Source organism: Marmota flaviventris, chromosome 11, assembly GCF_047511675.1.
Source record: "Marmota flaviventris isolate mMarFla1 chromosome 11, mMarFla1.hap1, whole genome shotgun sequence".
NCBI lineage: Eukaryota > Metazoa > Chordata > Mammalia > Rodentia > Sciuridae > Marmota > Marmota flaviventris.
The window spans coordinates 420,998-689,436 of record NC_092508.1 but is presented as its reverse complement, the minus strand read 5'-3'; the positions used below and the strand labels follow the sequence as shown (position 1 = coordinate 689,436).

Below are 268,439 nucleotides of genomic sequence, written 5' to 3'. Positions count from 1 at the left end.
CAGAGCATAGCATGCAACAGACTGCTGTAGAAAGGGAGCGCCTGCATGGGGACCCTGGGCAGCAGGGGGGCCGATGCCACCACAGGGAAGGGACGTCTGTGTAGGTTCAGTTTTGACAACCTCGATGCCTCTCATTACGCTCTGAGTATAAGCACTTGGTCTCATTTTGTCAATGTCTGCATTCTGTTAAAAAGTCACAAGGGTACCTAATCGAAGGGGTGCCAGGTGATGTCCGTCACATCTGAAGTCCTCACCTGGCCCCAGTCAGTGAGTTCCCCGCCCTGCTCCTCCACAGGATTGTGGTGGCACCTGCTGCATGCACTCCAGTGACTCCCAGGGCACCTGTCCAAAGCCCTGACTTCCCCAAAGCACGCCGTCTCTCAGAAGCATTCATCAAGATAATGTTGTTCATGTCAGACGTCCTGCATGGCTGCCTTTCATTCCATGTAGACCATGCTCTGTGCTGGACACTCTAGGGCAGGGCTTGTGAATCGGCTGCAGTCGTGATGTGACCCAAACTCCTAGACAGGTACACAGCCTGGATCAGTGCTCCCATGGCAGCTGTGGCCACCACTCTGTCAACCTCACTTCTGTCTTAGACTCACCTCCCTCCCTGTCTCTGGCTACAGCAGACATCCCTGTGTGGGTGGAGCCTGCTGACACACTGTTGTGTACAGGTAAAGCTGGCAACATCTGCAGCACCACATTTTCTGTGATTGTGTCCTTCGGCAGTGCCACCGGACACACAGTGAGTGAGCACTGCAGGTCCTCCACACACCTGCCATGGTCTTCTTGGCTTGGGGTTGTTCTCGACCTCAGGCGGAGGGTCCTGGCTCACGGCTGGCCTCCATCCGTGAGGTGCTCTCTTGTCTGCCTCCAGCAAGGCCCTTCTCTGGTGGACCTTTATCCTTCAGCCCCTCTGGAGAGGCCTGTCTGTATCTTCAGCAGCCTTCTCCGTCCCGGGCAGACAGAGGGAGCCCAGCTCCTGCACCTCTGCCACCCCCTCTCCCGCCATCCCATCCAGCCAGGGCTCCAGTCCTTCTGGGCAGCCTCACAGACTGTGGCACGCCCTCACCTGCCTCTCCATTGGAATGCCAGCTGCCTTCTGTGTTTGAGGAGTTCCTTCTGTGTGGGTCACAGCCCAGGCAGAGCCTCCCTGCTCTCCCCAGTCTCCATGCAGGTGCTCTGTGGACCCTGCTGGTGAGACCCATGAGCAGTCTCCATGCTGCCTGCCGTCCTCCAGCCTCAGCCTCCCCAGCACTGGGGTCACAGCGTGGGGTCCTCCCACCCACAATGCAAACATTTTCAAGAATGAGAAGGAAGAGAAAAGCGGAAGGGAGGACAGTGCAGGAGGGAGAGGGAGCAGGAGGGCGGACACTGTAGGAGGGAGGGGGAGTAGGAGGGGGGAGTACAGGAGGGGGGAGAGCAGAGGGAGGGGGAGCAGGAGGGAGGGGGAGCAGGAGGGAGGGGAACAAGGAGAGGGGGGAGGAGGAGGGAGTACACTGTAGGAGGGAGGGGGAGCAGGAGGGAGGGGGAGCAGGAGGGAGGGGAACAAGGAGAGGGGGAGGAGGAGGGAGTACACTGTAGGAGGGAGGGGGAGCAGGAGGGAGGACAGTACAGGAGGGGGAGAGCAGGAGGGAGGGGAACAAGGAGAGAGGGGGAGCAGGAGGGAGAGGGAGCAGGAGGGAGGGGGAGCAGGAGGCAGGACGGTACAGGAGGGGGGAGAGCAGAGGAAGGGGGAGCAGGAGGGAGGACAGTACAGGAGGGAGGGGGAGCAGGAGGGAGGGGGAGCAGGAGGGAGCGGAGACAGAGGGAGGACAGTGCAGGAGGGAGCGGGAGCCCTGGAGGGGCTGGAGCATCTTGGCCTGCCCTTTCCCACCCAGGCCCGCAGCCCATCACTCTCTTTGGAGCAGTGGAATGTCAGGAAGTCAGAGCCCTTGGCTGTCTCTCAGTGCCACCCATCAAGATAATGTTGTTCATACCAGGGATCCTCCTGTGGGTGAGGCTTGTTTTGTCTCACCTTGTCATTGGACCCATTTGCTTTGCAGCCTTCCTAGCTCCTGCTCAGCCAATGACATGTGCTTCCCTGAGCAAAGTGGCCGTTGCCCCTCGTGTCATACCCTGAATGTGGGCTTGGGCTAGATCTCTGCAGCCATCCTGGAGCCTTGAGCACTTTGGGTCCCACCATCTTGGAGTCATGGAACCAGACCAAGCGCCACACAGAAGGCCTTTCTTCTGTTAAACCACAGTAGTTGGAGACTTATTTTTTAACTTCTACTAAATGCCTGTCTATCTTTTCTGGTTCTGGGGGTGCAAACCCAGGGCCTTGCACATGCTAGGCAAGCACTTTACTACTCAGATTCATCCCCAGCCCCCCAAATGTATCTCTAAATGTTACATAATTTGATATAAAAATTATAGTCAAGGGCTGGGGATGTGGCTCAAGCAGTAGCGCGCTCGCCTGGCATGCGTGAGGCCCGGGTTCAATCCTCAGCACCACATACAAACAAAGATGTTGTGTCCGCCAAAAACTAAATAAATAAATAAATATTAAAATTCTCTCTCTCTCTCTCTCTTTAAAAAAAAAATTATAGTCAAACAGAACTCCCATAGAAGATTTTGCACTTGGGCTCTCCCTGGTACCTGGGACCCAACAAGAAGACGACTATGTTTGCTGCTCTGTCTGTCTCTGTGTGTGTCTCTGTCTCTCCTGCAAAGACCAATGCAGCTGCTGGGTGCAGTGGTGCTTGCCTGAAATACCAGCAGCTCAGGAGTCTGAGGCAGGAGGATCACAAGTTTGAGTCAAGCCTAGGCAACTTCGTGAGGCACTAGGCAACTTAGCCAGACCCTGTCTCTAAATAAAAATAATGCAGTGCAACTTGGAAAAAGCATCAGAGCACTTGGGCTGTAGAGCATACACACCGAACAGTGCATGCGGGGTGAGCATCCTAGATATTTGACACACATATGCCCCTTGGGATCCTCTTGGTGTGAGATGGCCTCCAGAAGCCTGCTCCAATGCTGTTCCAGGGCACATAGCCTTGGGGCCAATGGAACCATGTTGCTACCATCAGCAGAGACCAGGAGCCCTGGGAGCTGATTCTTCCTCGGCCTTTGCAACCAGAGCAAGAGAGCAAAGCTGCAGGAGGCTAGGGAACGCTGAGCTCCGCCTGACCCTGCAGTGTTCCCAGCTGACACTCTGCAGGTATGAGATCAGGCCCGGCTAGCACTGCGCCCTCCCATGTCCTCTCCTGGCTACTGGGAGGCTTCTTCAACGCAGTCCTGTACAGAAGTACCCTGTGCCTGCTGCTGGCCAGGCTCGACAGCCTGCAAGGCCTTTGCCTGCTGGTCAAAGCCAAGAATGGGGCAGCCTGGGAGGTGCTCAGGGCTGAGGCCACTGGGAGGGGACTTGGTGATAAAGGAATGACTCCAGCCAGGACGAGGGCATGAGTAGGGGAGGCTCTACGGCAGAAGAGTTCCCAGAATGGCATGGTGCCAGCTGAGCTGAGGGCCTCCAGGGCAGCTGGTGCAGGAAGACAGCAAGCCTGGTACCGCAAGCAGCTGCAGCTCGGGTCAGCCCAGGCTGGGGGGAGAGGGTGGGCCACTAGTCCCACTGCAGCAACAAGGCCACACCCATCACAGCAGCCCTGAGCAAGTGGGACAAGTTTCCAGGAAGTGTCACACTGGCACTGACCTGGTCTTCTGATGTTCTTAAGTGACACATGGCCCAGCACTCAACACAGCTTCATAACAGAGGAGGGCCTCAGCTCAGTAAGTGGAGCTGCACTGGCCGGAGGACCCCTGTGGCTGTCCCCGGCAGTGCCCCCAGCCATCCTGACAGGCCCTCAGAGGCACCTTGCATTTGATGCGGGATGTGTGAAGCTGCCTCTGTGTGCAGGCACCAGGCTCCACACCCCCTTTTCAAATAAAGGCAGGTCGTCCAGGCTGGGGAGACCTGCCATGGCCACTGCAGCACGGGGTGTCTCTCTTGGCCTGTTCCTGGGCAGTCTGCCAGTGCGGCAAGGGCCGGCATGTGGCTGCCACCACCTGGGCAGGGCCCCAAAGAAAAGCTCCCACCCAACCCTGTCCTGGGGGCTGTTGGACTGCTGTGGAGACCAGCTTCCTGCTAAGAGCTTGGCCCTGACCTCTGAGGCCTCTCCGAGAAGTCACTGTACCAGGTAGAAACCCATCCCAGACGCCTAGGCCGTGGGCAGGGTCTCCAACACCCTGGGCCATGGGAAGCAGGGGTGCCCAACCTGGCAGTGTCTATGCCAAGCCCCAGGGAGAGGAGGCAAGGTCTCAGCCTGGCTTTGGATGGGCAACCCAGTGCCAAGGAGCCTCAGTCTCCCAGTGAGTCCACAGGGAGCAGGCAGCATCTGGGCCTTGGGGCTGGCCTTCATCACCTGTCCTTCTGCAGAGCCCTGAGGAGGGGACCCTGCTCACTGCAGAGAATGGGGAGTGTCAGGTTGCCAGGCAACTTCTCCCTCCCAGCGTCCCCAGCCCTGGCTTGGGGACCATATTGTGACACTGAGTCCTCCCAGAGGCCAGAGATCTGGGCTCATACCCTGTCTTTCTGGGCTTTTATCTGAAAGAAGGAGTTGGTCTAGAGATCTGATCCCTCCTGGGTCCTTTACAGCCTGCAGGTTCCTCCCAGGGAAGCCCAGCACGGCTCAGTCCCACCTCCTTCCCAGGCCAGTTCCTCACTCTGCACCCTGGAACAGCAGCACTGCCCCCCACAGCTAGAGACCTGGAGGGCAGACCAGCCTTGGCACTGCCAGATCCCACGGGAGCTCGGAGGAGTCTGTCCTGCCTTTGTGGAGGACTCCGAGCTGGGGTCCTGGAAGTAGGTCCTCCCCATTCAGCAGAGGTAGGCGACTTACAGGGTGCAGTTGTAAGGGTCCGGCGAAGCGTCGGAGAAAGAGACCACCAAGTGACCACTCATGCAATTGGCGGAAGGGGATTTATTGAACCAGCATGCTGGGGCTCCGTGCCCACTCAAGAAGGGAAAGCAGCCCAGAGCCCCGAGCAGGGGCTGAGCACTGCTTAAGTACACTTTTTGGGGAGGGCGGAGGGCTTTGTATACATCAGAACAAATCATCATGAGGCGCGGGAAAATTGAACAACAACTCCTAAACATGATTAGTTCATTCATTCGCGGGAACAGGTCGGACGGGGGTGATTGGTCACTCCTAAGCGGGGTACACATTCAAACTGATTGGTTTTAGGGCCTAAAGGACTACGTGACCAGTTACACAGAGTCCCAAGTTATTAGACAACCAGGGAGTCAGTGGGAATATGTACTGGGCAGTTCCAGTATTGTCCTAACAGCTACAGGGATTTCAGGTTTTGCAGGTAGCATAGAAACCTAACAATACCTAATCCTTTTCATTTTAACTCAGACCTTACAGCTTAGAAACTTTACAACACCCGGTCTTTTACCCTTTAACTTTTACGCTTTAACTTCAATTTCTTTTACCCTTACACAGTCTGTCCCCCGTGGCTCAGATGGCCCTGCTGTGGGTGAAAGAAGGGAAAGGGGGCTGCAGGCTAAGCATCCCTTTCTGGGCCTCTTCAGGCCCCACAGGTGGCACCAAGGGCCAGAGCAGCTCAGGCATGTGCTGGAGCAGAGGTGGGTGCAGAAGGCCTTCATGCCTGCCTTCGTGCCTGTAAAATGGGTTTTCTGTGGGGTGTGGGGTGGCATCAGGGCCCCGTCTCATGTGTCCCCTCTCTGATCCCCACACTATTCCCACTGCGGCCCTGGCGGGGTGTAAGAGATGCATGCAGCAGAGCTGAGCCCAGGAAGAGGACTCCACTGTGCTGACCAATGTGACCTGCTCCGGGGCAGAGGAAGGGGGCTCTCACGGGAGTATGGCCCTCGTCTCCCAGGTCAGAGTGCTCAGGGCTCCCAGGCCCAGCAGGCAGGGTGCAGCATCCTCTCCCCTCCCTGGGCTCTAGCCACAGCTGCCCTCCCACAGTCAGGGCCTGCACGGCCCCCGCCCTGGCCAGAAGACTTTGAAAGGTGGCTGCGGGGCTGGGGATGTGGCTCAAGCGGTACCGAGCTCGCCTGGCATGCGTGCGGCCCGGGTTCGATCCTCAGCACCACATACAAACAAAGATGTTGTGCCCGCCAAAAACTAAAAAATAAAAAAATGACAGAAAGGTGGCTGCAGCCCCACCTGCAGCCTCCAGTCCTGGCCCCCATGGGTGAGGCAGGAAGGTATCCTCCACACACGGTCGGCCTCCACCACCTTGCTGAACGGGGAGAGTTGTGCAAATCCAGGCTAGACGGAGGGAGGAAGCCAGGTGGTGTCCATGAGTTCCCAGAAACACTGCTCCTCCCTGGAGTGTGAGCACTGTGTCCTAATGTGGGCCGAGGGAGCAAGTGGCCGGTGCCAGAGGCCACCAGAGCACAGGGACTTACTACATGCTGAATGTTCCATTGCCTAAGAGGTGACAGTGGACAGCAAGGGCCGAGAGCTGCTGTGCAGGACAGTATCTGGTGCTCGTGACACACCTGCCGTCTGTTGGACCCCGAAGGCCTGCTGAGCAGGGCGGTGCTGTGGAGTCGGGGCCTGGGTCAGGGCAGAGTTAGGGCTGGGGTCAGTGAGAGGGGGCAGGGGTAGGGCCGGGGCTGTCTTACACTTACAGTGAAGGTGGACAGGGTCAGGGTCAGGGTCAGGCTGATCCAGTGAGATGGAGAGATGCCTTTTCTGAAGGGCCCCCATGTATGGCACCCTGGGGAGAGCATCATGCCCCACATCAGGCCCATCAGATCCCAGGGCTCCCAGTGGCCCCAGCCTGGGGCTCTGGCTTGGTTCAGATGTTGGTCTCCTAAGTTTAACCAGAGTAAGAAGACGTTGGCTCCCATGGGGAGACAGAACCCTCCCTGATGCCATGTCCTGGCCTTGCCCAGGTCTGTGTTCAGGGCCCTCCTGCCCCCAGGAGGAGGTCACTAGCAGACCCTGAGTTAGGGAGCACTCTGGGCCCTTGAGGCATGCAGGAGGCCCTGCTCCTCCTGAGGTGGACACGAGGCCCACCTGCCCACAGTGCAGGGAGATGAACGCAGCCTCACTCACAGCTGCTGAGAAACCCAGGAAGCCATCCTCTGTTGTCATGGCCACCTCTGGCTAGTGCCCGAGGCTTCCCTCTGCTCCTGGAGGTGGGAGGGTCAGGCACCTGGTCCTGGCCCTGCTTCCTGCTCGCCTGACCCTGGCCACAGGCCTGAAGAGGGGCTCAGAGACTAGTGAAGGCTGGCGGGGATGGGGGACCCAGGGCTGCCCTTGCCCTCTGGTTCTCCTGCCTGCAGCCCCTCTGCCCACACACAGGGTTCAGTTTCCTCCACCCAGTCTTCTGTGGCCTGGGGTGTCTGGGGCCTGGTGGGGTCAGATACGGGTGCAGCAGAGACAGGGCATGGAGGGACGTGGTGGAGGGGATCCATTCTGGGCTGGGTGTGGACACCCCTCCTTGTTCTCCCAGGTGGCCCCCAGCAGCCCTGGCAGCCCAGCCAGGCCCAGGAGCAGTGAGCCCATCCCTTGGTCTGCAGCCTGCCGTTACTTGTCCCGGGGGTAGAGTCTCGGATGGGCCTGGGGTGGCCGCAGGGTCTGCAAGCCTTGGCCCCCACCCATCTTGCATGAGGGGCTGGGAGAGAGCTGCCTGGGGGCGAGCCATAGCCGGGGAGACTGCAGGAAAAGAGGTCCCTCCTGTGGTGTGGGCTAGGGAGGGCTCTCGGCCTCCAAACTCATCATCTCAGGAGTCCTCTCCTGCACCCTCCATCTCTTCCCCTTTAGACCTCCCTTCACTCCCCACCCATCTGCCCAGAGCTCCCACCTCTCCCCAGGGGGCTGCACAGTCCTACACCAGGCACCTCGGGCAGACCGCCCTACCTCCAGGCATCGGGACGGCCATGGGTGTGGGGGAGGAACAGAGCAAAACAGGAAATGGCAAGTTTGGGCAAGGACCTGCAGAAATTGGGGCACTCGCGCTGGAGGGGCCATGAAATGGGGCATCTGCTGTGGAAAATAGTAAGGAGGGGTCTCAAAAATCAAGCCCAGGGCTGGGCTGTGGCTCAGTGATGGGGCACTTGGCTCACAGGGCAAGGCACTGGGTTCGAGCCTCAGCACCACATAAAGATAAATAAAATAAGGGTATTGAAAAAAAATCAAGCCCAGAGTCTCCAGAGGGCCCAGCGATTCCCTATCTGGGTAAACACCCCAAAGAGCTGGAAGCCAGTGTCCTTGGTGTGGCCCTGTGTGTGCAGTGGCCCTGCACCTGAGGGCCCCAAGAGCCCAACAGGCCCCATGCCCACCCCACAGCAGCAGCTTCCACAGGGAGAGCCTCTGGCCCACTCGGGATCTGGGACACGTTTTGTGTGAAGCTTTATTCATTCTGTCTGTCCGTCCCGTTCACATTCTGTGCCGTCTTGGTTCCTCTGTGGATTTCCTGTGCTTCTCCCTGAAGAACTCACTCTCTTCCTTTGGGTTCAGGTGGCTGGCGGAGGGTCCTCTCTGCTCTGCTGATGTCAATCAGTTTATTGTGCCTCCTCCTTCTCAGGGTGTCGTCACCGCCTGTGAGAGGCTGGCTTGGCCCTGAGTTGGCTTCCCAAGATCCCACTCAGAGTCTCCTGGCAGTTTCTGTGAACCCCCCTGTCACCCTCACTGCCGTCTTTCTGCAGGTGCTCTGTCTCCAGCTCAGTTTGGATATGGTTTGAGTGTGTCCCCATAAGTCCCAGGTCAGAAGCTCGGTCCCCAGGGTGGCCATGCTGAGGTGGTGGACCTTTAAGAAGCAGGGCAGGGTGTCCCCAGGGGTCGGTTTGAAGGTCATTCCAGGTCTCTCTCTCTCCTGGCCTCTGTCTGGCCCTGTGAACTCTTCTCACCTTCTGTCTCTTCAAGATCTTTGCCCATGGGGCTGGGACTGTGGCTCAGTGGAGGAGCACTTGCCTACCAAGTGAGGTCCTCCCCAGCACCAAGCTGGGGCAGCGACCCTCCAGCCTCCACCACAGTGGGCTCACGGGCCTCTCTCCTTCATTCCGTGTGTGGACGTGCCGCCGTGTCTGTTGCTGACAGATGATGGACACTGCTGTTCAGTTGTGCGGTTGTGATGATGCCTTCACAGGCCCCTGTGTGGACACACCTTTGGAGGAGTTGCTGCGTGGTGTGGTACCTCTGGTACTAGGGCCACAACCCCAGCCCTGGGTATTTTGAGACAGGGTCTCCCTAACTTCCTTTGGGTCTTGCTAAGTTGCTGAGGCTGGCTTTGAACTTGTGATTCTCCTTCCTCGGCCCCCTGAGCCTCTGGGATCACAGGCATGCACCAGCACGCTGGGCCGTCACAGGGTCAACCCAACAGTTGGCCTTCTGAGGAGACGCCAAGCTGCTTCCTGAGATGGCTGGGCCACCTCAAAGCCTCGGGCTGGCAGGGCCTCAGCCACCCGCCCTCCTCGCCCCGTCACACCTCCTGCAGTGCAGTTGGGGTGCGTGTGAAGTGACCCCTCTTGGCTGGCACTTGTACCTTCCCTAAGGACCATTATGGTGACCATCTTTTTGTGGGCTTACTGACATTCATGTCTTCTTTAGAGAAATGTCTCTTCAAGATCTTTGCCCGTGGGGCTGGGACTGTGGCTCGGTGGTAGAGCACTTGCCTAGCACGTGTGAGGCCCTGGCTCTGATGGTTGGCACTGCATGTGAATAGATAAGAATCCATCGACAGCTGATACAGATGCCCATTTTAAAATTGCTGTTCACCTTTCTGCTGCTGAGTTGTAAGAGCTCTGCAGTTCCTGGAGGGAGACCCTTCTCACACACAGTCCGCAGCATCTCCTCCTCCTCTGGCTGCCTTCCCCCTGTTTGGTGGGGCCCTGGTGAAGTCCACCCTGCCAGCATCTGTGTTGCTGGGCTCTGGAGTTCTGGTGAGGGAGTCATGGAAGCAGGTCTCTTCCTCAGTAGGAGTCAGGGGTGCACCCAGCCCTCCATGCCCTGGCCCCTGAGGGCATGCAGAGCTGCGCGGGATGCTCCCCTGGAGTCCCCCGCCCTCCTGGGCCTGAAACACAGAGGAACAGGCAGACAGACGCTGTGTGCTCTGCTTCCCACAGGACCCTGTGTGCAGAGGGACGGTGGGGCCTCCCCGAAGCCTGCCTCCTCACCAGCTGGCTCTCTGAGTAGACTTCATCTTCCTCAGGGAGGAAGGTCTGAGCCTGGGTGGGAGCAGGACAGAGCCACCCGGGACAAGACAGACACATACGCGTCCTGGAAGGAGCCTTTCTGGAAAACCTGTGTGCAGCTGGATTGCGTGTAGAAGGGTCACCTGGAGAGGGGGCTGTGCAGAGGCCCAGGGACCTATGGCCTTGCCCCCTGGGCCTAAGGGCATGGTATCCAGAGCCCTGAAGAAAAATATGTCCCCAAGTCCTGCTGGACATCCTGCCCCTCAGCGGGCTCCCTATGGTGGGAACCACTGACCCCAGGCCAGCTTGATTGCAGACCCCACGCAGCAGGCTAGGCTCACCAGGGAAGCCCCATCTCGGAAGCTTTGGCTGCTGTGCTGTTCCCATTCATCACTCCTGGTGTGTTCACGGTCTGACAGTGACTCGTCACGTGTCCTGTGAGAGGCCACTTGGAGGCGTTAAGCACCATCCCAGAGGTCAGGAGAAAGCAGGGACTGGCTCTGGGTGCTGGGTGCACAGATAGCGGGGCTTGGGCTGCCGAGCTGCCTCGTCCCTGTGGCCCTGCTGCGGGCCTCTGGGGTCTCCTGTTCTCCGGTTCCTGGCCACCTTCCTCTGTTTGGAGCAGCAGGGCTGCCGACGGCAGCTCTCCACCCTGGGTCACCCTGCCCTGCCTCTCCTGGGCACCAGCCTCCCTTGCCTCAGGCCGGCATGGCCGTCTGTCCTACCTTGGTAGACCTGTTGGACGCATCTCCTTGTCCAGGCCTCCGCTCTCCCACCTGCCTTCTGACTGAAGCCCACCTGCTGGGGCAGGGCCAGGGCTGCTGCTGGCTGTTGGACGTGTGTGTGGTGTGCTGGCCTGGGCTTCTTGACCCTTCCCTGGTTCCAGTGGGGCCCCTACACCCTGCCCAGGTGTTCCAACAGGAGGCCCAGTTACTCGGCCGTCTGTAGCACGTCAGCACCCCGTGGCTTGGGGTCTCCTGCACACTTGATTCCTACCAGGCAGGGGTCATAGAATGGAATTTCACAGGCTTTGTAACCACTGCACTTACTGAGACCAGCTGCTCCTCACTCCCTGTGGGACTGACCACTCCCGACAAACCCTTCCTAAACTGCAAGCCCTGTAAGCCACAATGCATGGGGTATGCCCACCAGCTCCCAGGGTGGCCACCTGTGCCCATACGCTCCTGGCTGTCCCCTGAGAGCACCTGGCAGGAGCTGTGCTCTTAGCCTGCCCACTGGGGAATGAACCCCAGGGCATTTAACCATGAACCACACCCCCAGCTCTTTTTATTTTTTTATTTTTGACATGGTCTCACTAAGTTGCTAAGACTGGCCTTGAACTTGGGCATAGGCCTTGGGAGGACCCAGATGACTGTGATGCCCCATGAGGGCTGAGAACCCCTGGGAAAGGGGGTCTCTGGAGAATACACACTGAATAGAGGCTCTTGCTCATGGAACTGCAAGTCCCACCTCACCCTGCCCAGGGCTCCGGGGTGCCTGTCACACGGTGCACCCACACAGGAGGGACAGGCAGCAGCTCCCACCTGTGCACACACACACACTCCAACCTGTGTGCACGACAGGTACAGACTGCAGACGGGGCACGGGAAGCCCATGAGCATGGAGAGCCATGCTGAATTCCTGGCCCCTCGACTCAGGAGAGGCAGGGGTCTCAGAGCCAGTGGGGCCAGGTTCCCTCGACTCAGGGAAGCATCTCCTGGTGTTGGAGGAGGCCAGTTGCGAGCCGGCTGCTGACCTGCTGGCTGCATGCAGAGTCCCATGCTCAGACAGCAGGCGGCCACCAGGGCCAAGGAGACGCAGTCCTTCCCTAGGAGTGCACCAGCACCTGTCATGGCCAGGCCCTCACAGAGCCCCTCGGTGCCCACAGTGCCACGTCCAGGACCAGGCCTCCAGGGTGCACTTCACCCCCTTCGGCGTCCTCTGGGCCGTGCCCTGGTGCTATTGGAAGACCTGCACCTGAAGCTGCCCCTGCAGGAACGGGGTGCGTGGGGCCAGGCCCAGAGGTCCCCCAGCACACCGACTCAGGATGTTCCCCGAGCCCTGGAGGGCTCCCCTCTTGGGGGCACCCCTCCACGGCTGGCCTGGGAGGGAGGGAGGGACTGACAGGTGTGAGGTGACCAGCTGTGTCCCCTCCAGGCCCAGTCCACCCTGGCTGCTTGCCAAGGCAGCCCCAGCCTGGTACTTGTAGCTAGAGAGGTCAGAGGCTGGAGTGACCCAGGACCATATGCTGGACACAGGTCTGCTGGTGTGGGACGGACAGGAACATGCTGTGCCTCCTCTGTTTTCCCCTTCCTGCCTGATGGACTCTGGGTCTCAAAGGCACAAGCTCAGCAGCCCAGAGCCTGCCACAGGCTGAACCCCAGCGCCCCTCCTCCCTGCCGGGGCCTTTGCCCAGGGCCTAGCTGGCAAGCTGCATCCACCTGCCCGCCATGATACTTCCTCTCGGGAGTGGAGCCACAGCCCAAGTGTCCTTGCAGGAGCTCCCCAGCCAGGCCTCCACTGGGCATCAACACCCTGCTGGAGGACCTGCCCGATGTGCCTCCTGAGCACTACCCTTGCCGGTTCAGAGTAAGCGAGCTGTCACGGGAAGGCCCAGCCTCCCTGGATGCCTGGAGGGACGGCCTCCCCCAGGTAGGCCTGCATGAGGACCAGGAGTGCATGCAGGAATGCACCAGGGAAGGAGTGAGCTACGTGGTGCTTCCCCAAATCCTCCCCACACCTGGGGTTTTAAACAAGGTGATGGATTCCAGGCCAAGCTTTATTGCACACCTGCTTACCCATGTCTCCTGCATCTGTGCTGCGGGACACACATACCCCAATTCCTGGTGACTGCACACACAAGATCCATGTCTGGGTCCCTCCTAAATTGCTATAAGAAAACACCTGAGGCTGAGTATTTCATAAAAAGAAGAGATTTATTTAGCTCAAGTTTGGGAGGCTAAGTTGGGCAGCCTACCTGTTTCATCTCTGGTGAGGGCCTCAGAATATGGTGAAGAGATGGAAAGGGACTGACCATAACCAGAAGGGACCAAGCATGTGGTCCCCCCGTGTCTTGCTTTACAACACTACTCTTCTGGGAACTGACTCACTCCGTAAGACCTGCATCAGCCCTTCCCAAGATCAAGCCCCATGACCTCATTACCTGGCACCCGGTCTACCTCTTAAAGGTCCACCACTTCAGCACGCCACAGTGTGAACCTGGCAGGACACTCTCAGGCCATGTCCTGCCCAGGGCCTAGCTGGCAAGCTGCATCCACCTGCCCGCCATGATACTTCCTCTGGGCAGTGGCCCAGCCCTGCCCGGCGGCCCCATCATGGCCTTCCCTGACTGCCCTCATGGGCTCTGGAGTTCCTGCTGGAAAGGACAAGGCTTCATGCACATGCACTGGACAGAGCAAGGTGCCCCCGGTGCAGGTCAAGGAGCTGGCTGCAGCGGAGGCAGTGGTGGGGCCCATACCCTAGACCTCCTGCAGACCCACCGGCCTCCCCCAACACTGAGGAGATCTCCTTTCTGGCTGGTGGGATATTCAGGCTTGTCTGCTATTTCCCCACCAGTGGTGTTCCCAGGACTCCGGTGTCCTGGTCAACCACAGGTGCCGTCCATGAGCACGTTGGCCCCGGCCCCAGCTCCAGGGCAGGGCAGGGGCTCCCTGGCCAGCCTGGCGCTTCTCCACCACTGTGCCCTCCGCTGGGGCCCGGTCCTTCCTTCCCTGTCCTGTGTGCGGCGGGAGCCTGCTGCCACCTCGGGGGTTTGAGGAGTGCTGGTGGCAGCAGGCTCTCAGGGCAGGGTTGGAAGTGGGTCATGCACCACAAGCACAGGCCTCTGGGCCTCTGGGTGCCCCGCGCTCCTGCGGGCGTGCTCCTGGGAGCTGGCACCCCGTGTGTGCACAAGGCCCCGTGCCCCAGAGCTCTGTGCGTGTCACATGCCTCCATGCTTACTGGGAGTGGCAGCCAAGACACCTTCTTTGCTGACACCAAGGGTCACCGATTGTGAGTGGGAGCCCTGCTGCAGGTCCCAAACTTTCACCAACCTCCCAGGGAGCTGGGGACAAAGACTTCCATGGGTACCTCAAGACTCCTCTGTGATCAGAGGGCCAAGAACTTAGAGGCTGCCCCTTGTTAGGTGCAGCACAGGCTGAGTCAGCTGTCTGCAGGGCAGGCCAAACAAAGTTAGCTGCAGGATGACCTGGTCACTCAGCCCTCTGTCTGGTTCTTTATCAACTATTTGCTTCAAGCCCAACGCCCAAGCCCCCCCCCCCTCGCTCAAGGCTGAACACTCAACCCCCCTTGTGCCAACAAGGCAGCTGGTAGACCCAGAGGCCTCATTAGATTTGGGCTATAAAATCTCCCTCCTGCTGGGCCCCTCTCTCTTGCTCTCTCTGTCTCCTTTGCGCACGTGCTCTCTTCTCTCTCTCTCTCTCTCCCCCCTTCTTTCCTTCTTTCTTTTCTCTTTGTTGAACTGCTGCAATAAAGATCTTTTGGTTGCTCTGAGTGTTGTGGTCACTTTTCTTTCATTTGGTGCCGAAACCCGGGAGAGGGTTAAAACCCACTTTTGGGTCCCTCTTCCTTCGGAAGTGCCACTCACCGGAAGACCTGAACCCCATTTTCTCGATCGCAGAACTCCATCCACCACCGGCCTTCGATCGGTGAGTTTCTCCTTCCTGGAGTCCTAAACCCAATGGTGGTGTCAGGAGGATTTGGCCGTTGATTGTCCGGCAAACCTCTTTGCCCACCTACGGGGAGGAAAACACCCCACCACAGCCTTTAAGGCTACGGTGGCCCTCAGGGACTCCTTCCTAGGGCAGAATAGACTCCTGGGTTCAAAATTATTCCCTTCCCTTCCCAGCTGGTAGTTTCCCAGCATAGGCTTTGTAGGTCTCCCTCAAAGGACTGTGAAACCTCCAGGGACACATAACAGAGAACCAAACATCACACCCCACCCAGACCTTCACGGTTTCGGTGGCTCTCATAAAGTCCTAGTCCTCACCTTCAAGACTCGGCTGCTAGAGAGACGCTTACCCTCCCCTTCCTCTCCCCCTGTCTCTCTCCCCTCTTTCTGGCCCTGGGAATATCCGGCCTCTCCAGGAGGGGTCCCGAAAAGCCTTGGCCAAGGTCTCCCACGGCTCTGGCTCCGTCCAGGACGAGAGCTTCAACTGTCAGGATTCGGTGACGACCAATCTCTGCAGCTCGAACCTGCCACTAAGGCACTCCTGATTTTTGGCTCTAGCGGGGATGCCCCTTTTGCCAATAAATCAATTTTCTCCTTCTCTCTTATACTATCTTTGCGTCTCCTTCCTTCTCCCCTATACTACATTTACGTCCTCTTCCCTCCTCCTTATACTATGTTTGAAACATGGGTAATGTGTCCTCTCTGCCGGTCGACTCTCCCCTACAATGCCTCTTGGATAACCTCAAAACCCTCTCCTTGACACCAGACATCAAAGCCCCAAAATTGATCAAATATAGCACCCAGGCCTGGCCCACTTATCCCTTAGACAACCAAAGCAGATGGCCCCCTTTTGGGTCCCTGGATCCCTCCATTCTAAGGGATCTCTACAATTACTGTGAGCATTCGAAAAAATGGGTAGAGAGCTGCTATGTCCAGGCTTCCTTCTTGCTCCATTCCAATCCTGCTCTCTGCACCTCTTGCAATCCTCAACAAATTCTTCCAGCCTACAAACCAACACCCCCAACCATGATCCCCAACTTTCTCCTCCTGCGGACTCATCCACTACTTTTGACCCTGTTAATGAACCTCTGTCCTATCGCCTGGCTCAAATAGGTCCTCACCCTCAGCCTTCTGCCCCAGACTCTCTGCCGTCACTCCCCCCTCAGTAACCTGCTTTCTCCCCTCCAAGTACTAGATCAAAACCTACACCACCACCCTTCCTCAGACCGTTGCCCCCTTGCTGAGGTAGCAGGTACTGAGGTACCCCTCCACCCACTCACTGCTCTCTTCTCCTGTCAGCGCCCACACAGGTCCCACCAGGTCCTCTTCCCAGCTAACCCAGAGCTCAAATGAGCTGAGGAGAGCCCTCAGACCCCTGCCGCAGTCTGGCTGGGCACAAAATCACGAGCCACTCAAGCAGGAACAAAGTTTATTTTTTGAAACTGCCGCCAATGTCCGGTACCGCCCGGAAAGATTTTTTCCACCCACGCGGCCTCCTCCCGGACCGCAGAGAGAGCTCCTCCCCCGGAACTCCCTCCTACTGTACTTCCCCAACCAATGGGAACTCTCCAGGAGTCCCGTAGCCGGCCTAGGTGAACAGCAGGAGTCCAATATCCATATGAATGCAAATCTTAACATAATCATATCATCTCAATGGCTAGCTGGCGTCACCTTTCGACCAAAAATGCCATGCATCATATACTTGGCTCTTAGCATCTCCCCCCTTCTGTTTAAGTAACAAGCAATCTGGCTAGGGACCGTGCCTGTTAGGTTTGTCCAATTCAACATATGGTTCTTACCCGTCATCGGAAAACTGACTTTTAGGCGTCAGCCTCCTGTCTTAGGTTGATACCACTGCAATTGGATCATACCCATCACTGACTACCGGTCCAGCATATAGCCATACTTGTGGATAGGCCTATGTACCAGTGGGGGGGTGAGGTTCTTTGCCTCACCTCTGTTGGCCCCCAAAATTGGCCTTGGTGCTGGTGGGGGGGTGAGGTTCTTTACCTCACCTCTGTTGGCCCCCAAAATTAGACCATCACTAGTAGAAGGGAGGAGGATACAGAAATGTCATGACACCAAGTCAATTAACGGCTCCTAGGAAAAATTACATCACTGGTGACACATCAGCAAAGATACGCTAGCACTACCATAATTCGCTGCATCAACAAATAGATCACAAAGCATACAAGTGATACATAGTCCAGGCAAGTTCTGTAAGCAGTTCAAAGTAGAGGAATCTATCAATATGTCCATATCCTCCCAAAATAAAGCATACAAGTGATACATAGTCCAGGCAAGTTCTGTAAGCAGTTCAAAGCAGAGGAATCTATCAATATGTCCATATCCTTCCAAAATAAATCGACTCATTGATTGAGCATTACTTGTTGAGTTATAAATCATTGATGTATCAGCTTACACGGTTTGTTGTGATAACTCTCGAAGAAGTTGTAGTTTGGTTTTATCTTTGTCTTCACCGGCACTGGGATGAAAATAGGAATTTTGACAATGATGCTAAAAAAAAAATATGTAACATTTCAACAGGTACTAAGAAAACAATATTTAGAACAATTTACATTATCCTGAACAGAATTATTAAATATAATGAAAAGGAAAGGTGAAAGTAAACAAACAGATTTGTTAACCTTCTATTTGTTCATATATTAGAACAATCCTCAACAGCTGTTTACCCAAATTAAATTAAACTATTAAAATCACGTGAATAATAAAAAAAAATTTTTTTGGATCCATGTGCATGAGCGCCCCTCATATGTGAAATATGGACATACGCACATACAGACATACAACACAAAACAGAAGTGTGCACATGTAACATATAACACATGAGACAATAGTAAAGGCCTTGTAGCTTTACCTAGGTGAAATCTCCATTGCAATGTTCAAAAACTCCACAGTCAAAAAAACTGATCAGAAAAAACATTAACCTAGGTCTGTATGAGCTCAAAAATAAAATAGAACTTTATGATGTGGGAAAAAGCAATAATAAAATAGATATTGAAAAAAACATCCTGGTTAATCACTGTCACAGATGTAAGAATAGCCAAGCTGGAGATCTGGATATCAGCTGTTATGGATTTGAGTGGAATCATCTTCCTTTTGTTCTGTAGGAGCTGTTTTAGTTAGTCTCTCTGGAATCCAAATCGGCTGCTGTTCTTCCTGTGGAAAAACACAAACAGAGCCCCGACTCCAGACTATCACTGGGTCAGGACCTTTCCATTGTCCTGTTAGAATATCTTTCCAAAGTACCTTAGGCTTATGTACATTTTTTGGATACAAATGTCTTTCCGCAGCACTAAGCCCTGATGAATCCAAATTTAAAAAGTTTAGAGTAAAAAGGGTTATTTTAAGTTTATCTTTGGGGGATACATACCCCTTTCCAATTCCCTCCTTTTGTTTTAATAAGTACATTTTAATAGTTTGATGAGCTCTTTCAACTATGCCTTGTCCTTGTGGATTGTATGGAATTCCTGTTATGTGAGTAATGCCAAATGATAAGCAAAATTGTTTAAAAGAGGTGGACGTATAACCAGGACCTTTATCGGTTTTTAACTGTTTTGGAACGCCCACAGTGGCAAAATTTTGTAAGCAATGAGCTATAACATCTTTAGTTTTTTCTCCAGCATGAAGGGAGCCCATCAGAAATCTGGAAGAAGTATCAACTGTAACATGTAAATATTTTAATTTTCCAAATTTTGGCAAGTGTGTGACGTCCATCTGCCAAATATGGTTAGGTATCAGTCCTCTAGGATTGACTCCAAGTTTAACTTGTGGTAAAAATGTCACACAATTTTGACATTGTTTTATTATATGTCGGGCTTGTTCTTTAGTTATTTTAAAACGCTTTTGTAAAGTATTAGCATTGACATGGAACCTTTTATGAAAATTTATAGCTTCTTCTATTGTGGAGAAAATATGTATGTCATGTGTAGTTTTATCTGCTAACTCATTGCCCAAACTAAGGGCTCCAGGCAATCCTGTATGTGCCCTGATATGTCCTATAAAGAATGGATCTTTTCTGTCCCAGATTAGACTTTGTATAGTAGAAAACAAAGAGAAAACAGTAGAAGAAGGGGAAATCCTACCAGCATCTTCAAGGGATACTATAGCATTAACTACATACTGACTATCAGAAAATAAATTAAATACAGAATTTTTAAACATCATAAAAGCTTGTAATACTGCATTAAGCTCTACCTTTTGAGCTGATTGTTTGGGTACTAAAAATGTAAAAGTTTGATCAGGGGTAACTACTGCTGCTGTACCATTATTTGACCCATCAGTGAATATATTTGGAGCATTCATGATAGGGTTTTTTTTTGTCATCTTTGGAAAAACTACAGGATGTTTAGACCAAAAAGACAACAAAGGATTAGACGGTAAGTGATTATCAAATGAAACATTAGATTTACACATGATTATTGCCCAAGTATTTAACTCATTAGCTAACTCATCAATTTGATCTATAGTATATGGAGTAATAATTTTATTGGGAGAAATCCCAAACACTCCCTTGGCTGCTTTTATTCCTTTGAGTATTAATTGTCCTACAGCCTCAGGATACCTAGTAAGAATAGTGTTAGGAGAATAAGATAAATGTATCCACAATAATGGACCTTCTTGCCAGAATACTCCTGTAGGAATATTTTTTGTTGGCAGTACAATAAATAATAAAGGCAAACTTATATCAATTCTATCCAAATGCATATTTTCCATATATGTTTCAATGATTTTTAATGCCTTTCTTGCTTCAGGCGTCAACATGCGGGGTGAATTTGGATCTGATGGACCTTTTAGAATATCAAATAAAGGTCCCAACTCTCCTGTTGGTATGCCTAGATAAGGCCTTATCCAATTTATGTCTCCTAATAACTTTTGAAAGTCGTTAAGTGATTTGAGTTGATCTACTCGTATTTGAATTTTGGGTGGACAGACCATGGTTGAGGATAATAAAACCCCTAAATAATTAATTGGAAGATTTAATTGTACTTTATCTATTGCTATCTCTAGATTATAATTTTTTAATAAATTTGTAAGTGTGGCATAACATTCTAGCAATGTGTTTTTATCTTTATGTGCCAATAACACATCATCCATATAGTGAAATATTTGTAGTTCAGGATTTTGATTTCTAAGTGGCTGGATTGCTTTGTTAACATAAATTTGACACATAGTTGGACTATTAGCCATCCCTTGAGGGAGTACTTTCCATTCATATCTCTGATCAGGACCTTCATGATTTAGTGCAGGGATAGTAAATGCAAAATGTGGACTATCCTCGGGATGAATTGGAATTGAAAAAAAACAATCTTTAATATCTATAGCTAAAACATACCAGGTTTTTGGTAAAGCAGACAATTGGGGAATCCCTGATTGAGCAGGTCCCATAATAACCATCTCATTATTAATGGCTCTTAAATCTTGTAACAATCTCCATTTACCAGATTTCTTTTTAATGACAAAAATGGGAGTATTATGGGGAGATACGGAAGGTTGTATATGTCCTTCCGCTAATTGTTGTTTGACCAGGTCATGGGCTATTTGTATCTTTTCTTTAGTCAGGGGCCACTGAGGAACCCACACTGGTCTTTTTGATTTCCAAGTAATTTTTATTGTCTCAGTGGCCCTTTCTGAAAACCCAATCCATGTCTATTTGTTTTTTGATCTATTTGAATTGGTGCTGTCATACCTTGTTCTTGTTCTCTTAATCTTTCTTCTTTCCTAAAGCCTTGTCTAGCTCTAGTAGTGGGCGCATTAGGATTGATGTTATTTGTTAATGTCAAACCTAATTGATCTAGGACATCTCATCCCCATAAATTTATAGGAAGATGATCCAATACATAGGGCTGTATAGTTCCTTCACATCCTTCAGGATCCTTCCAATCTAATACCATTGCACTTCTATGGGGATTAGTTGCCACTCCTAGGCCTCGAAGCGTTTGAGTGGCTTGTTGTAATGGCCAGTGTTTTGGCCATTCTTGACGAGATATTATGCTAAGGTCTGCACCTGTATCAAGTAGCCCATTAAAGTCATGTCCTTGAATATTTAGTTTTAGCATTGGGCGAGAATCTAGATTTAAAGACAGCATAGCCCAATCTACACCTGTGGAGCCTAATCCCCTGGAACCTCTTTCTACAGTACGACTGGAAAATTTATCATGTAGGCTGGGTATTATTAATAACTGTGCTATTCTATCTCCTGGTGAAATTACTGATATACCTCTTGGAGAACTAGCTATAATTTTTATTTCACCTTCATAATCGGGATCAATTACCCCAGGACTTATCATAAGTCCTTTTAGTGTTGAAGAACTGCATCCCAATAATAAGCCTACTGTTCCTTGGGGAAGAGGTCCTTTTACTGCTGTGGGAATGATTTGAACTCCCATCTCTGGAGTTAGTACTGCTCTGGCAGAGGCGCAGATGTCCAACCCTGCGCTCCCTCTAGTTTGTCTGATGAGGGATTTAATGGATAATGCGTCCTGGGCACTACCTTGATGGTGTTGCTGGGTTCCTCCACTGCCCCGTATATTTGTGGTTTTGGGCCCCGGAGCATTGGGCCCTCCAGTCCGTTTTTTGGCAATGGAGCCTGATGTCTTTCTCCACGATATCGTGGGTAAACACTTGGTCCTTGTCTGTTTTTTGATAACGGAATACCTTCTATGGTGGTTTGAGAACGGCATTCATTAGCCCAATGTTTCCCTCTACGGCATCGTGGGCAAATACCCGGTATTCTATTCCTTTGATACCTAGCCTTGTTAAACCCTCCTCCTATGGGGCAACTCCTTTTAAAATGTCCTGTTTGATCACAATTATAGCATGTTTTTGGCCTGGCATCTAAAGCCTGTTGTACTGCTGCTAAGACTTGCCCTTGTTCATTAATGTCTCTACATAATTTAATATATGTGTTTAAATCTTCATGTTTCCATGGTCTGATGACCTCTCTGCAGCAACGATTTGCTTGGTCATAAGCCAGTTGTTTTATAAATGGCATTGCCTGTTCTGTATCTCCAAATACTCTAGATGCTGTCTGAATAAGCCTATCTACAAATTCAGCGTAAGGTTCATTAGCTCCTTGTATTACCTTAGATAATTGTCCTTGTAAATCTCCATGCCCCTGTAAAGTTTTCCATGCCCTAACTGCGTCTGCAGCAATTTGTGCGTATATGCCAGGATCATATTCAATTTGTTGCCGTTGACCCTCATAAGGTCCTTTTCCTAATAACATCTCTAGATTTCTTTGAGGGTAACCGGCTGTTGCATTTCGCCTAGCTGTCTCCATGCAAAATTCCTCATTGGCAACCTTCCATAACAAATATTGTCCTCCATTTAGCACAGATCGACACATGTTAGCCCAATCTGCTGGCGTCATGTCTAAGTTGGTAATGGATTCGACCATGCTCACAGTGAAGGGTGCTTGCGGCCCATAGGTTGTTACAGCCTCCTTTAATTGCTTCACTGTTTTGAAATCTAAAGCACGGTGAATTCGTTGCCCTCCTGCCTGCTCAAGTACAGGGCATGCTAATCTTTGGGGTCCTGCCTCAGGATTCCGTCCATCAACTACGGGAGTTGAGGGCCGCTCAGCTGTAGATGGAGCTGTTGGTTGAATTACGCCCTCTGGTGATAGAACGGGGTTAGTAGCAGCCTCCTGTTGTAATTCCCCGCCTGATGGTTGTTTTTCCTCTAAGCTTTCTTTCTTCAAATCTTCCTCTGTCTGACTAGCTTGAGAGACCTTCTCTTTCGCTTGACCTAACATGTTTTCTACCATAGTCTGGACCTCTAACAATTTACTTAACAGTCTTTCGGTTTGTTTTTTACTAGTTTCTAATCTACTATAAAGGTAACGCAACCCAATAAGATAGCATAAAACAAAACCGAAACAGAATGAAACAAAAACCGAACAAAGAATAGTTGTATCAATTTTCTCTTTCTCAGGGCCGAACAACTTCAAACCTTGAGCCAACCAATTTTCCCAGTTTGCCTGAGAAAATTCTAGGGATAGGCAGCTTGAAACAAAAACAAGATAAATCAAAACGAGAACACATTGTTTTTTGAAATGGTCACCCATTTTGTTGCCTTCCCTCAGGGGCGAGCAATTTTACTCACCTCCAAACTTCAGGCGTTCCCCGTGCGGGCCACCAGTTGCTGCAGTCTGGCTGGGCACAAAATCACGAGCCACTCAAGCAGGAACAATGTTTATTTTTTGAAACTGCCGCCAATGTCCGGTACCGCCCGGAAAGATTTTTTCCACCCACGCGGCCTCCTCCCGGACCGCAGAGAGAGCTCCTCCCCCGGAACTCCCTCCTACTGTACTTCCCCAACCAATGGGAACTCTCCAGGAGTCCCGTAGCCGGCCTAGGTGAACAGCAGGAGTCCAATATCCATATGAATGCAAATCTTAACATAATCATATCATCTCAATGGCTAGCTGGCGTCACCTTTCGACCAAAAATGCCATGCATCATATACTTGGCTCTTAGCAACCCCTATCCAAGATCTGGTGAAAGTGGCCTTTAAAGTTGCTTTGTCATCACTGAAAACAGGTTCCTAAGAATTTAATGCCCCCCACAGGCTTTGGGGGATACTCACTCCCATCCTCCCCTCTGCTCTACCTGTTCTGCTGCTCAAGTTTTCCTGGCTGGGGAGTATCCCCAACCCCTTTCCCATTATTCTATTACGTCTCTCCTTCCTCACTCTCAGATCCGCCAGAGCTGCTCTCAGCCCCACCTTCCCCTCTCCCCTCCCTACCCAGGCCACAGAAAAGTCCTCACTGACCTTCTCCAGCAATATCCACCGTGGCTGATTTTAGGACTTGCCACAGTCTGGCTGGGCACAAAATAATTGAGCCGCCATGAGGCACTTGTAGGTTCAAACAGGAACTCCTTTATTGCCCGAACTCTCACCAGCACTCCATGCGCTCTCCCCGGAACTCTCTCCACAATCAACCGGGCTCCACTCCACGAGAACTCAACAGGAACTGAACGGGCACCCTAGGCAGCAGGAGCCGCCCTATTGCTGGACAGCAGGGGTCCATATACAACTGAATACACAGCCTGTTTCAATCCAGCATCATCCAGTTATACACAGCTTAACTTAATTATCATCATCTTAATGGCTCCCTAGCGTCACCTCTCAACCACTCCTTCTGGTAAAATGCCTGGCGCCATTCCGACTCGGCTGTGGGTCTCAACAAGGGCTTTCAGCAAAAGAATCTCTACAAAAGAGTTTAATGTAGATAAACTTCCTATTTTCATGTTGCCCTGTTTTACTTGGCCACTGGCTGGAAAAATCAGCACTCCCAAAAGCTAGACACCCCCTTACTAGTTTTTCACAAAAATATAATGAACCAGGCCTCTGGCCTTGAGCGGGGCTTCACAGAGATGGCTACATTTCTAAGATAAGGAAGTTACCAACTGGGCTCCATGGTAACAGCTGGCAGGGGGAGGAGAGAAAGGGAAAAAGAAGCTGTCCCCTTCCCAGGTGTCCTTGAAGGGGTAACTTGCCCAGAACAAAGAAAAAAACTGCTTTTTGTGAACTTCTGCAGACTGTGAACTTCTGAGCCCCTCCCCTTACATGCTGTCTGTAAAATTCTGAAACTACCTAAACTTGGGGTTCAGGGGATTAATTGGTTACGGCAGAAGCTGTGTCCTCTGAATCTGGCTGCAACCAAATAAGACTGTTTCCCTATCTTCACTGCTATCCTAGGTGCCTTGCCTTGTCCGTCCCTACAACAGTATAATTCTATATACTTAAACATTGTTCATGTTTTCATGAAATGGTCAACAGATGTGATTAATTGTGTACTGCAAGTAAGAAAATATCTCTTATTAAAATGGAATAATTTGCCTAAGTCCAGAAATTTACAAGGATTATTTCAAAATGTGAAAAAAGAAAGAGTTAACAGATAGGAAAGAGAAATTAGAAGGTTCTAAGTATGGATTTAATAGAAGGTAAAGGTGTTTCTGGATAAGAGAGTCTATGTGATTAAGTAAATAAGAGGGTTTAAGTAAGTGCTAAAGAAGGTCTGTGTACGTTGGTTATATATGAACTTTTTTGAGCAAGTAATCTTGAAGGAATTAAGCATTATACAACTATCGTTAAACAACAACTGTTATTTTGCAATATTGTAATAAGTTATTTCTTTAAGAGCTAACCTTGATTAATATAAAAACATCAATAGCAATTGTGGTACTATTACTCTTCTTTGTATATTAAATGTGTTCATATTTTCCAGGTATATAAGTCATTAAGATAAGAAGCTTTAAAAAAAAACACATTATATCAAGCTGATATTCTCCAAAAGGTTGCATGGTAATTTTAGGCTTATAAAAATAACATATTGGAGATTTATTTATATCATTTAATTTTCTGGACCTGTTATCAATAAGATTAATATAAAGTTCTATAAGCTGGGTATAATTTAAATGTAATATATTGTGTTAGCTAGTATTCATGTGACCTCGAACAACTATATATGTAAACTTTATAAAATGATATTTAAAAACAAAGATCAGCTTCAATACTAGAACACTTTACCTAAGATTTATAAAGAGCCCTGCCTTACCTGAGATAAGGCTGTGCCTCCCATCTTACTACATGTCAGAATGACTCCAAAGTGGGTCAGACTTCAGCTAAAGCCCAACACTCTTAATTTAAGGTGAATCTGACTTTGCTGGATGTTCATGATCAAGATTTAAAGTTAAATTAAAATGGCCAAGAAAACCAATATTTGGCTCTGTCCCTCTGAGTCAGTCTGAATCCAGGGAACAGGGAACTTCTCTAAAGAACTTTGCAACTCTGGGCCACATAACCTCCTGATCAGGGAGATTAATGAGACCTCTGGAGAATGAAAAGCCAATCCGTGCCTTTGCTGTGAAGAGGAGGGTCATTAGAGACAAGAGACATCCTTGATGCTTCCAAGGGAAGCCACATGGTCAAGCAAGACCTGGACCCATCCTAGCACAAATGGCACTAGCGGAACTGAGAAGCTGCTCTCAAGTTCCCCCCAGCCACCCGTATGGGAACTCGGCTGACTCTTAACAATAGATAGAAACAAAGTCAATTTTGACCAGCTTGATCTTAAACACCTACCAAACAGTTAAGCCAAAACCAGTCATTCCTGGCAGTAATGAAGGACGAGAACAGCTAGAAAAGAGGAGACAGCAACCAGGCCAACTGGCTCCATGGGGAATGTTCAGTCAAGTATGGCCTGGGCTCCTCCCCCTCGCAGGACCCCTATGAGTCCTCTTTAGGTTTCTCCTAATAGGACCATGTCTATTAAACTGCCTACAGAAGTTCCTGCAAGATCAGATACACAAATTCACCAACCAGTCAGTCAATCAACCACTTCTTTAAGACTACCAGCCCTGATGCCCAAGACGGAGACCTACGACTCCTGACCAACTCCTCCAGCTCCAGAGACTCTGCCCCCACCTAAAATCCTCTCTAACCCCTTTTTCAGATTTTACAACCCCTCTTTCACTTCCTAGGAATGAGAACTACTCTCCAGCAGGTCCACTCTGCTTGTTCTGCCTGCTCTACAGTATCCCCAAAGGAAGCATCAAACCCAAACTCCCCACACCTCAGATGAGGAGCCACCGGCCAGGCGAAGACTGGCAGATCGACTCCACCCACGTGCCTAGGCACAGAGCTTCACTGCCTACTTACTCTGGTTGATAGTTTTTCAGGTTGGACAGATGCCTTCCCTATCTCCAGGGAAACTGCTGACACCGTCGCCTCCATCCTCATTGAGGGGATCATTCCCAGGTTCAGACTTCCCGCCTCCACCCAGTCAGACAACGGTCCAGCCCTCACTTCTCAGGGAACACGCAGACCGGTGCCTTCCTGCGCCATTCATTGCCTCATCCCCAGCACAACCAGGAACTGAATCGGACCCCCTTCAACTGGGTGACTCAGTCTTACTTCAGGAACTGCATCCTCCATTGTTGGAACCTCGCTGGACGGGACCCCATACGGTCATACTTACTACCCCAATGGTGACCAAGCTTTTGGGCCACTCCCCCTGGTACCATGTCTCCCACCTTAAAAAGGCACTTGTTCCAAATGTCCAGTCCTGGACTTCCACCACGCCCACCAAACTCAAAATTTCTCGCCAACCCTCTTCTTCTTTTACTAATCATTAATCTCTCTCAAGTTTCAATCCCAACCACAGATGGTGCTTCAACATCCAAGTGACTTGGCACCAAGATGACATCACCCACTCTCAGTTTATGGGTCAAGGCAATTGCCCTTCCACTGGCTGCAATTGGGCTGTCACCCTTAACATTAGTGGATTCAACCCAGCCACCTCCCATACTTCCTAGAGTCCCTGCTACAGGACCAGTGGCTGATACCAAGAATCTCCTCCACCCAGGACTGGTTTGATGCCATCCACGACTTGTGGCTTCAAGGAACTTTTATGGACTTCACCCCTACCACAGTAGTTGTCTATAGCCACTGAGTGTTATTTCTGGCTGCCCTGGTGTTCTCAGACCTGTTCCCCCAAACATTCCTCCACTTCCCCTTCTAGGCCCAACACCGCCCACCATTAAGCAGGAAGTATCCAGAGGACTTTACCTCATCCCCCATGTCACTTAGAAAAACAAAAAGGGAGGAATGTTAGGTGCAGGACAGGCTGAGTCAGCTGTCTGCAGGGCAGGCTGAATAGATGTTACTACAGGGTGACCTGGCCACTCAACCCTCTGTCTGGTTCTTTATCACCTGTTTGCTTCAAGCCCAAACGCCCAAGCCCCCCACCGCCAAGGCTGAACACTCAACCCCCTGCTCAGGGCCGAACACTTAACCCCCCTTGTGCCAACAAGGCAGCTTGCAGACCCAGAGACCCCATTAGATTTGGGTATAAAATCTCCCTCCTGCTGGGCCCCTCTCTCTTGCTCTTCTCTCTTGCTCTCTCTGTCCCTCTCTCTCCTTCTCTCTCTCTCTCTCCTTCTCTGTTGCGCTGCTGCAGTAAAGATCTCTTGGTTGCTCTGAGTGTTGTGGTCACTTTTCTTTCACCCCTGACCTCACTCCGCAGGAGAGAATGAGGCAGGTCAAGTGAAAGGTGGTCCCCTGCCTGAAACTGTTCAAGGGTCCCATGGCCCTGCCTGGTGCCCCAGAGATACCCAGGGCCCACAGCAGAATGTGGGACAGAGAGGCAGGACACCAAACCCAGGGGGGCCTGCTGGCTGGCCAGGGCCTAGCCAGGATGACCTTGGCTGGCACAGAACTGGGCAGTGTCCTGATGGAGCTGGCATATCCCTGGATGAGGTCCAGAGCAGGCTGTGTGCGGCGGGCCAGGGCCACATCCAGGATGGCCCTGCAGGACCATGTGGCCGGCGAGGTCTGCGTTTCTAACTGGGAGAGTGCTTGCCTTCGGGTGGTCTGTTTCAGGGAGCCAGAAGGGCAAGACTGGGGACTTTCCAGAGCTGCATGAAGCCACCTGTGGCTTCGGCCCTAAGATGGGCCAGTTGGGATGTCCCTGCCCTGCAGTCACATGACCAGCGCCATCCCTCACCCACCCTGCAGCTGTTTTTGACCCTGGCCCAGCCCCCATACGTCCACGAGAAGAAAGGCTTGTGGGGTCGAGCGGCTCTGGTGGACAAGGCCCCAGGGCTGCCTTCCCCTGCACCATGTGCGTCCAAGCCCGGGCCTGGATCTGGGTGTAGGGGGCGTCTCCCTCTGGGGGAGGTGGGGCAGTGCGTCCCGCCCTGAACACCATGAGTGGGCAGCTCTGTCTCGTCCAGCAGCTCCTCTTGCTGGGGAAGACAGGCCACCTGTGCCCTCCGAGAAGCTGGGTGTGGGGCTGTGGTGCCGTGCCCGTCCCTGACATCGAACACGTCCTTGACAGGAGGCATGCCTGTTGGTCAGGAGCCCGTGCTCAGCCTCCTTGGCAGAGCAGGCCAGGCCCATGCAGCTACCTCAGGGACAGCTACTCAGGCCTCAGCGAAGTGGTCACGGGTGCAAGCTGCCTGGTGTTGGGAGATGTGGCTGGGAGAGGAGGAGCCCCTGCCCAGAGCGGCAGCCAGTGCACTGCAGCTCAGCCCCTGCCAACACGTGTGCTGCTTGGAGACCGCAGCCACTGTCCTCCTGGCTGGACCCTCAGCTGTCCAGGAATGCAAGGGCTCAGCCCGGATGTGCCCTGCTCAGAGCACCCTTCCTGAGCCACCCTGAGCCCGTGCCGCGCCTTTCTCCATGGTCTTCCTGGAGCAGCCGCCTGAACTCCTGGGCCTGTCTGCCCCTCTCCCAGCACAGAGGGGGGACTCACAGGTCTGGTCAGCACTGAGGGCTCACACCTGGAAGGATCCCCCCTCAGGGGGCAGGCAAAGCTCTGCCATCATGGAATTGCCCAGCTCAGGGGCCTCTTGACCCCAGGGTCCCTTCACAATACCCCAGAGAGCCTGCAGGCCCTTGGCCTCGCCAGTGCCACGCTGGGCACACTGGGGCCAGGGAACGAGGACAGCCCCTGGACCACGTGCACAGGTACTTTGGGGAGAAGGTGTCCCTTGACTTTGCCTGGCCTGGCGAGTCCTGCCCACTGCCTTGGGGACACCCAGGCCCCTCCACTGGATCCTTGCTTCATAACCATCTGCCAAGCTCTGCCCTACATGCCCTCCTGCCGTGTCCACACTCCTACTCTGGCCAGCCCTGACCAGCCACTAGGCACTGTGGTTGCTCCAAGGCCTGGCCTCTCAAAGCCCCAGGAAGGGGACTGGGACCCCTTCAGCCAGGTGTACCCCTCCTGACTCCAGCCTCCATGGTGCCCAGCCCACCAGATGTGGCCCACAGATCCTGGGGTGCCCTGGGGACTTCTACCCTGAAGCCATCGTCCCTGCCTGCCGTCCAGGCAGAACTGTCCTCTCCTGTTCTCCAGGCAGGCCAGCACCTTTGTGGTGGGTGCCCACCTGACTTCCTCTGGAGTTTGCCCTCACTGGGCTCTGCTCTTGTCCCCACTGTCCCCTGGGACAGCAAGGCCAGGCAGGAGGGCAAGGAAGGCTGGGTCACCATCTGGTTTCCACACAGACCTCCTGGCCAATGCAGGGTCATCTAGTGCCAGGACACTAGGCCAGGATCTGGACTGTCCCCGTGGAAGGCAGGCTCAGACAGTGGCCCTGAGGGGTGGGTGTGGGTAAGGGAGGTGTGGGGAATGAACCCCACTTTCCCCAGGGCTGGAACCCTGGTGGGTGGGCACTGTGCCTCTCGCCAAGGGGTTGTGGTGGGCAGGACCCCGAGGGTTTCACCAGACTACCCAGTGTGTGAGTGGACGTGAGCAGGGAGGGAGAGGGTTATCCAGGAGGTGGAGGGCCCAGTGAGCTGTCACCCCAGGGCATCCGCTCGGAGGTCAGCACGGCCAGGGGCAGGGTCCCAAGCTGAAGACGGGCTCAGGAAGGAGGGGCAACACCCTGGCCTTGGATTCCTCCCAGAAGGCTCTGGCCCTCCACCTGGGACACAGGCTAGCCTGGGGCCTTGAAGCCAACCCTGATGTCCCCTTTCCAGTGTTCTACACAGGCTGGCTCCCACCAGCTGTGGTTCCTGGTGGGCTGCTTCGTGGTCTTCTCAGACATGCCTACCTAAGTATCTCCTCCCCCTGGCTGTGGGTTTTGCCCGGGGCCACACGAGGGGTGTATGTCTAGGCCCAGGTGCCAGGCGCTGTGCCAGCTAACAGAGGCCAGTGGTGGGCTATCCACGCTCTCGTGGTTACCGGAGCTCCGTGACGCGGCAGGAAGCTTACTGGGGACAGGGGACAGGCAGGCCCAGGCTGGAAGGCAGACCGGGAGACCCAGGCTGGCTCTGTTGGCGCCACCTTTGTTCATCACAACAGTGTGAGCTTCTCTTACAAGAAACAGATCCCACAACTTGCTTTACTTCAGGTAGAGCTGAAATTTCAAAAAAGTTTTTCAAAACTGATATTTCATGTATTAAGAAACCCATTTCTTGAAGAAGTGTGGGCCTGGAGAGGGCAGGGGGGGAAAAGGGGCAAAGCGCCGCCTGCGGGAGGTGGGCCGCCTGCCCTGCTCCTGAAGCTGTCTGCGCCCTCAGGCAGGAGCTGCGTGGCAGTGAAGTCAGCCTGCAAATGAGCCCTCTCTGCCCTGAGTGCCCCTTCTGGCTGCACCCCAGCACCTGAAGGCAGGCCCAGGTACAGGGAAAGGGCGGGGTGGGCTGGGGCCAGAGAGTCGGGGTGAAGTGGCCTCCTCCTGGGTTCCTGCCCGGCCTGTGCTCTGGCTCCGCCATCCTGTGGAGCAGAACCCGGAGGGGACTCTGTGACCTCTCTGGCCTTACCTGGAGTCAGGGACCAGCCACAGCCAAGAAGCCATCAAACACAGGTGCTTCACGTAGGGTGACACCCACACACAGAGCCCTGTGTGTGACGGAGCAACACACCAATACCCAAGCTGCTCCCAGGTGTCACAAAGTCCACATGTACACCCCACAGCGCCTGCTTTCCCGGGACCCTGTCATCAGCGCACAGCTGTGTCCCACTCCTGGCCTGTAAGCCCCTGGAGGACGTGGATTCTCCTGGGCTTGCAGAGAGGCCAGGAGCTGGCTCTGGGTGGGGGGACTGGGGATGTGCCCCTGGGTTCAATCCCCCATACCAAAATCATTCAGTCTGTCCGTCAGTCTAGGGGTGCCGCTCAGTGGTAGAGCACCCCAGGTTCAAGCAAACCTGACAGCCATGATCCTGGAGAGCTTTAACCTGCCTCCGTGGGCCCCACTGGGTGGCGGTCGGGTAGGACGGAAACCAGTCGACAGAATCAAGAGGCCTGATGTAGTGAGCACATGCAGACCCTCACTCAGAAACAGAACCAGGGGTTGGTCCAGCTCCCGGGAAGTGACTGGGAAACACACTTAACCAGCCAGGTCCCGTGGAAGCCTCCAGGGGGAAGGAACACCCCGGAAAGAGCCCCACAGGCCGGCCTTGTGTGCGAGTCTGGCGGGCGCTGAGCACAGGCCAGGTAAGCCCCAAACCGAGCTGCCCAGGGTCCAGGGGAGGGCCCGGGGCCAGGGAGCTCCAGCTAGCGGCAGAGTCAGAGTGGCGCTGCTACAAGGAAGCCCTACGGAGCCCAGGAGACTTAGGAGAGAGAGTTGCAAAGGGAAGAAGGCCGCAATCGCAGGGCAGGGCAGAGCCCCAGGTGCCACAGGGCATGGCCCGAAACCAGCACCTACCTTTACCAGGAGGAGACCACCAGCCGTCCCGCACACCCCTACCCTGCCCCTTCTGCCCACTGCCCCATCTCCACAGCCCCGCTGTCCCTGCCTGCCTCCTGCTCTGTCCCCTGTCCAGCAGTCCCCTCCAGTCCCCTGCCCACTCCGTCCCTGCCCGCCTCCCGCTCCCCACCTGCCGTACCGCCCCTCCCACCTGCCGCCTCCCGGCCCGCTGTCACCTGTGTCCCCAGCCCCAAAGTCCCCTCCTGTCCCCTGTCCACTCCGTCCCTGCCCTCTCCCGCCCTCGGCCTCACGGGCCGTCCTGCTGCGCTGCGCTCACGATGCTGACCACCGCCAGGTGCGTGATGACCGCCAGGATGGGGAACCCGACGCCGACGTCCTGGGCATGCGGCCGCACCAACTCACGCGCATCCAGGCGGGTCTCCACCAGCGCCAGCGGCAGGCCACCGCCAAGACATCAGGGAGGCCCAGCTGCCGCGCTGCGGTCACCGCGCTGCGCCCCTGGCGACACGGCCCCTTGAATCCTTGGCCAGCCCCCACGGGAGGCCCCGGGAACAGCCCTGCCTGCCCGTGGCGCTCCAGTTTCCCGCACCTGCGCTCGGCCAGCTGTCAGCTTGGCACCGGGTGGTGCGTCCTGATCGCGGCCTCCCTCCCCTGCCCTCCTGGCACCATGTAGCCGGGCCACGTCCCCAAGGGAGCCCCATGAGCTCCAGGCCTGGCAGCCCTGCCCTGTGCTGCGACCTGCCCGCCTCTGCCATGCTGCTGAGGCCAGGGACAGCGACCCCCTGGCAGAGGGACACCACGGCTGGCAGCAGCGGCCAGCGGCAGGTCTCGGACTCGCACCACGACTCGCACCGCACCGTGTGCAAGTCCGCGCGGCTACTGCCCATTTTCAGATACAGCCTCTGCGGCTGGCTGGCCTTCCTCCTCCTGGAGCCCAGGGGGCCTCCGCCAGCCTTGGGGTGGAGGTGGGAGGGGGTGCAGGATGATTCCGTCCTACCCGACCTCCACCCAGTGCTGCCCACGGAGGCAGGTTAAAGCTCTCCAGGATCGTGGCTGTCAGGTTTGCTTGAACCTGGGGTGCTCTACCACTGAGCGGCACCCCTAGACTGACAGACAGACTGAATGATTTTGGTATGAGGGATTGAACCCAGGGGCACATCCCCAGTCCCCCCACCCCTTTTCTGAGACAGAGTCTGACTGAGTTACTTTGGGCCTGGCTAAATTGCTGAGGCTGGCTTTGAACTCATGATCCTCCTGCCTCAGGCTCCTCCTTGGGATTACACCACCGCACCCACATTTTTTTTATAGTATATATATTTTTAGTTGTAGATGGGCACAATACCATTGTTTGTTTTTTAAAATGTGGTGCTGAGGATCAAACCCAGTGCCTCACATGTGCAAGGCAAGCGCTCCACCACTGAGCCACAGCCCATGCCCACATTCAGGGGCACTCCACCACTGAGCCACAGCCCATGCCCACATTCAGGGGCACTCCACCACTGAGCCACAGCCCATGCCCACATTCAGGGGCACTCCACCACTGAGCCACAGCCCATGCCCACATTCAGGGGCACTCCACCACTGAGCCACAGCCCATGCCCACATTCAGGGGCACTCCACCACTGAGCCACAGCCCATGCCCACATTCAGGGGCACTCCACCACTGAGCCACAGCCCATGCCCACATTCAGGGGCACTCCACCACTGAGCCACAGCCCATGCCCACATTCAGGGGCACTCCACCACTGAGCCACAGCCCATGCCCACATTCAGGGGCACTCCACCACTGAGCCGCATCCCCAGCCCTATTTTGTATTTTATTTAGAGACAGGATCTCGCTGAGTTGCTTAGTGTCTTGCTGTTGCTGAGGCTGGCTTTGAACTTTTGGTCCTCCTGCCTCAGCCTCCTGAGCTGCTGGGATTACAGGTGTGTGCACCACTGCATCTGGCCCAGGGTGCACATTTTATTGATTCATTTTTTGTGGTGCTGGGGATGGAACCCAGGGCCTTGTGCATGCAGGGCAAATGCTCTACCAACTGAGCCGTATCCCCAGTGTGCACATTTTTAACACACACTCTTAACTACTTCTTTTCAGGAGATTGGGTGGATTCAGTTGTTTCCTCTTGCTGTGCATGACGAGGCCTCCTGGGCTGTGTGCACTAATCACACCTTCTTATCACCGTGGCAAAAGTTTAGCTTTTCTTTAAACCACAAGCACACAGTGAACGTTCTCAGCCATCTGTCGGTCAGGACGTTGGTGCTGACCGGTCAGTGGCTGCTCTTGTTCCCCGTACCTTCCCTCTGGTTCGGCGCCTTGCTAAGTCACATCTTCAGGAGCCAGGTGCTGTGGCGCACCCCTGTGACCGCAGTTCCTCTGGAGGCCGAGGTGAGAGGAACCTGGCACGCCCGAGGCCCTGGCTTCTCTCCAGTGCTACCAAGAAGACGTGCTTTCGGGGAGGGTATGTGGTGGGAAGATTCTTAGTTCTTATGTACGTGGACATAGTTTTGTATTCTTGCCTTTCAAGTTTCTAGTTCAAAGCTGCTTTTCCTCAGATCTTGGGGAATATTATTCTTTTGTCACCTGAGTTTTCTTAGATACATCGTAGATTCCCTCTCCATCTTCCACAGTTTGTTTCAGTAACAGGTGTCTGTTAAGGAGGGTTTGTTTCCCAAAGAGATTCAGAAGGTGCTGTTGATCCGACTGAGGCTTCCTCACCTCTCCTGTGCCTCCTGGGTCCTCTTCCCATGAGAACCCTTTCTGGCAGGCTGGGCCACGCGCAGTGACCTCCCAGGTATTTCCAGTTCCTGTTCCTGTTGCTGTGCATGACATTTTGCCATTTAAAACTCCACTCATTAAGGGGTTTGTTTTCAAGGATACATTTTAATTTTGAAGATTTCTGTAATCTTAGTGCTCAGGAGGTTGAGGCAGGAGGATTATAAGTTTGAGGCCAGCCTCAGCAACTTAGTGAGACCCTAAACAATTTATCCAGACCCTGTCTCAAAATGAAAAAAAAAATAAAAATAAAAAGAGGGATGTAACTCCGTGGTGGAGCACCTGCCTGGCATGCTTGGGGCCATGGTACCTGCAAAAAAATAAAAATGTTTTTTTTCCCTTTTTCTTGGTAATGCTCTATGTGGAGTGCACATGAGCACTCATGTCACCGCAGGGACGGCCACGTCTTCATCACCTGGCCCGTCCAGGAGGATGTCCTGGAGGCTGAGGCAGCTTTTCCTGGGCAGCTGGGGGTGTGTGCTCAGCTGCGCAGGCTCCACCTGAGCCAGGGGACTGAAGTCCTTTTGAGGCCGGGGCCTTGCGTCCCCTGGTGCGAGCAGGCTGATGCCAGACAGAGGCACGGACTTGGTGGGTGGCCAGGTGACTGGCACGTCATGTGTAGTCCAGCGTGGGGCAGGACGCACAGTGGCTCTGCTTTTGGGACCCCCCACTTCAGACACCCTGAAGAGCCAGCGGGATGGGCAGGGGCAGGGGGGTGAGAAGTCCACTGCAGAGGCACCTGCTGCCTGGTCCTGCGCACAGAGAGGCCCCTGTCTCCTGCAGGCACACCATGATGGACACTATTTGCAGACCTCCTGGAACCTTCTGGCCATCCTCCTGGCCTTTGTCACGTGTTGGAGGTAGCCAAGGGGCCTGCCAGCAGCACCGTCACCCCACCAGCCCCTGTCCCTGCCACGCTCTGCCTAGTCCGGGCCTGTGCGTGGACGGTGTGGCCAGGAGACTCCACTCCATCCTCGTGGTCCTCCAGAGCTCCCTGCACCTCCACCCTCCTGCTGGCCTCTGTCCCCTGGGAGCTTGCGGGCCATGCACCCCTGGGTGGGCTCCATGGTGGTGGACCATGCCTGGGGAGCAGGTGCTGGAGCCCAGGCCTCCTGCCCTGCAGGCTGCTCTGGGCATTTGCTCTGCCAAGGGCTTGGGTTGGACCTTCTCCTCCCAGCACGTGGTGTCCTGCGTTGGCCACGTCTGGAACATCCCAGAGCCGGTGGAGCTCAAGGCGAAACAAGAACATTACTTGGCTGAGCAGGCACTGGCAGAGTGTGGGGTGAGCGCGTCCACCCAGCCTGTCCATCCCACAGCGTGTCCATCCACAGCCTGCCCCTTCGCCCAAGGGGGGACCCTGGCCGCCTCTCCCTGATGGGCCTGGGTGTGGTGAGCAGGACACCGCGCCTGTCCTGGGCTCTAACCACGCTGGGGAGACAACTCGCTTCCTGTCCCCCAGGTCATGGACCCCGCTGGACACCCCTCAGGGTCCCTGAGGCCAGCCGCCTGCAGCTGCAGGGGTGGCCTTCGTGGTGCCCCTCTGCTGCCCCTCACAAGCCCCATGAGCCAGAACACTGGAAGAAGTGCGTCCTGTGGTGCTCAGCGGTCTCCGCAGACCTTTCCCGCTCATCCATGGGGTGGCTTCCCTGGGCAGTTCTGACCTCGCGCTGCTTGCCCTCTGCCAACTCGGCCAGCTGCTGTGATGCCCGCATTTCCTAACTCTGTCCACTTGCCATTGAGGTCTCTTCCTCTGCCATGACAGATGGTGCTGAATAAACCCCCGTGGACACGTGCCCATCTTGGCTGACTCCGGGAGGGCACTGAGTGGGACTGGGGTGTCCGGGGACCTGGCCATGCGTCCCCCTGGGAAATGCTTCTTCACACACAAGGTCCTCAGCCACGTGTCATTCAGCCATGGCCACCCTTGGCCTCAGACCAGGGCCCTGTGCTGGGCAGTGAGCTGCCAGTTGTCGACCCGCTTCTTCACCTCCGCCAGGGGTGCTGGGGGCGCGGGTGCCAGGGGGCGTGGAGAACCCAGCCAGCACCAGGCTCCCGCTGACCTGCTTCTCTGCTTCAGCGCTGAGGGTGGGATCTAGGGGCACTCCATCGCTAGGCCACACCCCCACCCTTTTTATTTGAGACCGGGTCTCACTAGGTCACTGAGGCTGGCCTTTAACTCAACACCCGCCTGCCGCAGCCTCCTGAGTTACTGGGACCACAGGTGTGGCCCTGTGGCCGGCCGGTGCTTCTTTTTGTCATGGCCATCTGAAGCTCAAACCTCAAGGCAGACTTAGAGGAACACCAGGAGCTTGCCGTCCCCGACGGGGCTCTCCCACCCACCATGGGGGCTGCGGGGCCAGGGATGCGGTGGCCCCTCATTTACGGCAGCCTCCTGGCGTGTGGATGTCTCGGTGGCCATTCACTGGGCTGCCTCGCTGGTCACACACAGTGTGGGCCCAGCTGCAGGGACCGAGCTCAGGAGTTGGACCACTGGGTCCCTAGGTCCTTGTCACAGGTGGGGGCCTGTCCTCTTGGCAGCAGGGGTGCCACTGGCTCCTCACAGACTCACCCACCATGTGGGGGCTGGAGTGACCTCCCTGCTCAACCCCCACCCTCTCCTCCTTGCAACCCTCACGCTGGGCACCCTGGTGCCGGGTGCTGGGGGCCCTGCTGGGAGTGCCGGTGCAGAGAAGGCAGGCAGCACCCTGAGCTAGTGGACGCAGCGGGGTGGGGTGCGGGCAGCGCTGGCTCCCCCACTGTGGCTCTGAGAGGTGGGGACAGTGCTGGATTCGCTGGGAGGACCACAGAAGACTGGGACCACCCAGCATGTTGCCACCCACCACAGTAAGGAGGACACGCAATGCATCTGATTCTGGCTTTTATTTTAGAATCTATAAAATTCCAGTGTCACCCATATTCACGAGCCTTTACAGGTGTTTGCATATAATTTCCAAATGGCAAAAGTTAAGGCCGAGGGATGAACGCAGCTACAGAGACGGGACAGGAAGACATTCAGCCGCAGGAAGGGCCTCCCGTGGCATGGGTACAGTCATCTCAGTCTTTATGACAACCAAGGGAGAGGGGTGCGGGACCCTGAGCAGCTCGAGGACCTGCGTCGACGGGACTCAGCAACATGGAGATGCCGGGCTCGCCCTGTGAGGACTGGGCTGTCTCCTGGGAGGGGAGGGCTGGGCCCTGCAGGAGGGCGTTGCAGGAAAGAAGCAAGAGCACAGGGCAGGCCAGAGGTGGTGTAGGGGGCCGGGAAGCCCAGGGCTCCACAGGAAAGCGCCCCAGCCCTCCCTGCACGGCCTCCCCGCCCCTGGGAAGGCAGAGTCCCTGCCTCCTTCCCCATGGTCATCCCAAGCCACCGAAGGCCACTGGCCTCTGGAGCAGCGGAGGCCTTCCCTGTCTGGGCCTGGCCTGTCAAGGGCACGCGAGGCGGCTGCAGCTCCGGAGCCACAGGCAGACCTGGGGGCAGCAGCTCTGGGCAGTCCCGAGCTTGGGGTTAAAGATGGCCAAGCCCGAGGGCCTGGAGTGAGCGGGCCCAGCACCTCCAGAGAAGGCCTGGAGGGGCACAGGGTGGCTGGGCCGGACGCTGCTGCCCGGGACCACCTTCCCTCCTGAGGGCCCTTCCGCCTGGCCAGCTGAGGGCCCCTGTCACGCCCAGGCCCTCCTCGGCCAGCGGCTCTCAGCACCCAGTCCTGCGGTCCTCCTGCTGTACTCCTTGGCCCAGCGACTGCGAAACCTGCCCCAGGACTGGGAACCTGGGCCCTGGGGGCAGTTCCACGGCAGGAACAGCGCCCCCGGGAGGGCGCCAGCCTCGGCACGCAGCTCCTGGCCCCAGCTCCGCAGCCGGGCTCCTGCTCAAGAGCCTTCACACCAGCTGAGGTAGAAAGAAGGCTGCTGAGGCGAGGGCCCGGGGGTGCAGTGTCGAGCTCCCATCTCCACTGGATGTGAGCCACAGCCCACTCGGCCACGGCGACAGCCACAGGACCAGGGGCCCACACTCTCACGGCTTCACCTCGAGCTCACCTTCAGCTCACCCACAGACCCCGGGGCCCAGGAGGCGCCAGGAGCCCTGGTACTGTCGCACCTGAAGCAGGCTCACGGGTGCTGTGCGGCGTAGGGCCCAGGCTGCCCTCGGCCCCCCGCTGTCTAAGCCAGGCACTCCTCCCACCTGCTCCCCGTGCTGAGCAGACCCTTCAGCCAGAGGCCAGCTGCAGTCCACCAAAGGGAGGGTCCGGGTGACAGGCAGTGGGCAGGGGAGGTGGGAAAGGAAGAGGGCAAACGTTTGGCTTTTATAAAGTCAAGGAAATTTATTTCCTGAGGTCATGACACAGGAAGTCGACTCCGAGCCGCTGCTGTGGAGCTCTGGTGAAGGTCAGTGCTGACCGCATGCTGGGTGACCAGGAAGCTGGAGTCTTACCACAAATGCGCAATGACCTCTGCTTAGTGTTCAACATGGTGGCACCTGTCCTGGGGCACCACCCAGGGGCAGCCCCTGAGCCCGCTGGGTGACGACCAGGCCTGGGGAGGTGGTGACAGGGCCGGCCGTCAGGCTTCACTGCGAGACCTCGGGAGGGGGGAGCGTCAGCAATTGGGGCCCAGCCGCTGGGTCAGACCGACACAAACTGTGTGGCGGGTTTGCTCAGCAGCTGGAGAGGGTGCTGCTTTTTGATCATTATCGTTTGGGGCCCCAAGGGAGGGTCTTGGGGGCCACCTGAGCCCCAAAGCTGGGAAACTCCTCAGAGCTGCTCATATCAGGAGCCTGTGGAGAGGAGAAGCAGCCTCAGCCTGGGGCCCAACGGCACCCACATGGCCTCCAGGGCCTGCCAGCTGGCCTGCGGCCCATTGCCCCCTGCCCCCCGCCCCAGGGCCAAGGAGCAGAGGGAGACAGGCCGCTGACCTTCTCACTGCTGCTGGCAGTCCAGGGCGCATCCCGCACCACAAAGCCTTTGGAGGGGGCCTTGGACTCCTCGTGCACGGGGGGCTTAAGGTAGCCCTGCAGAGCCTCACTGTCCACCACGTCGGCCAGCTGTGGGACAGGGAGGGGCGTCTTATCAGGCATCAGCCCAGGCCAGCAGCATCTGAGGACCACTGCCGCCGAGCTGCCCTGGCTGCCTCCCCAGGTCCCAACTCACGTATTCCTCCTCCAGGTTGAGGATGTGATCGATGGCCTCCTCCACGTTCTCCGGGAGCCCTGTCACAGTGACACAGTTGGGGTCTGGGGCTCCAGTCTGTGGGAAGCGGATGTCCACCTGGAAGGAGCACATGTTAGCCCAGGGGCCGAGGGAGGCCGGTTTCCAGGAGTGTCCTCTGAACTGGTGAAGGTGCAGACCCCTGCTCTGGGTGCTCTTCCCTCCCCTGTATGGGGGGCTCAGGGGCACGGGGTCCCCGAGACACCACGTTGGAGAAACACGCCACTTGGCTTGCCGGCCTGCAGGTGCCCTGCCCTGTGGGGCGCAGGAGTCGGGGGCCACGGGCATCCAAGGAGGATGTGCACTTTCTTATTCCCGGGCTTCTGGCCACTCCGGGGACTCACCTTGAATTCATCCATGATTTTCCGGATGGCTTTGCCTCGGGCGCCAATGATGCGGGCGTGGACGCGGTGGTCCAGCGGGACGTCTTCAGAGACCATCTGCTCAAGCTCGCCCACGATCTTCAGGATGGCGTTGCGGGCGGCTTCTGTGTTCTTCTCGTACCCTGTGATGGTGATTTGGTCCTGGGGCTGAAAGAGGAGAAGGCGGTCAGAGAAGGGGGCGTCCTGCTGGGCTCCCGAGGCAGCGGCTGGAGGGCCGAGGCGTCTACAGTGTCCAGAAAAATAAGCATCAGCTCTAGAAGGAAGGAGGCTGAGGGCCGGTGCTGCGGTGAGACGGCAGGCTCCCCACGTCCACTCGGCACTGTGCCCAGAGACGACCAACACAGGACCAGAAAGGACACTGCCGATAAAGACGGGCCAGCAGGAGTGTGGACTCCAGAACAGGGGGCAGACGGGAAGCAGAGGAGGAGCTGCAGTGCTGATGATCCTCAGGACAGGGAAGAACCGGTCCCAGTGAGGGACAGACCCAGCGGAGAACCACAGACTCTGGAGGGGACACCAGGACAGACAGAACCAGCGAGCAGGGGCAAGGGAGGCAGGCTCTGCCCTTGACGGGCGCAGCCCAGCTTGGCCACGCCCAGCAGTGGACAGCCGTGCCTGCTCCACCCGGCACAGCTTGTGGGTGTTGGCCAGAGCGGCTGAGCTCCAAGTCCAACCTGGAAACTGGTAGATAGGGGAAAATGGTGGCAGCCAACCCATGGGCACCAGGGCAGTCAGAACCAGGAGCCAGGAATGCCAGGGCCAGTGGAATAAGAAGTGGGGCAGGCCAGGGGGCCCTGCTGGACATGCTGAGGTGGGCAGGGCCTGGTGAGCTGCTGCTGGTGCTCTGTGGGCAGGTCCTGCTGGGCCCCAGGACGTGCTAGAAGAACTAGCCCACACCAGCAAGCAGAGATCTTGCAGGGCAGCCGGGGCCACCCAGAGAGGCCCAGCCTGAGGGCAGGATGGCCAACATCTGGGCAGGACCAAGCTGGAAATGGACCTGAGGGTGAGGCAGGAAAGTCCAGTGCCAGAGGTGGGAGCGGGATCTGCCTTCCGATTCGTCTTGAGCGAGCAGTAAGGAGGCCATATGGCTACAGAGGAGCTGGACCTTGGTGGTTTTAGGTCCACCTGCTCCCAGGGCCCTAGGAGCTGGTGGACAAGCATGACAGCCTAAGAAGGACCTGCTGGGGCTCCTGCCTGCCGAGACTGAACAAGTGGGCACACGGGAAACGCCCAAGGTCCCCAGGGACACCCGTGTTGAGGGGCAGAGATGTGGTCACACCTAAGCCCAAATCAGATTCTCAGAGCTGCTCTATAGACTCACCCCTGACCCCAGCTGGGCGCCTGGCTGATGCGTGTCTGGCTGCTGCTTCCAGGCCAACAGCGAGGTCAGGGAAGCCCACTGAGTCCCAGCACCAGGCTCACGCTCACCTGGCTGACATCGTCCTTGTCCGGAAACTGGATGTTCACGTCGTGCTCCAGCCGGATCTGGGTGATCACTGCCCCCTTTCTCCCGATGATTTTGGGATGGTATTTGGGGTCTACAGTGACGCTCAGCTTGAAACTCCGTAGAGCCTAGAAAGAGTGAGGCGGAGGCAGTTCAGCCACACGCACCTTGCCACAGTGGCCTCTGAGCAGTGCTCCAGGCGTGACCCCCACCAACAGCTGAGAGCGAGCACAGAGACGCTGGCCGCTCTGAGAAAGCCGAGGTGCCCGGGGTTGGCACCCTTGCTCAGTACTCTCCCGGGCCGGCCTGCCGGGCTCTGAGGGCTGATGTGAAGAGACGCACGCACTGGACTTTTAAGGAGAAGCCGAGGAAGAGGCAACCGCAACATCTAGGGCAGAGGGCCCTGGAGCTTGGGCTGGCCTGAGCACACTCCCCGGGTGAGCAGGCGACAGACCTGCTCCATGCCGGTCGCAGCAGCAACCGTTCCTGTGGTGGGCCCTGTTCCCACAGTGGCAGCTGCTCCAGGCCCCCGACCACCCTCTCCCATGCAGGTGGCGCTCAGACCCTGCATGTAGCACTGTGCCTGGGGCGAGGAGGAGTCTTGCCCCACTGCACAGCAGGGAGTCCTGGGCTGGCTGGCTACATTTCTCACAGGGCCCGAGGCACCCCAGTGTTTCTCCTGGAATTATAAATCAGTGCAACTGTCCGACTCTTGTCGTCGTAAAGGGGAAGACTCCTGGCCCTTGGCTCCTCCCACAGGGCTCTCTGGTCCAGGTCCCTTGGGGGTGCGTCCTGCCCGGCCCCACTCACCCGGTCCTCCTGCTCAGCCTGCAGCTCCTTCACGCGCTCTAGCAGCCCGGCCTTGGCTCGGTCCAGATTAGCCGCGAGGCCGGTGATGGCGATGACGTCAGACTGCCGCTCAGGAGCTGGGACGTGAATGTTCACCTGTACAGTTGGGAGCAGGGATGATGTCTGGGGCCAGGCAGCAGGTGTCACCTGGCCCCAGGTCACAAGCCCAGGCTGGGGGTCCAGAGGGAGGGCAGGAGGGAGGTTAGAGCAGAAGAAGGTGATGCCAAGGGTCCCCAAGGGATGGCGGCACTTTGGAGCTGTGGGCACATCCCCTGCACGTCCCCAGGGAGCTGTGGTGCGCAGCCCACCTCCATGACAGCCTGGAAGGAACTCTACCTCAAACTCGTCCATCATCTTGCGGATCCCGCTTCCCTTCTGCCCGATGATGTAACGGTGAAGGTCAAAGGGCACCTCCACCTCGATGGTGACAGGAACCAGAGCCTGTGGGAAGGGCAAGGTTGGGCCGAGAGCAGAGGGCCTGAGCTCAGGGCCCTGTCCCTCCTGCCCTGTGCCCTGATAAGCTAACCAGACCTTGACCCATGGAAAGCAGGAACAGGACAGGGCTCAGCCTTGGCAGTGCCCTCCTGAAGAGCAGGCCTGAGGCCCCCAGGGAGGGGCATGCAGCCTCCAAGCCCGGCTCCCACACATCCGAGGTCCCTGTGGGACCCTCCTGACGGCTGGTCGCCTGCCCGGCCCCACCTGGGTCCGACAGCTACTGCCCTGCGCCCATCACCTCTGCAGGTGAGCGCTACAGCTGGAGTCTCTGTCCTTCTGAGGCAGATACACCGTGGTGTCACAGTGTTCACACCAGGACCAGCATGGGTGGCACTCAATAAATATTCAGCGCCACAACCACTCACGGTCACAACGAGCCTGAGATGGCTGCTCCTTCCGTGATGCCGGGGCCCTGTGCTTACACCTCAGGGCCACAGTGAAGAAACCTACTGCCCGTGGTCATCAGGGCAGCTGCCCAGCCCCTGGGGAGGCCACGCACCTCCAGTGCCTCCTTGGCTGCCTCACACCTCTCTTTTCGGCCAGAGATGACAATGATGTCGCACCTCCGTGGAGACCCAGGCTCAGCGTCTCTGCCCTCCCCGGCCTCCTCACCGTTCTCCTGGACAGCTGGCTCTGTGCTGGGGACTGGGGAGAGGAGAGGTGTCACCTCTGCTTGTCACTGCTATTTGTCAAGCGCCTGCTATGTGAGCGTGGGAAAGGGAGGGAAGGTCCATTCATCTTCCAAGCCGAGGTCTGGGCAGGGAGGGCAGACGGCAGGTCTCACAGGGGCCGTGAGGCTGGTGGCACAGGAGACCTGGGCTCTGCATGTCCCCTCCTCACCTAAGCCTGGGCTGAGAGACACCACAGGAGTGGACGAGGCTCGCAGCGTGTGAGAGTATGAGCAGCCCTGCGTGTGCAGCTGAGCACAGGCCACACAACTGGTCCAGTAAGCTGCCTCTGAACAGGCAGGGGGAGGCCAGGAGCACGGGGCCTGACCACAGAACACAGACCAGGTGGGACCAGGTGTGCAAGCCACAGCCCAGACACCACCTGTCCCCTCACACCCGTGAGCGCCACAGCCACCTAAGGGACACCTGCTGTGGAAATGCTTCCGTGGATGCAGGGGTGGGCAAGGACGCAGGCTGTGACCTGGACGGGTCTGTGCAGCTGGCCGTCCGGGTGTGACTGTGGACACACAGGCAGCAGGGTTCAGCTGGCTTCCTCCACAAAGCAGCCCGAGGTAGGGGGGATTGCAATGGCTGCACGTGACAGGCTCTGTGGGTGTCACGCTAGTGACACTGAGTGAACGCAGCTGGCTGCAAGGTCCTGAGGCCAAACGGGGCCCACGAGGACGAGTCCATGAAGTCCATGAGGACGAGTCCACAAGAGGGTGCACATCCTTGCACAGGCGCCTGCGGCACTCCTCCCACTGTCAGGTCCCCAAGCACAACCAGGTGACAGATGGGACACAGCCTACTGTGCTGTGCAGCAGGGGAAGAGGCTGCCCACACACATTTGAACCCAGACAACGTCCCAGGGCTGACCCTGCAAACCGCAGCTGCCCACGGCTGCCCATAAGCCCTGTCCCCCACGAGCGCTGGCTGACCCGGGCCACCTTCCAGATCAGGGCTCCACGGCTGGGGTCCAAGCACCACCAGCACTGAGCAAGGGGCAGGGCAGAGGCGCCAGGGAAGTGCACGCAGCCTGTGTGGCCACCATGGGCGGCAGCCGTCACACTGCAGGACCCACCTGGGTTCTCCTCTCTGTCTGGGAACTTGATCTGGACATTGTAATCCCGAGTGATCTGCTGGATCCTGGAGCCTTTGGGGCCCATGACAGATCGATGGAACCTTTGGGGGATGGCGCACTCCACCGTCACCTGGGCTTCCTGAGGTGGACACACACACGCGGAGACAGAAGAGCTGGGGTCGGTCCTTGAGCTCCGCTCAGCATGCCCTGCCACCGACACCCGCTCTTCTGAGGTGACCCCATGGCAGGGCAGCAGGGCTCATCCTCCCTCTAAATGGGTCCTGCAGCTTGAGTACACCACAACTGATGCCCCACAGACATGGTCCCTGGGGCACTGCCTCCAGGGTGCACAGGGACAGCTCAAGAGGCGGCTTTAAAAAAGCCTGTGCTCCGGGTGGCTGCTCCAGGGACTCGCCCTGGTGCCCTCTTCCCCTCAGAGGCCGCCCTCACGTGGCCCTTGACAATTACATAGCAGGCGTGCTGGGTGGCAGGCAGACCTTCCTGCATGCCCGGCCCTGGCTGCACCTGCACCTCCCATCTGCTTCCCAGTGGCAGGCAGGGAAGTGGGGGGCGGGCGGAGCGCCAGCCCACAGCCTCTGGGGCCTTACCAAGTCCTCGATGATCTCCTGAATGCGCTTCTTGGCTGCCTCCACACAGTCCTTGGCACCTTTGAGGGTGACCTTGTCGCTCTGTGTGCCGGAGCGCGGGAAGCTGACCATCACCCCACCATACTCCTCTGCGATCTCCCGCAGGACCTGGCCTCTTCGGATGACGAAGTGGCGGTGGTGCTTGGGGTCCACCAGCATGGAATCCTCGACCACGTTGTCCTTGATGCAGAGAGGGAGGAAGGGGAGGTGAAGCCCCACCCAGTGGCACCAAGCCCCACACCCAGGCCCGTGCCCTACCAGGTTCTGGATCAGCGCCTCCAGCTCCCGCTGTGCCTCCCGGACAGCGTCCTCCTTTCCTATGATAGTGATCAGGTCTTGGTCCTTGTCCTCCGCGGCTGGGAAGATGATGCGGGCACCCGTGCTGTCACGCACCTTGCGGATTTTGCCGCCCCCCTTGCCAATGAGGAACTTGTGGTACTCTGGCTTGGCTCGGATGTCCACGGTGAAGCTCTTTGTTTGCTGCAGAAACCAACCCCCAGTGTGTGAGCCCCACGGCCACACTGGCCACGGTGCTGGTGAGCAGGAGCATCTCCCCTCAACGGGCACACACACTCAGATGCATGGCCCTCGCGGTCTTCTGCAGAGCCATTGGAAGATGGCAGCCAGGTGCAGACTGGGACCCTGGTCTTCCCACTTAGCAGCAAGGACCGATCTGGACCTGCTGGGTGTGGTACTGTGCAGTGGGAGGTGCTGGCCCCACGCAGGCCCTGGGGTTGGGCGCCTGGGCACAGCAGATGCGCATGTCAGGAGAGTCCACCACAGAACCCTGCTTCCCCATCGCCCCAGGTCCAGGGCCACCTCTCTGCACTCAGGGCTGCTGCGTGGCCTATGCCCAGCTCCACTCAGCCACTATCACCAAGAGCACAGTGAGCGAAGGGCCAGAGACCGTACACAGCAGAACAAGGCCCCATCTGACACCAAGAAACCAGGCTGGGAGGGAGGGGAGTGCTGGGCAGTAGAAGTGGCCAAGTTATTGTCACTCTGGGTGCGTGTCCGAACACATAGCAACGATCCCATGAGAACGCACAGCTACAGCGTACCAATTAAAAACAAAACATGAATCCCAGCAGCTCGGAAGGCTGAGGCAGGAGGATCTCAAGTTCAAAGCCAGCCTCAAGCAAAAGCAAGGCACTAAGCAACTCAGTGAGACCCTGTCTCTATAGAAAACACAAAACAGGGCTGGGGATGTGGCTCAATGATCAAATGCCCTGGAGTTCAACCCCCAGAACCCCTCTCCCCAAAACAACAACAACAACAACAAGACACCATGGGGGAAAACTGTTAGAAGAATTTCTTATTCCTTCCTAAAATTCTGGTAAAGGTTAAAACAAACCAAAAACAGGGCCCAGCAAAAACAGTTACTGTGCCCTTCTCAGACCCCAGTGTCTTCAGCAGACTCATGGAGGAGCAGTGGGGTGCACGGCCCTGTGATCAGGACCCAGGGGCCCTCTGGGCCAGAGGCTGGGCCACAGCAGCAAGAACGCAGCAGGGGAGATTGGCCGTCATCCACATACTGTAAGCAGCTGCCACCCTTCAGACAAAGGCCATGCCCAAGAGCCAGGCCACCCAGAGGCAGACCCAGCCCAGCAGCAAGGCAGGACGGCCTCGAAAGCAAGCGTGGACTTCCACAAGCGGACAAACAGGACCCCACCCCGTCCAGTGCAGCAGAGACACAGACGCAGCCCCTTTAAGACTCTTCACGAAACGCACGCACACACGCACGCAGGCACACACACACATTTTTATTTTATCTTTTTGCAGTTGTGGGACTTGAACCCAGTGGCTCCTGTGGAGCTCCCTGTCCCCCCCTCTAATCTCTGTGGCACTGGGGATGAACCCAGAGCACTCACCACTGAGCCACACCCCCAGCACTTTTCACTTTGGGACAAGGAACCACCGAGTTGCTCAGGCTGGCCTGGAGCCTGCTGTCCTGCTGGGTGCCGGGATTACAGCGTGGCCACTGCGCCAGGCTCAGCCCTCAGCAAGGGCTGGCTGTGGAGCTGCTTCCCGACGGGCCATGGAGAAAGGGTGCTGGGCTCCCGAGGGAGGGGGCGCGCGTGGGCTCACCTTCTCCTCCGCCAGGTGCAGGAGCTGCTTCCTGGCCTTCTCCACATCAGAAGAGGGGCCCCTGATGACGACCGTGTCGCTCCCGGAGCCCTCCACAGGGAAGTGGATGTGCACGCCCCCGCACTCCTCCATGATGGCGCGGATCAGGCGGCCCTTGGTGCCGATGAGCGAGTTGTGCAGCTTGGCAGGGATGGAGACCTCCACCTCGGCGATATTGGCCTGCAGCGGGCAGACAGCAGGCCTCACCGCAGTGTGGAGGGAGGACGGGGCCGGCCTGGGGGACAGCAGGCCTCACCGCAGTGTGGAGGGAGGACGGGGCTGGCCTGGGGGACAGCAGGCCTCACCGCAGTGTGGAGGGAGGACGGGGCTGGCCTGGGGGACAGCAGGCCTCACTGCAGTGTGGAGGGAGGACGGGGCCTGGGGGACAGCAGGCCTCACCGCAGTGTGGAGGGAGGACGGGGCCGGCCTGGGAGAGGCTGCACAAGGACAGGCCCACACCCGAGCACTGGCAGTGCAGCAGCAGGACACACTCAGCGCCATGTGACGTGAACTGCATCCCACGTGCCGAGGGATGAGGAACAAGCATGGAGCAACAGAGTTGGAGCGACCCCTGCCTGCCTACCATCTCCACCAGGAAGCAGACATGGGAGCTGCATGACCGTCCCCACTTGCTATGGCCCAGTGAGGGCAGCAGAGAGAACCCGAGGCCCTGTGGCCACCCACACACTGACCCCGAGGACACCAGAGCAGGGAAAGGTCCTGGGAGAAACAGGCAACGGCCCACAGCTCAGGACCGAGCCACCCCTGCCCTTGGCTTCCTGGGCCAGGTGCAGCTCTAGGAAGCAGGATGGGGATGGACCAATCTCGCCTCTGATCTGGTCCAACAAGACTGAAGAACGAGTCCCCAAAGGTGCAGACTGTCCGAAAGACTTACAGCTCAAAATACTTAGAGGAATACAAAATACCCAGCAAGACACACCAGCTTTCAAAGGAACAGGCAAAAAGAACCCATGACAAAGAGAACAGAAAACCACCCAGAAACAGAGATGACGGGACCAGCAGGCCACGGACACCAGGCAGGTGTCCTGCACTGTCTGTGGTTTGCAGCCTGAAAAAAGACTGCCTGAGCTGGGCACTGAGGACACAGAAGACGTTAAGACTCAGACTCAGCTTCTGGAGTCAGACCCACTGATGTCCAGAGGGACACTCGCCAGCTGGGATCCTGGAGGACAGGCTTGCCACCCAGGCAGACTGCATGCGCCACACAGGGAGCAGATGTGAGCCAGCCGGCAGCCTGACAGGAACCAGGCCCAGAAGCCCACTCCCAACACGGCACTTTGCAAAAATGCGGGAAAGACTAGGCACCGGACACACTCTGGGGACACCAAGGGTCAGTGTTCACACTAGAGGGAACAGAAGGCACAAGCGACCGGGAGCTGCAGGAACAGCGTCCACTGGGGAAGCACACATCACCTACGTCTCCTAAAAACAATCGGTCAAACCAAAAGGTCAATGATCCACAGTGGGGGGGTCTCGTGACCATACAGGCAGGGGCAGAGGCCCACTGTGTCACAGAGGGCACACACTGAGGACCCCGGGTTGGATCTCCAGAGCCACCTTGAATGTGCCAAGGCAGCGGGGAAGAGAGAATCCTAAAAGAAAAGGAACTGGTGAGGCATGGGGACAGGACGAGGAAGCTGCAGGCACACGGCTGGGGGAGCAGTAGGCGGGGCCACACCCCACAGCTGCCTCTGCCTGTGGTGTCTCTGCGGGGTCCCCTGCGTTGGTTCTCTCATGGTGGACCCGTTCTATTCGCAGATGGACAAGATGGATGGGAACTGGGAACCTGTGCACAGAAGGCTGAAGGAGAGACAGGAAGGCAGGGTGCCGTGGAGAGCAGGGGCAGAGCACTTCAGAGCCAGCCACACAGGAGACACCTCGCAGTGACAGGTCGGGGGCCAAGGCCCCGAGGGTCTGAGAAGGTTAAGGGAGTGGGCAGGGCCACAGCCACACAACACTGACCCCAAACACACTAGGCATGATGGACTCCACAACACCTGGGCTTTACTGCATCTAGAAAGGCAGTCTAATGTTCTGGTCAAGCATATGGAGGACGCCATGTGCAAGACGTGGCACTGGATCAGACTGACCAGACAAACCACAGCTCAGAGATTCCCCTGACGATGCAAGTTGTGGACAGCAGACGTGCAGGCACCGTCACAGGAGGGACGAGCAGGCCCTGCTGTCTGGTTCTCAATGAGGGGGCGGAGGCAGAAAGCAGAAAAAGGCAGAGCAGAGGACCAGGAAGCTGTGTGCTAGTGACCTGGCCAGCACGCGTGAAAGAACCCATCAAGACCAGAACAAGGGGGCTGGGGATGTGGCTCAAGCGGTAGCGCGCTCGCCTGGGTTCGATCCTCAGCACCACATACAAAGATGTTGTGTCCGCCGAGAACTAAAAAATAAATATTAAAAAATTCTCTCTCTCTCTCTCCCACTCTTTCTTTTGGAAAAAAAAAAAAGACCAGAACAGGGAGGGGAGGGGCTGCTACGGTGGACACCACCACAACGGCAAGAGGAGACACTCCACCACGGGGGGACGCCGAGCCACCCTGCAGACCGCAGAGGCTCTACCATTAAGGGGGACCATGAGCCACCCTGCAGACCACAGAGCCTGCACACCTGCCCACTGCAGCTGTAGGCCGGCCCTGGCCATGCCTGGGTGGCAGCTACCTTCCCTGGTTTGAAGTGGTGCTGGTTTCCTGGGAGTGCACGTCAGAACAGACAAACTCGACACTGTGAGTGATCGTACACTGCTTTTTTTAAAGAAGCTGAAGAAAACACGGTATGCCTGCTCAGATGACGCTTTTCACAGGCTCAAGAGGACCAGGGCTTGGGTCCAAGGTCACTGCTATGGGGCTAAGTGATGAGCACCCAACAGACAAGAGGCAGAACTGCTGACCACTCGCCCAGCAATGCCTGGTTTTAGAGCTGCAGTGGCCACCAGGCCTGACCACCCTGCGTGTGGCCCACCGGGAGCCCCCGTTACCAGGTCTTTCTGGATGGACAGGATCCGGCTCCGGGCAGCCTCACAGTTGGCTCTCTTGCCTGTGATGATGATGGTCTCGGAATTGCTGTTCTCCGCGGGAAGGTCGATCTTGGTGTTGCTTTCCTCGCGGATCTAGGAGAGGGAGGCGAAGCTGAGAGACTGCAGGCCTCCCAGACAGGGGCACTACACACTTTGCCTGGAGGGGAGGCCCGTCTCCGCCTTCCCACAGCAGTCACCTTCTTGATGTTTGCACCACCTTTCCCAATGATGTTCTTGTGAAACTGTTTGAAGATTGGAACAGAAATCGAATAGCTATTCTCCACCTGCAACACAGGACACGGCAGTGACACCGCGGTCAGACATGCGCCCGGAGCCTGCTCTCCTCCCAGCCTAGCTGAGCATCAGAATCTGTCCTCACAACCACCTGGCATGTCACAGCCAACTGGTCTGAAGTCCCTGTCTACAGCAGCCTGCAGTTGGTCAACTAGCACCCACCAGGTCTGTCCAGGGGCCCTAACCATCATACTGGCTGGGGGAGTGTGTTACCTGCCAGGTTAGGAGCTGGGTGAGGAAGCTGCTTGGACCCCACAACAGGGCAGCACACAGCCCCCAGTGCTCCTGGGGACCAGCAGCCAGGTAGCAGTGCACAGTACCCTTCAGACCCCCTCACGATCACCTCCCAGGGCTGGAGCCGTGGATAGCGCCAGGCCATGGCTTTCCCATCAGTCCCTCCTCCATACTCCCCAAGCGCTCTCCCACTTCAACTCCACATAAGATGTTCTCAAAGTTACTGGTGGTCTGAGCATGAAGGCATTAAGGAGGTGCCACCTCACTGTCCAGGTCCCTAAGAGAGCAGACCCTTCCCCACACAGAGCACTTAGGGGCAGAGTCGGGAGTCTGAGGGGCAGGCGCCCTAGGCCATGTCCAGCCCTGCCTCACGGGGAGGCCTCTAGAAGGCCTACCAGGTCGGCCACCATCTTCTGCATGTACTTGGTGCATTTTTCCACCTCGTTCTTGGGCCCTCTGAGTTGGACAATGTCGCTTTTCTGTGCTGGGTCTGGGAAGTTGATGATAACCTGGAACAACCAACCGGGAGACTGAGCGGGTTCAGAGGTCCTGAGCATTCCTTAGGTGCAGGAGAGCACTCCCGGAGAGCTGGGGTGCAGCTCAGGGGCAGAGCGCTTGCCCAAGCATGTGAGCCCCCAGGTAATCCCCAGCACCACAGGGGGGGGGGGGGGGGGAGGAAAGCCTCTGGGGAACTTTTACCTCTGGGAATTTGTCACGAATTTCACGGATGCGTTCACCTTTCTGCCCAATGATTGTGCGATGAAATCTCTGCTCAATGATTAGATCCTTGGTACGCTCATTTTCCTAAAAACAAAGCACGGATGAAGCCCCTGGTGACACGAGAGCTGCCTGTGAGTGTGGACACAGGATCCTGGGCTCTGCTGCATAGCCCATCTGTCGCCCAGCAGCGGGCGAGGGGCACCCCGGAGCAGCAGCTGTGAGACTGCCCGCTGCAGGACGCCTCATCTCTCCAATCATGTCACACTCTGAGTCACCTGGCAGTGTCACTTTCTTGAGGGTACAATTACTGAGGTAGGGGCAAGGCCCTGCAGTGGGTCACCGGCACCTGCTTCTACAAGGCAGAGGGGAGTTGGCACCGCATGCCTGGGGGCAATCCCTTCCCAACACAGGGCAGCTCAGGGGGAGACTGAGAAGGGTGCCTGACACATCCTACCCAGACCAAGGAACCAACCGCAGGGCTCCAGCCTCCTGGAAACACCAGAGGGAGCCAGCAGGGCACCAGTGGAGATGAAGTCCAGGCAGGGGCAGGGCCAGACTGGCACCTGATGACAGAACTCAGTGGTCCAGAGACAGAGCTCGGAACTACTGGAGGGCGGCAGGGGGCGGGCTACACCTGGATGGCACCTGAGGACACTAGAAATCACTGCCAATAAAACAGAAGCCTTCCAAAGTGAGGCTCTGCACGTGGGTCTCGGGCGAGTTCATTTACCCACATGGGGTAAATGACTGCAGTGTTTGGCTTTCTGGCCTCTTGGAGGGCCCAGGACTTCCATGTGCAGCTGAGTTGAGGACTGCTGCTGTGTGGCTGTGTGCACTGGGCTCATGGAGGCCAGAGTGCTCTGTGGGAGAGTCCAGCACTTCTGCCTGTGGGCGGAAACCCTCTGGGCAGACACCCTGAGTGAGAGCCACCTGGGGTCCTGGGGTGCGCCTGTGCTTCTCCAGCACAGCTGGGGCTGAGGGAGACATGCTAGTAATTTTGGCAGCACGAAAGCACCCAACATAGGATGGGGCAACTCCCACCCAGGACCACACACCCTAGCAATGCCCCACCCACCCACCCCGAGGCAGCCAGACACAGGCCTGTGCTTTCCTGGGGACTCACCATGCGAGAGGCCAGCTCCAACAGCTCCCGCTTGGCCTGCTGCACGCCCTGAGGGTCCCCCTCGATGCGGATTAGGTTGCTCTTCTCGCTGTCAGGAGGGATGCGCACAGACACCTTGTACTGGTCTTTGATTCTGTTGACTTGGGACACAAAAGAAGATGGGGCAGCGTGGATACAGAAGCTCTGAGGTCTACAGACACCAGACAGCGAGGAGGGACAGGGCCAAGCCTCAATAACCTCAGCAGTTATTCCCACTAACCCAAAATGACCACCAGCCCCCAACACGAGAGCATCCGCCATCTGCACTGGGAGCTGTCGTGACCTCTGCTGGACTGCAAGGTCCCCAGTGCGGGCCAGCTCCCAGCATCACCCACAGGCTGGCACTGCCCTGAGGCTTCACATGTGCCAGGACCATGGAGCTGGAGGTTTGCTGGTCTGGGGTATGGCTGGGGCTTTAGAGTATTTACAAGATCCCAGGAGGTAATAAAGTGCAAATTTGCAACTGATGGTTCAAGTAAAAAATCACATGCGTTAGCTCAAGACAGAAACGCTCGCCGACTGACCACAGCGGTGGGACCCCACCCCATTCAGACTGCGCATCAGCTTAGACCCCACTGAGTGCTTTGCTGTCCTCACAAAACAACTGGGATGGCCACTCTCCTGCTGCCACCAACTCTGGACAGAAACATGGTGTTCACTGGAGATGCAGGTCCCCAACCCTGGGGGAGCCAAACCACCAAGCAACAAGGCAGGCACTGCCCACCCACCGTGCAGTGAAGAGAAGCCGAGCTCCTGGGAGACCAGAAGGCTCTGGATGGATGTCCCATGCTGTGCAATTGTGAGAGGGACAGGAATGAAGAACTGGCTCTTTTGGGGGAGGGGGAGGGTGTGGGTCAAGAGCAGCAGGACAGAGAAGTGGGCAGCAGATTTTAGATTATGGAAAAATAAAAAGTGAGGGTCTGGAATTGGATCACAAGACAGAACGGATGCAATTCTTTGACCATGCTGTGCTCAGAGCTTCTGCAATTCCCAGGTGGCACAAACCAGAAACGTCGTCAGAGCTGAACCTCCCTGGAGTTCTTAACCAAACCCGAGCAGACCTCAGAACTGAGGTTGTGCTGAGCGCAGGACAAGCGGTGTGGACAGGTGAACACCACCCGAGGACCCTTTGCACCTGACTGCCGTCCCCATCACAGACACGGCCCAGAACACAGAGAGGATGCCGAGTTCCAAGCCCCAGTGTGGCAGGCAGGCTTCCAGCTGTTCGCCATGCAGAAAGGCTGTATGATGTCAGTCACAAGCAGGCCCAGGAAGGACCCTCTGCCAACTAGGAAGGGTGTGTGTGCACCCCACATTCCACACTCAAGGTGAAGCCTGGGGCCCAGAGCCACTCCCAGACAGGTGCAGTGACCCAAGCACAGGACAAGGCTTGCACAGGCCATCCTGGATTGTAGCCAAGTGCTCAAGTCACTGCATTTTTGTGCTGTCCCTATTGTATGACCCAGATGTTTCTCCATGTTGACAATGGGCGGACAGTGACGGAGGGCTCACCTGTGGCCTCCCCAAGGTGGTAGATATGGGTAGGAAGTCTGGGAAATGAGTTGGCCAGGACAACAGCACTCGCCAGAAAGGCCAAACCCAGCAAGCCCGCTGTCAAGGGAGTGTGCCACCCCCAGCCCACTCACTGTTGGCCCCGCTCTTCCCGATGAGGTGCCTGTGGAACCTGTGGTCAATGCTAATCTCCACATAGTCCATCCGGTTGACCTGTGGGAGGAGCACAGGGCAGAGAGGAACACTTTTGGTCCCTGGGATTTGCTGGTTATTTGAAAGTCCTTTCTTCAAAATGCAGGTTTCTTCCCTGGGGACTCAAGCTTCTCACTGTTTCAGGACTGTTCCTCACTAGAGAGGCAATCCCCAGGAGATGTGCTTCGCCCAGCCCACCCACAGGGCCCCGGCTCCCTAGCACAGGCTGCTCCGGGGGTGCTCACCAGGTCCTTGACCATGCTTTCGATCTGCTCCTGGGCCACACTCACGTCCTCGGTGGGGCCTTCCAGGGTGATCCTGTCCTCACCTTCAGTGAACTCAATGTGCACCTACCAAACCCAAGTGAGGAGAGGGACCGTGCAGCTGCAGTGACTTCAGCCCATGCCACCGCTGTTCCCAGAGGGCCAGAGGGCACTCTTGTGGGGGCAGCAGATGACCCCAAGCTGCTTCACAAAAATACAGGTGACGGACAGTCATATCCACCCCCACTACAGAGAGCAGAGGGATGGGGTGGGGGACTATCCTAGCACAAACACCACAGTCTGGTAAGCTTTCCTCTCTCCTTTCCTATATGCGGTGCTGGCCCAGAACCACCGACTTAAGCACAGGAACACCACTGGCACTCCACCCCGTGGGCACTTCTGGAGGGCCAGCTCCACCTCAGTTGTACGGGGCGAAGCTTTGCAGCAAGAACAGCTGCCCAGTTGGTGGGGCGGCTTGCTCCCTCCTGACAGTGCACCCACCAGCACTGGATGAACCAAGAGTCCACAGCCAGGAAAGGCGAAACCAGGACCCAGCATGCAGGACGCCAACTCAACAGAGCAGGCGTGAGGGGCCACAGCAGCCCTGTGCTGCTTCCTTCCAGCTTCCCGGGGGCTCTGGTCTCCCCTTTGGTTGCAGGTTAAATTTATTTATTTGGGTTGGGGTTGTGGCTCAGTGGTAGAGCGCTTGCCTAACATGTGTGAGGCCCTGGGTTCGATCCTCAGCACCACATAAAAGTAAATAAGTAAAATAAAGATATTAAAAAAAAATAAACTTAAAAAACCTGGGGCCTTGCACTAGCATGGCAGGCAAGTGCTCTGCCACTGAGAAGCACCCCCAGCCTGTCTCCCCTCTGGCAAAGGACAGCACTGTAGAGGGTGAAAAGGCCCATGAAATTAATCCGTAAGAGTCTGTCTGAAGTGTCACGCTTCCAACTATTAATGAGGCTATACAGCACAATTATTAACTGGCATGCTTCTGAAGACACTTGTCAAACCCAGCAACACTCTGTCCCTGGTTACAAACAGCGGATTTATTCTGCAATCCCACAGCTAGCCTCAAAAGCTGGCTGTGCCCAGTAGGACGAATGAGCTGGAGCATGTGCCCGCCTTCAAAGGCACCCACAGGACAAACGGCAACAAGGTGTGTCAGACAAACCTGACGGGGGATAAGGGCCCCTCACCTTGGGCATCTGCTGTGTTATCTTGGCCAGGTTCTGCCCTTTCTTGCCGATGATGAACCGGTGAAGCCAGGAGGGGGCGGACACTGAGGAGACCGTGAAGCTGTTGGCCTGGGGAGACAGGGGAGCAGACTCGCAGGTTTGTGGAGCTCGAGGTCAGGCTACAAAAGAACCAGACTGTGCCTTTGGGGCTTGTGGGCGTGTGCTCCCCAGCTGGGCACACCCCTCCGGCAGCTACCTTGGCGTAGACCTCAGTCAGCGCCTGGCCCAGCTTCTCGGGCTCCCCTCGCAGGATCACCGTCTCAGAGGCGCTGTCTGAGGGTGGGATCTCCACAGAAACCCCAGTTCTCTCCAGGATCTCCTGTAGGGAGTTGCCTTTGGGCCCGATGACATACTTGTGCTGAGACTTCTTCACCTCCACTGCGATGGTCGTGGTCTTCTTTTTCTAAGTGGGAGGCCACAGCAGTAGTCAGAGGGAAAGGTGCAGAAGCAGGCGGTGGACAGGCCTCCACGGCCAGCAGCAGAGGGCCCTGACTACCAGTGCCAATATCTATCAAGTGGGGACCATGAGGGGCCCTCCCCAGAAACTCACTTTCCAAAAACAGGACTTCCCTGAGCCAGGTCACCCCTGGACGGTAACACTAGGACCTGGAAGACTTAAGAACTCCAAGTCCTTTCCCAAAACCAGGGAGCGAGTCTCAGGCCTCAAAGTTGGTCAATCTGAGTTACAGTTTCATCAAAGACACGAACAGATCTGAGTCTTATGTGCCACCGTAGGAGGTGACCTATCAGTATGGACAGGACTGCAAGGACAACCACCCTGCAGCGGGCCAGCAGTGTGTGTGTGGGGTGGGCAACAAGCCCTAACCAGGCCACAGGGGTACTGAGCTTTGTGTCCAAAGAGAACAGAACATGGGTCAGATGAAGCCCTGGCTAAACCTCCACCCTTGGACCCCACCGTCCGTCCTGCCCGTGGGCTCCACCTCTGCACACCTTCTCCTCGTAAATCTTCTTGATGCGAGCCACAGCCTGTGCCAGCTGCTCCTTCTCTCCAGTGAAGACGATTTCTGTCCGGCTGACACTGGGAGGGGGGATGTTGATGCGCGTCCCTGTTTCCTGCATGATCTCACCCACGAGTCTATTGTAGGGCCCAGCAATGAAGGGGTGGAAGGCCTTCTCCACCTCCAGCCTCTCCACGGCACGCTTGTCCTGGAAAGCACAGGTATACTGGTGAGGACACCTGAGAACAGCGCCACTGGTTCACACAGGAGTGGCTGCCCACGAGCAGCCAGGGTGGCCTTGGGCAGGTGGGCAGGGAGGCCTCACCTGCTCGGCAGAGATGAGCAGGACCTCATGGCGAGCCTTCTCAATGCCCTCTTTGGTGCCAGTGATCTTGATCTGGTTGCTGGGGTCATCTGGGCGTGGGATCTGGATTTTGGTTGCGGTTTTTAGCTCCAAGTCTTGCAATTTCTCTCCATTTTTGCCGATCACAAAACGATGGTGCTCTTTAGGAATGGCAACAGTTGCTGAGGCCTATAGCAGATAGCAAACCAAAGAAAACAAGAATGCTTGCAGTTCTGTGAACAAGGTACTCTCTGGTTGGAATGCCCACCAAACCCTCCCCAGATGGGAGAATGGCATGAGGCCAGGCCAGTAGGCAGGAGCCCACAACAAAGGCAGGGCAGGAATAGGCCCATGGCCGCAGACCGGGAAGCTGGCCCAGCACTGCTTTATCAACTTCTGGACTCTGGAATCAGCAGCCTAACTTAGATAAACAATGAAGGTTTAAAGGCTGCAATACACTGGTAGAGAGCTGTCTGGCACGCACAAGGCCTGGGGCTCCATACCCAGCACAACCAAGAGAAAAAGAACACCCAGATGCAAACACAAGAAAAGGTAGAACGTGTGTGTTATAAGTTAGGAAACAGGGCTGGGCAGGTAGCTCAGTGGTGAAGCGCTTGCCCAGCATGTCCAAGGTCTTGGGTTTGATCCCTGGCACCACAAATCAAATAAAAAAGGTTGGTACTGATTTAAACATAAACACATAAACAGGAAATCACCCCTTAAGAGATCTAAAAGAATGTTCCCATCATAAAGATGTCAATCCTTGTGTAAGACTGACTTTTAAGAACTACTGCAGTTGAAGGCAGAGTAGACTAGAACGCTTACAGGGTAACACAAGCCAGAGCAGGACACACAAGAAAGCCCTAGGAGGGGCAGCTCAGGGTAGGGTGGTGACAGTGGTGTAGACATGCCACGGCCAGGAGAACCTCGGCACAGACACAGACTAAGGGCCAGGACTGGAAACCCAGAGGCAGAGCTGGACTCTGTGCGCTCAGGACATGGCAGGAGTAGTCCTCCAGGCCCTGGGGAGGACGGTCCTCTAAGACTGGTGCTGATGCAGGGATAGCCCATGGCAAGAGGTGACCCAACCAACCCTTCACCCCATCTGAGATGCATCCCAGAAAGACCCAGAAGTAAAATGCAAGAACGTCCTTACGCAGGCCTGAAGAATACACGGAAATCTTTCTTATGACTTGTAAACAAAATAAACTTTCCTAACAATGACTCAAAATAATACACATAATAGATGTGACTACATAAGAATAAAATATTCACTTAGCAAAACTTACTAGGATCAACTGAATGACAGTCTGAAAAAATTATTTGTAATTTTCATCAATGACTAAGATTTTTTTGTGGGAGTGGGGACTAGGCGTGGGGCCTTGCACCCACTAGGCAAGAACTTTACCACTGAGCAATAACCCAGCCCTTTTTATTTTGTTTTGAGACAGGGCCTCACTGCACTGCTGAGGTTGGCATTGAACATGCAATCCTCCTGACTCAGCCTTCTGAGTAGCTGGCTTCATAGGCATGCATCACCTTGCTCTGCTCAGATATATATAGTAGATCCTGAAGATTGAGTGCAATGAACAACTTCATACAAAAAAGGCTAAAGGACAAACATTTCTCTGGCATATGCATGTAACTCTACCCGCCCAGGAGGCCAAGGCAGGAGCAACTTAGTGAGACCCTGACTCAAAAATAAAAAAAAATTAAAAAAATTTTTTTTTAGATGTTGATGGACCTTTATTTTATTCATTTATTTATATGTGATGCTGAGAATCAAACCCAGTGCCTCACACATGCTAGGTAAGCGCTCTACCACTACAATCCCAGCCCCTGTCTCAAAATTAAAATAAAATAAGACATGGCTCTGTGATTAAGCACTCCTGGGTTCAATCCCTAGTACCCTCTCCCTCCAAAAGAGGCTAAAGAACAGACATTGGACAGAAAAAAAAAAAAATTGCAATTGAAAAGCATGCTCGACGACCTCTCAGACTGGCACAACCCAGGTCCTGGGGCCCAGGCCTTCTCTGCTTGCTGATGGGCATGTGCACACTCCCTCTGAGGGGAGGAGCTGGCTGGCTGGCCATCCTCCTGCAGGACCCCATCCCAGGATTCACTGGGACCAAGCAGGAAGTGGCCCAGGAACAGAGCCTGGAGAAACCACTAAAGCCAGCAGCGTGCAGGTACCTCTCACTGAAATGCAAAGAGGAGCAAGCCACAGAGGAGGCAGGAACGGCCAACTGGAGAGGGTGGGGACGGGGGTTAGAGCCCCAGAGCCCTGACTGGCAGGCCCTGCACTGCAGCCAGAGCCTTGCCCCTGCTGAAGAGGCTCTGCCCCGAGCCACACCCCAGCCCTCTGTGAAGATTTTATTTCAGATGGGGGTCTCACTAAGTTGCTGAGGCTGATCTTGAATTTACAATTCTCCTGCCTCAGCCTCCAGTGTAGCTGGTATTACAGGTGTGTGCACCACTGCACCCAGCTTGAAATAATATTTAAAAAGTGAAAATAAACAGAAACAAATGCACCTAACTATATAGGAAAACCCAGAAAAAAGAATTACTGCGATTTAAAGACCATACCATTTCCCCTTCACTAGAGATGGTTCGCACTCCTGACCTTCCTCTCTCATGAGTCCCTCTTCTTAGCTCTGCTCCTGCTGCATCTGGACTGGCGTCTCCAACTGCATGTCCCACCCAACAGGCTCAAGGACAAACAGCTGACTCCAGGTCTGGGAAGGAAACTCCAAAATCAGCCCAAGATGCCCTTCTGCTGAAAGCGTCGGAGCCCAGAGTGCTGAGGGAATGCAGCCTGCTGGGTGAGGCACTTCCAGCCGGCCCCTCCTGCCTGATCACCACTGGAGAGGCGAGCAGGGGAGAGGCACCCAGTGCCTACCAGGCACTTCCTGCCCAGCGTTGCAAAGCATAGTCCCTCCTCTCCAGAGGGCCACCCAGTGGACGGGCAGATGCAGAAAAGAAAACAAGGCAGGGACCACCCATGGTGGCAGCACCACTCATGTGGCAGCTGTGGCACAGTGGTGGGCACACCTGGGATCACAGGGACTCCAAAGGCTGAGGCAGGAGGGTGGCAACCAAGTGAGAGCCTGCCTTATGCTAAAGCGCAGCAAGAGCTGGGCATGTGGCTCCGTGATGGAGCACCCTGGGCTCGATCCCCAGTACCAGGAAAAACGAGACAACTAGGCAGCCAGAGACCAACGGGGAGACTCAGGGACCACGCAGGGCATACAGACCACCTCAGGCCTCACACCAGCCCCAGCCAATTGTGAGGGGCAGCAGCACAAAGCCCTTTCCACACATCAGTGGCACTGAAGAGGGGTGAGGTGTACCACTGAGGCTAAGACTCGTGACACCGAGCTCCAATGCTGGCTGGTGTAGACTGTGACTGAGACTGACGTGAAAACGAAGGCTGGAGGAGAGGAGAGAGCGAGAGGCAAGGCACAGACCGGGTCGGTCGTGAGTGTGCCAGGACCTCCGTCAACCTTGCTAAGGCAGCTCGTGGCACAGTGACTGTGGCTCAGCATCTGCCTGGCAAGCAAGAGGGCCTGGGTTCCATCCCCAGCCCCTCAAAAGAAGTTATATACACACAGTAGACTATTTGCAGGTAAAATAATGTGTATGAGGTTCACTTTGAAATGACCAAGGGGCTGGAGTATGGCTCAGTGGTTGGGTACTTTTTAGCATTCATGAGGCCCTGGGTTCCAGCCCCAGCATGGCTAAATCAAGCAAGCAAGCAAACAGCAAGGGTGTGGACCAGGAAAAGTGCTTCTGCACGGCCCATACACGATGGTTCCCCATGGGGTGTTCCGCCGCAAAGCAAATGCGCAAATGTCTGTGACAAGCAGACGGCAATGGACACTTCAGAGTCTCTCTGCATCTCTCTGCACAATGCTCAACTACTAGAGTATTTCCACCTCTGTGACCTTGACCTGTGTAACTCCATGAGGCCACTGGGAGTCTGAGACTATCTCTGGGACCCGCGTGGCTGAGCCTGTGGCAGCAGAGGGCCACACACCCCTACAAACTATGGCATCCCCGAGCCAGCTCCCACAGCGGAGGCAGGAGGAGCCCAGTTCTGAACCAACCATCCAGCGTGGAAGCTGTCGTGTAAAGACCCTGCCTCAGGGAAGCTCTCCACCTTGATCTTGAGGAAAGTGTACCATAGATTTACTTAGTCCACTGGTTCCCAAATAAATTCAGTACGATTGCTGGACAGCCAGGAACAGGAATGGGTTTAAAACAAGCACGACCTGCGGGCATCCGGGCGGATCGCCAGTTCCAGGCCATCCTGCCAACTCGGCAAGATCCAGTCTCAAGAGGCTCTGGGTTTGATTCCCAATACAACAAACAAGAAAGACAGTATCTGAAATCGGAACTCCCAATCTGGGGCCTGGTAGTGTGTACCAACACAGACATGCTAGCTGATTCTCAGGCGAAGTCGGAGATGGCAGCTCTACACCATCTAGCAAGCCTAGGTTTTTTTCCCACAGTATCTCAAACTCTGGGATAAGCCTTCACATTTTCAGTACATCCACTCAAATGCCTGAATGGTAGGTGTTCCAGTTCTATTGCAATATCAAGAGTTTTAAATGTTGCTATTCTAATTCCAAATGACTGAGTTGCTCCACTGGTAGAAGAATCTGGAGAGGGACTAGGTGCACCAGGAGCTGGGGACACTCACCTGAGTCTGCAATCGAGCGACAATGTCCTTCCGGGCTTTCATGACAGCATCCAGCTTCCCTGAGACCATGATGGAGAGGCCTTGATCTTTGGCCAGAGACAGCTCCAGGTGAGCGCCAGTCCTCTGCATGATCTCAAGGCAGATCTTGGCTTGTTCACCTTCTCCAAACTGGTTCATGTCCTTGTACTTCCTTTCCTCCAGGGGCACGTGGAACACCTGCTCAGGAAAAATCAAAAGCGGAGGGAGGTTAAGATGTCAGAGAAGTGCAACCACGAGGCAGTGGGGACCCCTGATCATTCATGAGCAGCACGGCCCCAGGGCAGCCAGTGGCTCTCAGGGGCTGTGCTCTGGGGCAGAGGACAGCTACACCACTGCACTAAGGACTGAAGACGAGCAACAGGAAGCCTGTGGGGCTGACCATTAGGGAGGCAGCCACATGGGTGGAATGGACAGCAGGACCTTGGGATGGCTGGGCAGAGGAGAGAGCAGGGGGCAGCAGGAGGTGGAGAGAACACGGGTGAAGGGTGCACGTCAAGGGCACTGTCTGGATCCCTGTGGTAAAAGTTGACAAGTTTTAAATTAGGACAGATTCTGCTTAATGACTCAATGGCTTTATGGGGACTGGGACCACAGCAAGTGGCACTCAACAAGATCATTAGCAGGACAACTTGTTGTTGGCAGTGATGGAAAGAAGGGTGGCCAGGTGCTTGTGAGCACAGAGGGAGAATGCCTGTCAAGGCAGGGCGGTCACTCCTCACCATGGGCAGACATGGATTCCTGTGGAAGCTGAGGCCCACCGACAGCTCACAGTCGGGGCACAGAGGGGAGGGTACGTGCAGCTCAGGAGAAGCAAGACTAGCACCTGAAGGCCCTGCTGGTGTGGACAGGTAGGGCAGCTCCAGCAGGTGGGAATGAGAACTAGACAATAGTGGGGGAAATGCATGGGGTACGGCGAGGTGAAGAGGGTGCCTGCCTTCCATGAGACTGCTGTCCCCTGCATGACCAATGACAGGGAGCAGGCAGACCCACCTGAGTGATGACGGAGGCCTTGATGGGCCGGATCTTGGTGCTCCAGGCTCCGGCAGGTTCCTGGGCACTGTCCAAGCATGCTGCCTTCTCAGGAAGTGGGGGGAAGGCATCCTTGTAGGTGGGAGGGTCGCTCTCCTCTTCTGAATTTAAAGTAGCCACTGGACCAGCCATCACAGATTAAAGGAAGAGATGACTTTAGTGAACACACTGGGAGGGTTCCAGTGGACGCCTTCACCGAGATGCCAGCTGCTTGAATGATATCCGCCACCTTCTCATTCCCAGGAGAGGAAAAGGTCCAGCAGTCATCAGCCCCTCTTGGCATGTGAGCCAGACTGGGCCGGAGACTCCCGATCCCTGACACTAAGTCTTCCCACCTCGACTCGGTCCCTTATGAATGGTCAGCATGGTGACTATGAGCCCTACTCCCACACTGGGGCCAGTGAGGCCCTGAAGGCAGAATTTGCCACCGATGTTTGCAGATTCTGACATCATGATGTTGACTGTGACCGGCACAGAGCAAACAGAACAGTGCTGCCCAGCATGGTCTGCAGCAGCCACCTTCGAGGTGGGCTCCAGCTGGCTTTGCACCATGGTACACAGTGCTGAAATCAATTCCAGTGGGAGTAACTATCTCTGATCTCCCCCAACCCAAAGCAGGAACAGCAGGACCTGCAGAAGGCAGTGTCCCTAATCACTGTGGCTCTTGTGGTCTCTGTTCATGTTTCTGTCCCATTAAGCATGATCTCTGTGGAAGCAAGGGCATGGCTATCCTGGGCTCCCCTGAGCTCCCAGAGCAAGGCCCCAGGAAAGTACCCAGTGTACAGGTGTGCAAACACACTCTCTCTCTCTCTCTCACACACACACACACACACACACACAGACACACAGACACACAGCCAGAGGCAAGATCTGTACCCAGGACAAGGCAGTGCTGCCTGGGGCTGGGTTCTGTTGGTGCCACCTGCAGTCGCAATGTGATGCACTAAGTAGAAAGACCTTAGGCCCCAAGCATTCAGAACCAGGGGAGCAGCAGTACCCAGGGTCCCATCCCCTGATGGTCACTAGAAACGGACATTCCAAGTATGGTCAGCAGGACTGAGGCAGGGATTTTAAATTTTAAATAATTTTAAATGCAATAAGTAACAATTCAATTACTGAAAAACTTTAAAAATGTCTTTAACAACTTGGAGTAAAATGATCTGCTCTTTAATAGAAAATTTTCAGAAATTTAATTCAGTTAAAGGGTTTTAATATAATTTAGTATTCAAATCAAAATGTCCTATAGTTATAAATACACACCAAATTTTGAAGGAAAAGAAAAAACATGAAATGTCAGGTTTTTATTTTTCTTCTACATTAAAGAAATGTTGGAATGGATATTTTATAACATATTGTGTTAAAATACATTAAAATCAGTTTCACCCATTCCTTTTCACTTGCCGTGGGTACAAAGCAAGACACAGCTGTTTGGATGACCTCCCCTCCCCAGCCCAGAGTGCCCTGGTAGCTCTGAGGGGTGTGGCAGCCCGTCTCCAGCACAGTGTGCAGCACAGAGCTCTGTGCTTCACTGCCAGGATGCGGCGCCCACAACCGGGACAGCAACTCTGAAAAAAGATCCTGGTGGTTACCAGAGCTCAATTCAATGAATCTGCCAAAGGCTGTCCACGCTTGGCTTCTCCTGTGCCTGGCCAGTTACACATGCACACCGAGCAATGCAAAACAGAGTGCATGGAATGGGTAGGGCAAAGACCCTTCCAGAAAGACGTGGGATGTGGCAAGCTTTGCCAGGAAGTTAGCAAGAGGAGACCCAAAGGAGCTATCACCTTTGATTTGCTGCGGAACCAGTCCACTTCGGTGTTCGGCAAAACTCTCTTGTGTCAAAACTGCAACGGAGCTCATGGTTGATCTCACACCCACACGTGATCCGGGTAAGCCACTACAGTCAGAAAGGGGAGTCAAACAGAGGGAAAGTCAAAGCTGAAACTCAACTGCCTCTGAGACAGTTAACCAAAGTTTTTTTTTTTTTCTTTTTTTTTAGAGAGAGAGAGAAAGACAGAGAATTTTAATATTTATTTTTTAGTTTTCTGCGGACACAACATCTTTGTATGTGGTGCTGAGGATCGAACCCAGGCTGCACACATGCCAGGCAAGCGCGCTACCGCTTGAGCCACATCCCCAGCCCAGTTAACCAAAGTTTTAACTAGGGTTTTATTTTCATTTGCATTAAAACTACAACTTTTGTTTTCTTTGTAATCTCTGATGTGAACTGATCCCCAAACTCTTACCAAGGGAGAACAGGAAAAAATAGGAGTAAGGCAGGTTTTAGGACAGCTGGTCAACTGTCCTCTCCAAGGGAGCCTTCTAACAAGGAACAAAGCTCTGGCCAAGAGCTGCTCAGGGTTGGAGAGACTGTACCCACCTCCCCACTAGAGCGGCCACCCAGAGTCTGCACCATCCCTCACTCAGAGCCCTGGGACTGGTAGCACCTGTCCCTGGCTGGCCCATTCCCTGGCACAGATGGCACCTCAATCTTTCTCCTCAGGGCTACCTGGACCTCTCTGCTCATCTGTCAGTGTGTTCACTGTGTGCCTCCTGACATTACAGGGTGCTGCTCTGGACAGTTGCTACAAAGAGCCATAGGATACCCAGGTGCTCATTCAGGGCCCAGAAGAGCCACTCCAGAGTCCCAGGCATGGCAGGAAATATCTGCCTCCATGCTCCGTGGTGGTCACCCAGCAGGTGCATATATGGTGCTGAATGTCCCTGACACCTGTGACTGACTTTTCTCCTCCACTGTCTCCCAGGTATCAGAGAGACACAAAGGAGGGGAGAGCCTGGCTCAAAGCACAGTCCTCAGTAGGACAGCAGCTCTAAGGTGGGAGTGCCTGCTTCCCTCTCCTGGCCCAACACCAGGGAGCACCTTGCTACACGAGCAAGGCTGTTTTTGCCACACAGCTTGGACCCAGGGTCTCACATGCGTCACCTTTGCAGAAAACAGGAGTGCCAAGTTAACTTATCATGAAGGAACAAGGTTTTGCATAAATTTTACAACAAAGATTTCTGCCCAAGTTCGGAAAATTAAGTTCTGCTTCCTAAAGCAAAATAAGATCCAAATTTGGATAATTCTTTTTTTTTTGAGAGAGAGAGAGAATTATTTTTTTTTTAATATTTATTATTATTATTATTATTTTTTTAGTTTTCGGCGAACACAACATCTTTGTTTGTATGTGGTGCTGAGGATCGAACCCGGGCCGCACGCATGCCAGGCGAGCGCGCTACACTTGAGCCACATCCCCAGCCCAAATTTGGATAATTCTTAACAAATATAATTCACATGCAAGAATATGAGATTGAAAACAGATGGAAGGCAGAGGGCACCTCTGAAGGGCATGCGCCTTAGACTGTGATGCTGAGAGTAAAGTCACAGAGATGGCTGTTCAGGAGAGGCGCCGCCGAGGACAGAAGGCACACAGGGCCGTGGAGACACCTGCCCAGCACCTGACACTTTGGGTGGTAGAGTCAAACTTACCAGCAAAACGGTCGGTAGCCAGAAAGTCCGTCCCGAGGCCGCCTCTGTCAGCCTGCCAGCTTTTACTGGGATGGGATACAATGGAGAGAACAGAGAAAAAAACAGAGAAAAGTTACTTATTCACATCTTGAAGCCAAGATCCGTGCATCTTCTAGTGAGAAAGGCCAGAATCTTTTTTACGACGTGGCTGTTGAGACCAATACTCAGGCAAGCTGAAAGCTTAGGCCATTAGTTTTGACCCAAATATCACATGAAACCTGACCCATTGCACCTCTTCTAGGGACCTGAGGGAGTGACCACTGAGTGTCAAAACTTAAATCTAACCAGTTGGCAGGAATATTCTCACAAAATCGACAGGCTCTCCTGAGGGTTAGTCACCCTTCCTCTACCCTCAGAGCCTCTGGGTCAGGGAGGGTGTGATGCTGGGCTATGGCACAGGACAGAAAAGGGACCTAAGGGCTCCTGAGCTTCCAGGGTAACCCAGAGCTCCTGTCTTTTTAAGAATTCTCAGTAACTCTGCAGTCCCTTTGTTCTTGCTGTTATCCTGTAAAAGTCCTTCAGTCCCTTCTAATCCACTGAGGATTTAGAAACCAGGTCATAAAATCGCAGGACTGGAAGGAACCTTCAAAGGCCACTGGGGGAGGACCAAGAAGGACCCTGTGAAGTGAGAGTCACAGCTTCCACACCTTGCGGGGGGCTTGTGGGTGAGCGACCCCATCAGGTAGGCCACCTGACTGCATACAGCCCTGTGGGCTCCTGAACTCACAAAGTGGGCTTTACGGTAGGTAGGAGCCCGAGTCCAGGAAGAGAAACAACAGCAGGAACAGGACCATTCTGTCTGACCAGAGAGCAACTACAGACTCGCGAGAGAAGTGAGAATCAGGGTCCCAGGCTCCAGCAGAGGAGGGGGACTCGATGGCGACCTAGGCCCAGGGTTTGAAACACAGGCCAGAGGCCATAGTCCCTCAGGGAGCCCTCACATTAGCCACACAGGTGTGCCCTAACTGAAGGAGGGGGGAAAAACTGATTGGGAATATTTTATATAAGAGTAGCATCGGGGCTGGGGATGTGGCTCAAGCGGTAGCGCGCTCGCCTGGCATGCGTGCGGCCCGGGTTCAATCCTCAGCACCACATACAAAAAAAAAAAAAAAAAACCAAGAGTAGCATCAACAAATTCTAATTTATAAATCTTTAAGACTAAAGTGAAGGAGAAAACCTGTTAAATTATGAACAGTAGAATGTTCATGAGTCACACCTGTTCCCTGAGGTTCCCAGGGTCTGGCCAGTCCATGCAGAGCCCGTCTAAGAAGATGGGGTGCTCTGGACATATGCCTCTGGCCCCTGCTCCCACCCGTCCCGCAATCTTCCTGCGAGCTCTGCTGTCGACCTGCATCTTTACGGTCTGGTCTCCCACATGAGGTCATCCTGGTTCAGGCTCTGATGTCTCTTTGCTCCCTTCTTCAGTGGTGGGGTTAAACCCAGGACCTCCTTCATGCTTGGGAAAGCTCTCTACCACTGAGCTGCATCCCTGACCCTTTTCAACATTTTAAGACAGGGCCTTGCTAAATCACTGTGACTGTCCTGGAGCCTGCAGCCCCCTCCTGCCTCGGCCCCCAAGTGGCTGGCATTACGAGTATACAACTGCATCCAGTTCCAATGTCACTTCTTAAGCCCAGACGCCCACACCTTACCAAGCCAGATTCGTCCTTGTGACCTCAAATTACACCCACATGCTTACGTCGGTGCTGCACTGACCATCACCCTGCTTTCCAGGACTGAGCACGTCTTCAGTGCCTGTGACAGCCACACAAGCTTGAGCAATGCCACATTGGCTCTCACCGACTGCAGCACAGAACTGTGCCTGGTGGGTCCCAGCAGTGTCCACTGTTAGTCTCTTCCACACCTTCTGGAAGTCCATCCCATCTAGCCCTTCTGTGGACTCCCATGTCCAAGTGGGTGAGAAAGGAGCCTGCATGCAGCTGAGCCATTTCCAGGGAGAATCTGAGCAGGGTCCCAGAACTCCCCAGTGTGCAAAGGCCATCGGCCGCCAAGGACAGCAGAAGAATCTCCAGAAACCTCCAGACTGGTCTGACAGGACACAGTGGGGCCCTAGCCTTCACATTTCAAATAATCATTTGTCAGAGCTAGAGGTACATAGACCACAACCAGGGATATGTTTAATAACCAGGGCTCTGGTTCCATCCAATAAGACTTTGTTTTTATTAACCACTCAAAACCCCGTTTTTAAAGAATCAGTTTTAAGCACATATCTGATGAACCACATGTAAACTGTAGACCTCATCCCCACCTGAGACTGGGCTCAGAGTCCTTATGAAGTGCCCAGCCATTCTTCCCATGGTACCCAGCCCAAATGTCCCCCTGCCTCTGGTTTCACAGCCTCAGCAGCACTTAAGAAAGCCCCCAAACCCTGCCTCCCCTGAGGACACTTAGTGGTCCAACCTGTTGCACCTGGATCTTCAATGCCTCACAAAACCCAAGGACACAGCCTGACATGTCCTCCGACGACCTGCTCCTCAGCACCGTTCTTCTAAGTTCCTGGGAGATCTAAGAAGGACCTTATCACAAGGAACAGAGGCAGTATCTCAGATTCTCACTGGATTGAATAAAACTGCTCAAGTATGGATTGAAATTGTAGAATTGTAGAATTGGTTTTCAAACACCATGGGGACGAAGTGCTCATGGGCTTCTAAGGGAGTCCAGGTCCCTGTAGGTGGCTGTTGAGGTCCAGCGTCAAGATATGGGGAAAGCTGTGACTTCTTCTCCCTTTGGGTTAGACAGAGAACTGGCCTCCTCTCTCTCCTCACTCCACCTCCCTCAGGATCCTCACAGGGCCCCAGGCCCTGAGCAGCAGCACTGCTCTGAACTACTTCTTCCACAGGAAGCTGGGGTCCTTCAGAAACCAATTCTACCCAATGCAAACCTCAAACTATTCTTAACCTGCACTTTAAAGTTTTGTTTTCAAGGATGTGAATGTCATAGCAAAAAAAGTCACCACATACAAATAAAAAAATATATAAAAATCAAAGATATTTTGTCCATCTACAACTAAAAAATATTTTTTAAAAAGCCACATCTCAAAATCCAACTATGCAGCTAACAGAATCAGAATCATTGGAAGAAAGGCAGAAGCCAAGAGCTTCCTCTTTTATCCCAAGAAAGGGGGTGGGAGAGCATCCAGTGGGGGCCACAAGGGAGATGGAAGTGAGAAGGCACGGGAGACAGCTGGGAGATCCCGGGAGGTCTGGCGGAAAACCTGGCTAACAAGCAGACAGCAAGGAAGGATTTAACCATAGAATTGTGTTTACTTCTCAACAAGGAAGTATCTGAGTGCCAACTATCTGTGTAAGGGACAAGCGTCTGCAGAGAGCTCCTGAGCCATGCCTCGAGGGCCTTCTATGTCAGAGACTGCCGAGACCAGCCACGAGACCAGCCACGCTGTGCACTCGGTATCTGGTGGGGTGGGGGAAAGCACCAACCCCCTCCAGCAGAGATAAAGCTGCTTACTTTCACGTCCTCTGAAGTCTCGCAAGTAACGTATTTTTCAAAGTACCCAAGACCACAAACTCCAGAATAAATATAAAGTCCTGCTCCACTGAAAGATCACGAAATCTAAGTCTGCAAGCAGTGGGGGCGCAGGGTGCACAGGCAGGCCGGCGCCGTTCTACCCAGCTCTGGAAGTCAGACCCGGCCAGCGGAGGAACTTTCGCAGATGCCACCTCAGCACGTCCCTCCCACAGGCCACGAGCGCCCGCGGGCGGGGACAGGCTTAAAGGGACAGTATCCCACTCGGCCTCCTGGCCTTTCATCCAAATTCGGTATTTTTCCGTAATGCATTTTTCACCCGCGGACCCTGGGGCGCGTCCAGGTCGCGCTGGGCCGAGGAGCCCGAGCCGAGGAGCCAGCTGCCTGCCCGCCACCACGTTGCCCGGCGCGGCAGGTGGAGGTGCGGCCCGGCCGGGCGGCCCAGGGCAGCCGGCCCCCGCCTCCCTGCCCCGCGCCCCGCGCCCCCAGCACCAGGCCCAGCCGCCGAAGCGCACTTGGGAAAGTTTCTGCCGGCGCGGCGGCCATGCGCAAGGACACGTAGCAGCCCCGCCCGGGCCGGCACGCGCAGACCGGGTCAGGGTCCCGGGGTCCCCGGGTCGGCCCGCGGCCCGCGCCCCCCGCCCCCGGCCTCACTCGTGGTCCCGCCGTCCGCGCGTCGGTCCGCGCCCGCTGCCGAGAAGCCGGGACGCTCGAGGCGCGGCGCCCGGGCCGCCGCTGCTATATAGGGCGGCGGCTCCAATCCCGCCGAGACACGTCAGACCGGCCGCCCGCGCCCCGCCCGCCGCGGGGTCCCCGCGCCCCGGAGTCCTGGCCCGGCCGCCCGGGCGGCGACGCGGCCAGGCCCAGCAGGGCGAGCGCACGCAGGGCCAGGGAGCGGGCGCGGGGGCTGCGCCCAGAGCCCCAGGCTCGGGACCTCCCCGCACGGCCCTCCTCCCGGCCGGCTGGCCGGCGCCGGGAGGACAGGAGGGGACAGGGGTCAGAGCCCCGGAGACTGGGCCACTCTCAGCCCTCAGGTCCAGCTCCTCCAGGAAACAGCCCACTCCTGTCCTCAGCCGCCAACTCAACCCCCTGCACAACCGTGAAGCCCTCTTCCTTGGTAGCGCGCAGATTCAGGGCCCTACCTCCACCGACCAGCAGAGCCCGCGTGGACACCCGGCAGACTCACGGGGCGGGGGCGGGGGCGGGGGCGGCAGAACCCCTGCGCTCGCGGGCTTCCTCTCAAGTGGGCAAAGAGCTCCCAAGTCCGGCACCCCGTGTCTACCAAGTGACACACAGCTGAAGACGCTTAGCAGACGCCAGTGTGCACCTGGGCTGCGGTGGCTGAGGTTCAGGAGGCACCCAGGGAGGGGTCAACAGTGTGAGAGCAGTGCTGCTCAGGGGGAGGGAAAAGGGTAAGGCAGGACGCCCTGACATTCCCGGGAGGGCCACAGTGGCCGCCTATGTGCTGCATGGTCCACTCGAAAGCTGACAGGGCTTGCCAAGGGTTAGGGAGCACCGAGAGACTCCTCACTAACAGGAAAAGTAAGGAATGCTGGGAAAGCCAAGGCAGAGCTCTCCCTGTGCTGGGGCCGAGTGTGAGATGCCCTGGACGGGAAAAAGGAGAGTCAACGCGCTAGAAGTCAGGGTAACTCAGGATAACTGGCGCGAATGCCATAGCACTTCATGGTGTAACGCCGGGAGGGGAGATCACCCTCTGTCTGAGGCACTGAGGCCAGGCAGCCTGGAAAGCACTACTATGCTGCCAGGTAACATGGGGCCCAGGCGACCCCCTGGCACCAAGGCAGACTTGAACACTCATATCTGCATCTGCGTTGCTCCTGAGGCTGCAGAGCATCCTTCCCTGGCTCAGCCAGCAGCAGTGACAACAAACGTGGTGTCCGCTGCCCTTTTGTTTTTGAGGGTCCAGTACCAGGAGGAGACGAGGTGGGCCAAGGGGACAAGCCTCAGCAGTCAGCAGGCTCACTGTAAGGCATCTCCAGTGGCCCTAGGAAGTCCATGCTCGGAGAAGCTGGCACCTGCTTGGCTCACTGAAGAGATGGTCACAAAACAGGTATCTGACAAAAGGTACTGTAACACCAAGTACTGAACCTGTGACACACACACCCCAGGCTGCTTCTGCGCTGGCAGTTATAACCAGCTCTTCTTCCCAGCTAGCCGTAGTGCACTGAAGCCAGTAGTGTATAGAGTGGACTTTAGGACTTGCACATCCAGCGATATTCAGACCAGATGATGTTAAACTTTCTGGCTATCTCAAAAGGCGAACACTGGTCTGTGGTTTGTGTTCTCAACACTAAAGGGACAGGGAATAAGCTTCTGACCTGCTCATGGTAAAATATTAGAAGATACAGCCTCCTACCTGTCCCCCGTTCCTGCCAAATCATGATCCTCAAAAAGGGCTGTACCCTCAAAAGAAGTGGGGGGCAGAGAACAGAAAATCCCACTGAGCACAGATATACCTGGCTTGGGCTGGGAGCTCAGAGTATCTCAGAAGCTAGAGACAGGGGACGGGAACTCTACAAAGGTTTGGGCTCAAATCCCCACCATCCCTTTTGTCCAGGAACCCTTGGCCCAAACTGAGAAATTAAACTCGAGAAGGAATAATCCCTCATACCAGGCTGAAATGGACTCCACATCAACCCACAGCGAGGCTGGAAGTTCAGAGTTCCACAAGTAAGATGGGGGCTGGTGGTGCAGCTCAGTGGAAGGGTGCTGTGACTCAACCCCCAGCATTTCTCCTCTCTCTCTCTCTCTCTCTCACACACACACACACACACACACATATCAAAAAAAAATTTTCAAATCAAGACAAATGAAACTAGACTCAAGAACCTGAGCTAAACCAGACACAATGGCATATGAATGTAATCCGAGGGAGGAGGCCAGACTCAGCAACTTAGCGAGACCCTGTCTCAAAACCTGAAAAGGGCTGGGGTGTGGCTCAGTGGGAGAGCACTCCTTCAGCACTCCCTCCTCAGTACCACATAAAACAAAAACATTCACCTATTCCAAAAAACAAAAGAGAGTCTGTGAGGGCAAAGTGCTCCACACCAAAGCGTACTCCAGCAGTCAGTACCAAGAGGCAGGGGGGCTTGGCACAGTGGGGTCTCCCATAGAGAGTGGTAGGAAGTCAGGGCAGAGAAGCATCTGAAAACATAGTCAATTACATGTAGAAATTCAAAATATAACTATTCTGACCCAAAAACTCCCATTGAGGATTTCTAACATGTATGGTATGTGTAATGTAGCATTTCTGCACAATTGAAAGACACATCTGTGACGTCTGTCAGTGGAGGACAGGATGCACAAGAGGCACAGAAAGAGTGTCAAAACTGACCTCCAAAGGTGACCACTGAAGGACCAGCTCTCGGCTCCGGGGAACAAGCCCACTGATGCCTGCCCCACCAAGAGACTGCCTCCTGGTGTGCCATGCTCTGGCTCCTCCAGGGATGTAATTTTGACAACCACTGGGGAAATCTTTAAAATCTCAAAGACTCTTACATTCTAACTGCTTGTTAAGTTTCTTAAATTCTTGAACAACTTCAATTAAAGAAAACGAACATCAAAAATCCTAGAAGACTTATAAGCTTGGTTTTTGTAAGAAAACAAGTACACACAACCAGCAGCCCCATTGTAAGTGGGAGGCTGGAGGTCTCAGGCCTCTCGGACCTGCACCTGGTGCTGCCCAGCAGGCCAGATGTGGCTTTGTGCTGCGGACTGGGAGACTAGGAGCAGCAGGGGTCGGCAGGGGCAGCAGGCCCAGGATGGGGAGCAGCACCTGGACTGCCCACCCACACGCTTCCCATCCAAGAAAGTGTGCTTCAGCAGGCACATGTGGCTGGCACGCGGTCTGTACGGAGCCAAGGCAGCTGAGTGCCCCTGTCTCTCAACAGAGACTTTTTCCCAGAAGAGACGCAGTAAGACAGTCTCGAGACCTATTTTCTTTGCTTTAATAGACCATGTGCTCAACAAGAACTCAAGTAAAATCTCACTGCTGTGAGTGTCCTTGCAAGGGACTGCTGACTGCAGAAAGGCTGGGAACATGAAGGGTGGGGACAGCCATCACCAGAACTGTCTGTGAACATCTGAAGAGGCAGCAATGTCCTGTCCAGACATATTTCACCTCCAGGTGCCTGGAGAACCAGGGGGCAGAGCCACGGCCCACCCAAGAGGGATGCTTCACAGAGACTGTTCCTCTCACAGGGCTCCTCAGGGGCTCCTATGCCTAGCTGGTCAGATGGACCACCACCTTGATCCAGGGAAGGGGGCTTCCAGCAGCTCCTGCACATAGGCACCACTCGCATCATGCTCACACCAGGTCCCCGCCTCAACTGTGACGGTATTTTGGGAAGAGGAGGACAGCAAGGCCAGGACTGGAGCAGAATGGCTATAGGGGAGGGCTTTCCCCTCAGTTCTACAATTACAGAAATACTTCTAATCTTCTTTACTATAAATCCCATTCAACTACAAGAAACAAAATAAAAAGTTTGATCAAGTGCAACAATTTATACTTGAAGATTCTTTGATTCCTACTTTCCCCCACAAAGCTCCATGAGCTAGACTTAGCTCATGTTTATACAGAACTCTGCTAGGGGTACAAAGCTGGCTAAAGCCATGGGTGGAAATACTTAAGAATCTGAAAGATTAATCTTGGGATCTGTCCTAGCCAAATAGGAACATACCACTCTTCTACAAAGGTGGAAACAAATATCAGAAACCAAATGTCTAGTGTTCTCTCCAGGGTACAGAGCACAAAACACTCAGGGTGCTGGTGCCTGTCCCTTCTAGGATCACCTTTCCATGGGCCATGCTCAGGGACGCAATCTCACTGCTAAAGGAAGAGTCTAAACCCCTTCCTGAGATGCACGTCTCCAGGAAGAGCTGATTCAACACTGAACTGCACAAACACAGTGTAGCAGCTAGACCAAAGCAGAACAGAGTCCCCTCTTTGCCTGATGCTGCTGAGGTATTGCCTCAGACCAGGATGCAGCCACTTAGGAGATACATGGATATACTGCTAGGAGCAGGACTTGGATGTTTTATCTGTCCAGTGAGAAGTCTGGGTGGACCAAGAGCAGACTACAATTCCTCCTAGGGGAAAACCAGAGCCACATAAAAAGAAAGAAGAGAAAGACTTCCCTGTGGCTTCACAGGATCAAGGAGGGAAGCAAGCCGCAGCACAGTGAGGACCAGCAACCAGGGAGGAAGGAGCCCTTTGCAGCAACCATGGGCAGACACTAGGCGCCAGGTTGGGGGAGCTGGGTGCAGGAAACTTCAGCCCGGGCAGAAAGGTGATCTAGTCAGCAACTGAAGAATGAATTTTATTTATTATTACAACTGGGGGGCGTGTGTGCTACTAGGAGTAGAGTCCAGGGCCTCCCACATGCTAGGCAAGCGCTCTACCACCTAGTTACATCCCTGACCCTGAAGAATGAATATTAGGAGGGCAAGAATACAGACAGCAATAGCTGATAAGTATGGAAACAAGACAATTCTAGAAGGAGCTGGAATGAGTAAACCATAGCTTGTCCACCAGTTAGGCGACACTCGGCACAAGAGGACGCTGCCTTACAGCTCTGTGCAACCTCCTCAGGGCACAAGGTCAAAGAGCAGGCACATATTGCACCACCTCCTTGAGACAGTCAGCAAAGCAGAGGTGCATGTATCTCTCCAGGGTACAGAGCATACAACACTCAGGGTGCTGGTGCCCGCCCCTTCCAGGACCACCTTTCCATGGGCCATGCTCAGGGATGCAATCTCACTGCTGGAGGAAGAGTCTAAATCCAAAGGAACAGAAGGAAAGCAGGGATGGAAAGCACACTCATTTGCATATACCATGCTGCGCAGCTCTACTGCTACAACTACATAAACCACAGAAAAACAGACTCTAAATCAATAAAGCAAAACATGCTCCACACCTTCATCTTGATGATGGCTATACAAGTGAATTCAGCCAGTGAAAATTCATTGAGGTACACACTCCAAAGACTTGCATAGCTTTCTGCATGTTTACTGTACTCTAAGGTGATGTGGAAATCAAGCTTATATCATTAAGAACAAAGATTCTCAGGCTGGGGATATAGCTCAGTTGGTAGAGTGCTTGCCTTGCATACACAAGGCCCTGAGTTCAATCCCCAGCACCAAAAAAAAAAAAAAAAAAAAAAAAAAAAAGATTCTCAGTGTAAGATACACACTGACACGAAAACCCTATAAATTCTTATTTGAATTACAAATATCTACACTTATGATGTCCTTTTTTTTTTCTCCTTTAAAAAAATAGGGCTAGGGATGTGGCTCAAGCGGTAGCGCGCTCGCCTGGCATGCGTGCAGCCGGGGTTCAATCCTCAAAGATGTTGTGTCCGCGGCAAACTAAAAAAATAAATAAAAATTAAAAAATTCTCTCTCTAAAAAAAAAAAAAGGGCTTCGTAAGATGTTTACGTGAAAAGCAGCCCACTGGCAGTGAGTGCTACTGGCTGCAGACCGTGGGGGCCATCACCATCCCCACTGAGGGAACCAAGGCCCCTGAGGCACAGTGGACTCTAGGTGTGAGCAGATATGGTCCGGAAGGGCTGTCCTGCTGTGACAAAAGAGCAGGGAAGCAGCCACAGACCAGAAAACAGGGACTACCTAGCACAGCCCCCAAACACAGCTGCAGTGGTCTGGGGCACAACAATCTGATCCCCAGCCAGTCCCAACTGCAGGGGGAAAAGAGCCACAGAACACTCGTTTCTTCTTACTCTCCAGGAGGAGAAACCAAAGTTGACAAAGGAAACTGCCCTTCTGTAAGAATGCCAATCAATAAATATAGAAATAAAATTAGAAAAATCTTCACCTTGCAATTGCCAACTGTGAGCTAAACAATAGAGTCCAAAGATATCCAAGTCCTAATTCCTAGAATTTATAAGTATTACAGACAAATCAGGAATCTAAAGATGGGGGTGTTATCTTGAAATTATGCATGGGGTCTAAATGTAATCCTAAGTGTCCTTTATCCTTTACACCATGTGCTTTAATGGAGAAAGAATGGCCTTTACAAACTGGAGAAAGGACAGGATGCAGAGGTCCCTACAGCCCTCAGAAGGAGCCAGTCCTAGTGACGCCCTGACCCTAATGTGAACGGCTGCAATAGAAAATACACTAACAAAATAATGAACAAAACAACACACAAATGCCTATTGGACCCATTAAGATACTGACTGATGTGCAACTCCATGAAGGATGGAATCCCTGCTGACCTGGCATCTCTGACCAGTCCTAAGAACAGACCTCTCACCCCATGGCCAATCACAGCAGGAGACAGCACTACTGTGCAGCTCTTGATGCCCTCCATTAGAACAAGGACAATCAGACCCGGCTACTAGTTCCCAGGAAGCACCCTGAAGAGCTCTGGACAAGTCAGGCCAATCCAGAAGTGCCTTCCACAGCACAGAGGCCCCACTGCTTTCTTAAATGACATTAAAAACAAAATCAGAAAAAAAAGGTAAGGGATTTGTTACAGATTTTCAGAGAGGGCCCCAGAGAGACTTAAAAGGCTTAAACCAGACCTTTGCATTTTGTTTCAAAGTGTAAATATACTTATTTTGTGTGACATTTGAAGAAACCTGAAGATAGAATAGATATTAGATGGTATTACAAAATACAATCCATTTTTTTGATATGACAATGGTATTGTGGTCATGATTTTTTTCCCCTTGTGGTGCTGGGGATCAAACCCAGGCAATTTCTCTACCACTGAACTACATCCCTAGTCTGTGGTTAGGGTTTTTTAAAGTTCATTCTACTAAAGATACACAATGAGGTACTCAGAGGTCATATAAAGTCTAATATTTGCTCTTAATTCAAACCAAAAACACAAAGTATGGGCTGAAGGGTGGGGCACTGGGAGAGACAAAATTGTAAAATACTGAAATTGCTAAGGCTGGGTGATAGGTATTATTTTTTTCTGTTTTTTGTTATGTTTCAAAGTTTTGAAAAGGTCTTAAAAAGAAAAAGAGCAAAGAGCACTCCCTGCCTACATCCACTGGATGCTGCTAGAGCTCTACTCAGAGGGTGAGTCAGACTCCTAAGTCTTACTGTGAGGAAGAAAAAAGATGAAAAAACTGAGCACACAAGGCAAAGTGGAAAGAGAATGTGGAAGAGAGCGGATTAATAAAAGAACTGGTAAACGGAAGATGAAAACTCGCAGAACAACAGAATGGTCAATTCAAACCCAAATCAGTTTCTCTGAAAAAAGCAATCAAAGAGCATTTAACTCTCTAGTTTGACAAAGTAAAGAACACAACAGATCACAACGACACAGTATCATCTTTTCCTGGTTCTGAAACAGTGTTACAAACAGTGTTACAAAGGGTAGTAATTATATCTTCTGGAGCTCCTAAAGAAATAAAGAGCTTAGTTGCCCCGGGAGGGCCTCACAAATTATTTTTGTATCTCAGTAGCAGTAATTGGGTTCTGAGCCCATTAGGGGACCGATAACTGTAGTCAAGGGGCCAAGGGGATGTGGCATGTCTATGAGCCACAGCCAACCAGGATCCACTCATGCAGCTGAGCCGTTTCTATTCAAAAACCCGGCTTGTACCTGGTGGAAAGGAGGGCTCCCCAGAGGAGAGGAAGGGCAATGGTTTGCCTCCCAGACAATGAGTGAAATGCTGCGAGAAGATCACCAACTACAAATCACTTTATAAACATAACTAGCACAGTCCATCACAACATACCATGATGCAATGTTCTGCTCTAGGGATGCAGCCATGGCCTAATACCAGGAATGCATTCTTACAACTAAAAGGAGTGTAAATACACATCCATCTGTAACTGACAGGTGATGATTATCAAAGACTGCCAAACATGGAATCTAAGGAGACACAATTAAGCAAGGCAAATCCTATTGATTGTAGATGACCATGTACTATGAGACCCTCTAACATTATGAAGTCCTAACAGCTCTGGAAGTTCTGAACATCGGCAAAAGTGCCACACACATGCACAAATGCAGGGACACACTCATAGAAGACTTGCAGAAGATGCCTGCTCTCCTTCAAGCCCTTCTACATCTCACTCTGAGAGGCTGCCTGAGGCCACCTAAGATGTCAGGTCCTCAGGCCTGGAACTCCCATCACCTTATTTGAAGAAAGGTCTTTTCCAACATGAATAAGTGGAAGATATTAAGGTGAGACAACCTTGGGTTATTGGGGTACTTCTGAGAGGCAAAGGGCATGAGGACACCGGAAGGAGAAAGTCCTGCAGATGGAACCAGAGACAAGTGACATGGCTACAGGGAATGTGGAGGGAGACAGCAGCCTCTCCTGGAAGTCTCCTGAGGAAGCACGGCCTGCCAGATCTCAGGTTCCTAGCCTCAGAAGTGTGAGGAAGCAAACTTCTGTTGTTGTAAGCTACCAAGTGTCTGTGGCAATCTATTATAGCAGTTATACAAAACCAACAACATCTCAGCAGGATTTTTTTTGTGTGTATGTGTATGTAGTGCTGAGGATTGAACCCAGGGCCTTGTGCATGCGAGGGAAGCACTCTACCAACTGAGCTATGTCCCCAGCCCAGGATTTTTTATTATTATTATTTTTTTACTGTAAAAAGATTCTCAAATTCACTAAAAACAAAACCAGTATGGAAAATTTGCGGGGGGGGGGGGGGGGGGGGGGAGGTGGGAGAGGAAAAATAAAGAAAAAGAAAAGGTGTGGAATTCACCTAAACTTAGTGAAAAGTATACTATAAAATAATGTTAACCAGTACACTTAGTGTTATTGGCTAAGAAAGGCAAAGCAATGAATGAATAGACCCATGTATACCTATGAGTTATTGATTGATACAAGTACCATTTTGAATCTACAAGGATGTCCACATATAACTAATTAGAATTAAACAAAACAAGGATGTCTATGAGCAGAACTGGGCCAACTTGCTACCCATTTTCCAAGGGAAAAAAAATGATCCCTACCTCACGCCATACTCCAGAATAAATCTGAGTAGATTAGAGATCTGGATGCCAACAATCAAACTTTGAAGACCTGGGAGATTAAAAAGGAAAACCTGTGACTTGGTGGGTGCAAAGTGTCATCATGACACAAACTGCAAAACCAACTTGAGAAGATGCTGATTCACATGACCATGTTGGAGCTTAAGAACTTTATACAGCAAAGAACAGCTAATACAGAAGGGTATAAGTGGCGTTTTCTTGCTTGATTTCAAAAACTCCTCAATAGGCTAGGACACAGACAAATAAGTGGCAGATAATTAACTGGACTGCTGTAAATACAAACTGCCCCAAACACATGAATGATGTCCATCCTCGAAAGGCAAATGAATTCAGTGAGTATGCAGTTTCCGTTGATTTTTTGTGGTACTGGGGATTGAACCCAGAGGCACTTTACCACTGCACTAAGTCCCTAGCGCTGCTTATCTTGAAACTGTCTGGCTAAGTTGCTGGGATTTGGGCATACCCACTGGGATGGCCCCATCATTCTGTGTTTGCAACTGTTAAGGGGGAGAGACCACTCAATCAGTGAGGGTGTGCACAGTCAGAAGTCGACCGAAAAACATGTAACACAAAATACACACACAAGCAGCTTAGCAATCTTCAAAACAGCCACTTGCCAGAAGAACCTATAGAAGAACACAGAAGGACAGGTGTCACAGTACAAGGCAGCTCCTAGGTGCACTGTGACAGACACAGAACCAGGATGAGCACCAGTGGGCACCAGTAAGGAGGGATAGCTATGTGCAGGACACTATGCACTGTCACTAATAGCAACGCGACAGCCCCTGCAGCAGCCTGGAAGGGCATAGTTTGCTGCTGTGGGCAGCCTGCAAAAGGTTGGTCACTGTTGAAAAGGGAGTTGACCACCAAGGGAGAAACACAAAGAGCACAGGTTGAAACCAGGGTTACTGGAATGAACTTGTGTTTTTCAGGACACAGAAATATAAAAAGAAATAGTGTGTCAAAAATACACTCACACATGTATATGTGGATATATGTGCACACACACAGGCATATGCACACACTGTAACTCGGCTGGCTGAGAGGGCTCCAACAACCCTGCTTCTCTGAGGATGAAATACCAAAGGAAGCAGGCTTCCTTGAAGAAAAGGCAGATAACAGGTGTGGAATAGGAAAAGGACAAAAGGGCCCAGAACAGCCTGCGGTACCAGAGTGCAAGAAGACAGTAATGGGGACATTAGAAGGACATGGGCTGGCTTGAGAAATATCAAAACAAAAGGATGACAGTAAGAAACAATTACCCACTGAATGAAACGGGAAGCTGGAGTCAATCGGTATGATGCAAGTGAAGGAACTGAAGGTTGGGCTTCCCGCCACATATTGAACAAAGACTTCACAGTGCAGAGGCCTGGCAGGGATCACCTTCTTGAAGTGAGCAACCCTGGGCCACCTTACAGGCTGCAGAGAAGAACCCGCATCCAACAGACACAAACCCTACGTATGGTCAAAGGGCCACAGAAGGCCAATCCTACCAAAGGGGAAGTCCTGGGAGCCATTCCAGTGTGCAAGGGACCAAGGAGATGTGACAACGACATGTTAACAGACAACTCTACATGGGTCCTTCTGGAGAGGGGGACTCTGAAGTGAGCAGGCAGTAAGCATGTTCATGCTGGCTGCACGCGGGCAAGGACAACACCTTGGTGCTGCACAGGGAGAATGATGCACCCACTCTGCCAAGCCCAGTGAGTTCAAATAATCAAAAGAATTAATGGAGGACGCATGCTACTTATCATCAGAAAAACTAAACACCTTAACTTGGAATTAAGCACTTCAACATAGGTGGTAGCTAGGGGCAGGACACTATGCATTGTCATAGGGGTGGAAACCCAATCATGGTTCAAGGCACTAAGACCAATGTGCATTCCACCCATGTTTTATGTGGTGTAATGTGCAGATACCCCAAGGAGCTAGTCTGTCACCCAATCACTTTGCCAAGTTCATGAAAGTAGATATTTAAACCATCAGAATGTGCCAAGGAAGTCACCGCGAGCACAGCCAGATGTGCAGAGCAGCACATCTGAGATAATGTCAGGGTCCACGTGAAGGGCCCTCCACCCTCTCCCAGGAGCAGGGAAGAAGTGATGTTCCACAAGAAGTCTTAAGATGCTGAATCCCAGACGTGCCACCGGGGGGGGGGGGGGCCATCCCAGTGTTACAGACTCATGCAGACTGCCCTCAAAGACAGCAAGACCCACCCTTCAGGGCGCCTGCAGACTGGACAACCCATGGTGGTTGTCCTTGCACACACCCCTGCCACCTCAAGACAGCAGGCAACCAGGCAAGCATCAGTGCATGCTGGAGGTTCCTCAGCACACAAGGAGTTCTGTACAGGCGACAGCAGCCTTCAGCAGAGCCGTGAGCCCAGCAGACAATAGAATCTAAAGATGGGTAAGATCTGATGGAGGAGAAGAGAGCCGCCAGCACATCAGCCCTTCACTTGTCTTTCCTGCATACAGATCTGGCCCTGAAACTAAGCACAGCTGAACCCCAAAGAAACCAAGACGGGGGGGAGGGGGGAGGGCAATTCTCACATAGAGTCCTGCACACACACACTCTCTCCAGGCGGCAGCATCCTGGCAGTTAATCAGCATCCATGAACACCCCGCACATGTTATTCAAAGGTAAAAGCATCCTTCAGAGTCCAGGGAGGCCCAACTACAGTCTAACTGCTGACTCTCCCCAGTAACACCATCTCTTCCTCCCTGCACTTACCAATCTTAAAGGGACACAACCATGACCATCTCTGCCACCTGTGTGAACTAGGAAGACCCAACTGGGTCCCCGGTCTGTCTCTTGGTAGCCTGGGAGCCCCGGCAGAGCCCAACAGACCTGCTGAGCTCACTGTGTAGGCAACACAACAGGGAACTTTGGTCTCTAGGGCTGGCAAGTCAGTTCCCAGCACAAGCAAACAAATCAAAATAGAAACCTTGTTTCAAAACGAAAAAACTTTTCTTCAAATTGGCCTTTCAAACACACTGATTTATATCACTGCTTTAAGACCATCTAACTAATTAAAATTTTTTTTAATTTTTAAAAGTCAAAACCAACTACAACCCATAATTCCACTTGAAACATCTCTGAGCTAAGTACAGATATTATTAGAAAGCTTATCACTTAAATGTGAAATCAAGAGCAACATTCAGGGGACAGGGGACACAACCTCACCTGCCAGGATGTGGAGCATGCCCAGCCACTGAGAAGCTGCTTCTTGCACCAAGAGCACAGGAGCACAGTGCATCTAAGACTTCTGCCCCCACACACTCCATCCAGCCAAGGCGCCATCATGCCATAAGTTACCTGACAGGTGAACAGTTATTTTTTTTTTCCACATATATTTTGCACTGTTTAAGGTAAACAGTATTTAAAAAGTTTTTTTTTTTTTTTTTTTTTGATTAAAAAAAAGTTAGGGGGCTGGGGTCGTGGCTCAGTGGTAGAGCACTTGCTTAGCACATGCAAGGTGCTGGGTTTGATCCTCAGCACCACATAAAAAAAATAAATAAAATAAAGATATTTTAAAAAGTTAGATGGGGCAATAAGTTTCTTGCTCTATATTACAAGGCATCAGAAACCACACACTCCATTGGAAGGGGAACCCCGAGGGGCAGAGCCACTTTAGCAGGTGACTACCAAGGACAGCCAAATCCAGCCTCTTCTAGTGACTGCTTCTCTAATAGTTACTGTGCCACTGTTTCTCCCTCGCCTCTCTGCGGCAGGACCAATGCCCTCTGCACTGCATCCCCAGACCTCTGCATGGCAACCTGCTGCTGGCTGGCTCCCTGTAGACCTGAGCTCCTGGGCGGCTCTGCCAGGCTGCTGTCACTGAGCCACAAAGGACAGCTTTCCCTCCCAGAACACCAGACAGGGGAGCTCAGCCAACACACCCTCATCTGCCTGACCCCCAGAGCCCTCCCATCCCAGTGACCAACCCCAGGCACCAGGGCCAAGTGTTGGGCAGGCCAACACCTACACAACCACTCATGTACCCAGAGCACTCCTGGGAGGCACTGAGAACAGCATCTGCAGCAGAGAAGATGATATGCAGGCTGGTCCAGCCAGCAAGCTAGCTATGCAGGAAGAGCCTGTTTGCACTGTCCAGGAAGACAGCAAGTCCTGCAGAGGTCAGGGCTCCTCCAGCACCAAACACTATGGTAGGTCCTCTCTCACCTGGCAGACCAAGAACAAGAACCAATGTTCCCTAGCATAACTGCAGTCCCAGCCTAACCCACGGCCAGTGAGAGGATGCCACAAGGTCAAAGGAATTATGCTAATGAAAATGACCAGTACAGAAAGCAGAAAAGTGGGAAGAGGCATCACTCAACCTGCTGTGGAAAATGGCACTATATGCCATTGAGCAACATAGCTCTCAGCCACAGAAAGTGGCCAAGGACAGCAGGCCCTCAATACTTAGCAGGGTCACAGAAGGCACACAGACCAAGCATATGAGATCCTTGTTCACTAAGGATATTCATTCAATGGTGGCCTAAGAGCAGTATGCTGACACCAGCCTCCAGACTAGATTATCTCCACATTCAGCGGTTCCCCAGAGTTTAAAAAGAGCATCTGCATTCTGGAGCCTAACATAATTCACCCAAAAGTCAGTTAAAGGACGAATGTTCAGAATATTACCTTTTCAGCCATCTATACTACCCTGGTTATCCTCCTAAAACACGTGCAGGAACAACTGATTGGAAGTTTGGGCAGCTCTATCTGTCCTTACCCCGCATGAGACCTCGGGCACTGAGGGAGGCCTGGATGTGACAGGGCTGCATTAATGCTGGCTTAATACTGATAGAATTAATACATTAATACCACAGGGTGTTTGCTGTAGAGATGCTTATCAAGAAATGAGATTTTTAGCATAAAAATGATAAAATAGAACTCCATAAAACGTAATTGGCAATCTTCACCTCCCTGCAGATCCAAGGAAGCTGTCCTCTAAGAAATATCTCCAAAATAATTTTAAAACTTTTTTCAGTATTTTCTGGGCATATATTAATACATGGCTTCAATAAAAACAGGATCTTATTTGCACTGTTCACCACCTGCCACACCTACATCCATTTAAAAATAGGTCATGGCCATCTTTATAAACTTTACATAAAACTTTTCCTCATAAAAACTGCATGTTGAATGGAGTAAGCATAATTTTAAAAACCCCCTACTAACGGGACCTCTGAGTTTTTGTTTCCTTTTCTCAATGTTTTAAAATAATAATTTAAAAAAAGCCCAGAAGAGGACTGGGGATGTGGCTCAAGTGGTAGCGCGCTCGCCTGGCATGCGTGTGACCCGGGGTTCGATTCTCAGCACCATATACAAACAAAGATGTTGTGTCTGCCGAAAACTAAAAAAATAAATATTAAAATTTCTCTCTCTCTCTTAAAAAAAAAAAAAAAAAAAGAGGTTAGAGATTATCCAGCTTGCTAAGGCTTAGCAGCTAGTTAGTGTCTACCTCATTCAAAGTCAACCTTCTTTCCACTGTGTCAAACTGAGTCTCTTTAAAAAAAAAAAAAAAAAAAAACCTAGAAGAAAATTTGTTTTCACTTGGGCCTGAACCTCCAAGGATAAATTCCTGAACATATGATTTCTATAGGATAAATTACTGGACATACAATTTCCAGCAATACACGGATCCATACTGCGAGAGTAAATCTGCCCTGCATGGGCTCCACCATCTTTAGTCACTGCCTCTGAGGAGCCCTGCTCTTGTTCTCTGAACAACCACCAGATGGTCCTGTCTACTGTCCATCAGTCTGATGTGGGTGGAACTCCAGAAGGGCAATTCCCTGACCACTGGTGAGACTGAAATCTTGTTCAGTTTACTGGCCATCCGCATTTCTTGACATGAAGCTGAACTGCTCGCAACTCGACCCCCTTTCCTACAAGCATGTTCCAGGACACATACTGAAGACAAAGAGAAATCCAGTCAGCCAACACAGCAGTGGGAATGAACAGAAGCCCATGTCTTAAATGAAACCCAAGTTGTAAGCTCAAAATGGCATTGTGGAAGGTCAGCCAGACGAGAAACTCGACTGAGGAAAAGGATACTTTTCCTCAGCTACGCAGGTGGTAGACAAAGTAGGCTGACCATCTGAGATCCCGAAGTCTGCCAAAGTTCTGGTGCGTTGACAACATCAAACCATCCTGTTTTAAGGGAGCAGTTCTCCAAAAAGGAATTTTGGTTATATAGTCATGTTTTGGGCTGGGGACATAGCTCAGTTGGTGGAGTGCTTGCCTTGCATGCACGAGGCCCTGGGTTCAATCCCCAGCACCACACACACACACACACACACAAAAAAAAAAAAAAGTCATGTTTTGCTACCCATTGATGCAGTCTGGCTCAGGTCTCTCTGGCAAGGGAGGGTCATGGTACCTTATGGCTGAAGGGAAGAGTAAGAACGCTTTCAAAAGGCCTGGCCCAAGGTCGCCTCCCACATGACCCTCCAGCACTGGTCAGCCTGCTGCAGAAGCATCCACCAAGGGCCTTGAGATCTGCCTGCCTGCGTCCTCAACCTCCAGCACTCCTGCTGCCCCTGGCTCTGCTCTGCAGTCTTCCACCGCCTGGAGCCCCACATTCCGTCAATGTGCTGGATGCATGGCTGCCCTTGCTTCGCTCCCCAGATGACTGACCATGCTTGTTTGCTCCCTGCAGGCCTCCTGAATGGCCAACACCCAGTTTGTGTCTCCTGCTGTTCTACCTCCTTCTCCTCCTTCCTTATCTGCACCTGCAAGGCCACGTCTGCTGGCCCCTTGACTGTCTTTCTCCCTACACTAAAATGGGACCTCCATGACAGCACAGCAGGGCACACCTGCTCTCCTCTTAGAGGAGGCAGCAGCTGTCAGATCCCCAGTTCACCTACACTCCACCTAAAGTGCCTCTGAAATTAGAGTCAAGGATCCTCTTTTTAAAGATAGAAACAGAAAGAAAAAAAAAAAAAATCTGAGATAAAAGCCTTAAAAAGACCAGAGAGACTGGAGCTGGCAACAGACGTGAAAGGGCTGAAACCTACACCAGCAATATGGAAGGCCAACACCACTAATGAAGTAGGGGAAAGGCACGCTGAAAACAGCATTGAGAACTTAAAAAGCAAAAAGCCTCTAGATTCACACCAAACTGCAATACTGAGCAGCTGTCCCTCTCCTATTCTGGTCAAAGACTGCTACAGCTTCCTCTGGAAAGGGAAACAGAATCTTTGACCTGGGGTCAACAGTCACAGTGGAGAGGGATCCACTCTGGAAATAGGCAGCAATATCTTTCTTGGTTGGTGCTCAGACCCCCAACCCCCCGCCCTCATGTGGCCCCCTAACACAAGCAACAGGCAGAGCATCCCTCCAGGGAGCCTGTGGAGACCCAAAGAAGCTGATGAGGGCTACGAGGAGACAGTCCAGCAGAGGCTTCTGCAGAGGGTGCCACGACACACAAGCCATGACTACACACTCAGGGGCCATTGGCATGCACCAGGCACAAACACATGACCAGAGAACCCAGAAAAGCCCTGAAATGAATGAACAAACAAAGAGCAGCCTGAAGCAAACAGTGACTTCAGGGAAAGCTTGAAGAAAAACTCAAAATCCACAGAGAATAGGACACATTACATTTGTGAAACAAAGACAGTTTATGAACCAGAAATGGAAGGACCAAGGGAAAGCTCTTAGAAATAAAATGAGAACAACTCAGCAAAGGGACTATAAATCTGAGAATACATTCCAGAAAGAAAGGGGAAACTAAGGGCACACAGCCTCAATAGAGGCTGTGTGGGGGTGCATGTGGTGAACACAGTAAATGATAATGTATCTAACATTTTAAAATCATGGACAGTAAATGTCAAAGCTTCCACTGTAAGGAATCAAGTTTGTGGAGCAATGGATATGCTTATTAGCTCAATTCTGTTATTCCAGATTGTATTTATAAGCATCATTTTGTGCCCCGTATACATAACCAACTATAATCCACCAATTTATAATTTGGGAATAGAAAACCAATGAAAATTAAGAGTGCCAATCAGGAATCTGACAGAATTTCAGAAAGAAAGAAAAAGCAAAGGGGAAGAAGTCAAAGTGCTGAATTAAGAAACTCAGGATCAGGAACACAAATTGCCAAATAAAGAGGCCCAGAGTCAACAGACTCTGAAAACAGACCCCAAAGGAATCTTGTTTTTGGTGTTCTTAATTCCAGAGAGAGCCTTTGACCTTTGCCAAAACAGTCACGCATGAAGGCTCCACACTCAGGATGGCCTAAGACTTTAGCGACCGTGGTGCAGAGGACAAAACCATGTTAGGTTTGCGCGCAGGCACAAGGCAGAACACAGCACCTGAAGACACGTGAGCCCTAGGCACTTCACCTCCCTGCAGCTGCCCTCAGGGTTGACAGCATGTGCTCCAGCAAGGTGACAGTGAAGACGGCAGAACTTGGGCTCCAGAAGACCCAGGTCCCAACACGCAGGGAGCTGCGGTGGCATGAGGCACAGTCCAGGCAGCCAAGGCTGCAGTGCTCAGCACTGGAAGAACCAATCCACAAGGAAATGAATAGAACACTGCCTTTCACCAGATAAAAGCACTAAATTCCTTGGAAACAGACTTTATTGACATGTAGAAAACTAAGCAAGGAGCAAACAAAAACCAAACAAAATTCATAACTCCAGGGAAAACAAAACGTTATCCAGGAAAATAAAAATAACCCTATTACACCTCTTGGCCTAGCTGTGAATGGCACTGTGTAGTCACAATATAAACACTAAACACCTCCCCCTACACACACACACTGAACTCACCAAATTGAGGACACACCCACTCTGGGGAGCCATGATCTGTCTGCACAGGGAAAGAAGGGGTGAAAGAAAGCCCGAAACTCCACATTCACTCTCTCCTGTCAAACAGGGTGGGAGCTGCAAGTGAGTTAAGCAAACCTGCTCTTGAGACTTGGAAACAAAGGCCCAGGGAGTCCATGAGGAGGCGCAGAGGGTCCTCTGAAGGGAGGAATGAGACTGGGGAAGGACACTAGAACTTTTCCTTTCCAGCCCCTACTGTGTATTTGACACTAAATCATAGGAAGATATGATCTTGATTTGAAATGATTTTTATTTTATTCTTTTATTTGTCCTTTTTAGTCATACATGACAGAACCGGGTATTTTGACATGTCATATGTACATGGGGTGTAACTTCATTTTGTGGTTGTTCGTGGTGTGGAGTTACACTGGTCCTGTACTCATATATGAGCATAAAAAAGTCATGTCAGAGTTTTATTTTAGAATTTGTATGAATGTCAATTAAACATAGTAAGGGAGCATACACACGGTCAACATATTGTTACCAACCTCACAGCAAGCACCAACAAGGATGACTAATACGATGACAGACGCCCAGACATGTTTCAGAAAGCATCTGGCTCTTCTTCAATGGTATTCGAGGAACTCGGGCATATCTGCCCAAACAACAGCCTACCAGAAATTCTACCTGTAAAATGTCTGATTCTAGAAATTAGGAGGGAGGAAAAAATAAAACATTGCTTTAGCCCAAAGTATCATGTAATCACTTTTTCAGTAAAAGTGACTAAAGAAGTGAGCCCTGAGACTTAGGCAGACAGCCACAGACTACAACAACAAAGTCAGAGACTTAATGACCCAAGAAAGTCTCTCATCAGGCCACTAAGAATCAACCTGCCTGATGGAGTTGCCGCTGTGACAGGGACTCTGCATTACATTGGCACTCTTCCCAGGCAGCATTAGTGATTCTAGGTACAATGAGACAAGCCTCTACACAGCCTTGGCTCATAGCACAACTAACAGTATCAGGAAAGTTTCACCATTATTGTGAATTAGTTAATGGACCTTCTAAAGTTGTCACTGAGGCTTGAGAAAGTAGTCTCCATTTTCCCCGAGTCCTAAATTCTCACAGTAGGTTAACTGTTGATGTTTTGGATCCAGAGAAATAGGAATGCACATGATGGCAGCTTTATTTTATGTATTTATTTTTGAGACAAAGTTTGACTAAGTTACCCAGGCTGGTCTTGAACTTGATGGTCCTCCAGCCTCAGCCTCCAGAGCAGTTGGGATTATAGGAAAGCCCCTGGAGATGAAGGTTATTCTTAACCAAAACTTTCTGAGCTACTTTAAAACACTACTTCTGAGCATTCTACTGTATCACACACTTAATGAATTTATCCTGGGGCACTCTGAGTGTTGGAAATAATTGAAATATACACAAAGGCGCTAGGTTTCATCCAATGTTTCAGTATTTCAGGTTTGTTTCCACAAGGAACATTAAACTATCAACAGCTCAACTATCTTGTGACTTTATCTTAAAGATGTTTTAAGAAAGCTGCCTGCTAAGAAAGCGACTGAAGACACTAAATGTGTGAAGTCATTGCCTGAGATCTTGGGGTAGTTTTGAAACTGCACATCTACAAATAACAAACCCCCAAACTGAAGGACGAGTCATCCTGCAAGTGAAGATCACGGCCTCTACAGGTTACTCCAAACGTTTCTTCGCCCGTGTGCACTGTTTAATACGCAAAACGCGTCAGTTCTCTTTTGGTTCACTCGGAATGCAAACACCACGTCAAAGCTGACCCTCGTCTTCTAAGTCAGCGAACCTAAGCACCTGGCCCCCTTCCAAGGGGGCCACTCACAAAAATACCCTCGCAACGGGCCTTGTGTCAGAACAGCTCCGGGTCTCAACGCCTGTCACCCGCTAGTGAAGCAGGAAGGGTTTCCTCGTGGTCAGGGGCGCGCAGGGAGGCTTCCTGCACAGCGGCCTTGGCGTCAGGCCGAGGCGGGAGACTCCGACGGCTGCCCGGGCCGTAGGCCACACGCGGCAGAGGACAGAACATCCCCGCTGGACCCTGGGCCGGCCGCTGCGAGCCAGCGCGCTGAGCACACCGCAGGTCTCACCTAGCGCCTCTGACTAGGAGAAGCGAAGGCCGCGCCGGCTCCGCCCTCCCCGCGGGGCGCGGGCCCGGGCTGGCGCAGGACGGCCACGTCCCCCGGGACGGGCCCGACTCTATGGTGTGCGCGGGCCGCGCCCCACCTGACCCATGCGCAGCCAATCCCGGCGCGGCAACGTGCCATCGAGACGGCCGCGGCGGCGGCTAGAGGAGCCCGCCGGCGGCTCGCCAGCCGCAGCCCAGCCCCTCTCGGCGCTGCCAGCTCGGTGCTGCCGCCATCTTCCTGGAGGGGAGGATAGAGGCGAAGGCCCCCTCCCCGTCAGCCCTCTGCACTCACGCCGCCACCTGCCCGTCCCCGGCCGCCCTTACCCTCAGCGGCCACCTGGCTCCTTCTAGAGAAGCGCCCTTTCTCCCAGTCCAGTTTCCCGTAAGGCGAAGATTCTCGTTACCTGTACCACTCTTATTAGCGTGAGGAAACCAAGCTCATAAGGTAGGAAATGTGGCGAAACAGGGACAAGCCGCCATCTTGGTAAAGGAGAAGAGGCTACGCTTGACCTCCCCCCGCCCCCAGCCTCTATATGGCCAACCGCCGTGGGAGGGGCAAGGCGCCTGCGCAGAGGCGGACGCCGCGGACGCTTGTGCGCCTGCGCTCTGGGGCTGCGCGGGGGAGGGGAGGAAGGCCGGGAGGCTCTGGCCAGGAAGGTGTTGGCAAGGGCGGGGCGGCTCGATGACGCAATCCGCCTGCGCGCGGGCGGGCGGGGCGGGTCCGGTCGGCGGCGCGTTGGGTCTGCACCTCTTCTGCGGTTTGGCGGATCGGAAGGTGAGTCTGCCCGACTGTCCCGTTGCCGCACGGCCTGGAGCTACAGGCCGACCCTCTCGAGGGGCTGCGGGGCGCTGCGCTCGCCCCTGCTCGAGCGCCGGTCTGCTGCGGGTGCCGGGCGGGGGAGGGGCGCGGCGGGAGGGTCCCTGCCCGAGGGCGGCGAGCCTGCGACGCCGCGGTCCCCCGCGCGGCCCCGAGGATGGGCCTCCCGGCGGGGCCGCGAGCAGGCGAGCGTAGAGAGGGAGGCGGCGGAGCCGGGTCCGCCGGGCGCTTCGGTCCTGTGGCCATCTTGTCCCTCCAACGGTGCCATTTCGTCCTGGAGATGTGGAGGACTTGCCGGCCACCCCGCGACCTTTGCGAAGCTCAGGGTCGCGGAGCCCGTCGCGCCGATATGATGGACGTGGGCGATAAGTGGGCAGAGAGGCCGCAGGGCCTGTCCGTTCCGCCGGCACCGGCGACGCTGGACAAAGGGCCTCCTGCACCGAAGGAGACAGCGGGGATGGGGGCCCAGTGGGGAGGGCGCTGAGCCGGGCGGGCCAGGGCACCGAAGTCCGGACCACGCCTGGTTCCCGTAGCTTTCTGGCTCCACTTCGCCTCGGCACCGCGCGACCCTGTGGGCTCTGCAGACGCGCAGACCCACGACGCAGCCGCGCTGAGCTGGGAGTGCACACTGCCACGGTCCGCCGCGCCCGGCCGGTGCCCCCACCTTGGCCACCTTCTGCGCCTTCCGCTCGCCTGGTGTTCCTGCCCGCTGCTTGTGCTGGATTTGCAGGCTGCATAGGTGTTCGCCCGATGCTGTGAGGTAGTGGTCACCCTCACGTTGCCTAGCACGGTGACCAGCACGTAGTAGGTGATATCAAGTATTTCTAAGATATAGGGAAGTTTTGTCATTATAAAGAAAACTACGATGACGTGGGGGGGCTAAGAAAGCGATTTACTGGTGCTTCTAGTTTGAGGTTCATTATTTTTAGTGGTTATTTTTGGGGTCCTATATAGCACTGACAGTGTATACTGGTTATGTCTAGCTGATACTTTTTCAGTATTCCACTCTGATCTCTCTCATCAATGCCACAGTTTAGAGTTTTTATATGAGATAAGCTTTTCGTTCTCATTTAGCAGGGTGACCTAGGGAAAGAGGGTAGGACCTAAATTCATGAGATTCAGGTTTTTCTGAATTCCAAAAATATAGAGTCTTCTGTAAATGGAAAAAGTTGTTTTTTCCTAGAGAAAAGGGTGCACCAAAACTAATCTGGCTGAAGAGCCGAGGGAGTCTGTTGATATTGCCTGTACTTACTCCACTTTGTGCTGGTGGTTGGGCCAGTTTCTACATAAAGTTCCCTTGATTGAAGGGTACTAGAATACATATGCCTTCCTCAGATGGAAAGAATCCAAATGTGGAAACATTTTAAGCCCTTTGGATAGGGAATGATGAACCTTTGGAGTCCTGTGTTGAAAGTTGGGGGATCACTTTGTGAACTTGGGGTGATATAGGATAACATATATAAATGAATGATAATTCTCATTTGTGAGTATTTCATTAATATAAATGCCACTTGCAAAATAAGAATTTATAATGCCGGGGTAGTTTTCTTTGTTCTTGATCCCTTGTTTGGGTAAGTTGGTTTATTATATGCAAATTTGGATGAGGGTATTGCTCTGTGTGAGGCAAGGATAAAGAACTTATAAACAGCTTGCAGCATCTGGAATGAGCATAGTGTGAAAGAACAGAACTTTTTCACTTGACCACATTTTTGAGAGTTGGGGGATCCCATTGGTCTGTACCCGAGGTTTTAATCAATTACAGTGCTCAGCAGTCTTACTAGATCAGAGCCTTCCCACTGAAAACCAGGTGCTCCAAAGGTTCAGTTCCTTTTCAGCTTTTATTTTATTTAGTTAATAAATTAAATTGTTAGAAAACCTCTGTGGATCCAAACTATGATTCAAAAAAAAATTAATGTGAAACAAATAGGAGACATTACAGCAGAGTTGAATGTCTTCTAAGAATTTGTAGCCTGGAATTCATAATTGACACAAAATAGTGTGTTCTCCATTTTTCCTCCATTTTCTCATACTTGTGTCTCGGGAGAAGGTCTTGATATGGAGGAACCAGACAGAAGTGGAAGTCACCGTTTTCCCTGGAGGAGCACAGCAGAGTAGAGGTCAAGGGCAACATGAGGCCAGTGTCTGAATGGTGTGCAAATGAAGGTGGTCAGCGGCCAAAACCAGGGCCCGAGGGTCCAAGAGAGGCTCTGGTCTTCCTGTCACAGGGTCTTGGTTTAGGTTGGGTAGGTATAATAGCTGGTAAAGCAGGTGCCACTCCTCTGTCTGCAGAGATCTGTACCTCCACAGGAATGGGAAGGTCGGCTACATGCTCCCTTAAGAACAAAGCCCATCATTAGAGATTCCTTTTAGAATTAGACCTAATTATGATAATCTGGGGAAAAGGAAAATAATTTGGTTCACATAGGACCTATTTTCTCTTGTTCCTAAACTTGTTCCTATGTCTATGTGTTTGATTTTTCTGATGTCAATGACATTTTCCCTCTTTACATTCCTTATTTATTGCTAGTATTGGGAGAAACTTGACTTAGTTAATATCCATCTTGTATTTAGACACCCTATTGAATTATCTTATTCTAAAATTCTTTTGGAAGTGGGTAGGGGCATAGTCTTGCTATGTTACCCTAGCCGGCCTCCAACCCAGGATCAAGTGGTCCTCTTGCCTCAGTCTCCTAAGCAGCTGGGACCGTGGGCATCTGTCACCATGCCTGGCTTAGAATTATTATTTTTTTAACCCCAGTGTTTCTGTTTTCTGTGTATTCAGTCCTGTCAGCAACAGTTTTTGTTTTGTGTTTTCACCTTATTTCACTGCATTCACAAAACTCACTGAAGTAGTATTAAATAATCATGGTAAAATTGCAATATCCAGATCTTATTTAGATTCTTGTCAAAATGAAAAAAAACGTCCAGACAATTGAAAAATATGAATACTGTTTTTTTTTATTACATCAAAAAGCTTTTATTTCCTCAGATATGTCATTTTAGGAGCCTTTATTTTTAGATATGCATACCAAAGTATAAGTGAAATGCTGGGTCTAGGTTTGACTGCACAGTAGTCCTGGACTGGAAGACTAAGAGTGAGGGTGGATGAACTGGGATTGGCCTTGAATTGGTAATTTTTGAATCTGGATAATGGGTGGCACATTGGGGGGGGGGGTTGAATTATGCCTTGAAGTTTTTTATAAGTATTTAAAAATATGTGTAGAAAATGTTAAGGGACAGACAGTTGAGGATGGTGGGAACTCAAGGTTAAAAGAATAATTCCATAAAATGGGCCCACCGTGCTGAACACCACATGCTTTCTTTTCCAAGAAGCAATTTGCCCACAGCCCTGCCTGGCTTAAGTGGACAGGACATGTCACATTCCTCAGCAAACTGCCTATCTGCAGAAGAAACTCTGGAGATAAGGATTAGTTCCTCCTAACTGTAAAATCTGTAAGAATACATGAAGAATCCAATTAGAACTGGTTACCATGGGCCAAGGGGACTTACAGTTTCCATGGCAGTGGGACTTAAAAGTCTGATATCGTCTTGCTGTCAGTCAGAAGTCAAGAGGTGAACCTGGGCAGGACTCTCTGGAAACTTCTGGGACCCCAGTAAAACTGGAGTGTAGGACAGGCACGTGGTCCCTCTCCTCTCTGAGAGCACCTACTCTCACCCTCAAGAGTGTCCCCTTTCCCTTTTCCTACCCCTTCAATAAACTCATTCCTGTTAACTCTGAATCACGTCTGAAATCTTTCTGGCTTGATCGTTTGAAGAGGGGGTCTTCATGCTGCCTAAGTTTCCTGGAAGGCCCCAGCTTTGTAATAGTAATGGACATTCGAGCTCAGTTACTAATTGTAATTCACGTAGGTTTAGCATTAGGGAATAGCATTTGACATTGGTTTTGGGAAATAATCCTGAGTTATATTTAAGTAGTTTCTTTATTTTTTATATTAGGATTGGTTGCTGAATTTTATTGTATACCTCATCAACATGCATTTATCCATGAGTTTTTCTTTAATATGTTGTTGTGATGGCTTATAGTAATAGAGCCTTTTTTAAAAATGTATATATATATTTGTTTTTTGTATATTTATTTTTTTCACTTGTTTATATATGGTGCTAAGAACCGAAACCAGTACCTCACGCATGCTAGGTCAGCACTCTGCCACTGAGCCACCACCCAACCCCAGTGACGGGACCTTTTGATATGTTTCTGGAATCCAGTTGCTAGCAAATATTTTTTTTAGAATTTTTGCATTGATATTCATGAGTGAGATTAACTTCTGATATTCATGAGTGAGATTCACTCCGGTGTGTCGGCCCCTTCCTTCCTGAAGGTGCTTCTTTTGTTTCCTCTCTCCTTCCCTCACCCCCCCTTTCCCTCTGGATCTCTTATTAAGCCATGCAGCCTTCATAAAGTGCAGTGGAGAGTTTCCCTTCCTGCACAGGGCTTGGCCCTGGTACTTGCTCTGTGTTGAGCTGTAGAATCAGCTCTTACTCCACCTAGTCTTGTCTCTGGGTGACGCTGGCTCTGGGAGGTTGTCCAGTCCCTTCCAGGGCCAGGAGCACACCCCTTCTTCCGCCTTTCCCTCCGTGCCACCTTTTGTCCCACCATTCCTATGTGTCCTCTCTTTTCTTCAATTTTCACTGTTCTCTAATACGTGTAAACCCCAATTTTTAAAGTTTTACTTTATTCTTTCAGATGCTTTCTTGGTTGAGTCCAGCGTCCTCTGCTAAGTCAGATGTGTCTGTGGGATTTCGCAGTCCACTCTGCCTCTCTCATCCCGTGTTCCCTGCATCTATCCGGTTCTGAGAAAGGCCCATGGATGTTTCCTCATTCAAATTATATTTTTATTAACTTAACTTTGTGTTCTTGTCTTTACTGTTTAGTTCTTTTACCTTGAACCCTGCCTGACTCATGCTAGTCCTGTCGCTCCTCGGGTTTGCCCTGGTGTGGTATCTTTCAGCCTTTCTCTGGTCCTTAGTTTTAAGCACATTTCTGTTCTAACCAATCTACCTCCCATCCTGCTGCAAGGGCTTCACCACTGAGCCACGTCCCCAGCCCTCTTGATTTGTAAAAACTTTAAAGTTCTTGGTGCTGGGGTCAACCCAGGACCTCACATGTGCTAGGCAAGCATTCTACAACTGAGTTACGTCACAGGTCCTATTTCTTTTTTTTTTTTTTTTTTAAGGAGAAATGAGGTTCCTTTACATTTATACTGATGGCAGATATTTTGAATTTCATCCCTTTTGTTTTGATTGAGGGTTGCTGTTGGTTCTGTTTGCTCTTGTTCTTTTTCCTTATCTTTGCTGGGTGATCAAATTGTTGTCTGTTACCTATTTTCTCTTAATATGGAGGGTCTCCTCTATTTCTCTTCAATGGCTTTCCTCTTCTTTCCTAATCAGACACTAGTTTTTGTTGTTGGAAGTTGAGGTGTCATTTCTGTCAATGTGTGTGCTTCTATCTGACCCTCACCTCTTCCTCTACTCCTTTTCCAACCTTAGGTTTTGCTGAGGTAGTTACTCTTTTCAGTTCTCGTCTACTAGAATTTTTCTAGACTATCCTTTCCACTCAAGAGACCTTAATTTACCTCTCTTACACAGTTTCACATAGTTGGTTAATGTATACAGTCTGATCTTTGTTGTTAGGAAAATTTATTTTTTTCTTCCATCTCTTTTTCTCCTGTGGGAACTTCTACTGTTAAGGAGATTTCCTAGGTTTTCCAAGACCAAGGCATATAGTGGGCCTCTAAAAAGAAGAATCAAGACTGTAACCTAGGCGTTCTAGGAGACGTTACCATAAACTCAAGGGCTCTTGAATCTTACTGCTCTATTACCTTGAATAACCAGACCAAATACACTGCATGTATTTGGGGACCTCATTTCTTCCAAGATGCTTGGGAATATTTCCATTTAGAAGAGACACTTGGAGTGTGCAATATTCATGATTTAGGGAAAAGAGGGAAAACAGCAAAGTGAAAGGCACTTAGTACTGTTTCTGAGCCTCAGAGGGAATCGCATTGGACTGCAGGCCTGTCTCCTGACCTTGTTTCTGAAGGTCAGCCAACAGTGCTGGTGTTTCCCAATGCTTCAAGGCTTCTAAGATTTGTCTACAGATTCTAGACTTCTTTAAAAATGTTGTGGACTCCCTAGCACTCGGGTGCCTTGATCCTGCTCACTCTGCAGCTTGGCACCTCTGCACCCTGGATGGCGAAGAGTTAGTGTCTAGCATGTAGTCAGCCAGTGCTGAAAAGAAAGCTTAATATTGAAAATGTGGAATGGATCACATGTACATGATGCATATGGTTGCTTTCGTCTGCGTCCGACATTTAAATCTAATTTACCTCTGTGATAAAAGGTGATTTTTCATGATTCTGGGGATGTATCTGAGGCCCGTGAGAAGCATATATGGTATACATGTGCAGTCCCTGAGGTGGGTTTTGTGTGGTATACATGTGCAGACACTGAGGTGGGTTTTGCTTTGTTTTTAACAGATAGAGGAGACACCAGGAAAGATGTCTAAGGTAAGATCCTGCTTTATCATATATACACAGGGTAAGGAGAAACTGATCTATTTTTTCAAACTTTTTACAGTCAGGACTTACATGTTTGATTCATTGAGATAAAGAAGTCTAATTTGTCATTCTAAGAGTTTTGAGCTGTCTCTTTTCTCAGGTTTTTTTTTTTTTTCTGAACACAGCAATAACAATCCATTTAGCCTCCTTAGGTCATTCCCAGCGGACTAATCAAATAGTGATTTTAAATTCTGGTAGTTTATCATGCTGAGCTTGATGGAGCTCTTAGACTTGATGATTTGGCTTAGGTCAGCCCTGATGAGCTGGCTCAAAGCCTAAGGTAAGTGAATTCTAAGACACATGCTGAGAAAGACGGAACTTGTGGTTAAAGTCACAGTATCAGTTCTGCCTGCCTTCTGGCTTTGAGCCTCTTGTTGTCCATTGCTGTCAGGTTTTTAAAAATCATAATCAGTTTTTGCTTTTTATAAAAGTATTATCTGTGTGGGACATAGATAAGAAAAAAAAAAAAAAAAAGAATCAGCCATTTTTCCACCCAGCAAAATAACACTACTAAAATCTGTGTATATTTACTTCCACTTGTATGTACATGTGAATGCAGTTTATAAAATGTAATCCTAAGAGACTGATTCATGTCTTTCCAATTAAAAAATCAGTTGTGTCTTTCTAGAAACTTCTTCTCATCTTCAGGGTGCTACTGCCTGGCCCTGGCTTGCCATTTGCCTCTCTGTCCACTCTGTGTTGGTGCCCTGTCCCTTAGGAGCACTGGTGCTTCTGCGCAGGCTCACATGCTCTTTGCGCTTTTCTTTTTTGGCCTTTGAAGCTGTATACTCAGCACCCACTTGTGGGTCCCCAGCCTGGCCTGTGGTGATGCCGTGTCCCACAGAGCTGGGAAGATGGCAGAGGAGCTGTCTCCCTTTCATAAGTGTGTCCCTCAAAGGGTCTAGTTGGAGATTGTTCTGTAGCCACATCTGCTGAATGAAACCACTCAGTTTAGTACTCTTTGTAAGCTTGATTGGTTTTTTTCTTGTAACTCCATTTATCTCAACTTAGAAATTGCAACTAAGAGGAATTAATAAACTTGTACCTTTTATATGTTGCTGAATTCATAAGCAGAATATTGATTAACAAAATGTTCATTTCAGGTTAGCATATAGCTAAGGGATTATTGGTTTTTTTCTTTTAGTGATCATAAGTGAATAATACCATTTTCTGAGAAATGGCTTTTTAGAACTATCACCTATTTATTTGTTGTAGGTCTAAGTGGTTATATCTGAAAAACAATCAAGTTATTTATTAGCTCTTCTTCTTTTTTTATTTAAATCTTGTTTTAGCAACAACCAACTCAGTTTATAAATCCAGAAACTCCTGGCTATGTTGGATTTGCAAATCTTCCCAATCAAGTTCACCGGAAATCAGTGAAAAAAGGTTTTGAGTTCACATTGATGGTGGTTGGTAAGAAACTAATTTATACCTCAATGTTATTAATTAGCTGTCCCTCTTCCCAGCCATGGGGTATAGCAAAAGCATTGCGTAGAATAGAAGGAAGATTCCTTTGGCAGGCTCAAATCACTTGAAAAATTTGGCTTGAGTAGAGTTATCATTTTTCTTTCATCTCTTTACATATGAGTGTTGGGGGTTCAGCAGGGAGTGTTGCAGTACTGGGGATTGAACCCGGAGTACTCAACCTCTGAGCTGCATCCCTAGTTCTTTTTAAGTTTTTTATGATTTTGAGACAGGACCTCCCTAAGTTTTGACTGGCCTCAAACTTGCCATCCTCCTGCCTCAGCCTCCCCAGTAGCTGGGTTACTGTGGCACCGTGTCTGGTTTTTGCTCATTGTGGCAGCTGACTTCCAAAATGGCTTCAAGTGACCTTTAACTCCTTGTCTTCATGACCCGTCTCCCCACAACCCCCCAACTACCTATATAGCCAGAGGTCACTGCAGAAATGAACGGGTATGACTTCTTATACTAGGTCATAAAAGGCCTCGTGGCTCCCAGCTTGCCCTCTTTGGGTCCACTGGCTCCAGGGGAAGCCACTGTGGGCTTTGAGGACGCTCACACAGCTCATAGAGAAGGCTGCAAGGCGGGGAACTTAAGGTCTGGGTAGCCGTGTGGGGGACCCCCTTGGAAACACACTCCAGCCCCAGGCAGACTTAGATGCAGGACTGTATCTTGCTGACATTGACTATTTCCTCATGAAAGAGCCTTGAGAGACCCCTAAACCACTCTAAAATTCTCATCCAGAAAAATCTAAAATGTTTATGGGTCTAAAAGCCTCCTAGATGTGTAGTCATTATTACATGTTAACAGATAGCTGCTGTACTCATCAATCAGAACTGTTTTTAATTCTTGTTAAAAAATTACTAACTCCTAAAATTGTACTGGTGGATGTATTTTAAGCAAATAACAGTTCTACTGCACAATTAAAACCCTTATTTCTTAAAGTTCATTGAAATTAAGTGGTTACTTGACATTCTTTTTTTTTTTTTGTTACATCAGATGTCATTGTATTATTCACCTATTATATTTTATGGACAATGCTATGTGTTGTATTTCAGCATGTCCTTGGACATGCTGAACGTATTAATTCTGTTAACCATATCATGTTTTATTTCATTCTTGGTAACTGCAAAATTATCAAAAATACTAAGGTAGGCATTGGAAAAAGCTTTGCTCATGAACACGGACAAGTGAGTATTCCTTAGAGTTATTAGTTCATGCATCTGAAGTGAAAGAAATTGTGGAATTCTTGGAGAAGAAAAGTGAGTGTCTCAACATGTTTTACGAGCTCAGTTTCATGATTGTAATAATGATGTAAATTTAAGTTTCTGGTAGAGAAGAGAAATGTAGTGTGGTGTGTCACACTCAAAAATAGGTTGTGGTAGTAATTGAAGAGCTAGGAGTCTCTTTCTCTGAAGGGCCAGATAGTAGACATCTTGGGCTCTGTGGCCATGCAGTGTGCACAGCTGTTTATCTCTGCCCTTGAAGTGGGAAAGCAGCCACCAACAGCACATGAGCAGCCACAGCTGTGTCTCATGAAACTTCTTAAGAACTGGTGGCTCATTTAGAGCTGAGTTCTGTGTTGGTCGGCCCCTGAGATGACCAGATTAGTCCTCCTACCCTGAATAACTAGAAGACAGCACAAGATGCTGGGCCCGCACTGGTTGATCCTGCAAGAAGGAAAGCAGACACTGCAGCCATCTGCCCTTCACCCTGGCCCTGCGGTGGGGTGGGGTGAGAATCAAGAACACAACAGTCTCAACATCTAAAGAGACAGATCACAGTTCAGGGGAGCTGGGGTGGCTCAAACCTGATGTAGCAAGACAGAACTCCCCCAAAGAAAAAGGGCTCCAGAGAGCTGCAGTGGGGTCCCCTCAGGCTGTGGCTGAATACCATTGCTGAACGTGAGTAAAATGTAACTACCCAGAGACTGTGGGCTGGCTGGAAGCTGCACAGGACCAGAAAGCTCGCAGTGGTCTGGAAAGGGGAGTTCCACTTGTCCAAAGTAGAGAGGTCTTACCGAACACCCAGGGCACCGAGGATAGGCTCCAGGGAGTTCCTGCTTGGGAACAGGGTTGGCTGGACATGAAGGATGAGGTCGGCTCTCCAGCACACAGCCTACCAACAGCCTGAGATGTCGGGGTTCACAAGGACGAGCACTTGCCAGGACAAAGGCCTTCGCAGAGAGGCATCACCCACACATGCAGTGTGCGTTCATGGTAGTTAATGCCAATAAAGAAGTGTTGGCTATCCGAGAAGCAAAAAGGTAGTTCACAGGAGGAAAATGAGGCAACAGGACCAGATCCACAGATGACCAGATGTAGAAATGACAATCAGGAACCTTTTTTGTTGTGATAAGTTCATGATCATTCCTCCTGCTGTGTGCCACTAGCTCTGAGAACTCTTAAGAGTGCCCCTATACTTTAAGAAAAACATGAATATACTGAGATAAATGGAAGGTAGTAAAAAACACCAGATGAAATTTCAGGAGATTAAAGTAACAACATCTGGGTTGAATGTAGCTCGGTGTTAGAGCACTTGTCTCACATGCACGGGCACCTGGGTTCTATCCCCAGCACTGTGAAAAAGAAAGGAAAATCTGGTATGAGAGAATCAGCCTGGCCTGAGAGCACTTTATGCACTGTGGAGGGAAACAAGTACAAAAGGTCTAACTGAGCACAGAAGAGCAGAGCTAAAGGCAGAAAAGCCCAGAGCACGTGGAGCACAGCTTCCCGGCCTTTGTGGCCCATGACAAGCAAGTTGACACACAGGTGACCGAAGTCACAGAGAAGGTGGGGGAGGAAACACTGAAAACACAGCACCTGGGCATTGTCGGTATTTGATGAAAATCATAAATGCATGTTGTCCTGGATCCCAAAAAGCTCAGCAAGCACCAGTGAAATAAGTAGAAAGAAAGCCACCACCACACGGCCCAGTACAAGTTGTCAGAAGTTAGTGATGCCTCGCAAAGCAGGATAAAGACGAGGAAGCACAGCACAGCACGTGAGGACACGAGGGGACGCCGCAGGCAGAGAACGTGACTCACAGTCAGGAAGAAAGACCTTGCTGCTCAGCAAATGCTGTGCAGCCACAAGGAAAGGCGGGTCTTTGTTTTTGTTTTTTAAGTAAATGAAATTTTAAAGTAAAAGTACTGAAGAAAGTTCCTACGAAGAAAATTCCTTGTAGGAACGGCAGTGAAGTCAGCTGGGAGGGAGGACCCCAAGCATGTTCTCACCCCACCCTCTGGATTGAGGGCACTGGGACTTTCCCTCCTCAGGGGTCACACCCACAGTCTTCCTTTGTATCTGTGTGTGCAGTTTGAGAGCGTCTGCGAAGCAGTGGTGAGAGGCAGCTGCAGGTTCTCACCTGTTGCACAGGTGGCATGGGGAGTCCCCGCAGCACTGCCAGGTTTGCACTCTTCATTTGAACCATTAGGGTCTGTGCTTCTTATACCCAGTGGTGCAGTTTGGAAATGGCTCATAGGTGTCCACGTGCTTGTTTGTTATCCTGAACCCTCTTGCACAAAGTTGAGGCCTCCAAAATTCCCCTCATGGGCCACCAAGAGATGTCACCAGAGAAGACCAGTCTCTGAAGAAGGGTTTGAGGAGTTCCCAGAGAGAAGGGGGCACTGGACTTAGAACCAGCAGGGTTCTTGGTCTGCATGATGGGAGAAAACTCGAGTTTGCTCCAGTTAAAGGCATAGAGGAGGTTTACTTAGGAAGCAGGTAAGTAGGTAATCAAGAGAGAATAGAATAGGGCAACCTTAAGAGTTCCCTAATGATAAAGGAATCAGTTGTTTCCAAAAAAACATGTAAATGTGAATGTACATGATAACAAAGCTCTAATATACATGCTGAAGAATCTGATAGGAAAAAGGCATGAATCTACAAGTTTTTAACATTCTTAGTAACATGTTAAGTCAGACAGAACTAGTAAGCTTATACAATTCCTAAATGGTGTGTCAGCAGCATGGTCCAGGTGACACTCTGAGGTGTCCTTTGCAGGGACATGGCTTATTCACCAGGGGTGTTCTGTGTGGACCTCAAGAAAGTCTCCAGACTTGTGAAGGACTATAGCCACTTACAAAAGTATGTTCGGTGATGACCAGTGACGTCAGAACATTATTAAGCTGAAGAAAAATGAAATGAGAACATATCAGCATTTGTGGCATTAAACCTCAGTTGTGCCTAAGGGAAAATGTGTGACTTCAATGGATAACCAGAAAAGGAGGTTAAAATGAACCACCAAAATTTTTACCATAAACTTAAATGAAGAACAAACTAAATTCAGTAAGTAGGAGGAATGAAATAATAAAGAGCAGGAAGCATGGAAGAGAAGAGAGACAGTATTGAGAATCAAGGTGACCTAGAGCCAGATTGGTAAAAATTTATGCCAGGATCACCTCTGACTTGATTGAGCAGAGAGAGACCAAATTATGAAGACGGAAGTGAAGACAAAGTCTGCAGACCCTGCAGTCATGGAACAGGTCACGGGAAGGACATGAGCAACCTCGGCCAATAAATAATCGGGTGCAACAGGAAAACTCCCTGAAAGACAAAACTGAAAACAAGGAATAAAATATTTTTTTACAAGCTCTAGTTTTTTTTTTTTTTTTAATGTGGTGCTGAGGATTGAACCCAGTGCCTCCCACATGCGAGGCAAGTGCTCTACCACTGAGCTACAGCCCCGGCCCTCAAGTAGTTATATACCACAAAAGTAGAACTTATCTTAAAACATTCCCCAGAAGAAACTCTAGACTCGATGGCTTTACTACTGAACATTTGAGGTAGAAATTGTGTAAGTCTCATAAAACTTCAGAAACAGGTAAGAAGGAACTACATCCCATTTCATGTCATCCCATTATCCCATTACAGTTAACAAAAAAAGTGGATTGGCATCTGTTAACACTGGCAGAGACATCTTAGGGCCGTGGCAAGTTCAGCAGTGTTCAAAAAGGCACCTTGAACTTCCAGGCCAACCAGCATGAATGCAGGCTTGTATCAAAACCCCTGGGCTGATGGCAAAACAGGGGCACAGCACACACAGCCTTCATCAGTGACACACGGAAGACAAGATTGGAGCACAGTCAAGTGATGCCAGTTTTATTATACCTTTAATGGTATTTTAGACCATTTTCTGCTCTTACAGCAATACTACCAACTGGGTGATTATAAGAAAATATCTCAGAGTTCTGAGGGCTAGGAAGTCCAAAGTCAGAGGGCCACATCTAGGGAGTATCTTGCTGTGATGTCACCTGGAGAGGGCACCACCTGGCAAGATAGACCACTGTATAACAGGACTGAGAGATCAATCCATTCTTGAGGCAGAGCCCCTGTGATCTCTTAAAAGTCTTCACCCTGTAGTATCACAGTGACAAGTACTTTTGAACATACTGGAAGGGGTGTTTAAACCGTAGCTGACTCTGCCAAGTGAGCCACTGTGTCTTGAATAAGTGCCATCGTTTGCCTGTGGAAGTGCATGTGGAGAGTGCAGCTGTGGATGATGGGTGTTGTAGAAAGGCAGGGTCTGGACCCCATAGAGAGCTGTGGCTCTAGGCTTCTGGAGTGGCTTACAGCATTCAGTGGATTGAGGTCGCTGGGCACTGGGGTGTTGTTTTCTGGGTTCCCCTGGCTTCTCACTAATGAAATTGTGCAGAAGCAGATGTGAAATTTGTATTATGCTCCTGTTGTTCCCTAATACAGCAATCCCATTGGAAGAGATTATTTCCAGACAAGTAAGTTATTGGAGAACTGAGTACATGAATGGAGCTCACCACAGCAATACCTGGTTTATCGTCAGAAAGTCAGTGTTGTCTCTGGTGTACAAAGAAAGAATCGTGTCATCTGAAAGTGCATTTGTAAGGATTCACAGTGTTAAAGGACAAAATTAATACACTAGAAATAAAAGGGAAGGCAGTTCAACCTAGGGTTAAGGGTATGTACTAAAATGGGAATGTTTACTCTTATGCACGAAAAAACAGAAGTAAAACCTCTTTTTTGAGTTGTATATAATGTGATTTGTATATGTAAAAAAGCCTAAGAGATCCACCAGACCACTAGAACTGTTAAGTAAATTTTTGTGATGTTTCAGGTACTAGTTTAGCATATAAAAATAGACTTTATTTCTGTGTATTACCAGCAAACAATTTAAAAATGAATTTAAAAAGTCAGTACCATGATAATACTAGCTAACTTTTTAAAAACAGTATCATTTACAATAACATAAAAATTTTGTGCTGTTTAGTGGTAGATCTAGCAGGATATGTGTACTGGGAATACTGCTGAGAGATTTTAAAGACAGTCTGAATATGTGAGATCTGCTCCTCTTGTAGATCAACACTATGAAGATGACCTTTTCTTTCTAAATTGTGCATGGAGACAATTTGATCTCAATGAAAGTCCCACTAAACTATCTAAAAATAGAAATGAACAAGCTGATTCCAAAGTCAAAATGCAAATGCAGGGGACCTGGAGTAAACAAAACAGTTTAGAGAAAGAACAGAGTTGGACATGCCCTGTGGATTTCAAGACTCAGCGGCCGTGATCAGGACTGCCTGGGCCAGGTGAACGTAGAGATGGCTGAACCTGGCAGGAGATACATGTGGAAGGCCAAAGATGCCATGATGACTAGAAAGTGAAATAGATAACAGCTGGATGAGCAATCAGATAATTAACTTGAAAGGGATCATAGGCTTAAATGCAAAACTAACAATTCTAGAAGAAAATGGACAATCATAATTTTATGGCTTTGGGGTAAGTAGATTTCTTAGGATGTGAAGAACAGCAATCACAAAAGAAGAAAAAATCAGTTGTGCTTTGTTAATTTATTCACAACACCAGTGAGAAAAAGTCAGGCCATAAATTGAGAGATTGTCCATAGTACCACATCTGAGAAGGGATTCCTGTGGAGAATGTGTGAAATCTTTTACACCTCAGCACAACAGATGAAGAAGGCAGGCAAAAGATGTGAGCAGACAGTTCACTAGGGAGGACCAGCTGGCCAGGAAGCCCATGCCTAGATTTGCACATGGTCACCACAGTGAGGCACAACCCCCACCTCTCACTCTCGACCTGCGCTACGAGATGAACTGGGCTCAAAAGAGCAGGCTTCAACATTAAGCTAAGAAAATGGTGGAGAAGCACAGAACACAGAAGAAATTTTCATATTGAGGTTAGGATGGTTCGGCAACCTTGAGGGTCAGCTGGAATAGAGCGTGCACCCAGAATCTCTTTATTTTTATATGGGGACACAAAAGGAGTTTAGATAGAATGTTCTTTACCCAATAAGACAGAGGATAAGGTTTCAAGGGGGGTTGTCCAATTCCATTGAGTAATGCCCAAGTCCAGAGCTAGGGCAAACTTCTTTGCCACTTGTATTGCATAGTGTAAGGCGTGTGATGCCAGATCAGCACCCCATACTCCAGGCTGAGTGAGGATGCTCAGCTCATGGGCAGGTGGCCTCCCACCCCTGCCCACAGAATGCTGGAGAGGTCAAAGCTGGCAGTCCAGGCATTGGCACGGGTATTGAACAACTGGAACCCTGCTAATAGCAAGAATACAAAAGGCTACCATCAATTTGGAAACCAGTTAAAACCCAGTAATCCACTGGGCATAGTGGCACACACCTGTAATCCCAGTGATTTGGGAGGCTGAAGCAGGAGGATGACAAGTTCAAGGCCAGCCTCAGCAAAGGCAAGGGGCTAAGCAACTGAGTGGGACCCTGTCTCTAAATAAAATACTGGGGATGGGGCTCAGTGGTTGAGTGCCCTGAGTTCAATCCCCAGGACCACAAAACAAAAAAAACCCAATCATCCCACTTTGCATCCCACATCACAGACTTGTGTGTGAACACTGACACGACTCTCTCACAGCCCCAGACGGGAACGGGCCCAGGTGTCTCTTGCAACAGACAAGTGGGTGTGTTCATAATTAGAACATTGCCCTGCAGTACAAAGAAGCAGACGGCTAGGCACCGTCCAGGGATGAGTCTCCGCTGTGGTGAGACACACAGAGGCTGTGCTGCAGGCTTCTCTTTATGTGAAGCTCTGGAAGGACCAGAGCCTCTTGTAGTTGCAGAGTGGGTTGATATCTGCCTGTAGGGGCCCTGGAAATAAAGATGGCTGAGACAGATGGGGAGCCTCTGGAGGGTTGAGGAAGTGTTCCATATCTTGAGTGGAGTTTGGTCATCCAAGCATGTACCTTGTCGTGACTAATCCAACTACAGTTTAAGTGGTGCATTAATGTGTATGTAAATGTTACCTCAGTAAGTTTGGGTTAAAAGCAAGCAGGCACTTAGGGGTTGAGGAAGAGATGGGTAGTTTGAAGAATAGAGCTAGAAAGCTAACCACAAGATCTTCAACTTTTAAATCATCCTGTTAGTGGCCCAGGAAAAATGGTACATTGGGAAAATACCAGCTCAGCTGACTGAAAACAAGGATGTTAAGCAGAGACATAGTTTTTAAAATTGTGGCAGAGGTCTAAAGAAGTGAGGTTCATGGACTGGGGTAGCATCTGCAGGCACAAGGATGCACATGTGGGAAGCAGTCTGTAAGGAGTTCTGAAACAAGGAGGAAGTTGTGTAAAGACATAGGAGAGGAGCCAGGTGGCAGATTGCCCCTGAGAAAACATGAGGCTGAGATTCCCGCCAGATGGGGAAGACTGCATTAAGTTGTCCTACCTGCAGTTACGAGGGATGGTTGCTTAATTTTTAAGAAAAGTGAGATTAACAATAGTAACCCTAAATGTTAAAGGCTTAAACTCACCATTTAAAAGTCATAGGCTAGTAGACTAGATTTAAAAAAAAACAAACGATCCAACAATATGCTGCCTACAAGAGACTCATTTGATAGGAAAAGACATACACAGACTGAAGGTGAAAGGTTGGGAAAAATCATACCACTCACATGGACCTCGGAAGCAAGCAGGGGTGTCCATACTCATCAAATAAAGTAGACTTCAAGCTAAAGTTAATCAAAAGGGATAAAGAAGGACCCTACATACTGCTCAAGGGAACCATACACCAACAACACATAACAATTATTAATATATATGCCCCAAACAATGGTGCAGCTATGTTCATCAAACAAACCCTTCTCAAGTTCAAGAGTCAAATAGATCACAACACAATAATCGTGGGTGATTTTAACACCCTTCTCTCACCACTGGACAGATCTTCCAAGCAAAAGTTGAATAAAGAAACTATAGAACTCAATAACACAATTAATAACTTGGACTTAATTGACATATATAGAATATATCAACCAACATCAAGTGGATATACTTTCTTCTCAGCAGCACATGGATCCTTCTAAAAAATAGACCGTATATTATGCAACAGGGTAATTCTTAGCAAATACAAAGGAGTAGAGATACTACCATGCATTTTATCTGATCATAATGGAATGAAATTGGGAATCAACGATAAAATAAGGAAGAAAAATTCCTACATCACATGGAGAATGAACAATGGGTTACAGAAAACATCAAGGAGGAAATTTTAAGAATTCTTAGAGGTAAATGAGAACATAGACACAACATATTGAAATCTCTGGAACACTATGAAAGCAGTACTAAGGGGAAAATTCATTGCATGGAGTTCATTCCTTAAAAGAAGGAAAAGCCATCAAGTAAATGACCTCATACTACATCTCAAGGCCCTAGAAAAATAAGAACAAACCAGTATCAAAAGCAGTAGAAGGCAAGCAATAATTAAAATCAGAGCTGAAATCAATGAAATTGAAAAAATTGACACAACTAAAAGTTGGTTCTTTGAAACAATAAATAAGATTGACAGACCCTTAACCATGTTAACGAAGAGAAGAAGAGAGAACCCAAATTACTAGCATACTGGATGAAAAAGACAATATCACAATAGACACTACAGAAATACAGAAGATAATTAGAAATTATTTTGAAACCTTATACTCTAATAAAACAGAAGATAGTGAAGGCATCGATAAATTCCTTAAGGCATATGAGCTACCCAGATTGAATCAGGAGGATATAAACAACCTAAACAGACCAATATCAAGTGAGGAAATAGAAGAAGCCATCAAAAGATTACCAACCAAGAAAAGCCCAGGATCAGTCGAATATACAGCCGAGTTTTACAAGACCTTTAAAGAAGAACTAATAACAATACTCTTCAATCTATTTCAGGAAACCAAATTAATTCTACAAGGCCAATATCACCCTGATTCCAAAACCAGACAAAGACACCTCAAAGAAATAAAACTTCAGACCAATATTTCTAATGAACATAGATGCAAAAATCCTCAATAAAATTCTGGCAAATCAAATTCAAAAACATATCAAAAATATCGTGCACCATGATCAAATGGGATTCATCCCAGGGATGCAGGATTGGTTCAAATACGGAAATCAATAAATGTAATTCATCACATCAATAGACTTAAAGATAAGAACCATATGATCATCTCGATAGACGCAGAAAAAGCATTTGACAAAATACAGCACCCTTCATGTTCAAAACACTAGAAAAACTAGGGATAACAGGAACTTACCTCAACATTGTAAAGGCTATCTATACTAAGCCTCAGGCCAACATCATTCTAAACAGAAAAACTGAAGGCATTCCCAATGGTACAGAATAAATGACACAGAGACTAACCCACAAAATCTCAACTATCTTATATTAGACAAAGGTGCTAAAAGCATGCACTGGAGAAAGGATAGCATCTTCAACAAATGGTGCTGGGAAAACTGGAAATCCATATGCAACAAAATGAAATTGAATCACCATGCACAAAAGTTAACTCAAAATGGATCAAGGATCTAGGAATTAAACCAGAGACTCTGCGTCTAATAGAAGAAAAAGTAGGCCCTAATCATCATCAGTTGGGCCAGGCCCCAATTTCCTTAATCAGACGCCTATAGCATAAGAATTAAAACCAAGAATCAAAAATGGGATGAATTCAAACCAAAAAGTTTTTTCTTAGCAAAAGAAATAATCTGTGAGGTGAACAGGAAGCCTACATCGTGGGAACAAATTTTTACCCCTCACACATAGATAGAGCTCTAATCTCTAGGGTATATAAAGAGCTCGACAAGACAAGCACCAAAAAAAAAAAAAAAAACCAAATAATCCGATCAATAAATGGGCCAAGGACCTGAACAGACCCTTCTCAGAAGAGGATTACAATCATCAAATATGCGAAAAAATGCTCACCATCTCTAGCAGTCAGAGAAATGCAAATCAAAACTACTCTAAGATATCATCTCACCCCAGTAAGAATGGCAACCATTATGAAGACAAACAATGGTGTTGGTGAGGATGCAGGGGGGAAAAAGGTAAACTCATACATTGCTGGTGAGACTGCAAATGAGTGCAGCCAATTTGGAAAGCATATGGAGATTCCTTGGAAAGCTGGGAATGGAACCACCATTTGACCCAGCTACTCCTCTTCTCGGACTATACCCAAAGGACCTAAAAACAGAATACTACAGGATTACAGCCACATCAATGTTTATAGTAGCATGATTCACAATAGCTAAACTGTGGAGCCTACTAGATGTCCTTCAGTGGATGAATGGATTAAAAGAAAATGTGGCATTTATACACAATGGAATATTACTCAGCACTAAAAAAGAATAAGATCACGGCATTTGCAGGGAAATGGATGACATTAGAGAATATTAATGTGAAGTTAGCCAATCCTAAAAAAAACAAATGCTGAGTGTTTTCTCTGATATAAGGGGAGGGTGACTCAAAGTAGGGTAGGGAGGGAGAGCATGGGAGGAAAATTACCGCTAGATAGGGAATAGGGGTGGGAGGGAAAGGGAGGGAGAAGGGGAATAGCAAGGATAGTGGAAGGAGACAGTCATCATTATGCAAAATACATGTACGAAGATGTGAATTTGGTGTCAACATACCTTCTATACAAACAGGTATGAAAAATTGTGGTATAAAGGTGTACTAAGAACCGTAATGCAAAAAAAAAAAGAAAGCTCATGTATAATGGCATAATTTGGCGTGAACATACTTTATATAGAGAGTTACGAAAAATTGTGCTGTGAATGGATAATTGAGTGTAATGCACTCCACTGTTGTCATGTATGTAAGAAATAAATTTTACAAACAGAAAAGTGAGATTAAGAAGATAAAGTGTATTGCCAAATTTTGTCTGATGAAAAAATCAATAGGTTAATGTGACCAAATCAATAGTTAATGTGACCAAATCAATAGTTAATGTGACCAAATTCATAAGAGGGTTTTGGAGGGAGCACTTGCGGCTGTGTGAGGACAGTGGAGACGGGCCTGAAGCAGCCGGAGGCTGGTGTGGCTGCAGGTTGCACGTGGGGAGTTGCTTCTGAAGAAGCACACGCAGCTGTGGGCCTGCACCCCAGTTGCCCCTGCACCCAGCTCATGTAGGGGCTATTGCGTGGCAGGAACAGCCTCCTGGGAAAGGCCTTGCGTATTGTTCGAGAAAGCAATGTGATAATCATTTTGGTCAAAAATCAAGAAACTAATATGAAGATAGATTCCTTAAGATTTACAGACTTAAAGTCAAATCTAAAACTTTTGTGATGTTTTGCCTGGTGGGACTGAAAGGCTGTATCTTCTGTATCTTCCTCTCTGTATCTTGTTCATGGTGCCCTTTGGCCCAGGTGAGTGCAGACAGGAGCCGTCCTGTAGACTGGGAGCGCCTCCACCGGCCAGCCTTTGCTTTTTTCTGTACGTGAACATGACACTGCTGGACCCCACTGTCTTGTGATTGTGTTTTTGGATGGCGATAGGCCTACCTTGATCTAAATCTTTCCTGATGTGTCTTATTTCCCCTGTTGTGACAGCTCGTGGCCAGGGTGGAGTGAGGTACACTCTGGCTGGCCCAGCAGCAGCATGATGCTCTTGGCCCAGGAGCAGATGTCTGCCACTGTGCCGAGGGGAGGCACACGCTCCCTTAAGTGCAGGTTGCCACAGGCAGCGTTTCCCAAGAGCAGCAGCTTGGACTCCTCTGCTCAGGCCTCGTTTCCGTGGCACCATCCCTTCTCAGCTGTGCCTTCCTCTGCTGGGCACCTGTTGGTGGTGGTTCTGTTTGTTCATCGTCTGCCCCACTGAACTGCAAGGCTCTGTGAGCAGGGACTGCTCTGTCCCATTTCCTGTCCTGTCCCCATGCCTGGAACTGTGCCTCTCAGTAAATATTGATAACATCTCTTCACATGGAACGTCAGGTAGAAGGATCACCAAACGGATTGCTGAGAGTAACTGTTGGCCATTTAGTTGGTGGTGTGGGGTTTTATTTGGGTATATTGAGCACATAACTCTAGCTCTGTCCTTGTCTCCTATGGAAATTGCAATGTACAACACAGTCCAGATTCTGTGTATGTACACATTTCTAGTTCACCTTTTCCCTTGATTTTCCCAGTAATGATTTTTAAAATAGACCTGTACTCCTTTCCCATGCTGTGCAGGACTGAGTAGAGGCCAGGTCAACAGGGGCCTGGGAGGGTCCAGCACTGGTACATGTCATGCCAAGCTCAGAAGCACACATCTTGCAGAATGATGCCTTGGGTGACAACCAGTGATGAATGATTGGATTTGAACTTCCTTCCGGTATAAAATTTGATTTTTGTATTTTGTATCTTTTTGGAGTTAAATGTCAAACATTCTGAGTAGCTGAAGAGGGCTCCGTAACCTACGGCATTCTAGAGGGCGTGTACTGTCTCCCAAGCTCAGGGGGTCAGGAAGCCAGGTGGGAGGCAGCAAGGGGGTGTGTGTCAGACCGGAGGAGGTCACATGGGAGTGTGTGCCAGGGAACCTGCCAGGTGGCCAGCCCTGCTGCCTCTGCCCAGCCCTGCAGCAGGAGTGCCAGGGGCACTGTTGTTCAGGTGTGTCAGAGTCTTCTCAAGTGCTCTGTGAGGGTCAGCAGAGCTCCCTGTCAGAAACCTGCTTTGCATTCTGTTTATCACAAAAGAAAACGACTCCAGAGTATAGTCCATAAATTTGTGAAGAGGTGAAATTGTGTTTCTACTCAGTTCTCAAATCCCATAGACCTCAATTCAAACTGGATAGCTCCCTGAGCTGGGCAAGTTCCTGTCCCTGAGCCTGGGTTTACCCCTCTGTGGGCCTGAGGGGTGGTGGTGCCTGGGTCCTGGTCACGGTGTGGAGAGCAGGGTGGTGGTCCTGAGGCACCAGTCTAGGACTGCCCCGTGCTCACCCTCGAGAAGCATGTGGCACACTGAGCAGGCCTGTGGAGGAGGTCCTGACCAGGCTCTGCTTTCCATTTAAAGGTGAATCGGGTCTAGGAAAGTCGACTCTCATCAACAGCCTGTTCCTGACTGATCTCTACCCAGAAAGAATCATACCTGGAGCCGCAGGTAAAAAAGTTCCTCTGTGCTCACTGTAGTTCTGTGAATGTGCTGAAGAGTGCATCATGAACACTTCACCTTTAACTCTGTTTTGTTGTTCTGTTCTAATGTTTTCTTGGATCCCAAGGAGAACGCCACCTAGGGAAAGCGTCCTGCACCTGGAACCTTGCCACCTTGGCTGTGTAGGTGCTTGACACACACCCATGTGTCCCTCCTGTAAATGTAAAAGACGGTTCCTGCCCATGTTGTTGGATAAGAGGACCAAGTGAAAGTTTTATGTCATTAAAATGCTGCATATGTTGGGGCGGGGATGGTGGCTCAGAGGTAGAGCGCTCGCCTAGCACGGGCGGGTCCCAGGTTCCATCCTCAGCACCATATAAAAATAAAGGCATTGTGTTGTGTCCATCTACACCTAAAAAATAAATATTCTTTAAAAATGCTGCATATGTGGATGGCCCCTGTAGCAGCAGGTGTCTGACTTGTTTGCATCTGAATGTTCAGTGATGGCCGCAGCATCCACTGCTTGTTCAGTGAGCAGAGGAGCCACAGTCAGAGACTGGGTCCTGGGCAGCCACAAGAAGGATGCAGGCCCGCTCACCGACTCTCACTTATCCCAGATTAACCATTTTTTAAATTGTCTTCATTTGTCTATGTAGTGTGGTGCAAGGATTGAGCCCCGGGCCTTGCACATGCTAAATAAAGTAAGCTCTCTGCCACTGAGTTAGTCCCTGAGTCATCCCCCTACCCCCACTTTTTTTTTTTAAGACAGATTCTTGCTAAGTTTCCCAGGCTGCCCTTGAACTTGCCATCCTCTTGCTTCCCCTCCCCTCCTACACCCCCCACCGCTAGAGATTGAACCTGGGGGCATTCTGCCACTAAGCTGCATCCCCGGTGGTTTTTATTTAAGTCTTGCTCTGGGATAGGGTGTCACTAAGTTGCTGAGGCTGGCTTCAAATTTGCAGCCTGCCTCAGCTTCAAGAATAGCCAGGTTATACATGTGTGCCTCTGCACCTGGCCCGTGTTGGTGTTTTTTAACCTTTCCAAGGAGGGAAGGCAATCTGAATTCCATTTCCCTTGCTGACTCTGGGACTGTTTGACAGTCTCTGCATTACCTCTGAGCCCCTGCCTCCAAAGAGACTTAGTGATCTTCCAAATTACTTAAAATAACATTGATAACAGGTAATTTCTCCTCTTTGCATACCAGCTTAGCTTTTAAGGTATTTTCTTTATTAAGTTTCTTTCTTTTTTAGAGAAAATTGAAAGAACTGTCCAAATTGAGGCTTCCACTGTTGAGATTGAAGAGCGTGGAGTCAAGCTGCGCCTTACAGTGGTGGACACTCCTGGCTATGGGGACGCCATCAACTGCAGGGACTGGTATGCATCCACACAGGGCTCACAGCCCAGGGGTCCTGCACCATGCACTGCCAGCTTGTCTTCCTTCTGTGCTCGCATTCACACATGCCGTTAGGGAGTGGTGGTTAGTGAGTGGCTCCGGTAGCTCTATCTAATAAAGCAGTGAGGCAGTTTAAAACATTCAGTGCAGACTTAAAACTATTTAATGCTGACTTTTAAACTTTTAACCTTCTGAGGATGTTTCTAGGGAGTGAGGTTTCTCTCTGTGCAACCTAGTGGGATCTGAGGTGCAAGAGCAACACTCCAGCTGTCACCAGGGCAGGGCCTTGAGTTGAATGTGGGCAGTGGGTAAGAGGTCACCATGTACCTTTCCATATGGAAAGCGGGACACTGTTTGCAGGTTGCCAAAGTTGTGCCTGTGGGTGGGTGCTGGTGGGCTTTGTCTTCACCAGCAGGGAGGTGAGGCACAGGAGGAGGAGCATGGTGTGCCCTGTGCTGTGCTGTGTGGAGAATCCACCTGGGTTGTGCAAACGCCCTCGACTCTCGCTCCTCTAAGCCTGACTCCGGTGTTAGGAGTCTCCCGTCTCAGTGTCCTGTGGGTGTGCTGTCCTGTTGAGCTGGTGACATCATCCTGCATTGGACCCCATGCCTCCTGCTCCTGCTTGCTCAGCTTCTCAGCCCCTCTTCATTCACACTGTGTGGGAGGGTCAGCAGACCTCTGGCATCACGGGCCACCCTCAGACCCCACTTAACATGTTCCACTCGAGCTGTTGACTCCTGGTCCTGAAGGAAGTTTACACTTGGCAGTTTCCCAAAATCTCCATTGGCAAATCTAGGAGTCAAGTCTTGTGCTCTTGATTTAAAAGTGAATTTTTGGGTTGGTATCTTGTTTCCCTTTGAAGTTAGGGGCTGCTGGCTTCTGTCTGCATTTCAGTTTCAAGACGATCATCTCCTACATTGACGAGCAGTTTGAGCGCTACCTGCATGACGAGAGTGGACTGAACAGGCGGCACATCATTGATAACAGGGTGCACTGCTGCTTCTACTTCATCTCACCTTTTGGACATGGGTAAACAACGTTCACCATGGAAACTCGGCTCACTGCACAAGTGTGCAGTCACCCTCAGACTGTGTGTTGCAGTACAAGAATTGAGATGGTTTTGAGAGAAAAAATGTTGTGATCTCCCTGTTCTTTCCTGCAGGCTGAAGCCCTTAGACGTGGCCTTCATGAAAGCAATACACAACAAGGTGAACATCGTGCCTGTCATTGCGAAGGCCGACACTCTCACTCTGAAGGAGCGGGAGCGGTTGAAGAAGAGGGTGGGTGCCACCTGGACCTGGCTGCTGCTTGGGACAGTGGGTGCCGGGGGCCTGGGAGTGGGAGCAGGGGGAGTCTCTAGCATCTGCCCTGAGTCTTGGGGAGAGGACTCAAAGCACACCTAATGCTTGCTGTTTTGTTTTCTAGCATTTTGCCTTCAACAAAGTATCACATTTCAGTTTATTAGATTTTCTTAGGTAAAAATGCCCTTGGTGAGTGGCAGGTAGCTAGTGCAATGAGACCCCCCCAGTGTTGGGCTGAAGGTGGAGCTCTTGCATTCTATCCAGTGCTTCCACGCCAGGGTGTGTCTGAGCAGGACGGTTCCTCTGTGGAAGGGAAAGTACGCCGTCAGCTTCTGCCTGCCAGTGCCCCAGCACCCAGCTGCTCTGAGGCTGCCCCCGTGTTTCTCTGGTGCCCTGTTTAGTGCCCTCTCCTCTGTATCTCTTGAAGCCTCTTTGTTGACTATATATGTTTTTAGAAATTATTTATCTTTTTCTGACTGTGGTCCTTAAGAAAATCCAAACACCTTACATGTGCTAGCCTTTGACCTGAGAGTCCTTTTATTTCTCCACAGAAACAGCAGCTAGTAGTCAACTGTGGTCCCTCCAGAACACAGTCTGCTGTATGAGAACGGGAGTATACTGTAACACTGTTCAGCCAGTGGATGTTTTAAACTTCATTATCTGTGGCTTTACCATGGTTCTTACTGGATGTATAGAACTGCACTTAGGAACATGCTGTGGTTGGTTTTGCCAGTTCCCTGTTGATGGATATTTGGCTTATTTTTTGTTTTGCTCTGGCCCCTTTTTATCTCTGACCAAATTTCCTGATCCTTTGCAACTTCCAATTCCTCAGACCCAGAGAATGCCTTCTGCCCAGAATGTTCTCCCAGGTGCCTGCGTTGCTCTCATATGCTGCCTGCGCACTTCTGCAGCACCCACACACTACGCAAGTCCCTGTGCATTTTGTACCGTGGCTTCTCCTTATCCCCAACCCTGATCCCTGAGATAAAGATTCTTTGCTCTGTTCTTTAATGTATTCCAAGAATTCAGAATAGCACTTGACACATAGTAGGAACTCAGTTATGTTTGTTGTTCTGTTGTATAAATCAGATGAATTCTTGGGAAATGAATGTGAACTTACATTTTCATAAGATGGCAGATTTCCCCCCAAATAAGCAACAGTTTACTTTCCCAAAGCACCCTGTGTGCTCACCCCAGCGGTGATGGGCGGGTACCAGGGTGAGTCAGCTCTGCCCACCTCAGACGGGGGAGCTTGTTTGATTTCATCTCCTTGAGTGCTGGTGACCCTGTCCTGTGTGCAGCGCCCACTGGTGTCTTCTTGGGGCTCTCTTATTGACTTCAGATAGTCTCGGGGTTTGTGGATATTGGCGTGTTCAAATAATTTCTCCTGGTTTGACTTTATGTTTTTGCCACAATAAGATTGTAAGCTGTGTGTGGTCAGTGCTGTTGCCCTTTTCCGTATCATCTGAAGTACCTACCAGTTTTTTAGGAAATGTTTGGGCTTTGGGGAAAGTGCCTGAAAACTTAGACGTTTTTTGCTTAACAATGAGTATTTTTAGTGAGGGAATCGGCACCTTTTCTAGATGGTTGTGTTACCTTCCCTTTAGCTGGAGGAGAGGGTGCCAGGTCAGATGGCTTTGGCTCTCATGCCTAGTTCTGTGCCTGAGACCCGGAGGGCCTGAGAGGAGATGAGTTCCTGCACCTCTGCCGTCCTCTGGCCCTGCGCCAGCTGTGGTGGGCTCTCTTGCAGCCCTTCTCCGGCCCTCCCCCATGGCTTTGGCACCCTCCCTCCCTGGCTTTGGCTGCCTGCTTGCTGTGCCCTCAGCCTGCCTTACCTCCCTGCTGCTGACCGCCATCCCTCCAGGATGTGTCCTTGGTTCTCCTAGGATCACATCATCTCTGGCTTCCGCGTCGTCCTTCCAGGGATCTTGCCTCTCCCTGAGCAGCCAGGAGTCCACTTTGCACTGCTCAGCTCTGCCCTCCCTGCTTCTCTGCCTGTAGACACCCCCACATCGCTTCCTGGCGCCTCTCCTCCAATTTAAATGGTCTTCTTGTTCAGTCTTTCTCACATCTCATCTGTCCAGTGTGAGCCTTGGCCTTATGAGGCCAGCGTGGAGCCACAAGTGGGATCTTCAGGGCTGGACCAAAGAGGAGAGCAAGTCCATGCCGACTGCTCAGTTCGTCTCACTTAGGAATAGGGATTTGTGGAAAGGGGAAGATGTCGAGTATAGGGTGTACAGAGGTGAGTCTTCTCTGGAGTTAAGTTGGGAAAGATGGTGTGTTGAGAGCAAGATCTGTGATAACAAGACCCAAGCCACACAGGGGTTTGTATCCCTCTGAAATCAAAGAGCCAGTCCAGCCACGAGGAGGCAGGCTGCTTCCTGTGTACTTGGCCATGGCGGTGCAGGCCTGTGGCATCTGGTGCCGTGCCCAGCACACAGTGGCCACAGGGTGCTGCTTCTTCACAGAGACTGAGGGAGGACTGCTGGTTCAGCTCCAGCCCTGTCTCTCCTCTCCTGTAGGCCTGGTTGATAGGTCAGATTGCAAGATTTCACACCTAAGGACCGTTTTAAATGTTCATAAAATGGTTTCAGAATAACCTTCACCATTCTGGTTCTTCCTGACATTTGGATAGTCTTGATATATTTCTAATGTGATGAATCAGCCTGGACCTGGTTTTGTCTTCCATTCAGATTCTGGATGAAATTGAAGAACATAGCATCAAAATCTATCACTTACCTGATGCAGAGTCAGATGAAGATGAAGATTTTAAAGAGCAGACAAGACTCCTCAAGGCAAGTGCTGGCGCAGGGCACACTGGTAGCAGCTCCTGTGTCCTGTGGTCCCCGCAGTGAGAGGAGAGTGGGCAGAGGGCCAGATCTGGCAGGCTCACCTTCAGAGAGTGTCTGGGTTGGGCAGTCACAGCACTCATTTGCTTTCAATATGTCAGACATGGCTTCCACTGCCGGCGTGGAAGTGTCATTGCAGGTGTGTTTCCTGATTGTCTCACGTGGGAAACGTCTGACACTCTACCAGATGAAGCATGTGTGCCCTTAGCTCCCAGGTGGACGTGTCGTAGACAGTGGACGGACAGGTCTCTGCTGGTGTTCTTGTGTTCTCAGCGAACACTGGGCTCCCTGCTACAGCCTGTCCGCCGTGTCACTTTCCAGGCCAGCATCCCGTTCTCTGTGGTGGGCTCCAACCAGCTGATCGAAGCCAAAGGCAAGAAGGTCAGAGGGCGCCTCTACCCGTGGGGTGTGGTGGAGGTGGAGAACCCCGAGCACAACGACTTTCTGAAGCTGCGGACGATGCTCATGTAAGGCCTGGGTGTCCCCCGGCAAGGTGGGCTGGGGGCAGTGCTTCTCCCGTGGGTGCACACAGCCCCCGCTAGCTGCAGCCGGCACGTGCTGTGCATCCACACTGTGTATCCTCTGGAGGGAGGTGGTTTTGGGGCTGCTGCGGCTTGGTCCTGAGACCTCTGGGGGCTCAGACACACTGTCCTCGCCTCTTCAGTGACATGTGTCTAAGTACCTCTCCATTGTGCTCTCCACCATCTCCAGATCTCTAATGCTCATGGGAGACTGGACCTAAACTATGGTTGTGTGTCCTCAGCTCTGGCAGGGAGATGGTCAGGCTCCTGGTGGGTGTTGGGCAGCACCCCAGACCCAGCTGGCACCCAGTGCTCCTGAGTCATACTAGGCGGCCCCCTGAGTATTGAGCTTTCTTCTCATTTGACAAGTACAGTACACTTGACTAGAGAAATAGGCTTTACGCCCCTTAAACATAAATTTCACACGTAGTAAGTAGCCTATGTCCATTACCGTTATTCCTGAATGAAAGCATCTTGCCGGAGATGCAGTTGTTTTTGTTAACGTGTATTTGTACCTGCTTGTGGGGTACAGTGTGATATTTGAGCTCCTGTGTGGAAGCATGTGCAGGACGGCAGTGCTCAGCATTTCCAGGTCACCCCTTCTTGGTGCCGCCTTCTGTTTTTTTTAAGATCTGTGTCTATTAGAAGGCTTCAGAGGGGTTTGGGTGAGTTGAACGTTGCTGTGTGTGCTCCTCTGTCTCAGCATAGCAGTTTTTAGCAAGTGGAAGCCAGTGAGCTGTGACCGTCCAGGCTGTCTTTGGAATGATGCGATGCACTATGAGCCGTCAGAGGACACTCGTCCAGCCCTGGGCTCTGGGGACCCCCATTGTGGGGCATGGACCCTGAGCACAGAGCGAGACATTCCCCACCTCAGCACTGATGTGCGTTCTCAGAGTGAGCCCCATCCTGCGTAAACAGGACTGAGTGGGAATGTCTGCTCTGAGCGCTTAGGAAAACTGGGCCAAAGTACCATTCACCATAAGAGAAATATGGGGTCTTACTCTGATAAAAGAGCAATTGCCTGTTCCTCCTAAAGATCTTTTAGAATGTGCGTTCTCCTTTGGACATCATCCACCTAAAACCCTCTACCTCTCTGCATCTGGTGTCTCCAGTGGCCATGAACTCCTGCAGGGACTAGCATTCCCTGTGGCAAAGGACAGTGCGGGGCACACCAGGCCTCTTGGGTGTTGGTGCACTGTTGACTATGGTAGCAGAGGAGAGCCACACCTCACTAGATATTTCTACAGCCATGTTTCCTTGGGAAATTCCAGCAACCTACGCACCTTTACGACACGGTCTAAGGGTGCTGTTGTGCTGGGCGAGCAGTCTCCTTGTGCACCTTTACCACATGGTCCACAGGGCGCTGTGAGCGGGGTGTGGTCCCCCTGAGGCTGGCATGCAGCTACTTTAGTGTATGCCTTTTCTCTTCCAGCACTCACATGCAGGACCTCCAGGAGGTGACCCAGGACCTTCACTATGAAAACTTCCGTTCCGAGAGGCTCAAGAGAGGCGGCAGGTGATCCCACTGTCTTCCGTCCTTGAAGTGCTGTTCCCCCCCTGTGTGTCTCAGCTTTCACTAAGCAACATGAGCTTCCTACTTAAACACTGTGCAAGGGAAAGCCAGGTGCGGTGGTGCACACCTGTCATCCCAGCAGCTGGGGAGGCTGAGACAGGAGGACCATAAGTTCAAAGCCAGTCTCAGCAAAAGTGCAGTGCTAAGCAACTCAGCAAGACACTCCCTCTAAATAAAATATAAAACAGGGCTGGGGATGTGGCTCAGTGGTCAAGTGCCCCCTGAGTTCAATCCCTGGTACCAAAAAAAAAATTATTCAATGGAGTTACTGCTAGTTTAATCAAATCATGCTTTTCTAGCCTTGAAGGGAGAGGAAAAAAATGGCTGGGCACACACCCTTAATCCCAGCTACTTGGGAGACTGAGGAATACCCTGAATTCAAGGCCAGTCTGGGCCACATAGCAACACCTTGTCTCAAAATGAAAATTAAAAAGAGCTGGGGATGTAGCTCAGTTATAGAGCACTTGCCTAACATGCCCAGAGTCCTGCATTGAATCCCCAGCAGTGCACACACGCTTCCTCCCTCCCTCCCTCCCTCCCTCCCTCCCTCCCTCCCTCTCTCTCTCTCTCTCTCATTCACACACACATACACACACACAGAGATAAAGGTAGATTTCATATTGTGCACATGAAGAATAGCTTTAGATCTGAAGGCCAGAGCTTATATTGGTGGTACTTCTAAAGCAGCTCTGTTTTCTGCTTAGAACAGAGTTTAATGAACAAATAAGTGGATATATAGCAGTTGTTAAATATTTCGTGTATCTACTTCATCTAGAATATGTTCTTTTTAACGATGAATTGTGAGCATACTTGAGGTATATATTAAGATCTCATTTATCGTGTTGACTTGGGATCCAGTCATTAATCAAAGTTCTAGAGACAGGAGGCAGCAGTGGAGAGGCCTCTCCTACTGGGCTCTGGGCCTCTGTGTACTGAGGGAGCGGCCTCCATCCCATGGGCCAGTTCTGACCTACTCATGTCCTGCTCCTTCAGCACACTGACTGACCTTGCACCTCTGCAGGAGTGTTCTTGAGAGGAGACGTGTCATCACTCCAGCTTGGGGCAGGGAGTCTCCTGGGCTTCTCACCTCCTGGCGTTTATGCTTTTCTTCTTCCTGTTCCCTTTTTTCATGTCTTTAATTTTTAAAAATGATTAAAATACATAAATTTGAGTAGGTGTTTCTCAGAATTCTAAAGTGAATTTTTTCCTTGGTTATCTATAATAAAAACAACCCACTGTGCTTCTTGTAATGATACCATTGTCATTTCTCTCCACTCTTAGGAAAGTGGAGAACGAGGACATGAATAAAGATCAGATCTTGCTGGAAAAGGAGGCTGAAGTAAGTAGAAAATGCTCTTCTTACAACTGCAGCTGTTTGGTTTATACCCAAACATCATCTGTAATTAGCTTGTTATAATTTAAAATATAATATACCCATTTTATGTATTTAATCGCATCTAGTAATTTAGCTAAAAAGCATAGAAACAATGTAATAATGTGACTGATTTTTATAAAATGTTTAAAAATAAATCTTTCCATACATTAATAGTAACTAGAAAATGAAACAAAACTGCCACTGGCATTAGTTATCAGAAAATTGAGAAAAAATAAGTAGGATTTCTGGGGAAAGAAATTGAAAAACTTCACTGAGAAGATGTTTAAAGATTATGATAGACGTGCAGGTTTGTAGGTGGGAAGACAGTGCAGGGTTAGAGTGCTCTAAGTTGACCTCTGACTTCAGCTCTGTCAGAGCCTGTGGCCTGGCTGTGTGTGTTCATTGTTCTCCCTCGGGTGAGGGCCCATTCAGTCATCCTCACGTTTGCTTTGAAGAATACGTATGGGAGGTTCGGGAAGCTCTCTAAAAACTGGACTAATGACAGGAGGCTTGCCTTACTGGTCCAGAGGCCCAGATAGAGCCTTGGCCACCCACATGGCATCTAGAGGTAAATGAGGGATGTCAGCATGTCCTTTGGCAAAGGGGCCCCAGGCCTGCTGGAGAGTGGAGTGCAGGTGTTCAGTAGTGGTTTGGCCACAATAGACTGGCCTTTGGAAAACAGAAGACTCGCATCTTTGGGTAAATCAACCCAGTGTGGATCAAATAGTTAAATGTTGCAGCCATCACCACAAAGTTACCTGAAGAAAATTGGAGTAAATGTTTTAGTGATGAAAATCAGTAAGGATCAAGACGGACAAATCCACTCTTCATAGCTCTGACCTCCTTGCCCTTCAGAGGAACATACTCTTTCCCATACCCCACTGACCCACCTTTTAGGTTAAAAATCTCATTGCCTTATTTTTCTTAAGTTACTGCTCTGTTGATAATATCTGCATCTTCCTTGAATTGTGTTCTTTTATTATTTACATGGTTTTCCGTTACACTGTTGGTCCTTTTGCTGGTTTGTAAGAATTCCTCCTGTCTTAACACGTCTAGTGTTTGGGGAACCACAGAACAGCACGGGTAATGTTGAAAGACTGAACAGTCACGGGTCTGGCTTGCACTGTCTCCTAGCTCCGCCGTATGCAAGAGATGATTGCGAGGATGCAGGCGCAGATGCAGATGCAGATGCAAGGCGGTGACGGGGACAGCGGGGCGCTCGGGCACCACGTGTGAGGTGACGTGTGCATTGTAACCTTTCAGAGTCCCTGGTGTCCGTCAGCCTGGAAAGCAGGCACCTGTTTCTGAGGGATCTCACTGTTGGTTCACCTTGAATATGACAGGCTCCTCCTTAAGTCTTACATGGATAACATCATTAGCCCTAAATGAGAAGGGAGTGCTTCTAAAGTGCACTGCCACCTGCCATCTAGTAAAGATGTTTAATATTTTCTAAGCTTACAAATGTGACTCAGAAGAAAATTTGTAAATACTTTCATTAGTCATACAATTAGAAATTTGTTAATGTTGATAATCTGTCTTTAAGGGTATAAAAAGTGTTAAGTGTTGTTAAGACAGTTCGTGTAGATCCAAAGTAAAGATGCCATGCAGATAGATTGAGGTGCCCTTGCTAAGGATGGCTGGGCCATGGTGTGGGGAGCCACGCAGATAGACCAAGGTCCCCTTGCTGAGGATGGCTGGCCTCTAGGTTTTCGAGGCAGCTCTGTTCAACAATTAGTAAACAGGATCCTGCAGGCACCAGGGGCCTCAGGACTAGAAAGGCAGAGGTTCACTCACATCAGCTCACAGAGGAAAGGAATGATAGGCAACATCAGATAAAGGCTTAAGAGTCCCCAGAAGAAAATCACATGGAGACAAACAGATGGCACAGGCAGGGCATGAATGAGTTTGAGGTGGGAGAGATCTTCGGAAGAAAGCTGGACCTTAGGGAGAAAGTCTTCACTGCAGTCTCAGGACCTCATCCTGGAGGCATGAGGCAAATCATGGAGTTTAGCTGTTCATTCAGCTTTCTCACTGCTGTGACTAAAAGGACCCAACAACAAAAACTGTAGAGAAGGAAAAGTTAAATGGGCTCACGGTTCAGAAATCTTAGTCCATAGAAGGCCAGCTCCATTTCTTTGGGCTCAAGGTAGGGCAGGACATCGTGGCAGTAGAGTGTGGCCAAGGGAAGCAGCTCACACGGTGATCAGGAAGCTGAAAGAGAGGTCTCCACTTACCAGATACAAATATATACCCTAAAGCCATGCCCCTGGGGATCCACCTCCTCCAGCCACACCCCACCACTCCGTTACCACTCAGTTGATCCCTAACAGGGGGTTGATTCACCAATTGCGCTAATACAACCCAGTCATTTCTCCTCTGAACCCTCTTGCACTGTCTCTCGTGAGCTTCTGGGAGACCCCTCACATTCAAACCATAACATTAGCTGAAACGTGTGTAGGTAAGACAGAAAGCAAGGATTCCCCAGACCTCCACAGCAGAAGGATGGGTGGCTACGGAAGGGCCAGGAGGACTTGCTGGGTCATTGGTCACTAAAGCAGTGCCCCTGCCTTCTGCAGCTTCCTGGGGAAGGTTTGTTGAACAGCATGTGAATTAAAAGGCAGTATGACTGGCTTGACAAGTTACTGTAAAGGCAGTGTCTGTCCACGCGAACCTGGCTGGGTGTCGCTGCCCTCTCATCACCTGGGGAACCTCTGTGAGTCCCCAGTCAGAACTGCTGCAAGGGTCTGACGTGCCTAGCCTACGGGCATCTCACTAGAACGGGGCTCTTGCCTCCAAAATCTGGCTCTGTGTGACCAGGGTTGCACCTGACCAGAGCGAGGACTCATGGAGAGAAGCCAGGACTCCAGGAGTGACTCCCTTGAGCAGGAGGAAATGACAGTGCTTGCTTGTGGTCTCTGGTCTGGCTGCTTCCCTTGTAGAAACTTTATGAGGTCGTGGACATTTTCATTTCTGGGTTGTTTTTTTTTTTGTTTTGTTTTGTTTTTGATAGAGAATTTTTTATTATTTATTTTTTAATTTTCGGGGGACACAACATCTTTCTTTGTATGTGGTGCTAAGGATCGAACCCGGGCCTCACGCATGCCAGGCGAGCGCGCTACCGCTTGAGCCACATCCCCAGCCCACTGGGTATTTTTCAGTTTTTCAGTGCTTCCACGTTCCAAGAGTCTCACAAATGCCTTTTTTTTTTTTATATCGGGGATTGAACCCAGGGGCACTTAATCACTGAGCCACACCACCAGCCCTTTTTACATTTTATTTTGAGACAGGGTCTTGGTAAGTTGCTTAGGGCCTTTGTAAGTTACCCAGGATGGCTTTGAACTTGTGGTCCTCCTGCCTCAGCCTCCTGAGCTGCTAGAATAACAGGAGTGCTTCCCCACACTCAGCATATTGACATCTTGATTTAGATAACTCGGGTCTTATAAGCCCATCCTTTTGCTCAATCTGTGCCCTTTGATGTGCAAAGAAATAGTATTGTCTGTGACCAAAGCAGCAAGCATTGCTTCATTCCTTCTTAAATCTGTTTTATTTTTCCAGAAAACACTCTTGGATACAAAGAAGAACACATTCCTGATGAATGCCACATCGCAACTTTCCATAAGATCCTTAGAAGGGTGCCCATCCACATTTACAATACCTGTGCCTGAGAATTTAATTTTTTTAAACTATTGGTGTGTTTTGTATGAAGTACTTTTAACATTTGTATTTCACTGCTATGTTATACTTTATACTTCATGAGGTAAACGCTCACTTTTGTTTTCTTCCTTAACTAACCACTAATATTAGAATTGATTTCCAAGTATCAGAGTGTGTAATTAATATTGAATTCCCTTGATTTAGTTGGCCTGATTAGTCATTGAGCACTCTTGACATCTAGAACATTCAGATTTACCAGGAGTGTTCCTTGGTGGTAGACGTGTGCCTGTGACAGAAAGCTGTGCAGTCGCTCCACATGGAGACTCTTCCTTCATTTTATATTTGTGCACAACAAACACCTAAAACCAGTTTTGCTGCTATAGTTCAATACTGTTAATCTGCACATTTATCTATTAACCAAGTAGAAAACAGAGTCACCTAAAGAGATACATTTACACTTGAACAACTTCTAAAAACAGGCTTTAGGTGTGGGTTTGAAGAGCACTTTGGATTCTGATGCTAGGTCATTTTTAACACCTGTGCAGGGAACTCCCTGTGGACACTTGTCCTGTAGGCGCTGGAGACGCTGCTGGGCTACACTGTGGAGAGCGCAGCAGTGAACCCCAGCTTTGTGCTGCTGCAAGCTTCTTGGCACAGTGAGAGTGAGAAAATTATTTTTTCTCACCTAAATTAGAAAAAATTTTTAAAGAATCCAATTTTTTAGACATTTTATACTGCACTTTCATGTATTTCTGTAACTGCAAGTGTGAAATAACCCACCTCAGCAATGGTTAATCGGGGTCATTATGACTGTCTCACCTATTTTCAGCCATCGTCTTTCCTTCATCTTGTGTGTTAGAATGAAAGGCATTTCAAGTCTGTCCTGCAGGCTGCTAGACAGGTGTCCACCATAGTTACACTGGGTGTCCTGCTGTGCGTGGGGCCTTAGCTTTCCTGCCCTTCCCATTCCTCCTGCTGCCACCGGGACTCTTCAGCAGACACTTTCTCTCCACTTCTCCCAGCGCCAGGAGAGTTGACCCCAGAGGGATGGGACAAGAGATGACGGTTACAGAGGGAGCAAGCCAGCTCAGTCTTTTCATTTTGCTGCAACAGGAGGAGTTGAACTGAAGAAAGTGTTTGATGAGAGAAAGAGATTTGGGGGAGGGCTTGTTTTGTTTTGTAGGGCAAAGCAGGCTCCGTTTTCCCGCCTGCTTTGCCCCTCACATTATCACGATCAGTTCCAGACCACTGGAAGGCAGTCGATGATCTGGGTTATCTTGACAGTTATGGAAAAAGTTACTAAAAGCATTTTCAAGCAGTGTAAGCCCTGTGTGTTTGGGTTAAAATGCTGCTTAGTGCTAGGTGCCACCTGATGGTGGGGTGTGGGCCAGGAGGTCTACAGGGTGTCACTCTTTTGAATCCGATTTTATTTTGTTGTCCAAATCTAAACATACACTTTTTCTACTAGATAATTGCTCTTACTGAGATAATCTTACCTATAGAAATATTTTTGAGATCAATTTACACAGCAATTTTGTATGCATTTAAACTAACCTTTTTTTAAAATAAAGCACTATTGTTTAAATATTGATAGTACTCATCACTGCTTCTTTACAAGGGAAGGCGTGAGGTCTTGGGGGGACTATGCAAAGCCCCCAAAGCATCTGTGTATAAATCATGAAGCTGTTAGAATTCTATCAACAGCATCTGCACCAGATAACTTCACATTAGAGATCCCAGCCCAAAAGAAGGTGGACTGTACAGGAACTATTTAAGGTGATCAGATCATCTGTACAGACAGTAGGAGATCACCTGGTAAGAATTAGCACTGATAAGATGGATAAGTGGTCACTGACACGTTGTATCAAAAGATATAGCAGTAACTATTACTAACTGTAGAAATAGATGACTATTGGGAAAGTATCCAAGAAGAAATTTCTATGGCAATTTTTTTAATTGAATTCAGGGCACTCGACTACTGAGCCACATCCCTAGCCCTATTTTGTATTTTATTTAGAGACAGGGTCTCACTGAGTTGTTAAGCACCTTGCTGTTGCTGAGGCTGGCTCTGAACTTACAATCTTCTGCCTCAGCCTCCAGAGCTGCTGGGATTACAGGCTTGCACCACTGCACCTGGCTCTTGTACATTTTTAAGAGATATACTGTGAATTCTCTACAACTTTATTGAAGGAAACTTTGGAAACCTGGACTTGATCCTGGTCTGGGTGGCTGAGTGCCTCCAAGCCCAGGCCTCAAGCCCCATGGGCAGCTCACTGACCCCCATCATCTGAGGGCTTGCTCGGCCCCTGTCCTCCTGCCAGTTCCTCCTGAGTGGCACACTGAGTCCCTGAGTAGTGAAGCTCTGGCCATTCGGGTTCCTTGCCTGCTTGGCTCCTTCACCCCTTCCTCACCTTCCCTTTTGCCAGCACAGCCAGAGCCAGCTATGTCACTAGGTTGGAGCAGTGGTTCTGGCCATGGGGGACACTGGGGTAATCGGACCGCTCAGCAATTTCCATGCATCCTTCAGGTCTTCGGATCCCGAGGCTGCCTCGCTAGAAGCAAGGGTTCGTTGCTCCCATCTTGTCCTGGGGGAAATGGTTGGGTTTCCCTCACAAAGCCGGAGCACTCACTTGAAGCTTGCAGGTGGCCCCTGGATTAAGTCCCTTGACTGTATAAGTGCGAGGACAGCTGCAAGTTTGGGCAAGATCTTGAAGGCTGCCATGTTAATTAATCCCCAGGGAGAAGAGCGCTGCTGTGAGTCGCAGGCATAGAAGACTGAGGGTCTGGTCTCCATTTCTACTCCCTGGTGGGGATCCCAAGGCCAGAGGGCGACTGCAGGTCCCCGTGGCAGTATCTCAGGCCTCCGTCGACGCGCGGCCTGTCTTCTGTGCTGCCCTTCAGTGGCTGCAACTATCCCTGGGCCCCCGTCCAGTGGCCCCAGAGGGGTGCCCCGGGACTGGGTTAGGAAGGAGGCTGGCGGCCAGAGCTGGGGAAGAGGGTGGGGAAGCTAGGAGGGTCTAGCCGGAGGAGACCCACAGCCCAGCGCCAACTCCGTCTGCTGAGCCGAGGCCCCGCCCAGGTCCGAGTCCACTCTAGCCGAGGCCCCGCCTGGGTGAGGTCCCGCCCAGCGAGCCAACGCTCGGCCGAGATTTGCGGCCGACCGCGGTGTCCCCTTCGTCCCGCCCCTTCCCCGTCGCCTTACCAATCAGAACTGGGTGCCGCGCTCGACGTGCGTTCCAGCCCCGCCCCGGCGCCCCGCGGGCCAATCGGCTGCGCGTCCGCAGCGGGGGCGGGACGGAGCGGGGCGTGGGGCGCTGGGCGTGGGGCGCGGGGGCGGCGGCGGCTGAGCGGTCGAGAGCGGGTGGCGGCGCAGGCCTGGCAGGCCCGGTGAGGACGCGGCGCGCGCGGGAGGGACGGACGGAGGGAGGGCGGCGGCCTGGGCCGCGGGCCGGCCAGCTAGGCCTGGCTGAGCGGACGGGAGGCCGAGGCCGAGGCTCGAGGCCCTAGGCAGGCCCGCGGGCCGCCGGGGGAAAGTCCACGCCCGTCTCTGAGGCCTTCGCCGGCGCGGCGGCTCGTCAGGGGTCCCTCTGGGCAAGACCGGTCTGTCCCCGGGGCGAGGCCGGGGCCGGGGCCGTGCTGTCCCCCGCGGCCGCGCGCAGCGGACCTGCGGCCCCCAGGAGCCCCAGGTGGAGCCCCTCAGGGCGAGCGGCCTTCCCCCCGGGTTGAAAGGTCAGGGTCACCGGCGCGAGCGTCTGTGGGCCTTGTGTGTCCGCGGAGTGGGACACCGTGGGAAGGCCACGTCCCAGGGCCGCGTCTTGAAAGGGCGTTTGTTGGCTACCATGAGGACGCTGTGGGAATGTTAGGTGACTTCCCGCGGCCTGGGTAGACAGCGGTGTAACCGGCGACGCCTTTTCTCAGTGACACGGGAGAGGGTGTTTGAGGCGGGAACACACAGAGGAAGTGACCTTCAGTTCTGGCCTGGTGACGTGCTTGCGAGTCCCTGCACCCCAGAAGACATGTGTAGAACGGGTGCCTGTTATTTAGTCGGTTCACCTGGAGTGTTCCAAGGAGACATGCCCAGGTTTCACAATCCTTTTTAAAGTACAAGAAAGGGAGGCTCAGAGAAGTGGACTAGCAGGATTAGGGTGGCACCTTGGGTTGTTTGCAAAGCCAGGCGACACCCATCTCTGGTTCTCCTGTGCCCTTCCTTTGCCCCGGCTGGTCGCCACTTGGCTGCCACTCCTGAACTGGATGCTGACAGTGCGTTTGGCTGAACTGCAGAATTTTCTGCTCATGTACATAACAGGGATGTTCTTAATAGGCCAGTAGGTTCCTTTCTATCAGTTCTTTTCCCAAAGAGGAAGTTGACATACGATATATTAATTGATTCCTGCCTTATCCATAAAATTAGTGCAGAATTTACCTGCCACACAGGGTCTTTGTGAAGAGTAAGAGTCAATTTTAAAAATCTATAAGCATTGTTCCTGGCACATAGTAGATGCTTAATAAATGTCAGTGATTGTGAAAAAAAAAATCATCTGAGTAGACAGTAGAATTGGCTAACCCTGGTTATTTACCACAAGAGAAGGAAAAAAAACATTGAAAAAGCATAGAATTGAGTTACCTTGCTTAGAGGGAAGATAAGGAACACAGTTGCCAAAGCAAAGATTAATGCATGGATCATTCCATAAGAGCCTGTTTAAATCCACTTGGTCCCAAGGAATTCTGTTTCCTTCTTTCTTTCCAAAGAGGCCTGCCTGTGGTCACACCAGACAGTACACATTTCTCTTATACGGCTTACATTTTCACTCTGTGCATTTTTCCCCTCACCAGCTCACCTATCAGTTCACCTGCTTCCCCTTTTACTCACTCACCACAAGCTTTGTACATACAACCTAGTACCCCCTGGCAGGCAGAACTCCATTGTTTAGATCAGGGTGTGTTGCTGGGCGCCATGGCGCAAGCTTGTGATCCCAGTGGCTCAGGAGGCTGAGGCAGGAGGATCTAGAGTTCAAAGCCAGCCTTGGCAAAAGTGAGGCGCTAAGCAACTCAGTGAGACCCTGTCCCTAAGTAAAATACAAAATGGGGCTGGGGATGTGGCTCGGTGGTCGAGTGCCCCTGAGTTCAATCCCCAGTACCAAAAAAAAAAAAAAAAAAGATCAGGATGTGTTAAGTCATTTATTAGTATCTTTGTCTGGTTTCATCCTTGACAAAGGAGGTTGAGAAGCTGAGTCCCACAGAACTTAATATGGTAAAGTCCAGTGCTTGCAGTTTTCTGGGGAATGTTTATGTTGGTGATTCTAGTCTGGTATATGTGGAGAGCAACTAGCAGTATGTGATCAAGATTTTGCTTTGGGAATCCCAGTTTTGAAAACAATCTGATAAGCGAACCAGCGTTTTTTGACCAGTGAACATAATTTGACAAACCCATTCCTGTCCTTCCTCCAAGCAAAATTTAAACCATTTTGATCCATAGAAATGTGCTTAAAAAATAAGCCTTAACCTAAAAAGTAAAATGGGGTATACAGTAACTATTATGTTCTAAAAAATATGTGAGGACATAGATAAGATCAGGAGGAAGTTAGGGATGTAAGAAGCTTTTTAGTCAGAGGGTTGTTTTCCCCTAAACTTGTGTTTTAGTTCATTGCCATTTTAGAATTCAAAAGCAGAAGGGCACAGTAATGTGGTAGGGTACGATGATGAGTCTTGCTTCACCTCCTCCCTCCCTTGGCCAGCCCGTTCTCCCGATTGCCTCTCAGAATAGAAGCCACGTCCCAGGTGCAAACCCTGTTCATGTCTTAGATTCCATCCCTGATCCACTGGAGTCCTCACAGCCCAGCTCAGGTTGCAACCCCAGTCCTCTCAGTTGTCTTGGGGCCCCACCACACTCAGCCTGTCACCTGCCTGTGCACACACTGAGCCCTTTGTCTACCTGGTTTCCCAATCCCTGTGAGGCCCAGACCCGCTGCAGCGCCTGGGAAGAACTCCATTGTTCCCAGTGCAGGTCAGGCTAGCAGTGGCCCCTTCCCCTTTCTTTTGGCTGTCTGGGACTGCAGTGAGCATGTGGCACTGGTTGCTTACCCACTTGCCTCTGCGTTAAACACCTCTCTCCGGGTGCCCAGTGCACTCCATGAGTGGGGTTGAGGCTCCTTGTGGAGCTGAGTATGCACCAAATCATTCACTTTTCTGAGCCTGAGTTCCTTGAGCTGTAGCTGTGGGAATAAAGCCAACTGTGCAGTCATTGTGAGCAGTAGTAAGAAAGATTGTAAGTAAAGGGTTTGGCATGGGCTCCCAGCAGGGGTGGCCCCTCAGGATGTGGTAGGTGCCATCAGGAGTGCCAGGACATTCTTGAGGCCTTTCCTGTGGTCTTTTTGGTGAGGCCTCCTCCAGTCTTTCCACCTGCGGGATCGTTCTCTGCCACCCTTGCTTTACTTTCTCCGTTGCTTCCTCCGGGTTCAGCAACTGCCTTACCTTGGCCCACTGTACTGGAGGGAACTCTCTGTTAGGAGCTCCTATATCCCTAAGTGCCTCAGTCTGGCTGGGCACAAAATAACCAAGCCGCCAGGAGGCACTTGTAGGTTCAAACAGGAACTACTTTATTGCCCAAACTCCCCACGCAGGCCACCCACGCGGCCCTTCCAGGAACACCACACACCAAGCCGGAACTCCCGCTACCGGAACTTCACCAACCAACCAACCCGAACTCCTCAGGAATCCCCGGGAGAACTCCGAAGTAGCAGGCGCCCGAGGCGGACAGCAGGGGTCTATATACAATTGAAGACACAGCTTAACTTAACCATCATCATCTCAATGGCTCGCTGGTATCACCTCTCAACCACTCCCTCTGGCAAAATGCCAGGTGCCACCCCGACTCGGATGTGGCCCTCAACACCTAAGCACTTAGTCCTTCTTGATTGAGAAGAGGTGCTCAGTAAATGTTTAAAAGCATTTCAGATTCTATCAGGTTTCTGGGCCCTGTATGAAACACATACAGTTGGCAGGGTTGGGGGGGGGTGGTCTTTTTAAAAAAGAAATATAAAGTTGCAAATAAAAATTAGTCTAGAAAATATGCATTGTTTAGCATGAGAAAAAATACATTAGTACAGTTTTGAAAAAGCTGACCAGTAATACAGATATAATTGAGAAAAGTGACGTGTCTGATAGTTAACTGATGTATTTCTATGATACTTTTTTCTGGGCTCCGAGTTACTAGTTGCCTTTTTGTGTGACAGTGAGAAAACAGATTTCATTGACTCCTCCAACAGAGTTGATGAGTTTTTATTATTGTTAGGATGCATAAGGCATTATTTCATATATAGAACATTTGTTTTTTGTGGTAACTTCTAAAGTCTTGAGTTCCAGAAACATAGTTGATTCAATTTATTTTCCACAATTTCATTGAAGAAAAAAAATGCACATCCAAGACGTAGTACTGGTAATTGTACATCAAAGACCGCTGTTTTGCCCACGGAGAACTGACGTGTATGCTACAGTTCACATGGAGGAGTGTGATGTCCACAGATGAGCATCTGGCTCCTGCATTCAGTCCACCCAGGCTTCTTTTCCCTGCCCCTGCACTTCTCCTGCCAGTTGCCATCGGGCCCATTTCATGTCACCTCAGGACCCCTGGCCTTGCACCATGTCATGAAGCCCTGGTAGTATGCGGGGTGATAGCAGTATCCTTGGTTGTTAAGGTCTGGATGTGAGGTGTTCCCCAAAAGTGCCTGTATGTGTGGGGGAATATTCAGGGGTGAATGATTAAGAAGTAAGAGCTCGAATCTGATCAGTCCATCCTAATTTGAATGGACTGAGGGGTGACTGTGGGCAGGCAGGGCTTGGCCAAAGGAGGTGGGTCACTAGAGGCTGCCCTAAAGGGCTCGCCTTTCCTACAGCTCCTCCCCCTTTTTCTATGCTCCCTGACTGCCTTGAGCAGAGCAGCACCCTTCTACCATGTTTTTCTGCCTCCCCTTGGGCCCAGAGCCATCGAGTTGGCCCACCATCTGCTAAACCTCTGAAACTGAACCAAACTGAACATTTCCTCCTCTAAGTCACCCTTGTCAAGTATCTTGGTCATAGCAACAAAAAGTTCATGCACTGGTAATCCCTTAGATGTGCACAGAGGTCACTGCGTACAGCATAAATGTGCTCCCCCTCAGTGTGCCCTTAGCTGGACCTTAGGAATGCCAACCTCCCCTGCAGACTACCTGGCATACAGGGAAGAGGGACAAAGGCAGCTGCGAGTGACTGATGGCAGTCAGCGTGACTGCAGTGGAGCTTGACTCAGGGCCTCCCCAAGACCTCGGGGGAGCCTATGTGTGAAGCCTGGGACCCAAACCAGACTGGCCTTGTACTCAGATGCCTGTGCTTGAAGCCAGGTAGCCCAGTGTGGTTTGGAATGATGGCACATATTGCATCTTAGAGCATCCAGTGAGAATATGTTTCAGAAAAGGGGTGTGATTTTAGAAATAGTTTAAAGTATGAGGCTTTACTAAATCTACTCCCTCTATCATTACAATTCTAGTTTCTTCAGTAGTAGTTAATAAGAGGTATGTTGAATGGGAACAAGTCCTACTGTCTGAGTGTTACAGACATGGTGGTTACTCTTGCTTCCCCTGGAAGGTAGGCAGGAGCATGATGTAGGTAGCACCCCTCAGTTTAGACTTGAAGCCACGTGCTACCAGCATCTGCAAGAAGGCATCTGGCTTCAAGTAACAGACTTATCACTTGTCACATTTCTCATGACTCAAACACTCAGGGTCACTCCTGATGAACTGGGCTGCACAAAATAACCACACAAAAGACAGAGATACCTTTGGGTCCTGGGACAGCTCCTCTGACCTTAGGGGTCCATGGAAAGAGAGAGAGAGTGTGAGAGAGCATGTGCTGAACCCTTTTATTGGGGAGAAGCCATTCAAATGAGGCCAGGGGTCAGGTTTCAGGGGGTTGAGTCTAGCTTCATGATGTCTGCTGTCAGCAGGTCAACTGACATCTGGGAAGGCCACACCCGTCTCATGAGCTGTGTGGGGATTGATCATGGCAGAGCAAGCGAAAAGACCAGAGCGAGGCCCGGCGACGTTGGTTCAGTCCACCCTGTGCGCTCAGTGCCCACAGTTCACACACACACACAGTGGTGAAGGGGTGCTCGGTTCCCCTGTGGCAGCTTCCAACCATCACTGAAGGCAATTGGAAGAGAAAATTGGGAAGAAGGAAGCAAAATCCCCTTCTTCCGTCTTCCAGTGACCACCACCATGAACACGTCTTAAAATGCATGTGGGTGGGAGGCACCCTCTGCCCTGCCCTCCCAGTGACGAGCCCTGACTCCTGGACTTGTGGGGAGCAGCACTGCAGAAGGCTGACCCCATAGTGAGCTCCCGTCCTCCTCCACATGCCCTGGCTGGGACTCAGGCTGTGAGGACTGGGAAGGCTGCAGGGAAGACTTCCAGCCGAGCAGGTGGGAGAAAGCCACGTTTCCCTCCTCTTCCGGGCCTCCTGCCAGGTATTGTGGCAGTTGCTTCTTTCCTTTCTTCCCACCTGCGGTTCTTTCCCAGGCCAGGTGCAGTCACAAAAAGAGTGTGTCAGGGCGGGTTAAGTGAAGTCCCACATTTTTGTCAGGAGGACTGGGAAGTACTCAGGGAGACCGGAGGGAGAGAGAGAGAGACAGGGTTGGGTTAGGTGGTCCCTGAACAAGTGAGATCCAGTGCAGAGGTGGGGGGTGGGCTCACCCTGAAAACAGCTTAGAAACAGAAAACCAAGAGATAGGTCACTGCCCTGCAGCCAGCTGGCCACTTGGGCAAATGGGACATTGCTGAGAATACTGCTGAGGCTGTGAAGATTGGGTGACACTGAGACCGCATTCCACAGAAGACTGGGTTGGCACTTGTGACCTGAACCAATCCAGGCCAACTGCCTGCTCAGCATGAATACCAACATTTCCTATAGGCTTTAAATGAGAACCACAGTGTCCAACAGCAGAACGTTCAAAAGGCCCAGGACACAGTCCAGAATACATACAAAGAACCAGGAAAGGGGCTGGGGCTCAGCGGTGCAGCGCTTGTCTAGCACGTGCAGGGTGCTGGGTCGATCCCCAGAACACATAAAAAATATATAAATAAAATAAAGGCATTGTATCCAACTACAACTAAAAAAAAATATTAAAAAAAAGACACCAGGAAAATAATCTTCTCCTAAGAAAGCATAGGTGATAAGAATGTTGGGTTGATCTGTGTCAGACTAGGTGGTCTTCAGGATTGTGACCCCTGTGACCTTTACCTCCTTTACTGTTCATAGCAAAAGCACTTTACAGTTGTAACTAATCAGCCTGGACTATCCAGTGGGCACATGTGATTACTCGAGCTCTTAGGAGCAGGGTCTGTTTCCAGCTGGTTGGCAGACCCTTCTGCCAGAGAGATGGAGGAAGATGGAAGGGGCTATGAACTGAGGCATGTCTGAGAATGACCAGCAGCTGATAGCCAGGAGGAAGCAGAGATCTCATTCCTGCACCCACACAGAACCCAGCAAGCCTGACGGGGCATTCTCCCTCAGAGCACCCAGGTAGGACCCCTGGCCAGCTGACCCTTGACTCGGCCTCCTGAGACCCTGAGCCAAAAACTCTGGTGAGCCCTCTGCACCCAGACTTCTGACCCACAGAAATCATGAGATGATAGAAAGTGCTTGTTTTAAGATGCTAAATTGTGGTATAACTTGTTAAGGCTACAAAAAATATATATATTCTTTATTTTTATTTAATTTTTCTGGTACTGGGGATTGAATCCGGGAGTACTATACCACTAAGCTACACCCCCAGCCCTTTTTACTTTTTATTTTGAGACAGGATCCCCTTAAGTTTCTCAGGCTGACCTCAAACTTGCGACCCTCTTGTCTCATAGCAGGGATTATAGGTGTGTGCCACCACACCCAGCTAAAAGAACCCTCTAAGCAGCTATTAGAATATTCCAAGAAGTAAAGCTACTCTTGAAACATAGGAAGTATAGAAGTATAGACAGGATTAAATAAATAAAAATAGGAGACATAAAGACCAAAAACAAATAGGAATTTTAGTGAAAATACAGTAACGGAAATAAGGACAATTGGGGGGTGGGTAATTGGGGATTGAACTCAAGGGCACTTGACCACTGAGCCACATCCCAGCCCTATGTTGTATTTTATTTAAAGACAGGGTCTCACTGAGTTGCTTAGCGCTTTGCTTTTGCTGAGGCTGACTCTGAACTCTTGATCTTCCTGAGCCAGCCTCCTGAGCCACTGGGATTACAGGCCTGCACCACCACGCCCAGCAACAGTTCTTTAAATTGAAGTTTTTGTTGGGTATTTTTTCATCTTGAAAAACCTCCACAGTAGCCTATTGGATTTGGAGCTGTGGATGCCAGTCTCGCCTTCACAGATTGGGGGTGTAGCCACCAGCGAACAGCTGTATCCCCTGGGCAGTGGCTCCCATGGAAAGTGTGGGACTGCAGCATTTGTAAGTTTGGAGCGTCTCATTTTTTGTGTGTGTACATCAAATTGTTGCTGGAATTGTTTTATGGGTTTTTTTTTTTTTTTTTTTTTGCTTCTAAAGAGTCACAAAAGTACAGGAGTGTACCAAAGTCCATGTGTCCATTCTCAATCGTCACCATATGGCAGCCTTCCACCCCACATACCTCATCCATGGGATCCCCAACTCATTGAGTAGAACAGTTCATTTATCCTGAATGTGTCTATATCTCTAAGGAATAGGGACTTTTCCCCTTTACATGGCCATGTGACCAGTGAAACAGGTGGAAGGTAACACTAACTTCTGAATGTCATCTAGCATCCGAGTGGTCTCAGCATTTAAATAGTGACTAGTACTCACATAGTCATTGCAGAAGTTGTCTCTGACAGTGTCTGTTCGTTCTTCTGTTCTTCCACTTGCTGAGGAAGCAGGCCACTTGTCTTATAGAACCACCACACTCTGGGTTACCTGGAAGAACACCCATTCCTTAGGGTGTCTCACTGTCCATGGGAACTGAGGTCGCTGAACTTTAAGGCCACAAGAGGTGAGTTTCTCGGTAATTTAGCTACTGTCTTAATATACATCGAGGATCTTGGTTTCATTTTGTTAGGTTTTTAGGGCTTGCTTTTCTAAAATACTGAGAACTTTTATGAATTTCCTAAGTCAGAACTATTAAACACAGTTTATTAAAGAAGACAGTTCCTCAACTCACCATCTCTGCTCCTTTCCTTCTCCCTAGGGAGGTGGCCAGTTTTGTTAGTTTGGGGCCTATTCTTCCATAGTTTTATGCATATGAATACATATATCCTCCTTGGGTGACACTAACATGCCTTGCACCTGCTTTGTTCCTTGCTGTTCACAGAGCAGCAGACAACGTAGAGATCTTACTGCTTCTGTGGATGAAGATGCTGACGTCCACATGTTGGCTTCGCCCCTCCAGACAGTGTTGAGATCCCCCCAGTTATCTGGACTCGTTTCAGCTTTTAAAACTTATTCTTCAGTATTTAGAATTTGTTTTCTCACAGTTAGGAATTTCTCAGTAGGTAGCTCTAAAATGTGCTAAAGGACTTAAACACATCAGTTTAGTGTTGGGGCAATGAAAGAAACTAGGGAGTGAAAGTAGAACGGTAATGTTGGCAAACATGACCGTGTCTCTAGAACCCTCCTGGCTGGGTGTTCCTGCTGCGCTGTGGAGGCTGGCTGGAAGGAGTCTTCCTGTTCTGCAGCACTGTTGCATATGCTGGGTTGAAAGGCTGTGGTCACACGATTTTATTTGGTTTATTTTATTAGTTAGAATCAAGAACACATCAATTTTTAGTTCATTTTCACATTGAGCTGCTAGAACAGAATCTTGGACCCTTAGAGTTGAAAAGGATCTGATTGGCCCTTCCCTCCCCTGCCATTTTCCAGGTGAAAAGCTGGGGCTGGGCATGGAGAAGTGGCTGAGTTCACCCACTGGGGTGCTCTGGCTCCCAGGTTCCCACTGCCAGGTGGTGGCCTCCGCCCTTGCTGTCCACGAGTGCCCTTCCTGTGGGCCTGTTGCAGTGCTGGTGAGCTGCCCCAGCAGCACCAGCACCTTGAGTTAACGACGCCCTTTCTGGTGCTGAGGGCCATGTCCCCATCAGGTTCCGTGGTTCTGTGATGGTCGGCCTTGTTGGCGTCCATCTGACAGTGAGCTAGGTACAGGGAGGTGGTGTATGGGATGCCAGCTACTCCTGGGATGGTGTGGGTGCCCCGTCTGCCAGCCAGCCAGCCTGGCCACCTGTTTTTCCAATCAGCTCTTTGAGCCTTGCCATGGAATACAAGACTGACTTTGTTTCCCAACTTTCTCACTTAGTTGCTTATTCTAAAAAATGTTAGTCATGCTTAGAAAAAGAAGAAAGAAGGCTCCACCTCCTTCTGCATTTCAGTGAAGCAGAAATGCTGCTCAGGCCAAGGGATTAGCTAGAGAGTCCATTGGGTCGTTACCAACTGTGAAAACTCCTTCCTAACACCCCGAGCGTCTTGGGCATGTTGGACAAATTCAGAGAAAACGTCAGGTGTTCTGCTTTCTTTGGTCAGTCTAGAAGATTGACTCCTGATCCTCCTAGTGGAGGCACCTTCAGTCTTCAAGGGAGGTGGGTTTTTGTTGCACACCACCCTTTACTGTGGATCGGGGCTGTGCTTTCTGCAGGGAGCCACGTGCTGATTTCCCAGCGGAAGAGCAAGAGCCTGGGTGTCTCTGTCATTTCTGTGTTCCCTGGTGGGCTTTTCCTTTTTTTTTTTTTTTTTTTTTTGTTTAAGAGCAGTTTTAGGGGCTGGAGCTGTAGCTTAGTGGCACAGTGTTTGCCTAGCGCACATGAGGCACTGGGTTAGAAACAAAGACATGCTATCCATCTGTAACTACAAAAAAAAAGAAAAGAAAACAGCAGGGTCTGGGGCTGGGGCTCAGTGGTAGAGCACTTGCCTCGCGCATGTGAGTCACTGGGTTCAATCCTCAGCACCACATAAAGATAAGTAATAAAGATATTAAAAATGTCTACACATAAAAGACAAAAGAGCAGTGTTAGGAGCACAGAAAAAGTGAGCAGAAAGGCCAGCGACACTCTCCTGAGCCTCCCCTCTGTGGGCACCCCGTGTTTCATCCCCCAATCCCTCCGCCAGTTTTTGAGCTGAATTTTCCAACTCTTAAGAAAGGACATTCTACAGGGTTTTTTATTGTTATTAGATGAGGATATATCCGTAGGAACCAGAGCCTTTGAGCAGTTTCTGGAGGAATCAAAGAGAGACACACCTGGCAGAGATGTCGTGCCTGAGGGTTTTCCTCCTGCTGTCTTTCCACTTCCCCAGTGGTGTGCTCTTGCTTGATGAATGCAGTGCACATGTGCCTGTCTCCCACAGGTGGGTTGGAAGGGGGCTTTGTGGGACAGGGTTAAGTGCACAGTAGGAGTTGGTTGCCAGTGAGCCACAGGCTTTTCAAACGATGCAAGTGTAAAAAGTCCTTGATTAGGTTTGTCTTGACAAAAAGGAGAAGGCCAGGAGACCTGCAGCAATTTAGTTGGCATGCAAGGGAGTGGGGATAGGAAGTTCATCAAGTGTGTGTTTTTTGCAGAGGAGGAGGTGAAACCTGAGACCTTGTGCATGCTAGGCCAGTGCTCTACTACTGAGATACATCTGAGATAGAATTTGTAAAAGTAACATCTTCAAAACATCTTCTATTAATTTCAAGATGTTTTGAAGATGTCACTTGTTAACTGGGTCTCAGGTGTTCAGTGAGTTAATATACATACCTGGCTTCCAGAGTACCTGAGAGATATTATTGAGAGTTACATTTGTTATTGTTTATACTGCACTTTCATGTGTGTGAGTAAAATACATATAGATAGATATGATATGTGTGTATATATGTATATACACACACATATATAATTTTTTGAAAATATTTATTTTTTAGTTATAGGTAGACACAATGTCTTTATTTTACTTTATGTGGTGCTGAGTATCAAACCCAGGGCCTCACACATGCTAGGTGAGCGCTCTACCTCTGAGCCACAACTCCAGCCCAAGTGTGTGTGGGTGTGTGTGTGAATGTTTATTTATTTATTGAATATTTTTTTTTGCTGTTGATGGACCTTTATTTTATTTATTTGTATGTGGTGCCGAGAATCAAACCCAGTGCCTTACCACATGCTAAGCAAGTGCTCTACCACTGAGCCACAACCCCAGCCCTATATATTTATATACACACATTTTGGGCAGCGGGTGTTGGAGACTGAACCCAGAGGAGCTCCCTCACTGCGCCACATCCCCAACACATTTCTGTTTTTTTATTTTGAGACAGGGTCTTGCTTACTTGCCCAGACTGGCCTTGAATTTGCAATCCTCCTGCCTCAGCCTCTTGAGTAACTGGAATGGGTGTGTGCCTTCGTGTCCTGCTCAAAGATAATCTTTTTAACTCTGTTTTGATATAATTCAAGACTTGCAGAAGTTGCAGAAAGAATACTCAGGGGCTGGGGTTGTGGCTCAGCGGTAGAACGCTCACCTAGCATGTGTGAAGCCCTGGGTTCGAACCTCAGCACCACATAAAAATAAATAAATAAAATAAAGATGATATTGTGTCCAACCAGAAAATAAATTTAAAAAAAAAAAGACTCAGGTTCCCATGTGCCTGATGATTGTTTTTTACATTGTTTTAATAATACCTAAAGTAGTAATTCTCTGCTGTGTTTTGTTTTATTTAGCATTTTCTTCATTTTTGACAGAGGAGGAATGGGGGAGATAGAAGGAACGTACAGAGTCCTGCAGTCTGCAGGGATACGCTTGAGCACCCAGACCCCCATGGGAGTGAGCACCCTCGAACCAGGGCAGACGTTGTCACCCAGAATGCAGGAGAAGCACCTGCACATCAGAGTCAAGCTGCTGGACAACACTGTGGAGATATTTGACACTGAGGTAAGGGGTGCATGTAGGAGGCCTTCTAAAGGCCAGTGCTGGTCAGCTCTGCTCTGCTGCTCTGTTGGTGTATTTGTTTGTCTTGCCATATTGGGGATTGAACCCCGAAGCACTCTATCACTGAGCTAGAATCCCCAGCCCTTTTTATTTTTTGAGATAGGGTCTTGCTAAGTTGCCCAGGCTTTCTCAAAGTTGGGTCCTCCTACCTCAGCCTGCTGAGTCACTGGAATGATATCTGCCACTAGGCCTGACTCCCCCTCCTGCCCAGTACTGGGGAGTGATCCTAGGGCACTGCACATGCTAGGCAGGCACTGGGTCTCTGAGCTACATCCCAACCGAGGTCTTGTACATTTATCAAGCTGGCCAAGAGTGGCTTTGATGAACACTCAGTGAAGTCCTTGGAAACACTGAAACTGAGTTCTCCTGAAGTGTGAAAGTGGTATTCTTTTTTTCTTTCAATTGAAGTTCCACTAGGATTCGGTCTTTCCACTCTCCTCTTCCGAGAGGCTGGCTAAAAAGACTGTTGAAGGGCACAGTTGCAGCCAGGCTGCTCCCATGTGGACCGGTCCCACCTGGCTGCCTGGGTGGGTCACATCCACGTCTGGATGCAGATTCAGCTTCTCCTCTCAGGAGGCTGGTGGGAAGTGAGAGCCCAGCATACAGGAGGTGTTATCATGGTGTTAGCATATAACTTCTTTATCCAGGTCAGCAATGAAATTTTTTTTTATTCTGAAAAAATTTCCTAATTATAGATTGTATTGATAATGTTGGCAAAAATAATTGGACATAGTAAAAAAAAAATTATATATATACATATATACTTAAGTAGCACTTATATATATATAAATATTTTATTTTTATATACATACACACACACACACACAGGAACACACAAACATACTTCAGTAACGCTATTTTCTTTTCCTTTTGAGGGGCGTGTGATACTGGGGATTGAACCCAGGTATACTGTACCACTGAGTTATATCCCCAGCCCTTTTTTATTTTGGAGACAGGGTCTTGCTAAGTTGCCCAAGCTGGCCTCAAATTTGCAATCCTCCTGCCTCAGCCTCCCAGATCAATGGGATTACAGGCATGTGCCACTGCGCCCTGCTTACTGTTTTCTTTTGGACCCATATGGTATGTTAGAAAACATTTTCTCTGCTTTTCTAAGTGATATTAGGACAAATGTTCTTTTTTAAAATTGCTAATGTATTTTCATTTGTAATACAGAAATCCATTCTCTCTTTTCTAGTATTTGTATATTGAATTAAAGTAACATCTTTAAAAGCTTTTCCTATTTTTAATGCCACAGAAATCAAGCAAGAGAACAATCTTGACTTCTCTCAGGAGGTGTGTCTGTGTTTAGAGGTGTCTATTGAGTCAGGATCCTGCACAGAAAGTCAGAGGCGGGCTTGCTCTACTGCAGAGAGCTCAGGGGAGGGCTAGGAGGCTGGAGAGAGCCCGCAGGCTGTCCTCTGCTGGCACCTGGGCAAGTGTTCCCTGGAATCCCCTTCCTCTTGAGGAGTATTGGATGATAGGTGGCTAGTGCTGAGACTCAAATGCTTTTCGTTTAAATTTTGTTGCTGTTTTTGATTGTTTGCTTTCGGGGTAGGGGAGTACTGGGATTGAACCCAGGGGCATTTTACCACCGACTCTATCCCCAGCCCTTTTCATTTTTTATTTTGAGACAGGGTTAACTAAGTGCTTAGAGCCTCACTAAATTACTGAGGCTGGCTTCGAACTTGAAATCCTCCTGCCTCAGCCTCCTGAGTCTATGGGATTACAGGTGTGTGCCACCTTGCCTGGTGTATAAGGTTGTATCTGAGAAGAAAACCAATCTCATTTTATTAGGGCAGTGGTGACTGTCTCATCACAAAAGTCTGCTGAAATGATGACCTTTGAACTCTGGAGGGCTACCACTGGTGCACTTCTGGAAGCTTGGGGATCACTCTCCTTTGAAATAGGTCATGGGCTCCCAAATCTTAATCTTATGTATTTATTTAGTTTTGGTACTGGGAATTAAATTCAGGGACATTTTACCACTGAGCCACATCCCCAGCCCTTTTTATTTTTTATTTTGAGACAGGGTCTCACTAAGTTGCATAAGGCTTCGTTGAGTTGCTGAGGCTGGCCTCAAATTTGCAATCCTCCTGCCTTAGCCTCCTGAGTCACTGGGATTGCAGGCATGGCCACGACAGCAGCCTCCCAAATCTTTTCCAATCAAAATGTTTGAAAGAATTTCCACCATGCAGCCATCCCTCTGGCAAAGATATTTATTCACTAAGGTCTAGGCTTGTTAACGTGTTATAAAATTTTTTTTAGAAACTGAAAGAAAAATAATTGCACTATTTAGGATTTGCTTTGAAAACATCTTTTCTGTCCTGCTTAATAGTCTGTATCAACTAAAACTAGGATCTAAAAGGAAAAAGCATGCATTTATTTTTGAGTTATAAATTGAAATAATTGTTTCTATTAATTAAATATTACTATCATCTTTGGTATTTGACATACTTGACCGGTCACCAGAAAGTAGAGAGTCCCCTTGGAAAAGCAGCTGTCCCAGAGCCCTGAGTTGGACAGGCACTTCTGCACTGTTACCAGCTGAGGAGCACCTACACGGGGAGCCAGAGCTCAGTGCGTCTGATTATAAGTCAGTCTTGTCCTCCCCAGTGACAAACCACCCAAGACTTAGTGGCTTAAAGTGACAGTGACTCCCACTCTAGCCTGTCCATCGGGTGGGGTGGCCATTGCTGGTCTGGCTAGCCATGAGGCCTGTGTGTGCCCCATACGCCTGGAGATGCTCTCAGTGCAAGAATGGGAGCCGCAGGTGCCGTGGGGGCTCAGTGTCAAAGTCTTCGGTGTCTCTTTGGTTGTGTTGAATTGGCTTCAGCAAGTTAGAGGCTTGCGCAGGGTTGAGAGGTGGGGACATGGAGTCACCTGCCCAGATGGCAGGAATCGGCCCTCTCCTGCAGAGCACCCGCTGCTGCCAGTGGTGCAGGAGAGCTGCTGCAGAGGCAGGGCTGGGACACTGGGTGGGCTGTCCTCAGGGTCCAAGTGCCTGTCCAGGAAGCAGGTTTGTGTCTGCCCTGGACACAGATCTCTGGGTCGAGGCGGGGTGCTGACCCGGGCCTCCGTCCCTGCCCACCATCGCTCGTCCTCAGTTTCACATGTGCTCCTCACTGCCCTCTCCTTATGTTTGGACCAGGAGACAGGCTGTGACCAGGTGGTCCTTCTGCTGGACCTGCAGGCTGCTGCACACTTGTCAGGCTTGCAGGGCAGTGGGCAGACATCAGTGAGACCCCTGGCTGGGCAGGTCAGTCTCCAGCAGGACGTCGTGTCCCACGGCATGTTGTCTGTCCTAGACGGCAGCCTGGGAGAGTGGGTCCACGCGTCCTCAGTGTGGGGAGCAGTGCTGCGCTTAGTCTGTGTGTGCCCAGGGAGGGACTGCAGTCAGGCCTGCTCCCTGCTTTCTGCTAGAGTGTCGTCAATGTCTCCCCGCAGCAGTGTGCTCTCACGTCAGGGTCCAGCTTTGCCCTGTTTCTAGACTTTCTGGCCTTGTGTACCTCTTTTTAGTTACACATGTCAGCAGAGTGTATCTGACATGTCATACATACGTGGAGTGTCCCTTCCCATTCTTATGGCTGTACATGATGTGGAGTTTCCCTGGTCAGGTGTTCATACATGAGCGTAGGAAAGTGATGGCCCATTCGTTCTACTGTCTTTCCCATCCCCATCCCCTCCCTTTGTCTTATCCAGTGAACTTCTATTCTCTCTTCTCCACCCTCCCTTATTGTGGTTTAACATCTGCATATCAGAGAGAACATATTTGACCTTTAGTTTTGGGGGGTTGGCTTATTTCACTTAGCATGATAGTCTCCAGTTCCATCCATTTACTGGCAAATGCCATGATTTCATTTCTGTGTATGGCTGAGTAATATTCCATTGTGTAGACATACCGCATTTTCTTTATCCATTCATCTGTTGAAGGGCACCTAGGTTGCCTCCATAGTTCAGTTGTTGTGTGCATGTCTTTCATGGTCTGTCTACCTGATTTTCTGTCTCTTGAGTCTTGAGCAGCCATGGTATTCTGGGGAGATGTGCTAACTTCACGCTTGGACAAAATTAGCTTCACACACCGGTCAGAAGAACCAGGCTCATGTGGGATTGTACAGAACCTGCTGGTTGTTATTAAAAGTTTAGTTAAAGGCCCTTCTTTCCTCTGGGAAGTACCAACATTTAGTGGTTTTTAATGCTTCTCTTTTGCTGTGGTGAAAATACAGAATGACCTACAGCCCTCTGTGCTGGGGCTCCTGCCCCCTCTGCAGAGCCCATGGCTTCTCTGGTGTCTCCTCAGGTGTGGGAGCCTCGCTGTCCTCGCAGGGCTTCAGTACGGCATGCTCTCAGGTCACAGTCTGCTCCTCGCTCCAGCTCCCCACGGTGAGGGGTGGGGAGGTGCGTCCCCCAAGATGTACAGCAGCAGGGTGCGCACAGGTCCAGCAGATGCAGCCCGCGAGGGTGCTGAGGGGCTGGCCAGGTGCAGGGGAGTGCCAGAGAGTGCACGGCCAAGTCCAGGTGGCTTGAAGCTAAGTTCTGTTCTTTTGTGTTAGAAGGTGAAGTTGAGTGGGAGTGGGATTTTTATAACAGTTTATAGAGATACAATTTGCATATCTACAATTTACTCATAGACTGTCCAAATCAGTGGTATTAAATAGAAATGTGCCACTTTCACAATTTTAGACCATTTTTTTTTTCCTCAAAAATAAACCCACACCTGTTAATCCACGTCATTCCCTGAGTTCTAGGTGAGCGATGATCTACGCTGGTCTCTGGCCCTCCCTCTTCTGAGTGACTGCCCGAGTGGGGTCATGGTCGTGTTCTTTTGGGACGGACGCTTGAGACGTCCACCCAGGTCGCAGCATGGGTGCTTGTGTCGGTGCCCATTCTTTTTCATGGCAGAAGAGTGTTCTGTGTGGATACCCAGCGTTTTGTCCGTCCCTTCCTCAGCTGATGGACGTCGTGGTGAGTGTCCATGCAGGAGGCTTGATGTGGATGTGAGTCTTCATTTCTTTAGGGTGTACTTAGGGTTGGAGTTGCTGGTCGTGTTGTGACCCTGAGTCTGACCCTAGAGGACCCCACTGCTTTCCAGAGCAGAGACACTTAAACCCAAGACCCAGGGATGTTTAACCATGAGCCACATTCCCAGCCCTTTTAATTAATTAATCTATCTATTTATTTGGAGACAGGGCCTCGCTAACTTGCTGAAGTTGGCCTCCAACTTGTGATCCTCCTGCCTCAGTCTCCCAGGCTGCTGGGATGACAGGTGTGCGTCACTGCAACTGGCTCAGATTCTCCACTCTCTTGCCCATACTTGACATTTTCTGACTTTCTTATTCCAGCTATCCTGCTGGGAATGAAATATAACTTATTGTGGTTTGTGATGGTGTTTTAAAAGCTATTTTTAATGGATTAAAAAAAAAAAAAGTATGAGAACTGCATCATTTTGGTGGCCTGAGGTTGGAATGGGACATGGTGGCAGAGCACTTGTCTGGCACACACAAGCTGTCCTGGAGGTGGTTACTGGGATAGACTGAGTAAGAGTGGGGTTCACCCTGCTGCATTGCCCACTCCACCATCAGAAAGACTCAGGAGAAGCTGCTTGGTGTGTTCACAGTGACCCTGTGGAGGTGGCTCTCCCCAAGAGCAGGGATTTTCTTTTTTTTTCCCTTTGATTTTTTTTTTTGGTCTGGTCTTTTTAGATGTACATGACAGTAGAGTGCATTTTGACATACTGTACAAACATGGGGTGTGACTTCTCTAATTAGGATCCCATTCTCTGGTTGTGCATGATGTGGAGTTACCCTGGTCATGCAGTCATATGCCAGGATGGGAAAGGTGTGTCCCACGCATCCTACTGTCTTCTGGTCCCCCCTGCTCCCTTCCCTTCATTTACTCTGTCTAACCCAGTGGGCTTCTGAACTTCTTTCATTGAGAATTGTCATGCAGACTTGAAGAACTTTTATTTATCGATGCTGTATTTTAAATCACTGCTTATTTCATTTCTAAGGAATAGCTACCAGCTCTCACTTAGCTACGATGACTCTCATCTATGTGAATCATGTATTGAGACAGACTTGGGGGTACAGGCTCTTAGAGCACACACGTCGTGGTCTCTGACATGGGTTGTGACCAGTCTGAAATGCTTGTATGTATGTGGAAGTGCGTTTACTGAAGGGGCTTAAAGGAAGGGAGAGAGAGGTCCATGATGGTTTTAGGCTGCAGCCCCAGTGCTGATACAGGCTTCAGTTGTGTCTTAAGTGACTTTTGACATTTGTTGATGGGATACTAGCAACCCAGAGGGGAGTCGGTGGCTGGTAGTAAATGTAGTAAAATCTTGATTTGTTTCAATGGATTCAATGGTTCTGCCATTTTGAATGTTGCAGTCTGGCCTCACATCAAGTCTTGTTTCTGCGCTGCAGTTCTGGGGTTCTGTGTCAGGCTGCCCTGTGCCTTGTCCTGTGTGTGAAGCCGTGCAGTGGAAGCGTGTTCAGGTGTGAGGGTCTTCACTCTGTCACTGATGGAAGGAGAGGTTCAGTGGGTCCCCAAGTCCCCCAGGTGGAGAGGGTTCTCCAGACCTCGGGGCAGATGTGCAGGCAGGTATACTGTCACGAATTCATACGTCGCTGATCTAGTCAGCTTCTCACTGCTGGGGCAGAACACCTGACAAGGACAGTTTTAGAGGAGGAAAAGTTTATTTGAGGCTCACAATTTCAGAAGTCTCAATCCACAGACTTTGACTCCATAACTCTGGGCTGAAGGAGAGGCAGCACATCGTGGTGGAGGGTGTCGGGGAGGAAAGCAGCTCAGAACAGGGCAGTCAGGAAGCAGGGAGAGAGAGCTCCACTCACCAGGGACAAAATGTACACCCCAGAGCCACACCTCAGGGACCCACCTCCTCTAGCCACACCCCACTGCCTGCAGTCACCACCCAGCTAAGCCGGCAGTGCAGCAGTGCCTTGGCTCACACATGAGCTTTTGGAGGACACCTCCTATCTAAACAAACCATAACAGTCTTTTAGGAGTTAGGAATCAATGTGAGTTATCTGAAAGTGAGTATGCATAAGTGGTGTTTAGTAACAAAGAGAACAGGTGGGGATGCAGTGGTAGTCCAGGGTAGTGCTCAGTGAGACTGCAGGTCTGATCTCGCACACCCCAAAAGGGACAGTTTGGGTGGGTGGGTGAGATCCTGCCTGGAGGACTGGCAAGTGGGGACTTTTCTTTTTTCTTTGCTTCTTCCTTCCTTTCTTTCAGAAGTTAGAGACATTAACGTAAGCACATGTCAAGCAGGAGGACACGTTCCAGGCAGGAAACCTCCCTGCTCTCCTCGTGGCCCGGAAGGGTTGCAGCCAGGAAGAATTGTCGCTCCAGCACGAGCGTCCTAAGTATGGAAAATAGGCTGCCTTAGAACTGATTTTGGTCTGACCTCAGGAAGAAAAGCTAGTAATTCGGTATCTGAAAAGTGGGGGTAATGCAGGTTTTCCCCCAGAGCTCTTGTGGGTGTCTAGGCTACACTGCTATTATGTGACTGTGCTCGATTTCAGAACCTGTTATTTGGTCGTGGAGAATTGATCTTTTTTTTAACCCAGATGGCTAGGAATGTGGCAGACGGTGCCTGACAGCAGCGTGGCCACGTTTTTAGTCTTAGCTTCTAGGTGGTGGCATTGGAGCTCTCAGTGCCAGCCCCCCACCAAACCCCAGCGCACAGGCAGCCCGTGTCAGATCATAAAGCAACTATGGCTGATGAAGAGGTGGGCTCCGAATAGAATGATCAGGGGTGCCATCCCGTGACAGCCTGTAACCAAGCACTCAGTGGATGTGGCTCCTGTGGCACCTTTGCCGAGGGTGTGCCCAGGAGCCCTGTCTGTCGGGTGGCCATCCCTCGAGCATGCCAGCGCTGGGTGCAGTTCATCTTGTGGGCAGCCCCAGAGGGGGCTGGGAGTTCCCAGGGAGGCACTGGTATCAGCTGTCCTGCCCAGGCCATGAGCCCTAATGGAATCCCTGCACTCTCTCATACCCCCGCATTTTTTGCTGGGGGTACTGGGGATTGAGTTCAGGGGGGCACTCCACCACTGAGCCACATCCCCAGCCCTGTTTTGTATTTTATTTAGAGACAGGATCTCGCTGAGTTGCTTAGCATCTCACTTCTATTGAGGCTGGCTTTGAACTTGCGGTCCTCCTGCCTCAGCCTCCCAAGCTGCTGGGATGACAGGTATGTGCCACTGCACCTGGCTCCTTGGAACCACTTTGGTCAGGTTTCCCCAGCTTGGGAGGCTGAGGCAGGAGGACCGCAAGTAATGTGCATTCACTGTAGAAAAAGAGAAGAGAGAAACTCCCCGGGGCCCATGCCACGGCGGCTGATGGAGTAAGCAGCCGTCCCCAAGTTTCCAAGGGCCTTCCAACTCTGACACCGTCACACGGATGAATTCAACAAAAGTGGATTTAAACTGGACCTGGTTTTGTAGTTTTGGAAAAATTAAAATTATCTTCTGAACATTTTTCTATGTAATTGTTCTTTTAAAGGTTTTTAATAGTTACGTAATTTTTTGTTTCTAGTTTCTCTATAGTAAGTTTTTATGTACGCTCTTGATCGTGTCCTTTCAGTGAGTATCTGACACAGAGGTTCTGCGTCGTGGGCTGGGTGGCTTTGAGCCTTTGGCACAAGGGAACGACACGCCCCACCCCGTCATGCGGGGGCCGTGCCCTGGCCCCATGAGTACCTTAATAGTTTTGTTTTTTTGTTTTTGTTTTGTTTTGTTTTGTTTTAATTAAAAAAATGTTTTGGGGCTGGGATTGTGGCTCAGTAGTAGAGCGCTTGCCTAGCATGCATGAGGCACTGGGTTCGATCCTCAGCACCACATAAATGTAAAATAAAGATACTGAGTTCACCTAAAACTAAAAAAATAAGTATTTAAAAAAATGTTTTAGGGGCTGGGGATGTGGCTCAAGCGGTAGCGCGCTCGCCTGGCATGCGTGCGGCCCGGGTTCGATCCTCAGCACCACATACAAAGATGTTGTGCCCGCCGAAAACTAAAAAATAAATATCAAAAAATTATCTCTCTCTCTCTCTTTAAAAAAAAAAATGTTTTAGTTGTAGATGGACAGAATACCTCTGTTTTATTTATTCACTCTGTGTTGTGCTGAGGTGCAGCAGGGCACACGTGCCAGTCAGGTGCTCCCCACTGAGCTGAGCACCACCTCGTGGTCTTAGCAAGGCCTGCACTTCAGTGTAGAAGTTTGGATCTTAGGCATAGTCTCTTCAGGCTCCTCCGCTTTACTTTGGGTTTATGGGTATTTCAGGGTTTGGGATTTTACCTTGTATTTGAATTTAAGATTACAAAGTTAAGAGTTGGGATGATAGTAAATATGTTATATTTGAAGTAAAAGGATGAAGGTAGCAGGTGCAGAAAGCACACTGAGGTGGGACATCTGAAGGTGACTGGAGCCAGGGAGCTGTGCTCCTCAGCCGGCCCTGGGCCAGGGGTATGTGGAGGTGTCTGCTGGCCCAGGGGTTCTCCATGTCTCTTGTGCTGTTTCTGCAGTGGGGAGCGGTACCCAGAGCTGGGTGCTTGGGGATCAAGAAAGCAGAGGGGATGCACTGAGGAGGGAAGCCCCAGCAGCTGGACCTGGGAGGGGCCGTTGGACCCCTGTCCTGTAGAAGAGTGTTGAGGGAGTTGGAACAGAACCTGCAGATGCTTCCATTGGTGGCCAGCATCTCGCAAGAGACCAGTGTAGTGGGGTCCAGGAGGGCAGGGGCTTTATGGAGGAGGCCAGCGTGTGTCACAGCCAGGCCAGGGCAAGAGGGGAGCCTTGGGCAACGTTCAGGTGACCCAGGATGCAGTGTATGGAGGGTGGGTGCAGGGCAGTGGTGGTTCAGCTGTGTCTGGGAGCTGTCTTGAAGGTGGGGCCTTCAGGGTTTGCTGGTGCAGGTTTCTAAGGAGCCAGAGAATGCCAGCTCCGAGCGTCGTGGCATGTGGTGGGGAGCCTGTGGGGGCTGCGTGGTCCTGGGGCCGAGAGGAGGGCTCTTGGGCTCTGGGTGAAGCTCCTGTGGAGCCTGCTGTGGCGCACACGTGAGGAGCACCCCCATCCCCTTCCGTGAAGCTGTCATTGCGACCTCTGAGGTGAAACACCTTGTCAGGAGCATTCTGCTGCTTGGATGAGGAGGTGGCTCCTCTAGACTGTCATCGGACCTCAGCTCCTGGGTACAGTAATCATGGACTTTTGCTTTTAGAAACTTTGACTCATCAATAAGGAGAAACATGAAAAACGCCTGTCGGCACCTCTAGTGGTCATGAAGGAGGGCTGGCTGTCCTGCACACATGGCCAGTGCCCTGTGTGTGCTGTTGAATAGCCTCTTTCCACTGTGGCGGAGAGGAAAACCGAGACCTACTTCAAGTCCCAGATTCATTGAAAATCCAGAAGACATTCCTTCCTCTTCAGGCCACAATCTTAAATACCTGCCTGGGACTCCAGTGACCAGACCTGTGTCATAAGCCTTGGGAGAATCTCAGGTATCTTCTAGAATAAACAGTGTTCCTGATTATGAAGAGCACATTTTTTCTTTATCTTCTAATTTTAGATATTCATAACTTAGTGTCCTCATAATTACACTTGGATTTGTTTGGTCCTTATCAAAAATACATCAGAACAATTTCTGCATGTGTTGATATTGAAACGTGGGGCCGGATGTTTGTAGCTGTGTGGTCAGAGTCTGTAATGTGGCCCCAAAGTCTCATGTGTTCAGAGAGGGGACGCTTAGGAAATGATTGGGTCTTGAGGACTTTGACCTTATCAGTGTCTTAATCCGTCTGATAGACTCCTAATCTGAATGGATTATTGAAAGGTGGTGGAAAACGTAGCAGGTGGTGCTCAGCTTGAGAAAGAGGTCCAGGGTGTGCCTGGGAGGGTGTTTCCTCCCTGCCCTTCCTCTCTCTGCTCCCCAGCTGCCACCAGTTGAGAAGCACTCCTCCACCAGTCACCCCCGTGTCTGCCTCACCTCCACACCAAGGCCCTCAGGACCAAGGCAGTGTAGCCGGCCAGTGGGAGCCCACACCTCTGAAACCAGGAGCCAAAATGACCTCTCCTCCTTTGTTTGTGTCAGGTATTTTGGTCACAGCAACAAAAAAAAAGCTATCACAGTCGCAGAATAAATGCTACATCTTTTGTTTTACAGCAGTTTTCAATTAGGTCAACTAAGAAGTGACTTTAAGGCAATGGACATTACTATTCTTTTAGAAAAAATGCTGGAACATCATGCCAAAAACACTCGGCAAGCTCTTTTAAAGCAAACTCATATAAAATCGAGGATGCTCAGCTTTACAGTTATTTGTTCCAGCTTAAATAATGTCAGTCTTGCCAGTTGCAGTGACTTAGGAGGCTGAGGCAAGACAGTACAAGTTCAAGGCCAGCCTCAGCAACTTAGTGAGGCCCTAAGCAACTCAGAGACCTGGTCTCAAAGTAAAAAATCAAAAGGGCTGGGGTCTAGCCCAGTGGTAAAGCACCCTTGGGTTCAATCCCTAGTATCAAAAATAAATGATAATAATAATATCAGTCTTACAGCTTTTTAAAAATTGTTCTAATTAGTTATGCATGACAGAAGAAGGCATTTTGTTTCATTGTACACAAATGGAGCACGACTTTTCATTTCTGTGGTGGTACGCGATATAGAGTCCCATTTGTACAATCACACATGTATCTAGGATAATGATGTCCTCATTCCACCATTTTTCCTACCCCCATACCCCAGCTCTCCCCCACCCTCCCCTTTGCCCAATCCAAAGTCCCTCCATTCTTCCTCTGCCTCCTCCCCCTTCATGGATCAGCATCCACCAGGGAGAACATTCAGCCCCTGGTTTTTTTGGATTCGCTTGCTTTGCTTGGCATAAAATTCTCCAACTCCATCCATTTACCTGCAAATGCCATGATTTTATTCTCTTTTATTGCTGAGTAATATTCCATTGTGTGTGTGTGTGTGTGTGTGTGTGTGTACACACATATACATACACCACATTTTCTTTATCCATTCATCTATTGAAGGGCATCTAGGTTGGTTCCACAGTTTAGCTACTGTGAATTGAGCTGCTGCGAATATTGATGTAGCCATGTCACTTTAGTATGCTGTTTAAAAACATGTAAAATACTAGCAACCTGCTTTAAGTGTGATTATGGTTGTCAAGCACTGGTGCACACCTATAATCCCAGCTACTAAGGAGGCTGAGGCCGAAGGGTCAGAAGTTCAAGGCCGCCTCAGCAACTTAGTGACACCTTGTTTCAAAATTTTAAAAATTCTTTAAAAAGGGCTGGGATGTAACTCAGTGTCAGAGCACTTTCTTAGCATGCATGAGGCCCTGGGTTTAATCCCCAGCACTGCAAACATTAAAAAAAAAAAAAAGGGAAGGAGAAGTAACGCTCCCTTTTTGCTCACATCATGCTCTTGACCTTGGAGGTGTTTTGTATCCTTGTCTATACCCTGTGTATGTTCACACATGAACTACTTTACTCATTTAGTTACATGAGTCCTAAGCTTCCTCTTATGAATGTGTTTTTATCTGTTTTTCTTTTCACCTCCCGTAGTTTTTAAGAATGTCAACACTATACTAATTGGTCCAGAGATCTTTATAACTGTTTCTTCTTGATGCAGATAGAGCACTGCTTTCCTCTTGTGAAATGTCTCTTTTTTTTTTTTTTTTACCTCACTTTGTGCCTTTTGGGCCTAAATTCAAACATCCATTCTGTCAGAGCCAGGTTCCTTGCTTCATCTGCTGGCAGTATACCTAGTATGCCCAGGCGATTTTTCTGTTGCCAGCTGCTCTGAACCTTCTGTCTGAACCTAATCTGAATGGACCAAGTGGGTAGTATCTGTAGGCAGATGGGGCTTGGCTTGAGGAAACGAGGTCACTGGGGGGAGACTTTGGAGATCATGTCTCTCTCTCTTTTTTTTTGGTTGTTGATGGATATTTATTTATTTATTTATTTATTTATTTATATGTGGTGCTGAGAATCAAACCCAGTGCCTTACATTTTCGAGGCAAGCACTCTACCACTGAGCCACAGTGGTAGCCCCTGGGGATCATGTCTTACCCCCTAGTTCCTCCCCCCGTCTGCTTCCCAGTCACCGTGAACCGAACAGCTCTTTCTTTTAGTTGTAGATGGACATGATACCTTTATTATCTATTTTCATGTGGTGAGGTTGGAACCCAGTGCCTCATGTGTGCCTGCCAGACAAGTGCTGTGCCATTGAGCCACAGCCCAGCCCCTGGGTAGCTTTTTCTGCCATACCCTTCCACCATGATGAGCTTCACCTTGGGCAAGAAAAAGAAGAAGAAGTCAGCCGGCCATGAACTGACCCTCTGAAACCATGACCCCAAAGTACACTTCTCTAACTTTCAGTTGATCTTTTGGGGCATTTTGATCACAGTGACACACAGCTGATTAACACAGTGTACGTAAGTAGAAAGACAGGGTTCGTGGATCAGAAAACTTGATAGACTTTAGAAGGTCATACTCCCAAACTGATTTACACATTCAACATGGTCACCACTAAAACCACAAGTGGCTTTCTTTTTCAGAAGTTGATAAGTTGACCTTAATTTATAAGGATGTTAATTTATAAGGAGGTGGATGAGATAGCCAAAAGCTAGTATTCAAATGGTCTTAAAAGAAGGAAGTTGGGAGACCCATGCTTCTCCTATCAGAACCTGCTGCAGAACCGTGCAGTCCAGGCAGCGCGGGGCGGGCCTCAGGAGGGCCAGGCAGGCCCGACAGGTGGGAATGACTGAGGGTGCACAGATAGCAGGCATGCTGGTGCCAGCCAGCATTCTCAGGAGAGTGTTGATGAGCCAGTCGGGTGCCGAGAGGAGGATGGCTCACACCCAGAGCCAGTGTGGACCCTGCTGTGCACCATGCACAGAGGCTGCTCCAGGTGTTGGCCCAGTGTCAGTTAAAGCTTAAGACTCTTGAGGGAACCGGGTGTATCTCATGACCTCAGGTTAGATCACTGTTAGATTATAGTATCACAGATGTAACACCAAAATCTGAAGTGACAAAGAAAGATGAATTGGTCTTCATCGGAATAAAAAACGTGTGTCAGGCGGTACCCACCAGGGATCTCTGCGACTCGGGAGACTAAGGTAGGAGGACAACTAGTCCTGTCTGCATGCAGCTCAGTGAAGAGTGCCTAAAAAGTCCCTCGCTGTGGTCGCCAATGGAGGGAGAGCGGTGCGCTGTTTCTGATCTCAAGGGGAAGCTTGGTCCCGTCTCCAGCCCCAGTAGGCGGCGTTTTCTGCTGAGTGTTCATCTGACATTAGTGTTCCCTGTTTCTTCCTACTGTCTTGGGTGGTGTTGGGTATCCACGGTGCTTGTTCTGCTTTGCCTCCTAGGGACTTATCCCAGGGGCACTCTACCACTGAGCCACATCCCCAGTCCTTCTGTTTTTTTGTCTTGAGACAGGGTCTCCCTAGGTTTCCCAGGCCGGCCTCAAGCTTGCAGCCCTCCTGCCTCAGCCTCCGAGGGAGCAAGGTGTGCGCTGTCTCTGAGCAGGCGGGCTGCTGGTGAGTTGGCTGTTCCAGGGAGGCCCCCCCACCCCCAGCAAGACTGGCGGGTTTTAACCGCCTAGAGCCTGTGGGTGTTGGTCTGTCCCCCCTCCTCGGGTGGCTGCTGCCTCTCCAGCCAAGCCGGGCCCCTGTTGCCCTGGCAGATGCCCTCTGTCCTGTTCTCCCCCCGGCCAGGAGGCACCTTTTCCCTTCATGCATGTTCCTCAGGGGCCTTGAGACCTTGCTCCTGGTGTCTTGCTTGGGTCCCTGTCCCCACCTGCCTTGCTCTCTCTCTACATGTGGCCTCCCCCAGTTTTGGATTCAGGATTTAGAGGAGTTTCCTTGTTCTGTTGAAAATGGAGCTTGCTTTCTGTTTCTTGTTCTCCTTTTTGATTCTGAATGATTCCAGCAGGCGACTGGGGATACAGTAGCTTGCACTTCTTCTAAAATAGGCACCTCCACGTGTTCACAGTTGTCAGTCCCCAGTGTCACCCCCTTTCCTGGAATTCCTTTTAGACACGTTGGGAGTCTCTTCCATTGCTTCTGTATGTGAAAGAATGTGTCCACTTATCTTTCCACACTGCTGGTACCCGCCCAGGTTGGTCCTCGGTGCCGGTGACTTTCCAGGTGTGTTTTCGGCTGCCTTCTCTGCTCTTCAGGGAGGAGTCTGCAGTTAGGGTTTGGCTTACGGTCTGCCCACTTAATCCCTGGACAGTTCTGCAAACAGTGTTCCAGTGTTGGTGATTGTGCCGCAGGCTTCCCTCTGAGAATGACTGCTCCCAGTGCAGGCCGTGCTGGTGCACAGGTTCCCTTTCTGTGTAAGAGCTTTCACACGTGCACACAAGTCGTGGCAGGTAAGGAGGCCAGCTACCTTAGAGGTTTCACTTCCAAGCTAGGCTGCCCTTTTGGCTTGCTTTTCCTTGATGCCAAGTGAAAGATGAGAACGAAGAAAAGTCACATATTGGGCTGGGGCTGGGCTCAGAGGTAGTGCAATTGCCTGGCATGTGTGAGGCCCTGGGTTCGATTCTCAGCACCACGTATAAATAAATAAAGGTCTACCAATTTAAAAAAAAAAAAGAAAAGCCACATATCAGCCAAGCGTATCAGCTCATGACAGGTTGCTTTCCAACTGCTGACACCTGACATACACGTGCCTGTGTGCGTAGGGAAGACGGCTGTGGTGACACTGGGCCTCCATCACATGGGAGTGTCCTTCTTGATGTGCCCTTGCTTGGGTGGGGAGATTTTCAGCAGTCTCTTGCTAATGGGAGAACAGCTCACAGTGGTCTCCACGGTGTCTCAGCCCCCTGCACCCTGACTCCCCCTCTAGGAAGCTCATCACAGGCTCGCAGGCCTACTCTCTCCAGTGGGAGTGCCTCTGGCAGGCAAGGTTCTCTCCTGCCCAGGAGTCTGGAGTACAGGCAGGGAGCTGGCCAGGGAGCTGCCTGAAGCCTCCCGTTGGCTGCTGCTCCTCTGCACCAAGCCTCCTCAGTTATGCCAGGCGTCAGCTCCCTGAGCTGCGGCTGCACTGTGACAGCACAGGACAGGACTCTCTGCACCTTGGGTGCTTCTTTCTTACATTGGAGCCTCTCTTTCCAAGCTAAAGGTGTGAAGGCTGTATAGTCTATGGTGTGTTCCAGAATGTGCTCATTGAAGCTTTTAAAGTCCTGTAACTACCAGTAATTTGAACTGGGAAACTTAATAACCCGTGACCTGTAACCAGATTAGCTGCTAAGGGTTGAAGGGAGGTGCTAAAGAATGCAGGTGTGGGAGAGATGCCGAGAGCTGCCCCACGGCGAGGCTCAGAAGAGTCCACTGAGATATTGTGGGAACAGGTGTGGGGGACCAGCACCTCTCCTCACACAGCTGACCGGAGTGCCAGGAGCCCCAGAAACCGGGAGAAGCCTCCTCTTGTGGCATTTCCTCCCTGGTGCCCTCACCAGCAGGCCAGCTGGCTGAAGAGGAGTGTCTGCATGGCCCTGCTCTATATCACCAAGCAAGGCCAGGAAACTTGGATTGGGGATGGAAAGGCATAAATAAATGAATAGATTCCAATTTAGGAATTTTAAGTGGCGTTGTTTCTGTGGGTGGTTTTAAGAGAAACTGTTGTTGAAAGAAGAAGGGTGTACCGGTGGATCCTGGACAGGCAGTCTCGGGTTTGCCTTGTCTCGTCGTCGTCGTGGAGATGACTTGTGCCAGTTGGTCTCTTAGTCTAAGAGCAGATCCCTCTTCCTCTGTGTCACCCAGTCCCTTCCCAGAAGCAGACGTAGCCCTTCATACCTTCCTGCTCCACAGCCAGCACCAGTCCTTGGCCCTTGGTGCAGACTGGAGCAGAGCTTGGTATCTTAGGACCAGCGAGAACTGTGTCGAAAGTGCACCAGAATGAGAGAGAGATGACTGCCACCAATGTTGGTGACCTTTCCAAGAATCCAGAATGAATGTGGCTATAGTTACCTAGTTCTGACCCGGGAGGCTGGGCAGTACAGTGGGCAGCGGGTGGGGACTGCTGGTCTTTTCTTCCTTTCTAGCTTCTGTCAGTGGTGGCAGTGCCCAGCTGGCCGGGAGGGAGCCTGTCTGCTTCCGTCCACGGGCCTTCTTGTTTCCTCTGATCTTTTCTGCTGTGGGAGTATGGGACGGGTATTACAGTCCCACCGTATTGACATTATTTTCCTTATACAGTATATTCAAAAGCCGGTTGGGTCGATCTGATTTTTAGACAAGGGAAATCTTGTGTAGGGAAGCTAACAGTACAGATGCAAAGTCTGTGAGGGGAGGTGAAGGAGCTGCCACTTGGCACATGAACTATAAATGGGCACATGAAATAAACAAGCCAAAGGACAAAATCAGGCTGTTTTCAGAAGAATTTTCCCACAGCACTCTTAAGACAAAGGATAAAGGAGCACTTTGTTGGCCAGGCTCCGTGGCCAGTTCCATCTGGACACAGTCTGTAATGGCGCTATTGTGGGTGTCAGCTTTTAACAGGATGCTTTATGTCTGAACTTGCAGAAGCCCTTCAGTGCCATGACCAACTAAAAAAATGGAAATATTTAACAAAAAGTTGTTTTTTGTTAACCTGAGTTTTGTATGCTATGCTCTTTGCTTCTTCCCCAGCCCATACTTGAACCTAGTTCTGACCCAGGAGGCTGGGCAGTACAGTGGGCAGCGGGTGGGGACTGCTGGTCTTTTCTTCCTTTCTAGCTTCTGTCAGTGGTGGCAGTGCCCAGCTGGCCGGGAGGGAGCCTGTCTGCTTCCGTCCACGGGCCTTCTTGTTTCCTCTGATCTTTTCTGCTGTGGGAGAATGGGACGGGTGTTACAGTCCCACTGAGGCTGAATTTCTGTATTTTTAGGAACAGAAGGTAAACTTGTAGGAAGATGTGAGGAGGTAAAAACGGACTTGTGACAGACTAAGTGACACTGAGAGTCGATCGTGACATTTGTTGACATATAGTCTAGGCCCTAAGGCACCTGTAAAAGTTAAAGGGAGTGCCTTAAAATACCAATGACATTCTTCATAGAACTAGAAGAAAACAGTCCTAAAATCCACTTGGAAGAATAAGAGACCCAGCATAGCCCAAACAGTTCTAACCCGAAAAAGCAACACTGGCGACCTCACGGTACCAGACTTCAAGTGACACCACAGCATCACAGCAACAAAGACTGCACGGTGCTGGCGTGAAAGCAGGCACATAGGCCAGTGGGACAGGAGAGAAGTCAGGGAGACAGACCACGGTTCAGTCATCTGGTCCTTGACATAGATGCCCAAAACGTACCTTGGAGAAGGACAGCTGCCAAGTGGGCTGGTGCTCAGAGAAGCAAGGAAGACCCATCCCTGACGACCCTGAACAGAGATTCTGCTCTGAAGAAAATTAAGGGGAATGAAGCTGTCAAAGATTATTTAGGAGGGCTGGGGCTGTGGCTCAGTGATAGAGCACTTGCCTAGCATGCATGGGGCACTGGGTTTGAGTCTCGGCACCACATATAAATAAGTAAATAAAATAAAGGTCCATCAAAATCTAATAAAAAATATTTTTTAAAAATTATTTAGGCAAGTAATGTTGAAAAATATTTTGAGAGTTTGGCACCTCTAAAATACATTATGGACCTGTAATCCCAGCTACTTGGGAGGCTGAGGCAGGAGGATCATTAGTTTGAGGCCAGTCTTGGCAACTTAATGAGACCCTATCTCAAAAAATAAAAAGGCTCAGGGATGTAGGTCAGTGGTCGAGAGCCTCTAGGCTCAGTCCCCATCGCCACTTACACAGTAATGAGAAAGGTAGTGGGCTTTGCGCTTCATGTCCTCTGAGGACTGAACCACGGCCTGCACACGTTAGCCAGCTGCACACCATGGACTCCCACCCCAGCCTCTGTGTGCGGACATGCTGGTGGGGGGGGGGGGCTCTCCATTCTACCTGTTGGCCTGTCCTCTTGTGCACCCTCTTTAAGAAGGAAGTTGGCATGCTCAAGGACCAGTGCTAAGGGGACTGTCCCCAGGAGGGCATGAGCCAGCTCGGGGGGTCAGGTGATGCTTTCTGGTGATGCCATGTTGTCCTGTGGGTGAGCTCATGGGCAGGAGCAGTTTCCCTACCTGATCTCATGAGCCCCTGTGAGAACTGAATGTATCCTCACAGGAAACAACCCGGGCTCATCCTACCACCGAGCTGGGCTTGCAGCTCCAGAGCCTGTTCTCCTGTCCGCAGGGTGGCCTGGCCACTCAAGAACACCCCTCCTCTTCACTGGGAGCAGAGGGTGGCCAACCCTCCAGCCAGACAGCTGCACATCTGGTTTGGAGACGAGAGCACACTCAAAGGACCAAAGGCATGTCTCTGCTGCAGTCACTGTCCAGCTGTGAAATCCAAGTGGTCACTAGGAAGCCTGTTCTTGTAGTGTGGTCTTCTCTAGGTTTGGTCAGCATCTCCCTAACACAACTAAAAATTTTTAAAAAAAGAGAGAGAAAAGAAAATGTTTTGTTTAAAATGTGCCTAGATTGGTGTGGTCCCCTGAGGCGGCCTGTGTACGTGGGAGGTCTCCTTGGTGTAGGTGTTGTACTGGCTTGCCTCTCCAGGGCATCTCGGTGACACTGCCTTCTGTCCATTCACAGAAGGGCCTCAGCAGACTGCACCCTGTCTAGAGACACTGATGCAGTAGTGAGGGTTAGAGAGATAGTCAGCCCGCACCCTTCTCCAGCAGACTGTCCCGCAGTGGAGCCCGCACCTCGAGGAGCTGGGAGTTCTGGACCCATCAGCAGGGGTGAAGTTGGTAGCACAGAGACTCTAACAGGCTGTAGTGTGGGAGGTGGAGGATCAATTTTCATGAACTCCAAAGACTCTTACCCCCCCGCCTGGTGATCACATTTATTTTCATTCTCATTTTGAGACAGAGCCTCACTGTGTTGCCCAGGAAATCCTCCTGCCTCCACTTCCTGAGTAGGTAGGACATGAGGTGTGCACCAGAACGCCCAGCTTCAGTCATATTCCCACTGAGGTAGAATACACAAGCACTTGCACACACCTTGCGAGTGCTGCTCGGTGTGTATCTACAACCCTGGACCCCACCTGGATGGAGGAGCAGCCTGGGCTCCCAGGGGCCTGCCGCGTCAGTTTCCACCCCACAAAAGTAGCTACAGTTTAATCTCTCTTTTAATCTTTTTTTATTTGTTCTGATTAGTTCTACCTGACAGTAGAATGCACTTTGCATCATACATATATGGAGTGTAACTTCTTATTCTTCTGGCTGTACAAGATGCAGAATCACACTGGTCACGTAGTTACATGTGCACATAGGGTAATAATGTCCACTCCATTCTATTATCCTTCCTACCCAGTGTCCCTCCCCTCCCTTCACTCCTAATCCAAAGTAACTCTCTTTTTCCCTAGCCCCCCACCCCTTATTGTGAATTAGCATCCGCATATCAGAGAAAACACTGGGCCTTTGGTTTGGGGGATTGGTTTATTAGCTTAGCATGATAGTCTCCAGTTTCATCCATTTATTGGCAAATGCCGTATTTGATTCTTCTTAAAAGCTGAATAATATTCCAGTGTGTATATGTACCACAGTTTCTTTATCCATTCATCTGTTGAAGGAGTACTCAGGTTTGTTCCATAGCTTAGGTATCATGAATTAAGCTGTTTGAACATTGATGTGGCTGCTTCACTATAGTATGCTGATTTTAAGTCCTTTGGGAACAAACCAAGGAGTGGGATAGCTGAGTCAGACGGTGGTCTCACTCCAGGTGTTCTGGGGAGTCTCCATACTGCTTTCCACGTCACCTAAACGTAACTCTCAGTGGCAGTGGTGTCTTCATTTCTGGGGAGTCTCCATTGGAACGACACGCCGCAGTTTCCCTTCTGCTCTGAGTGGGCATTGCAGCGTGTTCCAGCTTTGCACTGCTGGGAGCGGACATTCTTGGACACGCCTCTCCATGGTGTTGCGGTCGACTTTTCCACTGCTGTGACCAGAAGACCTGACAAGAACTACTTAGAGGAAGAAAAGGTTATTGGGCTCACTGTTTCAGAGGCTGCAGACTGTAGACAGTCTCTCCCCTCCATCCCTCTGTGCCCAAAATGAGGATGTGGCCCAGGACCTGGCCATCAGGAAGCCTGCTCACTAGGGACAAAGCATATACCCCAAAAGCCATGCCCAGGGACCCACCTCTTCCAGTTGCCACCCAGTTAATCTCTGTCAAGTGAGTCGTCCATGGACTGGGGCCCGACTCTTACAGCCAGTCATTTTACCTCTGAGAGGGGCGGCATCGTCTCCCAGTGAGCTGTTGGGGACCCTCACATCTAGGCCACAGCATGGGTGTCCACCCAGGACGGAGCGGCTGGGCATATCTGTGTATAGGTGTGGTCACACTCTGGATGTTAACATTGACAGAGTGTGAGCCTTGGGTGGCCCCACATCTGGCCACATTGGTGGGACCTGTTCTGTTAGGCACCCTGGAGGCGCCCAGGGTCCCCTCAAGGTTCCACATGCATCTCCCTGGTGCCGTCTCCTCACTCTCCTTTTTACTGGCCATTGAGTACCCCTTGTGTGAAGTATGTGTTCACGTCTTTTTGCCCAGTTGCCTTTACATGGGCTGGCTGGCTTTTCCTGTAATTTATAAGATCTTTATATTCGCTATACAACGTTTGTTGGATTTTTTTTTTGGGGGGGGGGGTACTAGAATTTGAACCCAGGGGCAATTTGCCAGTGAGCCACATCCCAGCCCTTTTTATTTTTTATCTTAAGACAAGGTCTCACTTATTGCTTATGGCCTTGCTAAGTTAATCAGGCCTCGAACTTGGAAACTGACGAAGATTAAAAGACTGCACAAACCCACAGGCCTCGAACATCAGACAAGGACAGATTTGGCGGACTTCCACGATTCAGTGCCCAGCTGCAGCAGTGATGCACTGGTTGTGACGTGAGCACAGGGGCCAGACACAGGCCCCCCCCCACACCCCCACCCCAACCCCCGCAGAGGACAGGAAGTCGGCACAGGAGGACGTGCCTCAGCCTCCCAAGGTGTGGGGTCACAGGTGGGCACTCCCATGCCTGGCCTCTGTTGGAACTTGGCATCACAAATGTCTTCAGGTGTGTGGCTTGCTCTTTGTCACCTGCACAGTGTCTTCACGCACGTGAGTTTATAACGCCAGGGAGTCCAGCTCCGCGCTTTCTTCTGTGGCCGTTCCTCGTGTCCTGCTGCAGAAGTGTCTGCCTCTCCAGGCCTTGTTGTGGGATTCCTCCGTGGGTTGTTGGGTGACGTACGTGTAGTGTGAGGCAGGGTGCGTGTTCTTGTGTAGTGGACCCTACTGTTCCCAGCGTGCTTGTCAGCACGTCCTCCTGGGCCGACTTCCTGTCCTCTGCAGGAGCGGTGCGCCTGTATTGGCCCCTGTGCTCACGTCAGAACCGCTGCATCTTTCCTGCAGTTGGGCACTGAATCTCGGTATCTGATAGTGGAAGTCCACCAAATCTGTCCTTCTCCAGTGTTTGAGGCCTTTGGGATTTGTGTAGTTTTTTAATCTGCTTGTCAGTTTCCGTAAACACATGCTGCTGGGTTTTCCTTGGAACAGCACTGGGTTGATAGGTCACTTGGGGAGAAATGACAGTTGATACAGAGGGAGATCCCAGTGTCACGGAGGGGGAGCTGTCTCAGCAGTGAAATGTGGTGTTCAGCATAGTGGTTTATAGAATAGAACTGCTCTTCATGATCGATCCTTCAACCTTTCTAAATTCACTTATTTGAATATTTTGTATACAGGTTCTATGTATTTTGGAGGCCAAGATTCTGTATTTTTAAGTGTTTGTATTCTGTATTTTAAAGCAGTTTAAAACTTGAAGAAAAAAAGCAACAAGAGCCAAAGACTCTTTCTTCCCTGCCACTCCAGAGTGAGTTGCCAGCCCTGTGCCTGACACTCTCAAGGGCACTTTGTGCCAACATAAGGCTCTTTGAAGGCTCTTCATCGATATGACGCAGGACAGGGTCCCATGCCTCTCCTGGCCTCCTTCAGCCCTGATGTCCCCACCCTCATTGCTGAGTGCCTCCCAAAAGCCCCGTGTGGGAAGCTAGCAGGACTTGTGTGAGGCGGGGCCTGGAGAGGGCCTGGGCCTGGGGGTGCCCTTGAAGGGGGAGGCTCAGCACGGGCCCCTTCCTCCTGCTCTTCTTGTTTCTGGTCGTGAGCTGAGCTGCTTGCTCCACTACACACTGCCGCCCCGCGTGCTGCCTTGCCAGTGGCTCTGAGCAACGCGACACCCACCCCCTAGACCAGAACCTACAAATCTGTGAGCCCAAATGAATCTCCTCTCCTTGTAGGTGAACGGCCTCTGGTATGTTGTTATAGTAAAGGGAAGCTGATGAGTACAAGGAGCACAGCAGTTGGGTGAGACCATCTGGCTTCGCAGTTTCCTGGCACCTGGACCAGCTTGTGCACCCTTGGCAGGGATGGCACCGAAGGGTGCTGGGTTCTCATTCATCTAGTTACATGGCACTGGGTTTGAGTCTGTCCCATTTCTAGTGCTGACCGCTTTGGCCGCCTGGTGAGGATGTGTTAGACAGGCCTCTCCCCAGGGGGAGCACCCTTGGAGCCCTGCACCCTCTCTGCTCTCAGTGTGGAACCAGTTCTCACATCAGGTGGGCTTCTGGTCCCTGTTCTGCCCAGTGGGTCTCCACTCATTCTGCCTCTTTAGTCAGCTGGCTCCCTGCTGTGACCGAAAGGCCGGCAAGAAGAGTGGAGGAGGAAAAGTTATTTGGGCTCGGAGTTTCAGAGGTCTCAGTCCATAGACGCTGACTCCATTGCTCTGGGTCCAAGTGAGGCAGCATGTCGTGGTGGAGGGTGTGGGGGAGGAAGGCAGCTCAACACTTGGCAGCCAGGAAGCAGAGAGAGAGAGAGCTCCACTGACCAGGGACAAAATATACACCCGAAGGCACACCTCCAGGACCCACCTCCCCCCAGCCAGACCCCACCTGCCTGTGGTCACCACCCAGCTAATCCCTGTCAGGGAGTAGTGCACTGCTTAGGTAAGGCCCTCCTGACCCAGTCTCTGCACCTCTGAACCTCCTCACCCCGCCTCACACCTGGGCTTTGGGGACGCCTCACATCTGAACCACGGCACTGCCATTGCTTGCTGTGATGCTCAGGCTGCCCCAGACTTGGCCAGTGAGGAGCGCTTCCCTCCTTTGGACATGGCCTCTCACTCTGACGGCTTCTCTCCCTGCGCTCAGCTTGTCCCCTCCCTGCCCCCGATCTGGCATCAGCCCTTTCCTGGAGGCCTTCATTCCCCAAAGCATGCTGATGGGCAAAGCTGGGCCTCTGGCCCCCAGGCCAGGGTCCCTTCCCAGTGTCGATGCCCTGCCTCATCCACCCTGTGCAGAACCTGGTGTGTCCACAGCCCTCCTCCGGCCCGCAGCCTGCCTTTACCCAGACCTAACAGGTCTGGTCCGTGCCACGGGACAGAGGGGAGAAGTGTAAGCAGGTGTGCACACAGCTGGGTTCTGGAACCCTGGCTGCTGCTGGCTTGTGGTGGTTCCTGCAGAGAGCGCCTGTGTACATACACGTGCGTGCACATGCCCCAGCTTTGCACACACACACTCCACCAAACACACATCTGTGTGCAACTTATTCCCTCCCTCACATCACACATGCTCACCAATGTGCCCCTGTCACACACGGTGGCATACGTGCTGTTCTGCCCCTTCCTTTCTTCTTTTGGTATATTCAAGAATTCTTCCCCTTTTAGCACACAGCAGACTGGCTTTTTAAAATTCTGTCTGGAATAGCATTGTCTGATTTCAGTAATTTTTAGGCAGTCATATACTGGTAGAGTTAGAGTACATTCGATCCTTTGCTACTAGAACCCTTATTGTAACACATATTTCTTTCTTTTCTTTTCTTTTTTTTCTGAGGGGGTACTGGGAATTGAACTCAGGGGTACTCAGCCACTGAGCCACGTCCCCAGCTCTAATTTGTATTTTATTCAGAGACAGGATCTCACCACTTCCAGAATGTTCCCTACAGAACATTTTAGCGCCTCACTTTTGCTGAGGCTAGCTTTGAACTCATGATTCTCCTGCCTCAGCCTCCCAAGCTGCTAGGATTTCAGGTGTGCGCCACCGCCCCCGGTGTATGCATTGTTTTGCACCTGTGAGGTACTTGCTAGAGCATGAGTCGTGGGATGAGGGTGTGTTTGACTTTGGCTCCCTGGAAGACGTAGTTTCCTTCACCAGCCCCATGTGAGCACACCTGTTTCCCACCCTTCAGGTTTTGCCAATATGATTGATAGACCAAAAACAGAACCTCAGTGTAACCTTGATCTGTGGGTCTCTGATTATGCTCTTGGAGCCTCCACGCTTCTGTTTTCACCACTCCTGTATGTACCTGAAGGCTGTCGCTGAGCAGCCACAGCAGACACAGCCAGCCAAGCTCCAGCTCCCGGGACCTCCCAAGGACCTCCCAAGGTCAGCCGTCAGGGCGCTTTGTACATTGCAGTTAAGGTGAGATCTTCACTCAGGATTCTTGCGTTTCCATGTTTTTTGAAGAAATTAGCCCTTTGTCTGAAGCATGAGCTGTCGGTGTTTTTCTTATCTTTAATTTCTGTACGGATTTGTTTGTTTGTTTGTGGAGTTAGGGATGGAACCCAGAGCCTGTGCATGCAAGGCAAGCACTCTGCCAGCTGAGCCGTATCCCCAGCCCTAAAAAAATGCTGAGCTGTCCAATCTCTCCTGGGAGGAGTTGGTTTTCGCCATGATTTCTTCTTGGCCAGCCAACCCTGGAGGCTTGGTGCTCAATCTGAAAGGGCTGCTGCGGCTGCATCTCCTGAGCTAGGAGCACTGATGTACCCCTCTGAGATGCCCACCGCATCAGAGTGGCATCAACCCAGAAGAATCTCGGGTCCCTGGGAGCCTGAAGTAGGAGGACAGCAAGTTCTTGGCCAGTCTCTCAATTTGTGAAACCCTGTCTCAAAACAGAAAGGACTAAGGGTGCAGCTAGTGGTAGAGCACCCTGGGTTCAATCCCCAGTACCAAAAATAAAATTAGATTTAACATATTTGTAAGGTCACTAGCTCATCTCCCACTGTCCATTTTGAGGAGGTTTTCACTGTTACAATTCTTTGTAACAAGGAATTGCAGGTTTTCATTCCTCCTAAGAAGTCTCCTCTTAGGAGCATGAGCACTGGCTAACAGGATCTGGGGTTAAACTTCAGGGAGCAATGGACATCTGCCTTTTCCTCACTGGCATGGGACTCTTGGGTTCTTTATTTGTTTGTTTGTTTTTTGGTTTTGTCTCATGACAGGGTCTCCCTGAGTTGCCCAGCCTGGCCTTAGAACTCAGGATACTCCTGCCTCAGCCTCCAGAGTAGCTGAGGTCACAGGCAGGCACCACCACATCCATCTGGCATATTATTTTGTAAAAATGATGTGTCCCTCCTCATTCAGAGATGACAGACTTGAAGAAACAAGAGGCCCCTGGCCTCCCACCTCTGTTCAGTGCTATAATGGTGGTTACTTTAAAGATTTAGTGTATAGCCATCACAGTTATTTCTACTGTGTGTGTGTGTGTGTGTGTGTGTGTGTGTGTGTGTCAAAACTGTCCTGTTACCTGCACCCCATGGGAATGCAGACTGGGATTTTCTTCTCGGCCAGCCTGTGTGGAGGACTGTGCTCCATGATCCCCAGAGAGCTCCGTGTTCTTCTGGGCTTGCACCCTTTTCCAGTATGGTTGGGCTAGCACTTATTCCACCAGCCCTTTGCTGAATTTGTCCTATGGAATTAGCTCTGTGCAGTTTATGAGAATATCTGTAGGGAACATTCTGGAAGTGGAGTTGCTGGGGCAAAGGTAAATGAACACTTGAAATTCTGAAAAGTATTTTCACGTTCCCCCGCCCCAGGTCGTGTTAACTTACACCCCCAGCTCTGTGTGGGGCTGTTTTCTCACAGGCACATGAAGTCTCCCTGTTGTAGTTGATCCTGTTGTCAGAGGGGTTTAATACCTTTTTAAATGCCTAACAACTGTTGTGTTTCTTCACCCGATTGCCAAGAGTAAAACAGGACCATCTTGTCTTTTTAGTGTGATTGTAGATCATAGCTTTGTTAGACATCTTCCTTTTCAGGAGCTCTGGGTAGGCAGACTGCTGGTCTTCCTGTTGGGCTATGCTTAGGAAGACTTCACCTATTTATGATTTACGATCCCCAGGAGTACAGAAACAGTCTACTCTGTTTTATTTTAGTCTTTAGTCGTTGCAGTTTGTTTTTGTGAATAGTATAAAGTAGGACATCACTTTATTTTTCTTCTGGAGAGCTGACATGCCCCACCTTGTTTTTGAACAGTTCACGTTCTTCTCCATAATGTGAAATGCTGTCAAATAGTAAATCATTCACTGGGAGCCTATGTAAACAGAGACTGTGGAACTCCACTTTTGAGCAGATGTCAAAATTATTTGGTGAAATGTTTACTGAAACTAGAAATCATTATATGCCAGAGAAATACAACTAAAAACACAGTAAGAATGTAAAATGGAAGGACTTTTGAGCTGTACATTTAGTACTTTGCTATCAGTGGATAAACACAGGTGCCTCGGCAGACTCGTGTGCTCTGTGCTGTGTGTAAATCTTGCTCATACACAGGTGAAGTGCAGCAGGGCCACCTGCGCCTCGTGTCAGAGCTGTAGCCTTGTGCCAGTTTTCCAGACCGTCCCTGTCCCCCGGCCCTCAGGCTCTTCTCGCCTCTCCGCAGCCCAAGTGTGCCGGCCAGCTCTTGCTGATGCAGGTGTGGAAGCGCTTGAACCTGATCGAGTGCGACTACTTCGGGTTGGAGTTTCAGAACGTCCAGTCCCACTGGGTATGTGCTTTTGATTTGCTTTTGGAAACAGGCTGTAACTGTGTTATAGGATGTTTATGACGTACTCAGTGCGTAGAGCCTTTGGAACCTTCTGTAAGGATGAAGGCAAGCTGTTTGATTATTGGAACATTATTTTTATCAGCGCTGTGCTATTAAAGTGCTTTATCTTTAGCCATAAAGAGCATGTCCATCTTTAATGAATTCACACCTCCCTAAACCCACTCTGCTTACAGCACTGTGTGCCAAGTTACACAACAGCCTCGGATGCATCTGCCTAGTAAACATTTTGAAAGTGAATTTTGAGCAAATTGAACTGGTTCTGCCTTGTTTTACTTAAGAGACAAAACCTTAAACAGTGTGATCCCCCAGTGTTCTTAGATGTGACTGTCATAAAGAGACCCACATCAGCCTCTCCGTTCAGGAAGCATGTTGTCGGCTTAGCTCTGGGTCTGGCCCTCAGCTGTCCCTGCACAGCTGGGTTTGCCCGAGGGTCTCTGCTCTGGTGCCACAGAGGGCCTGTCTCATGCGGTGGCCCTCTCGGGGGTTGTGGTCTGAGAATGCGATGTGGTGTTGACCACATCCCCGAGGTGATCGCTGGTGCCTGTCCTGTGCACAGTGACTGAGTGCTGGGCTCAGGAGAGATGACTAGTGTGACAGCAGTTTAGTGTCCCCCCGCTCTTGAAGCAGGCATTGCTGAGCTTCCCATGGTTTGTCGAGATTCGGTTTCTATAAAAAGGGAGTAGAGTCAAAATATCTGTGTTATAAAAATTTCTCTTAATCATAAGTATTTTTGTATTTTATAGCAAGATACAAAATACACTTATTAAATAGGAAGATCATTAATCGAGTTTTTCTCTTTTGTTAAATTCTCTTTAGATCTGGCTTGAACCTATGAAACCCATCATTAGGCAAGTACGAAGTAAGTCCTTTGTGTAACTCTCTTAACTGTGGTCACCAGATGCCTGTTGTAGAATGCCGAGGCTGCAGGTGTGTCCACACACTTGTGTCACTCCACGGCAGATGAGCTTAGAAGCTGTTTGCTCTTGATTACAGCTGTAGAGGAGAGGTGGGTGGGATGACACATCTGTCTCAGGTGGTCCTGGGTGACCACCTCACATTGGAAGTTATAGGATATATTGTTTGGTATCTTAAATTTTGGCTAATATGTAAAACAGTAAGCATGCACTTTGTACACAGGCTGTGAAAATGCACTATGGTGCCTCTCTTAGGTAGCTTGCTTGCTGGCTTGCTTGCTTACTTATTTTGGTGTGCTGGGGATTGAACCCAGGGCTTCTTGCAAGTCAGGCAAGAGCTCTACCACTGAGCCACATCCCCAGCCCATAGGTAGCATTTTGATAAAATGTTAATACTGTTCCATAATGATAAACGTAATTGTAATTGTGAGCATAATTGTTTTTGTTAGTTTCCTTATTAAACTTAAATATGAAGGCATACAGTAATAGTCCTCAGTTCTTATATATATCATATACGATAAAGTCTCTAATTTTCTGAATCACCATAACTATTTTTTTTCTAGTACAAAGTTGAAGACAAGAGGATGTGTGAAAGTAACTTTGTCCTGCACAGATGCGCGAAGGCTCTTTAGGTTCCCTAGTGTCTTAGCAAATGGCTCCTCCTTATTATATTGTGTGCATGTGCAAACATACAACTGTACATCCAACCACATGTGCAGCTAGCTACAACACACCAGTAGGCACATGTGGAGGAGAAATCTGGTGTGTGCAGTCACAGACAGTGCCCGAGACTTGGCGACAGTGGTCGGTGACGGCCGCCGGGTGAAAGAGCAGCTGCTCTTGTGGTGGAAATCGCATGCTGTTTTACTATTAAATTTCTGTGGCACAAAGACATTCAGTTCAGCTATATCTTATGCCTTTTCCTTACAAAAATCAGTTCTAGTTCAGTATAGTAAGTGGTAGTAACATTTTCTTTCATTAATACATATAAGGATTTCAAAAAAAATTTTTTTTACTACTGCATTAAAATGGTATTAACACTTGAACTTCATCATTTTTATCCTAAAATGTAAACAGGGATTTAAAAAAATTTTTTTAATGATGTTGGGGATTGAACATGGGCCTTATGCATGCTAGGCAAGTGCTCTACCACTGAGCAACACTCCTACCCAGGAATATATTCCACAATTTAATGGGCAGTTTCAAAGGATTTATAAAATAATCTCTGCTTAGGGAAATAAAAGATTTGAAATTTCTCTTCAGTATGTGTGATTGGTGCTTAGGATTCATACTCGTGCACAGGAAATGTTTTAATACCATCCTACCAGAGGAGAAAATGCTTAACAGCCCAGCCCATTTTAAAGCACTCACCCAATTACACAGTAATATATGGAAAGAGAATTAATACAAAAATCAGCTTTTGTGAAATCTGAAAGTTTCTTTTTATAGGACCAAAGAATGCAGTGCTTCGCCTAGCTGTGAAATTCTTCCCACCTGATCCTGGTCAGTTGCAAGAAGAATATACAAGGTGAAGAGCTCACTCTGCACTGGAGCTGCGGCCCATGGGGTCCTGTATTTATCTCGCTACCATGAGTGATCAAGAATGGATGAGTTAGTGCACACATAAAAACAGAAAATGAAGAGTAGTTAAAGCAGCGCTGTGACAGTGACTCACGCACAGACCTGGATGTACAGCAGGCTTAGAAGGAAGGTCGCAGGGGGAACTTGAGAACGGAGGCTGGAAGGCTGTGTCAGGGCAGCGTGGTGCCGGCACCCCCCCCCCCCAGGAGCAGGCCTGGCATGAACCAGAGCCCCTGTGGGCTAGGGAGCAGCTCAGTCTGCGAGGCCTTGCAGATGCATGGAGCAGAGGCGTCAGGCCGTTTCTTTTGTGCTACTCCCTTTAATTCAAGGTTGCTTTTTTGCAGAAATGATTGAAAGTGTGAATAGTAGTCATCTGGTCAGTAAGGAGATGGCAACTCCTTTCTTGTGCTTTTTTTTTTTTTTCCCTCCTGTATGTTAAAAAAAAGAGAGAGCAGAAAGAGCAAGAACTAAAGCAGGACCTAAAAGCCAGCTTGAAGCCCCAGGTCAGGTGCAGGTCACAGAGGACGGGGGCCTTGTCATAGCAGCAGCAGAGCGCCTCTCTGCCCTGAGTCCCGGCTGGACCCACAGCATCTCAGAAACTCTGAAAGGTTTCTTGAGGTCATGTTGACATCTGGGAATTGGGAACGGTCACAGCAAGGAGAGGGAGAGAGCTCTTGCCCTCCGCCTCTGTTTTGAGGTTGAGGAGACCCCACTGCAGGGCTACGGAGTGCCTCTGTGAGTGAACAGAGTGTAGCTGGCAGCCTGTTGAGTCTCTGGAGGGACTCGCTCTGAAATAGGTCTCCTAACAGTTGTTGGTAACAGGAAGTGCTCTCCAAGTTAGAACCCTGGCCTCAACCTTAGCAATCAGACCCGGGAGTCAGTTTGACCTTTGCTTCCCTTTGCCTCATTTTTAAGCAGTCAGTCCTTTTTTTTTATTTATTAAAAAGTACATGGTTTTGACAAAAGAAAAACTTTTTCACATCACAGTATGTAGAATAAAAAGCAAAAGTTCTCTGTCCCTGCTCACAGACCCCACTCTCCAGGTAAGTGCCAGTGCTTGAGCAGGAGTCTTCCTGACGAGTGGCAAGACCCGGGGAAGTGCCGTCTCACACGGCCGTCGTGGCAGACAGGCAGCTGCGGCCGACCTTCCGCCTGAGCCCGCAGGCTGTGCCTGGATTCACTCAGTCATTCTCATATTCCAGTTTCTCTCTGACGAAATGCTGCAAACAGCTGTCATTTTTGAACTCCAAGAATATCACTCTAGAAAAATTTTGTAGGAGTGGAACTACTGAGTTTAAAAGGCAGCAAATCGTAAATTGCAAGAGAATGTAGTAAATTTTAATGGCTTGCACTATTTGCATTGCGAATTCCAGGGAGGGGAGGGAATTAGTGTTCACCATTGCATTCGCGCTCTGAGACCAGGACCTGGAACTTAACACATGCTGTCATTACCCAACAAGTGAATATGGAAATATTTTCCAACTGCTTTCTCTGTTCACATTATCATCAGTTGTATTTCACAGTGCCTGTTTCTCAGATTCTAGCTGAGACAGATATTATCAGTCTATTAAAGATTTTCCCAGTCATAGTTTTAAGCTGTGTCTTAATTGTATATTTCTGGTATTTCACCCAAGACTGAGTACAGTTTTATACCATGCGTTTGTGGACCTCCTAGCTGGAGGCACTGCTGCACACAGTGTGGTTGTGGGTCTGTGGTATGCCTGGAGGGGATGGTTCCTTTTTGGCATGGCTTTGCCTGTGTGCTCTCTGAGCTGTGTTCAGTCTACTGAACCCATCTGTCATCTGACCTTTGGTTGGGGCCACCTGTTGCCATAAGGCCTTTTGTGACCTGCCTGTTTCATGGGGGCCCTGCATTTTGCTCCCTGCTGGTTACTGCTGCTTCTGGGGCCTCTTTGCTTTCCTGCCGACAGAGGACATTTGGAGCTGACCTCTCTGGTCTTGAATTCCCTTCTAGGTACTTGTTTGCCTTGCAACTCAAGAGAGACCTCCAGGAAGAGCGCTTGGCCTGCACTGCCACCACAGCGGCCCTGCTCACATCCCATCTCCTGCAGGGTCAGTGTCTCTGACTCCCCACTCCCCGGGAGCTGGTACCGGCTGGGTCTTAGGCACCACACTAAGGACGAGCCACAGTTAGTTGCTGGTGCACATGCATAATCACCTCAAAGAATGAAGTATTCACCTTGATTTTATTCTTTTTTTTCTTATTTGTTTGCAGTGCTGAGGAATTTGTGTTCACCATTGGCCTCCCCTGGGCTAGGCAAGCACTATACCACTGAGATATATCTTCAGGCCTTTTTTATTTTTTAATTTTCAGACAGAGTCTAGCTAAATTGCCAAGGCTGGCCTCAGACACCTGCCTCAGCCTTCTGAGTCACATTCTTTTTTTTTTAGTGGTAAATGGGCACAATATCTTTATTTATTCATTTATTTTTATGTGGTGCTAAGGATCAAACCAGTGCCTCACATGTGCCCAGGCAAGTGCTCTACCACTGAGCTACAGCCCCAGCCCATGAGTCTCATTCTCGGTGGCCAAGGGTCACCTTCTGTGAAGACATCCTAACAGATGTCTCCACCTCGAGGCTGGAGGCCAAACTCTGTACCCACAGTCCTTCTTGAGTCTCCTCTCACCTATGGCTTTGTGCATTTTAACAGTGTGCCTTCAGTCTAGATCTAGACCATCAACCAGATTCTCAGCACACCCAGAGAGGGGCCTCCTGGGAGCCAGCCACAGTCCTCTGGGAGGAGTGAAGCATTAATGGTGGAGGAGAAAGCAGGCCTTTCCACAGTGTCCCCTACCAGCAAGAGATAGGCAAGGTGTGTGAAGGGTGGTGGGTCCCTTAGCAGTGGGAGGAGGTCCTGAGAAGCAGACATGTGCCACCAGGCCCCAGGTGGAGAGGGCGTGCCCACGCTGCTGCCCCCTGGAGCACCGCGGCCTCACACGCGTGTGTCTCTGAGCTGTGAGTGCAGGACGGTTGGCATGTGTGGCTGCAAGAACTGTGGGGTCAGTAAGTGCGGGGCTATCTGCAGTCCCCACCCTTCCTCAGGCACACATGCCCTGCTGGGGCTGGCCGTCCTGCACTGTGGACTCCACGACACACTCTCAAAGGGAATCTCAAACTGAGTCTGAGTTTCCCAGTGGGGCCAGAGACCCTGTTTGACAGGCAGCACTTGGGTGCTTCCTCCTGGCTGCTGGCTAGAAGCACTTGTAGAGGGCTCTGAGTGGTCTGGCTGGGCTGCCAGAGTCAGCAGTGGCCCACCGCAGTGTTCCCAGGGGTGCTGCCTTGTAGCAGGGTGCTCTGAACCAGGGCTGCTGCTGTAGAGACGGGCCTGCACTTAGGAGAGGCAGCTAGCTGACACTCTGGCCGCACTGTGCTGTGAGTCAGAATGTCCCCACTGGCATCGTGGATGGGCACAGTGTGGGTGGTTCACTCTCCATTGGCTCCAGGTGGGCAGTTGGTGCTGTGCTCGCAACCTTCCTGTGAATTCAGGATTGTTTTAGAACATTTCAGAAGCATGTATTGCTTGAAATGATTGAATGTAATACTGCATCCAAAGACATTTATGGGGGCTGGGGATGTGGCTCAAGTGGTAGCGCATTCGCGTGGCATGCGCGGGGCACTGGGTTCGATCCTCAGCACCATATAAAAATAAAATAAAGATGTTGTGTCCATGAAAACTAAAAAATAAATATTAAAAAAAACATTTATGGTCTTAAAGTAACATGAAATCACAGACATTATTTCTTAGGAAATTTGAGAAGCCCTTCAGGAAAAAGTGATTTAAAATACATCATCTTGAAACAAATAACATACATTAACCGGGTCACAATGGCCATGAGACAGTTTACTTATGAAGTGTGGTGTAAAAAATAGTGAGCACACAGACTCGGGGCTCATGATTAGCCTCTTTGAAACCCTTCACCAATCTTTGCTCTTTAGGAGTCAGGAAAAATTTCTTCCACCTGCCCTCTTAGTTGGACAACATAAAATATTTGGAAAACTAAGGTACAAATTTTGTTTTATTTTAGGAATATATCATTTTTCCAGGCAAAATGGCACACGCCTGTGTTCCCAATGACTCAGAATGCCAAGATGGGAGAATGGCAAGTTGGAGGGCTGCCTCAGCAACTTAGCAAGACCTTGTCTCAAAATAAAAAAGACCTGGGGATGGGGCTGGGGCTCAGTGGCAGAGCACTTGCCTAGCATGTGTGAGGCACTGGTTCGATCCTCAGCACTGCATGTGAATAAATGAATAAAATAAAGGTCCATCAACAACTAAAATAAAAAAAAAAAAAAAAAGAGAGAACTGGGGATGTACCTCAGTGGTAAAGCATCTCTGGGTTCAATCCCCGATACCAGGGGGAAAAAAAACAGGAATATATTATTTTACTACAGACTTAGGGTGGGTTTTCTTACTGTTGGTTTGTGCATGTGCACGTACAAATGCTTGTCTGTTACTTTATTTCATAATCTGAACAACTGACTTCTATCGTCTCATCTCAGCGGAAATAGGAGATTACGATGAAACCCTGGATCGAGAACACCTCAAGGCCCACGAGTACTTGCCTAGCCAGGAGTGCTGCCTCGAGAAGATCCTGGACTTCCATCGGAGGCACATGTAAGTGCCTTGTCACTGCAGTTGCGGTTGCTGGCATGTAACCAGAAGGGGTCCTCGCAACCAGAAGGGGTCCTTGTTCAGGCTTCTGTGGGATTCTAAAGGAATGACACCTGTTGCTTCCCAGCCTCAGGACACATTGTGGCCCCAGGGTGGCTCTGCTGACACAGGTCACAGCTAGACTAGGTTCAGACACAGACCCTGCTCATTCAGGCTGAGGACCCCAGGGCTTGTATGGGAGGCTGGCAAGTAGAGCACTCTGTTGATAGGGACTTCTGCTTGCCTGGAGGGACCTGGCCAGGGGTACTGCACCCAGGGCCAGGCGGGATCCTCATCCTGAAGCAACTTGTCACTTGTGGAGTGGGACAGAAGGAGCATTTGCGCACATTGCTGGTGGTAGTCGTGCTGAAAACCACTCTTTGACCTACTCCAACAGCTTCCTCTTGAGACAGGATGTAGGGCATGGAGGGTGCTGAGTGGGAAGGGCCCTGGGGGCTGAGAGCTCTGACTCTTAGTCATTGTGGGACGTGGCCTGAGGACCCTCCTGCCTTCTGGAAGACTCCTCCTGCCCTCAGGCGAATGTTGGTGCATTCGCAACTGCAGCCTTGGTGACACTGCCCTGCGACCTGGCGGTGGCCTTCGCACTCCCTGTGCAGGGTCTGAGTGCCAGGCACGGCTGCAGTCCTCCCTGTCTCAGCACTGCTGGGTCAGTGTGAACAGCTCCCTTGGACTCGGGGACCCTGTGAGATGTTGTGGGTCACATGCCTGTGACCAGTCAGTGGGCGGGGAGTACCTTTTGTATGCCTGGCATTACGGCAGGTTCCAGATCAGAGAAGCACCCCTTTGGGTGAGAATTTGAGTGCACAGCAAGCACAGCCCCAGTGTCCCTGAGCTCGGGTCGCAGGCAGAGCCTGCTTGGCAGTGGGAAGGCCCTCTGAAGGCATGCAGCAAAGGAGGTGGCAATCAGGCACAGCCATAGCCTGGGAGAAAGGGTGGGGGAGGGACGGTTCCAGCTTCGACATAGTTAGCATGCCAGCTGATAGAGAAGGCACAGCCATTGCCATCAGAGAGAGTGCCATGGCAAGCAGGCCCCTGTGCCCAGTGCTTCACGTAGTCCATAAACACCCATGTGGTACATCCTGTCGTTGTCCCTTTGTCATGGGTGAGAGCTTGCAGAGCCCTGCCATAGGTATACTGTGCAGGCTGCCTGGGTGTCTTTCAGTGCTTGTAGCCCAGCGTCCACTTGCCTTCTCTGACGGCTCTGTTGCCCTGGGTGCCCCTTGGCTTTCCCCCAGCTGATGGCAGGGAAGGTGTAGCTACTGTGAGTTCCAGACCCTGAGGCCCTCATAGCAGAAGGCCCTCTCCAAGGGGAGGCCGTCACCCATGCAGGACTTATTCCTCCCTGCCGAAAAACACAGAGCAGGGTCTGGACACCTTGAGGAAGAGTGGATTGGGCACTGTTTAGCCCATCCCAGTGGACAGATGGGTTCAGGACGCCGGGGAGCGTGTTTCAGCATGCAGGCCCTGTGTACCTGTGCAGCCAGTGAGACCTGGAAGGGAGGAGAGCCGGGGACCCCCCACAGAGCACGAGCCCGGAGAGGTGGGTGACGCCGGAGGCACCCATAGGAAGCCCTCAAGCAGCCCAGGGCATGGAAGGCATGTTTCAGGCCATAGCACCTTGGGTAGAGGCTTACCTCATCCCAGAGAGGTCAGAGAGAAGTGCACCTGTGACCTTCAGCCTCAGTGCACGCTCAGAGCAGGTCCTGGGTTTACTGCATCTAGGATGAGAAGCCTGCCCATGAAAGGGAGAGCTGAGTGTGTCCCTATGTGTGCAGGTATATGCTTCTGTGTCCATGTGCGTGTGTACTTCTAGGTATGTGATCATACACACGTGTTCATGGTGTGTCTCTGTTCCTGGTATGCTCTGTGTTTATGTATATTCATGTTGCTGTGTATACACACATGTTCTTGCATGTTCACATGTGGGTTGTGTGCTGTGGTCATGTGCATATGCCTGTGTTTGCACATGTGTGTGCCTTAAGATGTGTGGTGCTCCCTGCAGTGAGCTGGATCGCTCCACAAATCAGGGCCCTTGGGACTGCCTCTGGGGTGCTCACTTTGTCTGCCGCAGCCATGACAGGTACGTTGCACATCCTTTGTTTTTTTAAGTCACTCTTTGTTTTAGTCAGCTTGGTGTGACTGAGGCAAAGAGACCTGAGAGGAGCAATAGAGAGGAGGAAAAGTTCATTTTGACGCTCAGTCTCAGAAGTTTAGTCCATGATCAGCCAACTGCATACTTCTGGGCCCTTGAGAGGCAGAAGGACGTCATGGCAGAGCGACGCAGCTTGTGTCGGGACAACAGAGGAGAGAGTGAGAGTTCTGCTCATAGGGACAAAGGATAAGCCCCCAAAGGCACAGCCCCAGTCACCTGCTTCCTCCAGCTACCCCTACCTGCCTGTAGTTACTGCTCTGTTGATCCATATCAGTGGATTGATCCACTGATTAGATTACTCCTCTCATAATCTAATCATTTCACCTCTGAAAATTCTTGCATTGTCTCACACGTGAGATTTTGGGGGGGTACCTCATATTTCAACAATAACATTCCGCCTTGCCCCCCCAGAAGTCATGCCCATCTCACAGTGTAAAACATTTAGACCATTTCCCAGAGTCCCCATAGTCCTGACAGTTCCAGCATCACCAAGAGTCCAAGTCCAAAGTCTCATCTCACAAACTCTAGGTTTTCTCCTCTGTAAAGGTCAAAAGCAAGTCACATATTTCCAGTATAAACTGGCAAAGAGTGAACGCTCTCATTCTGCAAAGGAGAAACGGAAGCCTAGAAAGAAGGGATGGGACCAAAGCAGGACCAGATTCCAGCCGGGCAACAGGTCCTGTAGCTCCCTGGGACCTCACTGGTCGCAGCCACATAGCCGCTCTCTCCACTCATCTCTGCACAATTCCTGATGCTGTCCTCAGCAGACGTCCCATGGTGCCAGCGTCTCTTCCCTTGGGGGTCTCCGCTGAGCTTCAGCCTCCTTCCCACATCTTCATGCGTTGCCTCTCTGAGGTGGCCTTCAGGGACTCCCACCCTGCTGCACTCTCCCTGGCCTCCATGACTAACTCCAGTGGCCTGCAGTTGTGCAGAACCAGCACATGACTGATGCCAGGGTCTGCCACCTGGCAGTAGCCACGCCTTCTGAGACAGGCTGCAGTAACCTGAGTGCCTGGGTGGCTGAGCACAGTGCAATGATCTCCAGGCCCCTCGTGCAAGCAGGGTGCCCCAGGGTCTCTTGTCAGAGGAATGGCTTTTACAACCTCGGGCCTGAAGTGGGCATTCTCTTGCCAGTTCCTGAGATGCCCTACGTCACCTTTCCTCTTGTTTCTTGGTAAAGGTCCTAGCGAATCTTCAGTGCTGTGATCTCTCGACCACGCCTTCTTAGCCCCAGTTTTCTAGCTTGACTGTGAGTTTTTCAGATCTTCCTGCTCTGCTCTGCTTATCACAGTAAACCTGGCTAAAAGCTGCCAGCAGTGTCCATGCCACCTACCTGTGCTGCCTTGAAACTTCCTCTGCAGATTAATTACTTCATCAACTTTAAATTCAGTCTCACAGAAAATCTCAGGGCATGGACAAAATGTGAACAAGTTCTTAGCTAAAACATAAAAGGAATGGCTCTGATCCAGTTTCCAGTATGTGCCAGTTTCTGTTGGAGTCTGCTTTACATCACTGTGACCAAAACCCAGCAGCAACTCAGAGGAGGAAAAGTGTACTTAGCTCATGGTTTCAGGTGCTCGGGCCATGGTCAGCCAGCGCCATAGCTCTGGCTCGAGGTGAGGCAGAACATCATTATTGGAAGGTGTGGAGGAGGAAACAACTCAAGACATGACAACTAGGAGGAAAAGAGAAACCCAAAGGCACGTCCCCTAGTGACTCCTTTCCCTGCTGCACAGGTACCACCCAGTTAATGCATATCAGTGGACTGACCCACTGCTTAGGTCACACCTCTCACAATCACTTAAATTCCAAACATTCCTGCATTGTGTCACACATGAGCTTTCAGGGGACATCTCAGATTATAACATTGTTTGCTCAATTCTTTTTCTTCCAATACCTTTATTTATTTTTATGTGTTGCAGAGGATTGAACCCAGCACCTCACACGTGCTAGGCAAGCGCTCTACCACTGACCCACAGCCCCAGCCCAGCTGAAGTTTTAAAGACAGTAGTGTACCTTTGGGGGGCTTTGTAGGCAAGTGGTGAAGCACTTGCCTAGCATGTGTGAGGCACTGGTTTGATCCTCGGCACCACATAAAATAAATAAAATAAAGGCATTATGTCCATCTATAACAAAAAAAAATTTTTTTTAATAATGTACCTTTGGGCTGGCATTGTGGCTCAGTGGTAGCATGCTCACCTAGCAAGCGCGAGGCCCTGGGTTCAATCCTCAGCACCACATAAAAACAAAGGTATTGTGTCCAACTACAACTAAAAAATATATATATTTTTTAAAAAATAGTATACCTTTATTTTAATCGAAGTAAGTTTCTTACTTTGTCTCAGAATTCTAATGGCTCTTCCACAACCCACTGGAAATCCTTTATAAGCCTTGGACAAGATATCCAGATGTGTTTTTCTTGATGTCACCACATTTCTTTTGAATCTTAGAAACTGCGGGAGGAGGTTTTGCAGTTGGCTGTGGATCCGGTTCCTGTGAGAAGTACAGAACTGAGTAGTGAAACATAGTTAGGAAACCCCTGACTCCTCAACCATAGGTGGAGTGGTTGTCCACCTATGCACTGAATGGTGGCACACACCTCTGATCCCAACAGCTCTGAAGGCTGAGGCAGGAGGATTGCGAGTTCAAGACCAGTGTGGGCAACTTGGCGAGGTCCTGTCTCAAAAGAGCCAGGAGTGTGTAGCTCAGTGGTAGAATGCCCCTGGGTTCAGTCCCTAGTTCCACAACAAAAGGAAGAGGGCTGGGAAATGTTCCCTGGTGGCTTTGCAAATAATTAGTATTTCCAATTGGTACCTGTTAAAATGCAGTATACTTTGTGCTGGGTCCTCTTCGTGGTGATTGGGGTTTATGAACATGTAAGGCAGTGGTCAGTGTCCACAGCATAGTCCTGGAACAGAAGTCACAATGACAGAGAATCCACATAGTCACTTTGTTCCTTGAAGATTCAAAAACTCAGGTATTTGACACAAAAAGGAAGAGTTGTTAGGTAAGTTCCCACATGTGGGCACGGGCTGTGGGGTCCCGGGAGCTCCCGCATGTGGGCATGGGCTCTCGTGGCTTGCCAATACCTGTGTCTTCCTTGGCCCCAGCCAAGATGCATGTGAACATTGCTCTCCTGGAGGCCACTTGCTTCCCCGAGGACCGTGTTCAGTGTTCCTTGGTGACATCACCTGCACCTTGGATTGGGCAAAGATGACATTTTGGAAGACTATATGAATAAAGCCAATTGTTTAGAGAATGATTTTTAAATACTTTTTTTGTAGTTGTAGATGGACACAATATATTTACTTTTTTTCATGTAGTGCTAAGGATTGAACTCAGTGCCACACACATGCAAGGCAGGTACTCTACCACTGAGCCACAGCCACAGCCCGAGAATGATATTTTTATTCAACTTTGTTACTTGGTCTTTATAGAAGTGTATTGTAGCGCTTAGAAGTGTACATTATGAAAATACTTTCTTAAACATGAAATTGGCCTTAATGAGTCAGTGGTGTCATCAGTGACCTCTTCTCTGACTTAATTTTGATGGCTGCATGTGACCTTGTCCCTCCTGCAGCAGTCAGTGAACCTGAGGAGCACTCTGCTACTAGGGAGAGGCTTGGTGGGGAGCTCAGTGCTCTGCCTGCACATCGCCCGTGGGGTGGGCACAGAGGCAGGAGCTGCAGGACCTCCTTGCTGGTTGCTGGTTGGCCTTCTTGTTCTCTCTTTACTGGGCGGCTTCTTTCATATGTGTGGCTGTTGTAGAAACCCAGGGTCTCAGTGATGCCATCCAGTGTCCTTCCTTACAGGGGCCAGACGCCTGCTGAGTCGGATTTCCAGGTGCTGGAGATTGCTCGCAAGCTGGAGATGTATGGTATCAGATTCCACACAGCTTCCGACAGGGAGGGGACCAAGATTAACCTGGCAGTGTCGCACATGGGTGTCCTGGTGTTCCAGGTGGGTGGCGGGCACAGGAGGGGCGGGGGCTGAGCGACTGGGGGTGTTTGCTGTGTTGTAGGTGGATCTCTGTGTGTGCCTGAGGGGCCTCCTCCCAGGGTCGCCCACTCCCTTCCCTGCTCCTGTTTATCCTAATGCTGAACCAAAGCTCACCCCTGAGAGTCCCACCCAACCACAGCTCTGGCTCTTTGTGGGGAGGGGGACTCACAGTTGGACACTTGGGCAGCTCTGCCGGGATGCCGTGGCTGGGAACCGGTCATCTGTGTGCAGAGCACCTGCAGCCCAGGTGGGAAACAGGAGCCGGTGCTGGTGCTGCGAGAGGGAAGCACCTCTCTGAAAGTACTCAGGGAGGCCCACAGTGGGGACACAACGGGCCCCCCGGGTTTCAGCCCCCTGGAGTGTTGTGGACCAGAGAGTCCAGTAGCCTGGAAGGAGCTGAGCAGTTGGTGCTGGGCTTGCACTGACGGCCACTAAAGAAGCCCTGCTGAGACGGCCCTGAGTGCCTCCAGCCTGCAGACAGGTGCATAGAGCCCTGTGGCTCCATCTGGCTGCCCTCGGGCGCTTGCGCTGGGGCTTCTTTTTTTTTTTTTAAAGAGAGAGATATTTTTTTTTAATATTTATTTTTTAGTTTTCAGCGGACACAACATCTTTGTTTGTATGTGGTGCTGAGGATCGAACCCGGGCCGCACGCATGCCAGGCGAGCGCGCTGCCGCTAGAACCATATCCCCAGCCCAGCACTGGGCCTTCTTGCTGGTTGCTGGGCTCCCTGCCTGCACCCCACCCCCCGCCCTCCCACATCGTGGCTCCGTGGCCTCGTTCTGTTGTGTTCCTTGCCCCACCACTGAGCTGCACTTGCAGTCTTTTATGTCTTGAAACAGGCCTCACTAAGTTGCCCAGGCTGATCTCGAACTGCAGTCCTCCTGCCTCAACCTCCCAGATTGTGACAGGTGGCCACCACGCCTGGCACGCAGTGTTTTCTGAGGCGTCTGAGAGTCAGACGCCCCTTCAGCACGTGCCGCCCTTTGCCCCAGGTGCCATGTGCAGCCGTCACTGACACCATTGGTGCACCTCTGTTATCCAGGACACCATTGTTTCCCAGTTGGTCAACAAGCACAGTAGGTCTACGCTCTGCTCCCTCCAGGACAGGGTCCAGCTGGGACCAGGCGTGACGTCTGGCCTCAGCAGCATTGGGGAGCATGTTTTTCTTCTTTGTAACGACGTATTCCCTCTGTTCCCCGCTAGACTCGGGGGTGCCTTACCAGCTGGACCCTTGGAATGTCGTCCTGCCCTTCAGCATGGGGCGCCATCAGGTGCCTGGGCCGTCTGTGCTCACCAGGGGTGTTTCTGGTCCTTCCTCTGTGGCATTGTTGGTTGGTCTCTTTTCCCTGAGAAGCAGTCCAGGGAGACCCTTCGCGACCACACAGACGTCCAGCCGCTCTGGAAGCCCTTGAGCTGCATCACTGAACCAGGCCCTGCCAGGAAGGCCTCAAGCCTGCTCCCCGAGAGCCTGTTGCACTCGGCCCAGCAGTGGGCAGCTGGGGAGAGCCCCTCTGGTAGAGAGGTACTAGCTCACTCAGAACAAGTGGAGCTGGCACCGGGATGGCAGACACAGACGGGCAGAACTCCACCAAGGATAGCCTTCCCCTGTCAGAGCTTGGCAGACGGAACCCTGCTCCCTGCTGTGTGGAGCTGAGAGAAGCAGTCTTCCTTGGGCACAAGTGTGAAATCCATTTTATAATTTTCATTCTGGCCTTGTTTGTCATCCTGAAATACTGGGAATTAACCCAAGAGGCCAGTTTAAATGAATGGTGCACGCTCATATTCTGGGTGCGAGGCCGTGGGAAGGCGGGCACGGCACCCTCCACACCCAGCCCCTGGGCAGCCGAGCAGTGGGCGCTGCGGCAGGCTGCAGGATGGTAGGAGGGGCGGGGGGGGCGGGGTGCTCGAGTCTCACCTCAGACCTCGTTGGTGTGTCACTATGTCACGTTTTCAGAAAACTCAGAAGTAAGAACGGGCAGGATGCTTTGGGAAGAGCAAGGTGACAAGCAGGTGCTTCCAGATGAAGGACTAGGGACCATGCTGGCAGAGTGACAGAGCGGGAGTTGTCACCGCCAGGCAGAGTAAAGTCAGGAGAGAGGGAAACAGAGACCCTGAGGTGACGGCAGGCAGGCAGGCACCCAGGGAGGCCTCCAGCGGCAGAGCCTCCATGCCCGCCCTGCTCAGAGGTGGCCCCAGGGTCGTCACCGTGGAAAGCTTCCAAGGAGGAAGAAGGAAGGAGAAGCTCCACGTGGACCGGCCATGTTGCCAACAGCCCTTGAAGCCAGCAGCATTGGGCAGGCAGCGGCCAGCTGGCTCTCCACACCTCAGCTTCTGTGCGAGGGGAAGGGAGCCATTTCAGACATGCATGTTTTCAAGAATTTAAGGACTCTTTTAAGGACACTGCTAGAGGAGAGCATGGGGTCTGAGGAAATAGACCCCTTGGGAGAGACAGGAGGGAAGGCCCGGGCCGCGCCAGGCTGGGAGGGTGCCCCCAGAGTCAGGACAACCATGAGTGGTCTCTCACGTACCCTTTGTTGCGAAATGCCAGCCTCGAGAAGGATGTGTGAGCTGGCTCAGTGACGGGTGTGTGTGACGTGAAATAAAGAGAACCAAAGGGAAATCCTAAAGTCAAATGCAAACTCACGTGCTCAGTAATCCAGGAGTTTGGTGCAGTGGCTCACCAAATATCAGGAGGCGAGGCAGGAGGATTGCAAGTTCAAGGCCAGCCTGGGCAACTCAGTGAGGCCCTGTGTCAAAGTTAAAGAAAGAGCTGGGAAAGAGCCTTTGCCTAGCACGTGTAAGGCCCCGAACCCTATCCCTAGCACCAACAGACAGACAAGCTGGACCCAAGCATGGTGGGTGGCCTGAGTCCCAGCTGCTCGGGACGGGAGCAGGAAGACTGTTGGAGCCCAGAAGTTTAAGGCCAGGGCAGCAAGGGAAACCCTGTCTCAGAGTGATAACAACAACAGCTGAACTTAAAATTCACCAAAAATGGGGGTGGTGGGAGGGTGGCGGGGGTAGTGGTGGTGACCCCACTCCAGGAGGCAGGTCTCGGCATGGGAGACGCGCTTGTGCACTTGAAGGTGCCTGTGGTGCCGGTGCGTCCGGGAGAAGCGATGCTTCTCCAGAGGGCGATGCTGGGCTGGCGCAGGCAGGGTGGGGACGGAGGCCCTCAGACACGGTGCTTTTTTAAGTTGACCCAAAGGGAGAGTGGAGAGCCAGCAGCAGCTGGAAGGCTCCTGCACCATCCCGCCCCCAGGCAGTGGCTTTCAAGCGTTGCCCAGAGTGCGTGAGTGTGGACAGGGCCGGGGCAGGGGGGTGTTTGAATTCTTGATGTGTGGGTTTTACTTTGCTTTGCTTTGAGGACACTGTTAGGAGAGGAGCTTTGGAAGGGAGCGTGGTCAGGACCCCACAGTGTGTGCTGGGAGAGGAACCTAGGTTCTGCTCCACTGCTCGTTCGGGCAGCCTTTGAAGCACTAAATGCTTCAGTCTCCATTTAAACCTTAAATCTTGACTTTGAGGACATCTCTTAACCCAAGAATTGCATTGTAATTGATAGAATTCACATACCACGAAATTTGTGTTAGAGTATGCAGATCCCTTTGATTTTAGACTATTTGCATAGTGTGTGACATCAACACACCTCATTCCAGAATATGTTCGCCATCTGAAGAACAGAGCCCCGGAGCCAGGTGCAGGGCCACACACCTGTGATCCTACCTGGGAGGTGAGGCACGGTGGCCAGTTTGAGGCCTGTCTCATAACAGGAAGGGTTGGGAGTGCAGCTCAGTGGAGAGTGCTCACCCGGCGTGTGCGTGTGTGGGGGGGGGGCCCGGCTCCACCCCAGCAGTGGAGGAAAGAACAGGAGAGGGCTGGGGCGGGGCTCAGTGGTGGAGCACTCGCCTCCCCTCCCACATGGGAGCACTGCCTTCCATCCTCAGCACCACATGAAAAAATAAATAAATAAATAAAGGTATTGCATTTATCTGTAACTAAAAAAAAAAAATGTATTTTTTAAAAAGTAGAGGAGAGCCCCACCCTGCTGCAGTGCTCCCCCAGCCCCCGGCCTGCGGGGCGCCCTCTGGGCCTGTCCTGGGCTCTCCGCATGGTGCACTCTTGCAGAGCGTGCCCTGTCCTTGGCCTTCAGCTGTCTGTCGTGCTGGGTGCCGTTCCTCTTTGCAGCTGAGGGTGAAGGTGTTGCTGTCTCTGAAGGGTCCACTCCTCTCATCCCACCGCCTTCCCCCATAGGTGCAGGAAGGCTAACTGGTGTCAGTGTAGAAACTGGAGTGTGGGCAAAGTGTCCTTGTTGGCTTTTATTAGATCTTGCTTTGGGACCTTTCAAGTTCATTGAAAAGCTTGACAGTGGCACAGAGAGCTCTGGCTAGATAAGTACTTTCTGGACAGATTCTTTGAGACTCAGTAAATGTCTACCCCACGTATGCTCCTGGTGGCCTTGGGCTGGCTCTGGTGTCACGGGGACATGTGCCACTGTCCTCACACCACCCTGCAGGCTCACTCTGCTCTGGCTGTTGCTGCCTCGCACTCCGGAGCCGTCTGGAAGCTGCACACGTGTACACCTGCTCACACGTCTGAGGATAAGGACACCAGGCGTCCCCTTTGCTCCTGTTCCACTTCAGGCCTGGCCCTTCAGGCTTTCCTCAGCTCAGCCAAGAAGCCCGAGCACCCTGTCCCCTGTCGTGTTAGCACTGATTGGTAAAATTGTCATGAAGCCTCATCCAGGAAGTCACAGAAGAGTCAGTGTGTGTGCGCAGTTGTTCCCGAGGCCACGGAGGGTGTCAGACGGCCACTGTGCTGCAGGGGTTGTCCTGAGCCATCTCTGCTGCGTGAGGAGGAGAGTCTGCTGGGTGACAGCCACTGCACCTGTCTGTCTGTTTCAGGGAACCACCAAAATCAACACCTTCAACTGGTCCAAGGTCCGTAAACTGAGCTTTAAGAGGAAACGGTTTCTTATCAAACTCCACCCGGAGGTCCATGTAAGTATTTTGAGCACTTTTTAAATTATGAAAACATTATCCTATTAGAATATTGAAAGATTTTTTTAAAAAATACCTTGTAGATCCTTGCAGTGCCTTGCACACAGCATTGAAGGACAGGTGGGGCCTAGAGACACAAGGCCATCTGTCCCACAGGCCACACACACCCCCGGTTCCACCTGGGGCTTCAGACTCACCGCCCAAGTAGGCCTGAGAATGCACATGTCCAGGGCACCACTGCCTCATTCTGCAGGTGGCAAAGCCGAAGTCCACGTTGTCCAGAGTGAGCCAAAGGCTCCAGGGAAGCAGAGGACCTAGGGTCTCACTAAGTTGCTAAGGCTGGCCTTGACTTGCGGTCCTCCTCCCTCAGCCTCCCGAATCACTGGGATGACAGGCATGTGCCACCGTGCCTGGCTTCAGAGTAAGAACTTCTGTCCAGAGGAATCAAAGGGCAGCCCTGGTCTTGTCACATGCCTTTAAATCAGCAGCTGACCTCTGACTAGCTCTGACTGAAGAACCCTTGATGATCAGGAGATAAGTACTCCTTTCCTTAGAGTTCAGTCAATAAAGGAACGATTCCATCTGAATTTAAAATGGAAAGAGCAAATATCTGTGCAGTCTGATAGGTGAGAAAACCGCACTGCTCAGAGTTGTCCAGATTGTCACGTTCCCGTGGTACTGAGGAAACTGGGGACAGAAGCAGACCAGCTGCACCCTCTGGGCTGGAGCCGGTTGCCCGCCAGGCCAGCTGAGGCACACTCTGGACCAGTCAGAAGAAGAGAGCCATGGCCAGCAGGGCCTTGGGCTGAGTGGACATCCGCTGCGACGGAGCCTGAGGCCGATGGACTGTCGGGTGCTTGCGTAGCTCTCTAGCTGGGTGGTGCACGCCTGTCATCCCAGCTACTCAGGAAGCTAGGCAGGAGGACCCCAAGGTCAAGGCCAGCCTGCACAACTTAGCAAGGCCCTGTCTCTCAAAGTAAATGGGAGAAGGGCTGGGGGTGCAGTGCGGGGTGGGGCACTGCCCTGCATGTGTGAGGCCCTGGGTTCCATCCCCAGCACTGGAAAACAGAACGCAAATAAAAGGCTATTTTTTCTTGTGAGTACACACCTGTTTCTTGCAGTTATTCTGAGAAGGTAGAGAAAGAAGATAATTACTTGCTCATGTTACCAAAACAACTGATTGGAATAGCCTGATGTTTCAAGGCCCAGAGCCGTGTTGGTATCTGTACTTGGCAAAGTTACGTCTACATCCCTCAGCACCTTGATTTTTAAGACGAAATAGAGGAGTTATTATGGTGCTTATGGACAGTAATTGTGTTCAGGCCTGGAATTTGGTTTCTGGGAATATATCCTAAAGAACAGTTGTGAAGGAGAATGCAGTGGTTTCCCTATGAGACCCTGGCGTGGGGCGCCCCCGCGGTTCGGGTTTGGATGTGTGTTGTGCCTCAGGATGGGGGCAGGTGAGGTGCAGGGCTCTCTTCCTCAGTGTCCACAGGGAAGATACGCACTACGGCTTTCTCCACTGGACAAAGCCAACGAAACTAGAAGCCCTTATATTCAATTTTTAGGGGAAAAAAAAAACTTCCTAATTTTTAATTTTGAAACTGCCTGATGTGTGATCTGCTTCCTGAATTTACCTTCTCTTGTCCAGTACCTTGTCGTCAGGTTTGCTACTTGAACTGCTGTGTTTTGTTCCCAGGGACCCTACCAGGACACATTAGAATTCTTGTTGGGGAGCAGAGATGAGTGTAAGAACTTCTGGAAGATCTGTGTGGAGTACCACACCTTTTTTAGACTTCTTGACCAGCCCAAGCCAAAGGCAAAAGCTGTCTTCTTCAGCCGGGGCTCCTCCTTCCGATACAGGTAGGGCTGCCCCTGGGCTGCAGGGCTGGCCGGCCCCTGGTAGAGAGGGAGGTGGGCTGGGCAGACAGAACGGGCAGTGAGTAGCCACACGCAGGAGGTTCTCGTGAGAGATGGTAACTGGATGGAGCTTATCAGCATAGTGGGTCGGGGCGCCGCTCGGGGGCAGAGCGCTTGCCTAGCGCGTGCAAGGCCTGGGTGCATCCCCAGCACCACATATGAGAAGAAAACAGGCGTGACAGAAACGTTGCCTAGAAGACCTGCACGCTTACTATGAAGTATGACTTCAAGACGTGCACACGCCTGTCCTCGAGCAAGGACAGAGGCCTGTGCGTCACTGCTGGCTCTTTCTTGAGAACCTGAGCCTTTGTTCACAGTGGGAGAACTCAGAAGCAGCTGGCAGAATACGTCCGAGACGGTGGGGTGAGGAGAACGCCATATGAAAGGTGAGCCCTGTGGTCTCCAGGAGGTAAAGTCTGTGCTTTTAAAGTTAACATGTCAGGGGCTGAGGCTGGGGCTCAGTGGTAGAGCGCTTGCCTCGCACCTGCGGGGCACTGGGCTCAGTCCTCAGCACCACAAAAAAAATAAATAAAGGTATTGTGTACATCTGCAACTAAAAAAAATATTTTTTAAATTAATAATTTTAATATTTATCTGAATAAAAGGCATTTCAAATTTACCAATTTTTTTTTCCCCAACTGGGGATTGAACCCAGGGGTGCTTAAGCACTCAGCCACATCCCCAGCCCTTTTTTATATTTTATTTAGAGACAGGGTCTCACTGAGTTCCTTAGGGCCTCACTAAGTTGCTGAGACTGGCTTTGAACTTGGGATCCTCCTGCCTCAGACTCCTGAGCTGCTGGGATGACGGGCTGGGTTGACAGGCATGCGCACTGCAACCAGCTACAAATAGGTTTTTTGATGCTTGATTCCTGTTTCAGTTTCTGTAAAAAGGCAGCTTTGTAGTCCCTACAGCTGTCATACCCGTGTACGTGCATGTGTGTATATAGAGAGGTGCTACGTGTGCTTCCTCGTGTGCAGAGCTGAGCCGACGTGGAGTGGTTTACACAGCGCAGTGACTCACGATCTGAAACCCGTGGGAGAGGCCTCGTGATCCCACCTCCTGGGGATTCTGTTTTTGCTTTGATTCTCCTTCCTTGAATCCTGCCCATTCCTTGTTAAGTGCCAGTCTGAGCTTCATGCCCCACTGAGCTGTTCTTGCCTTCTTTCTCTCTGTGCGGGGGATTGGACCAGGTCTTGATGCCCTCCTCACGCCTGGCAGGTGCTCTCCGCTGAGCTGCTGCTCTGTGGGAGCTGCCCTGCTGCGGGAGCAGGCCTGGGAGGGGAGGCTACTCACTGCCCGTTCTGTTTGCAGATGGCACAGCAAGACCCAGGCATCCCTCCGTGCTCTGACTGCAGACCTGCCAAAACAGGTTAGTCCTCCCTGGCCGAAACCTTGGGGCACTGCCTCTACCCTCTGGAAAACCACCTGCGTAGCCAGAAGCTCAGCTCGTCACAGTGGTCGGCCCTGCAGCTCCAGCCCTGGGACTCTTCAGCCAGGGGTGCTGGGCGAAGCCCAGGCCCCGCCTGGAGCTCTGCCACTCAGTGTCCTTCCCACTGGGACCCTGCACAGCCCTTGGTGGCTTCCCAGCCCAGGTTCAGTTGTCGTGCAGGCATGCACAGACACCTCCCAGAAGGATGTGGCTGGGACGTCCCAAGGAGCAGCAGCTGCTGCTCCATCCCCTGCTTGAGGACGGTGTGATGGTGTGTCTGAGTGTTGATTTCTACATGCATGAGGGACTGCACGTGGAGCCCTGCTCCTTCCAGGGGGTCCTGAGTGTGCCTGCCCGAGCTGCCCAGGCTGTGCTTCCTGCCCTGTCGCCCGCTGGCCTGTGGCTGACTCTGAGCGGGGTTGTCGGCAGCTGCGTGTGCACCTGTATCTTGAGGCTCTGCTCAAACGCTTTTCCACATCCATGCCTCTGCTCTTCCAGGTGTCTCCCTCTGGAAACTCCTGTTACATCAGTTGGATTTAAAAAGGAATGTTTTTAATTGTTACTTTATAAAGTTTGAATTTAATTTCAAAGTGTGAACAGTCTAAAATGACATTCAAGCTTTGAGTTCTCTTACATTATATTCTAAGAACCAAGAGAATATTGAATGTGGTTGAATGATTAAGAGGAGGGAAGGATGAGCCAGGTGCGGCCCACACCTGTCATCCCAGCAGTTCAGGAGGCTGAGGCAGGAGGATCGCAAGTCCAAAGCCAGCCTCAGTGATTTATTAAGGTCTAAGCACTTGGCCATTTAACCACCAAGCCACATCCCAGGCCTTTTATTTAGAGACAGGCTCTGGGATGTGGCTCAGTGGTCAAGCTCCCCCTGAGTTCAATCCAAACTAAAAAAAAAAAAAAAAAAAAGAAAGGTGGTATGATAGACACTGAGAGACAGACTGATCTCATGGACATGCCCTGCTCCGTGTCTAGAAGGTGAAATGCTGGGCCTTCTGCCATGGAGTCACTTGTGCTCCGTGTCACAGCACAGGCACACTGTGTGCTCTTCATGTCCTCTAGAGGACATGTGCGTGTATGGCCACAAAAGCAGATTGATCAGGGCAGCTCACAGGAGCATAGCTGGAGAGGCTCACGCTGGCCTCTGCAGGCTGGAGAGCCACAGGGGCCAGGGATGTGGAGTCCAGGCCTGAAGGCCTAGAGGCTCCCTGGAAAAGGACTAGTGAGAGGGCAGCTGGAGCCCAGGACCCAGGGCAGAGCAGCAGCAGTGGCTCGAACCCCTGGGCCCACTCTTCCTGCCTGTTGGACAGTGCTGCCCACATTCAGGGGAGGTGCAAGGCCTCCAGGGAAGCACCCTCCTGGACACAGGGACACTCCTGTGCTGCACGTCCCGAGTGCCCCCGGTGTGGCTGCACCCTCCCAGCCTGGCACACACTGCATGGTCCCCCTCCTGACTGACCGCTCTCCTTCTAGCCTCCCACGCTGGGGTGTGCCTGCACTGGAGTGAGGGTTTTCCCCAAGCACAGTTGCAGCTCAGGGTGGAGAGCTGAGTGACATGAGAAGAGGAAGCAGCATGCCAGGGACAGCATGGCCCTCCCTTCATTGCCCTGTGGCCATCCTCACCCTGCTCATGGGCCACTCCCCACTTGTGCGGGAGCCATGGCTTCGGGATGCCCAGGTCCCTCTGCCCTGGTGGGGGCAGGATGCCTTCCTGGCAGGGGCCCTCAGCCTTGTGATGTGTGGGTGGACTGAGGGGCAGTCCCCCTCCTGGACTGGTGTCACACTGTGCCAGTGGCACTGCTGGCCGAGTGGCACCATGAGCTGTGAGCACCAGACCCTTGTGCTGGCAGCCTCAGGTGATGAGGGTCCCCACGCCACAGAGGGGTACTCACTGCGTGACATAGATGTCACATGTCACGAGAGACAAAGGGGGATTATGAGGGATCATGAGCAGGTGATCGTGAGTCTGCATCACCAATGCTCTGTGCTAAGCGGCAGGTGTGACCGGTCGCCCTTTCCATAGAACCGTGAGAAGTGCATGGATATCCCAAGCAGGGCCCAGTTGGCTTTGCCGCTTCTAATTGTGACTTGTAATTTCATGTGCTCCTTTTTGTTTTCTCGATTTTGATCTGCAGAGCATCTCATTGACCGAGGGCTTGAGGACTTCTGCCTCCCTGTCTCCAGCAAATGTCTCCTTGGGTCCATTCCCCTCCTCCCCGGGGTCCCCTCCTGGCCTGCCCAGCTTCGAGGACAGCAGCAGCCCCCTTATAGACCCCCCAGCTCCCGACGCCAAACGTTCAGCCTCCGAGCGGAGCCGCAGAGCAGCAGCTGGAGGCCCCGGCCTGCCCTCAGCCCCCCCGCCCGGGCCCCCCGAGCCCCAGCTGGTTCCAGGTGTGGGGCTCTGTCGTGTGGTGGGCGGCCATGGCTCTGTCTGCCCTGTGGGGTGGAGTCTCAGTGCCGTGGACCCAGGTGCAGGGAGGGCCAGGGCCGGGCTCAGAGTCACCGGTGGCGATGGTAGTGCTGGGGGTGCCTTTCCCACAGGCTCACTCCTGTCCTTGGGGGAGGACCCGTGTGGCCAGCAGTGCCGTGGGGCAGGCCCTGTGTTCCCATTGACAAACGCGCAGCTGCAGGTGTCTGAGGAGTTCATAGACGACGACCCCGCAGACATCTCTTTCTTTGCTGGAGGCTCTGAGGCCTTTTCTTTCCCGCCTAGCTCTGTAGTCCCTCAGGAGCCCCAGGTCTCTGCCCAGCCCCCTGCACCTGTGTCCTTCCAGCACCTACAGTCTGCTGGGTCCAGCCCAAACAGCCTCTCTGCCGAGGCAGTAGATGCGAGCGTGGAAGACAGTTTGGAGTTTGGAGAAGGGAGTGATCTCAGTGGCACTTCCGATGCTGCAGAGCTGCTGGGAGTGCAGGTGCGTGCCTGCCTCCCACAGAGCCGGGGGCGCCCCGCGGAGACCAGCTCCCTCAGCGACATGCCACTCCATGGTGTGCTGTCCTTGCACACGGCCAGCTCGGCCAGCCAGTCCGAGGCCAGCTCCATGGTTAACTTCCCAGCCTGCTCAGTCCGCTCCGAGTCCAGCTCGGCCTTCCAGTTCTCTGACATCATCGACCAGTTAGAGCAGCTCAGCTACCCGCCCACAGCGGCCGAGGACTCCAGCAGCACAGACTCGAGCTCGTGGGACTCTGAAGCAGAGGCCCCCCTGGACATGAGCCTCTTTTTCAGCAACCCTTTTGCACAGACCCGTGGGGAGAGAGTCCCTTTTGAGGTGCAGGACAACTTGAAGAGCCTGACTGCAGGAGAGCAGATAGATAGAAACCCACCTGGGCCTCTGTAGACCCCTGCACAGGGAGGCCCGGCTCCCCCACCCACCATGTGGTAGGGCTCAGGATCCCTGGGTTCAGACACAGGAGTGGTGGACTGATGTTAGATGTCCCGTTTGGGGTTTTCCCCCTAATTCCTGATTTGTTGTACTCTTACATGTCGGAGACGCACAGCTTCCCCCTCCCCCCAGTAGTGATCTATGCACCCAGTTTAAAAAGACAAGCGCGTGGTTCAGCCTCCGTGGCTTTGGGGTCTTGGGTTTTGAGTGCTCTTGGCTCAAGTCAAAGCTGGTGCTACACCCTTGAAGGTCACGCAGTTCTGATTCATGATGGCCCTTGGTGGACTGTGGTACCCCTGTTAATGCTGCCGGACCCCGACCTTGAAAAAGGTGGGTGGAGACCACAGCCTCCCACATGCCAGGGGTGTCCTGGAGACTGTCCCAGTGCCAAGACTTGAGACCAGACAGTGCTATGGTTGGATAGAGGCCTGCAGGAACACTGGTTTAGAATGTCCTCTTGTGTTTGTCTTCTTTTTGGGGGGGGGGGTGGAGACAGAGGACATGGCTGCAGCAAGCAGAAGCCGTGAGACCTGAGGGTCATAGTGCAGGTGTGCTGGGAGGCACGCTCTGGACCAGAGGGACAGGCTCAGGTGGGCCTGCTCGGGGGACGCTTGTCTAGCACACATGAGGCCCTGGCTTCCATCCCCAGCACCAAACTCAGATAAGAGGAAGAGATGCAGGGACACCCCCGACATGTGGGGCTTGGCCTCACTCTTCCTCAGGGGCGGTGTCCCCACAACAGCAGCCACAGTGTCCCAGGCAATGGGCTCAGCGGCCCTGCGGGCTGCTGGAGGGCACCCCAGTGCACACCACTGTGAAGGCCAGGGCTGGTGCATCCCTCAGTGGGCACCAGAGAACCCACTGCCGTGCACCCCATCGCCAGCCCTGCATGGGCAGCGTTGAGGAGGTCCAGTCCACCGCTGGGGTGCTGCATCTTGGGGTTTTGTTAGCAGTGGGTATCCTTTCTGATCCTACCTAAGTTTCTGATTTTTCCGCAAATGTTCCATGGAAACTTGGGACGATCATGTTCCACGTGTGGGAGCCCCTAGTCCTCTGCCCGGGTGGTCGACTGTTTTTGCAGAGACACATTTCTGGCATCTGCAGGCTGTCGGGTGTCTTGACTGAGTCGGTCTTGCTGTCCTAGGCCATGCTGGACAGGCCCTAGCAAGGAGCAGCTTCCTCGGACATGGCCTGGCCGTCAGCTTTACCCGTCCACTTGGCTGGAGCTTGCAGTGAGGGGCTCTGGCTTACTCTGCCCCCTTGGGTTCAGCTGTCTTGGTGACACTCTGAGGCTGGGTGTGGCTTCCCATGTGGACGACTACAGGTCTGCAGCCAGGCACTACTTAGAACAAGAGTGTTGAGGACAACTGCTTTTTTCCCAGTGTGTGGCTCCAAAAATGGACCCTGAGTGTGTGCAGTAGGGAAGAATTCACACGTACGGCATTCGGAGTTCCTCCTAAACCTCAGTGCTCACAGGAGGCTGCTGGCCACCTCTCCTCTTGGTCAGTTGCCTGACAGATGTGCCCCTTGGTGCTGACGGGACACAGGTTGTCTTTCCCTTCTCCCTGTGGAGCCTGCCCTGGTGGCTGCAGCAGGTCAGATGTGGTGGGTGTGGGCCAGCCCTGCCACCAGGCCCGTGGCTGCCCTGTGCGGGAAGCAGGGGCACCGCAAGGCCAGCCCTCTCCAGGGAGCTCTCAGCTGCACTGCAGGCCTCCTGGGAAGTAGGCTCACTGTTGGGTTTGTCTTCTGTTAAGGAGCCGGTTTTCTGGAGATAGTTTCTTAGTTAGGAAGTTTTCAAAATACACAAAAAAGCAGGAGGTGGCTCGTAGCACTGCTGACTCTCGGCCGCGCTTCCCTCCCTTCTCGGTGTCGTCCCTGTCGCACTTTAGAGAAGACCCTTGTCTGGGAGTGTAGCTCAGTGGTGGAGCGCCTGCCTGGCATGCACCCGTCTGAATCCCCAGGGCAGGAAAAAAAGAAGAAGAAGAAGTAGTAGGAAGAGGAGACAGTCCCTGGCGTGCTGAGGACCTTCCTTAGGATTCCTGCGTGCGACTCTGAAAGAGGACAGTTGCCTGCATGACCACACACAGCATCTGCACCTAAAATGCCTGTTAGCCGTTAACTGGTTCTGATCAGTATCCAAACAGGATCTGCTCGCTGCAGCTGGCTGTTAGGTTCCCGGTGCCTTGTGGGAGAAGCCAGTGGTTCTTCTGTGGTCTGCAGCCTGGACCAGCCCCCTGGTGGCTGGACAGGGCACTGTGCCGACCAGGACCGTTCCCCAGTGCCCGGGCCCTGTGTGCACAGCACTGGTGGGTGCGGCTCTCAGAAGAGTCCTGAACAGTGTGCGTTGGCAGTATCTGAGATGCTGAGCCTACTGCAGCTTTTCCTGCAGAGGGCAGCCCTGTGTGCCTTGCTGGGTGGCCTTCCGAGCTCCCGCCACGCCCTCCCACAGAACCCAGGACAGAACCCCCGTGGCACACATTGCTCTGGCAGCATGGCTGTGCTCCCTTGAACACTCAGGTGGGCCTGTGGCCTGGAGTCGTGCCCGGCCGGCTCGATGCGCACAGGGGGAAGTACCTTCCTCTTGGCAGTTCCCGGCCATGGGCTTCTCTGGGCACATTCAGAGCCTCAAAGTGGGATAGCTGTCAGGTCCCACCTGCAGCCACAGAGGCACCTGCCAAGGGCTGTTCTGGCATTTCCCAGGAGGCCCGGGGCAGGCACTGTCACAGCCGGAGCATCTATGCAGAAAGGCATGATCCTCGGGTCCCCGTCAGCAGGCATGCCTCCCTGCCTGCGAGTCCTCCCCCCACGGTACACTTTGCTTCCGGTGGAAAGTCCGTGTTGTCAGTCACCGAGTCTTCGTATCTGCGTCTCCGAAGTCCAGATGCTCCGTGTGAGTCAACTTACTTTCCAGTCCAACAGCAGTGACCTGTCGACGCGACCAGCTGCGCTGGAAACCTGCCGTGGTATGTGCTGTGTGGCCTCACGTCACAGGTACTGGTGTGTGCCCTCTTAGGTCACAGAGGAACTCTCTTAGGGTTAGGGCCGGGGTCCCCTGCTCCAGCCAACACCGTGCTGTCCAGAGTGCTCACACGGGGTGGCACCCAGGGGAACTCCGTGCAGAGCCTCTAGCCTGCTGCTGTGGCCCCACTCCCTCCTGGGCCAGGGCCACTCCTGCACTGCCACTGTACCTGTACTCTGCTGTCCAACGTGACTGCTCACTGCTCTGCAGCCCCAAGGGCGGCCCTGAGGCCCCCTGTGTGCTGTGGTCCCAACCATGTGGGGACAGGGCCCTCAAATGCCTCTCCATGTGCCTCTGATGCTGACATGCAGTGTCTGCCCCGCTCGTGGGACATTAGAAATGAGACCCACCACAGGACAGTCACTTCACAGAACCACCAGTGTCCTTGAGGACATGGGCTCGGAGCTGGCTTTTGCTTTTGGGGCCATAATCTCCTCTGCTATGCCCTCACTGTGGCACTGGCCTGGGCTGCGGGCATGGAAGACGCCACCCGCCCTCCCTGCAGGGTCCCCCAGGCCCCTCCTCTGGCTCCCGAGCCTTCACATTCCCCTTGGAGACGAGAGGAAGGAGTCAGAATCCCTGTGTGCACTTGAATCGTTCACTCTTTAAAGAGAACTTCTGTTGTCTGGTTTGTGGTACTTATAAAATTTCTTTTCCGTTGACATTGCCATTTATAAATTTATAGATATGTACTAATTAAGAACTTAAAATTGTTCATTCAATAAAATAAGGAAATATTTACTACGGATTTTAAAATGGGCTTTTTAGCTTCCTCTCCGCTAATCAGAATTTTGATCTGTATGAGTTACAGATCTTCCATGTTAAGTTAGGATTAAAACAGCTGCGAGTTTCCACCACCTGACGATGTCTCCTTCCACCCTGGGCTGCAGAGCACCGAGTGGCACCCTGGCTGCTCCGCTGCATCTTGGCACTCTCTCACTGCCTGCTGCTCTTGCCCGCCTTGGGCTTGGCCCATGTGAAGGGGTGGGCACAGGAAGCTGTGGTCTGCTGAGCCCCCACCCCACACTCCAGGTCCATGAGCACCCCAGAGGCACACGTCCTGCACAGAGTGTGCTGACCCCCATGAGGCCCAGGCGGCTAGCGGGAACCTGCCCCTGAGGGCAGCCCTGGGGTTCTCGGCAAGCTCCGCTGCCCCCAGGGAGCTGTCCTCCCTCGCCTCCTGCTCATGCCCTGGGTGCACAGGGACACCCTGCCTTCCTCCTCCGCAGCCGTGGCAGCAGACCCCTGGGGACAGGCTTCTGGCCTTTCCCTTTGGTGCTCACACCATGGCTCTAGCTGCTTGCGCCACACATCTGAGCAGTGGTGGCTGCCCCTGGGGGCTCGAGGCACATGGCACCCAATGGCAGCATGGTCAGTGAGCACCCATGACTGGGACGGGAGGCACACAGCCCACCTGGAGCCTCAGGTCTGTATTCTGCATCTCGTGGGAAGAGGGCCAGGGGACAGCTCGCACAAGGGTAGAGCTCATGGTCGGGGCAAACTCCAGACCCCACAGCCTGCAGAGGAGGGGACAGGTCAGGAGCTCAGGCCCCTGCCACGTGGGTCTGCTCCCTGCTAACTTGCCCAGTGCCTGCCGCTCCCGGTCAGGAGAGTGACCCTGAAAAGTGAGTCCCCTAGAAGGACATCCCTGGATAGATCTTGATTCAAGAAAGTGCTTCAAAGCCATCCCAACTCAGCCTCCCTCGCAGCACGACAGCAAATGGTGACGGGCGGGCCCTGCCTCGCAGCCATGGGTTCTGAGGCACATCTTCCTGGTGAGCACCATCCACACTCCTCGTCCCTTTCTGGTCACAGGGCACTTCTCAGAGTCTTAGGAGGAGGCCCTCAGTGTGGCTTTTCACTTCATTTCATTCCGTTTTGTTTGCGGAGCTGGGGGTGGAACCAGGGCCGGGTGCAGGGCGCTGCCACGGAGCTCCACCCAGCCCCCCCCCCCAGGCAGTTTTATTAGGGCAAAAATACTAAAGCCCTGGAGCCCCTCCTGGGCACAGGAGCCCACAGCCCTAGCTGCAGTGGGCCTGCCCAGCGCCCGACTGTGCTCCGGGTTGGTATGCCTGGCTCCATTTCTTGTTCTTGGTTTCCTTCCTTTTGTACCAGATCCCTTTATTTGAAAGAACAGTATAAAATAAGAATGTGAGTGAGTATTTTGGCTCCACTATAGAAAAGGTGAGCTGGCCCCGGGGCTCACTCCCTGCCTCCTGGCCAGGGCCTGCACCCTGTGGCTGGAGCTGAGCCAGGCCTTGCTTCTCTAGGGAGGCTCTGCTGGGCGGGTCTGGGGCACCCATCCTGCCCAGGTGGGTTGCACGGTGGTGCTGCCCCTTCGGGTAGTGTCCCAGGCGGCCCTCGGGCTGCTTGGCACAGTGCCAGCAGGGGCTGACAGGCACTTCTCTGCTGGTGCAGTGCACACTGTATGGCCTCGACCTGCGGACGTGGGGGAGGATTCGGACGCCCCTTGGTTAGCTGAGTTCTCTCTCCCGGGCTACGCCCTTGCAGTCCATGCAGTGAGATGGGGGTGGGACGGGAGACGGGGAGGGCAGAGCTTGGGTGCACCTGGCCTTTGAAGGTGGCCCCAGTCCTGATGGCGATTCTGGCAAGCTGCAGGGGAATGCGGTCACCCTGCAGGGCAGCTGAGGGAGCAGGGCGAAGGCCGTGGGGCGGCCAGGGGCACTATGAAGGGTGGCGTGGGTGTAGAACACCCTGAAAGCAGCAACTGAAGGTTCTTGAAGAATGTGTTGCTGTCTTCATGAGGAAAGAGCCTTGTTTATGTAGAACAGAATGGGGAGGAGCAGCCAAGGTGTTCACGGGAGCCCCTGCCGTGAGCAGCTGGCCCCTCTGGAGCCCACCTCCGCTGGCTACAGACAGCTCTGGGAAGAGGCACCAGGTGCAGCTCCTCCCACCATCTGTTGACGGGGTCTGGCAGAGGTGATGGGAAGCCGGATGGATCTCACCTTCACAGTTGACCCAGATTCTGAGTACAGCCCAAGAGGGAAGCCAAAGTGCCCCTCTGCTGACTCTCAGGACCTGCGCACCAGGCCTTCCTCTCCTGGGATCAGCTGGCTCTGTTCAAGATGACGTTTCTGTTGCTTGCACCACCCACTCTGATTAACCTTCAACTTGACCTTGAATTTTGCCAAATAGGAGCTGATTCTTCCTCCACTAGCGGCACATACTTTCAAGGATTGCTTGGTAGAGAATTTTAAAGGAGAGTGTACAGTTGTGGGTCGAGAGCAGATCCCGGGTGCCGCCCTCCGGGCTTTGGACCCCTTCCCCCCTCGCGTCTCCAGTTAGATGACAACGTCCTCAAGGAGGAGTGCTTCAGGACTCTCTGGTGAACGCTGAGAGAGCGTCAGAAAACACAGCCAGAGTGCTCCTTGCTGACGATCAGAAGGAGTTATCAGTCGCAAGTGTCCTCTGAAGACTGTCACACCTTGCCACCCGCAGCGTGGCCCTCAGGGAGCGCCCAGCAGGAAGGGGCAGAGCTCAGCAGGCCCCCACTGCTGTCCACGTGACCTCTCAACTGTGGGTGACGAGCACTCGCTCTTGGCAGTCCTCCTGCCTCTCAGAGCTCGGATGGGGAGCTGCTCTTACAAATGCCTGGCGTCGGCTCTCCCCTGTCAGTGGAGGCTGAACAAACCCTGTGGCACCGAAAATGATACTCAGCATTTTGAAAGTTCTTAAGACACCTTCCTGCTAGCCACGCGTTGGGGTGCGTTTGTGAGGAGCCGGCTCACAGACAGGTGGGCCTACAGGTGGGCCCACAGGGGCCTCCCCACAGGCCCCAGGGGCAGAGCCTGCGTCTGCCTCGGCCGTCGCCAGTCACTGGTCACTGGTGGAGAGCAGCTGCTAAGCCACCGTCCCTGGCTTGCTTCCTCCTGGGTGCCATGCAGTGGCACATCCAGCTGAGAGAGCTCGAGTGACGACGACGCTGTGCTGGGCACATGGTGCCCAGAGCCTGTGTCACACTGCATGGCCTGTGTTTGGGAAGGCACACACCCACCACCTCTTGGTGACAAGTGTCTCCCCACAGGTGCACTCCTCACCTGGGGTGTGTGTTGCTGTGATCAGAAGTAGGTATGATTTATAAGGTCTGCCAAACAATTTTTTAAAATGTTAAATGGCATTTGTGATACATTTCATCCATTCCCTAAATTTTGAGTTGACAAGTTTTGTGAAATAGAAAGTTTTTACAACAATACTATCATATGATGACTCGGCCTCCACAGAACCCCAGGTGGTGTGTTCCGCATGAAGAGTCTACTCTGCAGGGGGGTGACCTTCCACTAGGATGTCTTCATTAAATTAAAGGCTGCTTTCTGCTGTGATGACCCTGTTTCCCCATGCTGGCCGCAGCCCGTTTGCCAACCCAGCCAGCAGCCCAGGCCACACCCGCCCAGTCCACTCAGACACAGTCGAGTCTGCAGCTCCCTGGGTTGAACTTCCTTCAGGGAAGCCCAGTGCAGAGCCCTGGGGCCCAAGAGTAAAGTGGGGGTTGAACCCACAGGCACTTAACCACGAGCCACGTCCACAGTCTTTTTACGTCTTAGAGATAGGGTCTCCCTCAGTTGCTGAAGCCGGCCTGGATCTTGGGGTCCTCCTGGCTCAGCTGCCTCAGTTGCTGGGACTACAGGTGTGCACCACCACACCTGTAAGCTTTGACTTATTTTCATAAGTGATGAGTACAAAATACTGTGGCTTTCCAGGTGCAGTGGAGCCCACCTGTAATCCCTCAGCAAAGCTGAGCAGGAGGATCGTGAGTTCAAAGCCAGCCTCAGCAACTTAGCCGGGGCCTGAGAAACTTAGCTAGACCCTGTCTCAAAATAAAAAATAACTGGGCTGGGGATGTGACTCAGTGGTTAAGTGCCCCTGGGTTCAAACCCCAGCACCAAAACAATAAGTCATTAGTAGCATCTAGAGTTTTCTCTGAATTCTAATTACTTAAGACGACCTCATTATGCCATTCTGTCCAATCAGGGGCAAGGATTGGGGGCACAGATCCTAGATGGTGCGGCTTAGGAAAGAGGAAAGGCATCTCCGCAGCACAGAGGTGACCGTGCTGCAGGGTGGCATGAGCACCACTTCCATCTGACTCCAGGAGTGACAGAGAGCATCTCTGGAGCAGCAGTAGGCACCTGAGGTCACTGAGACTGTTGAGCATATTTAACTAAATGCATGATAAAAGCACATTCTGATAAGTTGGTCCTTAGTGACTTCATATGGTGATAATGACTAGGCCTTGTCAGCGTTTCCTTGTGTGTAAATGTGTCTTGTGGAAGTCGCAGAGAGAAGTTCCAAGGACTCCTCGCAGCGGGCAAGGTCTTCCCACTGTCTGCGTTTGTCAATGGGAAGTGAGGCCTTCCTCCTGCACTGCGGCCCGCTGGGGGACTGGCCTCTCGGCCGGGGTGTGGCAGCCAGCGCACCTGCGCATGCCGCTGCTCTCCTCCAAGAAGCTGCCCTGCTCAGTCACATGTGCAGCGTTCAACAAAACATGTGCTGGCACTCGGTGACCGCCCTGGGCTCCAGCCACAGTGGAGGGCTGGCTTGGCAGCCAGCGTGGGTGGGGTGCAGGGACCCGTCTCCAGCATCCTGCAAGCTGACCCACCCTCATAGTGAGGTGCCGTGGCAGTGCACCCCCTTGGAGGTGACACAGGTCTACCTTTGGTAACTTTAAAAAATATATATATGTATGTTTAGTTGTAGGTGGACACAATACCCTTATTTATTTTTTTTAATGTGGTGCTCCACTACTGAGCCACAAGCCAGCCCTACCTTTGGTGACTTCTAAACATCATGTAGATTTCTCCTATGAAACCTGCTTTAAACCGGTCTTCAATGGGGCGCAGTGGTGCACAACTGTAATCCCAGCGGCTCGGGAGGCTGAGGCAGGAGGATCACGAGTTCAAAGCCAGCCTCAGCAATGGCCATGTGCTAAGCAACTCAGTGAGACCCTGTCTCTAAATAAAATACAAAATAGGGCTGGGGACATGGCTCAGTGGCCAAGTGCCCCGAGTTCAATCCCTGATACCAAAAAAAAAAAAAATCTTTAAAATTTGGCACCTAATTACTGATATTCCCGTAGGAAATAGTAGGAACAAACCTTTGAGAATTAAAACAAAAAGGAAATCTCTATTTTGCAGTGACTGATGAAGAGAGCCCCTCAGTGGTCTCCCTAGAACTGGGCTCAGGTTGAGCGTCTCTGGTGAAAAGCGCAGCTTGCAGCGGGTGGGGAGCTTTCCTTGCCTGTGGCGGGATGATCCTCAAAGTCTTCATGATGCAAACCCCAGAAGCTGGGCCCGTGCACAGCCCCACTGGAGATGGTGGGCATGGTGATGCACTTGGCCCAGACTTGCCTGGGGGATGGTTCTGACTCTGGCCTGGGTGCTGACCTCCTGGGGAGACCCATCACAGTCCATCTCCAGAGCAGAGAGAGGCCCTGGGTCCACACCTCTCTCTGGGCCATCAGCCCTCTGCCCAGCCCCATCTCACTTCAGGACAGGCGTCCCCACTCTCTCCAGAAGGCCTCTCGCGCACGAGGGTCCAGCCTTCTCATCTCACTTCACCTGCCCCATTCATTCCAGGCCTTTCTGTGGACGGTGCTCAGCCTTCTTCCTCCAGCCAGAGGAGCCCCCCGAGCCTGCACCCCCTACTGCAGGTCACTCTGGGCCCAGCCGAGCAGGGCTTGGGCCCCCTCCTGAGCCCTGCCCTCAGTGAGGCTGCTGGAGCCCAGACACAGGACCAGGAGGAACCTCTGCACAAGGTAGGCTGGGGAGCTGCTGGACGGGGAGCTGCTGGACAGGGCTCTGCTGGATAGGGCTGGGAGCGGCCCGGGACTCTCCACGCTTTCTCATTCAACCACAGTTCTGGCTGCAGAGTCTCGGCTGCCAGGCGGGGCCGGGGAACTTGGCCTGACCTCCTCACCCTCCGGCCTCTCCCCTGCCCCTGCCCCCTCCTCCTGCCACCTTGATGGTGGAGTCACTGGGAGAAGACCTCGGCATGGTGGGGGCTGACTGGGGTCAGGCTGTTTTCGGAGGTGAGGCCTGGTGGGCAAGTGGGGGAGGGAATGTGGGCAGTGCAGTGGGCAGACTGAGGCTCACGGTGCCCGTGGGTATCTGCCGAGGGTGCACACTGGGTCTGCAGGAGACAGTGAGCAAGCAGAGGATGAGCAAGCAGAGGAGTTGTGAATCGTGGGCTGAGGAGGACTGTCAGTGGCCAGGGCGGCCTCCACTCTCCTGGCCTCCCCATCAGCTGGGGCAGTGTTGTGGGAGGCTGTCAGCTGGGCCCACCTAGGGCTGCAGTTTTGCAGGTGAGCACACCAGAAAGATCTAGGGACAAATGAGCTTAAAGCAGTGAGCTCCGGACGGTGCTGGCCCTGGGGGACAAGGGGTCCCCCAGGTGTAGTGGCTCATACCTGCCATCTTGCTGGCCCAAGGCCTCTGGGCTTTAAAAGGGCTGGGGATGCAGGGGCAGTGCCTGCACTTTCCAGGCGGGGGGCCTGAGGCTCCCCAGCAGTCAGACCACGGCAGGTGCCCATGCTGTCTGAGAGGCTACTGGATGTCCATGGACAGCTGGTGTGGGCAGTGAGGGGATTTCTTGTGGACAGCTTATCTATTGACTTTGGAAACTCAACAACATGTTTATTTCAATGTTTCTTTTGTTCAAAACCAAAAATGGCTTGGAGAAAATCTGTGTTTGAAACAGCTTTAGTTTGTCACTTACTGTGTCACAAAATGAGACTCTTCAGATTTGTAGGGTGATGATGTGTCATACCCCAGACGGTTGGGCCCACAGGCCTGGCCCTGAGAGAGGAGAAGCCCGTAGCCACCACAGGACAGGAGATGGGGCACAGGACCACCTCAGAGGGAGAGCCCTTGGCTTGGGCCTGCCGCGGCCACTTCTCCACCAGGACAGCAGGGTGCCCTTCCACATGTCTGGGTCTGCACAGCAAGGCCCATCTCCAGTGTGGGTGGCCCTTCCCTCACCACTGTCCCCCTTGCTGGCCTGTGGGGCCATGAGGTAGATGCAGCTCCCAGGTGTGCCTGCAGCTCCTGAAGGCCCTCTGTGCTGGTCCTGAGAAGCGGGGTCCCAGCAAGGCGCGTGGCCAAGGGGAGCCTGGCCCAGACTCCATGGGGACTCCCACAGGGCCAGCAGCTTCAGTGAACACAGGTCAGACATGTTCACAGAGTCCAGCCTGCTCAAGCCTCTGTGTGCACCTGCCTGCTCAGCTGTGTCAGGAGGCCCTGGCTGCCCAGTGCTGGCCCTCCCGCCTTCCTGGTGGAGACTGGTGAGGACTGGCCCTTGGGGCTGGAGGCTGTGCGGTACCTCCTGTGGAGGCAGGTGGCAAGGCTCTGGGGGAACCATGCTTCCTGAGAGGCCCTCGCCCACCCACATGCCCCTGGCTGGGAGCCCGGCTGGCCTGTGGCTCGGGGGCAGACCCCTGTGGCTCTGGTGCTTTCTGCCCCTGATTGGGCTTCCATGGGTGGATGAGCCACAGGCCACCTACCCCTGGGCATCCCTGCAGTGGGGTGGCACTGGGGAGAGAAGCCCACCAGTGACTCTCCTCGGACTGCGTGGGCATCTCTGTCCCAGGGCCAGGAGCTGGGCTGGGGCTGGGAGTCAGGCTATTGCTTGTGGACCATCGTCACCTCTGAGAGGTGTCCTGACACAGGACCTTCAGCTGTGGGGCGTCCACCCTTGGCATCCCTGTTGGGAAGGTGGGACCTCTTGGGAACAGAGCTGACCCCAGGGTCTGTAGCAGTCCAAGTGGTGATAGGACTTTTTAAAGAGATTTTACTGAATTTTAATTTGAATGAGTCAATTTTAATAGCACAAAAAACAAAGTGTGAAGGTTGGGGGGTTGGAGAGGAGGGCCAGCACCCCAGGAATGGCTGGGGCCTCCAGAGGGAAATGGCAGGACCAGGGCCACACCTGGCTACCAGGCACCTGGGAAGAGCTGAGAGGAGAGGACGGCAGGGAGGGCCCAGCTCTGCGGGCTGTGGTCTCCGCTCCCTGGGGTGCTGCACACCTGAGATGGACGCACCTGTCGCCTTCTGTCCCTGGGCTCTGAAGGCTGTCACAGCCGATCTTGGACTAGGCAGGTGCACAGAGGAGAAGACATGGCTCCGACCTCCTCTGGAGGACCTGGCTTCTGTGCTGCATCCTCTTGCTGCTCTGAAGCCACGTGGACCTCCCTCTATGGTCTGGTCTCTCCTTGGCTTAGGCCAAGGCCTGCTGTGCATCCCACCTGGGCTTGGTCCCCTCACTGGGCTGGTGCAGAGGCCCCCACAGCTCCGCCCTCTGTGCTGCTGGGCTCACACCTTGGGGCCTGAGTGCATTCCCAGCCCACCCAGAAGGCAGATGGCCTGCCTCCCCAGGAGCCCCTCGAATGGCCCCTTCACGTCCCCCTCGGGCCTGCTCCGCGGGCTGGCCTGGAGTTGCCCCTTCCCTGCAGCTCAGGGTCTACCTGCTGGGCCTGCTGGTCTCCAGGCACCTTCTGCAGGGGCGTGAGGCGCCCTCCTCATTGCCGAGTGCTGCTCCTCTCCTGTCTCCTCTTGGGGTGGCCAGCTCCTGGTGGGCAGGGACTTGAGGTACATCCCAGGTGCCTGCCTGGAGGGGGCGAGGGGTGGTCCACCCAAGGAACCCTGTGGTCAAGAGGAGCCGTGAGAACAGGCACTGTGCAGGGCCAGCAGAGGCTGTCAGGTTGGGGGGGCCAGGATGGGACACGGCACCCCGAGGCCAGGTGTGCTGAGCAGGCCCGGGGCAGAGCCAGCATGCAGGAGGAGATGGCCGGGGGAGACCTGGAGCCCCTGGGCCACGTTCAGGCTGTAGAGCGTATTGCTTGGTTATTTCAGTGACTTTGTCTCTCACACCCTCATACACACTGATCGACACACCCACAGCTGTGCCCACCAGCTGCACCAGGGCTCCGGCATGTCCACAGGAATCCCATCACAAACCGGAATGAGTCCCAGCTGTGAAGCTTACTGAGGCTTGAACAGCAATTCTTTTCTCCAAGAGAATAACACAAAATGAGAAACCATGTGAGGAGATACCCCCGGGCCGAATTGTGCCTGTGGTGCTTGGAAGGGATTCCCTGCGAGAATCAAAGCCAAGACCCATGACGGGGCTGAGAGAAGAAAGCAGGTGTCACAACCCCGGCCCCTGAAGTCAAAGGCTGGCCATCCCTCAGACACAGGCTCATGGCCGCCTCTGCTTCTTTCAGCTCATGCCAGAAGACGAGGCCTATTTCATAGCCAAGGAGATTCTTGCTACAGAACGGACGTATCTGAAGGATCTAGAAGTGCTCACTGTGGTATGCGCCTCCGTCCTTGTCACTGTGACTTTCTTAACCTCTTAAATCTAAACATACACAGAGGCTCCATCCTGAAAAACACCTCTTGACGACCATGTGATGTGCGCATGTGCTTTAAGACACACGTCACTGGGTGTGGTGGCCACTCCTGAATCCCAGTGACTCTCGAGGCTGAGGAGGGAGGATCACAACTTCAAGCCTAGTCTTGGCAACTTAATGTGACCCTGTCTCAAATTTTTTTTTTTCTTTTTGGTATTAGGGATTGAACTGAGGGGCACTTAACCTCTGAGCTATGTCCCAGACCCTTTTATTTTTTGAGACAGGGCCTCCCTAAGTTGCTGAAGCTGGCCTTGAACTTGCACTCCTGCTGTCTCAGCCTCCTGAGTCTCTGGGATCACAAACCTGCGCCACCACACCCACTTCAAAAGCGGGGACAGTCTGGGAGTGTGCGTGGTGCTGGAGCACTGGCCACGCACGTGTGAGCTCTGGGCTCAGTCTGCAGTACTGAGGAAAGGTGGGAAGAGTCACAGCCAAGCCCTGGGCCAGAGTTTGGGGAAGGCATCCTTTTGAACGTTGGCCCAGAATTGCTTTGATACTCGGAAAGCTGGATGCTCGGTGGAGAGGGCTGGAGCTGAGGCCAGCCTGAGGGCAGTGGTGGAACGCCGTGTTGGGCGCCCGTGGTGCCGGGCCTCAGACCTGGCAGCAGCCCCGCCTCCTCCCACAGTGGTTCCGCAGTGCTGTGGCCAAGGAGGGTGCCATGCCCGCGGCCCTGATGACCCTGCTCTTCTCCAGCATGGACCCCGTCTACAAGTTCCACAGAGGCTTCCTGCGCGAGGTGGAGCACAGGCTGGCACTCTGGTAACAGTGCCTTGTGCCCGGCCCCCCATCTCCCGACTCCCGGGTCCTAGACCCTGGCACACCCTGGACCTTGGCCGTGGGCCCTGCAGGGGCAACGCCTACACCCTGAATTCTGCACCCCGTGGCCCAGGCTCTGGTCACTACCACTGCCCTCAGACACTCCCCACTCAGGGACTGGTCCAAAGGGGCCATCCCCCACTGAAGTGTGCGTGGACCCTGGGGGTGGGCGGTGTGCAGCCCTGCTCTCCTGCCACCGTGTCCAGAGAACTCCAGGCGGGCGCCTCAGTGTCTGCCAGGCCCAGGCCCTTGGCCTCTCAGCCCCTGGCCTCCTCACAGGCCGCTGGCTGCTGACCCTCGCCTCTGCCCTCCAGGGAGGTTCCCCCCAGCACCCACACGCAAGGTGACCACCAGCGCATCGGAGACCTCCTGCTTCCGGCCATGCGCCAGCTAAAGGTAGGCAGGCCTCCACGGAGACTCAGGCTGTCCCCCGGCACTGCGGTGCCTGCCCGGAGCCTCTCCCCGGAAGGCTGCCTGCCACGCCCTCACCGCAGGCCCAGGACAGGGTGCCAGGATGGGCCTCCCCAGGGCTGCTCTTCCCGTCAGGGTCCTCTCAGACACTGTCCCCTGGTGTGCTTCCTCTAAGTGGGGCATTCAATGTAGAGCGCCCCTCAAGAGAGCCTTCTTCTGGGACAGGGTCCCCCGAGTGGCTTCTTCCACAGCAGGGTCCCCTTCAGGGACTCTCAGGACAGCATCCTCAGAAGGGTTCCCGCAAGCTCCGAAGTTCTGGGGCTACTGCCCCACCCCAGGGGAGTTCCTGGACCCGGGCCCCTCGGGGCGCGAGCAGCTCTGACCCTCCCAAGGACAGGTGTCGTCTCAGGACGCCCCCCTCCAGAGCAGCTCCCACACTGTGTTCCTGGAGAACAGCGTCCAAGCTCCGGGAATAGCCATGGCAGACCCTGGGCAGTCCAGGGTGCCCCCAACACAGGCGTCAGCTTGGGCCCCACCCAGGGCTGGGACGCTGAGACCCTGCGAGGCTGAAGGCTACCAGGCTCCTGTCTCAGGTGTCCTCCTGAGAGCGAGTGAGCTCCATCAGGGGAGGGGCTCCCCGGCCCTGTCCCTCCAGCTGCCCACAGTCACTGGTGGCTGAGGAGCCAGCACCACAGTCGGGCTCCCCTGGGCTCTCTGCAGCTGGGGCTCTGGCCACACCCGCACCTGGAGAGCCAGCACTGGCTACCTGAAGCCCTCCAGCCTGCCCATGGCCCTCCTGCCGGACACCCTGGTGGGCCTCTGTGCCAGGGTAACAGGAAGTTCTGTCCCTCAGCACTTGCATTAACTGGAAATTGAACTATGCACACATCTTGTAACCCAGTTCATTAGACCACTCAGGTTGTCCTTATGTCCGTTGAAGCCCTCTAGAAGGAGGACTTGTCTAGTCTGACCTGTTGGTCTGTGTAGCAGTCACAACCTGTGTGCACTGGTGTGTTATTAAGACGCCAGGTATGGCTGGGCCCAGCGGTGGCATACGCCTATGATCCCAGCAACGTGGAGGCTGAGGCAGGAGGATCACAAGTCTGGGCAACTTGGTGAGACTCTTGTCTCAGGAGGAGAAAAGCCTGGGGTGCAGCTCAGTGGGAGAGCCCCTGGGTTCAGTCCTTAGGGCTGGGAGAAAGGAAAAAGGTAAGGCGTGGAGGGACACAGTGACGCCCGTCTGGGACCAGCTGCTGGGAGGCCGAGGCGTGGCACAGTGCATCTGTGGAGGGCTGGGGAGCAGCTCAGTGGGAGAGCGCCCCGGTTCACTGTCAGCCTGGAGAAAGAACGCAACGCCCTCTCCAGCAGCTGAGCGGCTCCTCAGCCCCACTCTGGGACCTCCTGGGTGGGGCACTAGGGCCTGGTGGAGCTTGAGTGGGGTTTCCTGATCCCTGCCAGCACTCACCTGCTGTGCCCCGCAAGGTAAGTGCAGCCCTGCCATCCTCCACTGGCCACGGGAAGCATGTGGGCAGTGGGCCTGGGCATGGAGCAGCAGGTCAGGGTGGAGCGTGAAGGCGTGCAAAGGCCCTGTGGCTCTCCCCTGCACACTGCCCTTCTGTGTCTCCACAGGAGCTCACCAGCTACTTCCAAAGGCACGACAAGGTCCTGACAGAACTGGACAAGGCCACCAAGCGCTGCAGGAAACTGGAGCTGCTCTACAAAGAGTTCGAGCTCCAGAAGGTCTGCTACCTGCCTCTCAGCGCGTTCCTGCTGAAGCCCCTCCAGCGGCTGGTGCGCTACCGCCTGCTGCTGAGCCGCCTGTGCCAGCACCACCCACCCGGGCACCGGGATCATGCCGACTGCCGCGGTGAGTGGGGCGGGAGAGGCCCCTCTGCTGGTCCACCCAGGAGAGCCGCAGAGTGGTCAGTGGTCCTCTCTGCAGCTGGAAGGGGATGGGGGCAGGCCTCTACAGGCAGGTGGCCCTCCTCCTGCTCCACCAACCACAGGCCCTTCCCAGCCCAAGTGTCAACAGCGCAGAGCCACGGGGTGTGGGGCCACAAGGGGACAGCCTAACCCAGGGCCCCAGAGCCACCAAAGGTGCACAGCCACACACCCCGCAGAGTGGCCTGTCTCCTGTGGGTATTCCTGTCCTGGAAGCCTTGGCTCTGAAACTTGTAGCTTTGGGCCGGGTGACAGCCAGGTGGCGCACATGGACTCCTTTCACCAACACGCCCACGCGCGACTTCTGATCCAGCCTAGATCCAGTGTAGGAAAGCGCCATTGTCGTGACAATGCAGATGGAAAAGGCGGGGCGCTTCCTTCTGGCCACATGGCGTCAGCAGGTGCCTCCCGATGAGCCAGGGGAACAGGCTGCAGGAGTGGGCAGTCCCCCCTCTTGGCCTGCTGAAAGGAGAAATCAGATGTGTCTCCCTGCCGTGACCCCAGGTGCTGGCAGGGTGGTCCTCTGCAGGAGGCATGCCCCGAGGGGAGGCCCAGGCCAGGCTCTGGTCGCGCCCATCGGCCGTGTCTGGAGAGCAGGCCCAGGTGTGCCTGTGGACCAGCAGCCTTGCGGGGCCTTGCTGAGAACTTGTATTTGGAAGAGGGGCACCTTGGGGGCTGGAGAAGCGGCTTGTGGTTTCAGAGTGCGCAGTGTGTTGACCTGTCAGGGATACAGCGTGCTGGCCCTGTGGCTGCTGGGGAGGCACAGTGACCGGGTCTGAAGTGTGTGCCCGGCTTCCGGCAGCTTCCAGTGCCAGCCCAAGGGCAGCACAGAGCCCAAGCAGCAGTCCTAGCCCTCAGCCTTGTGTCCTCTAGATACAGCATCTGAGAGCAGGGCGGCCTCTGGGTCCTGTCTAAGGCAGGCTCATAGGCCTGGCCTATGCGCTTCTGTGTCTGCCTCTGTCCACTGAGTGGCCCCATCACACCGTGCGCCTAGAATAGGTGCCCCAAGACATCATGGCAGTGCTGCCAGGGATGGGTGTGGGACCGGGAGTGCAGGGACCCTGTCTGACCTGCCACAATCGTCCTGCATGGTCACCACATGATGCCCGGTGCCCCTGGCTGCCTCCCATGCAGCTGCTCAGCATGCTGTCAGACTGCGCATGTAGCCCGCCTTGTACCCGGAGGCTACAGAGCTAAAGAGGCCAGGGGGGGAGCTGCGGCCCAAGCTGACTGGGAGGGGAGCTGGGAGCGTGGACAGTGCAGACGCCAGCTATGGGCCCTACACTTGACGACCATGCTGGCACCCCTGCTGCTTGTCCCTGTCCTGACAGGAGACGGCCTCCCCAGTGCCTCCCTTTTAGCTGGCTCTCTCCTCTGGAAGTGTGGGCAGCCGTGCGGAGGAGCTGGGTGAGGCTGTGGACCTTGTCCTGCCACAGGTGGTGGGACCCTGAGGGCTGTGGCCAGGCAGGAAGAGGTTCCTGCAAAGGGGAGGGGTCCCTGTAAGGGACGGGTATCACCATGCTCCTGGTAGCAGTAGCCGAGAGCAGGACTGGGTCAGCGGCAGCTCTGGCCAGCGTCCATCTGACGTGCTGCAGAGCCCTCGGCACCTCTCCCTGAGGAACGCTCCTAAAGCCTGTTCTTCCCCACTGAGCAGCGGTGCTGGCCGGCCCTGTCGGGGGAGCATGCTGAGGTTTCTGGGGTGTCTGCAGGAGTCTGTGCCTGCTGGGCAGGTGCCTGTGGCCGTGGGCAACAGTCCCTGAAGGGGGCTGAGGAGACGTGCCCCAGATTAAAACTGCCTGTTATGTGCTTACTCCGCACAAGGGAGTAGTGGGGGGCTTCGTCCACACCACTCTGGGGCCTGCGCTTAGGACCCTCTCCTTGCAGACGCCTTGAAGGCCATTACAGAGGTGACCACCACGCTCCAGCACAGCCTCACCCGCCTGGAGAACCTGCAAAAGCTGATGGAGCTGCAGCGGGAGCTGGTGGGCGTGGACAGTCTCGTCGCCCCCGGGAGGGTGAGTGGGAGCTGCCTGCTGTGTTCCACCTGAGTGTTTGTCCAGGGACCCAGCGGCCTCCCTCCAGCTGGGCAGGTCTGCGGTCTTCAGTGTGTTCACTAATTCAGCACTCACTCGGCACCCAGCAAGTGTGCGCAGCCCCGGGCAGTGGGTCACCCCGCTCTAGGAGCTGCCATGTGGAAGGGTTGACCACAGGCACCACGAGGGGGCCAAAGGGGAGGTGGGCAGGTCGGGGCCACACAGTGCGCCTGCTGCAACTTCCTAACAGCATGGCCCTAGGAGTCAGTCAGAGGACACCGTGGTCAGCTGTGCTCCTGGCACCTGGTAGCGGGCTACATGCGCAGTCTGACAGCATGCTGAGCAGCTGCATGGGAGGCAGCCAGGGGCACCGGGCATCATGTGGTGACCATGCAGGACGATTGTGGCAGGTCAGACAGGGTCCCTGCACTCCCGGTCCCACACCCATCCCTGGCAGCACTGCCATGATGTCTTGGGGCACCTATTCTAGGCGCACGGTGTGATGGGGCCACTTAGTGGCCCTTCCTGTAGGTTCCTGCCCTCTGCAGCGTGTCTGAGCCTCATTCCTTGCTGAGGCCCTATGTGCAGGCCTCCTCTGCAGGACATTGCTATGGACACCCACATGTGGGGGGGGGGGTCTACGTGTGGACGTGTCCTCAAGGCTCGACGCACACCCCCAAGTGCAGCTGCTGGCCACCTGACAGGGCTGTGTGGCGTTTGCGTGCCCGAACGGGCAGTGAATGCAGCAGCCCGACCTCTGGCACCGCTCTGTTGGGCTGCTGAAAGGTGGGGTGGCCCTGCCAGAGGGCCTCGCCCAGGGGGCTCAGCGCGTGCCGTGGGCTCTTTCAGGAGTTCATCCGGGAGGGCTGCCTGCACAAGCTCACCAAGAAGGGCCTGCAGCAGAGGATGTTCTTCCTGGTAGGTGCCCCGTGCCCATTGGAGCCGCATCCCCAGCCCGAGTCACACCTGGAGAGGAATGGGTGCTGCTCTGCAGGGAGGCTGCACTGTCAGCAGCCTGTGCACCTGGCCGTGCAGGGGTTTGGGGATGTCCCAAGGGGGAGGAGGCCTCCAGGCCAGTCCCTTTCTGTTCTCGTTCTGGGCAATCAGAAGCCAAAAGGTGGGACAATCCAGGCCCCTGTGACTGTAGGGTGTCCTACAGTCTGGTGGCGAGCAGGAGGACGCAGTGCTGACCCAGAAGCACTGTCTTCGTGAGGCCTGAGGACCCGCCAGCTGTCCTTGTTCCCACCAGGTCTCCTTTGTTGTCCTGCTTCTGGATCCAGCTGGGGATGCCCACATCACCATTGGGTGGGGAGCTGCCTGTCAGCACCTGCCAGAGCCCTTGCTCTCGGCCCTCAGGCAGCCTGCTCCTGTGCTGCTGGGTCAAATGAATGAAAAAAAGTGTTTGCCCTCCAAAATACCTCCTGCACTCAGCCTCTATGCTGGGGGCCAGGACAGGTTGCCCTGACTGATGATCACATGGTGGCCACCTAAAGTCCACTAGAGTCTGACCATGAAGACATTAAAACTTTGTCTCTTTTTTTTAATCAGTCCTTGTCTAAGGCTTCCTGTCCTCAGTTCTCAGATGTGTTGCTGTACACAAGCAAGAGTGTAGCAGGGACCAGCCACTTCCGGATCCAGGGTCTCCTTCCACTCCGCGGCATGCTGGTGAGTGACACCAGGCTGGCCCAGGGCACAGGGATGTGCCCACACCCTGCCTGTCTCACGGGGCAGCAAACCCAGGGGCTGAGCCCTGCTGGGCTGCCCTTCTTGGTTCAAACCTTCGTGGCACCTGGGCTTCCGCAATGACCCGGGGTTCCGCCCTCCAGGTGGGTCTTTCAGCCCTTGGCAGGGCAGCCTGTCCTGGCTCCCAGCACAGAGCGGGCCTTGGTGGCCACTGCCTGTACGCACACACGCAGCGTGCACAGCCTTCCTCCAGAACTGGGAGCCGCCCAGCTGCCCTTAGCACCCTTCCAACAGTCACAAGCTGTGTGTCCACACCCTGGCTGGACACCAGGCTATTGGTGCTTCCGTCCATGTCACCAGTGTGCTTCGCCCACCCCTAGCACACTCCTGGGCTGGGACAGCCACTGGCCATTGATGCTGCTGTACTGTCTGCCAAGAGGAAAAGGCCTCATTTCAACATGGTCAGCATCTGCCTGGTCCCGTGGGGTTAGTGCTCTTGGTGGCTGACTCTCGAGAGCCTTGTTTGGCGCCGTCAGTCACAGACTCTGGAGGCTCCCTTGCCTTGTGGGTCCCGTGTGCGCCTGCCCCCGTCTTGGGAGTGGGAAGGACCGGCAGCCAATGTCTGTGCTCTGCCAGGAGCACGTACCCAGCCCAGGACACTCCCTCAGTGACCTCTCACCTGCAGACCTGCTTCGCCACCCAGGTTCATCGCTCTGCCCCAAGGCAGCCCTGCAGTAGGTGTGTGATGCCTGCTGCCCACCAGGGGCCGCTCAGGGACTGGGTCCATTGGTTTAGAGTTGACTTTAAACCAGACTTTGACCCAGTCATGTGGGAGGCTGAGGCAGGAGGATCACTACTTCTAGGCCAGCCTCAGCAACTTAGTGAGACTTTGTCTCATAGAATAAAAAGGGCTGGGATGTGGCTCAGTGATAAAAGTGCCCCTGGGTTCAAGCCCTAGGACTTAAACAAATGAAGCACTTTTATCATAGAAAAGATAACTGGCAAGGCAAGATAAAACCTCTCAACACTTGGCCCTCCAGGGGCCACACGGGTCCACGCTAGTCTCCACCAGGTGGCCCCTCCTGCAGGAGGCTTATGGCCCGAGTCACTGCCCAGTGGCAGCACAAGCCTCTCCCCACACTCTGTCCTCTCGCACACAGTGGGGTCGGTGCTGACTGGGAGCACACCAAGCGCACTTAGCTGGCCCCCCATCCCGGGCACCAGGCGGAGCTGGCTCTCCAGAATGGTGAACAGCACTGTGGGGGCTCTCCCACACCTTAGGGCATCCTCAAGGTCCCACAGTGGGGGGCACTCGGCAAGGTCTTGGTGCGTCTCTGCTTGTCACTGTAGGGCAGGGACCCTGGTGGCCGGGTCCACTAACATGGTCTGAACATGTGTCTGCTCACAGCCTTAGAAAGTGCAGTATCACTAGGCCCGAGGGCCTCGCCTGGCACCCCAGCAACCCCTGAGGCTGAGCAGGAGCATGACGGTCCCAGGCTAGCCTCTGTGACTTAGCGAGGTCCTGTCTCAAAGCATGAGCTGGCCCAGTGGAAGAGTGCCCCCCCCAGTCAAACACCCAGCACCAGAGGAAAAAAGCGACAGGCACGGAGGTCCACCCCTTTGCCGCTGCCCTCTGGCAGGTTGAGCAGCCATGGGCAGTGCTGACCCACACCCCGCTGGCACTCTGCCCTGCAGCACAGCTTTGCTTTCTGTGAGCTCTCGGCTGCTGGGGCAGCCTGTGGCCGCCGCCTGGCCAGGCTTCAGGCTGCACGTGCTCTGCCGCTCAGCACTTGCTCTTAGCCGAGTCTGCAGTGGGTTTTGCCTTACCCAGCTGACTCCACCCTCCTGGTGGCCTGTCCGTCCTAGAACAGCATCAGGCGCCTGGAGGGCAGCACAGGGCATGCCCAAAGAGTGAGGGGAGCTCCTGAAATGCCCACACCCAGAATGCCCCCTGCCATTGAGTAGGCTCCTGTCGGTGGCTGTTCTCCTCCTCCCACTGACGCAGCGGGAGTCCACTGGACAGGCGGCAGACCGGCCCTCCAACCTCCCTCTCCTGTGTCACACGGGAACTTGCTCTCGTGCCCTGGCTCCTTCTGGCAAGCTGTCCTGTTCTCTGCCCTGTCCCGCCACCCACCTTGTCCCCATCAGTGCTGTCCCCTAGCATCTCTCAGACCCCATCCCTGCCATGCCATCCCTTAGTTGTTCCCCCGCCACATCCCCATCCAGGCTGTGGCCCGTGCTGTCAGTGGTCACCATCCTGCCAGCCACCGTGTGCCCCTGCTCCATGATGGCCCCTGGCTTGAGAAAGTCACTGTTAGTCATGTTGGTGACTTGCCTGTCCGGAGATCCCAGCAGGAGTGACAACAGTGCTGGTGTGGCCTGGGTGTGCTCCTCAGCCTGGGAGACTGCTCTTACTCTGCCTTCTGACGGGATGGACGCTGTCCCCAGCCCCTGGTGTAGACCGTCAGCACCCCTGGATGACCTTGCCTTCCTGGGAGGGTGGCTGTGTCTGCTCTCAGGCTTCTCCTGGTGATGTCCATTTTGGAATCATGTCCTGGGGTCACTTGCCCTGAAGCTGCAGCAGGCTTCTCCTTGCATCTGACCTTGTGAGGTCTGTGAGGTCTGTGAGCCGCAGCATCTTCCTGACAGTGAAAAAGCTCAACGCTTCTCCTTTGCTTGATTTTCAGCTGATAGTGCTGGACCCACCGGTAAGTACTTGAGTGCCCTCTGGTCCAGAGTTTGTCCTCCTGGGTGACAGCTGCATAGGGTGGGGACACCAGCTGCCACCTGTCACGTCCCTTGTAGTCACACAGACTTGGACAGCAGGGGCTCCCTGGCTGGTGCCATCCTCAGGTCTGGGCTTCACCGGCCATCCTGGTGGTGCCACCCCAGCCTCCTCTCACCCACAGGTGGAGAGCGAGAGCGAATGGGCTGCTCCTTACTGCTTCACCATTTATGCAGCACAGAAGACAGTTGTGGTGGCAGCCAGGTAAGGGCCTCCTGTGTCCCCTCTGTGCATCGAGTTTCCCTGCTAAGGCCCCTCTGAGTGGGGAGGGTGACCTGTCTCCTCTCTCATGGAGACCAGCTCTGCTTCCAAGTTCTACAGCCAGAGAAGCGTCCTCTCCCAGGGTGCCGGGGGCCTCCAGGAACCTTCTGCAGGCTAGCCACGGTGCTGCCCCCGACTCCCTGCACCCTGGGTGTTGCAATGCTCAGCAAGAGGGGGCCTCTGAGGGGGACAGGCCAGCCAGCAGGTCTCCATGGCACGAGTGTTCTGGGACCTCCAGCCAAGGGGAAGTGCCAATGGCTGGGGGTGGAAGACCTGGCAGCGTGCCTGTGCCAGGCACTCTGGCACCTTTCCCTGGTCATGGGGCTCTCAGGAGCAGCCCCTCCTGCTCAGCACCCAGGCATCTGTCCTGGGCACATCCCCCATAGGAAGTGACAGCTGAATCAGTGTCAGAACATTGTTCCTGGAACAAACCAGCCCAGTTCAGATCCTCTAGGGCTTGCCCTCCCTCCTCCTCCTCCTCCCTGTGCTCCGGGGGGTTAATTCTGACAGTGCTCTGGGCTCACAGGCCTGGGACAGGTGCTCCCACCTGCCCTGGCCTCCTGAGCCAGGAGGAATGAGCAGAGCCCACTCCCGCCCTGCAGCACGCGTCAGGAAAGGGAGAAGTGGATGCTGGACCTGAATGCTGCCATTCAAGCAGCCAGGAGCAGCAGCACCCCGTCCCCGGAGCTGCCAGGGGGCATCTTGTGCACGCAAGCCCCCAGTGAGTCATGGCTGAGGACCCTGCCCCCGGGAGCTTTTTGGAAATGGCTTTCCTTGGTCACCATCAACCTGCCGGCCTCCTGCATGCTCCCTTCCACCAGGCAGACCCCACCCACCCAGCTCCAACAGCCCATTCCCAAAGCTGCCCTGGGGAGGGAGGCACCCAACACTGCTGACTCCCCTCAGGGTCCTCTGATGAGATCTCACTGGAGCAGGAGTCTGAAGAAGATGCCCGGGGGACCCGAGGCTCCCTGGAGGGGCAGGTCCAGCACCGGGCCAACACCATGATGCACGTGTGCTGGTATCGGAACACGAGTGTGTCCAGGGCTGACCACAGTGCCGCTGTCGAGGTATGGCTGTTGTAAGACCTCCCCGAGTGCAGGGTTTGGCCACGAAGGGTGGGCCCTCAGGAAGGTCCCAGGTGACCAGGTTTGGCCACAGCCAGCTGCTTCCTGCTTCCTCCTTGGCAGGTCAGCTGGGAAACCTCTCATCCAGTTGAACCCCTCTACTTGTGTCCTGGGGGTGACCCCAGAAGGGGCTCAGGGCAGCAGCCTGGGTGCACTCATGGAGGAAAGCCCTTACTGCCCCAGGACAGTGCCCTCTGGACTCTGGCCCACCCTTCCCCAGGCTGATCGCTGTCCACCTCCTCCTTCCTGTTGGGCTGGGGCCCAGGGACTCCCCCAGGTCACCTGGGTTGTGCCACAACATGGCAGGTTCTGAGGCCTGGCCCTTTATTGTCAGTATATCAGAGCAGGGTCCTAGCAGGACCTTCCTCCTCCCCCTGAACTGGTAAGCTCCCTGCTGATCTCCAGAAGTTGTCTGTGGAACACAGGCCCCAGAGCCACCTGGGGCAGGAGGGGCAGGGCCTGGTCCCGACCTGGGGGTGGGTGCCTCCTCCAGCACTCAGAAGCACCTTCCAACCCCGCTGTGTCCTCTCCGTGCTGTTGGGTAAATCTATGGACGGCCTGAATGCTGGGGTCACTGTCCCCAGGCTGTGTGTCCTGCTAGTGTCCCTGTAGGAGCCTGGACGTGGCGGGGAGGCAGGTGGGAGGGGCTGCTGGCTGACGTGCCCCTCTGCCCTTTTTGCTGTCAGAACCAACTTTCAGGGTATCTGCTGAGAAAGTTCAAAAACGGTGACGGCTGGCAGAAGCTCTGGGTGGTCTTCACCAACTTCTGTTTGTTCTTTTATAAGACTCATCAGGTACGTGTGCTCAACAGAGCCAGGGCCCAGGTGGCGCTCGGGTGTTCACCTGGCCTGCCTGGGCTCTTCAGCGTCATCTGCAGAAGAGGGTCTGAAGTATAGTCCTTCAGTCCCCACAATGCAGGAAGCTGAGGCCGGGGGGATTGCAAGTGCCATGCCAGCCTCAGCAACGTGCCTGGACTGGTCTCCAAGGAGAGATCACAGCCCAATGGCAAAAGCACCCCTGGGTTCTCTGGGGGAGGGAGCAGGGATGGCTAGTTCCCTGGCCTGCGGCTTGTGTGTACAAGCCGTCTCCAGAACCCTGTGCGTCTCCCAGGACGACCACCCCCTGGCCAGCCTCCCTCTGCTGGGCTATAGTGTGAGTGTCGCCACGGAGGTTGATGGCATCCACAAAGACTACGTTTTCAAGCTGCAGTTCAAGTCCCACGTCTACTTCTTCCGGGCTGAGAGCAAGTATACGTTTGAGAGGTGATTTCACAGTGGGAGCATCACCATCTCCTTGTGCCCTGCTGAGGAGGGCTGGCAGGATTCCTAGCTGGCCCTGCTGTCCACTCACTCACTCACTCCATGTTGGGGGCCGGTGGGAAGGGTGTGTGAGCACCAGCCCACAGGTCTGACAGCAGGACCCTCTGCAGGTGGATGGAGGTGATCCAGAGGGCCGGCACCTCACCTGGGCGGCCTCCAAGATTCCCGCAGGACTGTCCATATGCTGCTGCCTCAGGGTCTGAAGGGGCAGTCAGGGAGGGGGAAGAGTGAACCCATCTGGCCTGGACCAGGACCTGCTGTGGAAGGCTGTGGACAGCAGACCCAGCTGGGGCCCCAGAGCTTCCTGCCAGACAGAAGGCGGCACCAACAGCACTGGAGGCCTCAGTGACCCCCTGGCTTTTCCCCTCACAATGCAGTGCAGGCCAGTGGATGGCTGGGAAACAGATGTCTCCATCTCATAGCTTCTCAAAAGGGACACAGAACCCTGCTTGGAGTGTGGGGCAGGGCCCCATCTGAGGGCAGGCCTTGAACAACCAGCAGACAGCCCCACACATGCCTGCAGGCCCTGCAGAGGCCCCAGGCTGGCCCAGGGGTCCCTGCAAGGCTAGTCTAGCAGAGCTGACCAGTCTCTACTCCATGGGCCTCTGGAACAGCAGAGCTGAGCCCCTGGCCCGGGAGGAGTCACATGCCACCTGTTAACTTCTGTGACTGAAGATAAACAGCATCTTCTCACCCGCCTATGCCCTCTGCCTTTCTCTGTTCTCCAGTGGGCCGTGCGGAACTCTGACTCCAGGGAGGGAGAAGGGAGGCCAGCACCGGGGTGGGCCTGGGGAGACAGGCGGAGGAGCCTGGCCCGGCCAGCCCGCGGCACGACTGCAGGCCAGGTCTTTATTAACAGAGAGCGGCAGGGCCTTCAACACGTACGTACCCTCACAGCACTGAAGGGAACAAGAAACTTGGTTTTCTTAAAAAACAACACATCTGATGACACAAATACTCATGAGGAGACAGCACCTGCCTGGCACCACAGGCAGGTCTAGGGCCACATGGTCACCATGACTCCAAGGACGGTGTGTCCCAGGCTGGGTGTCCTGACACTTCCTGCCCACCTAGGGCTGAATGTGGAGGGCTGGGCCAGCTCAGGGAAACCTGAGATGGCCAAGACAGCCCCACTGGCTGCCTGGTCTCCACGGGCTCCCTGCTGTTGGGTGTAGCTTCAGCCAGGCCAGGAGGGGGTGGGGGGGACAGGGCATGGAGCAGGGGGAGGACGACCAGGTGGTGAGGCCTGCAGGCTGGCATGCCCTGACAGTCACAGCACAGCACGAGGGGGCTTCCAGCTCAGCACGGACCTTCTGCAGCTCAGAACAGAGAGGCAGCACCGGCTCTCCATGAAGAGTGACATGGTGCTCAGCGGGTGGACGTCAGATGGTTCCTGCTGTGTGAGAACCTGCGGAGGAAGGGCCATCACATTACTGCCTGGCCACTTAGACATGCTCCGGGGCCAGGCCCTGGGGCTTTCAGTGCAGTCTGCAGCAGTGCCTCAGGTCTTGGGAGCGGCATGGGCTGGCACAGACCCAGCCCCCAAGAGTGCAGGGGTGGGCATCTCCAGGAGGGAGGGGCAGGGAACAGCTGCCTACAGCGCAACAGTGAGAACCTGGAACCCAGCCCAGCAGCTGCTGGGAGGGCCCGGCATGTCCCAAGGCACACCACAGATATGCCTCAGCAGCAGGCCCCACAGGAAGTCACGGGGGAGGTCAGAGGTCAGCCGCATAACGCCATGCCACCGGGCCAGGGACTTTGTCCCAGACATCAGACCATGAGGCTAAGGGTTGAACTTTGGGTGCCAGACAGCTGCCTGGCCTCTCCAGACCCATGAGCACAAACCAGAAAGGACAAAGGCCACCCCCCTGGGCAGCTCACCTCTGCACTCGCTCCACCAGGTGCACCACCAGCTTGTCGGAGATGCCAGGGCAGGACTCCTCAGCCAGACTAAAGGCGTTCTCCAGCTCCTCCAGGGCACCCACGCTCCCGCCACTCTGCTTGTGCTTCTCTTTGAGCTGCAGAGAAACCTGGTCTGACTGGGGGCCTCGCCTGGAACCTGCACCGAGTCCCCAGCAAGCTAGGGGTGGCAGTGTGGCCTTCCCCGCTGAGGGACTCCAGTTGCCCTTCCACAAGGCCCACCCTCCCGCTGTGCTCCAGGGAGTCTTGGGCCTTGGTTCTCAGGAGGGAATATGTGGCTTCCTCCCAGCTGTGGTCACAAACGCAGTCATGTGGGTCCAGTCTGATGGGAAAACACGCTGCCCAGCCACCATGGGAACAGCAAGGCCAGACCCAGGCAGTGTGCAGGTCTGCGACACACCCCCACCTGACCCTGGGGCCACAGCAGCAGTTATCATGGGACCTCCAATCCCAAGGGGCCTCCTTACCCAGGTCACCTTGCCGTGGGACTGTGGGCTGGACCAGTTCCCCAGGACACACGCAAGAGACTGCACCTATGTGACTCAAGTCACTGCCCCGGCTGTTCCTGTATTCTCACCAGTGTCCCATCCTCCCTACCTGGACTCCACCTGTTGCTGTCACCCCAGGGGTGGTAACTGGTGCTCTTGGGAAGGCAGGTCTGAGCCCACCTGAGTCCCAAGTCCAGATTTGGGGGTGGGGGTCCTGGCTACATTCTATTTCTGGAGATGGCTCTCACCTGCCACCAGCAGGTGACACGTGTAAAGACACACCAGAAGTCACATGGCTCTCAGGTGGCCCTGACCTTGAACTACCCCAATCCTTCCCTATCTCCTGTGTGTCACAAAGTCATAGGATGTGCATCCTGTTCAAAGCCACCTGGGATGCCAGAGGGCCTCAGCAGGTCTGGGGACACAAAGGGTCTTTCCAGGGCATTGTCAGCGGTCTGTGGTCCTTCCACTATGAATCCCGACCCATAAGCCTAACCACCATCAGCTGCCAGAGACCTGGAGACCAACAGGAGGAAACCCCAGCTCTAGCCGGTCAGGGCCCCACTCAAAGGTGCTCAGGACAGGTGTCTGGGAACAAAACCGTGGCCCTGGGGGACCCAGCCCAGCCCTACCCTCACCTCTCCAAATACAGGCCGGACCAGCGTGGACAGGCTCTGGGACCTTGGCTGTCTCTTGACAGGCTCTGCAGGCTGAGGGCAGAGACATGGGGTGGGGTCAGGCAACGCTCCAGTCCAACCCACTGTGGCCTCCTCAAGCAGCTCACTTGGGCCCTGTGGAAGCTGACCTCCCTGGAGCCCCACTCCAAGCCCACCCTGTACCCCTACCACATGTGGCTCTGACACAGCTGGATGGGGTGGGGTGGAGGGGTGGGCCGCAGCCCCCAGGGCCAGGCCAGGACAGACCTTCTGGGAGCCGTGCAGGGCGGTCCCCTTGTGCAGCTTGCCATGTGGGCTCGGCCTGATGGTTGGGGGGAACGTCCAGATGGGGCCCTGCTCCCCGTCCTCAGCCTCGCCATCACTAGAAAGAGGGACGAGTCAGGAATGACCCAGGTGCAGGGAGGGACCTCCAAGGTCTCAAGTGCCTCTCATGTTTTCTGAGGCAGCCCAGAAGCAAGTCGACGTGGGTAGCTCTGCCCAAGCCACCCCAGGCAGGTGACCCAACAGGCCATTTCCTTTAGCCCAACACCAGACCCAGCCCCAGCAAGCCGCCCAGGTCTTGCTTCTCGAGTGGAAACCCCCTTCCCTCCAAAGCACCCAAGGCTACGGGGCATGAAGGCAGCGGACAGCTCTGGGGAGTGGGGCCCCACATGTCAGAGTCCTCGGAGCTTGACTCTTCGCCATGCCCCTCCGACTTCCAGCGCTTGTATCGGTCAATGAGCTCAGTGAGGAAGGAGGTCTTCTTGGTGTAGCGAGTGATGAACTTGTGCTTCAGCAGCTCCTTGGCTGTGGGCCGCTGGGGGAGGGAGGGCGGGCAGTCAGTAGGCGCCATTCAACTCCTCTCAGAGGAGGCAGGGGGTGAGCTGTTCCACTGCCCCTGCCCACCTCGAGCCCACATCCTCCCCACAAGTGACCCAGAGCTGTGAGGGCCGGGCGGGGGTCAGGCCTTACAAAACGGGGGTCCTTATTGAGACAGGCCTCCACGAACTCCTTGAAGGGCTTGCTGTGGTGGCCCTCCAGTGTGGGCGGGCTGTTCTTAGGGATCAGGAACAGGACGCGCATGGGGTGGAGGTCAGAGTTGGGTGGTTCCCCCTTGGCCAGCTCGATGGCCGTGATGCCCAGGGACCAGATGTCAGCCTAGACAGGGCAGCACACGGGACAGTGGCAGCATGAGGCACCCGTGGGGCTGCAGTGCCCCCCCACCTCCCTACCTACTGCGCCACCTTGAAGTCGTAGGCTGACTGTCTGATGACCTCAGGTGCCATCCAGAAGGGAGTGCCCACGAACGTGTTCCTCTTGATCTGTGTGTCTGTGAGCTGCCCTGCCACCCCGAAGTCCGCCAGCTTCACGTCACCTTGCTCCGACAGCAGCACATTGGCAGCTGCTCAACACAGGGTAGTGGGCATCACCCTGGGCTCCACAAGGGCCCAGGAAGCCCTGTGCACAGCCACCTAACAGGTGCCGGGGGACCTGGCCCTGGGGACCCGAGTCTTCCCTGCCACTCTCAAACCAGGCCACCTTGAGCCCTGGAGCCCTGAAGCAGGAGCCCACAAGCCAGGAGTCCACCCTGAGCTCCATCCCTCAGGTGTCTGGCTCTTGTTCAATGAGAGGCTTATGTCAAGCCTGTTTTTCAACATAAAGGTGGTCACTCCCTGCGGTCAACCTGTAGAAATGTTCCAAATATTCTGGCCAACTCCTTTTTCCCGGGTGATGGGGACAGGAAAGAGAGACTGATAGCCATGGTACATCCCAACACCTGTTTAGCATGGTTGGATCAATGCCCCCACTCAGAAGCTATAAAATCCCCTAGCCTGTAGGTTTAAGTGGCAGCCCTCGCACGTCCCCGCTTGCCCTGTGGGAGTTCTGCCTCTTTTTCTTCTCACTTGAATAAACTCTACTCTTTTACGCTTACTTTTCCTCATCTGTGGATTTAATTCTTCTAATCTGCAAGACAAGAACCCCAAAAGAAATTGGCTTGGCGGTGAGCTGCAAGGGTCCGCTGCTGGACCCTTGGGTATGGCCCACCATTAAAAGCTACAGGCGCCACTCCACAGTAGTGGAGAAGAATCTGGTTTTGCCAGCAGGCATCCCCTGCTGCAATTAGCTGCTGAGACTTAAGCAGGGAGTCCTTGGCTGCAGAGGCCTGCAGCTCACCCACCAACAGAAGCAGAGAATCTAGTCTCAAAAATCTGGTTTTACTATGTCGAATTCCAAAAACAAAGCAACTCCCCCGTGGGCTCCTGTGAGTGACCCCAACCCAAAGAACAGCTGACGTGGGACAAGCAGGAGGCCCCTCACTCTGCTAGCATATCCACCATATAAAGAAAGTCTCAGTACCCTCAGCATGCACCTCCCTACAGAACCAGCTCAACTGGGCTTAGCAAGAAGGGTCACACAAACATACCCCAGACCACAGACAAAGATAAAACACTTAGTTTACACCAGCCTGCCCTACACTTGGTGCACAGCTGGTCCCTTTCACACGTGAGGATGTGTGACTAAAAGGGCTCTGTTGTGGTGAATGCAGCTCAGTGGTGGAGTGCCTGTCCAGCATGGACAAGGCCATGGGTTCCATCCCCAACACTAGCATCCTCTGAAAGCTGAGCAAGACTGGACTGCTCAGACTCTGGGTGGCCACATGCCCCACACACCCAACTTCTCCAAGGTCAGGATAGCCCAGGGCAGAAGGGGAACCACGCCCACCCTGCAGGACCTTTAATGTCTCGATGGATTTTGCGCTCTGAGTGCAGATAATCCAGGCCCTTCAGAATCTCCCTCAGGATGGTGGCGATGTAGGTCTCCTCTAGTGGGCCTGGCTTCAGCTGGAAGAAGACAGCAAGGCAGGACCTCAGCCCCACCCGCACCCAGACCCATCCCCCTAGAGGAATAGGGGTAGCCCTGCAGAAGGCTGGGAGTTTGTGTTCTTTAAGTACTTTTGGAAACAAGTATCAGATGCTGGTCAGGCAAGTGAGGGAAAGGAGGAGCAGAATCTTTCCTTTTAAAGAAGGTAAAACTACATTTGCCTTTTCTGGAAACATGAGAGCCTGGTCCCTCCTCACCCTGCAGCCTGTTTGCCTGAGGACACTAACCCTGATTACTCCACAGGTCAGCTAAGACCCACTAAGCAAGACTGTGAGTAGTGGTTCATTTTTGGTTAACATTCCTAACATCTAATGGATTAAGACACCAAAGAGGAGGCCCCCAGAAGCCCCTGATTCAAGGTCTGCAGGTCAGTGGGTCCCAGGACATTGCCTTGTGTAGCTGCACTCACCAGATCCAGTGCAGAGCCCCCGCCCAGGTACTCCATGATGATCCACAGCTTGGTGCCCTAGGCAGAGAGAACCTGTTTAAGTGCCTGGCAGTAAGTGGAAGGGCGTGCCTAAGTGCGGGGTCCATAGGCCAGTACCACCCCTAACCAGGAGTCAGCTAGGGCTTGGGTCACAAAGGGCTGTACCAGATCAGTCCCTGGCAGGAATGCCAAACCAGAAGGGTTCTAGTGGCCTTGCCAGACCCCCCACCTCTGATGACACCCCTGGTTCAGGCACATGTAGACAGACCAGAGCTCAGAGCAGTGTCACCCACTTCACCAACAGCCCAGGCATGCCAGGTAGCCACATTCTCAGACCTGGTCCTCGGCAGGCCCAACAGTGACTGCTGCCGGCAGAGGCACATCCAGGCTGGGCTCGGAGTTTTGCCTGCAGGGGTCCCACAGAGGGCTCTTAGCAGGGCCCACAGCATGCACCTGGGTCACTATGGCCACTGCAGAGCAGCTGACCCTGTGGACTCTACTCCTCTCTTGCAAGCCCCAAGATGACATTTTCTGGAGGGCTGGTCTGCTGAACTTTCAGGCCTCCCTGCACTTCTGGAGGGGGCTGGCACTCAGCAGCACCTGCTCCACTCTTCCCCACCACCCCACCCAGCCACAAGACATCAGGCACATCCTTCTGTACCTCAGGAGACAACGAGAGGCACAGAGCACGTAAGCCCCTCCCCATCCCCACAGGTACCTTCAGGTAGGAGCCAAAGTAGCGGGTGATGTAGGGACTGTCACACTGGCTGAGCACTGTGATCTCCTGCTGGATGTCCTCAATCTCATCCTCAGCCTCCTCTAGGTCGATGATCTTGATGGCCACCACCTCCTTAGTATGGTTGTCGATGCCTTTGTACACCTCCCCAAATGAGCCCTTGCCAATGCGGTCAAGCTTGGTGAAGAGCTCCTCAGGGTCCACACGAGAGTGCTGCAGAGGCCCACAGGGACAGAGGGTGTACAGCAGGTCAGAGACCACCCTGCTGGGTGGGGGCATCATCCCCAGCAAGGAACCCAGGGGAGCTCACCTCTATTCTTCTCTGGCTTCTTCTTTTATCCCTTGTTCAGAAAATCTAAGCTTAATTTAACTCTGTTCTCCAAGGAGAAAGGATGGGTCTTAGACAAGGTAGGGTCTGTAAGTTGCAACAATGCAGCACACCAAAGACAAGCGTCAATAACAAGATCAGGTGGGGCCTGGTTCAAAACTCTCACTGGTTTTGCTACAAACCTGAAACTTCTCTAGAAAATATAAACTCCCATAAAAATAAAAAATCCAGCACAGGTCAGGTGTGGTGGCACACACCTGTAATCCCAGCTCAAAAGCAAGGCGCTAAGCAACTCAGTGAGACACTGTCTTTAAATTAAATACAAAATAGGGCTGGGGGTGTGGCTTAGTAGTGCTCCTGAGCTCAATTTCTGGTAACCTCCCCACCCCACCCTCCCAAAAAAATTAAAAATCTAGCATGGGCTAAACACATCCTCGGCACTCCTGAAAGCCTTATCCCTTAAAAGGGCATCCCCATCCTGAAGCATTGAGCTGACAAATGCTTTCTTGGGTGCTTGATTCTAGACATGCAACCAACACAGTCCTCAGATGGGAACAGAGCCTAGGAGTTGCTAAGGCAACAGTGCAGAAGGTGCTCTGTGCACAGCCCAGCACACTCCAAGTGTCAGCACCAGTGCTAACCTCTCAGTCCTAACAAAAGGGCCTGTCCTGGAGGGGTGTGCTCACCCGGCTTCTGAGAAAGAAACCCCATCCTCCAAGAGCAGACACCTGTGCACCACAGCTGCCTTGGTGCTGGGCAGACTGAATCCAGTCTAAGACTACTGTTTCCATTTAAAGTTGTCAACTAGTTGCCTTCCCAGGGTGTGTAACCAAGAAGGAGGGAGGGCGGGCACAGCGGAGAAGCACCCGGACAGCACAGAAGCTGCAACTCTGTAACCCCTTTCTAAGCGCCAGGCTCCAGAGACGACAGGAACTTCGCAGAGTGTGCCCAGGGGAAAGGGAAAGAAGGGAGAGAGAGGAACCCTGGGACTAAACCAGCAGCTCAGCACGGCAGCCACCTAATCCTTCCAAGCAGGCTGGCTGTGCTGTCCATAGTTCTCTGGCTTGAGTAGTTAAGAGGCAACCGGTCCAGCTAGTGATCTTCCTCACTGCCCAGTCCTAAAGCCAGCGCACACCACGAAGTCCTAAAAGTCCCAACTGAGGTATCTTAGGCAGAGAAAGCTGAGTGCTCTCTGGGGTCCCACTAGCTGTGCTGGCCTGGGCAGGCAGCATTTGCCCCCACGTCTCCACTCCTATTGACATGTTTGGAAAAGGAGCCATAAAAGTCCATGAGATCATGGCTGATTGTTAGGCTATTCTCAGCCTAGGGGTGGGCAACACAGATCAAACTAGACCCAGGCTCTATCTGAAAGGAAAGACCCCCAGAGGTATGCGCTCTCAGCACCAACTCAACCGCCCACCGGGTGCTGATGGGTAGGTGGTTCTGTTCTGGTGGGGACCACCCTGCTCCTTGCTCAGTCCTGAATACCAGTGCCAAGACCAGGTCTAAGCAGCAGCTCTGCTTCTCCTCCACCAGGCCCAAGGTCACCTTCTCAGCCCCCACCATGAGCCCCCAATGATTCCCTGGCACTCTATGATGATGCCTTACCAATCCTTCTGCTTCAGTCACAAACCCACCCTGGCAAAATCCCAAGACACTATGAGGGAGCTGAAGCTATCCTGGAGACTTCAGACTTGCCTGGCGCACATCCCCCGTCACTCTGAAGACAGTCCACTGCCTTCTAAAATGGCCTGAGAAGAAAACCTGGAAAAGGTGGGGCCAGGGCCCAGCCACAGCACCCAGCACCATCACCCTCCAACTCTCAGGGCCTTCCCTCTCCTCAGAGTGTCTTACTGCTCTGCTCCTGCCCCCTCTGAGGGCCCAGAGTCATGTCTGTCCAAGGGCACCCCCAGGCCAGGCACTCAGAAATCTACTGCCTCAGAGCAGAAGAAAGTACAGATGCCAAAGCAGAGTTCTGGATTCAGCAGGGAAGGTGGCAGCCTCAAGCCCCACATGCCATGCTTTCTGGGTGCTCAATGCCGCCGGTCAGTCAGTCTTAGCAGAAGACCCTATAATTATACGCTGACCCTATAATTTCATTATCAGAACAGCCCTGTTCCCAAGGCCTCCTGGTGAAAGAAAGCTAAGCAGCTCACAACTCAGGGGTATATGATTCCTCATCAGGATGGTGGATATGATGGACTGCTCAGACCACTCAACTAGCTCTGGCAATAGAGACCCCAGTTCTCCATATCAGCCCTGGGGTGGCCAGGTCTGGGGGGCTCTGCCTCTGTGCCAACTTGTCTTGTTAGTCATGAGGAGCAACCCATGTACACGGCGAGAGACACCCCTGCCACCACCCAAAAGGGAGGGCTTGGTGCTTACACCTGGCAGGAACTGGCCAAGTGGAGGGAGTTAAGTCCAGTACAAGTGAAGGCTGTGGGGGCACTGTGCGCTGTTATCCCAGCAAGAGGCTGCTCCACAGGCCAAGTGCCAGCATAGCACCCACAAGGTCTCTTGCCACTGTCACAAGTATCTCACCCGAGCGCAGCAACTGGCCCCGGACAGAGGTGCTCCCTGCCTCTGCGGTCCCTCCACAGGGCAGCGCAGAGTCCCACTGTGTCATTCTGTGACCCATAGAAGCTGACCCTGCAGCTCTTAAAAATAGGCTGAAGATGGGTTTTTCTCCCAGGATCTCAAACATGTAAGTACCGGACGCGAAATGGCAAAACGGAATGAAAATCGTTGGCTGAATTCCGCCCAGGTCAGCAAGCGCCCTCGCTGACCACACCTGGCCCAGGAACCCTGGCCGCGGGGGGGGTTCGGGCTTCCAGGCGGGTCCCGGTTTCCTCCAAGGAGCGGGGACCCAGTTCCTGGCCCAGGTGGCGGACGCGCTTCCTGTGCCTCGCACGCCCAGCGCTCAAGGACGCGGCCCGCGGCCTCCTGGCCTCGCTGCCAGCACCGCTGCCCGGCGGGCCCCGCACCAGCGGCCCGGCACCTGCTGAGCAGCGCGCCCGCAGGGCCCCCTCCGGCCCCCTCCGCCGCGGGCCGCGCCGCCAGGCCTGCGGCCGCCGCCCTCCGCCACCACCACAGCCCGGACGCGCGGCCGCCGAGCCTCACCTGGTGCGCGAAGCCGCGGAGGTGAGCCATGTCCGCGCGGCCGTCGGTCCGCGGCCCGGAGGCCCGCTCGGCCCGCTCGCTCAGGCCCCTGGGGACGCAGGCCGCTCGTCAGCGGGGTCGGCCGGGAGGCCCCGCCGGCCGCCTCCCTCCGCCCGCTTCCGCCCGGCCCGCGCCCCGGCCTCCCCGCCCGGCCGGCGCGGCCCGCCCACCTCCGGGGGGCTCCATCCCAGCCTCCCGGCCCGCTCCGCAGCGCCCGCGGGCTCCCAGCGCCGCCTCGCTCTCCCGGAACGCCCGGGGCCCCCAGCCCGCGAGCAGACAGCGGCAGCGGAGGCGTCGTGGCGGTCGCGCGGCTCTCTGGGACTCCGAGTCCCGGCGTCCGGGCCCGGCAGCCGCCGGACTACAAGTCCCAGCAGGCTGCGCGGCGGGCGGGAGGGGGCGAGGCGCAGGCGCGTCGCGGGGACGCCGGACCACGGGGTCGGGCACCTGGGAGGAGCGGGAGGACACTCCCCGCGGGCCGCGCGTCGCGTACCCAGTCGGTGTGTTCCCCCGGGCGCCCGCCGGGCCCCCGGGACGGACGCTCGGGCTGGGATCCCGCCGCGTCCTCACGGTCCGCCTGCCTCCCTCCAGCCCCAGCGCGGCCGGCGCCGGGATCGCGCGCAGGGGCCTTAGAGAAGCCGCCCCGCACGGCCTGTTCCTTGGGCGAGTGCCTTGCCCCTCTTGTCTCAGTGCCCCCACCTGGGACCCCAAGACGGGCTGCTGCTGTAAGGCTCAGGGCCGACCCACGGCGAGTCCCGTGGGTCCCAGGCCCGAGTGCGGCGGCCTCCCCGCGGCCCCCGTTTCCTCCCCGCGCTCCGCCCGGGTCTCTCTGATGGTGCATGCTGGACGGCACCGTGCATCCCAGCTCTGCACCTTCCCCCCCCTGCAGCACAAGGCACGGACTTGGACCGTTTGTCGGTAGACTGAGTGCTTGTCGGTGAGGTGCCTTCAGTGACTGTAACCAGGTGCCTGCCACAGCTTTGATGGTGTGACCCGTGGGCCCTGCCCTCCCCAGGAGCCCCAGGACTCCGCAGACTTCATCTGCTGGCGGCAAGTGGCCACACACCCTCCACCCTTGGGGCCTCCCCTGTTGCTCATATTCGCTGATACTGTACTTCTATTCTTCAATTTCATCTCTCTCAGCTTTCATATAGAATTTTTCTCTTAGCAATCTTGTGCGTATGGTGCTGGGGATGGAACTCAGGGACTTGCAATGCTAGGCAAGTGCACTCTTGCTGAGCTACACTCCCAGACCAAACAATCCCGTTTTTTAAAAAATATTTATTTTTTAGGTGTAGATGGACACAACACAATGCCTTTATTTTTATGTGGTGCTGAGGATCGAACCCAAGTCCCACCCGTGCTAGCGAGCACTCTACCGCTGAGCCACAATCCCAGCCCCATAACTTTATTTTATTTATTTATTTTTATGTGGTGCTGAGGATCGAACCCAGCACCTTGCACTTGTTAGGCCAGTGCTCTACTGCTGAGCCACAACCTGAGCCCCTGTACAATCCCATTTTTTTTTAAGAGAGAGAGAATTTTAAAATATTTATTGTTTAGTTTTCGGCAGACACAACATCTTTATTTGTATGTGGTGCTGAGGATTGAACCCAGCGCCGCGCACATGCCAGGCGAGCGCACTACCTCTTGAGCCACATCCCCAGCCCAACAATCCCATTTGTAACTTCCAAGAAGTCTTAGTTTTTCCTTGGTGTCCTTGCTTTCCTTTTTGGGAATATAGAAATGGTTCTTGCCTTGTGGCTCATGAGAATGACAAGTGACCAGCCTGGCAGGTGCTGGAAAGACCATTCTTTTTATTATTGGCACAGGCTGACCTTAGAAGGGAGAGAGAACACTCATGGTCAAGCTCCAGCCCTGGGCCAGCCTGGGGCGGGGACCTGCTCCTAGTCAGGACGGGTAATGAGCTGCAGTCAACTGACACGGAAACTGAGATTCAAGGAGATAAAGTGACACGCTCAAGACCACAGTGAGAACATGGTACTCTGCTACAGAGGATCCAGGTGACCATGTGTGCAAAGGTAAGACTCGGCCCTGGAGAGAAATGGGTCAGGGTGAGCCACCTGAGAACACCGTACTTGGGCCACCCTCTTGTTTGACAGACAAGGAAATGAAGCCCAGGGAGGGGAGAAGTCCCAGGGATAACACAGCACAATCTGGCTTAGAATCAAGTCCCTCTGCACTAGAGTGATAGTTTGGGCACTTGCTCTTCCCTGTTCCTTACTGGGGGCCTGCTCACTTGTCAGAGGGGAGCAAGAAAGGGTATTATGAAGGGAACAGGGCCAGAGATGTCCAGAGGCAAAGGTGAGTGACATAAAGCCAGAGGAACCTTGGCCTGTAGTCTCCTCTGCCGGGTACAGGTCCTGGCAAGGTTGAGGGAGGATCCAGGAATGTGTGTGTATGCCTAAGTGTGAGTCAGACCACACAGCACAAGTGAGGCAGGGAGGCATCTAGAGAGAGACTCACTGTCCCTAAAGAGCCCCTGAGGTGTGGCACTTGGGTGGGCCTAACAGTGGACTGCCCACCCAGCCTCCGCACAGCAAGGCCCAGCATTTGACAAGACCCACTCCGGAATGCTAGCTCCTTACCTGCTTCCTATCACCTTGTTCTTGAACATGTAGCTAAGGATCACTGAATACTTCTTTTTTCTAATATTTTTAGTTGTTGATGGATTTAATTTAATTTCTTTATATGTGGTTTTGAGAATTGAACCCAGTGCCTCACACATGCCAGACAAGCGTTCTCCGCCAGCCCCAGGATCACTGAATATTTAGGAAGACTCCCAATGTGGACCCCTGAGACCAACATAAATTGAAAAGAGGACCTAAGCCAGGTATGAGGGTGTGTGCCTTTTCATTCAGCTGCTTGGGAGACTGAGGCAGGAGCCTCTCTTGAGCCTGCAACCACATGAGGAACCTGTCAGCTGGACCCAGCTGTGGACTGGAGAGGATGACAGTAATGTGAGGAGACGAAATCACAGGAATCACTCAAAAAGTAAACAGGGAAACATAGAAGCCTAGAAGTTCAAGACTAAGCCAGGCATGAAGGTGCATGCCTGTAACCCCAGTGGCAGGGGCAGGGGGCTGAGAAAGGAGGATCGCAGGTTGGAGGCCAGCCTCGGCACCTTGGCAAGGGCCTGAGCAATTTACTGACTTCCTGTCTCAAGATGAAGGGCTACAGATTAGCTCAGTGGTGAAGTGCCCCTGGGTTCAGTCTCCAGTATTGAAAAAAAAAAAAAGTTGAAGGCTAGTGCTTCCTCACAGTATGGTGGGGCAGGAGTGTAGGGAAATTGTGTTTGCCAGCTGAGGCTGTTTTAACAACATACCAGATGGGGTGGCTTTGACAATGGAAATGTATTTCCCAGAGTTCTGGGTGCTGGCAAGTCCAAGATCCAGGTGCTCCCGGGGAGGGTGTTCCTGCCCCCATGGGTGCCTCCTCCAATGGCTGAGTGCCTACACATGAGCTTACACTGTCATAAGAACACTAATCAGGACTCCACCCTCTGACTTTAGTTCCCTCCTCCCATGCCCCACCTCTAGTTACAGCCACATTGAAGACAGGACTTTACCATGTGGATTTGGGACAGGGCACAATCCTGGTCTGAGCAAAGGCTGCTGAGTGCTAGCATTCTAATGGGGAAAGGTGCATGGTTCTCTAGTGACCTGCCACTGGATTAGGCCTATTGCAAGCCCACCTGGATTCAAGGGGAGAAAGCACCAAAATCACAGTATGGGAAGAAACAAGGGATGGGAGATAATTTTACCTTATTTATGTTTCTAGGAATTGAACCTAGGCCTCACACATGCTAGGCAGGTGCTCAACCACTGAGCCACACCACCACCAAGGAGGTCATGTTGAAGTCCTCCTTAGGAAGTACATCCTAGCAGGCTCCATAGTGAATTCTGTCCAGTCACAGCCGTGCAGACACCTCTGATTTCCAGCATGTAGAATCATTCTGTAGACAGAGGATGAGTATTTGGTTTCAGAAAAGAACATAGAGATTTTCAACCTTAACCATTTGAAAGGAAGGAGGAGGAGAGAGAGATGGCATTTGGTAGGAGGAAAAGAGACAGGGGGAACTGCACTAGTTCTAAGTTCAGCCAAGTCCAGAGCCACCATTAGTTTTCAGCCACTGAGAACAAGAACAATGATGTAGGCAGCTGCCTCTGCCACTGGAGTTTCATGGGAGGGAGACACATTTGGACTACTCTGCAGGTAAGAACTTTTGGAACAACAGATCTTCATCTTGGAGCACATCTCTATCTACAGTTGACAAGCCATGCCTCCTCCTGCAGTGGTCATGTGTACAGCCTCTCACTATCTTTGAAAGTATGACCACTGAGACCTCCCAGAATAGGAAAGATATGGGGGCTCACCCTCCAAGGGCTCTTGTGTGCACTAATGGAAATGATTCCACATCTAAACTCAACCCAGAGCACCTGCATGTCCTCAGAATAAAGAGAGCATTCTATATGTAACCACCAGAGAGAAAACCAGTACTCAGTAGCAGGACCAGAGGGAAAATCAGCATTCAGTAACTCACCAGAAGGAAGACCAGCATTTGGTAACAGGATGACATGAGGGGATGATCAGCATTTGGAACTGGGCCACCAGAGGGAATACCAGCATCAGGTAACAGGACCAGCAGAGGGGAAGACCAGCATCTGGAAACAGGACCACCGGATGGGCAAACCAGCATTGGGTACTAAGACCAGCAGAGGGAAAGTGCAGCATCTGGTAACAGGACTACCAGAGGGTAAGACCAGCATCTGGTAACAGGACCACCACAGAGGAAACCAGCATTCTGTAACAGGAATGGGGAAGGTCATTTGGAGGAAAAAAAAAAAAAGGAAACCAGCATTTGGTAACAGCAGAGGGGAAGGTCATCATTACATAACAGGACCACCAGAGGGGAAGGTCATCATTGCATAAGAGGACCACCAGAGGGGAAGGTCATCATTGCATAAGAGGACCACCAGAGGGGAAGGTCATCATTGCATAAGAGGACCACCAGAGGGGAAGGTCATCATTACATAACAGGACCACCAGAGGGGAAGGTCATCATTGCATAAGAGGACCACCAGAGGGGAAGGTCATCATTGCATAACAGGACCACCAGAGGGGAAGGTCATCATTGCATAAGAGGACCACCAGAGGGGAAGGTCATCATTGCATAAGAGGACCACCAGAGGGGAGGATCATCATTGCATAAGAGGACCACCAGAGGGGAAGGTCATCATTGCATAAGAGGACCACCAGAGGGGAGGATCATCATTGCATAAGAGGACCACCAGAGGGGAAGGTCATCATTGCATAAGAGGACCACCAGAGGGGAAGGTCATCATTGCATTGCAGGACCACCAGAGGGGAAGTCTAGACTTTGGTAACAGGAAGAGCAGAAGGGAAGTCCAGCATTTGGTACCAGGACCAGCAGAGGATATGTCCAGCACTGGGTACCAGGACTAGCAGAGGATATGTCCAGCATTGGGTAACAGGAACAGCAGAGGGGAAGTCCAGCATGGGGTAACAGGGCCACCAGAGGGAAGTCCAGAAGTGGGTAACAGGACCACCAGAGGGAAGTCCAGAAGTGGGTAACAGGACCAGTAGAGGGGAGGACCAGCACTGGATGTTAGGACCAGCGGAAGGGAGTCCAGTACCAGGTGACCGGGCCAGTGGAGGGGAGGACCGGCACCAGGTGACAGGACCACAGGAGGGGAGGACCGGCACCAGGTGACAGGACCACAGGAGGGGAGGACCAGCACCGGGTGACAGGACCACAGGAGAGGAACACAGATTCGCAGGTTACTGGTAATGTAATCCAAGGGCACTGTACCACTGAGTTATACCCCCAGGCCTTCTTTAAATCTGTATTTAGAAACTGTATTTAGTTACTAAGTTGCTGAGGCTGGCCTTGAACTTGGGATCCTCCTGTCTCAGCCTCCTGGTGACCAGGATCACAGGCCTGCACCACCATGCCTGGCAAAACCAGGTTTTTCAAAGAGGGCGACAAGTTGATGGCAGAAGTTCTATCACAAACGAGAACAGAGAACCCTTGGAGTGGTGCCTTTCATGAGTCACTGTGCAGGGCCTTTGTTCATCTCTCACTGTGTTGCTTTTTTCTCTTAGTGAGTGAATCACTACCTGCTTTGGTCATTGGCCCTTTATGATGTTGTAGGGCAGGTCACTCAGAAAACACACAAGTCCCAGTTTTGTCCAATTGAAAAGTCTTTATTCTGCCCAGCCAGGACTTCTTCCTACAGCCTCGAGCCTCAACATTTTAGGAAACATAAAGGCAAAAACTGCATTCAGATTGACATAGCAACTAGCAAGCCAGCAAACAGGAGTATAGAAGCTGAATAAAGACATTAGCGAGACAATGCAGCGTCCTTCATCATGCTTTCGTTCTCATTCAGTATCTCTCATGGGATTTTCCATCATCATAATCAAAAGATAAATGGATCAAAGTGCCCCTAGTAAAGTACAAGTTAAAGAGTGGTTAGTAACATCTAATCAATTATTCCCCAATTATTGCCCAAGAAAAATGGGAGCCAAAGAGAACAATTTCACATTGTATAAGAATTGCTATCTTGTGCTGCCAGGCATGTTATGCTGGTAACTATTAATGGGTACAGAGGAGGACTTCCCGTGGGAGAAGCACTTCTTACAATGTGGAGGCTGTTTGATGACTGCCCAGGAGCCTGGCCATGAGCCTCAGACAGTGGTCTCGGCTACTCTCCTGCCCACAGGCAGCACACTCCTTGTGCTGTTTCCTTGCTGGGCACCTTTCTGACTTAATGGAGCTCCACTAGCCTGTGTTGTCGACAGAGCTTTCAGGGTGTTATCCAAAACATTGCCCAGGCCAGCACCAAGGAGCTCTGTGACCACTTCTGGGAGTGCTAGGGTTCCATGTGGGTACCATGGGGGGCGGGTGCTGAGCGTGCACCCCACTGTTCTCTGTGTGGACGTACAGGTTCCCAGCACTGCTGTTCACAGCACCGCCCTTCCCTGTCTGATGCCTCACACCTTTAGCCAAGATCAGCTAAAACACAGTATCTGTGCTCTGCAATTTATAAGGAAAGTAAACTCAACTTTCATAGCTCGGGGGCTGGGAGGTCCAAGGCCACAGTGCTGCATAGACATCCCCTGCAGAGAAGGTCATCTTGTGACAGAAGCCTAGAAGAACAGGCAGAGCTCAACAGACCCTGCTCCATGGAGACCCCCCATCAGCAGACCCCTTCTCTGTGACAGACCACCCCCTCTGTCAACAGACCCTGCTCCCCATGACAGACCACTGCTGGGAGCCATCCGTGAGTTGTGCATGTGTTGTAGGGACAGACGAGGCAAGGCACCAAATATAGCAAGAAACAGTTTTATTTGGCTGCAGCCAGGTTCAGAGGGCACAGTTTTACTGTAATCAATCAATCCCCTGAACCAGGAGTTCAGATAGTTTCAGTTTTATACCCAGCATGTAAGGGGAGGGGCTCAGAAGTTCACATAAAAGCAGCTTTTTCTTTCACTGTTCTGGGCAAGTTAACCCTTCAAGGACAACATCTGAGAAGGAGAGAGCTGCTTCTCCCTTTTCTTTCCTCCCTCTGCCAGCTGTTACCATGGAGCCCAGTTGTAACTTAAAAATGTAGACATCTCTGTGAAGCCCAGCTCAAGGCCAGAGGCCTTGTTTGCACATTTCTTCAAAGTGCTATACTGGATATGTTTGTGGAAAACTAGTAAGGGGTGTCCAGCACCTGGAGTGCAGGTCTCTTCTCGGCCAGTGGCCAAGTAAAACAGGGCGATGTGGGGAGCCATTCTTGCACATGATTGGGCACCTCCCTGATTGGGTGTGAGGCATTCTGGCCAAACTGTGTCGGAGCTAATCCCCACCCTCTCCAGGTGGGGGTGTGACTGATTATTGACCCTGAGACCAATCACTGACCCTGACCTTGGAATGCTGCCCCCCTTGACCTTCATTGGATGGAATTTTCCCCTGAATTTCTTGTTCCCCAATAAAAGGCCACTCCCTGGCGTGCTCTCTTTCTCTCTCTCCTGCTAGTCCTGAGTAAGCCTTGATGGCCCACCGGGTGGTTCGAGGTGAGAGCTAGAGGGAGGGCCATCTTGGACCTGGTCAGAGAAAAAGGTAATTGAGTCGTGTGTGTAATAATTTAAAAGGAGCCATTGAGGTAATACCTGGAGTGATAGATTCAAATTTTAAAGGACAATTAAATGTCACTGTAAGGTCCAATTATGCCCTAAGGCTTACTCCAAAGGATGCATTTGCCCAATTGATTTTATTGCCCTGTGATTCGGATAAACACCCGCAAGTAAATTTAGTTTCTAAACCGCCAGACTGAGTGTACTGGTCTCAGTTAGTGTGACAAGAACACCCTTTATTAGAACTTAAAATTAATCATAAAAAGTTCCAGGGCATTCTCGACACAGGGGCCGACATTTCTGTCTTTTCTAGTAGATTCTGGCCTAGGAATTGGCCCTTACATGTAGTACCAGCTAAACTAGGGGGAATTGGACAGATTTCACAGCCTGCTCAAAGTGCAAATTATCTCCATTGGGAGGATTCTGATGGGAACAGTGGAGTTTTAAAACCTTATGTGTTAGAGTCCTTACCAGCAAACCTATGGGGAAGGGATATTTTAGCAAAAATGGGATTGTTATTAGTTACTCCAAATTCTATAAGGTCAGTTGAGGAAGTTAATCAGAGGTATTTTCCTGGACATGATAAGGAGACCCTTCAGGGAGAGTATCTGTTTACAAACCAGTCTCCACGACAACGATTAGTAAATGCTTCAAGCCAAAATTTTTACTAGGGGCCCTGAGTATTTCCCTGATCCCTAAGACAGCTGAAAAAATCACCTGGCTCACAGAGGAGCCTGTATGGATTTCTCAGTGGCCCATCTCAGGGGAAAAACTTAAAATAATTCATAGGTTAGTTGAGGAACAACTTCAGGCTGGTCATATAGAACCAACACTCAGTCCTTGGAACACACCTATTTTTGTTATTAAGAAAAAGTTAGGAAATTGGAGATTGCTGCAGGATTTAAGGGCAATAAATCATGCAATTCGGCCTATGGGATCATTACAGCCAGGACTTCCCTCCCCCACAGCCATCCCTTTAGACTATAGCTTGATGGTAATAGATTTAAAAGATTGTTTTTTCTCTATAAGGTTACATCCTGGAGATTGTGAGAGATTTGCCTTCACTGTCCCAGCAATTAATTTTAAGGAACCTGTTAAAAGATATTGCTGGAAAGTACTCCCCCAGGGAATGCGTAATAGTCCTACCTTATGCCAGAAATATGTAGATCAGGCGATAGCTCCCATAAGAAATAGCTTTCCTGATGCGTATATTATTCATTTTATGGATGATATATTATTGGCTCATGCTAATCCAGCGGTACTTTCAGAAATTTTTACTCAGAGGCTTCACTTACAGCAATAAGGCTTCACTTATGCATTGATCCTCGAGAAATTCAAAAACTTCAAAAAATTCATATACTTCTGCCCTTGCAATATTTAGGTCAGATAATTCAAGGACGTACAATCCGTCCTCAAAATCTTCAGATAAGAGTTAAGGAGTTACATACCCTTAATGATTTTCAAAAGCTATTAGGAGATATTAATTGGCTGAGGCCATCCTTAAAACTAACTACTTCTGAGTTCAGTCCTTTATTTCAGATATTACATGGAAATCCTTCTCCAACCTCTCCACGTCAGCTGACCTTAGAGGCTAGAACAGCCTTAAAAAGGGTTGAAAATGCAATTAAAAATGCACAACTTACTAGAGTTGATCCTAAGGAAATAGTGTATTTATTAATATTTCCAACTGAGCATACCCCAACAGGAGCCATATGGCAAAGATTAGGAGTTATTGAGTGAATTTATTTAGCCCACTCCCCTCAAAAAACATTGATTCCTTTTCTTGACTCTATTGCTCAATTAGTAATTAAAGGTAGAACTAGGATTTTACAATTAATTGGATCTGAGCCTGATATCATAATTATTCCATTTTCTGTTCAACAGACTAATTGGTGTGGGAAGCCATTCTCACACATGATTGGGCACCTCCCGGATTGGGTGTGAGGCGCTCTGGCCAAACTGTGTCGGAGCTTTCCCCACCCTCTCCTGGTGTGAGAGCCTGTCCATGTGGGGTGTGACTGACCACTGACCCTGAGGCCAGTCACTGACCCTGACCTTGGAATGCTGCCCCCTTCGACCTTCATTGGATGGAATTTTCCCCTGAATTTCTTGTTCCCCAATAAAAGGCCACTCCCTGGCGTGCTCTCTCTCTCTCTCCTGCTAGCCCTGAGTAAGCCTTGTTGCCCTACCGGGTGGTTTGAGGTGTGAGCCAGAGAGGTGAGAGCCGTCTCGGACCTGGTCATAGAAAAAGGTAATTGAGTCTGTGTGTTTATTTTGATCTCACTAGTTAACTTTTATGCCACGAACCTCTTTAATGAAACCAGTGCACTGGTCCCATGGTGGAATTTTGGCTTTTTCAAAGTTCTAGCTTATGGCAGATAGCTTTTGCTGATTTTCCTGGCCAGATAGATAGCCATTACCCTTGTGATAAGATTATCCAATTTGCATCATTAACGTCACTTATTTTTCCAAAGATTGTGCGTGCACGCCCTATAGATAAAGCTTTATCGGTGTTCACTGATGGTTCAAGCTCAGGTAAAGCAGGTTTTTATAGTCGTGTTCACATAGAGGTAATGCAAACTTCATATACTTCTGCCCAAAGAGCAGAGCTTAAAGCTCTGATTTGTGCCTTAAATTACTTTGCAAATGAGCCTATTAATATTTATTCTGACAGCTTATATGCAGTCGGTGTTACCAAAAATATTGAAACTTCAGTTATTGGGTATACTTCATCACAAGAGTTATTTGAATTATTTCATAATTTACAAAAGGCAGTGCTAATGCGAAAATACACATGTTTCATAGGCTCAAACTAATCTTCCAGGACCTTTAGTTTTCAGGTAATGACAAAATTGAAAAATTAGTAGCTTTTTGTCAACAGATGTTTTCACATGACTGTGTACAAGCTTCCCATTCCTTGCATCATCAAAATGCTTCTAGCTTACGTAAAAAAATTTAATATTACCAGAGAACAAGCTCGTCAAATTGTAAGCCAATGCCCAATTCACACTCCATCTCCACCATCAGGGGTAAATCCCCGTGGATTAAAACCAAATCAAATATGGCAAATGGATGTAACTCATATTCCTCAATTTGGTAAGCAATGTTATGTTCATGTCATAGTGGACACTTATTCCAGATTTATTTTTGCCACAGCACGTACTAAGGAAAATACTCAACATGTAATTTCTCATTGCCTAGCAGCCTTTTCTGTGTTAGGGTGCCCTATGCAGATTAAAACAGATAATGCACCAGCTTATGTAAGCTCTTCTTTTCAACAATTTTGCCAAGAGTTTCAAATTAATCATAAAACAGGAATTCCTTATAATAACCCCCAAGGTCAAGCCATTGTGGAAAGAGCTCATTTATCTATTAAGCTTCAATTACAAAAATTAAAAGGGTGAGTAGGTTTATGACTCCCAAAAATAGCCTCAATCATGCTTTGTTCATTTTAAATTTTTTAAACTGTGATGAAGAAGGTCCCACTGTGGCTGAGAGGCAAATGTCTCCCTCAGTAACAGGCCTTTTAGGCAGAGTTTTGTGGAAAGATTTACAGACTGGTCAATGGAAAGGCCCAGACCCAGTGATTATGTGGGGCAGAGGTCATGCTTGTATTTTTCCAGAAGGTGCTTTTCGTCCTATCTGGGTGCCTGAACGCGCAATCGGACATGGAAGAGATAGAACAGAGATTCAAGAGACTAAAGATCGACCCGGAGAAGTCCCCATCCAAAAGGAAGAGATATCGGAAAAAGACAAAGAGAAACCAGATTGACCCAGCTGAAAAGCTGATTTCATGGGAAGAGGAGAAGAAGCTAACAACACAGGCTTCCCGAATAATTTGACTCCTAGGAAAGAACAGGACCCCAGTCTTGATGGTAGCGACAGTAATTGCCCTGCTGGGCTGTCAGGTAAAGGGGGATCAGATAGACACTTACTGGACATATTTCCCAGATCCACCCCTGGTACGCCCAGCTGTGTGGACTGGAGAATCTATCCCAGTGTTTACTAATGACTCATTCATGATGGGAGGATTTACAGATACTCATATTACTCCCAATCATGTGACTAGATTTAATTATTCTGGCTACAGTGCCCAATTACCTTTGTGTTGGTCCCACAATAAACATGCTGGCTATCTGAAAGTATCATTTGAGGAAAAGACAGCAATTGGTAGACCTAGACTGACTAATTATTCTATTTATGGGGACTTAAGACCTTATACTAGATCAGTAATTAAGATGGGACTTTCCCATAAGAAGCCAGTCATTTCTGCAAAACCTCCACGGATATCCCACTGTCCAAACAGTTCTACAATTGAGATTGGCACCTTTCCTAGATGGATGGATTGTGTAAATACTTTTCCTGTACAACACAAGGTGTCTAAAGATAGTGGGTATATTTTAGATTGGTCTCCAAAAATTGATAAGAGACAATTATGAAAAAATTCTGCTAACGACACCTGCAGGATTTGTTAGTAATATTTTGACTTACAGTGAGGGTGGTATTCAAAAAGATGTTTGGCCCTTAATTGCTGCCTCAGAATTCTTACATTTTACAGACAAGCCTTTACCAAAATTTATTGGCAAGAACTGTAAGGAGGGATCTTGCTATGGCTTACGAGCCTGTGTCCAATCTCCTTATGTTTTAATTATTGGAAATGTAAAAGTTAAATGGATAGATGACAGATATGTTGTCACATGTAACAAATGTAACCTAACCAATTGTATTACTAGGTATAATGGAGGAAAAGGAGTGCTGGTACTTCATCAGCCCTCTTTTGTTTTATTGCCTGCTAATATTTCAGAGCCATGGTATGCTGATACTGGTTTACAAGTCTTGCAGCAAATTCATGCCCAGCTAGCAAGACCTAAACGTGCTATTGGAGTTATAATTGTTGGTGTTTTGGTGTTAGTTTCTTTTATTGCATCCACTGTTTCTGCATCTCTGACATTGTCTCAAAATATTCAGCATGCAAAATTTCTTAATAATTTAGCTCAAAATACTTCCAAGGCTCTGGCATAATCAAGTAAATATTGATGAAAGGATTGAGACTAAATTAAACACCTTAGAGGCGACTTTTATAGACATAGATAATGAACTTTCAGCTTTAAAATTTAAAGAAAGGCTTAAATTCCATGCAAATTATAAATATATGTATGTGTTACAGCTGCCAAGTACAATGCTTCTCTCTGGGATTGGGAGAAGGTTAAAAACCATTTGTTAGGTATTTGGCAAAATAATAATAATAGCTTGGAACTTCATCACCATATCCAAGACATTCAAAATAATAGAGCTGATTTTTCAGATCCTTCTTCTTTGGCTAACCAAATATTGAAGGAGTTAAATGGATTTAACCCTGGAAATATTCTTAAACACTCGGCCTGGTACATTATTCGATTGTTCTCCTTGCTGTTAATTCTCTTTTGTGTTGTAATTATAGGATGGCGAGTCTTCGGAACAAGAATGCAGAAACTCGAAAGAGTGAACCACTGCCTGATTTTTAAGAGAAAAAAGGGGGAATATGTGGGGAGCCATTCTCGCACGTGATTGGGCACCTCCCTGATTGGGTGTGAGGCGTTCTGGCCAAACTGTGTCGGAGCTAATCCCCACCCTCTCCTGGTGCGAGAGCCTGTCCGTGTGGGGGTGTGACTGACCATTGACCCTGAGACCAATCACTGACCCTGACCTTGGAATGCTGCCCCCCTCGACCTTCATTGGATGGAATTTTCCCCTGAATTTCTTGTTCCCCAATAAAAGGCCACTCCCTGGCGTGCTCGCTCGCTCTCTCTCTCTCTCTCTCTCTCTCTCTCTCTCTCTCTCCTGCTAGTCCTGCCTTGCTGGCCCACTGGTTGGTTCAAGGTGAGAGCTAGAGGAAGGGCCGTCTCGGACCTGGTCAAAGAAAAAGGTAATTGAGTCGTGTGTTTATTTCTATCTCACTAGTCAACTTCTATGCTACGACCCTCTTGTATGAAACCAGAGTGCTGGTCGCGCGGTGGAGGGCGACACTAAAATAGGAAGTTTATCTACATTGAACTCTTTTGCAGAGACTCTTGTTGACAGTTCTAAAATCAGCCATGGTGAAGATTTGTGGAGAAGCCCAATTAAGACCTTCCTGTGGAGAAAGGGGGTGCCACTACACATGGACTAAGCCATGTTGGAGCCATTGGGCAGGAAAGCCTGGTATCTGGAACTCCCAGTGGGAATCCACTGCTCTGAGAATGCCTGGTTCATGTGATGTCCTACCTAGCTCACTGCTCAAGTTCTAGCATAGCTAGATATGAGAGTGGCCCTGGAATCACATAGCCTCCTGGAGATGGGTGTGGCTTGCCAAAATGCCAATCAACCTGTTTCCTGCAAGATCCCCACCACGCTGAGAGGCAGGCACCAAACAAGACTACCAAGACTCCTCCTGCTGAAACCTCATCCCTACCTTTGAGGGACTCCCCTTAAACAAAAAAATTCAGGGCCTTTTTTAATTGTTTAGCTCCAGCTCCTATCAGGACTGGGAGATCCATGAGGTGCTCCTCTTTTTATATCTAATTTCTGGCTCTGTCTTTATTTCTTACTGATTATTTTGGACTTATTATTTTCCCAGGCAGCTCAGACCTCCTGAGAATGAGCCTACCCTGTTGGGGTCTGGACACCTCATGATAGACTGCCCCCTTCGTCCACAGACCCCTGCTCCAGGGCAGACTCTCCATGACAGACCCCTCCCCTCCATGGCAGACCCCTTCTCCACGGGCATCAGTCTGACCTGCTTCCCGTCAGCTCCTAACGCACCTGCCTCTACTTGACTCTCACCATGGCCGTCACACTCACCAGCAGTTGTGAAGGATAAACATTCAATCCACCATGACAGTCTACTGTTGGGTTCGTTGCTTGTGGGAGGACATCCATGAAATTCGTGAGGACCTTCTCTGGCATGGAAGCCAGGGAGGGATAGGCCTGGCATTGGGAACGTCCTGTGGCTCTCCCATGACAGTAGATCGCCCACTGATGTGACTTTCCCCTCTGCTCTGCCAGGAAGGTTCCTCATAGTTGTACTGGAGATGGGCATATCCGTTAGGAACTGAGCAGCCCACCTTTATCCTATTCTGGTAAAGAACATTCTAGGGAAGGCCTTTGATGTTTCCCAGTATGAATAGAGCAGGTTGGGCTCCGTCTTTGTTCAGAAGCTCCATGACTCTCATCAGCTTGCCCCTCCTGCCCCTGCTTTTGAAACTACTTTCTGTGTTCTCTGTGTGTGTTTCCCTCGATGTTTTATTTCTTTTACCTTTAACTTCCCAGCCAGCCCATTCTCCCCAGGGAAACCCCAGTCCCACTGCCCTCTTGGGACCTGGGCAGAAACTGGTGCCGGGAACAAGAATCCTCATTTCGTGGAATTCAAAGGTAACTAGTGAGTGTTTGTCTCTCTCTCTCTCTCACAGGAAAAGCGCTTGTGAATTAGCAATTAGTATACTAAGAGAAAAAGGAGAGAGAAAAGTTTATTTATCATGGGATGTTAAGCATGGGGAACTCTTTGTCTTCAGAGAAAGAAATTCATTTTGCAATTCTGAAGATGATAATAAAACAAAAGGGAAAAGATAAAGATCACAGCTCACTCAGTTCTTAAGAAGATTAGGGAAATATGCCCATGGTTCTGTGAAGGGGAGTCACTTGATTTACATATGATTGAAAATGTAGGAAAAAATAGGGCTGCAGTAGTTTATATTCTGCCCAAGATATTGGTTGATGGCCTTCGGGAGACTTACTTACGGGCCACTTACTTATAGGCCTTAGAGATGCACTTAAAAGTCAGACCTAGTGAACAGGCTTGCTCAGCACCTAGGGCTTCTTTGTCTGCAGGTAACCTAACACACCTAAGACAGGCAGAAAAGTTAAGGGCAAAGCAAAGTCACATCTGGTTTGTAACTGTGGAAGTCAGAATACAGCCTGCTGGCACAGCCTGAGCAAAATTCATTGTTCACAGCCCCAAAAGGCAGAGAAGGAGCCCAGATCAAATTTCATTAGGAAGAGAGAGGCCCGGAGATGGAGATGGGGAAAGGGCCAGAGCTGGGAGACACAGAAGAGGATTCTCAGTCAGAGGAAGTGCTTGAATTTAAAGCAGACCTCCGTAATTTGCATTTAAATGGTCCTGCCCCAACCACTCTCCCTTGGGGAAGACCGAGGCTTACACCCTTGAACCTGTCAGCCACAGACCCTTCCCTACTCCAATGTGGTCTCAACCACTTGACAGGAGGGAAAAGATATCTCAGGATTTAAACTATTTGCAATTTTCAAGCTGATAGGTGGCCCAAACCAATGTGTACCAGTTCATACTGCCATTTCTTTTAAAACATTAAAAAATTAATATTTTTTTCATCATATGGCCTGAACTCACCTTTTTCTTCAAAGCCTGATAGAATCTATATGTAGTGACATTTTGCTGCCTTATAACTGGGTCTCGCTAGCAAAAGCCTGTCTTTCAGGAGGTGATTATTTGCTATGGCAATCTAACTGATGAATTTTTACTCTGAGCAGGCAGAAGTTAATAGAAGGCATGGAATTATTATGGTAGACATATTGACGGAGATGGGAAAATTTACTGATTTGGACAACAGTTAAATTATGATTTGCAAGCTTATAATCAGATTAATGCATGTGCCAGAAGGGCATGGAGAGACTTACTAATAAAGGAGAAAACCCCCTAGATTTCAGTCAAATCCAATTCTCAGGGACCAGAGAATTGTTTGGGCTTGTGGCACATTTATACCAAGCCGCAGATTGCATGATAAGAGATTCGGAGGACTCTGAGGTATTAGTTAAACCTCTAGCTTTTTTTTTTTTTTTTTTTTTAATATTTTTTAGTTGTAGTTGGACACAATATCTTTATTTTATTTTATGTGGTGCTGAGGATCGAACCCAGTGCCCCACACATGCCAAGCGAGCACGCTACCACTTGAGCCACATCCCCAGCTCCAAACCTCTAGCTTTTGAAAATGCTAATAAAGTTTGCCAAGAAGTGATTCAATTGCATTGTGGATTATATCCACCTTTGTGCCAATGTCAGGCAGGCACATCTGCAGGGATCAGCCATAGCCACCACATTAAAACAGGTTCTACCGACTCCATCAAAGGAGAGCTGTGATGGAAGGCAGGGTTTTAACTGTGGGAAAACAGGGCCAGAGATTGCAGGCTTTTGCCCAGTCAAAGAGATGTGCCAGGCTTGTGCCAGAGCCATGGGGGCGGGGGGGCAACCACTAGGCAAGGGAATGGCATGCCCAGCAGGTCGCCAACAGGCTACCTCCACTGATGCCAACACTCCACTGATGCTACCTCCCCTGCCCACAGTGGGGTGTAAGCTCCAGGTCGGGGTCCTTCCCTCTAGGCCAGACTCCTTATGTGCAGGCTCAACCTCCCGGTTAATCTGTTCAGGGACCAGGAGTTTGGAGCTCCATCCAGCTTCAGAATTCCTCCTGACTCCAGAGATGAGTCCACAGTTTGTTCCTACAGGAATTTATGGGCCACTGCTGCCAGATACAGTAGGTTCAATACTGGGAAGAAGCAATCTAACTCAAAAAGGAACTCAGTTATCACCAGTGTTCTTGATGTAAATTTTAGTGGGGAAATTAAGATTACAGTTCAAACAAATTCCATTATTCGGCTTTCTCTAAAAGATGCAATTGCACGATGATTTTCTTGCCTTGTTGTTCTGCAGGGAAAGATTCATCAGACAGACCTGGCAAATTCAGACTCCGGGTCCCTGGACAGAGCCTATTGGGCTCAATTTGTTAAGCAAGAGTTTCAGGTGGAAGATGACCAGAATCTTATTGGAGGGTTCTTCTGCCCAGAGGAATCCAAGTCACCCTAAATAGCCACTCTAAATCTTAATATTTCAAATAATGAACAAATGTAAAACACAAACACTCAGAAATACATACAAAAATGAATATAGGTTGGGGGCTGTGGCTCAGCAATAGAGCGCTTGCCTAACGTGTGAGGTCCTGGGTTCGATCCTCAGCACCACATAAAAATAAGTAAAATAAAGGTATTGTGTCCAACTACAACTAAAAAATAAATATTTTAAAAATGAATATATACAAAAGTGAAGCCCCTGATAGATCAAAATGGCTCCGGTGGCTTATTTAGGGGGACATCAAAGGCAGGGGTAAGGTTTCAAGGGTGGAGTCTTGCTTTGTGATGTCCTGCCGTCAGCACGTTGATTGACACATTGGCAGGTCACACCCATCTCAGGTGCTGTGTGGGATCTTTGGCAGAGCTTGAGGGGGAAGTTCACCTGCGTCAAGCTGTCAGTCCCTGTGGGGAGTGCCCCAGGGAGTTCTCAGTGCCAGACTTCTCCCCTCGGGAGGCTTCAATGTGTAACATAGTCCACACACAGCCCATAGACAGCTTGTGACCAAGAGCACCCTCTATTGGATCTTAAAATTAACTATAAAAATTTTAAGGGCAGAATAGATACAGGAGCAAATAAATCAGTCATCTCTAGCAAATTTCGGCCCCAAAATCGGCCTTTGCGTACTGCACCTGCTAGTCTAGAAGGAATGGGACAGACCTCTCGGCGCCCAGTACCTCCGAAGGGAAGGTAAGGGTGGCAATAGAGGACTCTTAAAACCTTATGTCCTTGATACTTTACCAGGGAATGTTTGGGTTGAGATGTTTTGAATAGCCTAGGAGTATTTTATATATATATTTAGTTGTAGATGAACACAATACCTTTATTTTATTTGTTCATTTTTATGTGGTGCTGGGGCTTGAACCCCGTGCCTCACACATGCTAGGCAAGCACTCTACTACTGAGTCACAACCCCCGCCCCTAAGAGTATTATTAACTCCTAAATCTATGCTGTCACCTCAAATGCTTGATCAAATATCTATTTCCACTAAAGGATTAAAAGGAAATCAACAAGAAGGGTATTTACCTATAAATCAGTCTTCTCAACAAAGACAATTTAAATTATCTAATTCACCCAAACAAAATTCTTAATGGGGTAATTGGTTTCTTCCCTGGCCCAGAAAACAATAGAGAAGATTAATTGGCTGTCTGTTGATCTTGCTGGATTGACCAATGGCCCCTTACAGGTGAAAAACTCCAAGTAGCCAATATTTTAGTCCAAGAACAACTTCAAGCCAGTCATATTTAGCCTCGTCTTAGTCCTGGGAATACTCCAGTTTTTGTGGTAAAAAAAAAAAATCTGGCCATGGGGCTGGGGTTGTGGCTCAGTGGTAGAGCACTTGCCTCGACTATATGAGGCACTGGGTTTGATCCTCAGCACCACATAAATAAATAAAGATATTGTGTCCATCTATAACTTAATTTTTAAAAATCTGGTAAATGGAGATTATCATATGATTTTAGAGCAGTTAATCATATTATGGAATCCATGGGCGCCTTACATCCTGGACTTCCCCTCCTACAGCTATCCCTCTTGATTATCAATTAATCCTAATAGATTTAAAAGATTTTTTTTCACTATACAGTTGCATCCAGATGATTGTAAGAGATTTGCTTTTAGCATCTCAGTTATAAATTTCAAAAAGCCATTAAAAGGTTTTGCTAGAAAGTGTTACCTCAAGGAATGACCAATAGTCCAACACTGTGTCAAGATCTCATTGCGCAGGCTATAGCTCCAATATGTGAACAGTTCCTTAATGCATATATCATCTATCCCAGGGATGACTTTCTTTTGGCTAGTTCATGTGTGCTGCCCGGGTTCGATCCTCAGCACCACATACAAACAAAGATGTTGTGTCCTCCGAAAACTAAAAAATAAATATTAAAAAATTCTCTCTCTCTCTCTAAAAAAAAAAAAAAAAAAGTTAGCCTTGTTTGCCTCAAGTCTGAACACTCAACCCCACTCAAGGCTGAACACCTGACCCCCATCCATCTGGTACAACAGAAACCCACATCTAGCCCCTGCCCAGTCTGCCTGAAGGCAGAAGATGACACCCTTAGCAACTATTGTATGATCCAATCACTGTACACCAACAAGGCAGCTTACAGACCCAGAGACCCCATTAGATTTTAGCTATAAAAACTCTCTCCTGCAGGGCCCCCCTCTTGCTTCTCTCCCTCTTGTTTCCTCTCTCTCTCTCTCTCTCTCTCTCCTTTCCCTGTTCAGACACACCACATTGCCACAATAAAGATCTCTTGGTCACTCTGAGTGCCAGTGTCACCTTCCTTTCAGGCTGCAACCAGATTTAAAACTGACCACTGCAGATTGGAGTTCTTTATTTCAAGTTTTACAGGGAGATCCTTCTCCATCCTCTCCTCATCAGCTTACAGCAGAAGCAAGGAGTGCCTTAACAAAAGTTGAATCTGCCATTAAGACAGCACATCTTACTAGAATCAATTCACAAGAGCCTATATATTTATTAACATTTTCCACTGTTCATACCCCTATGGGAGCATATGGCAATCACTGGGAATTGTTGAATGGCTTCACATATCTCATTCTCCTCAAAAGTCATTTACTCCATTTCCTGATTTTATATATCAGCTAGTTATTAAACAAAAAACACAAGTTTTACAGTTAGTTGGTTCAAAACCAAATATTATTGTTATCTTTTCTACTCAACAGCATAGTTGGCTTTGGCAATCTTCCAATACTTGGCAAATAGCTTTTGCTAATTTTCCTGGTCAAATAGAAAGCCATTACCCTCATGATAAACTTATTCAGTTTGCTCTTGTAACTACATTAATTTTTCTCCCTGGGTCAACCAATAGTTGGAGCACTAACATATTTACTGATGGGTCAAGTTCAGGATAAGCAGGTTTTATATCCATGCTCATATGGAGATAATACAGATATAACATACTTCTGCACAATGAACAGAACTTCTGGCTCTCATTTGTGCTTTAATTCATTTTGCTAATGAGCCAATCAATATTTTTTTCCTTTTTAATTTTTTTTCCAATCAATATTTATTCCGATAGTTTATATGCAGTTGGAATTATGAAAAATATTGAAACATTGAATATTGGAAACACACCATCACAAGAGTTATTTGTTTCATACTTTACAAAAGACAGTTCAAATGTGTCACCATCCATGTTTCATAGGCCATATATGAGCACAATCTAACCTTCCAGGTCTTTAGTATCAGGTAATGATAAAATTGATAAACTTGTTGCTGTTGGTCAACAAATATCTCTATATCATTGTTCACAAGCCTCACATTATTTACATCATCAGAACTCTTCTGGTTTACATTAAAAAAATCAATATTACTAGGGAAAAGCTCGTAAAATTGTCCATCATTGTCCACAATGTGTTATCCATATTCCATCTTCATCAACTGGGGTTGATCCCAGGGTTTATGACCGCATCAGTTATGGCAGATGGATGTGACTCACATCCCTCAGTTTGGCAAACGTTGTTATGTTCAAGATATCATTGATACTTATTCTCCACTTATTTTTTCCACTGCCCATGTTAAAAAAAATACTCAACATGTCATTTCTCATTCGCATTGCCTACCTACTTTGAAGCATTAGGATGTCCTTGACAGGTTATATCATCGCTATGCCAAGTAGTCATTATCAGATCTACACTGATAATACTCCCGCTCACACTAGTTCTTCTTTTCAGCAGTTTTGTCATCAATTTTGTATTGATCATAAAGCAGGTGTCCCTGATGATCCTCAAGGTCCAGCCATTGTAGAACAAGCTCATTTATCTATTAACCTACAATTACAAAAACAAAAAGGGAGAAATAAGACCCTACAAAATAACCTTAATCATGCTTTGTTTGTTTTAATTTTTTAAAATTGTGACTCTGAAGGTCACACTGCAGCCAGGAGACACATGTCTTCCACTGCAACAGGTCCCGTGGGCCAAGCTTGGTGGGAAGATTCACCTACAGGACAAAGGAAAGGTCCAGACTCAGTCATAATGTGGGGTGGAGGTCATGCTGGTGTTTTTCCAGAAGGTGGCTTTGTCCGATTTGGGTACCCAAATGTGCCATCAGACCTGGAGGACCTAGAACCAAGGTTCAAATGACTAAAGATCAATCCAGAGATGTCAGCCCTGACCCCCATCAGGAAGAGGAAGCTAGAAATGAGGAAAAGGATGAAGAGGGCCAAGAGAAACTGAATTTCCAAACTGCCATCATGGGAACAAGTGAGGAATCTGATGCAACAGGCTGATCAGGTGGTTCAGCCACAAGGAAGGACTAAGCTCCAGCCACAGTGTTTGTGGCCCTGCTCTGTTGAGCTGCCAGTAAGTGGGTCCATGGAGAAACCTATTGGACTGCTTTCCATATCTACCTTTAGACACCCAGCTGCGTGGGCTGGAGAATCTGTCTCAGTATTTACTAATGATACTCACATGTACCCAGATTACACCCGTCCATGTGACTGAATTTGATTATACTGGTTACAGTGTACAACTGCCTGTATGTTGGTCTCATGATAAGCATGCTGGCTGTTTAAGGGCATCATTCAAGAGAAAGACCATACATGGGGGACCTAGACCAGCCAATTGTACTGAGGCCCCAGGACTCAAGACCATATGTCTGAACAGTTATTAAAATGGGACTTTCTCATAACAAGCCAGTCATTTCCAGAACTTCCACCAATATCTTACTGTCCTAATCATTCTGCAATGATTTGATCCCAAAGGTGCCAATTCATGTGGCAGTGTAACTCCATAAGATCCAGGTTATTATTATTGCTATGCCAAATACCCATTAGATGATTTTTTAATCTTTTCCCAGTCACACTGAGAAGTATTATATTTGGCCGCAGTAACATAGACACCTTTCCTAAATGGATGGAATATGCAAATGTCTTGTCAGTATATAACATAAAGCTTTGTAGAAATAGTGGATATATTTTAGACTGGCTTCCAAGAATTCACATAAGACAATTACATAAGGGTGCCATGACCACTGGAGCTTTTGTTGGTAATATTCTAACCTTCAGCAAAGGTGGTATCCAAAAAGATCTTTGGTGCTTAATTGCAGTCTCAGACGTTCTACATTATACAGATAGCTCTATGCCTAACTTTGTAGGCAGGAATTGCAAAGAGGGTTCCTGCTATGGCCGGCAGGGCTGTGTTCAATCTCCTTGTGCTTTAATTACTGGGAATGTAAGCGTTAAGAAAAGGGATGATGAATATCTTGTGTAAAAGGGATGTAAATATCTTGTAGCCTGTAAAAATGCCATCTAATCGCATCACTAGATTTAACAGAGGGAGAGGAATGTTGGTCCTTTACCAACCCTCTTTGTCTTACTACAAGCTGACGTTCAGAACCATGGTTCCAGCGCTGGTGTTCAGGTTTACAGCAGACGCATGCTCAGTTAACCAGACCTAAGTAGTCTGGTCTTGGTCTCATAATTCTTGGAGTTGATGCTTTAATTTCATTCATCACTTCTATGATTAGAACTTCAGTAGCTATATCTCTAAACATTCAACAGGCAAATTTTCTTAATAATTTGGCTCAAAATATTTCCAAAGCCCTCAATAATCAGATAAATATTGATGAAAAGTTGAATGCTCTAGAAGATATGGTCATAAATATTGGCGATGAGCTTTCCACTCTCAAGTGTAAGGCTTAAAAGCCATGCTGAGTGTCAATACATCTGTGTTACTGCGGCCAAATATAATGCTTCCCTTTGAGATGGGGAATTGATTAAAAATCATCTAATGGGTATGTGGCATAGCAATAATGATAGCCTGGATCTTAGAGAGTTCCATTGCCACATCCAGGATCTTCAAACAGCAAAATCTATCTTACGGATCCTACCTCTCTAGCTGATGAAATATTTCAAGAATCGAAAGGCTTTAGTCCTGGAAACATACAGAAACACTCTGCATGTATATCATTGGAATGAAATGTTTGCTGCTAGTCTCTTTTGTATCATGATAATAGGTTGTCACACCCCAAAACAAGAATCCAGGAACTTGAAATAAGGGCTCATCATTGACATTTTCAAAGTAAAAAGGGGGAATATGTGGGAAGCCATCCATGAGATACGTGAGGACCTTCTCTGGCATGGAAGCCAGGGAGGGATAGGCCTGGCATTGGGAACGTCCTGTGGCTCTCCCACAATAATAGATCACCCACTGATGTGACCTTCCCCTCTGATCTGCTAGGAAGGTAGCTCCACCCGTCTGATCAGCTTGACTCTTCTGCCCCTGCTTTTGAAACTGCTTTCTGTGTTCTGTGTTTTTCACCATTTTATTTCTCTTAGCTTTTATTTCCCAGTGAGCCATTCCCCTGAGGGAAACCCGGTTCCCACCACCCTGCGGGACAGGAGTGGGAGCTGCTGGCCGTGTCCTCCTCCCCAGCTCTGTGTCCACGCTGGGCACTGGAGCTCTGGAGTACTGTTTGGAACAGAGATGTGACCCCAGCTCTGCTGCTTGCACCATCTGTGCGGCCCTGGACTGTGGGGAGTGGGGACTTCCCTTTGGACTGCTGTTTCGCCTTCTTCAGAGAAGGTGACACGTGTGGTGTTTTGGAAGTCAGAGGTGAGAAACTCTCAGGGGAAGCGGAGTTTCGCTCTCAGGCTCTCTGCCTTTTGTCTTCCTCCCTGAGTGCCTGACGCTGCCCATTTATGGGCCATGTGCAGAAGCCTGTGCACACAGAACCACCAAGAGTTCTCTTACAGGGCACTGAACCCAAGGACACTCTGCACCTGAGCCACACCCCCAGCCCTGTGTTTGCTTTTTGTTTGTTTGAGACAGAACCTTCTGGCTAAATTTCTGAGGCTGGCCTGGGACTTCAGATCCTTCTCATCAGCCTCCTGACCTGCTGGGATCACCGGCATGCCCCACATGACTGACAGTACATCTGACCTTTTAGTCTCACAGGAAGGGTGGCCACCATGCCCTCCACTCTCATGACAGAAAGGTGGAGGTCTTTCCATTTGTCACAATGTAGGCACCAAGTTCTCTTCTAAATAAAGTAGGTCAGCATCATACACACAGAACATGTCCCTGTGGGTGAACACTGGGGCACGTCCTTACCCAACCTGCCGTGAGCACTGAGCAGAGAGGAACCTCCTAAAGAGGCACCGAGTATTGGCTGTTGACCCTACTGCACCTGGACTGCCTATGGGGAGCCGCCTTCCCAGTCCTCTGGCCCCACCGGAGATGACGAGATGGCTAGGGGACCCTGCTCCTGTGGCAGAGCTGGCTCCAGCAGGTCTAAGTGCTTCCTGGCTGGACTCACCTCCTCCACCCATGCCTGGAAGCAGTGTTGTCACCACATGGGGTCCCCTGTGTCAGCAGAAGCTGCTAACCCGTGTGTTCAGGGCCAACTTTGAGTCAGGGCAGGGCTGAGGTTGGACATCTGGAAGGTGGCTGCAGTGTCCAAACTGCTGTTTGAATGGTGCTTTTCCATTATCAGACATCGTTGCTGATCTGATGATAACCTGTGATGTTAAAGTAACCTGTGATTGTGGTATTTTACATAATCTCATCCACAGATATTTGTCTCTATGTCTAGAAGACAAGGACTTTTGAAATGGAACCACAATACCATGATCACACTATTAAAAATCAGCAAGAGCATACCAGTTGCAGATACGGTGGAGAGGCCGGTCTGTCCCGCCTCTGCGTGCTGTGCAGCCCGCAGGAGCCGCGGAGCAGACACCAAGGATCCAAGAAAGAAATGGCAGCAGGTGGGCAAGGAGTGCCCTGCTGAGCCGGCCCCAAGCTCACCATCGCCTCTGGATTCTCCAGCCTGGACAGACCATGCCAAGAGCTGAGCTGTGCACCGAGGCCAGGAACAGGGGGCCAACAACTCCGAGGAGGACAGAGGCAGAGGAGTCACACACCCTGACTTGAAGGCCTACTGTAAAGAGCCTGGAGTCGGCAGAGGATGGACATGTGGGTCGTTCAAACAACAAAATCCAGAAAGAGAAACCCCAAAGACGGCGGGCTGCAGACAGGGAGAGAAGACAGCCACAGGGGCACAAGCGTGTGTGCGGGGCAGGACAGCGACACTCCAACCACACGGCCGCTCTCACAGACTCCCACCACCAGTCGGTCTGGAGCACAACGGAGCACTACAGAGGGTTTGAGGAAGACACTGAGCGTCCTTGTGGACTGGAAGGAGACTTTCAACCTAAGGTCGAGAGCCAAGAGCCACCTCATAGGGAAGCAACGTGAAGCTTCCTGGGGAAACGAGCCTCTGCCTGCGATGGCTTCCTTTCTTTTTTTTTTTTTTTTGTTGTGGGATTGAACCCAGGGGTGCTTTACCATGAGCCACATTTCAAGCCCTTTTTATGTTTTACTTTGTAGGTTGCTGAGACTGGCCTTGAACTTGCAATCTTCCTGCTTCCTTCAGCCTCTCATGTCATGGGATTCCAGGATCTGGCATCACACCAACTTATTTTTTATTTTGAGAGAGGGTCTTGCTAAGTTGCCATCCTCCTGCCTCAGTCTCCAGAGTCACTGGGATCACAGGTGTGTGCCGCTGGCTGAGTTGGTTTCTTAAATATGACATCAAAGGCACAAGCAACCAAAATAGGTAAGTCAGACCCATCCAAGTCAGACTTTTTAAAAGGTCACAACTCCAGAGAAGGGCGTAGGGGCTTGTGTTGCAGTGTTATTATAATCTTATTTCTCCTCACCTACAAGACCTTTGTCACACACACACACACACACACACACACACACAGTTAAGGACTTTTGTACAGCACAGGACACTCTCAAGAGAGGAGAAAGAGAAGCTATAGGAGAAAGTGTTTGCAAATCATTTCTCTGACAAAGGTTTAAGATCCAGAATATCTAAGAAACTCCTATGACTTAACAACATAAAACCCGAATTTAAAATGGGTGAAGAAATTTGATAGACATTTCTCTGAAGAAAACAAACAAATGGCCATAAGCACCCCAGATGCTCAGTACCTCTGGTCACCAGAGGGAGGAGCACACTCAGAGGGGAGTGTGTGCCTCCTGCGTGGTGGGCCCTGGGCGCCACCTCCCATACAGCAGCCAGCAGCCAGCAGGCACCACCTCGTTTCCTGAGGGTGGCTGCCACCAAAGGAGCAGCGTCTGCAAGGACACAGAGCTCTGGATCCCTGGGCATCGGCCCCTGGAAAACAGTCCTCAGAACAGGAGAAACGGAATCACCACATGACCCGGCAACTCTGGCCCTGGGAGTGTGTGGAACAGTGACAACAGGATCTCAGACACTTGTGCACTGTGGTCACGCAGCCACGAGACAGAAGCACCCAAATATCCACCAACCGACGAGTGAGAAACCATGTGTACTCCATCAGCATTAAGAACCAGAGTGAGAAAATTAAATTACTTCTAGTTTCTTTACAGGGATTGAAATGAAGTGCTAAATCAAACAGTGTTTCCTACTAGTTACAAGCACCAAAAAAGCCACACGAATTGTTACAAATTTCCACCTGCCAATTCTAAAACATTTGTTTCTTTAATTGAAGTGTATCAACACTTTGGCCATTTTTCTTTTGAGCTATGAAAGAACTCTCATCTTGATTCTCCCCAGGTTTCACTGCTCTTTAAAAATAGGATAAGTGCTCAGGGATGTTATGTTAAAAGTAATAACAGGGGCTGATGGCAGCGGCCGGCGCTGTGGCGGTGCGGTCCCAAAAGGGTAGTCCCGCGAAGGATGGCTTCGTCCTGTCAGCACTGGGGACCCGAGGGCATTGGGATGCTGTCTTTGAGAGAGAACTGCAAACTTTTCAAGATTTTGGAGATACAGGGGAAATCTGGTTTGGGGAAGAGTATGAATCGACTAATAAAGTGGATGCAGAAACACAAGATTCCACTGGATGCTTCAGTGCTTGATATTGGAACTGGAAATGGTGTTTTCCTGGTTGAACTTGCAAAATTTGGTTTTTCTAATATTACTGGAATTGATTATTCTCCTTCTGCAATCCAGCTTTCTGGAAATATTATAAAGAAGGGTTATCTAACATTAACTTGAAGGTAGAAGACTGTTTGAATCTTTCCACAAAGCTGTCTGGATTTCATATTTGTATTGATAAAGGAACTTTTGATGCCATCAGCCTTAATCCTGACACTACAGTTGAGAAGAGGAAGCAGTATGTGAAATCTCTCTCCAGGGTGTTAAGAGTAAAAGGTTTTTTCCTAATAACTCCATGTAATTGGACCAAGGAAGAGTTGCTACGTGAATTCAGTGAAGGATATAAAATTTTTGAAGAGTTGCTGACACCCAGGTTCAGTTTTGGAGGCAGATCTGGAAACAGTGTAGCAGCATTGGTCTTCCAGAAATCCCGAGACTTTTCCTAGGACAATTTCAGGTAGCTTTTTTTAAAGAAGCTACACAGCATAGTTTTAAAAAAAAGGAATCATGAGCATGTAGGCAACCAACAGTAATTTGAAATATTTTGTATTTGAAATGTAAATATTTTTCTTTTTGATTTTAAAAAATCCCCTGTAACTCTAAACAGTTAAAAACTTAAAAGAAGTAAATAAATTTACAAAAAAAAAAAAAGTAATAACAGTGCCTGGAAACAGCCCTCAACCAGGAGGTGGCAGTTTGACATCATACTAGGTCACGCACTGTGAGCCACAGACACTTTCCTGTCTGTTGGTGCTGGGTTGGTGATCAAGAGCAATCGTTTACGCCCTGAGCCTTGGTTCTGCCATCTATAAATGGAACTAACTTCTTGATGTCTATATAGCATTATTTTCAGCATTATATAAAATATTGTATGTGCAACTATTTGAGCCATTATATAAACACTTTATGTAAGAATAAAAAGGAGGGGATTTGGACCCAGGCTACAACATGGGTGGACCTGGAGGGCACTATGCCGAGTGAGATATGCCAGGCACAGAAGGATTCCACTGTGCAAGGGCCCTGTGGAGTCAGGGTAGAGTAATGGGTGCCAGGGCTGAGGAGGGCAACGGGGAGTCCCTGTGCAGTGGGGCAGAAATTCAGTGTTGCAGGATGAATGGTTTTGGTGATCTGTTGCACAAGAATGTCAGAGTCCTTATGTTATTAAACTGTATACCTAAACATGGTCGGGGTGGTAAAGTTCATGTTATATGTATTTCACCAGTTAAAATTACATTGAAGGGGGGCTGGGGTTGTGGCTCAGGGGTAGAGAGCTCACCTAGCATATGTGAGGCTCTGGGATCAATCCTCAGCACCACATAAAATAATAATAATAATAATAATAATAATAATAATAGTATTTTAAAACACTTTTAAAAAATTACATTGAAGGACTGGGGGTGCAGCTCAGTGGCAGAGCACTTGCCTAGCATGCTGAGGCCCTAGGTTAAATCCCAACACTGCAAAAAAAGAGTCAGTAAACTTGAAGCTAGGCACAGTGGTGCACACCTGTAATCCCAGCAGCTTGGGAGGCTGAGACAGGAGAATTGCAAATTCAAAGTCAGCCTCAGCAACTTAGTGAGGCACTAGGCAACTCAGTAAGACCCTATCTCTAAACAAAAAATAAAAAGGACTGGGATGTGGCTCAGTGGGTAAGGGCTCCTGGGTTCAATCCCCAGTACAATTAAAAAAAAAAAAAAAAAAAAGTAATGAAGCTCTGGACCGTGCTACCATAGGGATGACTTGGGGACATACATACGTGGAATAGCCAGACACCGAGAGCAAGTATCATGTGATCCCTGTGTAGAGCACACAGAGTAGGCAGACTTGGAGACAGAAAGTAGTTGGAAATCACCAGGACCTGGGTGGCTGGCGGGCTCCTGGTGGCACAGAATGCTGTTTGGTGTGATGAGAAAGCTCTGTAGATAGTGGAGCTGGTGGGCACAACATCATTAACTTACATGTGCTGCTGAGTTAAAATGGTTAAAATGGTAGATTTCACATTTATATTTCACATATAAACTATTATATACTTTACTGCAAAAAAAGAAAAGAAAAGCAGTTATAAATTGGACGTTATTAACATTTAGAGTCTTGTCGTGAGCATGACTTGGTTAAGAGAATGAGAGTGGCTGTCCACCACCTGGATCCTGCCAGGTACAGACCACGCCTGCAGTCACAGCAATCGGGAGGCTGAGGCAGGAGGAGTTCCAGGAGAGACCCTGGAACTCAGCAAGACCCTGTCTCCAACAGATGGAACAGGCTGGGGCTGCAGCTCCATGGTAGCTCCTGGGTTCCATCCCCAGTTCAAAAAAGCCAGAGGAGACACTAAACTACCCCAAATGGAATCATTAAAATAGAAAAGAAAGCAAGACACTGGTGGCAGCAGGCACGGGCAAGTGCATTCTCCAGAGAAACAGAACGAGTAGGACCCGGATGCCCTGTGTCCTGAAGAGGAGCGCCGTCCTCAGGGTGAGAGCCATGTCCACCCAGCTCTTACCACGGTGTGTTGGCCACAGCAGTTCTAGTTTACCCTCGTGCCATTGTGAAGCTCTTCCTGCGCCTAGCAGTAAGCTGGACTTTTGCCTAGGTGTGCACACAGGGAAACCAAGTGCATGAGGACCCAGGAAGCCCTACTGGGGTCTTGGAATGAATGCCTGCAGATGAGGGGAGACCCAGGTCGCTTACGGCAGAAGCACCTTGTAAATGTCACAGCAGGTACTTAGACAAGCTGGCCTGCCCCCGTGTCACCAGGAGACAGTGTCACAGAACCACGTCATACCTGTGGTCTCATTGACCAAAAATTGTCCTGCGGCATGTGAGGGTACAGAGCAGGGAGGGGAGGGAGGAGACTGACCCCAGAACTCCACTCACCTGGCTGGGAGCCCCAAGACCCGTGACATCACCTGCACATGGAGCCCTGGGAGCCAGTGGTTCAATTCAGTCCAAGTTCAGAAGCCCAGAACCAGCCACACAGACATCTCAGTCCACCCAGAACACCACCTCCCTCTGCCTTCTTGTTCTGTGCTAGCCCTTAAAGGAGGGGATGGTGCCATGCATGGGTGAGGGTCAGCTCAGCCCTGTCAGGTGCTCTTCTGCTCCAGGACCCCGGCCAGCCATGGCCCCAGGGTATGGGGACCAGCCATCATGGGCGAGTGGGAGTTCCCCGGGACAGCAGCGGGGCTGGTCACTCAGGGTGGGGGCACAGCACTGAAGTTCTTCATCGTGAATGGAGGGAAAGCAAAGCAGTGTGCCCACTCTGGACAACACCAAGCAATTTCCTAGAATGTCACATGTGAACCTGGTGCAGGGGCACACACCTAAACCCCTGTGACCAGGAGATGGAGGCAGGAGGATCATGAGTTCAAGACCAACCTGGGTAACATGGTGAACCCATCGAAAAAAAAAATCCCTCTGCAGGTACATGTTCCCACTTGGGCATCCATGAGAACTCACCTTCACACAAGAGCTGTGGGTGAGGATCTGGAGCACGCTGACACCTGACGGGCAAACGCTGGAAGCAGACATCATCAGCCCCTGACCCCGGGAGTGGGGAAGCCTGGGCACCGAGGGAAGGACCGTGCTGGGCAGTGGAGGGAGCAGCCTCAGACACACAGAGAGGACTGAGCCAGTCTCCAGAGGTCACAGAGTGTGTGAGTCCCTGCTGATGACTTGCCACCAGGTGAGAACAGATGGGACGGGCCTTGGGACCACCCTGCGTTCTGATGGTGGCAGGGATATGCAATCCATACAGACACTAAAATTCATAGAACTCAACACCAGAAAAGCCAAGTCTATTCTGTCCACTTAAAAATAAAAAAATCAAATTACTAAAATCCCTAAATATTATTGAGTGTGGAGCCAGTATTCAAAGTTTGTGTCTGCAGTTTCCTGTGTGCGAGCACACTCGTTCAGATCAAAGCCCAGATGTCTGTCTGCTCTGAGCCACTCTCTGTCCTGGGTTGACTTCTGGGAGGGTCAAGCGTCTCCCCTGTGGGCGGCCACAGAAGGCCCTGCTGACCTGTATTGTCGCTTCCTCACGACAAAAACACTCAAGGTCACTCCAGGGGAACTGGGCCACATGAAATGACCACACAAGAGACAGAGATACCTTTTTCTTTGGGGGTCCTGTGATGGCTCCTCTGACCTTAGGGGTCCACAGAAAGAGGAGAGCGTGCGCGTACTGACCCTTTTATTGAGGAGAAGCCATTCAAATGAGGCCAGGGGTCAGGTTTCAGGGGATTGAATCTAGCTTCATGATGTCTGCTGTCAGCAGGTCAACTGACATCTAGGGAGGCCACACCGAAGGGCGGAGCGAGAGAAGGGGACACACAAAGGGCATTTCCATGGAACCTTCTATCCCAAACAGGGCACAGGGATAATACCACAAAGGAACCCGGGGACTGCGGGAAGGCATTCCTATGCCTGAAGTCACATTCTGCTACTTCGAGGATGGGGCAGGGTCCAGGCCACTACAAGAGTGACCGACAGAGCCTCTTCCAATCACAGGAAGGAAGATGCAGTCATTCAGCACAGCTGCCTCCCACACTGGATGTCAGCCTCAATGCCATCACCAAGCCCTAGAGCCCTCGAGAACAAGCCTTCCAAGTCAGAAATACAGAGGGCTTCAGGGCTGCGCCTCTGGCTGCAGGAGTCGACGCTGTGTGGACCTCTGCAGTGTGACTACAGCTGCCCGGCAGGCCCACCATCCCGCGGAGCCACTGTCATGGGAAGGCAGACCCTGTGGGGCACTAGCCCCTTCACTCCCTGAAGCAGCTCTGTCCCCCCAGGGGTTCTGGGAGGCCCAGGGTGGGCAGACAGGCGTCTCCCTGTGGTGAAGGAAGATCACAGCTGGCTTGGGATGGGTTGGAGCTTGGGCTGCACGGCCTGCCGCCCTGCGCTTGCTCAGACAGGCCTCTTCTTGAGTCAGGGCCCAGATTCTCAGAGCGACTCCAACTGAGACCAAGGGAGGGTGGGACTCTCAGGCACAGCCAGGTCTCAGGTTCCCTGAGCCTGGTGCCCTCGTAATGGAAACCTTGGTGCCTAGGCACCTCTCTGTCTCAATGCCTCTTGGGGTCTTCTGTTCCCTGACCCTGAACTTGGGAAAGTTGCTGGTTGCTCCTCCCCAGATACCACCCAGGGTGTGGCCTGAGGTTCCCTGTGCTCCCTCAGTCCCCGGGAGCTGCTCTAGGTCGGTGCCCCAGGGACCACAGCTTCCGGACACACCAGGCAAGGGAGGGTCTTAGGGTTCCTGAAGGGGGCCGTGGTGGTAGGTTAGTTTGACCTCTGTGACACCTGTCACCCCAGGTCTGCAGCCTCTTCTTCCACGTCACACCACGGCAACCAGTGCTACCTGTGGCCCAGGCTGAGTCAGTGACAGGAGAGTGCCCCTCAAGGGACCAGTCTCCCCAGCGTCAGCTTCTGTCTCTAACCTTTACTCAAATCACAAAGGTCCTTCCAGCTCCAAACACGCCGACAAAGAGAAAACAGAGACTAGGAGGACGCAGCTGGACTAGAGGGGCTGCTGCGTGCCAGGTCTGGAATAGGGAGCAGTGGCCTGGAGTCGCGGCTGCAGAGGGGGAGAGTGTCCCAGAGGACACTGCCCGGACCAGGCCGAAAACACAGACAATAAACCAGGGCCATGAGCCGACGTCCCTGGGAGGACCCTGAACTGCTCTGTGGCCTTGGTGAACTCAGCTGTGGGATTCACACGCTGGACAGGGCCAGGATGGACTGCGTAAGCAGGTGAGGTCCAGAGGACCAACTGAGGAGGGGGCCAGGGAAGGGGGATGTGGTCCCAGGGGCCTGAATGGGTGTCCCCGTCGTTCGCCCACCAGACACCGAGGGGCCCTCAGATAGGACCTGGTGAGCTGGGGGCAAACTGGTTAGCTGCTCTCCACCCATCCAGTAATACCGCTTTGTGACCCTGATGCCAGGGACAGAGTTCTGCTGGCAGTCTGCTCTGCCTAGGTGTGGGGGATGGAAAAAGACATGGAGGAGAGACTCTGGTTCCCCTGCTCACCTCCCCCAGGTACAGTGATGTGGTCAGTGTGAAGCAAAGAAGCACAGCGCCTCTGGAGTGTCAGGGCCCACGGGGGAACCATGGGGTCAGAAATTGGCACCGGTTGTTCTCCTTGGCCTCCCACAGTCAGGTGGGGCAGCAAGGTCAGTGCTCCTCTCTGGAGAAACTGGGCCTGAGGGATCCCAGCTGTGGACCCCAGAGAGGCTGAGGCCTGAGGCCCAGAGAGGAGACGGCTGGCCTTTCACAAAGCCAGTCGTTAGTAGGAAGTGGACATCAGGCTGGGTGATGGGAGGAGAGCTCCAGGCTCGGGTCCAGCCACGGCAGGCTGGCGGGAGGCCCAGGACCACCCGTGTTCTGGGGTGGGCTCCTGCAGGGAGACTCCCTGGTGAGGGGGACCCTCTCTGCCGGCTGCAGCTGCTGAGCCATCCCAGGGACATCCTGAAGACCCTATGCCACTTACTATTGATCACTGTTTCCAAAGGCCCTTCTCCTGCCACCCCCTTCCCCTGGGGGCAGGGGCCCTGACCCACTGGACTTCAGAGCCCAGGTCGATGGGCACTCACTGTGTGATGGAGGAGCCTCAGAGACAGCTCAGCCATATGCACAGATATGTGCACCCTGCCTGGTAGCAAATCCGGGGTCTGGGGATTCCCCTCCCAGACCTGTTCCCAGGGAGAAGAGAAAGCCCATGGCCTGAGGGTGGCATTCAAAGCCTCCCCATTCTCCTGTGTTCTGGCTGTGGCAGCCTTGCCCACTGCCCCACTGACCTGCGGTCCCCCAGACCGCATTCTGACCCTGCCAAGATGAGTCATTTGGGCCCCACGTGGGAGGAGAGCTCCTGGGCCACACAGAGACTTCCCATCTACCCTCACCCCACACGAGGGACCCTTGACAGTGGCCTTGCCCCTTCCTGGCTCTGTCCCAGGACGCCATTGGACCAACAGGGTTCTCTACCCCAAGTAGGAACCCTCTCTGGAGAAGTCAAACTGCCCAGAGAAAGACCAGCTTTCAGGCTCCCAGATGTTGTGGGGCAGGTCACTCAGAAAACACCCCAAGTCCCAGTTTTGTCCAAACTGAAGAGTCTTTATTTAGCTGGCCGGTCAGTGACTACTCCCCGCAGGACCCGTAACTGTCTCTGCAAGGAACAGCCCCAAGCCTGAGCATTTTAGGATATTTAAAGGCAAAAACTACATCTGGGTTGACATAGCTGTAAGAAGCAGGTCCAGAAGCTGGACTGGGCAGTTAGCGAGACAATGCCGTGGGCACATTGGTATTTCCCACAGGACTTTCCAGGTTGGCAGAGCAGCAAGCCAGCCCAAGGGAAGTGGGTCAAAATGACCCTAGTTCAGCACAAGTTAGAGAGTGGTTACTAATATCTAGACAATCCATCTCTGACAAGGTACATGGCCCAAGAAAAATGGAAAGCAAAGAGAACAATTTCACATTGTATAGGAATCGCTGTCTTGTGCTGCCAGGTATGTTACACTGGGTGACTACTAACGGGTACAGAGGCGGACTTCCCGCGGGAGAAGCACTTCTTACATGATAGGGAGTCCCAGGGTAAAGGTAAAAAGGGTGGGAGGAGGGACGGATGCAGGAGGTGGTGGCAGCTGAGGGGCAGTCAACAGACCCTGCCTCCAACTAGGAAAGGGGGCATGGAGACTCGGCTGGGCACCGAGATGGCAATGCACTGTCTGCTGAAATTGGCACCTGGGGGCCCGGGGACAGCGGTCTTCACTAATGCCTGAGGGTCTGCTGCACTCTGTAAGTCATGGACATGCACAAGTTGGACTGAAATGCACAATAAATGGATAAGAAGGTGGACTTTAC

The 268,439-nt window shown here is 51.6% G+C and overlaps 4 protein-coding genes, 2 long non-coding RNA genes, 1 other non-coding gene and 1 pseudogene across 34 annotated transcripts; 5 read left to right on the top strand and 3 right to left on the bottom strand.

Moving 5' to 3' along the window:
* Positions 1-37,668: 37,668 nt before the first annotated feature.
* Positions 37,669-91,939, bottom strand: Hdlbp (high density lipoprotein binding protein). Of its 3 annotated transcripts, none has more exons than XM_027951680.2 (28): positions 91,823-91,939; positions 66,922-66,986; positions 65,216-65,328; positions 63,393-63,550; positions 62,364-62,579; positions 57,644-57,850; positions 57,311-57,526; positions 56,556-56,762; positions 56,321-56,428; positions 55,101-55,205; positions 54,798-54,876; positions 53,113-53,252; positions 51,969-52,073; positions 51,665-51,778; positions 50,939-51,025; positions 50,703-50,834; positions 47,657-47,875; positions 45,827-46,048; positions 45,530-45,748; positions 44,922-45,060; positions 43,672-43,817; positions 43,014-43,118; positions 42,639-42,773; positions 41,813-41,956; positions 40,346-40,531; positions 39,945-40,061; positions 39,710-39,838; positions 37,669-39,571 (listed from the first exon to the last, which is right to left on the bottom strand). In XM_027951680.2, the coding sequence occupies exons 3-28, from the start codon at positions 65,289-65,291 to the stop codon at positions 39,485-39,487; spliced, it is 3,798 nt and encodes a 1,265-aa protein (XP_027807481.1). In that variant the 5' UTR covers positions 65,292-65,328; positions 66,922-66,986; positions 91,823-91,939; the 3' UTR covers positions 37,669-39,484. The 3 variants fall into 3 exon arrangements, with proteins under 3 accessions (XP_027807481.1, XP_027807480.1, XP_027807482.1); XM_027951679.2 differs by lacking the exon at positions 91,823-91,939 and adding an exon at positions 71,119-71,205; XM_027951681.3 differs by lacking the exon at positions 91,823-91,939 and adding an exon at positions 70,447-70,638.
* On the top strand, positions 71,723-74,942 carry LOC139707689 (uncharacterized). Its single transcript, XR_011709150.1, has 3 exons — positions 71,723-72,535; positions 73,043-73,155; positions 73,731-74,942. It is a non-coding gene; the product is annotated as an uncharacterized lncRNA (long non-coding RNA).
* Positions 91,645-128,856, top strand: Septin2 (septin 2). 2 transcript variants are annotated; one of them, XM_027951684.2, is made up of 13 exons: positions 91,645-91,863; positions 98,733-98,762; positions 100,106-100,226; positions 114,524-114,610; positions 115,852-115,975; positions 116,889-117,023; positions 117,157-117,274; positions 119,989-120,090; positions 120,466-120,611; positions 122,098-122,181; positions 123,520-123,577; positions 124,748-124,850; positions 127,169-128,856. In XM_027951684.2, exons 2-12 carry the CDS (start codon positions 98,754-98,756, stop codon positions 124,847-124,849), a joined length of 1,086 nt encoding a protein of 361 aa, XP_027807485.1. In that variant the 5' UTR covers positions 91,645-91,863; positions 98,733-98,753; the 3' UTR covers position 124,850; positions 127,169-128,856. The 2 variants fall into 2 exon arrangements, with proteins under 2 accessions (XP_027807485.1, XP_027807484.1); XM_027951683.2 differs by lacking the exon at positions 91,645-91,863 and adding an exon at positions 92,118-92,193.
* Positions 128,857-130,594: 1,738 nt separating this feature from the next.
* Farp2 (FERM, ARH/RhoGEF and pleckstrin domain protein 2) lies at positions 130,595-222,741 on the top strand. Of its 23 annotated transcripts, XM_071619450.1 has the most exons (30): positions 138,554-138,743; positions 139,184-139,299; positions 140,666-140,872; positions 142,976-143,186; positions 170,980-171,084; positions 171,961-172,003; positions 173,508-173,586; positions 175,615-175,712; positions 178,163-178,277; positions 184,299-184,446; positions 189,385-189,480; positions 191,180-191,343; positions 191,718-191,786; positions 192,715-192,772; positions 194,980-195,235; positions 205,837-206,015; positions 209,478-209,567; positions 210,292-210,425; positions 210,797-210,878; positions 212,523-212,760; positions 214,719-214,849; positions 215,717-215,785; positions 216,416-216,532; positions 219,238-219,258; positions 219,460-219,539; positions 220,199-220,317; positions 220,503-220,666; positions 221,410-221,517; positions 221,834-221,985; positions 222,153-222,741. In XM_071619450.1, the coding sequence occupies exons 3-30, from the start codon at positions 140,766-140,768 to the stop codon at positions 222,271-222,273; spliced, it is 3,354 nt and encodes a 1,117-aa protein (XP_071475551.1). In that variant the 5' UTR covers positions 138,554-138,743; positions 139,184-139,299; positions 140,666-140,765; the 3' UTR covers positions 222,274-222,741. The 23 variants fall into 23 exon arrangements, 18 of the variants coding, with proteins under 18 accessions (XP_071475558.1, XP_071475559.1, XP_071475564.1 ...); XM_071619461.1 differs by having other exon boundaries at positions 138,554-139,299; positions 140,817-140,872; positions 142,997-143,186; XM_071619452.1 differs by having other exon boundaries at positions 138,554-139,299; positions 142,997-143,186.
* On the bottom strand, positions 172,348-172,420 carry Trnav-gac (transfer RNA valine (anticodon GAC)). Its single transcript has one exon. It is a non-coding gene; the product is annotated as a tRNA-Val (tRNA).
* Positions 222,742-222,942: 201 nt separating the features above from the next.
* Positions 222,943-232,953, bottom strand: Stk25 (serine/threonine kinase 25). Its single transcript, XM_027951733.2, has 12 exons — positions 232,810-232,953; positions 232,601-232,688; positions 229,135-229,365; positions 228,399-228,455; positions 227,841-227,949; positions 226,351-226,508; positions 226,079-226,264; positions 225,778-225,923; positions 225,374-225,488; positions 225,089-225,160; positions 223,924-224,060; positions 222,943-223,450 (listed from the first exon to the last, which is right to left on the bottom strand). Exons 2-12 carry the CDS (start codon positions 232,628-232,630, stop codon positions 223,411-223,413), a joined length of 1,281 nt encoding a protein of 426 aa, XP_027807534.1. The 5' UTR covers positions 232,631-232,688; positions 232,810-232,953; the 3' UTR covers positions 222,943-223,410.
* Positions 232,954-233,091: 138 nt separating this feature from the next.
* On the top strand, positions 233,092-246,580 carry LOC114105327 (uncharacterized). 3 transcript variants are annotated; one of them, XR_011709194.1, is made up of 3 exons: positions 233,092-233,686; positions 234,469-234,678; positions 235,362-246,580. It is a non-coding gene; the product is annotated as an uncharacterized lncRNA (long non-coding RNA). The 3 variants fall into 3 exon arrangements; XR_011709195.1 differs by having other exon boundaries at positions 234,469-235,490; positions 242,687-246,580; XR_011709193.1 differs by having other exon boundaries at positions 234,469-246,580.
* A 13,732-nt stretch (positions 246,581-260,312) lies between these two features.
* On the top strand, positions 260,313-261,036 carry LOC114105299 (EEF1A lysine methyltransferase 2-like; annotated as a pseudogene).
* The last annotated feature ends 7,403 nt before the right edge of the window (positions 261,037-268,439 follow it).

Excerpts from the sequence above, each read along its gene's own strand:
- Septin2 (XM_027951684.2), top strand. Across the intron at positions 120,612-122,097 it reads AAGCTGCGGACGATGCTCAT|CACTCACATGCAGGACCTCC; the intron begins GTAAGGCCTGGG and ends TTTCTCTTCCAG. Across the intron at positions 122,182-123,519 it reads AGGCTCAAGAGAGGCGGCAG|GAAAGTGGAGAACGAGGACA; the intron begins GTGATCCCACTG and ends CTCCACTCTTAG.
- Farp2 (XM_071619450.1), top strand. The coding sequence starts at position 140,766 with ATGTTGGACAAATTCAGAGAAAACGTCAGGTGTTCTGCTTTCTTTGGT. Across the intron at positions 195,236-205,836 it reads CGAGCCCCAGCTGGTTCCAG|GCCTTTCTGTGGACGGTGCT; the intron begins GTGTGGGGCTCT and ends CATTCATTCCAG. Across the intron at positions 210,879-212,522 it reads CGGCCATGCGCCAGCTAAAG|GAGCTCACCAGCTACTTCCA; the intron begins GTAGGCAGGCCT and ends GTGTCTCCACAG.
- Hdlbp (XM_027951680.2), bottom strand. The coding sequence starts at position 65,291 with ATGAGCTCCGTTGCAGTTTTGACACAAGAGAGTTTTGCCGAACACCGA. Across the intron at positions 63,551-65,215 it reads GGTTCCGCAGCAAATCAAAG|TGGCTACTTTAAATTCAGAA; the intron begins GTGATAGCTCCT and ends TGGCTGGTCCAG. Across the intron at positions 50,835-50,938 it reads GTGGTGCAAACATCAAGAAG|ATCCGCGAGGAAAGCAACAC; the intron begins GTGACTGCTGTG and ends TCCCTCTCCTAG.
- Stk25 (XM_027951733.2), bottom strand. The coding sequence starts at position 232,630 with ATGGCTCACCTCCGCGGCTTCGCGCACCAG. Across the intron at positions 228,456-229,134 it reads ACTTTGGCTCCTACCTGAAG|GGCACCAAGCTGTGGATCAT; the intron begins GTACCTGTGGGG and ends CTCTCTGCCTAG. Across the intron at positions 226,265-226,350 it reads AGTCAGCCTACGACTTCAAG|GCTGACATCTGGTCCCTGGG; the intron begins GTGGCGCAGTAG and ends TGCCCTGTCTAG.